The 223,389-nt window shown below is 39.0% G+C and overlaps 3 protein-coding genes, 1 non-coding gene and 1 pseudogene across 20 annotated transcripts; 2 read left to right on the top strand and 3 right to left on the bottom strand.

The window, feature by feature from the left end:
- Positions 1–3,449: 3,449 nt before the first annotated feature.
- SMIM19 (small integral membrane protein 19) lies at positions 3,450–22,494 on the bottom strand. 2 transcript variants are annotated; one of them, XM_043983253.1, is made up of 4 exons: positions 22,371–22,494; positions 12,852–12,989; positions 10,387–10,511; positions 3,450–6,283 (listed from the first exon to the last, which is right to left on the bottom strand). In XM_043983253.1, exons 2-4 carry the CDS (start codon positions 12,983–12,985, stop codon positions 6,219–6,221), a joined length of 324 nt encoding a protein of 107 aa, XP_043839188.1. In that variant the 5' UTR covers positions 12,986–12,989; positions 22,371–22,494; the 3' UTR covers positions 3,450–6,218. The 2 variants fall into 2 exon arrangements, with proteins under 2 accessions (XP_043839188.1, XP_043839190.1); XM_043983255.1 differs by lacking the exon at positions 22,371–22,494 and adding an exon at positions 21,375–21,604.
- Positions 22,495–22,531: 37 nt separating this feature from the next.
- Positions 22,532–158,030, top strand: SLC20A2 (solute carrier family 20 member 2). 7 transcript variants are annotated; one of them, XM_043983247.1, is made up of 12 exons: positions 22,532–22,672; positions 78,615–78,788; positions 94,737–95,289; positions 100,149–100,289; positions 102,106–102,191; positions 104,643–104,739; positions 137,784–137,900; positions 139,695–139,898; positions 141,647–142,238; positions 143,160–143,345; positions 143,960–144,044; positions 156,454–158,030. In XM_043983247.1, exons 3-12 carry the CDS (start codon positions 95,001–95,003, stop codon positions 156,616–156,618), a joined length of 1,962 nt encoding a protein of 653 aa, XP_043839182.1. In that variant the 5' UTR covers positions 22,532–22,672; positions 78,615–78,788; positions 94,737–95,000; the 3' UTR covers positions 156,619–158,030. The 7 variants fall into 7 exon arrangements, with proteins under 7 accessions (XP_043839182.1, XP_043839183.1, XP_043839186.1 ...); XM_043983248.1 differs by lacking the exon at positions 22,532–22,672 and adding an exon at positions 23,271–23,426; XM_043983252.1 differs by lacking the exons at positions 22,532–22,672; positions 143,960–144,044 and adding exons at positions 64,428–64,671; positions 144,405–144,489.
- LOC122745007 lies at positions 76,616–76,719 on the top strand. Its single transcript, XR_006355320.1, has one exon. It is a non-coding gene; the product is annotated as a U6 spliceosomal RNA (small nuclear RNA).
- Positions 158,031–196,579: 38,549 nt separating the features above from the next.
- VDAC3 (voltage dependent anion channel 3) lies at positions 196,580–213,664 on the bottom strand. Of its 10 annotated transcripts, none has more exons than XM_043985636.1 (10): positions 213,547–213,664; positions 210,416–210,487; positions 208,943–208,992; positions 206,769–206,771; positions 204,852–205,004; positions 203,869–203,921; positions 201,382–201,609; positions 200,588–200,738; positions 197,434–197,491; positions 196,580–197,109 (listed from the first exon to the last, which is right to left on the bottom strand). In XM_043985636.1, the coding sequence occupies exons 2-10, from the start codon at positions 210,480–210,482 to the stop codon at positions 197,018–197,020; spliced, it is 855 nt and encodes a 284-aa protein (XP_043841571.1). In that variant the 5' UTR covers positions 210,483–210,487; positions 213,547–213,664; the 3' UTR covers positions 196,580–197,017. The 10 variants fall into 10 exon arrangements, with proteins under 10 accessions (XP_043841571.1, XP_043841573.1, XP_043841569.1 ...); XM_043985638.1 differs by having other exon boundaries at positions 210,416–210,484; positions 213,547–213,569; XM_043985634.1 differs by lacking the exon at positions 213,547–213,664 and adding an exon at positions 213,229–213,358.
- LOC122739254 lies at positions 213,181–219,948 on the bottom strand (annotated as a pseudogene).
- Between the last annotated feature and the right edge of the window lie 3,441 nt (positions 219,949–223,389).

The following is a 223,389-nucleotide window of genomic DNA, read 5'->3' as shown; positions in this document are numbered from 1 at the left end:
AGGCAGCAACCCCAATGTAAAATAGAACAATAAGAATACATCCAGAACAGAGCCCTTCAATGGAATGTCCTTCAGAGATAAGACAGATTTCTGTTCCATTGTGGATTGGACCACAGCTGATCTCTGAGGTCTCTTCCAATTTGGAGATTCGGTGGTTCTATATGCAATAATTTTTCATGGGGTTTTATTTGGGATTTATGACTCAAAATGCCATTTCATTTTGAAGTTAAAATGTAAAAGTGTTCATTTGTGGCAAAGAATTGGAAATCGAGGAAATGCCCATCAATTGGGGAATGACTGAACAAGTTGTGGTATATGAATGTGATGGAATACTACTGAGCTGTAAGAAATGATGAGCAGGCAGATTTTAGAAAAACCTGGAAAGACTTAAGTGGACTGATGCTGAGTGAAGTGAGCAGAACCAGGAGAACATTGTACACAGTTACAGCAACATTGTGTGATGATCAACTGTGATAGACTTAGCTCTTCTCAGAAATACAATGATCCAAGACAATTCCAAACGACTCATGGTGGAAAATGTTCTCCACATCAAAAACAAAACAAAACAAAACAAAAAAACCAGTTGATTTTTTGGAAACCAATTATATTGGAATAGTCTCTGTACTTTTATGTATTTTATGAAATTTAAAAATGTTATTCTATGAAGGTATCCACAGACTTCACAAGACTGCCATGTCTCATCCATGACACAAGAACCCCTGTCCTAGTACTTAAAAAAATATAAGCAGTTGAAGCTGGGGTCAGTGCTAGCTGTGAAAGAAGCAAAATGTCAGTGCCACGTTGGAACACAATCCAATCCCTCCTCGTCTTCTCCTTTACTTTCCTTTCTCCTCTCATTACTTTCCTTCAAAACCCTCAAAAAAATCAACTGTTTAAAGAATTCGTAAATACTGTCTACCTTGCCACCAAATGCTGAGATGGACCACCACCACCAATTCTGACCTAGTCATCAGTCTTTTTAGTTTTGTACATATTTAACCTAAAATGTGCACTGGACAAAAGGTGTTAGTTTTCATAAGTCGTCTTGCTGTTGTTCAGTTGTTTTAGTCCTGTCTGACTCTTTGTGGCCCCATTTGAGGTTTTTTTTGGCAAAGACACTGGAGTAGTTTGCCATTTCTTTCTCCAGCTCATTTTACAGATGAGGAAATGAGGTAAGTGATTTGCCCGGGTCACCCATTTAGTTAGTGTCTGAGGCGAGATCTGAATTCAAGACGATGAGTCTTCCTGGTTTGGCATTTCTGGGCCTGGCATTCTGTCTACTGTGTCACCAAGCTGCCCAGCAGTTTTCTTAATTACATATAAACAAATTTAATAAAGGGAACACTGTGGAGCATACATAACTACCCTTCCATAACTCTGACATAAAATTTAACTATTTTGAATGACCTTTCCTCAAGTTTTCTTTTGATGCCAGTTTCTGGTTTGGTGATTATCCTGGCTATATCAGGTTCTAGATGGAAGAACACACATAAGCTTTGGTAGATCTGCTCACCTGGAAAGACATTGAGTAAGGATTATATGTCTATCATCAGAGGATCCACTGAGCCAAGTGTGGAGAGATTCATCATTTTGACAACCAGCTGATGAATTTTGGAGGCCACGGTCTCCAAATTTTGTGAAATGACTATTAAATTGTGGAGAAATTGCTAGCGTTCTAGTGAAAATAATCATAAGTCTCTTGGAGGATTGAAGAAGATCCAGGTTGGCATTGGAAGAAGAAAAGCTGAAGGAACAAGGTGATTTGTTTGCTGTCCTGAGTTCAAACTTATGCTACATAAATTTGTTGGGCACACTGGGATAGCACTAAATGGATTCCGTCACCCCTGCTTGTAATATTTTGTTCAGGTCTGGCTTTAGATACAGAGAGTGGGATATGGTGAAAGTTTCTAGGAAGGTTTCCCTGATCCAAACTGCATCAAGTCCTCTTGGATACAGTGCCCCAAATCCAACCACCAGTGTTAGGGTATTGTATTTTAAAGGTACTTCCTTATGAAATACAAACATTCCTGGGAAGAACATTAAGCTATCATCAATCCTTAATACTTTGGTAAGAATTAGTTTGTTAGATTGCTTTTCTTCTCTGACTAATGGCTAGTGAGGAATTGTTTTAGTAGAAAGGAGTGATAATTTGGGTCATGGCACACTGTTTGGCAAGGGCAGGCCTGGGTGGGGTTATTATAGAGAGACATTGGGCATCTATCAGTGTGAAAATAACAGGTACTTGAGATGTGGGAAGAGAAAACTCCAAGGAATTTGCAAATTTTAGTTGCAGCTTTCTTTGTTTTTTGATTTGCAAAAATTACTGGGTGGGGATCAATCAATCAATATTTATTAAATGCCTAGTATGTTCCAGGTAACTACGTTAGGTGCTAGGGACACAAAGACAAAAGTTAAGCATTCCCTGCCTTCAAGGAGTTCACCTTCTATCGGGAATACAACAGATACATAAATATGTACAAAATATATAGAAAAGAAAGACAAGGCAATTGTGAGAAGGCATTAGCAGCTAGATCAGAGCCTGATGGAGGTATTCCACTCTTTGAGCTTTAAAGGAAACTAAAGATTCTATGAAAAGGTGAGAAAGGATTGGATTGTGTTCAGTATGGCACTGACATTGTGTTTCTTTCATAGCTAGGACTGATCCCAGCTTCATTAGGGTGCAAGGTAGAAGCTGGTGAAAATGTATTTTTTTTTGTGACCACTGTTTGGTGATCCAAACCAAATACAGGGTTGGGAGGGGCCAAATATACTCCTCCTCCCTGGTTTTTGGCTCCCACAACAAGTACTTAAGTAAATGGCTACCCATTACTATGTTTAAGTAATCAGCTTGAATTAAATTTAGTCTCAAAAAAGAAAAAAAATCAGTTAATTTCAACCAATATTTATTAAGTGCCTACTATATGCAAAGTATTGTGTTAGTCATAGAAATATAGTCTCTGCCTTTAAAGAGCTTATTTGTGCTCTCTAGGTCAGAAGAAAGGTTCAATGGAAGCTTAGAGAGCCCTCGGTGGTCAGGAAAGCCCTATTCAAATCTGACTGCAGGTGTTTATTATCTGTGCGACCTAAGGAGGTTTCGGTTTTAGCTGCAACTTAATCCTTGGTGGTTTCTGAGTTGCCAAAATTAAGGGGGTGGAAATCCATCAATGGGCATTTATTAAATGCCTACAATGTTTTAGGCATTAGAAACTCAAGTAAGTCTAATATAAGGTAACAGGCAAAATAGGGGAAATAGAACAGAACAAATGCTGGAAGAAAATTTGAGATTTATTTCATTGGTTTGAGGTATTAAAAGTCTTTTACAATTTGATTCTCATCTACCTCTCCAGCTTTATTATATTATTTATTATATTCCCTTTACAAGAATGGCCTAGGCAAATTAGTCCTATTGTTCCTCATTCCTAACACTTCATCTTCTGTCTCCTTGCCTCTTATTGGCTGACTCCCATGCCTGGAATGTACTTCCTTATGCCCACTCTTGTTAGAATCCTCGTTTCCTTCAAGAATCAGCTCAGGCACCACCTTATCGGATTCCCCAAAGCTTATAGTACCTACCACCACCCCCTCCCCTCCCCCCCCCCCCCACTGTTGTATTGGATAGAGTGTAAGCTCCTTGAAGACAGAGGCTTTTTTGCTGTGTATGCCCAGTACCTAGGATGGTGCCTAACATGTATTACGTGCTTAATAAATGCTAGTGGACAGATTTAATGCGTTTGTAGGAGGGTCAGAGAAGGCTTTATCAAAGATACTCAAAATGGATGTTGGAGGAAGATAAGTATTTTAAAGGCAGAAATGAAGAGGGAGTGCATTCCAATGATGACGGACAGCCTGCATTAAAGAGCAGAGGTGGGTGACAGCCAGATGAGATCTAGAATGGCTAGGAATTTACTTTGGCTGAAAAAAATTTCATTATGGGTGAGTGAAGGTATGAGGAAATGAGGTTTGGTCTTCTCTCAATCCGGTCTGCTTCTTACCGCCCCCCCCCCCCCCAACTCCCAACAAATAAAATCACATGATTCAGGGAAACTCTAGGCTGGTCGCAATTCGATCTGCTCCTGAGCTATGTCCATATAAGGGAGGAATTGAATAAATGTCCCTGTATCACCTACCCCATTGGCTAAAAAATACTGTGTTCCGATTAGCTAATTTTTGCACATAGATTGTAATCCTCAACTGAGTAGAAGTCATCAGCTGAAAGGGGCTGGTGAAGTCAAGGGCCTGAGGAGGATATTTGGAACCACCAGCCATTGTAAGTAGTATGATGAGTCAGAGATTGATAAAAGGATTGCAAAACAGGGTTGAAGGCCTAGTTAAGCCATGAATTGGATGGTCTGAATTTGTAATGGACCCAATAAGCAAATATTTATGACTTCTTCCAGCTGTGTTGAGTTGGCTTGGGAACAAGAACAGAAAAATTTAGATGTGGGGGTGAACCCCATCCATCATCTCAACTCTACAAACTTCTCCCTTAGTTGCCAAGGTTTGTCACCAAAATAATCTACTGGTTTTTGGTGACAACCCCCTTTCAGTGAAGGGAAATGAGGAAATTCAGTCACCTTAGGTGGTTTGCTCTTCGTCTCAGTGGCAAACTATGGACTAGACCTTTGGTGCTCTTTTCTTGGGGCTAGAGGGCACTTCTCATAAGAACAAAGCCTTGTAGAACACTGATCCCCTTGCACTCCACTCCCCACTTTTCCCTAACTATATGCTTTTGTTTATAAATTTTTAGCTAATCTTTAATTACTAGAATAGACTGGCACTGAAAGTAACTTATGTGGCTGGAATGAACTGCTTCATGTAGTGAGACAATTCAGAGCCAACAAAATGCCCTTTGAACAATGTAATTTAACTTTAAAAACAGGAAATTGCGTTTTCTTGATTTTATGTTTTTAATCTTCAAAACTGTATTATGAATCAATTCTTACATCTGTAGAGGTGTTGATAAATAATACTTGTTTTGTATGGGGTATGGTCTTGGGTCAGCTGCTTCCAAACCCAGCTCTCTTTCCACTACTTGTTTTGTCTTTGAAAATTAAGAATAGCTACGATTCAGATATTGAATCTTGGTTAACTAAATGGGCAGTTAAACGTCTACAATTTTACCACCTTTTAATCAATTATCCTCTATTTAAATAATTGCCTGATATTAAATAAAACATGAAAAAATATGCATAGTCCATAAATACCCTTTTGAATATTGTAATATAGTGAAGCATGTAATAGACGAGATTTTTCCAAGAAGCTAATAGTTGAAAAGTGTAAACAATACACAATGGCTGTAATGGGGCCAGTACCCAAACACAGAGGCCCAGGCAGGCACAGCTCACCCCAGTGACTCATCAGAGTACCCACCCACTCTTCCTCTGGCTGTCCCCTTTCCCTCCCAACTAGAGAGTTGAAGTAAAAAAAAAAAAATGGGAGGAGGGATAAACCACAGCAATACAATCAAGGGAAAAAGCAATCACAAAAAGGCTTTTTAAATTAGGAAAAGGTAAAACCATAAAAAAAAAAAAAGACAGTCATTTGCAAAGGCTGGTGGGTCAAACTTAACAAAGAAGTCCTAGAAATGAGAGTGCAGAATGCTCAACTAATAACTCTTCTCCATTTTTAAAGTTATTAAAAAAATGTCTGAAATGAGATTGAGGTCATAGTATTTAGACCTGGAAAGGCCCCTGGGGTTCACCTGATCCAATTCTCTCATTTATATTTTAGAAAACAGAGGCCTGGAGAGGTTGAGTCATTTACCCAGGGATACAGAGGCACTGAGTGGCAGCACCGGGGTATGGTCTTGGGTCAACTGCTTCCAAACCCAGCTCTCTTTCCACTCCTCCACATGTAGGGTCTCTTTCACATTAGCTGTGGTAAACTGCCAGGAATCTGACAATAACTTTTTCATCCTTGACTGACCATTTCTTCCCTAAGACGGGAAAGTAAACTACATGCTACAAGTATCCTCTTTTAAACAAAACTTGTATCTACTCAAATATATTCCTCATGTCAAATTGCCCCATATTTAAAGTTGCTGTACCATTTTCATTTACAAGATAACGAAATAATCTATACAGGCAAAATAATTAAAAAGTGACATGGTTTTATGCATAAATTCAAATAAATTTATGCTCTTCAGCTTTTGCGAGAAAGAGTTCTGAACTGACTGCTACCGAACTGTCAGCAAACTATAACTTGTGCTAAGCATTCATTCATTCCAGGGATAGTTGTACACTGTCAGTCTGGTTTTGTGGCTGCTGATAGTCATATTTCCTTGCTGTTAAAAAAATAAAAAAAGAAGCAGTTTAGTGACATTTATTATTAAAATAATAAAAGCAACTTGGTCATTCTGGTTAATATTATTAAAATACTATTCAACTAATGAATCTCTCTACAAGGAATTAGGAAAGGTTTTGAATTAAATTAGCATGCAATTCTATTTCCTAAGTGAAAGCTAACCTACTTTATATCTGTCTCATTTCCAGAGATCTATTTTCAAATACACAATGGATATTAATATCCAGTATAGTAATTACTCATTTATGGGGTATTTTAAGACCATAAAGGGACTTTAATACATTATTTAATTTGATCCTCAGAAAAGTACTATAGAATAGATAGGAAGTATACTACTTTATCCCCATTTTATAGACAAGAAAATTGAGACTTATAGAAATTAAATATCTAAGATTACATTTTTAGTAAGAAACAGAAAGCATATATGAGCAAAGTTCTCTTAATTAAATATTTAATAGCATAAATAAAAATTATTTCTCCTCCCAAATGTATTCATATTATATGTTTTCTTCTTCCTACAATACTTCTACTGAGGGTAAGTGAATACAAATAAAATAACCTTTTGTCTATGCTTTGAGGAATTTGCTAACACTTTAAATAAGAAGTGTGAAGAGATATTAACTTTAGATTTTGTCTATGGCATTAAAAAATGTCACTGAGGACATGTATGGCCAGAAATAGGCGGTCATAAGGGAAGACTAACAGATGGACAATTTCAGCGCACTGAGATTAGATGAAGATGAACAACATCAGCAGCTAGCTGAATGTAGTGGACATGGGGCTAGACTTTGAGTCAAGAAGTCAAGTCAATAAGTCTTTATTAAGTGTCTAGAATATGCCAGGCACCTCGCTAAGTGTTGGGGCTAGAAAGGCAAAAACAACCGCAGCCCTCTTGGGGCTCACAGTTCAACAAGGGAAACAACATGCAAACACCTTTGTTCCAACAAGGTCCAGACAGTGTAAATGGAAAGTAATCTCAGAGCGAAGGCACTAATATTAAGGAGGACTGGAAATGCCTTCTTGCAAAAGGTACGATTTTAGCTGAGACTTGATGGAAGGCAGGAGGTGTTCCTGGCTCTGCTTCTGACTTTTCAGACTTTCCCATCTCATTCTGGAAATCTCCCCCACTCTGCCAGTCCCTTCCTCCCACTGGTGAGTTTCTCCTGGGGTCTCTATTTTGGGCAAGGGCCTCAGCTGGCTAATCTTTCCCTCAAGGGTCTGGTTCTCACTTTCTAGACTCTGGGCACCATCCTCCTCATCTTCCCTTTGCTTTTCAGATCCCTTTTGCATATAGTCTTCCCTCTTAGAAGGTAGCTCCTGGAGTGTAGGGAATGTTCTTCTTTTTGGCTCTCTGTATTCTCAGAATTTAGCACAGCGTTTGGCACACAATAAACATTTATTCAATCTCCACATTGCCTGGGAGATGAGGAGAGTGAGAATTCCAGGCCTGGGGCACAACCAGTAAAAAGGCATGGAGTAGGGAGATGGAATGTCTTGGGTGATTGTGTTAAAGTTGTATCTTATTCTGTTCCACTGGATCACCTCTACTCCCTCGCCTAATCAGTATAGTACATATGTTTTGTGAGGAGCCAGTAAAAGGGGAAATAGCAGGAAGTGAGATTACAAAGGGGACCTGGATGTCATGTCCAAACCTTCCTTAAGATCAAAGGAGCATAATATGAGAACTGTATCATACGTTAGCCAAAATTCACATCCTAGTAATATGTGCCCAATCAGGAGAAACTGTCTGGGCACTGTGGTCGAGGTTCTGGTTCTATGATTTGTAAATTCCAGCTACATTCCAGACCTACAGAATATTAAAAAGGTGTTGATAACTTTGGGATAATGACTTTGAAGTTTTACTAATAACTTTGAGATGATTTGGATGTGTTAATGAACTGACTCCAAGGTGCCATAGATAGGAATTGGTGTGTTTCCTCAAAAAAACCCCAACCCTATAAAAATGAGACCTCAAGCTCCTTCCCCCTGGCCTCCCACGTCTCCTAAGAGTATTTGCTGCCAAGTGTTCCCAGCTCTAGTCCTCTATTACTTAAGTGACTCATCTCCTCTCCATTCCTCTTCTTTGCACTTCTGGCCTCCATTCACCATCCCATTACCCGCCCCCCCCCATTTCTGAGTTGTCTGCCTCTATATCCCCACTTTTCATTGCTTGTCTTTGTATTCCCTTTGCTGTTAGTCCTTACACCTATTGCAGTTATTAAAGTATTACTGCTGCCCTGTTTTCCCACTGCCAAATGTGGCCTTTCCTGACAAGGACCCAAAGAACCCTGCCCTAATCAATTCAGTGATGGACAACAAGAAGGGCAGGGCCACTGGGTTACAGAGTAAGTGGAGAAATAAGGTGTAAAAAGACTGGAAAGAGGGGCAGCTAGGTGGCGCAGTGGAGAGAGCACCAGCCCTGGAGTTAGGAGGACCTGAGTTCAAATCCAGCCTCAGACACTTGACACTAGCTGTGTGACCTTGGGCAAGTCACTTAACCCAATTGCCTAACTTAAAAAAAAAAAAGACTGGAAAGGTAGGAGGAGGTTGGATTATGAAGGGCTTTGAATACCAAACAGAAGATTTTATATTAGATCCTAGTGATTACAGGGAGCCACTGCAGTTTACTGAATAGCAGGGGCAGAAGGGGCAGTGATATAGTCAGGAAAGCTTTAGGAAAGTCACTTTGATAGCTGAGTTCAGCATATACTGGATCATATATCCAGTACTGGGTATAACAGAAAAGAGACTTGAGGTAGAGAGACCAACCAGAGGGCAACTGAATAGTCCATGCATGAGATGATGAGGGCCTGTACTAGGGTGATAGAAGTGTCAAAGAAGAAAAGGGGCCAACATGAGAGATGCTACAAAGGGAGAATCAACAGAATTTGGCAATAGACTGATACGGGGAATGAGAGAGAAGGGTCAAGGAGGATACCTAGATTGTGACTGGGGGACTGGGAAGATGGTAGTGCCTTTGACAGGAACAACGAAGTTAGAAAAGAGTAGGTTTTGAGGGGGGAGATAATTAGCTCAGTTTTTGGACATGTTGAGTTTAAGAATGACTTAAGATTCTTCCTCAAACACTTACCAGCTCTATGACCTTGGGCAAGTCAATTAACCACCCTGTTCCTCAGGTTCCTCATCTATAGAATGAGAGGGTTGGATTCAATGACCTCTACAATCCCTTCCAGCTCTAAATCTATGAACTTGAGGAAGGCAAATAGAGCAGAGTGCAGATCTTCTATGGAGGTATTACAAAAGACATAGGAACAAGAATAGTGAAGGATGAGAAGGCATGAAAAGTTTGCAATCTATTAGTGGAAGGAGGAAAACTAAGAACAATAATATTGATAATAATAGCTCACTATGTACAAGGCACTGCTAAGTACTTTACAAATATCTCCTTTGAGACTCACAACAGTTGGGGGCGGGGTAAGGTGCTATTATTATCCCCATTTTACTGAGGAAGAAAGTAAGACAGACAGAAGTGAAGTGATTAGCCCAGGGTCACATAGCTAGTAAGTATCTGAGGCCAAATTTGAATTCGGGTCTTCCTGATTCCAGGCCTGGAACTCTATTATACCATCTCATTGCTTCTAATACCAATTAGATTGTGGATCCATTAAAGTATCTATGTCTATACTGTCAACCTTATTAAAAAACAAAGTTATGGGGCAGCTAGGTGGCACGGTGGATAAAGCATTGGCCTTGGATTCAGGAAGACCTGAGTTCAAATCCAGCCTCAGACACTTGACACTTAACTAGCTGTGTGGCCCTGGGCAAGTCACCCCTCATTGCCCTGAAAAAAAACAACAACAAAAAAACCCCCAAAGTTATACAGATTTATCTTCAGTTAATTTGGAACATTCTTTACTCCAAATCAGAGGAAATGAATATGTCATATACCACTTAAACATCAGAAATTCTTATTTTCCTCTAACCAAGTTATTTGAGGTACATAGCTATTGTGTTCAATATGTAAAGATGTGAACTATTCAAGTGCTAATGCTAAATACAATCTAAACAGAAAAACACATGCAACTCTAGAGCTCTGAAAGTGAACCCACTTTATATACTTACAAATAGAATACATTTCTAGTTGTTGCCTTAAACGGATTTTGCTCATCGTGTCATAGAAGTTGGATTCTGTCAAAGTTTCTGACACGGGAGGCACACTGAATATTCTCATGATCTTCCTCTTATTCCTAAAACACACATTGAAAAGTAATTAGCAACAAGAAAGACAAAAAAGAATGTCTGTTTATATAATATTTTGTTATTATCTTGTACCTCATACTCAAAAGAAATTATTTATTTATTTATTTTAGTGAGGCAATTGGGGTTAAGTGACTTGCCCAGTGTCACACAGCTTGTAAGTGTTAAGTGTCTGAGGCCAGATTTGAACTCAGGTACTCCTGACTCCAGGGCCAGTGCTCTATCCACTGCGCCACCTAGCTGCCCCAATAATTTTATATTTAAACACGATTTCATTATAATCTCTTTGTTCTACCAAGTGATTGGGCCACGTCATTGGTGAAAAGGAAGAAGCACAGGGCGCTCCTCTGGCCCCTTCTCTGGTTCAGATATCTCCACAAAGGGTAGACTCTATGAATACACATAAGAATTTCGATTCTATAATTTAAGCAAAATCTGTTCCTATTCTCTCTTCCTTGTAACAACTCATATCTCTACAGAATTATCAGGCTTATGAGTGTCTTTCTCCCCAACTATGGGAGGTAGGTAGTGTAAGTATCATTATCTCCATTTTGCCAATGAGAAAACATGGGTTCAGTGAAGGAAATGGTTGGCCCAGGCTCACATTAATAAATGACAAAGATTTCATAATTTCTTGGAGGTGGCATTTGATTTGGGGTAAAAAGGATGGGTGGTGTTTCAGCAGTTGAAGGTGAGGAAGCATATAGCATTCTGTGTGTTGGAAACAAGGGGAATAATGTGAGCAAAAGTGGATCTGGAAAAAGGTAATTTGTGGGTGAAAGAGAGCAGTCCAGTTTAGCAGAACAATAGTAGGAAGAAGTCCCCAGTATCAAGATTTCTTGAATTCAAGTTAAGGGAAAAAAAAAAGAATTCAAGTCAAGAGAGATTAGGATAGAAAGAGAACTAGAAGAAATTAAACTAAGTGGTAGAATACAGGTCCTTATTGGTGAATGTCTCATGTGGCCATATATATGTATGTATGTGTATATGTGTATATACATATACATATGCATATACATACACACACATATCTAGGACATTGCCAACCATGCTTCACTTTACTCCCAGTCATCTTTTTACCAGCCGTGTTACCTTCTTAAGGGCTTAACCCCATCAACTCTAGAACTCCTGAGCCTAGGGTCTTCTTGATCTGATTGGCTCCACTTATCATTTCTCTAACTTGCCAACAAAATTACCCTCCCTGGCCACCACACCCCTATATAGAATATAAGTTTCTTAAGGGTAGGAAATATCATTGCTTTTATATTTTATTACTAGTGCTTAGTATATAGTAATGCTCAATAAATATTTCTTAATTTATTCATTAAAAATATTTAAACCATCAAGGACATTACATTCTAATGAAAAGAAAACAATCCATATCAGGGTGTACTGGCCAGGGAAGAGTATTTTAGTCTGGGAAGTCAGAGGATGGTGAGTGGAATGATAGGGCAATCAAGTCACATATCCTTTCCAGAAGCAATAGTAAGATTCATGTTGTTTGGGACAATTGCCTCAGTTTACCTAAATAATTCGAGACCATCAAGTCAAGCAGAGACAGATTTATTTCATTCTCATGAGAATGGGCGATCCCATGCAAGAGATGAGGAGCGAACTAATGAGCTCATGAGTTGGGTTTTTAAGGAAGTTTTGAAGGGGGGGTGGGGCCTCGTGTACAGGGTGAGCTCACAATCTAACATCCAATCCTGTCTCACCCAGGATTTGTGTTCAGCTCATGATCATGGTATGGATGCATGCTCAGCTATATCTGACAGTTGGGGGGAAGGGGAGGGGGAAAGGGTGAAAACACTCTACCCATGTAAGAGCGGGGAGAAGGTGGGGAGAAGGGGAGATATGGTAGACAGATTTATTTGAGCTGGGGCTTAGGAATGCAGGAGGGGAGAGGTAGTGTCAGGGTGAGTCTGCACTAACAGGAGATAGCTCTCCTGCAGGGTCATAAAACAAGGGGGGCAAGAGGGGTATTATAGTAACAGAATGGCTAACAATAACAAAGACTAGGGGCTTTGGAATGCAAGCAGGGAGGGAGGGATGGCTAACAGGAAACACTAAGTTCAGCAAAGCAAGATACATGATTACTACAATATTCTGTTATTAGCAATGGGACTAAACATGGACAGAATAATCTAATAATAAGTCTCAGAGTCTAAACTGACTCAAGTCCACCATATCCCACTCAATGTGATTATCAACGAATGGCATTACGGATTACTTTTTTACACCAAGAGTTGAAAAATGCCATAACCCATATAATTTTTGAGCTATTATGACAACCAATTTTCATATCTAATCTGATATTTTCATAAACTTACCTTCTGGCATACATGAAAAGGCCAAAGCTAACAAGAATCACTATCAGGTACACGTTGGTGGCCTCATTCCAGGCTTCATGAACGGTGTAATCAATAGAGCCATCATCTCCCATCACTCCATAACCTCCAGCCATGATACTATAATAGAAAAAAGAAATTATATTTTCTTATGGCTAAGTTGCCAGGCCTGGCCACTTAACTAAACCCTACAATTAACTTTTATTATTCTCAACTTTCAAAGACTCGTCCCAGGGGTGCTGGTTCAGGCTTCTCTGAGATGAATTGTTGCCAAAGGAAGATGACTGAGATGGTCACACTTTCCAAAACTTAATCTGAACAATAATGAAGACAAAGGCAGCAGAGTACTTTAAAAGAGCAGACCAATAGGGTTCTGCTTATGAGGCCAAGAAAGCAATGCTACAAAAACAATACCAGCCTTGACAATATTTGGTAGTCTTAACAATACTGATTTTAATGACAGTGAGAATTTTCTAAGTACTAAAGGGATTAGTGCTCTCTCCTCCACATGCTTCATTATGTTGACAGAAAATTTGTGGTAGTTTATCTAGCTTTGGGTTCTGGGCCAAAGTCATTTGGAAAAGGGGGATTAAAAAGTTTTGTTCTTTATCTGATCTGCTATTTATCTTCTCTAATAAAGTTCTGCTCGGATGATCATCAGGGCATGGAGGTCACCCTGGAGTCTCAAAGGCCATCAAGTTTTTCCAATTTGGAAAGACACATGGGCCCAGTGAAGAATCCTATGCTTGTTGCCAGGGGATCAGGTTGGCTTCTGAAGTGAAGAAATTTTTGACTTAAACAAGCTTGTGATATGCTTCAGTAGGAGTATTCATATTGCTGAAATCATTGTATCCTAGAAGGTATTTACTCCCCTGCTCAAAACCCTTCAGGGGCTCACTAGTATCTATTAGATGGAAGTTCCTTAGTCTGGCATTTAAATTCCTCTACAATCTGGCTCCAGGCAATCTTTCAAGCCTTATTTTTACAGCTAGAGCCAAACTAGACTAAGGGGAATTTCCAGATCTTATCCTATCCTTTCACACCTTTGTGCATTCACACAGGCCTTCTGCCATGCCTGGTAGGCACTTCCTTCTCATCTCCATCTATAAGTATCCTCCTCTTCTTTCTTTTTTTGGTGAGGCAATTAGGGTTAAGTGACTTGCCCAGGGTCACACAACTAGTAAGTGTCAAGTGTCTGAGGCCAGATTTGAACAAAGGTCCTCCTGAATCCAGGGCCAATACTCTATCCACTGCACCACCTAGCTGGCCCTATCCTCCTCTTTTTTCAAGGTTCAGCATGGGAGCCTAGTCCTTTCATGAAACTTTTCCTCAGTGACCTTTAGGTGGTCAAAAAAAGCAACATGGGCTAACAGGTCTGACACTGCCTTCATGACACCAGACAAGTTACTTAGTTACCTGACACCTCAATGGCTTCATCTGTAAAATGAAGGACTTGGACTACTAGATCAAAGCTTCTTAAACTGTGGGATCCCGTAACTGAATGTGGGGGTTGGGAAAACTTGGCAACAGTAAAAGGTTATGTATACCTATTTTATATACCTATATACTCGGGTTGTGTAAAAATTTCTTGGGCGAAAAAGGGTCCTAAGTGGAAAAAGCTTAAGAAGCCCTGGGCTAGATGAGCTCTGAGGCCCTTCCAATTTTGATGTTATCATCCCTATGATACTAAGATGACCTCTGGGATCCCTTCCAGCTATAACTCTATTATCCTGTGATTGTCCCTTTCTTAAAATCCTATTTTATTTTATTTTTTTTGGTGGGGCAATGAGGGTTAAGTGACTTGCCCAGGGTCACACAGCTAGTAAGTGTCAAGTGTCTGAGGCCAGATTTGAACTCAGGTCCTCCTGAATCCAGGGTCAGTGCTTCATCCACTGTACCACCTAACTACCCCCTCTTATAATTCTCAATTCTTTATCTAAACCCCTCTTTTCTCTCATAACATTTTACCTTTTATCATAACTGTTATCTCCACACCCAAATTATATTGTTAGAGACTAGTAGTAGGCTTCCACCAGTCAAGGACGACTGTGGATCAGCGCCTTGAAGAGCCACAAGCCACAGTGTGGCTGTGCAGTCTGATACGGGAGCTGCAGCTCCTGCCGCAACGAGGACATCAGAAAACTGTGCTCTCTGTTGCCCCTCGGTTCCTGCGTCCTGTTAGAGACTATTGCTTTTTATTTTTGTACCTCTAACACTTAGCACAGGGTATGCATACATGGCAGGCCTAAATAAATGTTGAATTCAAGTTTGTCATGCCCTTACTCAAGGGGCATGTGATGGTTTTACACTAAAACTGCAATTAACAACTCTTATCCAAATCAAATGAAAAATTAAGGCAATTTTTATTAAGTAGCTAATTAACTCCTGCCCTAAAGAAGAATGTTGTTGAACAGTTTAAAATAAAAATTTTTCCATAAAATGTTCTAGTATCTGGGGGCAGCTAGGTGGCGCAGTGGATAGAGCACCGGCCCTGGAGTCAGGAGTACCTGAGTTCAAATCCGGCCTTAGACACTTAACACTTACTAGCTGTGTGACCCTGGGCAAGTCACTTAACCCCAATTGCCTCACTTAAAAAAATAATAATAATAATTTAAAAAGTTCTAGTATCTAATGGAAGTCTATCTGGATACTATAAACACTAACAGAAAAAAAGGTAAAATTGAACAGGTAATGACTGCTACTACAGTTAATTTTTTGGTACTGGGAAGAATAGCTAGAATGTCCGAGAAGTCCTTTTGCAATTTTCTTTATATTGTCTATAGCAATGGAAATACTTTATGGACTATTATTCTACTATATGAATACTGTAAATCTTCTTCTAAGTTTTGAAAATGCTCCATCTAGTATAACTCATCAATATGGTTTTTGAGTTTAAAAGTATTTACTGAGTGCTATGTTGGTTTCCTTGCCTGTAGCTTGTATCTTGTGTGAATGAAATTTCTCAAAACCTATTCTTAGCCACAGAGCATTTAATAATAGTTGATGTTTATATAGCACTTTAGAGTTTACAAAGCTTTTCTCATACATTCTACTTTCATCTTCACAGCCTATAAGTACCATAATTATTATTATTTCTTTTTTTACAGATGAGAAAACTGAGGCTTAGATTAAATCACTTGCCTGTGGTCATATAACTACTATGTGCTTGGCTTCTCTAGACTCCAAAATTCTTCAAGCCTAGCACTTCTATCACTAAATCACACTGCCTCTCATTTTAAATCTTAGCTAATGTTTTGGGATGTACCGTACTAACTTAAAGACAGTGGGTACGATGAAAGGTTACTTGGCTAAAATTATAGCGTTAGGCATGTGAGCATTTACTTTGAAATCAATTTGCATTTTAATGTGTTGAAGATATGTCCTCTGGAAATTAACCAGAAGAAAATAGAGTACCAGGCCTGGAGTCAGGAAGACAGTTCAAATCTGACCTCAGGTCCTTAGTGGTGTGACCCTGGGCAAGTCACTTAACCTTTGTTTATCTCGATTTTCCTCATTAATAAAAAGGGCATAATTTTATTATTGCATCTATTTCCCAGGGTTACTCTGAGGATCAAATGAGGTAATAATTGTAAAATGCTTAGCATAATGCCTGGCACACAGTAAATGCTATATAAATGTAAATTTATTACTATTATCATTATTATTAAATAGAAATAGGTGGACTTTAGAGATGCAGCAGTCACCTGCTGTTATACACAGCTGTGTTGAACTACTTAATCCTCACAAGCCTGGCCATGGATTTTCTTCTGAATAGAAGGAAAAGAGGCTTGCTTCTTCTTCTTCTTCTTTTTAAAAATTGCCTTAAGGGGGCAGCTAGGTAGCTCAGTGGATAAAGCACGGGGCCTGGATTCAGGAGGACCTGAGTTCAAATCCAGCCTCAGACACTTGACACTTACTAGCTGTGTGACCCTGGGCAAGTCACTTAACCTTAACTGCCTTGCTAAAAAAAAAAATCTGCCTTAAGTGGGAATAAGCAGTCAAGTGTTTTAGTTGTTTAGGACTTCACTGATACATTGTTATGGCTCTGCTTAAATTCCCATCCATTTGATTCAATTTACTATATGCAAGGCACAGCTTATATTCTCATACTATTCATACTGATAGTAGATACAAGATAGTCTGAGAAGGAAGGAGAACTAAAACTAGGGGAATGAGGAAAGGCTTCACGTAGGAGGTGGCGCCTAAACTGAGCCTTGGAGGAAGGAGAGGATTCTGAGATGAGAGACATGATAAGTGAGTGCATTCCAGGCATGGGTGTCGACAGCCTGTACTAAAGCATGAAGGCAGGAAAAGACATGTCCAGTTCAAGGAACTGTATTCCAGCTGGGTTAGGATAGAAATATGAGAAACAAGCCTGGGAAAATGGGTTAGGTTGGACCCAGACTGAAGAACCTTGAGTGCTAAGCTGACGAGTTTCTACTTGAGAAGCCACTAAAAGGCTTTTGAACAAGGGAATTATATGATCAGACCTCTGCCTTAGGAAAATGATTCTGACAGCTGTGTTAAGGATTGACTGGAGAGGAGGAAGATCAGAGGCACGAAGACAAATTAGGAAGCTATTCAATAGTATAGGCAAGAGGTGATGGAAGCCGGCACTATGGTGGAGGTTTTGTGACTAAAAAGATGGAGACAGACAGAGATGTGGAGGCAGACTCAATAAGACTTGGTAACTAACTGATTAGATACTGGAGGTGAAAGAGTCAAGGAGGAATGCAGCTAGAAGAACAGAACTAGAACTCCTGAAGGGATGGGCTTGAGAAGGAAGACAATGAGTTATGTTTTTAACATGATGAGTTTGTTTGAGATGTACATGGGATATCCACACATAGATGTCTAGTAAGCACTTCCAGATGAGGAACTAGAATTCAGGAGAGATTTAGGGGCAGACCTTGAGACCTAGAAAAGAAAACTGAATTTAAAAGCACTTATGACAACCAAGATAAAGGATGTAGACAGAAGAGCCTTGGACAAAGCTTCAGAGGACACCCACGTTGGGGAAGGGAATTCCATGACAGTCTTGAAAAGAAATCTAAAGAGAGCACTATTATAGAAGCCAAGAGCGAAGAGGACATTTAAGAGAAGGTAGCAGACAAAAGCTGCAGAGGGATCAAGAAGGATGAGAACTGAGAAAAGGCTCTATTGCAGTAGCCTGCTGGGACTCTGCCTGCTTCAAGCTTCTCCCAACTCTACTCCATCCTCCATCCAGTTGTCAAATAGAACTTCCTAAAGCACATACTGACCATGTCATGCCCTGTACTCAATAAACTCCGGTGGCTATTACCTTGAAGATTTTGGCTTTACAAACCCTCCAAAATCTGACGACCCCTTCCCACCTCTCTAGTATTCTTACACCCTACTCCCCTCCACATACTTTTCTTTTTTTTGCAGGGCAATGAGGGTTAAATGATTTGCCCAGGGTCACACAGCTAGTAAGTGTCAAGTGGCTGAGGTCGGATTTGAACTCAGGTCCTCCTGAATCCAGGCCCAGTGCTCTATCCACTGAGCCACCTAGCTGCCCCTCTCCACATACTTTTCAACCCAGTAGCAGTGGCCTCTGCGGTTTGTCAAACAAGTCATTCCATCTCCCAATTTTCCGTGCCTTTTCACTGGCTGAGCCCAGGCCTGGAATTCTTTTACTTCTCATCTCCACTTTCTGGTTTCCTTCAAGTCCCAGCTAACAGCCCACCTTTTACATGCCTTTCCCAATCTTTCTTAATGCAATTGCCTTCCCTATATGATTTTCTCCACTTCATCCTGTCTCTATCTTGTTTGTACATTGGTGTTTTCATGCTGCCTCCCCAATTGGACTGTGAACTCCTTGAGGGCAAGGCCTTTTGCCTTCCTTTGTATTCTCAGCACTTAGTACAGTTCCTGGCACATAGTAGGTGCTAAAATGTTGAGTGATTGATTTATAAAACTCATCCTGTATTGGCAGAACATGTTCTGAATCAGCTCTCTAGTACAGTTATGATGAAAGATTTGCACTGATTTCAAGCCACAGAGACTCAAAGATTGTCTTCTAAGTTATAATGGGGTTTGCTGTCTGAGTTGGTAGAAGCAGTACTATCACTGCAGGCCTGACTTCAGGGAAGTCAAGACCTCACAACCTGATCCCTTTTCTTTATCTGTAAAATTAAGAGACTGGAATAGATGATTTCAAAGGTTTCTTCTAGTTCTAAATTCTATCACCCCGTAGTGCTTTATAAAGCACTTTTCTCACACCATCCCTGTGACACAGGTAGTATGAGTATTTTGAACTCTATTTGAGAAATGAGGAGACAGGGTCAGAAAAGTTATTCATTCTCAGTCAAAGAACTGGAAAGTGGCAGAGCCAGACTTAAGCTTTCTGATTCCCAGTCCAGCACTTTTTCTACTCCATTAACCTAGCCCTCAAACACATTCTTGTATAGTCCCCATTGTGAACAATGACATGCATTATTAATGAGATGACTAATTGCCAGGAGTATGGGTCTGTGACCATGGTTCAGAATAATACTAAGTGATCTACATGGGGATGGACCCTGACCTCAACCAGCTGAGCCAGCCACATACACAAGCAACTGTTGTGTGGTTATAGCATGCTACCATAGCCTTCAACTCTAGTTATGGAGCAAAATGTCCAAGGGCATTTGTTCCTATGGCACTCACCTAGCCAGTTAATGTTTCAGTGACATTCCTGATAGACTAGTCATGATTAGAATGTCATTTGGGATTTGATGTGCCAAATGACCTTTGTCACAAACTGTTTTTGTGAAGGACTGATTCAATAATGACTGCAGTTCTTTTTTTTTTTTTTTTTTTTGCAGGGCAATGGGGGTTAAGTGACTTGCCCAGGGTCATACAGCTAGTAAGTGTCACATGTCTGAGGCTGGATTTGAACTCAGGTCCTCCTGAATCCAGGGCCGGTGTTTTATCCACTGTGCCACCTAGCCGCTCCCTAGTTATTTCTTTAAAAAAAAAAAAAAGATTATGGACTCCTGTCTCTTTTTTTTTTGGGGGGGTAGGGCAATGAGAGTTAAGTGACTTGCCCAGGGTCACACAGCTAGTAAGTGTCAAGTGTCTGAAGCTAGATTTGAACTCAGGTCCTCTTAAATACAGGGCCAGTGCTTTATCCACTGTGCCACCAAGCTGCCCGACTGCAGTTATTTCAAAAAGGAGATGAGATGCAGAGATGCTAGGCAGATCTAACTAACTCCAGGTAAAAATGTCATCAGGTCAGGATAAAATGGCATAAAACAATGTAGTCAAAACAAAACCTTTGTCAGGAACTTCTGGTTTTGGACGAGTACATAAGTTGACTTGGGAATCAAATGATTCTGCCACCAAATCTTGATCCTGGTCCCCTGATTATGGGCTCTAGACACATACAAAATTTTCAGGCAGACGTTTCATATTTTGTGATATACAGAACTTCAAGCTTATGAGAAGAAAGGCACTAGAAATAACTAATGTGCAATTAATCTTGATTCTTATGTACTAAGGAAATTTTTCAATGACCTTGTTTCTTGTTCTCTCAGGACTCCAAACACAGGCTTAAAGGGACTGTACTGTCAACTCCAAATTTGTAAGACCTTTGAATTCTTGCAAAAAGTAAAGAAAATAGGCTGAGCTAAAAGGTATATTTTAACAGGAAAAAGTGAAGAAAATGTCTAAATTAAGATGTCTCTCAATGCAGGACCAGGTAGGAAATTCCCATCAGTATTATTACCTGGGCTCTTAAAAATAAATGACTGGGGGGCAGCTAGATGGCAGTGGATAAAAGCACCGGCCCTGGATTCAGGAGGAGCTGAGTTGAAATCTGGCCTCAGACACTTGACACTTACTAGCTGTGTGACTCTGGGCAAGTCACTTAACCCTCATTGCCCTGCCCAAATAAATAAATTAATAAATGACTGAAGGGGAAGCTAGGTGGTACAGTGCATAAAGCACTAATCCTGGATTCAGGAGGACCTGAGTTCAAATGCAGCCTCAGACACTTAACACTTACTGTGTGACGCTGGGCAAGTCACTTAACCCTCACTGCCTCAGGGCAAAAAATAAAACAAAACAAGACACTAGCTGTGTGACCCAGGGCAAGTCTCACGAAAACAAACAAACAAAAAAACCCAAACAAAAAAAATGACTGAAACCTATTTTGAGTTATTTTGACTTGCTACTTTTAAAAACTCCTCTACAATCAAATCACTCAGGAAATCTTTTATTTGGATAAAGTGAGGCTCTAACTCTCCGTTTGCTTTAGAAAGGTTAATGGCCAATCATTTTTTTCAACATTTTCCCTAAAATTTAAAGGGTATGATCATTGAGGGAGGACAGCCGGTTTTGAAGCCAGGAAACACTTGTGTGCTAGCCTCACCTCTGACACAAACTGGGCAAGATTTGCCCAAGTGGCTCTGGTTGTGTTACTTAACCTCTCAATGCTCTAGGTAACCATTTAAAAGTGTAAGTGGCGCAGAAGGTGACAAGAGAGAAAGGGAATTTCCTTACCGGGGAATACTCTGTAACACTGAAATCACTATCGCTATTTCTATCACCAGAGAAATCGGGAAAACACTGCTTCCTGTGATTCCTGGAGAATTTTAGGAGTAAGATAAAAAGAGAAAACTGCCCTCATCACCCAACAAATTCACCTTAAAAAGTAGGAAGTAAGATGAAGAGAAGGGCTAAGGGAAACGGTGAAGAGAAGAAAAATGAACACAAGGGAAGAGTCTGGGAGTGAGGAAAGGGACAAAGGAAGAGGATCAGAGAAAGGGAAAGGATCACAGAGATGATCTACGAGGTACCTTAGAGGTCATCCAACATCCTTATTTTACAAATGAGGAATTGGGAAACTCAAAGACTTGCCTAAGCAGGGGAAAGAGGTGGAGGCTGGGGCGGGGGAGAGGAAGGATGATTACTCAACTAGTAAATGTCCCTGGCTGAATTTGAACTCAGGGCTTCCTGACTCCAGGTCCTCTCTATCCACTGCACCACCTAGCTCTTTCCATAGCGCCAATTTATTTTAAGAGGTGAGGAACCTAGGTCTAAAGTCACAGATAAGGAGAATAGGAGGTCTGATTTTGAACTCAGGTTTCCCCCTCCCCCTCCTTCCCCCCCCCCCAACAGGCAGGTGAGAAGAGAGGAAAGAAAAGGAAGGAGATGGAGTGGGGGAAGGAGAGGAGGAAAAAGTGATATAGGAGCAGAAGCATCGGGACAAAGGGACTGGAAAAGAGAGCAGGAGAGTGAGTGGGTATTAGGGGAGGGAGGAGGGAAAAGGGGAGAGACGGAGAAAGGAAGGAATAGGGGAAAGGGGAGGGAGTGGGGATAGGGACCGAGCAATGATAAAGAGCCAGGGGGCATAAGGGGAGGCCGCGGGAAAAAAGGAGGCGGGGCGAGCCGGCGAAAGGGGCGGGGACTGCGGCTGGTGACGCGGTCTGCGCGCGAGGAGAAGGGCGGGGGGGGGGGTAAGGGGGGGCCCGAGGGAGGGAAACGAGTCCAACTCACGCTCGGGAGGCGGCCCCGGGGCCAGCGCCTCGTCCCACTCTCAGCCTCTTTCCCCCTAGCTCGGGACCCGGCGCACAGGAACTGCTTAGACCTGGCGGCCCCGGCCGACCCCAGCCGTCGTCATTTCCTGCCGGCCTTTCTGTTTCCGGAGAAGAGGAGAAGCCCGATATAGATTGATATCACTATATCTGCCTATAGCCTATACGTTAGATTTTTTTTCCTTGTTTTGTTTTTGTGTTTTCCTTTTCCTCCCAATTTTTGACCGGGACAGAAGCTGCGGCCCTGGTGCCGCCTCCGGGCGCGTGAGTGGACCCGGGTTCCCCTCCCCCGTCGAACGCGTCACTGCCCCGCCCCCTCTCGAGACCCCCTCCCCTTTTCTCCCCCTCCCGGACCTGAGCTGAGGGGGTCCTAGTTAACGGTCTCACAAAAAGTGCGCATGTCCGCCAGAGACCACGGCCCCCCCCCCCCGCCCCACCACCAGTCGCGGACTCTCGAAGAGGGGAGGGGAAGTAGGGACCCCTTTCTCGAGACCGGGCGGAGCCCTTCGGCCCGCCTTAGGGGGGGTGTCCTCCTCTGCGGGTAGGTGGAGCCGCGACCCCGCCCTCTGTCCAGCAGTTTCTTCCCCCATTCTTCGCAGCGCCCCACTTCCCCCCTCGAGGGTCCTGCCAAATCTCTCTCTCGTCTACCCCTCACGCGCTCTTTGGCCTGAGAGCCGGGGGAGGGGTGGCGGAGAGGGGAGCGATTTCAAGCCCCGCCCCCGCCCTGATGGAGGGCGCGAGGCAGTGGGTGGGGCTAGGCACCCCCTTCCCCGGGAGGCGAGGCGGGGGGCGGAGTCTGCCAGTGCCCTCCCCTCTGCCCTCCTCCCCCTCCCCGGGAGGTGGGGGGGGGGGGGCGGGAAGGGGGAGCAAGCGGCGCCCAGGGTGTAGGCGGAGGATCCAAGGCCAGGCGCGGTCTCGGTCCGGCTGCCCAGCTAAACCGGACCACGTGCGCAGTGGGCTCCCCGGCGCTAGGCAGGAAAGGTTGACAGCTGGTGCGGCCCCAGCCCTGCCCTCGAGGGTGAGCTCTGGAGCCCCTGGTGTGAGTGGAAAGGTTAGGGTTGGGAAAAGAGGTGGAAGGCTTGAGGGTGTTCCACGCGTGGGTGGGAGAAAGAGCGTGGTCCGTCGGACTGTCACGATTGAGCAGTAAAAATGCTAACTTTTTTCGGGGGGGAGGAGGCGGGATGGGGGACGATGAAAAAAAAAAGTCGTGGTTATCTGGTAATGTCGAGGGCACTACTGCTTTCCAAACAAATGGCTTTCGTTTTCTTGTCCCCTGTTTCCAATCCTGTTTCTTCTCTACTAATCTTTGGGATGGAGAATAGGGAATAATATGGGAGCAGGCTGTGGTGTAGCGATTGGCAGTGGAAGTAAATGTTGGAAAAGTTTTGTACTTTGATAAAATGTTTGTTTTTTGTTTTTTGATGGCTTATGGCTCTCAGTTTAAGGACAGGTGACAGATTTTCAGTTTTTTACCAGTAATGTTGGAGTATTAAGATTTAAATGATTGGGGCAACTTTGCCAATAACTATTCACCCAAGCTAATAGCTTGCGTTGAGCAAATATGGTAGTAAAGTGCTGCATTAATAGAATGCTAATTATGCTGAGTTTACTGTTGGAAGGAGTAATAGACAAATTCTGAATAGATTAGTTGCTAGAGGAGCTGATTTTTGAAACTATGCAGTAGCAAGTTTCCTCTACATATTTGGTAAGTTAAAAAACAATAAAAAAGAAATTATACATTGTATCTCTGTATAATAGCACATGAGGTACAGTTCTAATGATTTCATAATAAATTTGAGTTGGTTATAAATAACTATGATATGTATGGATAGAGTCAGAGCAAAGGTTGAGGAATCAGGAAGTCCTTAATGTTAATTCCCTACTTTAATCTTTCATGCATATGCTAAATACTTGGGAATGCTAATTTCCCCGGGTTCATTAGATAAATTAACATTTTATCTTTGGGGCCTGGTATTAGAATCTCATAAATAGGAACACACCACCACATCTCAACTCTCCTCACAATTCAGTGGCCTAATTGCATTAAGTTGGTCACCCCATGAGCAGTGTGTGATTGTATAATAGAAAAGGCTAGGCCAGATGGTATGGTAGCCTCTATCTAAATCTTGCATTATTTTTGGACTACAAAAATAATTTCTTAATTAAATGTAATTAGCTGGCATAAAGAATAATTATCTTAACATAAAGCCCAGGAAATGCAAAATGTGAAAGTATGCTGATAGTATTTACATCCTATCCTAGGTACCTATGAGTTGTAGATGTTCTAATTTTCCTTTAAGTATCTTACTGTACATTCAGCTTCATTACTATACATTAAGTCCTCGTTTGTTTTAATTTGGTTTAATATCCCTTTAAAAATCAACTAGGTAACTGAAGTTTAATGATTCATCTAGGGACAGCTGATTTAAATGACTTTTGATTTGATACTTACAGATTCTGAGAGTGGTATGGTTTGGAGTTTGTGTCTTATGAGGATAGAAGATGAATGATGACATAAGCTCCAGTAGAGGATGAGAGAGAGTAGAAAGTCCAATTTTCTTGATCCACTTTAATGCATTTATTCTAGGAGTCTATCCTGAGTCTTATCCTTTTACATTTTCTCATTTTATGAACTCGTCAGGTCCTATGGAGTCAATTATCATTTCTGGGCAGATGACTTCCACATCTACATATCCAGCCCTCATATCTCTGCTGAACTCCAGTCCCACAAACCCACTCACCTTCTGGATATTGCCACTTGGATGGCCCATAGACATCTTAAATAGAACTCATTATCTTTTCCCCAAACCCATGCCTCCTCCCAACTTCCCTATTTATGCTGACGGCACCACCATACTTCTAGTCATCTGCCTTCATAACCTCAGAGTCCTCGCCGGACTTATCATTTTCCTTCACCAGCCATAACCAGAACAGTTGCCAAGTTTAGACATTTCTACCTCATCAACATATTACTTCCTCTCATGAAATGTGTGTTGAGCCAAATTGCCCTAGTTGCTATTCCTGGTATAAAACATTCCATCTTCTTTTTCTGTTTCTTTGCAGTCTGTTCCCCATTCCTGGAACGCCTGTCCTTTCTCACCTCCACCTCTGAACCCCTATCTCCCTTTAAGGCTTAACTCAACTGCCATCTCCTTCAAGAGATTACCTGATTCTCTCAGTTGTATTTATTTAGAATGTATCCTATATTTCCTATGAACATGTTTTATCTCCCTCTGCCCCCCAATATAAGCTCTAAAGAACAGAGACTGTTATACTTTTGCATTTGTAACCACAGGCCCTATCATAGTACCTAGTACATAATAGCTAATTAGTATTTATATGCTGTACTTTGAAGAACTTTTGGTGGTTGTTGTTGTTTTCAGGGCAATGAGGATTAAGTGACTTGCCCAGGGTCACACAGCTTAGTAACTGTGTCCGAGGCTGGATTTGAACTCAGGTCTGCCTGAATCCAGGGCCAGTGCTTTATCCACCGTACCACCTAGCTGCCCTGCTTTGAGATTTTAAAAGCACTTTACATATATTATCTTATTTGATCCTCAGAACAATTCTGTGAAGTAGATGTTATTATAACCATTTTATAGATGTGCAAACTGAGACTGAGAAATTAAGTGACTTTCCTGGGAGTCACAGCTAGTAATTGGATGAGACAGGATTTGAACCCAGATCTTCCTGACTCCAATTCTAGCATTCTATCCACTAAGCCACATACATCCCTGTTGATTGAGAAAAGGGTTTGTATTTGATGAAAAGTGATCTTTCTTGCCTACCTTTCACTTGTAGATAGATGCCTGGAAAGGGAAAAGATTCAGACTATGTTTTGTGATTCACAAGAAGCTAGGCTTGCTAAAAGTCTTCCCTGGAAGGCCGGGAGGGATTGGGATGGGATGGAATGGAAGAGACAAGAGACAGTTGTTAAAATTGAAAAGAAATAAATGCACATTTATTATTTGAAAATTAATCCTATGCTTTGAGACCATTCCCTGATACCATCTGCATTTCAAAGCCTTTTCTTAACTCTGATAATTTCTTGAAACTGTTGACTATTGGTTGTAGATGAGAAAGTGGAGCCATTCCTACATGTGGGGCAAAATCCAAGCACCACATGCCCCTCCACCCCTCCATTTTACAGATGATAACCTAGTCATTTTAATTGTATAGGTTTTTAAATCTCTTAAGTCACACATATTGCACTTGTCCACAAATACAGAGATATGCCTGTAAAGAAGCTTTTAAGCCAGGAAATGTTCAACTTGTGATATATCACATGAAAATTCAGTCATGCTGAATGTTTGTCTCCTCAAGCCTGTAAGTTCTCTAACCTCTTTCTGTACCCTGTCACTGAGACCAAGTCACTTTGACCCTGATAATAAGTCTCATTCTCTCATTCAGTACATGCTTAGCTTAGAATCCATTTATCCATTTCGCTCATTCCTAATTACAAACTTTTGTTCTTGCTCTTTACCCCACCTGGAATGAATGCCCTTACCTCCCTCTCTACCTGTGTGGATTTCTATTTCTTAATCCTTCAGGGCCAAGTCCAGATTTCACCTCTTCTACAAAGTCTCCACTTCACATCATTCTCCCTTCTCTAATAGTACTCAGTGTCAGTTGTACTAATTTGGTCATTTAAGCAACAATACAGACTAGCATATAGTTAGTTTTTTTGCATATTTTTAAAAATCTTTTTCATCTTGAAGTGAAATTGTGATCTCCTAGAGGGCAGCAGGAGCATCATATGCAGTATTGCTTTTGTTTTCCCCCTTCGTTTCCTGGAATGGTATTAAACAGTGTTACAGGCTTAAGAATATTTACTGCATGAATGTCAGGTGCCAAAGGGGGATAACTAAGAATTACTAGATATTATTGGAGCCTGAGGAGACAAACTTGCACATGAAATTACAGAGCCAGTTTAAAGTATGACCATGGAGGGGACCAGAATGTGACTCTCTTGGCCTAGTGTAGAGAGCTGAAAGAATTAGAACCCATCTATTCTGTAGAATAGTGCAGTGACCTTGGGCTACCTTGATGCTACTGTACCAAGTACAAATCTGGATATTCCAAGTAGAGCAGACTTATGATGAAGGGACAGTAGAGAAGAATATACTTCGAGATGCCTGAAATCAAGAGAGGAAATGTTTTGAAATGCTCAGAGACAAAACAGTCTTCAGTGGAACCGGATGGGGATTACAACTCCCAGCAGACAGCATGGGGCAGAGATTTTTATTTTTGCTTTAAGCCATATGATTTTTCCTCAAGGGAGTACAGCTCCCGTTTTTCAGGTTGTGTGGGAAAGTAGGCTTCTATATATAGAATATGTTTTACAGATATTTTTCTAGGAATTTATCTGGTCAGTCCATAGACAATTGAACAGCTAAAACTCAGAGCCTTCAGATCCATTTTAGGGAGTTTCTCTGATAACCAAACCTTAGTTATGCTACTATAGGTAAAGTTCTTAAGGTGGCATAAATATTGACATCTGTAATCCATTGCTTGAGTGAAGTAATATAGAATGATAAGTTGGTATCATAATGTCTTTCCTTCCTTTTGAAAAGCCTTTAGTGGTAGTAATTTTCCAGAGTACTCTCATCCCCTCAGGGTTTCCTGTGTTCTGTTACCTGCTTTCTTTGCCTTTCCATGGAGTGGCAGTCCATTTTTCAGGTTGTGCTGAACAAGATAGACTCCTTGATGTTTGGGGCAAAGTATGCTTCTCTGGTGGGGAGGGGGGGAAAAGCAATATGTGAAAATATGTCTTAGTTTTTGTGTCAAACCAGTAATAAAGTAGTTTTGAAGTCTTTGGAGAAGATGAGGGCTTGCAAACAAAATACAGCAAAATCTGTGAAGGGTACCTGGTGCTCTCTGGAAATCCAGAATTACAAGTCCCTTTTGTTGGGAAGTGACTAGATGCTATTTTGGGCATCAGGCCATGCATAGAGCTGTTGAGTTTGAATGACACCACAGATATGGCAGTTTAATACACCATCACAACAGCTGTCCAGAAATTGGAGAAGGAAATGTTTATCCTGGAATGAAGCATCGGCAGCAAACCTGGTCCCTGGTTAGCAATCAGGGAAGGACACGTTACTTACAGGTATAGTATTTGGTATCATAGACCAGCTACATTTAGTTAAAAGCTATTGTTTGTTTTCTGGGCTAGGGCTTTATAGTAGTAATGATAGGTGCCACCTTCATAGTGTATTTGCACATGTTTTGTCATTCTCTTTAACAGAAACAATTAGGCTTATGGATCTAGAGAAGAAAGGGACGGCAGAAGCTATTCAGTCCAGTCCTCTCATTTTACAGATGAAGAAATTTAGGGCCTAGAGAAATTAGGTGACTTATCCTAATTAGAGACCTCAAAATATCTCTGTTAAAAACTGTATTCCACCTAAATATGTGCCTTGTGAACTTGGAAAAATGAAGGTTCTTTGAAATAATTTTATTTTTATGAGTGTGTTACTTAGTCATAATTCTGGACAATTCCCTAGGGTATAGACTATTAAGGAAGGAGAAAATGATAAAATGACCTATTTATTGTAAACTGATCTACAAAGGTTGTACCTTTCTCAGTTCATAGATCACAAAATTTTAGAGTTCAAAGGAACATATATGATTATTTATGTAATGGAATTTACTATTTTGCCTAAGGTCACACAGCCTATGGTAATAGGACATAGAATTATAGTTCAATAGGAAATCTTAGAGATCATTTAGTTCAACTCCTTCCTTTTACAGAAAACAAGTTCAATTAAATATACCAACACATAATTTGCTTTATTTATTGTTACTTTCAGCATGTTCACATATTGTCCACATAAATGCAGAAAACGAGTGTTTCCTCAGGGCTATCTGCCATATCAGGAAAAAGCACTAAAATAAAATTATTTTGCAGCAAAATACAACTACTATTTTTAAGTATTTTAGGTGAATTCTTTCATTATCAACTCTGTTTATAAATAAATTCTTCATGCTCTCTTTCCTGATTTTCTGCTTAGTTTAGAAACATAGTATAATTTAATGGACTAGAAAATAAAATTTTTTAACTCCCAATATTTCAATCTTAGCTGTAACGGTAGAGCTGTTTTAAGAATATGTACTTCCTACTATTTAGATATTCCCTAAAATTTGGTTGATTTTAAGAGAATATGTTTTTTTTTCTTTTTTTTTCCAGGCATTTTGGAGGGCAGCTAAATTCAGCATCAGTGTAATCTTTGAATATGAAGGATTGTATGTATAGTAGATTCAGTATGTTCTCAGTAGCCATGGATTACCAGCATTGCTGTTCTTCAAGAAGTCCCTTCCTTCCAAATCCAGTAGAACACCTAAGGACCCAGCACCATTTTTCAGAAGTAAATTAAGATGTGTCAAATATCCTTGAACAAGATCACAGAATGTGTGGTGAATGTGTTAAGATGTTCATGGAAGAAAGGAAAAAGGAGTAACAGTGAGAAAAGGGGAATCGTCTTGAGGAGTCTCCAGTGCCAGTAGAATTACTGAGATGCAATGAAAAACATTTCAGAAAATTCAGATGCCTATATAATGTGGGTGATACAACAGCTTACAAAGATGTTATGCTCGCCATCTACTTTGGTATCCAGTTCCAAATTTCCTTCTTAAAACGTCATCACATAGATTCTGTTTGTAACCAAGATGCTATTCACTGTGAATAGAGATACCAAAATAGAAATGTAGGTGAAAAAATGCCACCAATGATGTCAACCAGAAATATAAGTCTAATTAAGCAATAGGTACTAGATGATGGTTTGAGCCTTCTTATCTATATCAGTTTTAAATTGTAGCTTCTTTGTCTAGTCTTTTTTGCCAGGAGTCCCACTTCTTTCATGAATAAATCAAAGACAGTTCAATCTGTGATTCAGTTGAAGATTTAACTTACATAATCTTTCTAACTTTAAAAAGGACACCATTTAACTTTTCTTTTATTATGGTCATTGTACCTTGGGATATCTACCAAAATGTATTATAGAGGTGTAACATCTGTATAGTGTCTTATGTAGACTTTATTGGGAAAGAATTAGAGAGCTCCCATTCTTTAATAGTATACTTCTCTGCAATTTCCACTTTTCCATTTTTCTTTGGATTAGGAAAAATAAAAACTAAGAGATAGGCCTTTTTTCAAAATACTGAAACAGGATTGGTGATGGACAAGGAACCTGTGTCACAGGATAGTGAAAATATAAAGTTAAATTGTTATCCTTTTATTTTAACCTTTGTATTTCAATGAAAAAGTTAGTATCATTTGAATTTATTTCATTGTTTTGAAAGAATAATAAAGATGATATAAAAGACTTACTTAACCAATTAAGCTATTTCAGTTAAATTCAATAAGCATTTAATAAGTGCCTACTATGTACCAGGAATTGTACTAGAAATGGGAAAAGAAAGGAATGAGCAGAACCAATTCTTAGAGATTTGGTGGAAGAGAAACATTCTAAAAGTAAAATAATAACAATTCTGTCATGTGTTTTAGCATTGTCTCTGTTTTTAGACAGTTTTTTGATATGTGTTTAATATATAACTAGAGACTATTTTTTTAAAAAAGATGCTGTTTCCTTTGTTTGGATGTAATTGCTGTTATATACTTAATTCTTATCTATATTATGTTGTAACTGTACATGATCATCCTGAAAATTCTATTAACAACTAACAGTGGAAGTTTCATATGTTGCAAAGCTATGTACAGCTTATATATGTTTATACTTTTTCAGTGCTTTGTCTAAATTTAATGGAAAGACAGTGGTTATGAACTTCTACTGCTTTAGGTTGGTTAATGATTTGTAGTATCTAGTTTTCTTAGGTTCATATATTGTTAGGAATGATGACAATGTCTGTTAGTTAATTTTCTCTTATGTTTCTGAAAAGCTGTTTGTTTAAAGACAATTCAGAGTAAACTTTTAAAAGAAAAAAACCCCCAAATATTGTAAACTATGATAAATATGTGAGATTTTTAAAAATCTGACAAATTTTTGTTGACTTTTTCAAATACCAAGTTCATCTTTTATTGATCATCCTGATCATCACTGGGCTAAAGATGGGTCTGAGATAATCACTTCCCATACTCAGAAGCAGTATCCAAACAAGGGTTGATCCATACAAGGTCAAAACCTAAATTTTTATATTCTCCATTCCAAGTCTACATGTACAAAATGTGAAATGAGCAAACTGCTTTTTTCCTAAACAAACATATCAAACTTTTATACCCACATGAGTTATCATTGACTAGTCTCCCACCGTAAGACTAATCATTCATTTTTTTATTCATGCATCTAGAGCTAGTTGTTCCTTCTTTAGAGCTGGAAAGGATTGAAGCCATGCCCCTCTTTTTACAGGTGAAGAAACTGAGATCCAGAGAAGTTAATTGACTTCTCTAAGTTCACACAGGGAGTAGATAGCAGAACACAGATTGGCTCCCCCGTTTTAATTTCAAATCCAGTGCTCTTTCTACTATACCACACTGCTGTTTAAAATGTTTGAAATTCTTCTTTTCTATTAAACCTAACAATGGAATCACTTAGTCTGATCATTCAGCTTGTTCACTATATTTCACTATATTCACTAAAAGATTGTTGACTATTTTCAAAAACCAATTCTATTCTTAAATGAATATTTCCCAGCTTTGAGAATATGCAAGAGTGGGCAGCTAGATGGCATAGTGGATAGAGCACCGTCCCTGGAGTCAAGAGTACCTGAGTTCAAATCCGGCCTCAGACACTTAACACTAGCTGTGTGACCCTGGGCAAGTCACTTAACCCCAATTGCCTCACTTAAAAAAAAAAAAAAGAATTATAGAGAATATGCAAGAGTATACCAAAGGCTCAGAAAGTTGCTCCAACTTGAAATGTCTGCACGATGGCCTATTTGGATTTCCTCTACAACCAATGCTAGGTCAGCATGAGTGAACTATTCACCTATGTAAGGTAAAATGACTCCATGCATTCTTTGGGTAACACTCAATATGGCTCACTGTATAATTAAGTCCTCTTATTTATATGATTTTGTATAATACATTTGTAGTAGTTAGAGATAATTTAAAAACCTGTCACTGGAATAACTAGCTTCCATGCTGACCACTTTGTAGACAACTTAGATCATTTCTATTACATTTATTTTTTTAAAAATCAGACATTTCTTTGTAGTGTTGCCTCACACATTAGGTTGATTTATTTATTGAAATACACAATAATTTGGTAATGTAGTCCCATTGATTATACCTTAAGATTTGGAAACTCAAGCAAAAATTAAAATGTTTATTCTTTTAAAAACTATTTAATTCCATTCACATTTCTCCTCAACTTAAGTTTCTAATCAATAAAAGTGAAGGGAATAGACTAGATGACCTTAAAGAACCTTTCTACCTCTAAAATTCTTTGGTTTTGTAATCTGTTTCCTTTCATTAGTGCTGAATGTTCCTTTTTTTTTTTTTGTAAAGGTTGGCAAGCATATCAGTTTGTTCTGCTTATTGATGACATTTCTTTCTAAACCTTTACTCATCATTTCTTTAGAATACTATTTTCTACCAGATCCCATGATAAACTGGATTGAATAAACTAATGCTTTATATAAGGGAAATTGACCCTTCTGGCAGTAGATATTTTTCCCCTTTATTGTTAAGTTAGGAATCTTGGCCACCATATGATCAGTCTCTTATCTGTTATGTTTTATCTTAATATATGATACAGATTGTAAAATGATGGGTAGTTTTAAAACTTTTCAGTAGCAAATATGAAGACAGAACTGCTAAATGAAGTTGTCATTTAAGTAATTAGCATTCATATCTTTTGTTATTGTCAGGATAATCTTTATTTCACCTTAGAGAAATGCATAAGACACAGAGGACTCAGAAAACATCAAAAACAATCTATATAATTCTCTATCTCTGATAAATTCCATTTCACCCCACCGTATCCTAAGGCCCCCTAAATTCAGTGTCACTCTTTGATTTGAATTTCCTTTGGAAGTAAACTAAGTTTGGTCATTTTACTGGAGCTAGCTGTCCTTCCTACATTCTGGCCAGACTTTTAACAATCTTCCTCTACCCTGCTGAGACACATAGTGTGATCTAGTTTTGAATGCCTACTGGCATTAATATCTTTTAATGCCATTTGGAAAAATAATCTTTTATTTACTTAGAAAAATTGGGCTTGTTTAAATAACTTAATTTGTGACTAGGTGTTAAGAGGTTGCTTGATTACTACTTCTTTGACAATCTCCAAAATAAAATCATCATCAACTGTGTCTCATCACCAATTTTAAACAAGATAATTCTGTATTGCATAAAGGGAAATTTTTCTATGTTCCAAAGGCAGCCATGAACAGTGGGAATAATGCTAGACATTGGAACCAGGTACACCTGGGTTTGAACCCTCTGAACCCTGCCTTTGACATATACTGGCTCTGTGACTGGGCAAATCACTTTAACTCCCTGAGACTTCTCTGTAAAATGGGGATGATGATACTGAGAGAAATAATTGTTTTTCTTCTATATTAATAACCAATTATTGAACTAGGACTAAGGCTTTTCCTCCTCTTTCCTTATTTAGAAATAAGCCCCTGTAGGTTATTCAGGCAACCTTTGAAGTGCAGGCTCTTAATGAGATGGAAATTGTGGTAAAATTGACCCAATTGGAAAACTCAGATCTGATCAAAAGGTAAAGAAATTTTAGTTTAGGTGAATTGATGCATTCTGTCCCATTATGTTATACTAGGTCTGTGTAAAAGTGGAATCCCCCTTTTGTTTAGATTACCCTAGAAGGGTGACATGGGTATAGATAAGTCTCTTTGTCCAAGATTGGATGATCAGTCAGGTCCCCTAACCCCTCGTTAGAATAAGCCCACCTCTCATTTTAATATTCATCCTCATTAATTGTTAATTAGAGTTGATTGCCACCCTCAGGAACACCCACTCTTCCAAGAACCTCTAAGTGTTGAGTGGGTTCCATGAGGGGTCTTTGGCATTCGAGAGTGCCACTGACTCTTTTATTAATTATTATTGATAGCATGAAATTGCCCAGAAACTATGGTCTTGAACTTTTTATCCATCACAATACTTAGAGGACTCACCTAACAGAATTGTAATGCAATCAGATGAGTTAATATGTATAAAGTGCTTTTCAAACCTCAAAACCTTATGTAAATGTCAAATGTTATTTTTATTATTCCAATTTTTTGTTTAGGATGATTGATTAGGAAAATTGCTTTCGTGTTTAGTTCCTTGGAAAATTACCAGAGATTTGAAAATGTTAGTGGCAAGGTTTAACCTCCCTATTGAGTTGATTAACCAGTATGCCAGGGGAAAGCTGCAGACATTGAATAGTGTTTGTTTCACTAGACTAATTTCCCATAGCTCCACCCCTCACCTACCATACATTTTGAGTACCTAATACAATGTCTTCATTTTTACTTTTGCATTTCTTAATTGTTAGTTTTGATCTGTACATAAATTCAGTTGCCACTGGTTTATAAATACATATCCTTTTGAAATATGTATTTCTCTAACTCCTATGTCCTGAGGCTGTATATCTTAACATTCTTTCTGTAGATTGGTAAAGGATAGATGTTTTTCAAACATCCTTTTTCTTGGAACAGTGTAAACATTTATAAACAGCAGTTGTTGGTCTTAGCTTTGAAAAGTTTAGATTCCATTGTACCACAAATTAAAATTTATTGAAATTGAGTAGTCCTTTATACTAACCAATTTAAATAGAATTAAATAGCTTGTAATATACTTGGTGGGTGGAAGAAATGAATCTTTGAATTACCAAGGGATTTTAAATATCCTTTCAAATAAGATTGCTTTTAATATATCACATGAAGAACGCTTAAGTAACTGAGTTGTATTAAAATTCCCTAACAAAGTTTTCTAAAATCAGGTAAAGCTTTGAGTTAATTGTCAAGGTCCCAACTCTCTAGGAAATTTCAGCAATGTAATTTTCCAGCTGCCTCTATGTCCCTATCCAAGAAAAAATCATTTCTTGCCTCTGCTTGTCCCTCACCATTTTCTTTTTCACATTAAACTTTTAGACCACCCACCCATTCTAATCTCTTACAATCTGGTTTTCATCTTCACCAATCTACAAAAACTATTTCCAGTGACTCCTTAGTTGCTAAATTCACCAGATTTTTCTCAGCCCTTTAAGCTTATTAACCTTACATGCTTATTTATTGATTATTATTATGCACTTCTCTCCATGACACTTCCCTCACCAAATTCTACCTGTCTGACCATGCTTCCTTTTTTGCACTTCCTTATCCCTCCCTACAAGTGTGATTTCTAAGACTTTTGTCTTCAGCGCCCCCCCCCCCATCGGTATCTACATCTTACCTTTGGTGTTCTTATCTTCAATGTTCAACTATTAGCTGTATTTAAATTACCCTCAACTTTTGGTGTCTAGCTCCATCTCTCTGATTTCCAACTACCTGTGGTTAGAAATTATCTACCAGCTCCTCAAACTCAACATGCCCCAAATTAAACTCATCTTTCTTTCAACCTGCCCCTCTTCCCATTCTCCCAGTCACCCAGCTGGGGAATTTATTATTGACTTTTTCTTCTTCCTTAAAACTGCTTCCCACTCTTTCTCAACCTGTTGCCAAGTCCTGTTGATTCTTCTGCTCCAGTATTTCTTAACTTCTTTCTTTCTCACAACTCACATAGCTACTATTCTAATTAAACCTTTACCACATCTTCATTTCCTACACTAAACTAAGTTTCCCAAATGATCTCTCAGTCTCTGTTCTCCTCCAATCCATTCTTCACATAACTGCAGAATGTTCCTAATTCAAAGATCTGACCATGTCCCTACCCTTTTCTGTACCAATGAACTTAAGTAGTATCTGTTGTTTCTAGGTTAAAATACAAACAGCCTGGTATTTGAGGCATTTCACAATCTATCTTCAAGCAACCTTTCCAGCCTTTTTTTGTGTGTGTATGTCAATTCTTTTGTGAAATCTTCCCTGCTCTTGCTTTTCCCACATCTGAAAATAACCTTTCTCTCATTTCTTATCACACTTTGTCCAGCCTTCACATTCTACCCTGTATCATACTTCTTTGAGTACTTAGGTGTTTTAATTCCCCAATTAGACTGTAAGCTTCTTGAAAGGAAGGACAGTGTGTTAGTTTTCATTGTTACATCCTTAGCAACTAACACCTAACACATAACACCTGTACAGAGCAAGCATTTAATAGATGTTTGTTGTATTGAATTGAACTGAATTAATGAAAGAAAGTTCTGTTGTGACTTTGTGCTCTACCAAATTAATCTCATAATCATCATTAATTTCCCCCCTTCCTCTGATCAAGACAGGTGGAAAGAATGGGGCCTGGTGGTGCCAAAGAATTCTTTTAAGAAACTTATCTTGAGAGTTTTACCTTGACTATCTGTGCCAATTTACTAGGATTAGTCACCTACAGAGAAAGAATATTAGGGACATTTAAATGATCAATTTGAAAAATAGGTACACTTTTTTCCCTATAGAATCAGCTTTTTGGAGCTAGAAAGAACTTTAGGGATTATTTAGACCAGTCATTCTGTTTTACTGCTAAGGAAACTCACTTTTAGAATCATACAGCTTGTAAAAGTGGCCAAGTCAAGCCTAGAAACTGAACTCTCCATTGATCTTTGTATTAAATCACACTATTTCAACATCAAATCATTCTTTGAAGGTATTTTTCTTAAAAACACTAGAGCTTTGCTCTTATGTGACCCAGAAAATTGGATTTGGTTTTATGAAATCCTGTTTGGGATTTCATTGAAGGGGGTTTAGTTATTCTAAAATACCAATTTAATTATCATTAGTTATGAGGTCTATCTTACAATTTTAGCTTACAGACTCTAAGAAGTAAGTAAGTTAGTGAGGTTCTAGTTCAGGAGTTCATAACTTGGGAATCTTTTTAGGAGGGGGAACCTTAAAAATATTGCTATAATTATTTCAATATAATTGTTTTCCTTTACAATCCTATGTAGTTTATTTTATGTCTTTAAAAACCTTATTCTTACAAGGAATCCACAGGCTTCACGACACTCCTAAATGGGGTTAAGAACCCCCTTTATGTAATTAATTGTGTCCCTAATCCAAAGAAAATAATTATCTCATGGTTATAGCATTTGTCAAAATCCTTGTCTCAGTGGTCTTGTCTGGAAATAATTGTCCTATCTGTCATGAGATGCTTAAAGAGAAAGAAATAAAGGTTTAACAATGAATGTGTTAAAATTGGGGGTTTTTTGGTTTTGTTTTTTACATTCAGTTTTTATGCTGTACACTAATGAGAAAAAAAGTTTGGAGGGCATTACTTTTCAGATTTCTATCAGGTTGAAGCCATGGACATGGTGGTATGAATGTTCTATTCCAGATCCTTTATGGTTTTTTAAAAAAGAATTGTTTGGGAAATGGAATCTCTTCCTCACCCCTTGGATTAAGATGTGCAGTTTCTGGGGAAAATCAGCGTCATCACTGATAGTCAAGAAGATGACTAGAAAACATAATTCTGGTATCAGAGACTATAAAGAAAGATGAACATAGAAAAAAATGAATTCTCTTCAAGCAACACACTAAATGGATTTGATTACTCAACTAGCTATACCAGTTGTGTGACTTATCAAGCCTCTCAGGACTTAAAAGTGTCACCTACCTGTTTCTGGGAGTAATTTTTCTAGTGTTCAAGGGGCAAAGTTACATTCTTTGATAATAATTTTTTAAATAGGAAAATAAAAACCAGATCTCTGCATTGAGGATTTTGTCTAGTACAAGAATTTTCTTATCTGTTTATTTAACCTAAAAGTGATCAGGTGCAGCCTTCTGATGTGTTATGATATGAATTTGGAGCTGGGGTGAAGTAGAGGGACAAATATTTTTTCCTTTTTCCTTTTCAAAACTCGATGGTCTACCTGATATCACTTAAAATTAGCCCATAGTAAATAGGGATGTGTTTTGATAAACAAAATGGTTCTTTATGAATAAACACATTTCCTTATAATCTTCTGAGCCTCCATTAGTGGACATATCCTCATTTGTGTCCAAACTAAATGTTAGTTTTTTAATGGAATATTTTGCTTTTGGTGATAGCAATGCTGCTCCTTCCCTGCCATCAATGAAAAGTGGTGAAAATGGTTACCAGAAATACCTTCCCCAGAAAACAGGTTATGAAGAGAGAAAGTCACTATAGCCTGTGAGATAGATCTACTATGTGTATATTAAATAGAGGAAATTACAGAAACTCACATAAACTCTGAAAGAGGAAAGGAGCACTAATCATCTAGATGCTGGCCTCTACCTTTCCAGCCTAATTCAGTCAAACTGAAGTACTAGCTGTTAATAGAACATTCAAGCCAGCTCAACAAATACTTATTAAGTGTCTCATAAAGAGAAGGAACAGGTTGTGCCTTGAAGCAGCTTACTTTCTAGCCACTCTATCTCTTAGCCCTGTCTCTATACATGAATCCCCTATTCCTAGAATAGACTCCCTATCACCACCTCTCAAAATCCTAGTTTTCCTTTTAAGGCTGAGCTCAGGTGTCACTTGCCCCAGTCACTAGTGTTCTCATCCTCTTCCATTTACCTGATGTTGGATTCAGGTACAAGTTGTATTCCATCCGCCCCTACCCTTCACATAAGCGCTTAATAAATATTTGTTCAAAGTGTTATGAACTAAGATTAGGGAATAAGACACTTGTCTTAATATTTTATTCATACCCTTTGTACTTGCCTTATTTCATATTACTGCCTTTCATTCTTTCTCCAAGTCAAAACTGGCCTGCAAGCTATATACCTTGTATATTTCATCTTCCACCTACATGCGCTATCCTTGGAATGTCCTCCCCCCAACCTCTCCTTGGTAGATGCCTAGCTACACAAGGCCTTTCTTGGTTTTCCCCAGTTATTTTTTGTTCTTTTCCTCTTGAAATGATTAAGGATATTTTTTGTATTAACTTTCTTGTCTACATGTAACACTTCCCCTTTTCCCCTCCCCACCACCAGTAAAATGAAGGCTACTTGGGCAGGGACTATTCGTTTTTGGGCGATGAGGTCTTTGTATGCCCAGTACCAAGTACAGGACCTACTTGACCTTGCATATTGTAAGCCTTTAATAGATGCTTATTTAATTGAATTCTTTCCAACATTAACATCTGGGACTTTCTTCTAATCCAATTTTACTTATCAGAAAAGTGATTTTTTTTTAAAGCTAAAACTCTGGTTCTTTGATATTTAATTTCACTTTATTTGAGAAGACAAGCAATATGTTATTGATTCTACATGTGAAATCATGCAAAACGTGGGACTTCTTAAAAATATGTCTCTACCTTAGAGAAGTTCTAGGAAGGGAGATGGTGTGAAAAAAGAAATATAATAAAATAGAACATAGTAAATACATAAAGAAGATATAAATAGGTGTTAATAAGTGAGGTCCATATCCAGCCAACTCCCTCTGACCGGAAGGATAAAAAAAAGCTTCATGGTGAAGGTGACATTTCATCTGGGCTTCAAATGATGTACAGAATTTTAACAGGCAAAGGATGGGGAAGGAAGGATATTCTAGGTGTAGGAATTGACATGGGCAGGTCCGTGGAGAGAGAAAATAAATAGGATTTGGGGATGGAACCTTTAATAGTATAGCATGAAGCATGAAGTTGTATAAGTGACCTGAGATTAAATAACCATTACTAGTTTCTCTTTCCTGGAATTTTAGGTAGGAAATCCGAGTCTTTTTTTCATAGGTTCTAGAACCTACTGTGTTACTTGGTTTGGGGAAAATATTTCACTCCATTTGTGTCTATTTTTAAAGTGACTTTTCTGCTTTGTAGGGATACTTTATGAGATGGTATTACTAGGTTCTTTTCTACTTTCATATAAGGGTTTGAAGGAGGAACATTAAATGCTTCAGAACAATAGTACCTTAGTGCTGTCTTGAGTCTAGCAATATTAATTGACTAATGGATTTTTTTCTTTTTGTGTGAGTTGATTTTGTTATTGGTTTATTTAATTCTTTTGTTTCCTTTGACTATTCTGCTAACGATTATCTCCATCTTCAAGTTTTGGCTCAACTTCATTTACTCTTCTGATTTGTTGAATACTTTTGAAGAAGATTATAGACTTTGAGTTGGAAGGGACCTTAGAAGTCATTTAGTCCAAACCTTTCATTTTACAGTTGAGAAAACTAATGCCCAGAGAGGTTAGAGAACTTCCTGAGATAACACAGTGGACTAAAAGGCAGAACTAAAATTCAAACCCAACTTCTCTAACTTCAACTCCACCATGTTGCCATAAGTTCTTCCACTACAAATTATTATTAGTTGAATAAAATTTGAGCAAATCTTCCTCAACGGGTTCATAAATATTAATGTCATGTGTCATTTGGTGATTACAAAGTGCTCTGATTGAACTGTGATCTCATTGATGCACTCCTTCTGTTGGTGCAGTTTGTACCCCATCCACATCTTTTTAGCTCTAAAATCATTATTCTGTCTTCTTTTAAAAATTCCTTCATTGGAGGAGTTCACCCAGTATCCTGGGTGAGCTTCTAGAACTCTTGAAACCTCATGAGTACTAGTAGAATATACAAGCTGTACATTAATTTTACTTACTTTTGCTATGTGAATGGTTCACTTCATTTTCAGGTCAGACATCTCTTTGATTACATCTTTTAGACCTCTTCCTTTGAGCTGTACTTCACTGGAAAGCAGTAGCTTAGTCACCTACCATTTCATGTGCCTCCCCTTTGCTCATTTGGTAACCCATAGTTCCAGTTCTTTGGAGATGGTGGTATCCTCTTCACCCATACAGCACTAGTGGAAGAATAGAATTATTTAAAAGAGTGGGCCTTTATTTTAGGGAGAAGCTTGGGGTCTTTAAAACACTGAAATTTCCCAAAGGCAGCATCAGTCCTGTTTAGTTTCTGGGTCCTGTTTATTGGGTATCTACAGTATCTCTTCAATAGATATGTGTGTATGTATTATACTTGCCTATATATATGTATGTCTGTGTGTATGTATGCATCATAGTTTCATATTAAAAATCAGAATTGTGTATGTGTCCTATGTACATCCTAGATAGAGACTGGAATCTTCCAGAGCTTGGTGCAGTCAGTACAATGTTATCTATAAGCATGTGGACAGCTTTCCCAACTATAGCAAGGTTTCTTATTCTTTTTTTGTGTCATGGATTTCTTGGGCAGACTGGTGAAGCCTATGGATACCTTCTCAAAGTAATGTTTTTAAACTTATAATGTAAAATACATGGGATTATAAAGGAACCTATTATATTGAAGTACACTTATAGAAATATTTTTTAAAAAACAAATTCATGGACGACAATTTAAGATCCCCTGATCTATAAAGACTTTCTTTTCTACTTGGACTTTATGCTAGACATCTTTAATTATGATAGGAAACTAATTTGGCAAGCATATTTCCCTTTTAGACCTCACATGATGTTAATAACCAGAGGATCCGTTGAACAAAATTATTTTTATTCTATATTTTGAGGAATCTTATATGCATAGGAGATACCTTTTTAAAGGAAAGGTGTTTAAGGTTATATTTTGCTCTACCAAATCAGTACTTTTAAAAATTTGTCAGTAATCCATAAGGCCTAGTAAGATCTTGTTTTCTTTGTACTGTTCAGTCAGTTGTGTAATTGTAAAGATGTTATTATTTGTAAAAGCCTGTTTTTTCCCTTCATGTGGATACTTTCAGCAAGAAAGCTTCCATGTATGTGATTATTCTTGTAATTTTGTAGCTAGGAAAATAGGCATTTAGATGAGTAGTTACTGATTTTTCTCTTGATTGCTTTTCTTTCTTTCTTTTTTTTTGCAGGGCAATGATGACTTGCCCAGGGTCACACAGCTAGTAAGTGTCAAGTGTCTGAGGCTGGATTTGAACTCAGGTCCTCCTGAATCCAGGGCCAGTGCTCTATCCACTGTGCCACCTAGCTGCCCCCCTTGATTGCTTTTTTTTAGTCATGATAGTACCTGAGGTTATTTCAGAGGCTTTAGTATCCTTCCTTCTTTAATAGACATGGAGAATCCATCTCTCAACCCCCTATCCTCTGTTGGTCTAAGCCAACTAGACCTCCTCTTTGTTTTCCTGACTGCCATTCTTTATGTAGCTCAATGTTTAAAGGACAGTTTTTCTTTAATTGATGAGAAGAAACTTTGTCACAGAAATCTTTAAAGATATGACTTCCTCGAGACTGTCTGAATTGAATAATCTCTTTAAGCTTTCTATAAACTCATTTTCCATACACCACTCAGTTTTATGAGGTGATAGTACACAGAGTCTTCCTCCATCTTCTGTAAAATTTAACAAATGAATTTATATTTTAAACAAGGGTTACTCTTAATTTCCAAATCTTTTGTGCTTGGTGAAGAGATAAAATGTTTGCTGACTAAGGTGGTTATAGGCCTTTTAAGTCTACTCATTATAGTGATTAATTTATATTGGTAAAATTCCTTAGCAGGTGGTGATAGTTTATGTCAATATCTATTCTTTTATTTGTTTCCCATTTTTTATCCAGTAACTTGTTTAATAGGTTATGTCGAAGTGATTTCCGTTAGGTACCATACATTCACATTTTTATTCTTATATAGTATCGATTTTCATATTTGTTTTAAAAGTTGGTGTTCTGATTATTTAGACAGCTGATTCACAGACTACTACCATAGAAGTAACCAGTAATTTCCCGTCATTTAATGTTTCATTTTTCATGATTTTCTTTGGTGATTATCATATCTATCCTCTAACTCTTTTTTCTCCAACTCTTTTCTTGAACAAGGTATTATAGTTGAAAGGTATTGGGCTTCTTAATACTCTATAAACCTTTAGCTTTTCTCATCTCTTGCACCTGAATCATATTTTCCAATGTGTTTTTCACCTTTTTCCACCTTTGCATTGAATTTACCAGATATTAAGGCCTATATTGATTTTTGGAGAGTTTTATTGACTTCCATGTAATTTCTCAACTTTTTAATTCTCTACAACAGATTTTGGTGCATAGACTGCTTCATGGTGGTCTTACAGATAAAGTTTATCATGAGCACTGCAATACTAGATGACCAGGTGTCCCATGAAATATTTCTTGTTGCCTTTGGATACATGAGAAACTCACTGTTTGTTTCTCCAAGAAGAAACTTGTGAATCATCCTTTCATATAAGTACAACTTTCTTCTATATTTTGGTTTTATTTATGGCAAGACTGTCCAGATCAATGTGATTTGGTTTTCTAGTAGCATGTCCACTTGTTGGTCATTCTACATACAGCTCACATTTAAAGTACTAACATCTAATTTATTGTACACAAGTGACCTAACAGCTCATTTTATGACATCTTTTGCCAATTTTTAAAATATTCTGCCATCCTTATTATAAACTTGGAGGTGTACCACATGAGACTGAGGGCCATTTGATATTTTTCTTTCTTTTGTGCATTATTATGGATAAAATAATTCATCATTAAGTCTGAAAGAGTTTTCCCAAGTAAACCATTTTCAGCTTTTCTTTTCAAAACTCATTTCATTATGGAGTACTACATGTTCCATTGAAAATAGATGGTGACCAAATTAGCATGTTTGAATATATAAAGGCAATTTTGTCTTACCGCCAGCTAGTTATAACTGCTGTTATTTGCCCATTATTTTTAATGTTTGTCTATTTTTCTCTGTTTAATTTGGATTATGAGGCCAAAGTGCAGGACCCTATCTTTGTGTACTGAGTTATTACAGTGTATGTTAGACTCAGTAAATATTACATCATCACTCTAATGAAATCCTATTTTAAAAATATATTTTCTTGGTAATTCCCTCATGATGGGACATAATATGACTTCACTCAGATATTAGATTTATTGTGTAGAGAAGAAAAACTTTTAATGTCATATAACGATTTTTATTTCAGAAAAATAAATTACTTTTAGGTATAATTATTTGGCTTTGAAATAAAAAGGCTAGTAGGGGTTGAGAGTATTTTAAATGTTTATGGACTAGCATAAAAAAGGAAGGCCATCTACAGTCTTTATATGCAGTACATCTTGTAGTCTATTAGCTATAGCACTGTTGTCAAACTCAAATAGAAACAGTTCTTCCAGGCTGCATATTGACTTAGAAAACCACAAATTAACATTACCTACATTTTTGTTTATTTTGTTAAACATTTCCCAGTTACATTTTAATCTGGCCCTGGGAGTTTTTGAAAGCCAAAAGTTTGACACTTCTATAGTACATGCATAATATAGTACATTACATTCTCCAGGTAAGATTAGGTTAGGAACATATTTTCAACCCAAAGTTTATCTTTAAAGATTTGGGTTTTTGTTTTGTTTTTTGATAGGATCTGTGATTTCATTAGTATATGGGATTCCTTTTACAAATACAGATTGGTATTTGTTTTACAGTTTATAATTAGAAGAGTTCCCTGATGTAATGAGACATTAAATGATTTATCCAGTTCAGGACTATTAGTGTGTTCCAATTATTAACCTTCTTGGCCAGCCTCAATAACCACCATTTTGATGTGCTGATGGATTCAAATGAAGATAGTAATTGATTTTTTTTTTTTTTTTTTAGTGAGGCAATTGGGGTTAAGTGACTTGCCCAGGATCACACAGCTAGTAAGTGTTAAGTGACTGAGGCTGGATTTGAACTCAGGTACTCCTGACTCCAGGGCCGGTGCTCTATCCACTGCGCCACCTAGCTGCCCCTGATAGTAATTGATTTTTAAGTAAATTGTTAGGTTGAACACAAAAGTTAAAATAAGCACAATTTATTATTTTGCTCATCAGGAAGATAGCTTAGCTTTAGTTTTTCTATATTTACAGAATAACCTTTAGGTAAATTGTAGGAAAAGGAAGGGTGAGTGGTTGTATCAGTCTTGTGAGTGAATTAATTATTTTTCTAAATTGGAAAGTTTTTATTCTCTTTGTGCCTATCTTTAAAGTTGGACTTTCCAGTCTTATAGAGGCAGACTAATGAGACAATATTTAAGTAGGGTTTTGGTTAACAGGTTATTTCCTTGACAGGTGGCTAAGGGTTTAGGGGGAGAGAATTACATGTTTCAGGAAAATAGTACCTTAGTAAGTGGTACAAAATGGAACTTAGTGACCTGAAAAAAGTACCACACTTCCCAAACATGTTATGAGTTTACTATGTGCTGGATATGTTTACGATGTGCTCCTTGCTCAGGATACAAAGAAAGGCAAAAACAGTTCTATTCTTTAAGAACTCACATTCCAAACTCACATTCCAATGAGGAAAACAACCTGTATATAACCAGGTACATACTAGATAAATACAGAGTAAATGGAAGGTAATTCTTCAGGTGGAGGAAGGTGCTTACCAGGTTAGGGGACCATGAAAGGCCTCCTGCAAGAGATAGGATTTGAGCTGTCATTAAAAAAGCCAAGAGATGGAGGTAAGGGAGGCGAAAAGGAAGAGCGTTCCAGGCCTGGGGTCTATCAGTGCTCAGGAACAGCTCTTGAAGCTTGAAACTGCACAAAGACTCTTGGGGACCCTCTCTATAGTATAAGAGGAATGGCAGGTAGGTAAGTGGAACTAGATTGTAAAAGGCATTCAAGGGAGTCAAGTGGAAGAAGAGGAGAAGGCTAGAGAGGAGCCAGGATGTGAAGAGCTTTAAATACCAAACAAGATGTTATATTTATTTGATCCTGGAGGTAATAAATAGGGAGCCAGTTGTGTTTATTGAATTGGGGGAAGGGGAAAGGTGATATAGTCAGACCTATATTTAAGGAAATCACATTAGCAGAGGATGAATTGGAATAGGGAAAGACTTAAGTTGGGGAGACCAATCAGTGGCTGTGTAAGTATAGAGAAGGGGACATAAACAAGGGATGTTTTGAAGGTGGACAGAAGATCAGAAGTGGGACATAAGTTGGGGTTGGGCAATGAGGGTTAAGTGACTTGCCCAAGGTCACACAGCTAGTAAGTGTTAAGTGTCTGAGGTCGGATTTGAACTCAGGTCCTCCTGACTCCAGGGCTGGTGCTCTATCCACTGCGCCACCTAGCAGCCCACAAGTGGGACATAAGTAGAAATGAAGAATTGAGGATAACAGCAGAATTGAGAGCCTGAATGTATGAGAGGATGGTGGTGTCCTTGATAGTAATAGAGAAGTTAGGAAGAGGAGAGGGTTTTAGGGAGAAAGGCAGTGAGTTCTGCTTTTGACATGTTGAGTTTGAGATAGTGGAGAATTAGAGCTTTGGTGAGAGATATGGGCTGGATAGATGGATCTGGGAATATCTCGTAGTGAGCGTAATTGGATCTCTAAGAGATGACAAAATCACTAAGTGAGATAGAATAGAAGGAATGAAGAAGTTGTCTTAGGGTAGAACTTTGAGGGAGTCCCACAGTTAGGAGGTATGACAAGTTAGTGGGTAGTTGGCACTGATCGTTGGCAAATTTGGAGAGAGCTATTTCAGTTGAATGATGAGGTCAAAAGCCAGTGGTGGAGGATTTAGAAGAGAATGAGGGAAGAGTAAGTGGAGACAACTTTCTGGATGCTTAGCTGAGAAGAGGAGGGAAAATAAAGGATGAAAGCCAGCAAAGATGGTGGGATCAAGTGAGAGTTATATTGGGTTCTTTTTTTTTTTAAATAAGGGAGACATGGGCATGTTTGTAGCCAACAGGGAAGATTAGATCAAAGTGGGGATGATGGTTCGGACAAACTTCTGGAGAAAAAGGGAGGGATCGCATCAAGGGTTCATGTAAGACCAGGGGTTCTTATTCTGGGGGTCCCCGTGCACAGATTTCAGAGGGTTTGTAAATTTAGATGGGGAAAGGATTCATTTTTATTTTCATTGTTTGGTTTCCTTTGAAATAATAGACAGTTTTATCCTAAGTATTTAAAAAAACATTATTCTGAAAAGGGTACATAGGTTTCAGCAGCCTGCCAAAGGGGTCCACAACACAAGACCGGCCATGAACCCCTGATGTAAAGGGTTTAGCCAAGGTCAAGAAGAGAGCAACGTCTTCATCTGAAACAGATGTTGGAGGAGATAGTGAGGGGAGATGTTTAAGTTATGTGAGATGAGGAGGGAAGAAGAGGGGGCTCTCAGCAAAGGGCCTCGGTGTTTTTAGTGGAGTATGAGACCGAGTTCCCAGCTGCAAGTTTGCGGGGGACAAGGTACCTGAGAGGGTTGAGGAGAGATGACAGGGTTTAGAATGGAAGCTGAGGTAAGTGGGAAAGGAGTAAGTCTTTGTGTAGCACCTGCTGTGTGCCAGGCACTGTCACATGCTATACAAATATTCTCTCATTTGGTCCCCACAACAACCTTGTTAAGGTAGGCGCTGTTATTATCTCCTTTTACAGCTGAAGAAATTGAGGCAGACAGATGAAGCGACTTGCCTAGGATCACATAGTTAGTCAGTGTCTGTTAGATGTGAACTCGGGTTCTTCCTTAGTATGGTAGGGACCCAATTGAGATTTGATAACATAAATTTGTAGTGGACCAACTATTCAGCCACACATTAACAGGAGCAAAGGGTAGTGTGAGTAATCTAGGGGTAAGGTTTGGCAAGGGATGACAGAGTAGAGGACAGAGTTGAAGTGGCCTGACGTCACAACATGGTTGAGCTAGCTTGGAAGGAGAGTATAGCCAGCGCAGGGTTGGCGGATGGTCTTGGATGAAAGGTGTGGAGGTTCCAGTGAAGAGGACAATAGTCAGAGGTTGGCTTAGGGGCCAAAAGCTATAGGGAATGATGCTGAAAGAGGAATTTGCTCACTTAGGGCATCTAGTAGGTGATTTGCATTTCTTGGGCAAAAGACACTATAGGTATCAATATATAATAATAGAGTATGAAGAGGGCCCAGAAGGTGTACTTACCATATTTGCAGTTGTCACCAGCCCAGAACAGGGGTTTTCATAGATAGCAGCATCAGAATTTAAAATCACAGTGGGCCAGAATGTTGGGCCAGTGTAGCAAGATGATACTTATTAGGGATAAGTGTAACTCTGCAGTTAGTTCATTGATTTTTTCATTATATGTATGAGGATAGGAAACTTGGTTATGTTACTTTTTCATGTGAAAAAAGGACTGGGTGCTATTCATTGATCACAAACAGAACACAATAGAGCTGCTTCAAAAGCTTCTAACTTCTTACTCTGCATTAACAGAAATGTTGTGTTCAGATCTGAAGGAGTAAGTTCTACCGTACTTTGTACTGGTTTTGTGCTCACTAGCACCACGTTTTTAAGAGGGACACTGACAAATGGAAGGATGTTCAAAAGGGGATGGTAGATAATGGCAGCTCCAGAAACCACTTGTTTATTTAATTGTCTTTTAAGGAATAGTTTAAAGAATTGGATGTGTTTATTCCCTAAAGAAGGAAGACCAAAGAGAGACAGAGAAGCTGTTTTCAGAGGTTTGAAAGGCTGCCATATTAAGGAATAGATGTGTTCTGTGATGTGTGGAAATAGGACCAAATGGTGGAAGCTTTTAGGAAATAGATTTTTGGCCCAACATCAACAAGCCTCCATAGCATAAATGGACAGAGCTCTGAACTTAAAGTCAGAAGGACCTGGGTTTTTTAGTCCCACCTCCATCACGTAACTGCAGTGCATCTTTGGGACAGCTAGGTGGAGCAGTGGATAGAGAGCCAGACCTGGAGTAAGGAAGACAGAAGTTCAAATTCAGCCTCAGACACTTACTAGCTACGAGACCCTGGGTAAGTCATTTAACCCAATTTGTTCCTCAACTGAAACAACTCAGCCACAACCTTGGGAAAGGCTTTTAATCTTTCCAAGCCTCAGTTTGCTCATCTGTAAATGAGGATAAAATATATTATCCATCTTACAGAATTTTGAGGAAATTTTGTGAGTTGTAATAACATTATTAATTACTAGAGCTCTCCAACATTGTAATGGGCTGCCTTGTGAATTTCTGAGTTTTTCTACTGGAGTTACCCAAGTCAATCAGCCAGTAAACATTTATTAAGCATCAGCTACTGCTAAGCACCCTGCTAAGTACTGGCAAAAAAAGAAAGGCAAAAGACTTGGCTTTCAGGAGCTCACATTCCCAGTTATCCCTTCCACAGCTTGGGAGGGGTAGGGGCGCAGTACCCTCTCCATATGGAAAAGCCTGATAAGATTTTTTAGCCCTCCCTTTGTACCAGAGAAGAAGTCTGAATTATTATGGTACTAGAAGATAAAATATGTTGATATTATACAATAACTATACATATATTTTATGCATTTCTGAGTTTCTAAACTTTTTCTATGTTATTTGCTGGCCTTTGTGTGTCACCTGCAGCTTCCACAAAACTCCCCCCAAATTCCTATTTAATTTCTTAACATTTTGGGGGGAGGTAGTTGGGGTTAAGTGACTTGCCCAGGGTCACAGAGCTAGTGTGTCAAGTGTCTGAGGCTGGATTTGAACTCAGATCCTCCTGACTCCAGGGCCCATGCTCTATCTACTGTGCCACCTAGCTTCCCCTATTTTTAACAGTTTTCTCCCATTTAATTTCTTATGCCAACCCACAATATATCAAAGTTGCCCATGGGGAAAAGCTCAATGGGTAAGGCTCATTGTGGAAGGGATAATTATATACTGAAGGAGCAAGGATGCTTAAGGGAGAGAGAAGTAGAGAAAGTGTATTGGGGTAATAGGGAGAAGTCTAGAATTGTATCACACAGTATGTGGCTGCCCTCCTTAAGTGGCAATTCTGGAATCTCTGCTCCCCCCTTCATTCTAAGGGAGAGGGTCTTGATTGTCTGGGTTCATCCAGGGCTAAAGATGGAAAAGCCCCGGGGGAACCCAGGCTGGTGGGGAATGAAAGGAATAGAGGCTAGATAGCCTTTAAAGGATTCCCTTAGATGGAATTTCTTCCTAAATTGATTAGGATATTAGAGTGGATGCCCTACTTCTGGTTAAACATAGGTGATTTTGTTCCATGATGCTGCCTTTAACCACTAATCTAATGAGATTCAAATCGACTATTTATCACTGCATCTTGTGGGGGACTCATGAGAAATATTTAATAAGCATTTATATTGTACCCGTGGACTATGGACTATGAAGTGCAGCCCTGTTAGATAAGTGCTGTTATGATCCCCATTTTGCATTTGAAGAAACCAAGGCAAAACAGTGACTTGTCCAGGGTCATGCAGCTAGTGTCTGAGGCTATATTTGAACTCAAGACTTAGGCCCAGCATGCGATCCACTGGGCCACGGGTTGCCTCTGCAAAATGATAAAGTAAATGTGGTTGGTTGATTGCGGTAGCAAGGTCCAATAGGCATTCTAACCTTTTCTCTTTTACCTTTTCCAGGAAAGGAAAAGGGAATGAATAAGGTAAATGTTGTTTATTCTACGATACAGGAAAGCCTGGAAGCCAAAGTTTCAAATATCTATGAACTGATTGCTGAAGAGCAGTGTCTTTGTAATTACATTGCTTATAATTAAGACCATCTTTAACTTTACAGACTGTATGCAAGTATTGTGCTAGCTTCTAGGAATACAGAAACAAGATAAAAAATAACCTTTGCCCTCAGAGTTTATATCTAAGTGAGTGGATACAACTTAGAAACAGTTATGTATAAACAGGATGATTGAGAAAAGTGAGAGTGCTAACAATTAGGGGGGTCAGGAAAGGCTTCCTGGAGGAGGTGGGTGATGATGATGATGGTGGTGATGATGATGGTGGTGGTGGTGGTGATGATGGTGGTGGTGGTGGTGGTGGTGGTGGTGGTGATGCAGGAGCTCCCCTTGAAGGAAGCTAGGTGAGGACATTATTACACTTCAGATTTGATTCTGTCTTCTTTACTTAGCACATGATAATCCCAATGAAGATAGATGTTTAAAAGAATTAGAATCATTTTTATGCTGAAAGCAACTGTTTATTTTACTATATTGGCTTAGTCATTGATTTAAAGATGCCCTTATATCTCTAAGTATTATAAATCACTGTTTGATGTCATCCTTAGCCCAACCATTTTAGTTATTGTTTAATCCCCTTGGTTATTTTAGGCAGACTTCCCTCCCCCCTCCCCCATTTGTTCCTCATAATTATTTAAGACATTCCAACTCATAATCATTTTGGGTGTGGTTGGTTTTTTGTAACAATGACCAAGGGATTGCCTTAAATATTTTAAGTGTGGTTTTTCTGGTTATTGTTTTGGGGCTTTTGGGATTACAGATGTAAAGATTATTATGGATAAAAAGAACTAGAGGGGTTTGCCTATTATGTGTAAGGGAAATTAAAGGAAGATTCCCACTTGTTGCTTATATAGAGAATGTGCACCCTTGTGTATTAATAATGCAGGGTTTAGAGGAAGGGAACGCAGGTGTTTGCCTAATAAGGATCTCATAAAAAGCTTCTCTCTCTCCCTCCTTTCTCTTCTCTTTACCCCTCTCCCTCTTCCTTTATCCCTCTTTCCCTCCTTTCTCCCTCTCTCTCCCCTTCTCCTTTTCCCCTTTCTCTTCCCTTCCCCTTTCTCCCTCCTCCTTCCTTCTCCTCTTTCTCTCTCCTCCCTCACCCCTTTTCTCTCTCTCCCTCTCTCCCTCCTTATTCTCTCCTTTTTCCTCTCTCTCCCCTTTCCCTCTCCCTCTTCTTCCTTTCCTTCTTCCTTTCCCCACCTCCTTCCCTTTCTCTCTGATTCCCATTATATTCCTGGCTATCATGCAGTTTCATGGCTTCTATCCTTGGGTGAAATAGTCATCACTGTAGCTCCTCCACTCTGTCCCTCATGCTAAGTGCTGGATGTGTATTCTGCTTCTACCCAGAACTACCCAGTTTCCCAGCCTCTATCACAGCAGCTGACATCAAACACTAATTTCCTTTTATATAGAGGGAAATGAGCAACACAATAACAAGGTAGAGAGGAGGTACTGCAGTTCCTTGGAAATAACAACAGCCAATCTGGATGCTTCTGACGGCAGAAGCCACATGGGCTTTCCCTGCTTAGTCTCTTTTCCTCTAGTAGGGAGAAGGATAAAGTGATTTCTGAAGAATGGTTTGTTTAAAGGGGTAGAGTCCTTTCCCCCTCTGTGATAGGAAAGGACAGAATTCATCTCACCTAGTTATCTCAGTGTGTCCTGACTCTCAGCAAAATAAGGACCCCCTTCAACAACTGCAAATAATAGCTGACAGAATCTTTGTGGGGAGGAACCAAGGAATGCAAATAGTTAACAATACTTAGTCCAAATAGTATTAATAGATAGAGGAAGACCCCCTAGAATGAACTTGACTACCTCTTGCTGTGGTTTCTTTTCCCCTTCTTTCCCAAATTCCTGATGAAGAATCCAAGATATCTCCAATTCTGTGATGTCAGTAGTTAGTGGAATTTTGGAAAGTATCTCTTGGTGATATCAGGGTTATATTCTGATATAGGGTTACACTCCTCCTTGGGGCCAAAGATTTTGAAATCCCTTGTAAAAATCAGCCAAGATATACCTGGAATCTATAACTATATATAAAAATCACAAACAACATTTTAAAATTAATAAGGTTAGTTTTATTGGCATCCCAGGTAACCATCCCATAGTACTATTGAAAATAAAGGTATACTAGGTGGCACAGTGGATAAAGCACCAGCCCTGGATTCAGGAGGACCAGAGTTCAAATTTGACCTCAGACACTTGACACTTAGTAGCTTTGTGACCCTGGGCAAGTGACTTAACCCCGATTACCTCACCCCCAAATAAATAAATTGACATTAATAGTACATTCAACAGGCATACATCACTTGAATACTAGTTTACTCCTTGTTTGTCAGTTGATATTTGTAGGTATGTTGATAAAACACAGAACTCTTAAGAGGGGTCAGGGTGTTCTTTAGCACTATATAAGAAAATGTGAAATTTTAATTTAATAGGCATTTCTTACAGGCTGGCTATAGTTAATTATGGAATACTCCTCACTTATCTGACTGACTCTTAATTTAAGAATCTTGAATAATGACAAAGTTTTTCTTGCTTAAATCAGAAACTGGCTAGAATTTGTAAACAAACTTTCCTCTACTTCCATCTAACCCCCTCCCCCCAAACAATTAAAAAGAGAAAGAAAAAAAAGCTTTATAATGTTTGGGGTAGGATTTTAGGAATTACTTTTATCCCTCCTCTTCTCTCTGTAATCCCTAAGTCTGCATAGGACAGGATCTCAGTTGAGGTTTTTTTTCTTCTTAAGTTTTCACTTTATTAAGATCATATACTTTTTTTTTGGTAGATACACAGGGAATTGATCTGTCCTTAAAGGGAGATGGGAATATGAAATTAAAAAAATAAACAACCCATCATAAAATCATTGAAGCCTAAAATGGATGAGGAAAGAAATCTGGCAAAATAATGCAGAGGGTCAGTCAAAAGGTGAAGAGAAAAGTGATAGTTTTTACTTGTTCAAAAATGAAGTATCAAAATTAGAACTACCCTATTTTTTCTTCTATTTTTCAGTCTAAATTCTGCTACCTATATCACCATATTGTGTGTGTTTCTCTTTCCATGAACTCATTTGTCTTTAAAGGGACTTATCTCACTGGCATTCTCCAAATGTCATAATGGCCATAGTCACTAGTAGTTCTCAGAAAATAGGTTCCTTATTCTTTTTATTTTTAAATATTGATTCCACTATGAACACATTTTAGGTGTCTGAATGTTTATTCTAGGACAAGCTAGGACTGCCCCCTGAAGGAGATTGTTATGTATTACAGTCTCTTCCCCCAGAATCAGTTTTCAGTATTTTTTTTCTTTTTTTGGTGAGGAGGAAGATATGGGGAAAGATGATAAATCATTTTCAACTGCTTCCTTTAAAATTGGATGATGCACCAAGGCCATTTCAAGAGATGCCATTAAGGTATAGGATATGTTATAAATCTTCCAAGTCCATGAAAAAAATCAAAGCACTAAAACAAAAACAAAAAACCTAACCAGTTATTAAGCTATTAATATTAAATGTTCATTTCTACAGCATACCTATAGTATTGGGTGGAATCCTTATTATTAGAAGTAGATCCAGTCATGCTTGGTTGCCAATTCTGTTAATTAAAGGGGTGGTGGCATTGGAGAATAGAGCCTAAATTCACACTAGTAAACATCTATGACAGTAACGGTGATGTTTTGGCCTCCCAGTACCACCCTGTGGTTTAGTTCAACTTAACATTTATTAAGCACTATTATGTGTCAGGCATTGTACTAGGTGATGGGGAAAACCAAAAATGAAACCATTCCTGCCCACAAGATGTTAACTTTGAACTAGAGGAAAACAACCTTTAAACATATGAGTAAATACAGCATATGTAAAAAGTAAATACCAAGTAATTTGGAGCAAGGGGGTTGTTTATACAAACCTGAGAGGTAGGTACTACTGTTATCCTCATTTTGCAGATAAGGAAACCGAGGACGGCCGCCATTGGGTAACTTGCCAACTGTTGTTATGTCAGACAAACATGAACAACTGGGATGGGGGGAGGACCCTAATGAAAGAGTAAGGGAGACTTGGAGATGAGAAAGAAGAGGAGAAGGAGGATGCATGGCAATGGTACTAATGACACATGGGGAAAAGCCAGTCGGCCCGTTTTTTGTTTTTTTTTAAACTAGAGTATAAGACAGGCTGGAGCCAGATTGTGAAGGGTATCAAATGCCAAACAGGAACTGTATTTTAGCCTGGAGGCAATACCAGCTAGGTGACCGAGGCCTTAGGCTTGGAGTCAGAAACCTGGGTTCAAACCAGATACTTCTAATTGTGTGACCCTGAGCAAGTTACGTAACATCGGTCGGCCTCGATTTCCTTATTTGTAAAATGAAGATAATACCAGGACCTACCTCACAGGGTTGTTATGAGGATCAAATAAGATAATAATTGTAAAGCACTTAGGACAAGGCCTGGCACATAGTAAAGCAAGATATTGATGTTACTTATTATTATTATTATTACCACTGAAACAACATTTATTAATGTGCCAGATATTATACAAAAGCCTGACCCCAATGATTTACATTCTACCAAGGGATACAATATATTCACAAATAAGTAAATACAGTATATATGCACAGTTATGGACAAAGTCTTTATGACTGGGAGAATCAGGAAAGGCTTCTTGGAGGAGATGATACTTGAACAGATCCTTGAAGAGAACTTAGGTTTCTAAGAGGTAGAGATAAGGGGTGAGATCATTCCAAGCCTAGGGGCGGCTAGACTGTGTAAGAAGGCACGTAGAGATGGAATGTCACTGCCTGGCAATAGGAACAAGGTCAATTTGGCTGGAAAGTCAAGTGTGGAAGGGGGTACAACATGCAGTCAGCCTGGAAAGACTGGCTAGAGTTAGATTTAATGCCAGAGTTTGTATTTGATTCTCAAGGCAATTGGGAACCACCAAAGTTTTTTGAGCAAAAGGATGATTTGATCAGACCTGTGCTTTAGGAATATGAATTTATTAAGTATCTACGTTGACTGTGCTAGGTGCTTTGTGGGCTACAAAGATGAATAAAACATGACTCCTGCCTTTGAGGAACTTATAATAAAACTTTTAATAAAATGATGGTTATAAATATATTCTTTAATTCATATTTTCCTCTAATTCAGGTGAACCTTTGCCAAAATTAAGATAAATTAGTGAGGTTTTACTTATACCACCTTGTGAAATAAGGAGCTTTTAATTTCTTTATGAATGATGATTTTCCAGAGTTATAAAGTATAGTATACTTCAAGGAGGACACTCTTCTTATCTTAGATTAGGATGAATAACAATTGGAAAAAGTTTAGATCATGTTTATTAAGCTCTTTTAATTTTTGATTAATCAGTATAACATAGGGTGATGCTCACCTTCACTGTTCTTTAAAATTGATAGTCCTGCTTCTTTATTTACCTGGGGAGGTGGAGGGGTTCACTGGTTTCAAATTTACCCAGTCATCTGTAGTAGAAGGTTTGAAACGGATGTTACTCCTGTGAGAGAACATTGGTGGGAGGATAAATTTCAAAGGACAGAAAGGAAGAGTGTCTCAATTTCCTCCCTGATGTTGGGTAAATTTATCTTTTTGAAGGGTTCATAGGAACATTGCCATCCTTCCTGTACATGACTCTTTGTTGATTCCAGACAAGCATTAGGATGCTTTTTGTACTGCTACCCTGGTCTAGAAGAGAGAAGTTGATTGCAACCAGTCCAGACTATTCGCAGTTTACTAAAAAACATAATTTATCACCTTCACTCATGTCATTCCTCTACCTGCAGTTCATTCTACTCTGTCTTTACCTGTCAAAAGTCTACCCATCCTTTAAGGCTCAGCTCAGATATTGTTTGTCCTTCATTGTCGAAGAGGACCGTGACAGATGTAGTGACTTGCAAAGAACTGGATTTAAGTGAGGAAGAGCTATGCAAAGTTACCAGCCTCACTCTCTCCTCCAAAGCCATCTGGGTCCAGTGGCAAGATATAGATAGATAGATAGATAGATAGATAGATAGATAGATAGATAGATAGATAGATAGATAGATAGATAGATAGATAGATAGATAGATATAGACAATTGGAGATGGCCCTGGATGTTTGAGGCAATTGGGGTTAAGTGACTTGCCCAGGGTCACACAGCTAGTATCAGAGGCTGGATTTGAACTCACATCTTCCTGACTCCAGGGTCAGTGCTCTTAGCAGCTCTTAGAAGATACCTTCTCTAACCACACCAGTCAGAATTGAACCTTCTTCTCTCCTCTGTATTCAGTGTAGCATTTAATTTGTACCACTCCAACAACACTTTACATACCTTGTGTTTTAGTTATTTGTATGCTCCTTATCTTCCTTATTTATACCACTTTTTGTCATATACAGTGTTTTGCACACAACAGGTACTTGGTAAATATTTTTGTGTGAATAAGAATATCAGGTATATTAAAGAAAAGTCAGGTATATCTGTTAGGATAAAATGTACTCATTTGATTTGGAGAGCCTTTTAAGAAAACCAAGCATTGGCTTTATTGATATAGATATTGTAACAACAATAAAATATTATTTTAACTACTTTAACAATTCTGATAGAAACAGAATTGGCAACTAGGTGGTGCCATAGTGCACAGAGTGTTGGGCCTGAAGTCAGGAAGACCTGAGTTTAAATCCAGCCTCAGACACTGGCTGTGTGATCCTGGGCAAGTCATTTAACATCTCTTTGCCTCAGTTTCCTCATCTGTAAAATGAGGATAATAATAACACCTATCTTTTAGGTTGTTGTGAGGATCAACTGAGAGAATATATATATAAAGTGCTTATCATAGTGTCTGGCACACAGTAAGCCATATATAAATGTTAACAATGATTAGTAAACCATTTTTAGATATTTTGAAAGATCTGTGATTTCTTCAGTGCAGGTATTCCTTCCACTGATACTAATTATCTAACAACCATACTTCAATAAATGCTCTTTGGGAGTCAGTATGTCCAGAAAAGTCATCATCTGGTGGCCAGCCTTTCTAAGATGCTCCCCTCTTAGCTAGTTAGGTCTAGACATGAACAGTTGCATAGAAATATTGCCTGGATCACATGTGAAGGCATTACAAATTGCTAGGACCAAGCAGAGTTTGCTCTTTACTGGGATAGCCTTTGAGAATCCAGTCACTTTTTGCCATCATGAGATATTAGAATAGAATTATATGACAAGATATAATTTAATGATGTATAATGTTACATTATGTCAAATCTTTATCAAAATCCAAATAAGAATTCACTTAAATTCACCTTTGGGCAAAATAACACATTTAGTGACTTTTAAAAACTTAGTAAAAGATGGACTATGGGAATTGAGAAACAAACTATACTGGTTTTGAAGATTTTGTGCAACTTGTAGGTGTATATAAACCCTAGAATACGTCCTTGATATTAATTATATTAAGACAGATGAGATCTGCATGAATGTACTAGTTTATTTTAAATAATAAAATTGAGTTCTTTTATATATAAAGTAGTAAAATTTTCCAGCACCACCAAAATGTGCTTTTGTTTTCAAAGATTGGACATTCTTCTGATACTTATTGACTATATATGGCCAATAGCATGACTGTTAATGTTTTGAATTATGGACTAAGGAAGGAAATACCAATAGATATCTAGCCACTTTTAAAAATGAAATGCTGCTATTATATGATCCTCATTTAGTGCATACAGCTCTTGGTATGTAAGCTCTCTGAGTAGGAATTGTTTATTGTATTTGTATCCCCAGAAACTTCCCACCACAGTTCCTGGCCTGTAGTAGCTGCTTAATTGATATAATAGACATAATATGTCATAACTATAAAAAAGTAAAGATCTATTCTCTTTGAGAACTTAAAGGATTAGGTATTATGTTCATCTATAATGATGTCAGTGTGCTTGGATAGAAAAGCATGGTCTAGAGTTATGTCATTTATACTTCTTGAAGTTGTGGAATCTGCATTTGATACCCTTGAACCTTTTCATCTGGTTCATTGTTAGGGTGAAAACTGAAGGTGGAGGTTCCTTTCAACTCTGAGTCTATGATTCTGTGCAAGAGAGATTAAAACATTAAACATGTTTGTCATGTTGAGACCAGAACCCAAGGTTTATCTGGAACAGGTGAAAGCCAGTAACTAGGTCACCTGAGGTCTCTTCTAGCTTTATAATTCATTTAAAACCTTCAGCTAGACCAGGAGTAGGGTACTTTCTGGCCTGGAGGATCAGTCTCAATTTAAATTTCACCCATTCCTTAATAAGCACCAGTGGATAAAGCACCAGCCCTGGATTCAGGAGGACCTGAGTTCAAATCCAGCCTCAGACACTTGACACTTCCTAGCTGTGTGACCCTGGGCAAGTCACTTAACCCTCATTGCTCTGCAAAACAAAAACAAAACAAACAAACAAAAAATAAGCACCCAGGAAATGATGTTGATCTACCAATAACCTACAGAGAATGCTTTATTCCAGAATTTATTGGAGCAAATCTAATCCATTCATAGAAGAGTTTTCAAAGGATTGATAGGAACAGTTAAAGACCTGTGAACAGTCATTAACCCATAAAGTTCTACCTTATTCTTTTTTGAGAAGCAACATAGTATAGTGTAAATGAGTGCTGGGCTTGAAGTTAGCCCGGGGTCCATATCCCATCCTTACCATCTGTGCCACCATGCCAAGTCACTTAAACCCTCTGAGTCTATTTTCCTGATTTGTAAAATTGGGATTATAATATCTATAGTATAGTGCTTCCCAGACACCATCGCCACCATCTTCCTCAGATTCTAGAGACTCTATATAAGCATTTCAAACACCTTAAAACTCTGTCTAAATATCAAATATTAATTATTGGCTCCCATAATACACCTATATGTACCAAACTAGAAGACAAACAACTACATTTAATTTGTGGGAGAATAGGACCTAGAACAATGAAATATAAATGTTGGTTTGCTATTTAAGCTTAAAATGACTTCAAATAAAATAAATCAGATCTCTTAAAGAATAAAATTAGTTCAATAATTTTTTTGTTAACAAGGAGACTTTTAGCATCTAGCTCAGGGTTCTTAACTTTTGGGGGGCTTGTGGAGTCCTTTGGAAGTGTGAGCAAGCCTTTGGACTCCTCAGAATAAATGTTTCTTTTCTCCAAATTTATAACTGAATGAAATGCTAAATCTCATTTAGAATTTAGTGAAAATAAAGGTGTGTTTTAAAAAAATTCAAGTTTAGGGATCCAAGGTAGAGAACCATGTTCCCTTGAGCTAAGAGATTGACACCTCTATGGTTTCAAAGCAGATTTCTGAAACCCCCACTCATTCCTTCATGTCTACATAAGATCCTTAGAATTTTTTTGATAAAATAAACCTTCATTTCAAAAATAAACTTTGAAGTTTGAAAATAAAAACAGATAAATAGTTTCCCAGGGCAGAAAGGATTCTTATAAAGTTCTGGAAACCAAACCAGTATTTCAGTGGGCTGAAATAACAGATGATGATGTTCATATCCTCAGTGAATAATATGTGTGTGCCAAAATCAATTCAGTCAATAGACTTAGACTGATTTAACTACTCTTTTTCTTTCTCTGTTTTTTACTCTTTTGCTTTCTATGTCTCTCCTCCTTAAACTCTTTCCTTCCCTTTATTCCTTCTCTCTTTTAAAAAATGGTATTTTTTCCAATTATGTATAAAGATAATTTTTAATATTCACTTAAAATTTTTTTTGAATTCCAAATTTTCTCCCTCACCACCCCTCCTAAGACAGTAAGCAATTTGATGTACAGAGAAGGGCAAAAGTCATGATGTTTTAATAACTTTTTGAACATTATTTTTTCTTTATTTCTTACCATGTAAATCCATTTATATGTACCTGACCTCTGCATGACTTTTTTTTTTTTTAGTGAGACAATTGGGGTTAAGTAACTTGTCCAGGGTCACACAGCTAGTAAGTGTTAAGTGTCTGAAGCCGGATTTGAACCCAGGTACTCCTGACTCCAGGACCAGTGCTCTATCCATTGCGCCACCTAGCTGCCCCTCTCTGCATTACTTTTGGCCTACACCGTATGTACAAAATCATGTAAAACACATTTCCATATCAGTCATGTTGCGAAAGAAGAAAGAGGCCAAAAGAAAAGAATCACACACAAAAAAATAAAGTAAAAATAGTATGTTTCAATCTGCATTCAGATTTCTATAGTTCTTTTGCTGGATGTGGATAACATTTTGCACCATGTTTGGAATTGTCTTGGATCATTGTGTGGCTGAGAAGAGCTAAGTCAGTCATAGTTGATCATTGTGCAGTGTTACTGATACTGTGTACAGTGTTCTGGTTCTGTTCATGTCACTTTGCATCACTTCATGTAAGCCTTTCTAGGTTTTTCTGAAGTCTGCCTGCCTGTCATTTCTTATAGCACAATAGTATTCCATTACATTCATATACTACAACTTCTTCAGCCATTTTCCAATTGATAGGTATCCCTTCAATTTCCATTCTTATTTTTGTATGTATAGGTCCTTTTTCCTTTTTTGTAATGTCTTTGGCATGCAGACCTGGTAGTGGTATTGCTGGATCAAAGGATATGCAGAGTTTGAGTGCCCTTTGGGCATAGTTCAATTTGTTCTCCAGAATGGTTGAATTAGTTCACAACTTCACCAACAGTGCATTAGTGTCCCAATTTTCCCACATCTTTCCCAACTTTTATCATTTTTACTATTCTCTCATATTAGCCAATCTCATAGGTGTGGGGGGTACATCAGAGTTGTTTTAATGTGCATTTCTCTAATCAGTAGTGATTTAGAGCATTCTTTCATATGACTATAGATAGCTTTAATTTCTTCATCTGAAAACTACCTGTTCATATCCTTTGACCATTTATCATTTGGGGAGTGGCTTGTATTCTTATAAATTTGAATCAGTTCTCTATATATTTGCTTCTCTCCCTTTTCTACCTTCCTCTTCTTCTCTTTTTTAGTCTCTCTCAATCAAAATTTTGTCAAGATTAGATGAGTGCAATGTCCACCATTTGAACTGACTCTTTAAATGAATGTATGAGCAATGGCTTCCCAAACTTTTTCAGTCCCTAGGTAACTTGGGCAAAATGAAAAGACCATCCAGCCCACCTCCTTTCTCACACACACACACACACACACACACACACACACTCACATACATACACACCCAAACCACCTGAACATCAACAAGAAAAAAAAAGACTTTTACAGAATTAATGAGAGGAATAGAAATTGGTTTTGATAAGAAATAAATGAGATTAAATCTACATTTGCTTTAGTATCATAAGTAAATTATTCATGTTAAGGACAGAATGACAGCCAACTCAATTATCTTGCATATGGACACATGATATTCATGTGGCAAAATCCAAAATGGTAGCCGATCAAAAAAAAATACACAACCCTACTGGGGCTCTGGAATGTGTTATGGGTGTGGTTTATGTTTTTTAAAATGGAGTCAAGTTTTGAAGAACTAACTCAGGAATGAGTAGAAGTTGTCGCTTCCTTTTGTTTCCAACTCACATTAAATTTCGAGACACCCATGACAGAATAGCCCAGGGTGAAAATTTTTTCATACCTTTTCTGGGTTGGGGAAGTAATTGAGTTTGCATTTCAAAGTTCAGCTACAGAGCCAAAGGCCAAATTGGAGAATAAAAAGTTAGCAAGGTTAAATGTGGCAAAAATGACTTTATAACTTACTTTATATCAATTAGAATTTGAGGGTTAATTTAGAATGAGTAAAAAATTTTGATGATAACTAGAGCAGAGAACCTTTGAAAAGAAGGGTTTTAATCTTTTGACCTTTCCATTCCCAGTATGGAGTGTTTAGTGGAAGGAAAGGATTTGACATATGAGTTGCAAAATCTTGGATGGGCCAGAACATTTGTCATTTAGAAGTAAGAATTGAGGGGAAATACAATCCACACTGGCCCCTAACTCTAAAATTGATAGCCAGCGGTTCTCAACAACACTGGAGAGAAAGTTGTGACAACAACCAGCAGTCCCTACCAATGGAAATCAGCCGGAGTGCTCTCTTTGGTCCTGATGAGATAATGTGGGTAAAGTACTTGGCAAACACACATAAATATCAACAATTATTCTTATCGCATTGCCCCTACTGGGTGTTGGCAACAGCATCTTTTAAATTTACTCTCAACCATAGTTGACCCACCTGTGAACCAGCTGAAGGACCTGCCTATCTTTCCTGTACATTTTGAAAATCACTGTAAGAAACTGGGAAAGGAAGTGTTTTTAAACCTTTGGTTCAGCTGGGATTTGGGGATTTCCATATAATGGTAGCTCCTGATGTCTATCCACACATGTGATATTTTTTAATTAGACAAAGTAATACCTCTAAGAACCTTAGCTGTTATAACCAAATCCCCAATAGGAAGGAAATGTCAAAACTACTGTGGTTTATTATACAAACCCAACCACTGATTTCCAGTGAAACCTTGGGATAGTGACTTAGTCTCATCATGTCAGTTTACTCATCTGTAAAAACTAGGATATTCATACTTCACAGAGGTGTTTGGGGATTAAATTAATGCTTTTAGAGTACTTGGAAATGTTCTATAAAGTATAATGTGAGAGCAAAATTCATAAGAGCTTGGCCAAACAAACCTGCCAAAATGATGATGATAATAATAGTTAGCATTTATACAATGCTTTAAGGTTTGCAAAACACTTTATGTAGATAATATACTTATATATTATTAATTCATTTGATCTTCCTAACGACTCTGTGAAGTTGGTGCTGTTATTATCCCCATTTTGTAGATGAGGAAATTTAGGCACAGAGAGGGTGAGTGACTGACTATTGCACCGTCTCACCACTAGTAAATGTCCAAGGCAGAATTCAAACTCAAGTTTTCCTGATTCCATATTTTATTCTCTAGCCATTGTTCTGCCCCTAGGAGATACCAAGTAGTTATGTTCCATTAATATCAACTAGTTTTCACAGTGGGGTTCTTAATATAAGCTTGAGCTGGCTTGTTGGTCACTGCTCCCTTGATCTGAAGACAGCAGCCAGTTAATTCATTTCAGAATACTTCTTGCAAAGGAAGTTGCTTCTTGCAAACATTTTAGATGCTTTTTCTCACCTGTCATTTGATAGTAAATCCAGTCTCCTTTCGGTAACTCCTTAGGGGTGCAGAAAAACAAAATGAGAAATCAAGTAAGGTAGTTCAGTGCAAAATAAAGAAAATGGGGTTCCTTAGTGGTCCGTGCTTGTGGCCAGCATGGACACATCGGATGAGTATTTCTATTCTCCACATTGCAAAAGTCATCTAATTGTATGATTGAAGTCATCCATTATTTTCTCATCTTTTTCATTTTTGCTGGTGAGAAGCAAGCAGTGCTGCCACCTTGTTGCCAAAAGTTTGCCTGATTTGAATGTGTTTAAAAACCAAGTGAATGCCTGTGCTGAGGAGCCTGCCCTTTCTCTTTGTCAGTACTTGCAAAAACAACTTAAAAGACAAAGTTAGAGCTGCTGGCTGGGATTCCGTAATTAGCATAATCATGATGCTCTCCATTGTTCATCAGTGCACGCCCCTCAGCCAAATTTCCCATTAAGAGGACACCGATGTTGTCCTAGTGAATAAATCCCTGCACACATGATGCAAATCAGCGTGTTCCTGCCTGCTGTCCGGGACTGCAGTTAATTTTAGCCAGGGTTTGTTCTACAAGTTGTAAAACTGTTTACCCAAGTAGAAGCTCCAAGACTGAAATGTGAGTGCTCTGCCTAATGTGATAGGAGCTCTATTTTAGACTTCAGACTGTATTTATGATCCGCAGAGCAGCCTTCTGAAGAATTGTTGTGGCTCAGGTTTCTATTGAAACGACTTGTAAGTACGGGGTGAATTTTTAAGACTTGGCTTTGTTTTCTTTTCCCCTTTAAATTTGCTTGATATTTGTTCAAGTTTTAGTTACCTTTTGTCTCTTGGGGAACCTGGAAACTTTGTGGGTGGGCACTTTAGGAGGAAGCAACATGAACGGTTGAAAAATGGGGTTTTTAGCAGGTCTTTCCAGTAAGTGTAAATGTTCAGTGTTTCCAGTAGATGCCTAAACACCACCCCCCTCAATCCCCCCAACTCTAGCTTACAGTTAATCACCTATTTATTTATTGAGCCAGTTACAGTATATCATCAATGAAGTGGTTCATGCAATTACAAAAAAAAGTGTAGTTAAACGCTATTTTCTATGGCAACCTGAATCTTTTAACAGCAATACTAAAATGAATTACTGTTATAATCTGTTTTCTCTTAGCTCCAGGTTTTTGCTAAAATAATGTAGTGTCAGATGTAATGTTTTGTAGAGTTTATACAATTTTTTAAAAGAGGTATTTAAAACAGATTCTCAGGAACAGCCTAAAGAGGAGTTAGTACTTTTCATCAGAAAGAAGTAATATCAAAAACTTCTGGAAGGTGAAGAAAATTAGATCTCTAAAGTAAAGAAAGTCCTAGGAAATCTCAAATCTTAACTTCTGTTCATCTAGCCAGTGTTTGTTACCACATGTCAGCTTAAATTTGGCTTGAAGATTAAAATAAAGATTTTAATAAAAAAAAACCTCAGTGTTTTAAATGATTTGGGTCCTCTTTCATGTTCTGAAATGTATTTTAACTAAGAGGTGCCTGACCTCTTGCCAGTACTGTGCTTGCAGCTCAAAGCCATGTAGGGATTTTCTTTGCCTGTACCCCTTCAGTTGCACTACTGGCTTTAGGGATTTTTGATCTCAGTGCAGCAGTTCAAATGCTCCCCACATATCTATGTCAGAGAGGCCTCTGTAATGAAGCAAGGAGTGAGGTATGGTATGAACTAGGAAAGGGGATGCAATTTACCAGAGTTGAGAGGCTTCACTTAAAAGGTTGCTCTGCCATTATGCATTACTTATTAATATTATTAATATTAATTAATAATTATTATTATTAATAGAAGAGAAATAAAGTACTGTTGAGAAAAGAAACATTTCCAGTGGTAATTTGTGAAAGGATATTTTGACATAAATGGGAAAAAAAATAGAACTGATTTCTTTTACTATTTTCAGGGTGAAACGTTTAAACTAAGTTTTTAAGGGCTTGAAGATAAATAGGCAGTATAGATTAATTGTGATAGTGGGGTCTCATTTGGAAATCTTTTACTATTTAGTCTCAGTATTTTTGTGGCAATATATTTATCATAGAACATAATAAATCTGGGGAATCTACTAGTTGTTTCTACTTTTTGTTGTTTATAGAGTACTAGACACGGTTCCTTATTTTGTCATTAAAATGTTAATGGAGTGTTTAAAGAAAATCATCTTGTTTAGTAGAGCTGGAGGAGACTTTATAGGTCGTTATAGCCCTTCCCTCCTTTTTTTTTTTTTTGTTGTTGTTGTTTGTTTTTTACAAATGAGGAGATTGAGGCCCAGAAAGGAAAGTGACTTCTTCAAGGCCTAAAGATACAGTGGGAAAACTGCTGGGTTTGGAGCCTCAGGATCTGGGTTCAAATCCTCACTGTTACTTGCCCTCCTTGAGGCCATGGGCAAGTTACTTCTCTGTATACCTCAGCTTCTTATCTGTGAAATGTGGGTGTTGGTCTAGATAATGGCTTCCTAAACCTTTTCTGCTCACAGCCTCTTTTTGCCTGAGAAATTTTATTGTGACCTCAGGTATACGGGCATATAAAATAGGTATACATAACCTTTTACAGTTGCTAATTTTTTGTGACACCCCCCCCATTCAGTTACAGGAACTCATGGGGGGTCACGACCCCCAGTTTATAGGGTCTAGATGACCCTTTGAGTTTTAAATTAGTACTTTTAAATGATATCATAGCTGTGATTCAGAAGCAAGGCTTCTAAATCCAAATCAAGTGCTCTTCATACCACTCCATGTCAAAATGGTTTTAGGATATGATTACTATTATGTTGCCATATAGGATATAATTCACTATGATTGCCAAATTTGGGGGTTAGTTCCACACACAGATTTTTAAACATTTTTTTTCATTCCAGTGAAATTTCCAAAAAACTTTGCTACTCCCTACCGGAGGATTTCTATTTAGGAGGAGAATTTAACTTGTGAAATTAAATAATTTCAAAGAATGCTCTGCATTCGTGCTGTGAGATGCAGAGAACAGGTCAAAGCAAAAAGAGACTGCTTTCCATGAGGAAGTGGCACTCCCAGAGATCATGTAGCTGCTGGGGATGTTCACAGTTCCCACCCCACTTGATGTGACTATTGCAGTGATGTTGATTGCCCAGGCCTACCTAGTCGAGGTGATGTCTCCTGATGGGCCATGCTAGGCCATACATAAGAAGCTCTCCTCTTCTGGAGCTCTGTACTCCAGGAAACCTGTTTCAGACAAACTTATATAGCCTCTGTCACTATAGCAAGAGAGTCCAGGGGTCAGCACCTCCAAGCCATGCATTGCCCTGTCGCTGCATTGCACTTGCTGTCATAATAAATAACACTGGGAAAAGATTCCCTGGTCTAGTCTCCCACTGTGGTCGCCTGCCTTCTCTGATGAGACCGCCACTTTCTTAGGAGAGCACGACTGTTCCCCTAAAGTAGAAGCTTTTCATTTGCTGCTTCTCATAGGTTTGTTATTCCATAAATAAGTTCCTCTACAGCCCAACATTTGCTCTTAAAGCCAGATGGGAATTTCTAGCCAGAGAAGGAGGATCCCTTCACCCATGTCCCCTTCATGCCCCTCTGACCTTATTTGCCTCTGTGACTACTTGCTGACCATAATCGATAGCCATTGTTTTTTGATTCAGAGCAGAAAGTACTAGATCAGTGAGTGGCTCTGTCTCTATGCTATTTTCATTGAAAAGTAAATCCTGCAGTAAAAGGACATTGTTATATTAAATAGTACCTGTTTCATCTAAATTAAAAGAAACACTTAGCAGAGGGATGCCATCAGCACTGACTCTCCTCCACACAAGTTCATAGTAAAAGAATGGGGCTCTGTGAGAACAGTTTGTTTCCTCTGGAATAAGATTCAAAACATGGGACTGCTGTTAATATTTAGCATTTATTAAGCACCCACCGAGTACATACAATGCACAAAGAAAGCACAGTCTCAACATTCAAAAGTCTTATATACTAATGTTAGATAGGAGACCTGCCCCTCTTCTCCCCCCAGCCCACATACCAAAGTGAGGCTGGAAGAGAAAGACCAAGAAAACAAGGGAGAAAGGGAGAGAAAGGTGGGGGAGGGGGAGAGAAAGGGAAAGTTGGAGCAAAGAAGGGACTATTTAAAAATTCAGTTTATCTGAGCTTCTGCCAAATAAAATGAAGCTAAAAGGTACTTCTCCTGGGATTGCTGCTTATCTCCTTCTCTCCTTCACCCAAAAGTTTAGTGACAGATACTATTCCAGGTAGGAGGCCTTACTTAATCATGCTACCATTTCAGTTTTCTTGTTTCAGTTCTGTTGTACCCCAGGGAGGGAACTCCTGCTCTGGTGTTCTCTCTTCCCCCCCCCCCCCCTTTTCTTTCTTTCTTTCTTTCTTTCTTTCTTTCTTTCTTTCTTTCTTTCTTTCTTTCTTTCTTTCTTTCTCTCTCTCTCTCTCTCTCACACACACACACACACACACACACACTCACACAATTTGATCTTTTTTTTTTAGTGAGGCAATTGGGGTTAAGTGACTTGCCCAGGGTCACACAGCTAGTAAGTGTTAAGTGTCTGAGGCCAGATTTGAACTCAGGTACTCCTGACTCCAGGGCCGGTGCTCTATCCACTGTGCCACCTAGCTGCCCCACACAATTTGATCTTAATGGCCACTGTGTCCCTGCATAAATGTAAGGAACTTCTTCCTCCATTATCTCAAGATAGGTGGGAGCTGTATAAAAATAATTTTTAAAATTCTGATTTGGATTTCAGCTCCATTACTAGCTTGCCAGGTCTCTTTGGAGTGAATCACTTCACCTTGCAGTGGCTCAGTTTCTCCATCCATAAACCTCACAGAATGCTGTGTCATCTATTCAGCTAAATAGGTTAGCAAAATGCTTTGAGTTTCTCAGAAGAAATGTATTACAAAGGACTACCAAGCATTATTATATAACATAAAGGGGTAGGATTGATATGAGTCAGCAGAGTAGGTCAAACAAGTATAGATGCTGGCTATTAATAAATAGTAATAATACATGCATGGTCTATGACTCAGCCTTCCCATTATACTCAGTCTGGGACAGACCTAGCCAAAGTACTGTATGCAACTTGTAGCTCTTACGGCAGAGATTTGGAGAATTTGGCAAAGATTCACAGAGAACTCCCTGGTCCCCACAACCCCCACACCTCACACTGCTTCCCCATCCCTGTCCACTCACAAAGGACTTAAAGGTTGATCAGTGATACCTATATAAAGGGTTCAAGAAACTGAAATTATCCAACCTGGTAACAATTGAAGTATATGAAGTAATTCTTAGGCAATTTTTTAAAACTCCACTGGGCATCAGTTTCCTCATGTAAAATAAGAACTAGATGATCTCTAAATCACTTCCAGTTCAGACATTCTACTATTCTGTAGTTTTCAGCACACAAAAAGATAAATGACTGGTCTTTATTCCACTATGGACAGCACCAGAAGAACAGGGGGTCAAACTGCAGCACAGTGTGAGGGTTAGGTTGACTCTAAGTGCAATGGGTACCCAGGATAACTGTTTTTGTTGTTCTTGTTTGTCCTTCCTTCTTGAAGAGGACCATGACATTAGGAAGTGATTTCAGTGAATTGGATTTAAGTGAGGGAGGGCTGTGCACAGTCACCAGCTTCACTCTTTCCTCCAGAGCCATCTGGGTAGAGTGGCAAGATATACATCTGGATGACTAGAGATGGCCCAGATGTGGTGGGAGACTGGTTTTTTTAATCAAAGGTCTTTCCTGGGACTCAGTTTGCCTGAGGCTATTCCCATTTAGTGCTTAAGGCTAGGTAAGAAGAGAGCCAAAGAATGGCTTCTTTTACCTAGTCAGAATAGAGGAATGAATGAATGGAGAAGGGAGGGAAAGAAGGAAGGAAGGAAGAAAGAAAGAATGGAAGGGGAAGGCCCTCAGGGTTTCACACAAAAACCAGAGCAATTGCTATTTACCCTCATTAATAGGCCAAACAATGGCCAATGAGGCTTGGCCTGGGACCTGTTGTTGGCTGGGCCATGAGAGTCTGAATGATTTGGTGTTAAGGCACCTGGCCCTTTAAAAAACCTAGGTCCTAACTCCCCAGACAACTTGTGAAGTTTAAACAATCAAAACTTATATTCCTTTGGGCTTGTTGTTGTTTGTCCTTCTTTCTGGAGGACTATAACATGGTGGGGGGATGATGTCATGACTTGCAGTGAATGGGAATGGTCTTGACCCAGCATTGCAGTGGGATGCTGAGAGAGGTTACATTTTCTCCTTTGCTGGAAATCTTTTTCAAAACTGGAGTAGATAGACACTTCATTAAATCATTGACCAAAGAGCTGGAAGGTCCAGCAGTTCCCAGATCGTGTCCCATGGAGTTCTGGCGTTCTGCATGATGTGAATGCCAGTGCCCATGCATTAGATGATTCTACAGATGACTCCAATAACCATACACCCAGCCCTGGTCTCACTCCTGAACTCCATCTCCACAGAACCCATTATTTTTCCTCCCAAACCCATCCCACTTCCAGACTTCCCTATTTCTCTCACTGACACCACCATCCTTCCACTAGCCAGATTCACAATCTCTGTCAGGTCATGCTTAACTTGTCTCCTAATACACTTCCCGCTCCCATATCCAATCAACTGCCAACTCTAGTCGATTCTTTCTCTGTGGAATTACACTCTCCCCTGGACTATTACAATAGTCTATTTTTGTTCGTTTGTCATATGGCTTCTCTTTTCAATCTGCCCTCCACAGAGCTGCCAAAGTGCGATCCTTAAAGTGTCGATTTGACTGAGTCACTTCCCTGCTCAGTAAATGCCAGTGGTTCCCTTTTGCCTGTAGGAGCAAATACAAATGTGTCTGGGATTTGAAAACCTTCATAACCTGGCTCCAACCTACCTTTCCATCTTTGCTGTACATTGTTCTCCTGTAGTCCAGCCAAATGTGCCACGTTGCATCTTCTGTCTCTGTGCTTTTTCATGCAATGCACTCTTTCTTTCTCTCTCAAGGCAAACCACTGGTTTCCTTCAAACCTCAGACCAAGCACCATCTCCTGTCCTCCCAGCTACTTGTGTCTGTCTGCCCCCTTCCAAAATTACCTTGTATTTACTTTGTCTCTTGTATATTCTCATATGCTTTGCTATTTTTTCCCCTCTATAGCAGGAGCCCTTAGCCAGTTCATGTCATTCTGGTGAAGGCTATGGCCCCTCCTCAGAATAATGTTTTTAAATGCATAAAATGAAATACTTAGAATTACAAAGGATACATTCTACTGAAAAATGGTTATCAAAATGTTACAAAAAAATAAGTTCATAGAGGGCAGCTAGGTGGTACAGTAGATAAAGCACCCCTGGATTCAGGAGGACCTGAGTTCAAATCCGGCCTCAGACACTTGACGCTTACTAGCTGTGTGACCCTGGGTCAGTCACTTAACTCTCATTGCCCCCCTCCCCCCCACTCCAAAAAAGTTCATGGACACCAGATTCAAAACCTCTACCCTATTGAATGTTAGCTTCTTGAGAACAGGCCCAGAGAGCTACAATTAAAAGGTCATACAGCTAGTTGCAGTACTATCACTAGAATCCAGAGCTTTTGGCTCCCCCGATGCATTCATCTGGAATAGTTTCAGTGTGGTATTGTCTGAAGGCAAGGCATGACCTTTTTTTTTTTTTTTTTTGGTGAGGCAATTGAGGTTAAGTGACTTGCCCAGGGTCACACTGCTAGTAAGTGTTAAGTGTCTGAGGTTGGATCTGAACTCAGGTCCTCCTGAATCCAGGGCTGGTGCTCTATCCACTGCACCACCTAGCTGCCCTAAGGCATGACCTTTTAAAGCCTAAGAAAATATTATTTTGATCTGATGATGTCTTTTGTCACTTGTGCAAAAGCTAATCCTCATAACAATTAGGATTTCTTATTAGAATACTTATTTAAGAAAGCCTGCCTTAGATGAAATTCAAATGAGATTCTCATTTCTAATAGGCAGCATGGCTTAGTGGACAAGGTCCGGTCAGGAACTCAAATTCTGCCTCAGACATTTAACTAGTTGTGGGACTACAGACTAGTCAGTTAACCTCTCTGGGCCTCAGTTTCCTCAACTGTAAAATGAAAGGGTTGGACTCAGTGATTTCTCTGGTCACTTCCTGTGACCTTCCTGCAGTACCGTGTCTGTGACCCTTTGACATGATATATGTGAAAGCAAGATCCCTATACAAAAGTCAGGTAGTGGTGCTGGTGTCATTAAACTGAATTCTGACTTTTCCACTGCCTTCAAAATTACCTATCTCAAGAAGGGACATCATGTGATAAATCTAGTGTTGGGGTCAAGGAACACCTTGGGTCTTGACCATTAGTCGTTGCATTTGTATCTAGGATCCCTACTAGGTAGGCCTATTCTCTGAATCATCTTTCAGTAATGCATTTCAGTGTTGGGTGCCCACTGCCCTTCAAGAATAAATCTGCTCTACCCTGTCTTCCTCAAGTCAGTCATACCCTTTGATTGGGAAGGAGAAAGGTACCTGCCAAAATCCCCATGTCGAGCAACATCAGTTATGATATCTCTGTGATAGAAGGAGCCCCAGCAAGCTCACCAGCAGTACAGGGACCAAGGTGGGAAATTCCTGCTTACTTGAAGTAAATCCAAGCACAGTAACAGAGGGCCAGGGCCTGTGTATAACATTCTCTCGAGTAAGTAATTTGGTGGCTCTATTCTAGATGGCACAGTCGATAGAGTGCCAGGCCTAGAGTCAGGAAATCCTGTGTTGAAATCCAGCCTCAGACACTTACTAAGTGACCTTGGGCAGGTCACTTAATCCTGTTTGCCTCGGTTTCCTCATCTGTAAAGTAAGCTGGAGAAGTAATGGCAAACCACCCCAGTGTCTTTGCCAAGGGAATCCCAAATGGGGTCACCAAGAGTCAGACACAGCTGAACAACAACAAAATTTTTGCTTTACTCATTAGGTGGCAATTCCCCAAGATTTCTTTCCTCTTTATTTATCAACCCACTAAGCTTTCTGACCTCTTCAGATGCACATAATATAAATTTGTTATATTTAGTATGTCTTTGTTCACTTATTTAGGTGCTTTTAATGCATAATTTTTTGACAGTGTGGTCTTGCCTTGGGTTGTAAACAAAATACTGAGACTCTCTTTGAAGTGGTTATGACAGCATCTAGCACTGTAATACATGCTTTCAATGCTAATGAAGAAGAAAGGGTTCTTTGAGGGCACTTGTCAGCAATGCTATTTAAGAGGTGTATATCATTGCTCTGTCCTAAGATGAAGCTCTCTGCAAAGGGAACAATTGTTTGTTTTCATTTGTGTCTCACAAATCTCACTCCTAGTGAGAAAACTCTCCCCAAAGGCAGATTACCAACTTTTCTGCCATTTATAGGCTCAGAGAACTGTCTTAGTATTAGATTTATTATAGCATTTGGCACATTAGTACTTCTGTAAAATCCAGATTCAAATTTGTAATAATGGAAATAATTCCACTTCCCTGTAATTGGTTATATATTTACAGAATATTTTAATGATCCATAAAGTTAGAGAATACAGGTCCCATAGGCAGGAAAGGATAGTTTATCTTGGTTTATCAAACTCTACAAAAATTCTTACTGCTTAGAAATAGGTTCCTCCCCACTCCCTGCCTTGATCCACAAGCCTGGCATCCCTTTGTCAGATGTGGAAAATGCCAAACTTGTGGCCAAATAGGTTTTTAAATAGGAAGGAACCTTAGTATTAATTCTGTTTTCATATGAGCTCTCATATGCATTCCCACTTTGTCCCACTACAACCACCATTCTAGGACAGGCTGTCATTACAAATCCCCCTTGCATATTGGCTCCTCTCCATTTTCTTACTTGCTTCCTCAACTCCCATCCCTCCTATATAACAGTGCCAAATTAATCTTTCTTACCCAGAGATCTGATCGTGTCACTCCTCTGTTCCAGAATCTTTCGTGCCTTCCTATTGCCTCTAGTCCACCTGAGGATCTCCCATGGATTTCTATCACTTTGCCCTCCCAGTCCTTTTATCATCGTCCTTTACCTACTCTGTTTTAGATTACTGGTTTCTTTTGTACACATGAAGCACCCTTACATTTCCACATCTTTTCTTATACTACCCTATACCTGAAAACTCCTTTTCTCCCTCTTTGCCTGTCACATTTTTACTTAGCCTTTTAAGCCCAGTTTAAATCCCACTTCTTCCAGGAAGCCTGTCCTGCTTTCCACACACCTTCCCTGGCTGGTAACATTTCTCCTTCAAATAGCATTTTGTTTTTACACCATTTAAGCGTATTTTTCATGTTATTTATAGTTATCTTTATTGGTGTCTTATCACCTACCAGACTGTAAGCTCTGTAATGGGGAATATGTCCTATCTAATCTTTGTGTCAGCTTTAGTGCCTAGCACAGTTTTCTGTACACAGTAGGGACTTAATTGGACATATAGGTGTCACAGTGGTTAGAGTGCTGGGCCTGGAGTCAGGAAGACTCAATGTCCAGAGTTCAAGCTTGGCCTCAGACATTTAATAGCTGTGTGACCCTGGGCAGGTCACTTAACCCTGTTTGCTTCAGTTTCCTCATCTGTAAAATGAACTGGAGAAGAAAATGGCAAACCATTCCAGTATCTCTGCCAAGAAAACCCCACATGGGGTCATGGAGAGTCAGACAGGACTGAAATGACTGAATAACAGAGACTTAATATATGTTGGCAGTGTTCATAGTTCTCTAAACTCATGTTGGGAGCATTACTGAGATAAAAGTAGCACATGCAGAGACACTACTGTCATTAAATTATTATATCATATAATTATATCATATTATATATTATACTGTCAGTTCCTGTTCACAGCTGCATAAAAAACTTTGTTCAACTTTCAGACAATGTTGAGGCAGCCAGGTAGCATGATGAATAGAATGCTGGACTTGTGGTCAAGAAATCCCGAGTTAAATTTGACCTCAGATACTTACTAGTTGTTAGACCCTGGGCAAATCTTTATCTATAAAGTGGAGATAATAATAGCACCTTCCTCCCAGGGTTGTTGTGAAGATAAAATTGAGATATTTGTAAAGCGCTTTACACTCCTTAAAGTGCTATATAAACGCTCGCTATTAATATCGTTGTTATTGTGCAGTTTACTTTTCTTTATATCTCTATATATGTGTGTATATAGATTCTGTGTATATATGTTATATATGTGCATATATATATATATACACATACATTCACCTTCAGTGTATATTATACCAAATGACTTCTAAACTGTAGATGAATGTGTAAAGTGTTTCTCTAGAGATGTAGCCTCGACTTGTTTGGGTTGTTTTTTTTAATCATTTCCCTCATTGGCAAAACATAAAAAATGTAAAAATCAAGCACAAGCATATATTTCCCATGTATGTATATGTATACATACTTATTTATAAAGATACATGTTCCATTATACTAACAATTGTGAACATTATAAAACTTATATAACATACAAATTTATTGGATGCTAGGGCCAGTAGGGAGCCCCCAGAGTTTAAGCAGGGAGTGATTTACTCAAAGCTGGCTTTGAGGAAAATGATTTTGGTCTCTGAGTGGGAGCTGGGTTAGAGAGAGGAGAGGTCTGAGGCAGGGGAGCTTTGCAGTCATGCAGGTGAGAGACTATGGGGATCCGCACTACGGTTGAGTTTGTGTGACTAGAGAGAAGGGGCCCGGATTCAGAGGTATGGAGGGAGAACCTAGAAGATCTGGCAGATGATTGCATGGGGGGAGGCCAGGGAGAGTGACAACAAGGTTGTGAGAAACTGAGAGCCTGGTAGGATAATGGTGCCCATGCCAGTGCTGGTAAAATATGGAAGAGGCGAGGTTTGGGAGGAGGGGGAAGATCATGTTAGGTAATGCTATCTGTAACGCAGGTCAGAACCTATCCATGCCTTTTCATCAGGCACAGAGAAAGTCTTTAGTGTCAGATCAATCATTTGAACCCACCTCTCGACCTCAACAATAATCATAACAGACATTTCTGTTGTGCTTTAAAGTTTGTTGTCTCTTGTCTTAATCAGCATCAAATCTGATAGAATTAGCCTTAGCTTTAAATTCACCAGAAAGGCCTTGGAAGTACCATGGACATTTTTAGTCTATTACTGTGGGACATCGCAGCTTCCTTGTTGGAAGCAGTTGGGGCAGCATCTCCAGGGCACAAGTTGTTGTGGTTGTTGTTCATTTTTCAGTCATGTCCAATTTTTGGTGATCACATTTGGTGTTTTCTTGGTAGAGATACTAGAGTGGTTTGCTATTTCCTTTTCCATCTTATTTTACAGATTAGGAAACTGAGGCAAAAAGGATTAAGTGACTTGACCAGGGTCTCACTGCTAGTAAGTGTCTGAGGCCAGATTTGAACTCAAGTTTCCCTGACTCCAGGCCCAGCACTCTATCCACTAGGCCACCTAGCTGCCCCAAGAAAGAGGATAGTGTACCAATTGGGATGCTGGCAGTTAGAGATGAAGCTGAGCTTTAGGATGTCAGAGGCACCTTACAAGGGTCCATTTTGACTGTCTGATGAGGTCCTAAATTAGGCTGCATGTCAGACCTAATATTTTCTGACTGGTAAAAGGAAAATAGGCCAGGAAATGTGCCTATAATTGGCAAAGGAAGAGGGGGAATCCAGCATATTTTAAAAAAAACAAAACTAATTAAAGTGCTCGCTTCAAAAGCACATACACCAAAAGTGGAATGATACAGAAAATAGAATGGCCCCTATATAAGGATAACATGTAAATTCATAAAGCATTCCTCATTTTTTGTTAATGTGAAAATGCCAGTTTTATTTGGTGTTGAAGTTTAGAATTAAAAAAACAATTTTAACTGATCAAAACCCCGATTTTTACATTATGTCTAATGATTTTAAATCCCACAAAGGATCATGCTCCCAGATCCCAGAACTGATTCCAAGTACCTTCTGTGTTCTGATCTTACGAGATTCAGAGACGAAGAGAATATTTGCAGAGTATCAGTGATGAAGGATGAAAACACCAGGCCATCTAGCTAGTGTTTCTTAGGCACCAATCTCTGTGGTATCAAAGTATACAACACCAGTGTTTACTAGAAATGATATGAGTTGCAAGCGTGAGAGGAGTTTACTCATCCCATAAATTCTTTTGGCCTTTGCTGTCAAGATGACAGCAAGGTTATTTTGGGTGAATGTTGTTTGTGCTGATGGCACTTGACTTAAGAGAAACCTGTGCAAAAAGTCCTGTCTGTTAGTCTGCTTTGTTACCATGAAACGTGTGTCCAGTTGGATGAGTATTTAAAGGCTGTAGTCTGTTTAAGCCTGATCTTGGTTCAAGTACAGCCGTCCCCAGGTTCACTAGGGACACAATGAAGTTGACTTTTTATATTGCCTAAAAAACAAGCACCAATACCCTAAACATGATTATTAACTACAGGGGTACCTGTCAGGAGCAAGAGGAACATCCTGTATTGAATGGGCTGGCACATTTTGAACTACCTTGCTATCACTGAGTGACTTCCTTGCTTATATCCAAGCAAGGAATAACCTGGGGTTGGAAGCTGGGGTTCTCATGAAGAAGCACACCATGTGTTTAGTCATTTCTAGAAGGAAGCTGGTCTTTCCATTGTCCTCATCTTGCTACCCTTCCCTCTCCCAAGCTATTACCTTGTCTGTTTTTCCTCAACTTTTTGTCTTCTTTATCCTGTCAAATATAGGGTAGAGAGTTCCAGAGGGTTTTGCTTTCCTCTATTTTGTCTTGTCCTGAGCAACATCTGGATATGGTAGTTCTTACCCTATTTGGGCAAGAGCGTATCAGAGATACGCTCAACAGGTTCCCTGTTCCCTGGTGGGGAAAAATGCATCTCAAACCTTTGACCGCTGACCTGGCAGTGCCCCTCAGAAACTACAGTGGCTACCTTAGCCTATCCTCTCAGCCAAGCAATTTCAACTTAGTTTAATCAAAAATCTTCCAGGGTCCCAGCATGAACACAAACATATTGAATGCCACATCTAGAGGGAATAATTAGAGTGATTAAAACTGAGTGAATTAAAATTCTTTGCCAGTTGAAATTTTTTTTAATTCCCTTCCCTCTTAAATGGAAAAAGAAACCTGCCTATTCACTTTTCTCCTAAAGGTTTAAAAGCAGAAAGAAACATTTCAGATATTACAGAACTATGGTGAAAGAAAGGGGAGAGAAATGTCATGAGAAAAAGATGGCCCTGAGATTGAGAGTTTGGATTAAGTGAATCTTCTTTGTTTTATCATCTTTTACCTCAGATTAGAAGAGTTAGAGTGTGTTGTGTGAATGTTGTTAGTGCAGTATGCTAAGGGGTTATGAGATGATATTATCTTTTACAATAATTTTAAAAACAAGAACTCATGCTGTAAGCTATGATTTGAAATTGAAGTGGCAACTGGAGCAGCAGAGAGAGAATTGTTGTGATGTGCTGTCACCATCCGAACCAGTTTGCTGTCTCAGAGTGGCGCGTTCTTGTGTACCTAGGCAGGGGGTATTGCCCCTAGCTAGAATCTGATACACTTCTGGGCAGTAAAGAAGCAAAGACAGTGTCCGGAGAATGGAGATGTAGGAGATTGAACCTCTGTCACTGCCTCTCTTATTGTCATCCTTAATTCTTGCCATCCTTACTTCTATTGACTTCTCTTCTGTGTTCCTCTAACTACTAGGTCATGGCATCTCCAGGCTCTGAGAGACTTGCCTATGATGATTAAAGAGATACAAGAGTTTTACCTGAAGAGGAATGACTCAGGAGTGACTCCTTGTGCCAAAAGAAGCTCATAATTAAGCAGGTCCAAAGTTTGGAATTTTTTTTTACAACTTCTTAAGACAGATACTTGCAAGTAAGTCATTTAAACAATCTTGTATTCTGAAGGGGGTGGGTAAGCAGGCAATGGTTTTAACTAAATTGTTTTAGCTGTGATGATTTTTGTGTGGTAAAAACTTTGTCCTTTCCAATGATTAAAATCCTCTTTTTATCTTTAATTATAATCACTGTTCTGTAGTCAGTTGTGACAGTTATGAAAGACATAACCCACCATTCTCCTGTAACTGTTTTATAGTTTGATTTCAAGTTTGAAGGACTGTTGTGTAGAAGAAAGACTCAATTTGTTTTGCTTGGCACAGAGGGCAAAACTCCGGGTGGGAATTGCAGAGAGGCATATTTGGACTTGATATAGAGAGGAATATCTTTAACAGTTGGAGCTGTTTTGGGAAGTGGTGCCATCCCCCTAGTTGGAAAGTTAAGGAAAGTCTGGATGACCCTTTGTTCCATATAGTCTATAAGGGATTCTTGTACTGTTATGAGTTGAGTTAGAGATGGCCTGGAGGGCCCCTTCCAATGCTGATATTCTGTAATTTATTCTTCTACTTGTTTCCCAAACCTCGACCCACAAGGAGAACTAGGGCTGCTAACAGCCTACACCTAATAATTGGTTCCATTGTATGAGACAGCACCATTTCTTGCCGTGGCAGAATAATACCACAGTATTACACACACACACACACACACACACACACACATGCGTTACTTCTTGCCTGTTTTGGCTCTTACAACTTAAAAAAAAACAAAATAAAATCATTTATTTATAAAACACACCCCCCAAATCAAAGCAAATTAAGTAAACTATTTATTTCACCCTTAAAAAATTTCTAGGAAATGGATATGAAGAAGTTCTTGTTTGTTTGTTTTTTTAGATTCTTATTTCCAAATGATGAAATAATTTTTCCAAAATCATTTGTAATAGTCATTAAATTTTCCTGGAGCCCAGAAAAATTCAGAGTGGATTAAAAAACATAATAATATTTGATATATATTTTGGTTAGAATTTCATGGGACTTCATGATATAAAACTGTAAACAGAAATTTATATTATCTTATTCTAGTGAAAGGGGAATAGTGATAAGGATGGAGATGGAAAGGATGAAGGCATTGATAATGGGAGTGGAGGAAACTGTTATGTTGAAAATTTTACAATCAGGTGAAAATATTAGTGGATACATAGGTAAAAAATTAATTCTATTTTGTTAATTTGGCAGATCAGTGACAAAGGTTAAGTCTGGCTTCTTGACTTCTGGTCCAATTCTTAATAGACTTGAACATATACTCTCATATAGCAAGAAGAAAAAGGCTAGCCAAGTCAATTTAATAATTATTTCTTCTCTGTCTTGTTTGGATGGTTGCCTAAAAACAACTGCTTAAGAATTCGTGGAATGAGAACAAGAAAATACAGTATTTGGTAGCAAAGCATGAAAAATGGTTAAGATAAAGACCTTCATCCAGCAAGTTTTCCACATATATTAGTGATGTTATTATGTCAAATAGCAGGATTTTGTAAGTAGGGTTCAGATTTTGTTGGGGGCGGGATTTCATTATAGTTAACAAATAAAGAGACAGGTGAGGATAAAGATATCTATTTATGTACAGAACAGTTTCTTTTTAAAATAGTGGCTGAGACCAAAGTATTTCCCCAATATAGCTCTTGGACCTTAGCCAAACAGCCTAACATCCAGAGCCTGGGATTAGAACAAGTAATCTGAGGAGACAGTGTACCTATTCTCAGAGCTTTGTCACAGGGTTGGGCAATAGAAATGTGTTTGTATGTGTAAAGTGACTGGCTGGCTCAAGGAAAATCTTCACCCATTTAAGAAAAAAGAAAGAAACAGTTATTTGAGGAAATGTCAGTCTGGACAGTGAAAACAGAAGAACATGTTATCATATTAGAAAGTGAAGAATGTTTGCAGCAAAAATGCAAAACAGAAACACAGAAATGCAAAGAAACTTCCTGAGAGCTATTCAGAGCTCCTACCCACAGGCAATTATGCAAGATGGTCATCTCTGCATGGTTACATGGCTGTCCCTTAGGAGTTTACTCCTAGGTACATCAACACATAGGAGGAGAAAATACTCAGCTACTTCAGCTGAGATGTAAATTGTTTTTTTTTTTTTTTACTTGCAAAAAGCTTCTTAATAGAGATGATGAGCCTCCTTAGGACTCTTTCATAGAAATACTTGGAGATGGAAAGAGGAGCTTGAAAGGTCATCTGGTCCTGCTTTGTACAGACTGCTAATGAGTCTTTTATAATCCTCAGAAGACATGCTCATCTAGCCTTGGGCTCTAATATGGACCCTTCTGTTGATGGACTGGTCTGATAATCAGAAAGTTCTTTAGGTTGAGCTAAAACCTTTTAGTCTTTAGCTTTTCACTTGTCACCTCTCTAAGTTAAATCATTCTAACTCCTTTCATTTTACCTCATTTAATTATAGCACCATGGGATTTAGAACTGGAAGGAATCTTAGAGTTTATCTAGTTGAACTCCAAACAGTCTCAGTAGTGAAAGGACTCCTACCCAAGGTCAGGCAGGGAATAAATTCAAAATTCAGAACCTTGGGTCCTCCAAGTCCAGATCATTCCACCGGCCCAACCTGGCCCTATTCATTTTCTCTCTGAGCAATTTGCTGAGGACCATCATCCGGCAGGAACCCCTAATGTTGGTGAGTTTCTCACTCCCCACTGCAGCAGAGGGCAGGACGACAGGCTTGGGGAAACTGGTGTTTCTCCCCCCACACCCCTCACCCCCTCACTTTTTTTTTTGGTGAGGCAATTGGGGTTAAGTGACTTGCCCAGGGTCATATAGCTAGTAAGTCTCAAGTGCCTGAGGTCGGATTTGAACTGAGGTCCTCCTGAATCCAGGGCCGGTGCTCTATCCACTGTGCCACCTAGCTGCCCCCGAGGGAAACTGGGTTTTTTCCAACAGTTCCCTTTCCTCTCCTCCTCAGGCCCTTAGATACTACCAGGGTGCCAGAGATTTTTGGACTACCCTTTTTTCACACACACACACACACACCCAAATTGGAAATGACAAAAGCTACAATCAATGTTAACTTATTGGTTTCTACATGTTGTATTTTTTTTTTCATGTTTGCTAGCATCGTGTTAATTTTTTCTATAACTAGGTAATGCATTTAGGGAAAAATCATCTAAATAATACTCATAATATGATGATCTGCCTCACAGATTTATGAAGCAATTAGTAATGGTATTAAACCCTCTGGGACTGAGTTTCCTCCTCTTTAAAATGAGGGATCTAGATGGCTTCTAAACTTCCTTTCATCTTTAAAATTACTTTATTTTGTGATTTTGTCATACATTGTATTTTTTCATGAGATAGTATTTGTAAAATGCTTTGCAAACCTTAAAGAATTATATAAATGCTATTAGCTCTTTGAAAAATAAGAACAACTAAATGTCAAAAATTGTCATTATATGTAATTGGGGGAGAATTAAATATTATATTAAAACAACTAAAATGAACAAGAGGACAGAATCTTTATACCAACACTAAAAATTGTGCTATAGAAAAGGAAAGAAATTATATTGATTATTGTTAGGTACCATTCTTGTTGCCAGATTTTGGAATACTAGACCTAGAGAGTCTCTTTGAAACTTGAAAATGATAATCTGGGGGGCAGCTGGGTGGTGCAGTGGATAAAGCACCAGCCCTGGATTCAGGAGGACCTGAGTTCAAATGTGGCTGCAGACACTTGATACTTACTAGCTGTATGACCCTGGGTGTCACTTAACCCTTATTGCCCTGCCCCTTCTGCCCCCTAAAATGATGATCTGGGAAAAATAAGAAGGAAGATGGCTTTCCTTTACACAACAGGTAAAGTAAGTACCCCAAGAAGTGCAGTCTTAGCCGTTGACTGAGTCTACTTTCTGGGGTTAGAATTCTGAATTAGAATTATTGAATTTGAAGATGACCATTTTATTGTACTCTCAGCATTCATTGTCTTCAAGCTTTCTTTTGAATTCCCATGGGACTTTTGTTTTAATGCATGAAGAATTAAGCACTTCAAATGTTCGACATGAGAATCCATCATCTGGTTGTCTCTCCAGCTTGGTGGGGTCTTTGGAACATTGTGTCCCACCTCCAGAGCCTGTAAGAGTCCAGTTATCAGGCTTCTACAGTGACCCTTCAGAATAGGATCTTTGTGGAAGTCAACTTCTCTTATTCTTGCCAAAGTACAAAGCGCCTTCTCTGAAGTGATTTCAACCTGCTGACCTGGGGAGGAAATAGCCTTGTCTCTCTCGCCACTGGCCAGGCAGAGCAATGCCTGCTTTCCTCTCCTCTGGAACTCTGCAGAACACTCTTAATAACCAAAAGTGTTTTTCCTTACCTCTATACTCCTTGCATGAACCATCAGCAGTCTGAAGATGGTGCATCTGAGCCCTCCCTGCTCCTCAGTAGTTTTAAATGACTCACTCTTATCTCATTCCCTACACTGGCTGCTTCAGATGTGTTCTTCTTTTCAACTCCTTAATTGCACTGGGTGACTTAGCCTCCCAAGTCTCTGAAAAGCTTAATGCCATGCAGTGTGAGCTGTCTTGAGTTTCCTTCTCAAAACCTCTCCTCTTCATGGCCTACTCTCTACTCTTTAGCCTTAAGGCTCAGAAGAGAAGGCAGTCATCCTTCCTCTCTAGCTGCCTGCTCCAGTTCCCATTATATCCCTTCAAACTCATCATGGGCCAAACAAAACTCATTAACTTTTTACTAACCCAACTCCTTGTGACTTCAATGTTTTCATCTGTAGTACCACCATTTACAGTTTTTCCATTCAGTAGACATTTATTAAAGACCCTTGGGTGCTAGGGATATAAACAGAAGAACACATTTTATCTTAGCTTTCAAGAAGCCCGCCATCTTGGTGTTATCTTTGAGTCTTCTCTCTCCCTTCTCATAACCAATTATCAAATTCTGTTGACTCCACCTCTGTAGGCCCTCATTGATTCCCACTTGGACTGTCAAAATAACCTACTAAAATATCTTCCCACTTCTTCTTTCTTTCCCCTTCAATCAACAATTTATACAGATGATAGTTTAATCTTTATGCATAGACCTAATTCATATTCCTTCCCTGCTCAAAAATCTTCATAGGATCTCTATTGCCTACCAAGTAAAATTCAGACTTCTTTGCCTGGCATTCAAGTCTTTCATGATCTGGTGCTACCCTACCTTTCCAGACTTATCTCCATTAATCTATGTATTATGTTCTGTGTTTCAGTGAAACTGGACTATTCTGTGTCCCCTGAACATTCTCTGTGCTATCTTGCCATGCCCTCATACTTATGCTTGGAATGTGCTCCCACCTGCCCACCTTTGCCTAGTGAATTTCTTCGTATCTCTTGTACTGGAATAAAATTTACTATGACTCAGGTTAATCCACAAAAAGCAGTAATTGTAGTCAGACTGTCAGACAAGCCCAAAGCCAAATTCACAATATAGGAATGATAAACAAGGAAATTACGTTACTCTCAAAGAAGCCACAGACAACAAATCAATATCATTAGTAAATTTATATGAATGAATGAATGAAAAAGCATTTATGAAACACTAAGTGCTGGGAAAATAAATGTAAAAGTAGGACAGTCCCCTGCCCTCAAGGGAGTTCTCAAGTTCTCTACTCTATTAGGGTAGAGAATCCAGGAAGGTTTCAGCTTTAAGGTAGATGGGAAAGTACCATGTTTCTCAAAGTGTATAGTCTTAACACATGGTAATGCCTCTAATTTCATATTGTTTTCATTGATGATATCATATCAGTTTCTGATGTTGAATCATTTGATAGTGCCAAGCACTTTCTTTTCAGGGTCCTCAGTACATGTGGTTTTGGTACCTAAAGGAACAGGGTTGGCTCTCCAGGATGATGGCTGAGGGCACTGGGCTGCAAAGATTGCTATTTCCAAAGCTCTTGTGTTCAGGGTCTTAGGATATTTCCACTGGGGTCTGAGGTGAGACAGTAGCCAAAGTCACAGGGGTGGTAGTGGTTTGACTTAACTGGCATTTATTGCCCCCATCTTTCCTTTGGGGGGCTTGTTGCTTTGGTTGGAGTGGCTTTCCTGCCCTTTGGGTGGCAGTTGGTTGGCAGTTGGTGGGGAAGGCAGACCCATTCTCTTTAAGAATTGCTCTCCTAGAAGATGACTTTGAGAACTAGACTTAATGGAGGTTCAATGGTCTGGGGGTATGGCCATTCCTAGGACTGCTGGGCTTCTCTCACCTGTTCATTGAAATTGGTTAGCAGTCGTTGCTGCTGCTGGTGAGAAAGGTGGGCCCCCTCTCTACCGTGATTTCGTTCCTCACTGATGACTGCAGAAGATGGACAGGAAGCAGATCTGGTAGTTTGGGGGTGGGCGGCACTGCTATTCCCAAGTTTCTTAGGTTTAGGGGCCTAGACTGGCTCCATCAGGGTTTGAAGAGAGATGATAGTCAGGGTAGTGGTGGTGGTAATGGTGGTTTGACTTGCCTGGTGCCTGCTACCTTCTATTTCTCCTGGGTGCCTTGCTGCTTTAGTTAGCCTGGCTCACCTGCTCTGTGGTGGCAGTTGGTTTTCATTCGGTAGACATGGTTCCAATTGCCATAGCTTCTAAGTTCATGAAGAGAAAAATTAACTGAATTACAAGGACATAGTAACACAATAATCATAGAAGTCTTTAATGTCCTTCTCTCAGATTTAATCATAGTTAACAGATAAACAAAAGGATAAATCTAGAATTGAATAAATTGCTGAAGTCTTACCCATCCTTTAAAGTCTGCTAGAGGGGAAAGGCAGTGAGCTCTCAAACTCATGACACAATTGCTCCAAAAAACATCTAAATAATGTCAAAGGACAGTTCCTGGAGCAGCAAAACCCACAGAAGAATGTGCTGAAATTATCTTCCAACCAAGGATATCTTGGAAGGTCAGAAGGAGGGAGCTGCTGTGTTGAGACAGGAGTGGAGCCCAACCTCACAGTGACCCTGACATAGATCCAGTCCCGGGAAGACCTCTTCAGAGAAAGAGACCCCCCCCAGAGTCTCTGAATCAGCTGCAGCACCAGTGTCATCTGGAACTAAGCTCACCATCTGGTGAGAGGGCTGAGCCCTTGGCAGGGGGGAGACTACAGGGGTCTATGCTGGTGCTGAGGCAGAACTTGGGTTTTTCACCCCTGCTGGGAACCAGGGGGTAGGCTTGAGTAGCAGTGGCCCAGGTGGGGGAGGGGCACAAGCTTGTTGGAGCTAACAACCACAACACACAAAGCTGGTTGATTAGCAAGTTGGTCTGGGGTCATCTATGAACCAGAGACCAGAGAACAGGCCAAGTGAGCGAAGTACCTGCTCCTCCTTAAATCATACCAACTGGAACCTTTTGAAGCTTAAGATACTGCAGCCTGGAAACAGTGCCCCACTTTAAGGAGCTAAAAGTCAAGTAAAAGAAAGGCAAGATGAGAAGACAGAGAAAGGTGAGGACCATAGAAAGTTTTCTTTAGTGACAAGGAAAATCGTGGTGCACCCTCAGAGGAAGATGTCAACATTAGGGCCCCTATATCTAAAGCTTCCAAGAAAAATATGAATTGATTTCAGGCCATAGAGATTCTCAAAAAGGACTTTGAAGATAAAGTTAGAGAGGTAGAGGAAAAAATGGAAAGAGAAATGAGGGTGATGCAGGAAAGACATGAGAAAAAAGGCAACAGTTTGAAAAGCCAAATTGGCCAAATGCAATAGGAGGTACAAAAGCTCTCTGATTAAAATAATTGCCTAAGAATTAGGATTGAACAAATGGAAGCTAGTGACTTTATGAGAAGTCAAGACACAATAAAGCAAATCCAAATGAATAAAACATAGAGGGCAATGTGAAATATCTTCTTGGAAAACTGCTGACCTGGAAAATAGGTCCACGAGAGATAATTTGAAAATTATTGGTCTACCTGAAAACCATGATCAAGGAAAGAGCTTAGACATCATCTTCCAAGAGATTGTCAGGGAAAATTGCCCTGATATTCTAGAAGCAGAAGGTAAAATAGAAATGGAAAGAATCCACCAATCACCTCCTGAAAGAGATCCCAAAAGGAAAACTCATAGGAATATTATAGCCAAATTCCAGAGCTCTCAGGTCAAGGAGAAAATATTACAAGCTGCGAAAAAGAAAGAATTAAAGTACTGTGGAGCCCCAGTCAGGATAGCACAAGATCTAGCAGCTTCTACATTAAAGGACCAGAGGGCATGGAATATGATATTCCAGAGGGCAAAGTAATTGGGATTACAATCAAAAATCACCTACCCAGCAAAACTCATCATAATCTTTCAGAGGAAAAAATGGGACTTCAATGAAAAAGAGGAAGACCTGAACTTAATGGCAAATTTGACTTTCAAATACAAGAACCTAGAGAATCATAAAAAATTGAAGTTGGGGGACATACCTGGGGTCGTACAGTGGGTGACCATCTTGTGTCTGAGGCTGGGTTTTGGCTGGGATCCCCCTGGGTCCAGGGTGGATGCTTTGTCTACTGTGTCACCTAGCTGCCCCATGATGACATCTTTAGGGTTAAATTGAGGGGTTAGGGGAATGCACTGGGGGAGGGGGAAAGGCAGAGGTAGTATGGGGTGAAATCCCACATGAAAAGAAACATGAAAAGGCTTATGGAGTGGGAGAAGGGATGGGGGAGGAGCAGGGCAGTAAATGAATTTTACCAGAATAGGCTCAAAGACCTTAAACTCATCAGAGTTGCCTCAAAGAGGGATTAGTACACATACCTAATTAGGTGGAGTAATCTATTTAATCTAGCAGTAAATGAGCCTAACACTCATCAGAATTGGCTCAAAGACCTCAGTATGGTCAGAATTGGCTCAAGGAGTGAATAACATACACACTCAATTGGGTGGAGTAATATATCTAACCCTGCAGGAAAATAGGAGGGGAAGGGGATAAAGAGAGAGGGGAAAAAGAAGGGAGGGCAGATTGGGGGAGGGGACAGACAGAAGCAAATTCCTTTTGAAGAGGGATAGGGTGAAAGAAGGTAGATAATAGAGTAAATATCATGGGGAAGGGAAGAGGATGGAGGGAAACAGTTAACAATAGTAATCATGAAAAGGGGGGGGAATTATACAAAAAATATTTATAGCAACTCTGTGGTGACTAAGAATTGGGAATCAAGGGAATGTCCATCAACTGAGGAATGACTGAAGAAGGTGTGGTATATGATTGTAGTGGAATGGCTTTGTGCTACAGGAAATGACAAACAGGATGATCCCAGAAAAACCTAGAAAGACTCATATGAACTCATGTATAGTGAAGTGAGCAGAACTGGGAGGACATTGTACATAGTGACAGCAGTATTGTTGGATGAGCATTTGTGAATGACTTAACTACTCTCAGCAATACAATGATCCAAGACAATCCCAAGGGACTAATGAGGAAGCTTACTATCCACCCCCATAGAAAGAATTGATAAAAAGAGCACTTGTGGATTGTACATATAACCTGGTCAATGTCTTGTGAAACGGGGAGGAAAGGGAGGGAGGGAGAAAATTTTGGGACTCTAAATCTTATGAAAATGAATGTTGAAAACTACCCTTACATCTAACTGGAAAAAATAAAATAAATGTTTGTTGCAAAGAATATTTAAGAAAGAAAGAAAGAAAAAATCTGCTAGAGGGAGCTAGATGGTGCAGAGGATAGAGCCCTGGGGCTAAAGTCAGGAGAACCCGAGTTCAAAGGTGACTCCAGACATTTAATAGCTATCTGAACCTGAGCAAGTCACTCTGCCTCAGTTTCCTCATCTGTAAAATGGGGATAATAATAGCACCTACCTCCCAGGATGGTTGTGAGGTCCAAATGAGATACTGTTCATAAAGTGCTTAGCACAGTTCCTTGAACATAGGAGGCAATTAATAAATACCTTTTTCCTTTCACCCTTTTTTCCTTCCTTCTTTTCTTCCTTTCTTTTCCTTCCTTCATTCCAAGCCTAGTTCAAATGCCATCTTCACAAAGCCTTCCATAATTTTTTTTTCTCATTGGTGATATTATCTTTCTCACCACAACTCACTTAACACTTTGCTTTGCATTTCTCCAATTCACTGACCATTTAACATTTTGTATTATATTTATTTGTGTTTAGTCCCTATTCCCCTTCCAGATTCTTCTGTATAACTTGATGAAGAAAAGGATCATATCTTAAGTACATTTTGTCTCTCCTTTAGCACCTAGTATCAGCCCGTGCACACAGTAGGGACACAATAAGTGCTTATTGTTTCTTGTAGGATCCTCTGCTAGAATATTGCTTAAAAAGTTGAATTTTTTCATGTTGCAGTGTAGTTTGAGTGTGGGAATATTTTGTTTTTGCATAGTTGTATAACTTTTTTGTATTTTGTAATTATATAATTTCTTCTTAGGACTTTCCTGGGGGCCAAGCTGGCATTTTAGGACAGGAAAATATTTTAAAATGAATATTAATTCAGCTTGTTATAGGGAAAAGAGTATTGGACTTGTAGTCATGAAGTCAAATTCTGCCCCAGTACTTAATATGTATGACCATGAGCAAATTATTTAACCTATCTACACTTCATTTTCCTTTTCTGTAATAACTCTAGCTATGCCCTAAGATGCCATAAGGATCAAATGAAACAATGCATGTGAAGTTCTTTGCAAACCTTCAAGTATTATATAAATGTTAACTATTATTCCAGTGGAAAGATAGTATCTCAGCAGCATGGGCACTTCCTCCAATGATACAGGTCACTACTCCTCTATGCCTTAGTAGACATCTTCATGAGTTGCCAAAAAAAAAAAAAAAATCACCCCCTGGTGGCCAAGTTTCTGGTGATGAGGCTCTCTCTTTAGCTAGTTTCGTCCTTGAATGTCAGTCATTTAATCTGTTGGGGAGACCCTACTCACATTCTTTCCTTCCTGATAGAGTTTGCCAGTGCTGGCACTTCATTGGTATAGCTTTGAGAACCTTGGGTCACTTCCACGGCACAATGAGGCATTGGAGGAGGTCTTTAGAGAAAGGGGAAAATGCACATAGGCTTGCCATCCATAACATTGCCTGTTAGAGAAGAGCACAAAACAGCTGTCTGTCTCTCTCTTCTTCTCTTCTCTCTCTCCTCTCCCTTTTTTCTCTCTCCTCTCTTCCCTCTTCCCTCACTTCTCTCCTCTCTTCTCCTCTCCTCTCTTCTCCTCTCCTCTCTTCTCCTCTCCTCCCCTCCCCTCCTCTCCCCTCCTCTCCCCTCCCCTCCCCTCCCCTCCCCTCCCCTCCTCTCCCCTCCTCTCCCCTCCTCTCCTCTCCCCTCCTCTCCCCTCCTCTCCTCTCCCCTCCTCTCCTCTCCTCTCCCCTCCCCTCCTCTCCTCTCCCCTCCTCTCCTCTCCCCTCCTCTCCTCTCCCCTCCTCTCCTCTCCTCTCCTCTCCTCTCCTCTCCTCTCCCCTCCTCTCCCCTCCCCTCCCCTCCCCTCCCCTCCCCTCCCCTCCCCTCCCCTCCCCTCCCCTCCCCTCCCCTCCCCTCCCCTCCCCTCCCCTCCCCTCCCCTCCTCTCCTCTCCTCTCCTCTCCTCTCCTCTCCTCTCCTCTCCTCTCCTCTCCTCTCCACTCTTTCCTCTCTCTCCTCTCCTCTCTTCTCTTCTCTCTCCTCTCTTCTCTCTCCCTCTCCCTCTTCCTTCCCATCTCCCTCTCCCCCCTTCCCTCCCTCCCTCCCATAGGATGAACTCCTATTACTTAGATAGTTCCTGTTTCCTTTTTCAAAATAGATTTGGGTTGCTATATTTTGCTTTTATATCACCCAGATTTCCCCAATATTCCTCTCCCTTACTCCTCCCAGAGAGCCATACAAGAATATAAAAAGAAAAAATTTCAAAGAAGAAAAAATTTTTTGTAAAACTGATCAATAAATTGAAAAAATCTGACATATGGGATACTCCATGCCCATGTACTCCCACTTCTACAAAGAAGTGGGCCTGCCCCCTAATTTCTATATTAGTACTTAACCAAAAATAAACCTCACAGTTTATGTCACAGGCTAAACATGACCCGCTGCTTTGGGAGGAAGAAGGAGCATGTGATCTAGAAGAGAGGAAACAGCTGAAGACAATTAGAAGGTTTCAGGCTGTGAGACAGCTCCCTTAATCTTAGAAGCATCACTTTGGAAACATCAGATAGCTCTTCCCATGTGGAGGTAGATAGACCATTAGAAAGCACACCATACATAATGCATTGCGCCATACTTGGAAAGCTGCCTTTGGAACTTCTTTTCCAACTTATAGGGGACTGAATCTATGAAAATTCCTTTGCATTCCATCCTTTGGGTATCCTTTGTGGGTGTCTTTCATCTATACTATCCAAGTTTAAGCCTCACTTCTGATTCTGTTCTCCAGTATTAATAATAATAAACTGATATTTATACAATGCTTTCAGATCGGCAAAGGACTATTTACACATCATCTCCTTGGAGTCTTACCCTTTGAGCTAGGTACCCTAGGTATCATCATCCTGTAAGGGCTAAAATTCTAGCTAGTCTGTCTAAAATATCTAGTGAGTGGTCACCAATAAATTATAAGCTTTAGCAAGAGTTAGACTTTTAAGCATTTATTAAGGAGAATTGTAAAGAGAGAGAGAAAGACCTAGATTCCTCTATCTATTAAAGGGAGAGAGCATGCCTAGCTCCACTCTCCACCAGAGTCCACACGAAAGAGAGAGTGAGACAGAGCACCAGCCTCCCCCTTCTTCCTCCCACAAGCAAACGTCACTTCCTGACGCCAAAGAAAAGACATATGGTCCTGCCCTCAGAGGCCCTCTCCTCATGTTGGAGCTTTCCTACAGTAAGTCTCCAGCAGGTGGCGTCATTCCAAGCATTACAATCCCCATTTTGTAGATGAGGAAACTGAGTATCAGAGGTAACATTCTCCTGTTACCCTGTAACTTCCTTAACCATATTTCCCTCTTGGCTCTATTGCTTCTCCTTCTGGCCTGTTTTTCAGTTTTTCCACTCTGCCCTCTCCAAGATTGTGGCTTTCTCTGTAGTCCTGTCATTCCTAGCATCACTTGTGAACAAGACTGTGTTCATACCACATATGTATATGTGCTGTTTGCTTAAGGCAGATTTCAGGACTGTCTGTTATCAAGTACTTTAGTAAAATAATGAGGAAGAATGTGGTTAATTCAAACTCAGTATATTTAAAACAGTATCCTGAATCATAAAGTACATTAAACAATACTTTCTGTATTAGTTAGCTCCTATTGCCAAGAAGGAATCTTCCATGTTGTTTTTTAGATAAGATCAGGCAAGGAAAGCAAGGAAGAAGTCTTCTTGTCTGGGAGAAAGTTATTCCAGCTCACCCATCCAACGCCAGAGGGGGAAATAGACTGTATTATAAACTACAGGGAAGATAAAATGAAACGTTATTATCTTTTTACTTCTACCTAAAAATGAGAGTAATAGAAATTCAACTGTAGATCCTAGAAAAAAAAACCAGACGCTTTTTTCTTTTCTTTTCTTTTTTTTCTTTCTTTTTTTTTTCTTTGGGTGAGGCAATTGGGGTTAAGTGACTTGCCCAGAGTCACACAGCTAGCAAGTGTAAAGTGTCTGAGGCCGGATTTGAACTCAGGTCCTCCTGACTCCAGAGCTGGTACTCTATCCACTGCACCACTTACCTGCCCCCTCAGATGCTTTTTACATTCCATCCTAGTGGATGGGTTTGTACTGGGCCTGGGTAAACCAGTGTGAAAAACCCTCAGGTCTCTGGAAGAATTGCTGCAGAGCAGCAGCAGAGGTTGGCAGTCAAGTGAGATCATCTATATCAAGTGTTTTATCAGTGTATTTGAATGAATGAACTTTGTACAAATATCATTTGTTGTTGAATTATTGAATCTTTCTTGCAGCTGTGGGTGTGTGTGCATGTGCATGCATTTGTGAATGTCAGGGGTGGTAGGTAGCAGGTCATTTGCACTGGCATCACCAGTGGGCTCCTCTTCTGGAAGGGATTATTTAAAATTTCAGTTTATATGAGCTTTTTCTCAATTACATGTAAAAACTTTTTAACATTCATTTTTTATCATTTTGGAGTTCTAAATTCCCTCCCTCCTTCCTCCCTTCTTGAGAAGGCAGGTACTTTGCTATAGATTATACATGTACACATAAAACATTTTCATGTTAGCCACATTTCAAAAAACAACACAGACCAAAAAGAACAAGAAAAAGAAAGTTTCAAAAATATCCTTCGATCTACATTCAGACTCCATCAATTCTTTCTTTGGAGATAAATAGCATTTTTCATCATAAAACCTTCCGAATTTTCTTCTATCACTGTATTGCTGAGAATAACTAAGGCATTCACAGTTGATCATTGTACAATATTGTTATTACTATGTACAATATTCTTCTGGTTCTCCTTACTTCACTTTACATCAGTTCATGTAAGTCTTCTTAAGTTTTTCTGAAAGCATCCTGCTCATCATTTTTGTTTTTGTTTTTGTTTTTTTAGTGAGGCAATTGGGGTTAAGTGACTTGCCAAGGTCACACAGCTAGTAAGTATTAAGTGTCTGAGGCCGGATTTGAACTCAGGTACTCCTGACTCCAGGGCCAGTGCTCTATCTACTGCGCCACCTAGCTGCCCCTCATCATTTCTTATAGCAGAATAGTATTTCATCACAATCATATATCACAACTTATTCAGCCATTCCCTAATTGATGGACATTCCTTCAATTTCCAATTCTTTTCCACCACAAAAAGGGCTACTATAAATAGTTTTGTATACATAGGACCTTTTCCTTTTTCTTTGATCCCTTTGAGATACAGACCTATCAGTGGTATTGCTGGGTCAAAGAGTATGCACGGTTTTATAGCCCTTTGGGCATAGTTCCAAATTGTTCTCCAGAATGGTTGGATCAGTTCACAACTCCACTAACAATGCATTAGTGTCCTAATTTTTCTACATTCCCTCCAACATTTATTGTTTTTCTTTTCTGTCTGTCATATTAGCCAATCTGATGGGTATGAGGTGTCTCCTCAAAGTTGTTTTAATTTGCATTTCTCTAATCAATAGTGATTTAGAGCATTTCTTTATTTAACTATAAATACCTTTGATTTCTTCTTTGGAAAATTCCCTGTTTGTGTCCTTTGACCATTTATCAAAATACTCTTCTTCATAATGCACTACAACATACTGCCCAAACATTAAGTCTGGTCCTTCTTTATCCAGTAACAAACAAATAAATGAATAGATAGATGAGTAATAAATGAATTCCTGTTTGATTTACGATTGCATTGTCATTAATTTTAAGACATACTCTTCCTCATCTTCCCAATGCATAGTGAAAAATATACATGTAGATTTATCTACAAGAAATAATTAAAATGTAATGAAACTGATAGCATGAGTCACATCTCATATACATACATATGATAAGAGGTGGTGATTAGTGATGCTCTTGAACAGGTGGTGGCAGGCCTGCTATCTGTTTTTGTAAGGCCCATGATCGAGGAATGGTTTTTGCTTTTTAAAATAAAGTTCTATTGTATGTTAAAATGTAAAACCATTCTTAGCTTGTGAGCAAAGATCTATGTTTGGGCCTCCCTGCTGCAGATTGCTGCTCTAGGACAATGGTTGAGAAGTCTCATTCTAGAAAACAATACTTTTGTTGAAGTGCCAATTTATCTATCTTCTTGTCTTTTGGAGATGGTTATTAATTTTTTAGAACAATGATAAGTTATGTTTATTTTTAGAATTGTGAAATTAAAACCTCGACATATTAAAGCTTCCCATTCTAAAATATGGTAATAATACATGATCTAGACATCGATGATCCCATTAGAGCTAGTGTTTCTTTTTGCATTGACCTAATTATAATCTTACTTGAATTGCACTATGGTTCAAAGTGTCACATGCCAAGTTAGATCCCATTAGTAGGCTTAAAACATTTATTTCTGAAAGAACAGATTGTTACAGGTTGCTTAGGGTAATTGATTTCTTTGCTTCTCTTTCTGTTACAGGAGGGGATATCACAGCATTTCCAGTCTCAGAGAAAAATATGGAATGTGTTTTACTGCTGACTGAACACAACCAAACAAACTGTACAGACAATAGTTTGAGAACCAGCAGTTAGCAGTTTACTCAGACTCTAACACTATCCAGCACTTTCCAGAGCAAAATCTCTGTTTACAAGAACTCTACCTTACAAGGTTTTTACAAAACCTCAAGCTTGGTTTATTTCAGTATTTCTACAACAGAAAAACTCCTGCAGTCCACTTGCAAACATGGCTATGGATGATTACTTGTGGATGGTCATTTTGGGCTTTATCATAGCCTTTATTTTGGCATTTTCCGTTGGTGCAAATGATGTAGCCAATTCCTTTGGCACAGCTGTGGGCTCTGGCGTGGTATCTTTGAAGCAAGCTTGCATTTTGGCATCAATATTTGAAACCACGGGCTCAGTGTTGTTAGGAGCAAAAGTGGGAGAGACTATTCGAAAAGGTATCATTGACGTGAACCTATACAATGAGACAGTGGAAACGCTGATGGCTGGGGAAGTTAGCGCCATGGTTGGTAAGTGGATGTATTCTTATAACTGATGGAAAAAGTATCCACTGGCCTAGTTCCTTGTAGCTCTCTTTTGTTATGTATCTATAAAAATGATTTTGCTTTGGGTTTTCCAAAAAAGGGGGGACTTGGCTTTTTAAACTAAAAAACTGATTATTTTTCTTCCTAGGTTTGTACTTTCTAGTAGGGTTTTTGGGGTTTTTTGGTAGTACTTTTATTTCAAGCAGAAATTCATTTCATCAAGTTGTCAACAAGGTTAAGAACACCACTGAAAATAGCTTTTCAGTATTTTTCATAACCAAGAAAAAAGCCTACAGTAATAGAATGACCTTATGGATTATTAATCATTTGAATGCATTAGATCACTAAGAAGTAAAATTTATCTATAATCACCCATTTTGAAGGCTTACTTATGAAGTCCCCTTAACATATATTAACATATTTTAAATTTTTTCCAGTAATCAAGTAACTATTTTAAAAAGCATTAACAGTTTTGAACAATTTGATCTTTATGTCCCCCATTAATTCTGGAGCAGTAAGACAGTGTCTTACTTAATTGCATATGTTTTAACTAAATTCTCCCTTTCCACAATCAACTTAATCCCTGTTGACTTTTGTTTTGACTGTCAACTCTCTACCCAGGGGAGGTCCCTATCATTTGTTTCCTGGCTAGGAGGTGTTTTTGTCACCTATTCACCTATTCATGGTAATAAGCTTTTCTTGGTAGTCTTAGACTTGTCTCAAATAAAGAGAAATGTGTTCCGAGCTAAATGGAATATACTAATGACCTGAAATCCTAGTATTAGAGAGCATTTTTCCAACCCCTAAAATGTAACCACAGCCCTTAGGCAGAAATCTGGATTTTGTGATGCTGCTATGCTCTTAGACTCAGACTGTTAGAACCAGAAGAGACTTTAGAGATCATTTAGTCCAGGGCTTCTTAATCGTTTTTGTGTCACGGACCCCTTAAACAGGCCAGTCAAACCCTTCTCATAAAAATGGTTTTAAATGCATAAAATAAAATACATAGGATTCCCAAGGAAACCAATGATAGTGAAATAGTTGTCCACTTAACAGTTAAACCAATTAAGATTGAAGTAAAGAGTTATTTTCCTCCTGTCCAAGTTTACAAACCTCTTAAAAACCCTGATTCAGTTATTTGCCATACCCAAAAATAAAATTCCTAGACAAATGTGTTGAGTGCATCTGATGCTCTTCTTTCACCTTTACCCAAGTAGAGGTGGCAGCCAACATGTGATCCATGCAGGCAGGGTAAAGGGAGGAGGGAGGAGAGGCCCAGATAGAAACTCTACCCGCTCTTAGTTGACCCCTTTATTGGGGAGGGTACAGTAGCTCTTCTGGAGTGCTGGGGGAGTCACTAATGCACCAGGGTGGGGTAGGGTGCATGTCTGCCAGCCCCAGAATTGTTTCTTTTATCACTAACTTTGCTTAAATACAGGTAGCAGAAGGATCATTATGCCTGATTCAGGGTGGCTTATTTCAGCAAGGATATTTTGAAAGGACTTGCTTGAGGCAACTAATAAACTAACTTTAATCTCTGCTCTAGAAAAGCATAAGGCTTAGAATCATTTTAATTCTAACACTTGTCATGGAATTTGGGCTTCCTCTTCATTGAAATTGCTGATTACAATTTGTTGAACATTATCGAAATTTCTTTTAGGGAAATGAGAGATTTGTAGAATTCACTTTTGTCCTAATAACAGTGATAACATTCATACTTAATCAAACTAGCTATAATTAACATTTTCTGCCAGGTTGATTGGGCAAGATGGGAGAGCAGTGTTTCGGCATCAGTTAGGAGGGAGGGAAAAAAAAGCACAGCTTCCACTGAACGGAATCTCCCTTGCTCTTCCCTCTCCCCATTCCTTTTGGTTGACAGGAAAGCTGATGTTTTAGTAGAAAGGTTTTCCAGAAAGCAAGACTGTGGGCAGTACCAAAAGTAGTGTGGCTTAACTGTTTACATTCCTGTTAACTGGCCATATGCTAGGACTTGTTCAGAGTGTTACCTTCCCGTCGCTGGCTCCATGCCAGGAAAGTGAGAGGCTCTTGGATGCCCATCACCTCAGCCCCCACTTGAGCTGGCCACCTAACATGGAACTTCCCCTTTTTTCTTCCTTGATGGTACCTGTCGGCCTTGTTTGCTTTGGCTTCGTTCTTCTTGGTTTACATTTAGACAGACACCAAGGCCCTTTTCCCACTTTAGAGGGAAGGGTAAGATTTAATGAAATTTTTATCCACTAAAATAACTGGAATCCTTTGGACCTGGGAACTCTATAAACTTAAGGTGTTTTTGGTTTTGTGGTTATTCCTGCCCTGGCCAAAACCAAAGCTCATCTGTCCAGGTGCCTGGATTCTCCCAGTCCTCATCTTCTAAATTCAACCTCCATTTCTTCTTTTTTCCCTTCTCCCCTTGGTTCCCTCTTTTTCCCCCTTCTTGGCTCTTTTACTTTAGAAACTCACTCTGCAAGTTCTGTGTCTCCACGCATCCTCATGATGCTGTGCTGGAGTCAGGTTGATTCACTTGGGCAGGATGAGTTGTGAGTAACAGCTGAATTTCCCGAAGTGGGTTTGGGGTCTTGTTTTGTTTTCCTTTCACTCCAGCACAGCCCCCACCTGGCTTGCTCATTGCCTCTTCTCCTTTGCTTTGCCTTCTTTTGTTGCTGCCTCATCTGAGACTACCAGTGTTTGCAGAAGCCTCCTGGGGACTCCAGCCCCTGGGGGATGCTAAGCATTTTTTCATGGCAGCCCCTACAGCTGCATGAAGAAACCACTGCCTTGCACTTCCCCCAACACTTTCCTTCTCCCAGCAGCCCTTCCAATGACCACTCCCATGCCCTTCAGCTCTGAAAATACCTCTCCCTTCTTTGTAGTATCAACTCACTCTTGCCTTCCGTGTCCATACTGGACCTTGCCTCCACCTTTCTTTTCCTTTTTCCCCAGAAGCCTTTTTATTCCAGGATTTCAATCTTTCCCCTACCCTCCTTTTATTTTATATCCCGAATTCTAACTGTGATTTCATCCATTCATTTGTGTAAGACCCTTCCATCCTGTGTCAAAATACTCCTTTTCATTTCCCACAGTTCTCCTCCTCAGTCCTGTATGTAAATCCTCCTTGCCCAATCCACCCCCCAAATTCTTCCCATTATCCTTGATCAAATCCCATTGTTAATCCAGGGTCTTTTCATTTTTTTTCTCCCAAGTTTCCTCTCTCGCTCTTCCTCTCCTTTCAGATGCCCCATCATTCCCTTCCATCCTCCCTCCCTTCCTTCCTCCTCCAGTCAGTCCCTATATCCCCTGCCTTCCCCCATAAGCTTTCCTGCTCCAGGACATTATTATATGGTCAGCCAGAGAAAGCAGTAGCAACTTTCATGAAGGAAAACTGCAAGGTCTGAATTCAGTTGGGTGAGTTTTTAATGTTCTGTTACCTCATTAGAATATTTTTTTAAATTTTAAATAGAAATTAAAAGATTCTTTTAAAACAAGCTATGATTTTGTATCATGGAGTGCTCTCTTGAATCTTAAGTTTTCCCTAGTGAGCCACTGCCAGATTTGGAAGTCTCAGGGCCCACAGTGTGCAAGCCTGGGTGCTGCCATGGAGCTTGTGTGGCGGCTAGCAGACACACTGGGGGCCACTGGCATCTCCCTCCTTCACACGTTTTGGTGCATGCACATGCCATTCCCTAGCTTTCATTGACTCAAAGGTCAGCATCACAACACTCACTGACTGAAGCAGCTGTCTCTGTTGCTTCACAGATAGGTAGTTAGAATTGCTGGGACTTTACAGACATTTGTTTTCCTGTGACTCATAAGATTTGTTTGAATAAAATGCCAGGAGTCTGCCTAAAAGTACTGCTGCTGCTGCCAAGCAACTAAACTTTTCTCCAGAATTAACATTTGGGATTAATAACCTACTCTGCTTATCAGCCAAAACCTTTGTTCCTTTACAGCTTAGTATGAGTATTTCAACAACTGTTTCTGAAAGTGATCTCTCCCAGCTGGGGCTTTTAATACTCACTGCAAAATTTGATCTGCTTATGGAAATGTATTCTGAAGAGAACTAGAGCTTAGAAAAACATCAAGCCTAGAAAAGACAATGACAAAAAGGTGAAATGACAGTCTGCTAAACTCAGGGATTATTTTAATTCCTGGGCAATAAAAGGAATAAGGGAGAACCACCATGACAGGCTATGCACAAAAGTGAATACCCACAAGACAGTGCTAAAATGTCAGTAGTACCCCAACAACCCAATTTTGGGGGCTAAAGGCCAAAAAGTAATGTTGGTATGTTTTGTTATGGTCTGAACTGGCATATCAACGTAGGATCACTGAATTTGAAAGTGGAAAAGGATTGTAGACATCATATAGTTCTACCACCACCTTATTTTAGAGATGGGGAAACTGAGACCCCAAGAGCTCAGGTGATTTGTCCAAGGTGACACAGCCAATTAATCTATGAGCCAGGTCTGCCTTGAGCCCATTAATACATGAACAAGGAATGATTAAAGAATCACAAAATCTTATAGCACAGAAATTATCTTTATTGCTTTTTTAAAGAGTCTTTAATCCCTTGATTGGTTTTGACCAAACTTCATAATAGAATGTATTCGTCAAAACCACCAACAACTAAATTTGGAGAAGTTAGGAGTTGATGACAAGAGTATTTTCTTTAATGTATAGAATCATCAAAAGCTAACTCTTCTGACTAAACACATTAGAATTTTTTTTAATCTAGATGTAACACTGTGAAAAAGCCTTCCATAGAAAGACTAATCTGAGGCATTATTGTTAAGGCCTTCACTAGATGTTCTTGATCTGATTTTTTCTTTTCATTTTTCAACTTATAGGTTCTGCAGTTTGGCAGCTGATAGCATCATTCTTGAGACTTCCAATCTCTGGAACCCATTGCATTGTGGGTTCTACCATAGGATTCTCTCTTGTTGCAATTGGTACAAAAGGTGTACAGTGGATGGAGCTTGTCAAGATTGGTAATTGTCATTTCCTTTCATATATAGGGATAAGTTGAGAACATCTTTGTTGATGAAAAAAAGTTTTACACAAGGATGTGTCCCCCTTTTCTAAACTCTAAACATTTTTGTCATATTTAGATTATTTAGGAGTCAAGTATGTATGACATTATTTCCTTAAATTGCTTTTTTGTGTTTGAAACATAACTATAATGGAGATTGTGAATTGTTATGTGTTTAAAGTTTTTTTAATAGTCATTCCTTTTATTTTTATTTATTTTTTTTTAGTGAGGCAATTGGGGTTAAGTGACTTGCCCAGGGTCACACAGCTAGTAAGTGTTAAGTGTCTGAGGCCGGATTTGAACTCAGGTACTCCTGACTCCAGGGCCAGTGCTCTATCCACTGTGCCATCTAGCTGCCCCCATTCCTTTTAAATATCCATTAATCATTCAGCCTTGAAAAATCAATTTGTTGTTCCCAGGAGGAACAGAAATACAGTATGACCAAAATGACCAAGATCAGCGATTAAGCCCTTAGAGAGGAAAAATGCAATAAATTAATAGGAAACAGAGTTTGTGGTAATGGGAAAGCCTCATGTTGAGCTAAATGATATTGAGATCATAAAATTCCTAAGATCACCTATTCAATTTGCTATCTGTGCGGCCTGAATTCCACCCAAGGTAAACACACTGGCTCTCCCCATGTTGGCACCCTCATAGCCACCATACATTTTATCTAATGCCATGGCCTTGTGGAGGAACAAGGCAGTGGGGATGTACATGGAAATGCCAGGAAGTCCCAGCATTCCACTAGATGTTTTTAACTATCTGCAATCAGGTAAATAAATCCAACCCTATAAGTACTCTGCCTCTTTCCCCCATCCCGTGTAAAGCACACACCAACCCCAGATCATTCCCAGAGATTTCTGTAGAGACACAGCAGGGTTCTGATCTCTTGCCTTTCTTCCCCCTCTCTCTTAGTCTCCCCATTTGTTCATCATTGTTGATCAAGACCAGAGTAACCCGAGAAGGTCTTGAACAAGCTGGATACCTGGCCTTATAAGCAATGATCTAAACCTCCAGAGGTGTCCCTGACATTTACTTGAAATTAAGAGTCTTCCCTGAGAGTAGTGAAAATATTAGCATAGTCTCATGAATGTCAAAAGGCTAAATAACCATTTGGGAGCAGTCAGTCCATAGTGACCAGTTTGGGGGGTGTTCAACCTAGGAATTGGTATAGCTATTATATTGTACTCTGTCTCCATAAGTGAAATAGGGGGAGGAAAAAGGGAGTCCAGTGAATGTTCTAAAATTATCTTCCTGAGACAGGAAGATCAGAGGAGGAAATGATATGACTATACCCATGATGTCTGTCTTCTTGTGTAACTTTGTGTATGTTTGTATAAGTGTTAGCTGTATATGTGTGAGAAAATTGATGCTGAAGCTTTATGTACAAGATATAGCTTAAGCTTGGTGTGTGGCCCCTGATATTGGCATGACCTTTGTAAATTTTTAGGATCAAAGTTTTTGTGGGCCTGATAATTTTTTGACTATTTGTAAAAACTAAAATAATGTATGTTAGAAAAATTATTTTGTTTTCAAAAAAGAAATTAGGAAGAACAAAAGAAATATTTTATCATCAATTAGGAAAAACATTGTAAATGTCTGTCTTTTGCTAACTAAAACACATCCTTTTAAAATGTTTTGATGGAATTATAAAATAATTCAAGGAATCTGTGTAATGTGTCAGTTATCATTATATTATACAAACTCATCCATAATTTTGTAGAATATTAACATTTATTAGATGTTGTGTTTGTTTTTTTTTAATTATTCAGTTGCTTCTTGGTTTATATCTCCACTGTTGTCTGGTTTCATGTCTGGCGTGCTGTTTGTGCTGATCAGAATTTTCATCCTAAAAAAGGTAAGCAAGGTTGATATCCTCATTATATAGTCTGACTCCTTTGATAGTCTTTTTTTTTGGGTGGGGGGCAATGAGGGTTAAGTGACTTGCTCAAGGTCACATAGCTAGTAAGTGTCAAGTGTCTGAGGCCTGATTTGAACTCAGGTCCTCCTGAATCCAGGGCCTGTGCTTTATCCACTGCACCACCTAGATGCCCCAATAGTCTTTCAATGCAAGGAACATTGGGAGGGAATGAAAATAGAATGATTTTCACATTCTCTGACACAGCCTTCTGGGAGGGAGAACCCCAATTTGTTTTAAAGAGCAAGAAAGGAAATTTCAAGGAAGTAAATTGTTCAAGGACAGGACTCTCTCCCTGCCCCTTTCCTCTCACTTTCCCCCCTACACACACACATCTCCCTAAAGTCAGCAGGAGCACATTCTTTGTCTTGTAAATTAGATAGTGATCATTATCTTTGATGTATTACAAAGACCCCCAAGTGGAAAAAAAATTCTTTCCTGAAATTAAAATTTGTAATGGATGAGACTTTGCCAGGATTTAGAAATTGTATAGCTTTGCACTAGAACACTCCTAGAGTTTCCTTTAAACTCAGGTTATTTTCACATTTCTTATGATTCAGCAGCTTTGATGAACTAATGATTTGAAGTCAGTGATCTTTTTGTTTTGTTTTGTGGGGCAATGAGGGTTAAGTGACTTGTCCAGGGTCACACAGCTAGTAAGTGTCAAGTGTTTGAGGCTAAATTTGAACTCAGGTCCTCCTGAATCCAAGGCCGGTGCTTTATCCACTACACCACCTAGCTGCCCCCTGAACTAATGATTTGAGGGAAAAAACAATGACAGGGTGAGGGGAGAGAACAATATGATGTGGCAGAAAGAGTGCCTAGGTTCAAATTCTGGCTCCATGTGACCAGGGCAAATCATTTAACCTCTCATGGCCCCCATTTTCTCATGTGTAAAAAGAGGTGGTGGGACCAAATGGCTTTCAAGAGCCTTTCTAACTCAGTCTCTGATCTTGAGATGAAGGGAGTATCTATTGAAAAAAAACATCAAAACTAAAAGTGAAAATCTTGAAATTTAAATAAAGACACATTCAGACTAATAATATAGACTATGTTGTGTCCATTAATTTTACTGTCAAAGGATATTCATGATGCCTTTAAAACTAGTCTGGAGCATGTTCTGCAGGTTATCCTTGGTCAGGACCACGAGCTATGTTCTTTCTGGAAAATGGCATTGTTTTCCTTAGCTGCTCATCTAGGAATCCATTATAGTTTCTATTTTATGGTTGCAACTACCAGCCACTTAAAGTTAGCTTGTTAAATTTTTTAGAAGAATTGGAGGTAAGAAGATAAACAAGGAACTGAGGCTTGGTTTCTTACTCTAAGAGCTTTATTAGGAAGCAGTGTGTTTTTTCTTGAATAAATTGCACTTCAATAATTAGTGTTGAAACTGTCATTGTTTTTATAGCACAAATGGCTGGGTGAGCTTTCATACAGAATGTAATTAATCAATAAGAATGTTTTATAAGAAATTCAAGTCTTCATTCAATCTAAGCCAAAAAATCATTTATCAATCAATCACCTCTGTGTTCAAGTTATTGTGCCAGGTGCTGAGACTACAAATACAAAATGGAAAAAAGAGTCCCTGCCTCCAGGGAGCTTATTGTCTTCTGGGGTTAAATTCTTCTTCAGTTGTGTCCTACTCTTTGTGACCCCATTTGGGGTTTTCTTGGGAAAGAGACCAGAGTGGTTTGTCATTTCCTTCTTCAAATTATTGACAGATGAGGAAACTGAGGCCAACAGGATGAAGTGACTTGACCAGGGTCTCACGCAGGTAGCTATTAAGTGTTTGAGGCCAGATTTGAACTCAGATCTTCCTGCCTCCAGGCCTGGCACTCTATCCACTGTACCACCTAGCGGATCCATTTAACTCCTAAAAGGAGTTGAATGGAACTTTTATCTTAGAAGAATCATCAGCATCATCAACAGAAACAAAATTCTCCCTGTACATGTTTTAGAGAAGTTTTCTTTGCCTTTTTAGGGGATCATAGTTTTAAATTTATTTTTCAGAAGTAATCATTAAACACAACAAAATGCAATTAGCCAAAATAATGTGCTCTGTAAATGAACTCTCCTCTCTGGCCTAGATGGACCTGTGCCTATCAGTTCTTTCCCGCTTGTAATTCTGATGCAGGAGCCACTGCTTTGACCCCTCTGCTGGCACAAAATACATGGGCCTTTGAGGGGCCATTTGTTTAGAGAAAACTGCTATAGGTTGGTACCGTGCTGTCAATGTGCTGTGCCACCCCCAGAGCAGAAAAGTGGCCAGCCCTTCCTGTCACAACTGAAATTGGGGAGAGTGTCTTACAGCCTTTTCTTTTGTTTCAGTTTGAGTATGTTGTTTATAGAAGCTGATGAATTTTGACATTCCAACGTTTCATTATTACACAGGAGGACCCAGTCCCCAATGGTCTCCGTGCACTTCCACTATTCTATGCTGCTACCATAGCAATTAATGTATTTTCCATCATGTACACTGGGGCACCAGGTAAGAATTATTTGAACACTCAAGTCCAGTGGGAAAGGATTGTAGTATTTTTAAAAACAACTCTGTTTTTTTATTGTATATCAGTGATGACTTCAGAGAGCAGTGGGATATAATAAATACAAAGACCTGGGGACTTCAGGGTTCCTTCCATTTCCAGATCTGTGATCTTAGAACTTGGAATCAGAAAATGTATGTCTGAATCCTAGCTCTGTGCCCCTGGGCACGACACCTCGTATCTCTGGGGGTTGGCTTCTTTACATATAAAATAAGGGGTGGGGTGAACTAAGTGGGCTTTAGGTTCCCTTCAAGCTCTTAACTTCTACGATTTGGACAGTAAAAACAATACATGTTGTTACCTTGAAATTAAGTAGTAATGCATTTGTCTGATTTTGTACCCATAAGACTTTATGATACTACAATTACAAATGCAAAAAAATATTGTTCGAGCTATCCATCAGGACTGTAAATAACTAACTCAACCCTTCTGTAACAGTTCTCCTTTGGATGTATATAATGTTCACAAGAGCTTGAAGGATTGTTTTGTCATTTTTTTTCCTTTTCCTTTTTGTAAGTAAAAGATTCATGAATGTCGTATTTCTTAAGGACACACATATTAATGTTGGTTAATGATTCACATATTAAGTAAATAATACTCTTTTACATTCAGTTTTGGTAGAATTCTCCCAGTATCCTATATATGATATGCATCTTCAACTCAACCAGAGTTCACAAAAGTTTTAGGAAACTCTAACTCTATCAAACTATGTCATTGAGGTAGTATTATAAATTGTGTTAATAGATGCACTTTCCTTCATTCCTTCAAGGATATGTAATTTCATTGTTGTGGGGACTCACTTCCTTGTGGTGCACAAAAACTGTCACAAAATGCCATTTAAGTATTGTATAGATGTAGATCACAGAAACACTATGACTTAGCCAAAAGAAAAAAAAAATGATCACTTGGCGGTCACCCTCTGGGGCCTGACACTTTTTCTTCTGTGTTCTCTACAAAGGAGAATGCTCTTTGGACAGGAAAGACAGAATTAGACATTTTTAATGGGAAGATGAAATGCAAGAAAAATGAAGAGATAGAAAGCATCAATCCTGATCTCTCATTCTTTCAAGTCCCGGTTAGAATCCCTCCTTCTGCAGGAAGCCTTTCCTGATCACTCTTAATTCTAGTGTCTTCCCTCTGTGGATTACAGTCAGATAATCCTTTATACAGTTTGTTTGTATGTTGTTGTTTGCAGATTGTCTACCCCATTAGACTGTGAGTTCCTTGAGAGCAGGGACAAGCACTTAGCACAGGGCCTAGTACGCATTAGGAGCTGAGTAAATGTCTACTGACTGACTCCTACTCACCACATCTTGCAGCACAATGATATCTTGTCATACTTATTCAATACAATGTATAAGCATATAGTTTCTGAGTGGTCAACAAGCCTTTAGCATCTGAATCGGCAGTCACAGAATCTACTAATAGAGCCAAGGTCAAAATCATTGTCAGGTGAGAAGAAAACATAAGAATGGGGACATTGATTATGATTATACTAACTCCAGCCCAACCTCTTTGTTTAAGCTTTGGACTCCAAAAAATGGGAAATGGTTATAAAAATAATATCACTATTTCTTAGAAACAGCAAGGAAAAATAGTTGTCAAAACGAGGAGACCAAAAGAGCCCAGAAACTGCCTCACCCAGCAAAAACCTGATCTTGCCACATGGAGACCTTTATAGAGAGCAAGCATAATTGCACATGATTACAGAGGAGAATGGAAGACTATAAACATATATTTCCTTGGAAAAACAGTAATAAAGGTTTAAAAGAAAACAAGCCTTAAGAAAGCTAGCAAAACCAGATCCTCCTGAGACCATTTGCAGGTAGATCTGTAAAGATAATAAGTAGGGATGAAATGAAAAAGGTCAGTTCCCATTTCTGTACCAATTTTTTTCAGCAGCAGCAATAGTATAACTGGTACGTGTGTATTCTGTCACCTCTGTACCTGATAGACTTATGAGAAAGTAATAGTAGCATTTAAGAAGGTACAATTGGAAAGAATATCGGGACCTAAACCAAATAAATATATACCAAAAACACGTGTGCTGGAAACAACATAATTTTAGGCTACTCAGGGATTTTTTTTCAAGATAGTTCCAAAAGAATGGAAAAGATCATATACTTTGATTTGAACTATTTATAACTCCATCTCCAGACCAAATTCATATAGTTGCTTTCCTTTCAACTTTTAATACTTAAGTTTGTAGTATCTTTTTACAGTTTTCAAAGTCCTCTTTTTTACCTACCCCTTTTTCTATGCCCTTCAGTCAACCATCTCCCATCTCTATGTATTAGTTCCTTTCCTGTTGGTTCACATCTCCCCCACCCTTTTTTTTTTTTTAGTGAGGCAATTGGGGTTAAGTGACTTGCCCAGGATCACACAGCTAGTAAGTGTTAAGTGTCTGAGGCCGGATTTGAACTCAGGTCCTCCTGACTCCAGGGCTGGTGCTCTATCCACTGCACCACCTAGCCGCCCCCTCCCCCACCCTTTTTTAAAAAATAAAATTTTATTCCCCCCAGTTACATATTAAAACAATTTTTAACATTTGTGGTCTTTTTTTTTCTTTCAAATTTTGAGTTCCATATTCTATCCCTCCCCTCCCCTGGTTCTGCTTACTTTACTTTGCATAAGTTCATATAAGCCTTTCCAGGTTATCCTGAAATCATCCTGCTTATTATTTCTTACATAGCACAGTAAGACTCTATCACAATTATATACCACCACTTGTTCAGCTATTCCCAAGGCACCCCCTTGGTTTCCAATTCTTAGCCACCACAAAAAAGAGCTGCTATAAATATTTTTTGTACAGCTAGGTATTCTTCCCTCCCCCCCCCCCATCTCTTTGGGATTCATACTTAGCAGTGGTATTGCTGGGTCCAAGGGTTACATAGTTTTATAGTCCTCTGGGCATAGTTCCAAATTGCTCTCCAGAGTGGTTGGATCAGTTCACAACTCTCCCAACAGTGCCTTAGTATCCCTGCTTTTATACATCCCTTCCACATGTATCATTTTCCTTTTCTGTCATTTTAGCTAGTCTAATAGGTGTGAGATGGTACCTCAGAGTGATTTAGAGCATTTTTTCACATGACTACAGATAATTTTGATTTCTTTGTTCAAAAACTACCTATTCATATCCTTTAACCATTTAGCAATGTGGGAATGACATATTCTTATAAAGTTGACTCAGTTCTCTATATATTTGAGAAATAAAGCCTTTATTAAAAATACTTGTAAATATTTTCCCCTAATTTTCCTTCTAATCTCAGTTGCATTGGTTTTGTTTGTGCAAAAACTTTTAAATTTTATATAATCAATATTATCTATTTTATATTTCATAATGCTCCCTATCTCTTGTTTTATCCAAAACTCTTCCATTCTCCATAGAATTGACAGGTAAACTATTCCTTGCTCTCCTAATTTGCTTGTAGTATCATCCTTTATATGTAAATCATGTATCCATTTTGACCTTATCTTTGTATACTGTGTGAGATGTTGGTCTAAATCTAGTTTTTGTCACACTGTTTTCCAGTTTTCCCAGCAGTTTTTGTCAAATAATGAGTTTTTGTCCCAAAAGTGTGGCTTTTTGGGTTTGTCATATACTAGATTACTTTTGGTCATTGATTCACTAATCCATGTTCTGTTTCTTAGCCAGCACCAGATTGTTTTGATAATTACCACTTTATAATACAGTTTGAGATCTGGTATAGCTAGACCACCTTCCTTCACTTCTTTATTGATTCCCTTGGTATTCTTGACCTTTTTGTTCTTCCAGATGAATTTTATTATTTTTTTCTGGCTCTATAAAATACTTTTTGATAGTTTAGATCTGACTTATTTGTGTGAAAACTGTTTTGTAATGTGTTCATATTGTTCCCGGGTTTGTCTTCGCAGATAGATTCCCAAGTATTTTATATTGTCAATGTTTGTTTTAAATGGAATTTCTCTTTCCGTCTTTTGTTGCTGGACTTTGTTGGTACAACTTCTCAATCATTAAGAAAAAGACATTCTCTTAAACCTGCCATCCCCTCAAGCTATCATTCTAAACTTCTTGTTCCTTTTTTTTTTTAACTGCCAAACTTCTAGAAAAAGCTATCTACATTCAATATGGTCCCTTTCTTACCTTTCATTCACCTGCATTTTGCCTCCTGATCTCACCATTCTAGTGAAATTACTCTCCCCAGGATAAAAGACTTCAGCAAGGTTACACATAATTGCAAAGAGAAGTTGGCTAATTATATACCACTAATGAGAGGCAGCTTATGATGAGTACACTAGGACCCTCAATATTAAAAAATAAGAAAGACAAATGAACAGCCTTATAGAACAATGAATAGAGCCTCTATGGAAGAGTGATGATCAAGCATGTAGGAGCTGCACAAGATGAAACAAGTATGAAGGGACCACAGTTTGGTTCTATAGAAAGATTTCCCATTCTGAGGAAATCATAGATCTTTCCAATAATCAAAGTATCCTGAAAACAAGATTAGAGATGATAAATTAATTGTGTATTTTATGCTAGTAATGCACCATGGCCACTGATTTTATCTAGTCTTGTTATCATTTTCACTCTGGATCCTGGGTGGCCTTATTGACTGTTTTCGTAAAGATTTTATAGAGATGAAAAAGTAAGTATATAGCTTGTCTTCTTAATTGCCTTTTGAGTATTTATGATGTAGAATTTTTTTCTCCTTTAAAGATCCTTGAAAATCAGTCATTTAATGCCTTCGAGACATGTATGACCTCCAACAAAGACTTTTCTCTATCTACTTGGACAGATCTAGCAACTCTTTCTAAATTAAAGTGTCATTTCCCCTTCCTCATGTAACACTTGATGTAGTGAGGTATTAGAATCCAAATGTTATAATTCCACTGTCATGTAATGATGAAAATACATCACTATAGAATCACTGGTAGAATTATTGTTGTTTTTTCATATTTATTTATGGTCTTCTTTCCACTTTCATCTATAAATGCTCTTGACATGATCCAGGCTTCTGGTCTTATGCCAAGCCTTCTGCAGACTTTTTTTTTCCTTTAATGCTTTTTTTTTTTTTTGCTGTTTTGAAGGATGATTTTACTAGAAATCTTCTGACATCTTCCCTTGTAATGTTTTTCAAATGAGTTTGTATTCTAAAATGGTATTTATACTTGGCTGTCATGTTTCTGCTGGACAAAGAGATTAGCTAAGGCAGTTTCTGGGCTTTTGACTCTACTCATTAGAGAAGCTGTTAAGTAGGTTAAACTTTTCTTTAATTATTTTTTGTTATTCTGAACTCTATAAACACCAAGAAACATGAACATTTCCATATACAAAGAACAGAAAAAGAGGATTATGTATGAAACCATGAATCTATTACATACAGCTTGCTTTTTTAAAAAAAAGTATAATATAAATTCATTAGGTTAGTTTCAAATCTATCCTGCTTGTCTGTGTCTCCATCTGAAGTTCCCTTCTCTTCTGTGCATTTTTAAGAATGCTCATGACCCTCTTTTCTTTCTTCTTTTTTGGAGGGCATCACTATGACTAGTTCCCCTCTTCTCCTACAGTTTTTTAAAAGCCCTTCCTTATAACAAATAAATGAAATCAAACAAAATAAATCCTCACATGGTCATGTTCAAAATGTATGTCTTGTTCTGCTCCTCTGTTCACTTATCTTTCGGAGGTAGGTAGAATGCTTCATGTTAGATATTATTTACCATTTTGAGGAAAGGTTCCATTTAGTGTTTTTAATGGAAATAGAGATTATATTTTTAAAAGCTTTTTTTGACATTTGATGATATATTACTTATATTGTTTTAGCATTAATATATTTGTTTTGTTTATGATCTTCCTAATATTGAACCAGGAATAATCTGGTCATGCTGTATAGTCTTTTTAATATGTTGCAGTAGGTGCTTTGTTAATACAATATTATACTGGCATAACCCAACCATGAATAATTAATGTCTCTCTATTTGTCTTTCTTTGGTTATGTAAAGAGTATTTTATAATTGTATTAATGTAGTCCCTACGTGTGTTTTGGTAGGTAGACTTTCAAATATTTTGAAATTTATAGCTATTTTGAATGAAATTTCTCTTTTTAGTTCTTCTGTTAGGTTTGTTGAGCAAACTTCACTAAGAAATCTATTTAAGTCATCCATTTTCCAGAAACAGTTTGTTGAAATAGGTTGGGTTCAAATTATTATAATTGCACACAATAGTGTCTTTTCATCATTATCCTTTTTACCCTTTTTGTTTAATATTTCATTTTTCTCCAATTACATGTATAAATAATTTTCAACATCCATTTTTAAAACTTTGAGTTCCAAATTCTCTCCCTCCCTCCCTCTCCCCATTGAGAAGATAAGCAATTCGATATAGGTCATACATGTGTAGTCATGCAAAATGTTTCCATATTAGTCATTTTGTGAAAGAAAACATAGTCCAAAAACCCTCAAGAAAAATAAAATATGCTACAGTAAATATTCAGACACCATCAGTTCCTTCTCTGAGAATGGATAACATTTTTCATCATAAGTCCTTCAGAGTTGTCTTGGATCACTGCCTTGCTGAGAATAATTTAGTAATTCACAGCTGATCATCCCACAACATTGCTGTTATTTTGTACACAGTACATTTCACTTTGCATCACTTCATGCAAGTCTTTCCAGGTTTTTCTGAGAGCACCCTGCTTTCTTATAATACAATAGTATTCCATCACAATCACATACCACAGTTTGTTCAGTCATTCCCCACTTAGTGGGCATCACTTCAGTTTCTAATTCTTTGCTACCAAAAAAGAGCTGCTATAAATATTTTTGTACATATAGGTATTTTTCTTTTTTCTTTTTATCTCTTTTTGGATACAGACCTAGTAGTGGTATTGCTAGGTCAAAGAGTGTACATGGTTGTATAGTCCTTTGAGCATAGTTCCAAATTGCTCTACAGAATGATTCAATCAGTCCACAACTCCACCAACAGTGCATTAATGTTTCATTTTCCCCACAATCCCTCCAACATTTGTCATTTTCTTTTTTCTGTCCTATTAGCCAGTCTAATAGGTATGAGGTAGTACCTCAGAATTGTTCAGTTTGAATTTCTTCAGTCAGTAGTGAATTAGAATATTTTCATATGGCTATAGATAGCTTTGATTACTTTATCTGAAAACTGTTCATATCTTTTGATCATTTATCAATTGAGGAATATTTCCTATTTCTATAAATTTGACTCACTTCTCTATACACTTGAGAAATGAGATCTTTATCAGAGAAACTTGCTTCAAATTTTTTTAGTTACTATTACTAACGATTTCCCTCCATCCTGTTTCACACACACATACACACACACACACCCTCTTGTTTATTGTATTCTTTTCACCCTGTCCTTCCTCAGAAGTGTTTTCCTTCTGACTACCCCTCCCCCAACCTGCCCTCCTTCTATCATACACTCCCACCTCCTTCTCTATCACCTTCCCTTTCTACTTTCATGTAAGGTAAGATTGATTTCTATACCCCAGTTGAGTGTATGTTATTCCCTCTTTGAGTCAATTCTGATGAGAGTAAGGTTCATTCACTCCCTCTGGCTTCCCCATCTTCCCCTCTACTGAATAGGCTTTTTCTTGTTTCTTTTATAAGAGATAATTTATCCCATTTCACTTCTCCTTATCTTCTTCTCTCCCTTAATTTTATTTTTTAGATATTATCCCATCATATTCAACTCACATTTTTACCCTCTGTCTATATATACTCCTTCTAACTGCCCTAATAATGAGAAAGTGTTTATGAGTTACAATTATCAACTTCCCATGTAGGAATGTAACAGTTTAGCCTTACATCCCTTATGATTTCCCTTTCCTATTTACCTTTTTATGGTTCTTTTGAGTCTTGTATTTGAAAATTAAATTTTCTATTCAGCTCTGGTCTTTTCAACAAGAATGCTTGAAAGTCCTCTATTTCACTGACTATCCATTTTCCCCCCTGAAAGATTTTACTCTGTTTTGCTGGGTGGGCGATTCTTGGTTGTAATCCCAGTTCCTTTGCCCTCTGGAATATTATATTTCAAGCCCATTGATCCTTTAATGTAGAAGCTGCTAAATCCTCTGTTATCCTGATTGTGGTTCCATGATACTTGAATTGTTTCTTTCTGGCTGCTTGCAGCATTTTCTTCTTGACCGGAGAGCTCTGGAATTTGACTATAATATACCTGGGAGTTTTCATTTCAGGATATCTTTCAGGACTTGATTGGTGGATTCTCTCAATTTCTATTTTATCGTCTGGTTCTAGAATATAAGAGCATTTTTTCCTTTATAATTTCTTGAAAGATGATGTCTACTCTTTTTTTGATCATGACTTTCAGGTAGTCCAATATTTTTTAAATTAGCTCTCCTGGATCTATGTTCCAGGTCAGTTGTTTTTCCAGTGAGATAGTTTACATTGTCTTCTACTTTTTATTCTTTTGGTTTTGTTTTATTGTTTTTTGATTTCTCATAAAGTCATTAGCTTCCATTTGCTCCATTCTGATTTTTCAGGAATTATTTTCTTCAGTAAGCTTTTGTACCTTTTCTTCTATTTGACCAATTCTACATTTTTGTTTTTGTTTTTGTTTTTTGCAGGGCAATTAGGGTTAAGTTATTTGCCCAGGGTCACACAGCTAGTAAGTGTCAAGTATCTGAGGCTGGATTTGAACTCATGTCCTCCTGAATCTAGGGCCAGTGCTTTATCCACTGCGCCATCTAGCTGCCCCCAATTCTACTTTTTAAGGAGTTTTTCTTCACTGAATTTTTGTGCCTCTTTTGCTATCTGGCCAGTTATTTTCAAGCCATTCTTCTTGTTGGCTTTTATACCTCTTTTACTATTTGATCTTTTAAGGTGTTCTTTTCTTCAGTATTTTTTGTGCCTCCTTTACCAAGCTGTTATTCTTTTTTTTAAATCATGTTGCTAGATTTTTGCTATTTCTGGCACCCTTGGAAAACTCTTATTGAAGAAAGTATTCATAATGTGCTAACATGAGGATCCTCCTCAGTAATCTATAAAGTTTTGGATTTTATCTTTCTCAACCCCAGATCAAATTTTGGCACTTTTCGCCATTCTTCACTGAGCCTCACCTTCATAATGATATCACCACATATCACGATACATGTTGACTAGATCTGGAAGATCTAATGTTCTTTGTAAAATTTCTCTAGTGCTTTTTCATCTGTAACAGATATTGGTATGCAAGCTATGACTGTACTCATGTTGATCCCTTTGCCTGTGCTCTCACAAACATTGAGTAAGATGTCCAAATGTCCCATTAAATGATGTTTATTTTTGCCCTTTTCTGTACAGAGTTGGATGTGCCAACTCACTTAATCTGTTTTTTGAAGGCGACCTTGTGAACTATAACTTCTTTATGCCTTCTGGCATCATTTAGGTAGTGATGTCAATATCAGTGTGCTTCAAGTCATACCATAGTACATCCACTTATTTTGGTGTTAGACAAAGATCTCTCATTTTGAGTGAAAATAGATAAATTTATATGTGTAAAAAGTCCAAAAACTTTGTTATTGTTAATATCCTGTACCCCCTTTCCAGCATGGAAGTAAAAAAAATGTGTTATCCAGGATTGAAAGCCATTTTGTAGTTTGTATCTTTTTCATGGAATATTATTGACAAGGAATTCACTACATAGTGGCCTAATGAGCCTCTTCAACTTTATCTGTAGTGTGGACAACCAGTACTCAAAATCATGTTTGAAGTCTTTACAGTGTTTGAGGATCCAAAATCTCCTTCACACCACCATAATGAATCTGAGTAGGACTTTTATAGAAGCTTGTGCACAGAAGAAATCAATACTGGAGGCAATACAATTTTGAGAGTATTGAAAGAATAATTCTCAAGATACCTGAAAAAGATCATAGAATATTACTATTGAACAAAAACGATCAAAAGGATATTAATAACTACCAAACTATTTGCCTTCTTTCTCATTTCTATAAAATGTTTATGAGTGTTACCTAAAAACTGAGAATACTCTTGATGAAAATATCAAAGAAATGGGCAGGCAGTCACAGATAATTCCCTGTAGCAGTCCAAATCTCTAGTCACACATTTGACTATCATGTATAATTCTGTTATTTTATTGTTTGTTGATTCCCCCCCAAAAAGATTTAATAGAGCAAATAAATGTAATAGCCTGGTGTTTGATAAACCCAAAGACACCTGCTCCTAAAGTAGAGACCCATTATTTGACAAACATTTCTAGGAAAATTGGATAGCAATATGGAAGAAATTAGGCTTAGACCTCTTCTTAATAGTCATCCTTCTTGACCTCTCTGCAGCTTCTACCACTGTCTGTCACCTTCTTTTCCTTGATTATCTCTTCTTTAGGTTTTTATGATACCATTTTCTCCTGGTTCTCTCCTAGCTGTCTGACCACTCTTACTCTCCCTCTTTTGCTGGATCTTCATCCATGTCATGCCCACTAACCATTGAGGTCCCCCAAGACTCCATCCTAGTCCCTCTTCTCTTCTCCCTCTATATTGTTTCACTTGGTGATCTTGTCAGCTGCCATGGTTTTGATTAAACTTAGCATGTCCAAAATGGAATTCATTCTTTTCCCCAAAATTCCCTTCTTCCTAACTTTCCTATTACTGTCAAAGGTAACACCATCCTCCCAGGTACCCAGGCTCTCAGCCTAAGTTCCTCAATTCCTCACTCTCTTCAACTCCCCATATTGAGTCTCTTGTTGAGTCTTGTCATATCTACCTTTGTGGTGTCACTTATACATGTCCCCTTCTCCCCTTTGGCATTGCAACCATAATAGTGTAGGCCCTTACCACTGGACTATTACAATAGCCTCCCCACTCCAGTCCACCCTCTGTCAAATTGATCCCCTTAAAATGCAGGTCTGGCTATTTCACCACTTTCTCTCTGGTCTCCCTATCAGTAAACCTCAGTGGCTCCCTGTTACCTGCAGGATCACATACAAAATGCTCTGTTTGACTTTCAAAGCTCTTTATAACCTAACCCCTTCCTACCTTTCCAGTCTTTTTCCACCTTACTCCCCCAAATGTACTCTTTGTTCCAATGATGCTGGCCTCCTTCCTGTTCCTCACATAAAACAATCCATATCTTGACTCCAAGCATTTTCACTGGCTATCTCCATGTCTGGAGTTCTCTCTCCCTTCCTCTCAGCATCCTGGCTTCCTTAGCTTCTTTTAAGTCTCAACTTCTTCAAGAAGCCTTTCCCAGTCCTCCTTAATCTTAATGCCTTTCCTTTGAGACCACCCCCCAATTTATCCTGTATCTTATTTTTCATAATTGTTTGTATGTTGTCTTTCTCATTAGATTGTGAGACTCTTTGAAACTAGGGACTTTTTCCCCTTTCTTTGTATCCTCAGCACTTAGTATAGTGCCTAGAACAGCATTAAATAAATGCATGACTGACACAATCTCAACATAAAAGGTTTCATCATAAAGATGTTAGAGGAACAAAGACAAAATCATCCTTCAGATCTATGGATGGGGAGGAATTCATAGCCAATCAAGGAATAGAGAGGATCACAGAATATAAAATAGCAATTTTGGTCACATAAAATTTAAAAAGATTTTATATAAACATAACAGATAGAACTAATATTAGATGGGAAATAGAAAAGAAATCTTTGCAGCAAGTCTCTTTAATGAAGTTGTCATTTCTGAGACATACAAGGAAATTTAAATTTGTAAGAATAAGAGCCATGCCCCAGTTTATTAGTGGTCAAAGGATATATGAACAGGCAATTCTCAAGGGAAGAAATGCATATTATCTATAGGAACATGAAAAAATGCTCCAAATCACCAATAATTAGAGAAGTGCAAATTAAAGCAGCTCTACCTTACCCCCACCAGATTGACACAGTTGTCAAACAAGGAGAATGACAAGTCTTGTAGGGGCAGTAGGAAAACAAGATCATTGATATACTGCTACAGGACAATGAATTGGTCTGGCTAATCTGGAAAGCAATTTAAAACCCTGCCCCAAAAGTTACTAAACTATGCATACCCTTTGACTCAGTGATTCAATTCCTGGGCATATACTATACCTCAAAGAGATCAAAGAAAGAGGAAAAGGTCTTCTTTGTAAAAAAAACATTTATAGCAGCTCTTTTTGTCGTAACAAAGAACAAAGGAGGTGCCCATCATCTAGGGGATGAAATGATTAAAAAATTATAGTATGTAAATTTAATTGAATATTGTTGTTCTGTGTTATAAAAACTGATGAAAGAGACAGTTTCAGAGAACATGGAAAGACTTGTATGAATTGATGCAGTGAAGGGAGCAGTACCAGGAGAATAGTTTATACTAAAACAAGAGTGTAAAAGTGAACAACTTTTAAAAAGTTACAGAATTTTCACTAATGCAGTGATTGACCATGATTTCTGAGGACCAGTGATGAAGAATGTTACCTACTTCCTGACACAGAGGTGATAGACTAAATATGCAGAATGAAATGTTTTTCAATATGATCAATGCAAGGAATTGTCTTGCTATTGTGAATACTTTCCAGATGAATTTTGTTATTATTTTTTCTAGCTCTATAAAATAATTTTATAAAATAATAATAATATAAAATAATTTTATGGCACTGAATAAGTAAATTAATTTAGGCAGTATTGTCATTTTTACTATATTAGCTCTGCCTATCCATGAGCAATTGATATCTTTCCAATTATTTAGATCTGATTTGATTTGTGAGAAGAGTGTTTGGTAGTTGTGTTCATAGAGTTCCTGGGTTTGTCTTGGCAAATAGACTCCCAAGTATTTTATATTATCTACTGTTACTTTAAATGGAATTTCTCTTTCTATCTCTTGTTGCTGGGCTTTGTTGGTCATGTATAGAAATGCTGATGATTTATGTGGATTTATTTTATATCCTGCTACTTTGCTAAAGTTGTTAATTGTTTCAAGTAATTTTTGAGTTGATTCTCTAGGATTCTTTAAGTATACCATCATATCGTCTGCAAAGAGTGATAGTTTTGTTTCCTCCTTGTCTATTCTAATTCCTTTAATTCCTTTCTCTTCTCTGATTGCTAAAGCTAACATTTCTAGGACAATATTAAATAATAGGGGTGATAATGGACATCCCTGTTTCACCCCTGATCTTATTGGGAAGGCCTCTAATTTATCTCCATTGCATATAATACTTGCTGATGGCTTTAGGTAGATACTGTTTATTATTTTAAGGAAAGCTCCCCCTATTCCTAAACTCTCCAGTGTTTTTTATTAGGAATGGGTGTTGTATTTTGTCAAAAGCTTTCTCTGCATCTATTGAGATAATCATATGATTTTGGTTGGTTTTCTTATTGATGTGGTTGATTATGTTAATAGTTTTCCTAATGTTGAACCAGCCCTGCATTCCTGGTATAAATCCCACCTGGTCATAGTGTATTATCCTGGTGATCACTTGCTGTAATCTCCTTGCTAATGTCTTATTTAAGATTTTAGCATCAATATTCTTTAGGGAAATTGGTCTATAATTTTCTTTCTCTGTTTTTGCTTTGCCTGGTTTTGGTATCACCACCATATTTGTGTCATAAAACGAATTTGGTAGAACTCCTTCTTCACCTATTTTTCCAAATAATTTGTAATATTGGAATTGATTGTTCTTTAAATGTTTGGTAAAATTCACCCGTAAACCCATCTGGCCCTGGGGATCTTTTCTTAGGGAGTTCATTAATGGCTTGTTCGATTTCTTTTTCTAATATGGGTTTATTTAAGGATTTTATTTCCTCTTCAGTTAACCTGAGCAGTTTGTGTTTTTGTAAATATTCATCCATTTCATTTAGATTGTCAAATTGATTGGCATACAGTTGGACAAAATAATTCCTAATTATTGATTTAATTTCCACTTCGTTGGTGGTAACATCCCCTTTTTCATTTTTGATACTGGTAATTTGGTTTTCTTCTTTCTTTTTTTTTAATCAAATTAACCAATATTTTACCTATTTTATTGTTTTTTTTTTTTCATAAAACCCGCTCTTAGTTTTATTGATTAATTCTATAGTTTTTTTGCTTTCAATCTTATTAATTTCTCCTTTGATTTTCAGGATCTCTAATTTAGTATCTAATTGGGGATTTCTAATTTGTTCTTTTTCTAGCTTTTTAAGTTGCATGCCCAATTCATTAATCTCCTCTTTCTCTTTTTATTCACATAAGCATTTAGAGCTATAAATTTTCCCCTAAGCGCTGCTTTGGCTGCATCCCATAGATTTTGGTATGTTGTCTCATTATTGTCATTCTCTTGGATATAGTTATTGATTGTTTCTATGATTTCTTGTTTGGCCCATTCATTCTTTAGAATGAAATTATTTAGTTTCCAATTGATTTTCATTCTACTTTTCCCTGGCTCTTTCTTACATGTAATTTTTATTGCATCATGATCTGAAAAAGATGCATTTACTATTTCTGCCTTTCTACATTTGACTATGATGTTTTTGTGCCCTAATACATGGTCAATTTTTGAAAATGTGCCATGTACTGCTGAGAAAAAGGTATATTCCTTTCTATCCCCATTCAATTTTCTCCAGACATCTATCATGTCTAACTTTTCTAGTAATCTATTCACCTCTTTCACTTCTTTCTTATTTATTTTTCGGCTAGATTTATCTAATTCTGAGAGGGGGAGATTCACTAGTATAGTATAGTATAGTATAGTATAGTATAGTATAGTATAGTATAGTATAGTATAGTATAGTATAGTATAGTATAGTATTAATGTCTAATTCCTCTTGTAACTCATTTAACTTCTCCTCTAAGAACTTGGATGCTATACCACTTGGCGCATACATATTTAATATTGATATTACTTCATCATCTATAGTACCTTTAAGCAAGATGTAATTTCCTTCCTTATCTCTTTTAATGAGATCTATTTTTGCCTGCACTTTGTCTGAGATAAGGATTGCTACCCCTGCTTTTTTTACTTTTATCTTTACTCTGTGTGTATCTCTCTGCTTCAAATGTGTGTCTTGTAAACAGCATATTGTAGGATTCTGGTTTTTAATCCACTCTGCAATTTGCTTCCGTTTTATAGCAGAGTTCATCCCATTCACATTCACAGTTATTATTACTGACTGTCTATTCCCCTCCATTCTATTTACCCCCTTTGTACTTTTCCCCCCCTTCTTTCACCCTATTCCTCCTCACCCCTGCCTCCCCCAATCTACCCTCCCTTTTTATTACCCCCCTCTCTTTTCTTTACCCTTTTCTCCCTTGCTTTTGTCCTCCCTTCTATCAGTCCCTCCCCTTTCCCTTCCCCTTTTGTTTCCCTAAAGAATGAGTTAAGTTTCTTTATCCCAATGAACATATATGTTATTCCCTCTTTGAATCAAATCTAATGAGAATAGGGTTGAAACAATGTTCACCCCTCCTTTCTTTCCCTCTATTGTAATAGGTGTTTTTTTTCCACCTCTTCATATGATATAATTCATCCCATTCCACCTCCCCTTTCCTTTCCTCTTCTCCCCATAGACTCCCTTTTTAACCCCTTAATTCTTTTTTGTATCATCACGTCAAAGACAATTTATATTTAAACCCTCTGTGTAAAGTCCTTCTCTCTGCCCAAATACATTTACAGTTCTTAAGAGTTATGAGTATTATCTTCCTGTGTAGGGATATAAACAGTTTAACCTAATAGGGTAACCTTTTTTTCCCCCCCTCTGTTTACCTTTTTAAACTTCTCTTGAGTCTTGTATGTTGAGATCGAATTTTCTATTCAGTTCCGGTCTTTTAACCAGGAAAGATTGAAAGTCCCCAATGTCATTAAATGTCCATCTTTTCCCCTGAAAGAAAATGCACATTTTTGCTGGGTAATAGATTCTTGGCTGCAATCCAAGCTCCTTTGCCTTCTGGAATATCATATTCCAAGCCTTGCGGTCCTTTAATGTTGAAGCTGCCAGGTCTTGAGCAATCCTGACTGTGGCTCCATGATATTTAAATTGCTTCTTTCTGGCTGCTTGGCGTATTTTCTCCTTCACCTGATAATTCTGGAATTTGGCTACAATATTCCTTGGAGTTTTCCTTTTGGGGTCTCTTTCAGGAGGTGATCGGTGGATTCTTTCAATGATGATTTTATCCTCTGATTCTATGATAGCAGGGCAGTTCTCCTTAATAATTTCCTGGAATATGGTATCTAGATTCTTTTTCTGGTCATGGCTTTCAGGCAGTCTAATGATTCTCAAATTGTCTCTCCTCGATCTGTTTTCCAGATCAGTTGTCTTTCCAATGAGGTATTTCACATTTTCTTCTATTTTTTCATTCTTTTGATTCTGCTTGACTTATTCCCGGTGTCTCATGGATTCCTTATCTTCCAACTGTCCCATTTTAATTTTTAAGGCATTGTTTTCTTCAGTGAGATTATGCACCTTTTTTTCCATTTGGCCAAGTGAATTTTTTAAGGCAGTGTTTTCTTCAATGAGATTATGCACCTTTTTTTCCATTTGGCCAGATGAATTTTTTAAGGTATTGTTTTCTTCAGTGAGATTATGCACCTTTTTTTCCATTTGGCCAAGTGAATTTTTTAAGGCATTGTTTTCTTCAGTGAAATTATGTGCTTCCTTTTCCAAGCTGCTGATTCTTTTTTCATAGTTTTCTTGTTTTGCTTTCATTTCTCTCCCCATTTTTTCTTCTACCTCTCTCAGTTGATTTTTTAAATCCTTTTTGAGCTCTTCCCGGAAGGCTTTTTGTTCTTGAGACCAATTCACCTTCCCTCATGAGGTTTCAGATGTAGGCAATTTGAGGCTATTGTCCTCATCTGAGTTTGTGTTGGCTTCTTCTCTATTGATACAGAAGCTCTCAATGGAGAGGGCTCTTTTTTGCTTCTTACTCATTATTGCAGCTTATTTATTTATTTTTTAAGTTGAGGTCTGCTCTGGGGGCACCAGGGTCCCTGTTTTGGGCTTCTTGTGCAGAGGTATAGGTGCTGTGTGACCAGCTTTTTACTCTGAGGCCTTTATGGTGTGTGGAGATTCCCCCCCCTGCACTTCCTGTCTGAGTGCTCTCGGCCAGCCAGCGTCTGTTCCCGCCTGACCCATTCGTGGCCCTCCCAGCCGGTGCAGGTAGGTTTTTCTACTGTCCTTCTTGGCCACCAGATTTTTGAACCAGGTTCCAGGGGCCTCAGTTGTTCGGCTGTGGCCCGCAGCTCCTGCTGACTTGCCCCGATCCCCTCGGCGCTGGGTTGCTGCCCTGCGCTAGGCCTCCCTTTTGCCTGAGTCAGACCAACCTTCCTGAAGTCTTCTAAATTATCTCTGGTTGGAGGACTGTGTCTCTCTGTCCCTTTGCAGGTTCTGTAGTTTCAGAATCCGTCCAGAGGCTTGATTTAATGTTCTTTTTGAGGGAACAGAAGGAGAGCTCAGGCAGCTTGCTGCTTCCTCTCCGCCATCTTGGTTCCGCCCCGTGAATACTTTCTACAAGGACTTTTTTTTCTTTTTCCATTGGGGGTTATTAGGGGAAAAAAATAAATGTTTAATCATTTGAAAAGATAAAATTTAATTTAAAAATTTTCAAGAGGAAAAAAACTATTGCTATAAATATTTGGAAGTGATCAATTTATTTGATGTTTGCCAAGTTTTGGAAATGGCAAACTACTCCATTATCTCTGCCAAGAAAATCCCAAATGGGATCATGGAGAGTCAGACACAATTGAAAAATTACTTAACAGCAACACAAAAAAACTACTTCTCCTCTAATTTTTTTTTTGATGTGACTTATGTTTATTTCACATGCACACCTAGGTCTCACAGTAGCTAGAGCACTAGGCCTGGAGTCAGGAAGTCCTGAATTTAGATCCAATCTCAGACATTTGCTAGGTATGTGACCTTGGATAAGTCACTTAACCTCTGTTTGCCTCAGTTTCCTCAACTATAAAATGGTTATAAAATAGTAGCACCTTCTTTGCACAGGGTTGTTGTATCAAATAAGATAATATTTGTAAAAGCACTTAGCATACTACATGGCATATATTATTTAGAACTTACAGTGATATACAGTGATATATGGTATAAGATGTTAATCTAAATCTAATTCCATCGAACTGTTTTCCAGTTCTCACCATAGTTCTTATTGAACAGAGCCTGTTCCATTAGCTTTTGTTCTTGGATTTATCACACACTAGAATAATATGTTCAATTGCTTCCAGGTCTTACATACTTAGGATCAACTTTTCTTATTTTCAGTCAATACTAAATAGCTTTGATGATTTTTGCTTCACAATACAGTTACTTTTATAAAGTAACTCTTTGCTTGGTATACAACTAAATCTACATTTAATTTAGGTGCCATGATTCTTATTAAAATGACATAGCCCGGGGGCAGCTAGGTGGTGCAGTAAATAAAGCACAGGCCCTGGATTCAGGAGGACCTGAGTTCAAATCAGGCCTCAGATACTTGATACTAGCTGTGTGACCCTGGGCAAGTCACTTAACCCTCATTGCCCCACCAAAAAAATTTTTTAAAAATGACATACCCCAACCACGAACAATGACTATCACTCCAATTTTTTGTCTTCCATTATTGTAAAGAGTATTTTGTAATTATGTTTATGTAAGTCCTGAATGTGGCTTGGTAGCTTAAATCCCCTGTTTTATGTATTTCATAGTTATTTTGAATGGAATTTATTTTCCCAGCTTTTTCTGCTGGATTTTATTAGTAATATAAATAGTCGAAGATTTTTGTATAATTTACATCTTAATACTTAAAGCTATTAAATTATTTCAATTAATTTTTTACAAGATGAATTACTGATAAATGGGTAGAAAGGAAGAAGAGAAACTATCTTATTATTGCCTAAACTCAGTTAATATATTTCTTTCCCATGGCAGTTTGCCTATTAGGAATGTAATCTTCTCCCAACTTCCTTTCCCCTTTCACTGGAATTCCATCATATACTTTGTAACAGTGTCAAGAATGAGGGGGGAAATGGATTAAACTTTTGTATTAAAAAATAATTAATAATAACTTCTGCCCTACAATTTTAAGAAATTTTGATAAATAGGATTTTCCTGAAGGTAAATTAAATAAGAATGTGTTATATACTAAATGAGTGTTTTGTTCTGATACCCTGTAGTATTCCATTTTTAAATATGAGAAGTTAAACTGTTTACAAAATAGTTATTTTGTTTTTGATATGGTTTTTTGCTAATAAAATATTTGTCCCTTTCCTTCCAATTCTAAGTTAAATATTCAGAAAATTTGGCTTCTATCCTCTGAGCTCAAAGAAGATGTATATTTCCCAAAAATAACATTGGTAAATAATAAGACACATTAGCTTGATAGGCATGAAGTTTAGTATTCATGGAAAAGCCTTTTAAATTCATTGTAGTCTGTTTTTTATCCTTGTCTAAACAAAGAATACTGAAGTTAGTTGCATACTTCTTTGAGTGTCCCTGTCGGGCTGCCAAATTAAGTCTCTGGTAAAGTATATGATTTTCAAGACTTGTTATCTCTTTCATAATATGCTCCATGGTTCTAACTCATTAAGGCTTTCATGTCATATACTTCTTGGGGGGTTTTTTGGGGGGGTTTTTTGTGTGTGTGGCAAGTGGGGTTAAGTGACTTGCCCAGGGTCACACAGCTAGTAAGTGTCAAGTGTCTGAGGTCAGATTTGAACTCAGGTCTTCCTGACTCCAGGGCTGGTGCTCTATCCACTGCGCTACCTAGCTGCCCCCCGTGTCGTATACTTCTTAAGAAATCTGACTGGTAACCACTGTATCCTCAAAAAGTTTTTCAGTAAACTCATCCAGGACTGAAGCCTGTGAGAGCCCTATGTAAGTGCCACCATATTCTTCTCATCATGCTGTTGGTCAAAGCACCAGAACATGGAAGGGGGTGGCTAGGGTTTCTGCTTGTTCCTTCTCCAACCTCCCCCTGCATCCCAACACTTAGCTCCCTCCCTATACCAGTCCTAGTTCAGGCTTATCTCTGCATGGGGAGCTGCATACATTTTGCTTCTTCCACACCCACATCCTTGAAAGTTGGGCTGATACTGGCATTGTCCAGTGACCATAGACTCTCAGAGTCACTGAGAAGCAATAACTTCATAAAGACTTTCCTCCCTCTGTGCCCTATTCCTGGGTCTCTCTTGACGAGGATACTGATCTATCTGTCCTCTCATCTATGTGGCCTTTCTCCATTGATTCACAGGCTTATTCCCCTTTACTCCTTTTAATATCCTTTTAAAGAATGGGCCATGACTTACTGTTGTCCAGATGAAATTCCCATTTGCATCTCTCTTGTTTCCAGCCCCTCTCTGATCCTACCTCACTGAATGGGGCTACAGCTTTCTTGTACTCTGCCTTGTTGGCTCCACCTACTTTCCCTCAGCCCCTTAAAAATGTTAACACACATACATATACACAAACACACATGCTCAAATACAAAAAGAGGATTGATTGTATGTGAAACTCTGAACTTAGGTTATGTACCAGTTTTTAAAATATTATGTATTGATGCAGGACAAATCACTCCACCTTGTTTGCCTCAATTTCCTCATCCATAAAATGAGCTGGAAAAGAAAATGGCAAACCACTCCAGTATCTTTTTTTTTTTTTTAAGTGAGGCAATTGGGGTTAAGTGACTTGCCCAGGGTCACACAGCTAGTAAGTGTTAAGTGTCTGAGGTCAGATTTGAACTCAGGTCCTCCTGACTCCAGGGCCGGTGCTCTATCCACTGCACCATCTAGCTGCCCCACTCCAGTATCTTTTTTTTTGTTTTTTTTTATAAATGTACTTTATTAATAACTGTACCCAAAATGATGCAATTCCATGTTCAGCGAGCTCTCAGGGCAGATCATCTTATGTCCATCTTTCGAGGAACACCTGTCCTGATGCCTCGAGCACTTCCCAGCGGGTGCCCATTTGCCTGTGGTTAAAGAAGGACACCCCGACTGCCTCTAAGGCAGCCAGTTATCTAGTGACATGTGCAGGACATCTAGGGCCTAGCTATAACCCTGAAATCTTGATGAACTTGCTTTAGGATTTTAGCAATGTAGCTGCAGTAGGACCCTTCTTCCCAGGGACTGTCCTTATATATGCATGTTTTTTCTTGGTCCTGATGAAGGCTCAGTTACCCTCGGAATTTTCATTTCTTGTTCTGTTAATAATAATAAAAAAAGGGGGCAGCTAGGTGGAGCAGTGGATAGAGCACTGGCCCTGGAGTCAGGAGTACCTGAATTCAAATCTGGCCTCAGACACTTAACACTTACTAGCTGTGTGACCCTGGGCAAGCCGCTTAACCCCAATTGCCCCGCAATAATAATAATAATAATAATAATTTTTTTAAAACTTCTACTTAAAAGAAAACAAATTAGGAACAGAATTGTCCAGTTGGTTCCCATGTCCCCTTCTGAACCTTTCTTTCTTTCTTTTTTTTTTTTTTAGTGAGGCAATTGGGGTTAAGTGACTTGCCCAGGGTCACATAGCTAGTAAGTGTTAAGTGTCTGAGGCCGGATTTGAACTCAGGTACTCCTGACTCCAAGGCCAGTGCTCTATCTACTGTGCCACCTAGCTGCCCCCTGAACCTTTCTTAAAATGTATTTTTTATGTTCTATTGATGTTCCTTTTTTAAAAAATTAATAAAGTAATTTTTTTCCATTACATATAAAGATAGTTCTTATCTTTTGTTTATACAAGCTTTACAATTTCAGATTTTTCTCCTTCCCTCCCTCCCCTCCCTCCCCCCTCCCCATGACAGCAGGTAATCTGATATAGGTTTTTTTGTTTTGTTTTGTTTTGTTTTTTGGTTTTTTTTGCAGGCAATGGGGGTTAAGTGACTTGCCCAGGGTCACACAGCTAGTAAGTGTCAAGTGTCTGAGGCCGCATTTGAACTCAGGTACTCCTGAATTCAGGGCCAGTGCTTTAACCACTGCGCCATCTAGCTGCCCCTATAGGTTTTATATATATATATGTGTGTGTGTGTGTGTGTGTGTGTGTGTGTGTGTGTGTGTGTGTGTATACATATATATACACATAATAACATTAATCCTATTTCTGCATTAGTCATGTTACAAGAGAAAAAATCAGAGCACTGATGAAAAGCCTCAAAATAGAAAAAAAACAACAGCACCCAAAACAAAAGAAATAGTATGGTTCATTCAGCATCTATACTCTGCAGTTTTGTTTTTTTTCTTGGATTTGGAGATCCTCTTCCATCATGAGTTCCCTGGAACTCTTCTGTACCATTGCATTGGTGAGAAGAATATAGTCCATCACGGTAGATCAACACTCAATGTTGATGATACTATGTACAATGTTCTTCTAGTTCTGCTCATATTGATGTTCCTTTTAAAAAATCTGTCCATTCCCTCAACTCATTTCACTCTTCATTATTACAAATAAGTCCAGTCAAATGAACAAAAAGCTGAACCCTGTGAGAGCCCTACATAAATACCACAACATTCTCCTAAAGCAGTGGCCTCACCAACCTATACTGAGAAAATTAGAATAATCCTTTGTACCCAAGCTAACTTTATTATCAGAATCTCTGTCTCCAGAGGTGATCTAGATATCACTGTATTATGACAGCGCTGCATAGAATTGTGAGAATGCTGCTGAATTCTCAGACTTCATTTTAGTATGTCCTGTGATATCTCCAATTATAACAGAAGAATTCTTTAAACAAAACCAATTTTAAATCATTTTTATGGTTTAAATAAACAAGTGATCTTTTTAAAAAATAAATTCTAATATAAGATTTGAAAATAGAGATTTACAAGACCAGTCAAATGCTTTTCTCCATTCACTTTACAAAAGGATTCTTCACAGGGTTCTTTAAAATGAATTCCTCTTATTCATTTTACACATTCATTTTAGACTGATTTCTATATACTTCCATTTCCTCATCTGTAAAAAAACTAGGAATGATTACCAAACATGACATTACTTCATAAAGAAGTAACTTTTCCCCAGGGCCTAAACAATGTATTGGCTCGCCAATAAAATAACACAGAGCTTACGCTAAGGGCCTCAAAAGCAGGGTCAGAGCTTGTGGCAGGAGGATCCTTGGTCACCCAACAGTCAAGGTTCATTTCTCCTTCAACTATTAGCCACCCTAGACTTATAAGGTAGCCAGGTTGCTGCCTCAAGTAGTGAAAGGGAAAAGGTGAGTAAATTAGAAGGCAAAGCTAGAAAGAGATGATGAAAAGAGATGCAATAAGAGAAATGATGTGATATAATCACGGGCTTAAATTTTGTAGATTTTGTATAAGTGCTATTTATTTTTTATTTAAGTAACACATAGAATCCTAAAGGCCGTAAAAATAGATGTCAAAGGTCAGGCAGCCAAGCTACCACCTACCCCACTCCAGCATACCTCCTCCCAACCAAAATGGCACCAGACCAAATAACAATCACAAAATTCAATGAGAAACTATACCAAGTGACTTTATCTACTCCAAAACTACACAGAAAGTCATCCAGAAACCCAAAGACAATAGGAAAATGAGGTCTACCAGAAAAGCCAGCACAGTGAAGATAAACAAGAAGATAGCCTCCCAGCCTGACCAGACATAGGTCAGAGATATGTCACCCATAAGGCTCTGCATTCAGAGGCAGCAAGGATAGAGAGCTCCCAGGAGAGAATCCCAGGATGTTCAGAAACCTGCAACAAATAGACTGGCAGTGACTATGTCAGATGTGACAGGACTCAAACTGGGTCTTCCAGGCCCAGAATCTCTGAGGTCTCTAGCACGCTCTGTTAAGAAATAGAAGGTTCTAAGATTCAGCACTCTGAACCTCAGAGATCCAAGAGAGTCCCAAACCTCATGCTTTTAGCATAGAAATATCCTGGGAGGTGGAAGTTAGCACAGGAACCCAAATGACCTAGGTGGAGATCAAGCATGACCAATTTATCCTATCCAAAAGCATAGGAGGGGTCTGAGGCTGGCCCTGAACTAAAACCCCAGTTTAGGAATTAAAGCTGGAGAAATGAGTGAACAGAAGAAGATACTGACCACTATTAAAAACTATTATAGATCCAGAGATACCAAAAAAACCAACCTAGAAAAAACCACTGAAAGCAGAGTCTCAAAGGAATATACAGATTTTCCATAAGTATGCTGTAAATACCTAGAAAAGTGAAACAAGAAATAAGATGAAATAAAAGTTCAGGAGGGCAGAATTAGGAGAAAGATCTGTAACTTCAGACTCCTAAAAAATAGAATAGACTGAACAGATATCAATCACTCCATGAAACAATAAGAAATGTTAGGACAAAATCAAAAGATTGAGAAAATAGAAGAAAACATAAGGTAATTGTTATCAAAAACAAGTAACCTGGAAAACAAGTAAAGGAAAGATAATTAAAGAATCATCAGGATCCCTGAAATTAAAGGAGATTAAAAATAGAATCTACTTATTGATCACCTCTGGAAAGAAAACCAAAATATAAAGTCCTAGGAATGTCATAGTCAAAATTCAGAGTTTCCACATCAAATTTAAAATGTGCAGACATCCAGAAAGAAGCATTTCACGTATTAATGAACCACAGTCAGGATCATACAAAACCAGGCAACTTCTACTAAAAATGAAAGGAAATCTCATCATACAGTATTACAGAAGACAAAAGAGGCTTCTGACCAAGAATAATTTGCATTGCAATGCAGAGTATAATTCTTCTAGGGAGAAAATGGATATTTAATGGAATAGAGGACTTTTAATCATTTCTTCTGAAAAGACCGGAGGTGACTGGAAACTGTGAAATGCAGACAGAGTCAGGAGAAACTCAGAAAGTTATTTGAGTAATTTGAAGGGACTACATAGTGATGTAGTGCTAACATTCTAATGGGAGAAGAGACAATTTCTGAGGGGTGGGGGTATGGGCATTATCTAATGATTTGGACTTGATCTCCCATTCTAGTGTGTTCCCCTACTATTAACTACCAGTGATTATCAGACCACTTCCATTTAACCAACTTTTAAAGTATATTTACTGCCAAGATATAGCAAGAACAGAAGCACAAAAGTCATATCCTCTCCCTAACACCTCCCAAACCCTCTCTTCTACCTCTTCAGTCCCTGGGGACAGGGAGCTCGAACTTAATTCTGTTTCTGCATCACATTGGCCTCATCAAGCTGACTTCTAGATACAGACTGGCTGCTGAATGACTTCTTGTCTTAGCTACTGTTGGGTGGGTCTCCAAGTTCATTTATCAGGTCAGCCTCAAATCCCAGAATGGATTCTCCTCTTGTTACCTCCTGATGATTCATTCTCCTGATGCTTCAGAGTTCAAAGATCATAGCCATCTCCTTTATCCTTCACCTGGAAACAGGAAGAATGGACCCAACATAGACAGAAGCAACAGAGGAGCAATTTGTTCTTGACTTCTTGCCAGCTCTGGGTGAGAGAGGTTCCACAGCCTCTACCCCACCTGCCATCTCTCCTCAGATTCTCCTCCTCTGGAGCCCCTGAGTGTAGCAAAAAGAGTCCATATCAAGAGAGACTGACCTTATTTGCCCGGGGCCTTTTTGAATGGGCCCCATTTCTGGTTCCATGCCCAGTCATAGAGGCTCCTCTTCACTAAATGTTTAGCAGCCTGGAGCCAGTAACAGAATTTCTGCACACTCTCCAAATCTCTTCAAGGCATTTCCAGTACACATCATCATGCCTTTCTCAGAAGCAGGCTCCTCAGTCCTTTCCATGTCAGGGATTGCAATCATTAGCCACACACACCCCCACTCCACTTCCCTGTCGTTATTAAATAAAAAATAAACAAATAATATGTAAAGGAATGACTTTATGTAATATAAAGCCCTTGACAGTGTAAAGAACGTAAAAAATTGGGTTCAGTTCCTTTCTTCTACTTGAAAATTCCCCTCAACTTTGAATGATTTGAAATACAAATTGTAAAGATGCTTGAGGTTAGAACTAAACCACTATTGATCATATCTTTGCTATTCAGAAAATTAAAGCTGAACATAAAAGGCGATTCAGTGGCTGAATCTGAACTGAAATCCTCAGAACTGCAATCTCAAGTTCTCAGTTTGTTCCTGACAGTCACTTTTTTGGGGGCTAGTTTATCTCAAGCAATCAAGGTTATACCCTATTTTATTTAGCCATACATTGTGCTAATGCTCTAATAGCTTTTATAGGACTTGTGGCATTTATCGTTTACCTTTCTATAGGTCTACCAGAGTGCTGTGATATAATCACTTAGAAACAACTAGAGATCTTCATGAGAAACACATTCCCATGTATTTTATTAAAGATTTTATTGCATATAAAATGACATTAGCCATTCCCATCTTTTATCATCTAGTAAAGTCTGAGAAACAAGTTTTGTTCTGGATTTATATCATGTTTTTTGTTCACATTTTTCTTCCTAATAATTTTGCATTCACAAAACTTTATTTCAATGGATTTGATGTAATTTAAAGTTCCAAACAAGCAAAGTAGAGGCTTTTTTTTTAATGATAGCATTTATTTAGGGGATTTTGGATATGATTGCTAATTTAGGGTGTAATTGCTCATTACTAAATTACCTGATCTTTATAGAATACTTTTTTCTATTTATTACTATCCTATCTACTTATTCCAGGTACCCACTTGATTACTTGCCCCTGCTTTTCCTTGGGTTTATTTACTATCTCTTTATATTTACCCTCCGGGCCCTTGCCCTGATTGTTTAGTCAGTTACCTGGTTCTTCTTCCTGATTTCTGTAAACAAGATGGAGAAAGGACACCTCCTCCAGTTTGAAAGATCTACACTCTTAGTTTCCTTTTTGGAATCCACTTGTTTGGGCTAAGAACAAAATTTTAACATGAGGGTAGTGGAGCAGTGTGCTTGCTGAGTTTTGCTCATCAAGATTGTTCCATCAGATTCCTATTGCTTTACCCGATCAATTTCCCTTACCCACTTTGGTTTACTTAGTTATTTGTACTAACATTTAGGTCCCCTCTTTACCCCAAGATACTCCAAACTTGACTTTAAACCAGGCTTGCTAACTTCCAGTGTTAGTGATCATAAGTGGTAAAGCCCTCCCACCTCTTTTTAAAATAAGTTTTATTGATGTCTTTTGTTTTTTACATCAACATAGTGTGTCATTTGAAATTATATGGGGGTGCCTATCTATGTCCCAAGTTTTAGGGAACCTAGCTGGGGTTTCTAATTTATTGCTACTTATAAATTAGAAGCTATAGCGCCAGTTTGGGGCATTAAGCATTTATTAAAGCATATTAAATATTAGTAAGCAGAGAACATGTAGCTCTGAAAGTTCAGAAGCCCTACATGCCTAGGATAGAAGAGAGAGAGCGAGAGAGAGCAAGGTGCACATGGCTGCCTCCTCCAAGTCCCAGGCCAAGAGTTTGTGTGAGCTTCCTGCAGGTTCAGAGAAGAGGAGGCCCTTCCACACTGCTCAAAGCTAATTGGCTAGCATCATTCAAATCTATTGGTGGTCCATGAGCAGTATGTGCTGAGGACAGACCCTCTGGGGGGAAAGGCTTTCAGGTAGTTGTGGTTTTTTAACCTCTATTATCTGTATTCACAGTCCAAGGTCTAACTTGACTGACTCTGTGCCCATTTTAAAAGTTCAGGCAAGGCTCTCTGGGTTAGGCCCTCAAGTGGGGGGAGCCTCTGGGTCCCCCAGAACCCCATTATTTTCTCACAATAGTTTTTGCTAGGACTTTTCTTTTTCTCCTCTGCCTCCCAGAAAGCCTTCTTATATAACAAATAATATTTTTTAAACAAAAAACAGGGGGAGAGGTGGTTAATGTAACTGATAAAATACATTTAAAAAGTATGGAAATATGTGCTACATGCAACATTTGTGGATCTCCCACCCCTGCAAAGAAGTTGGGTTGGTGTGCCTTCTCCTGTTTTGAATCAGGCTTGTTATTTATCATTTTGCAACGTTCACTTTTGATTTGTTTTTTGGGAGGTGGTTTGTTTTTTCCATTTACAATGTTTTCGTCATTGTTTATATTGTTTCTTAGCTCTACTTACCCCATTCTGTATCAGTTCATGTATATCTCTCCATATTTTTCTGTATTCATTACATTCATCACTTCTTTCTTATTTTTAATTTATGGGAAAAAACCCAAGCATTTACATAACATAGTACATAGTACATTTACATAACATAACAAAGGTGATCGAACATGATACGGCAAATCTGTAATCAGCAGTAGTATCCCCTCAGAATTTACATTAATATATGCTTGTACTGAAAGACTTCTGTACATGTACTCATGTTTGTTGGTCCTGTCTCATTATTAGACTATTAGCTCCTTGGGGTTTGTAAAGCCTTTTGCAAACTTTTAAGTGCTTTACAAATATTGATTATTGTTGTCGTTAATCTTCTACTGTATTTTGCACAGAGGAGATGATTAATAAATGTTGCTGATTGAAAGGTGAAAAAGGGTAGTTTGTATGTACAAATTTGACTCACGCTATGACACAGTCTACTTAATCGTGCTATCTACTAACTGAATCAAGTTATTTCAAGTGAGATAAACACTATTAAAGAAGAGTGGAGCTCATTCTGTGAATGAGCTTTTAAAATGCTATATAGCTGAATGCTTGAAACATGCATACTTACTCATAATCTAGAACCATGAACGCTGATCATGCACACATTGCGAGGAAATTGTGCAGTTCACAAACTAAATCCATTTCCAACCTCTCCACTGCTTAACATGATTCTGCCTCAATAGTCATTATTGGATTTAGCTAAAAAGAGTTTCTCCATATTCTGAATCCATAAACAGCTAATGTTCCAAAGGCGAGGAAATTATGAAATCCATTGTCCTTAAAAAACCTCTTTCTTTCTGTTTTTTTTGTTGTTTTTTTTTTTTAAGTGAGATTTGTGTATGTGGTCAGAATGTCTGCCATGTACATTTTACCAGTACTACTGAATGCTGAGAAGCCAGAGGAGGCCACAGTAGTTTGGACATTTACAGTGTTCCAGACCTCATCTTTATTGACTTTGGGGGAAGATTGACTGACTCATCTTATAACTACATTTGTCTAATCATAAATTCAGAAATTTACCAGATTCATTTATACCCTTTTTTCTCTGCCTCCAAATATGCTCAGTCCTAAAAAATTCACAACCCTTCCCTTGACCTTGCTTTGTTCAGTTAAGCTAGCATCTCCTTTCCTTTTCTCTGCCAAACTTCTTGAAAGGACAATCTGCATTCATTCACTTTTTTCTTACAATTCCTCAACCCCTAGCAGTCTGGCTCCTGTCCTCAAACTCTACTGAAACTTTTTTTCCCTAAGGTTGCCTGCCAATGATCTCTGAACAAATGGTCAACTCCAGTAGCCTTTTCTTTATCTTTTTTTAAATTGTATTTTATTTTTTCCCCAGTTACACATAAAGACAATTTTTAAAATTCATTATCTTACAAATTCTGTTTCAAGTTTTCTCTCTTCCTCCCTCACTTTCTCCCTCCCTAAGACAGTAAACAATTTGATATATGTTATACATGTTCAATCATGCAAAACACATTACCATATTAGTTACATTGTGAAAGAAGACACAGACCCAAAGGAAAAAAAAATGAAAAAAATACAGAAAGTGAAAAATAGTATGCTTTAATCTGTATTCAGACTCCATCAATTCTTTCTCTGGAGGTGGATAACATTTTTCGTCATGAGTCCTTTGGAATTGTCTTGGATCATTATATTGCTGAGAATAGCTAAGTCATTCACAGTTCTTTATTATACAGTATTTCTGTTACTGTGTATAATGTTCTCCTGGTTCTTCTCACTTCATATTGCATCAATTCATATGTCTTCCTACATTTTTCTGAAAGCATTCTGCTAATTAGTTCTTATAGCATAGTAATATTCCATTACAATCATATACCATAACTTGTTCAGCCATTCCCTAATTCATGGGCATCCCCTCAATTTCCAATTATTTGCTACCCCTAAAAGAGTTTCTATAAATATTTTTGTACAAATAGATCCTTTCTCCTTTTTTTAATCTCTTTGGTATACCTAGCAGTGGTATTGCTGGATCAAAGGGTATACACAGTTTGATTACCCTTTGGGCGTAGTTCTAGATTCTTCTCCAGAACCATTCACAATTCTGCCATCAGTGTCCCAATTTTCCCATGAGCCCTTCAACATTTGCTGTTTTTCTTTTCTGTTATATTAGCCAATCTGATAGATGTGAGGTGGTACCTCAAAGTTGTTTTAATTTTCCTTTCTCTAATCATGAGTGATTTAGAGTACTTTTTCATATGATTTCTTCATCTGAAAATTGCCTGTTCATATCCTTTAGTAATTTATCAAATGGGGAATGACTTGTGTCCTTAGAAATTTGAATCAGTTCTCTATATATTAGAGAAATGAGACGTTTTGGGGAGGGGGGAAGGAAGAGAGGGTAGGAAAAATTTGGAACTCAAAAAATATTTTTACATGCAACTGGAAAATTTTTTTTAATTTAATTTAATTTTAAAAAGAAATGAAAAAAAAGAAATGAGAGGGGCAGCTAGGTGGCACAGTGGATAAAGCACTGGCTCTGGATTCAGGAGGACCTGAGTTCAAATCCGACCTCAGACACTTAACACTTACTAGCTGTGTGACGCTGGGCAAGTCACTTAACCCCAATTGCCCAGCAAAAAAAAAAAAGAAAAAAGAAAGAAAGAAATGAGGCCTTTAGCAGAGACTCTTGCTGTAAAAAAAACTTTCCCAGCTTTCTGCTTTCCTTGTGATATTAGCTGCATTGGTTTTGTTTGTACAACCCCTTTTTAATTTAATATAATCAAAACTGTCCATTTTACATCCTGTAATGCTCTTTATCTTTTGTTTGGTCATAAATTTTTCCCTTCTCCATAGATCTGACAAGTAAACTATTCCTTGCTCTCCTAATTTGTTTATGGTATTACCCTTTATGTTTAAATCATGTGCTTATTTTGATCTTATCTTGCTATGTGGTATAAGATGTTGGACTGTACCTAGTTTCTGCCATACTGTTTTCCAATTTTCCCAGAAGTTTTTGTCCAATAATAAGTTCTTGTCTCAAAATCTGAGGTCTTTGAGTTTATCAACCACTAGATTCCCATGGTCATTTACTACAGTGTATTATGTACCTAATCTATTCCACTGATCTACCACTCTATTTCTTAGCCAGTACCAGATAGTTTTGATGATTACTACTTCATAATACAGTTTGAGACCTGGTACTGCTAGGCCACCTTCCTTCACATTTGTTTTATTAATTCCTTTTCTGTTGCTTTTTTTTTTTTTTTTTTTTGCGGGGCATTGGGGGTTAAGTGACTTGCCTAGGGTCACACAGCTAGTAAGTGTCAAGTGTCTGAGGCCAGATTTGAACTCAGGTCCTCCTGGATCCAGGGCCGGTGCTTTATCCACTGCACCACCTAGCTGCCCCCTCCTTTGCTGTTCTTGACCTTTTGTTCTTCCAGATGAATTTTGTCATGATTTTTTCTAGCTCTATCAAATAGAGTTTAATAGCAGTTTAATTGGTATGGAACTGAATAAGTAAATTAATTTAGGCATAACTGTCATTTTTATTATATTGTCTCAGCCTACCCATGAGCAATTAATATTTTTCCAGTTGTTTAGAGCTGACTTTATTTGTGTTAAAAGTATTTTATAATTGTGTTCTTGTAGTTCTTGGGTTTGTCTTAGCAGGTAGACTCCCAAGTATTTTATATTGTATACGGTTATTTTAAATGGAATTGCTCTATCTCTTGCTGCTCTGCTTTGTTGGTAGTTCCATGGCCTTTTCTACTTATCCTCTAAGTTTAACTCTTGAAGCCACCCTGCGATGGGCTCTCCTCTTTACCTCTCACACCTGCTCCTTTGTTGACTCTCCTGCTTTCAGTCTACTAGAATGCATAGATGTTCCTCAGATTCCCCCTTCTCTTCTTTCTCTATATTCTCCCCCTGGGTTGTGGTACATACGTCTGCATTTGCAACTGTAATTCCATATAGGTGAAAACCAGATTTGTCCCTCCACCTCTGACCTTCTGAGTTTGTTCCATATTTTCAGTTACGTGGTGGACATTTCCATCTATTTGCCAGGTTTGACCATTCTTCCTGGTTCCCAAAGCCAACTGTTACCTTTCCCAGAAAAAAACAACAACTTGTTTCTCCACCCAACTCTTCTGTTAGGGGGATTTATTTAAATAATATCAATAAGTAAAATAATATTTATTATTTATTACTATGTGCCAGGTGCTGGGCTTTACAAATACCATATTTCATTTAAGCCTCACAACCACCCTGGGAGATAGGTGCTGTTATTATTCCCATTTTATAGATGAGGAAACTGAGGCACATAGTAGTTAAGTGACTTGCCCAGGGTCATATAGGTAAGAAGCATCTCAGTCTGCATTTTCATTTACTTAATGCTTTAGCCAAACTGTACAGTTCACTATTTCCCAAACATGGCCTCTGCCTCCTGGTCTGCATGCCCATACTGAGGCTTTCTCCTCTTCCTAGCTTATTCCTCTCCATTATCTCCCCCTCTTGAGCTCCTACCTGCTCTTTAAAGCCCTGTTGAAGTGCCTTTGAAGCCTTTCCTGATGCCCCGACTGGAAGTGCTTATTCTCCCTTCCTGGGCCTCTTGTTCTACATCATACCATTTTTCTTCTTTTATTATATTTTATATATTATATAATATATATTATATATTACTTTATTATAATTATTTTTTGTACATATCTTTTCTACTTTACTACCTTATAACCTCCTTGAAGGCAAGCGTGTTATTTAGATCTGACTCTGTTTCAGGACTTGAGAGTTGGAAGGGACTTTAGAAATCATCAAATCAAACCTCATTTTACAAAACAGTGAACTGAGTCTCAGAAAATTACAGTACTTTGCCTGAGGTCTCATAGGTCATCTCTTAACTTCTAGTCTTGTGCCCTTCATATTATACCATATTCTCCCTCAGTGCCTAACAGAGTGTTTTGCATATAGAAGTTTAATAAATATTTGAGTTGAATCAAATGTATAAATATGTTGTTTATGCTCAATTGAGAAAAATATATTCAATGTTGTATTTTTTTTTTAATTTCACAGTATTAGGTTTGGTTCTTCCAATCTGGGCAATAGCTCTCATTTCATTTGGCGTTGCTATTGTATTTGCTATTTTTGTGTGGTTGGTCGTTTGTCCATGGATGAAGAGGAAAATAGCAGGTAAGGTCCTATGTATTTTGATTGCCAAAATGCTCCTAGTTCCTTAATTTCTAATTATACTTAATTTTCATTTATATAAAGGAGATGATATAAGACATGGGTAATAATGATCAGCAGGTTATCATAAAATTGTTTTCATTTGGCATCATAATACTTTTTGTTAAGTAGTAAGAAAGATACATGCATAAACATATCACATACCCCATCTTTGCCCTGGCTCTTTCTGACTCAGTCTTCCATCTTATTCTCCCCTTCCCAAATCTGATTGTACTTATTGGCTTCGCTACACACACTGTTGTGCTTTTATTATATTCTTTAATTGTTTTACGTGTATATGTAAGTTTTGTCCCCTCAACTAGATTATAAGTATATTGAGAACAGGCATTTTAAACCTTTTATTACTTTTTAAATTATGAAAATTTTTATAAAAATTTAAAAAGAATTTCCCTGTTTGTCTTAAGGAAAAGGATTGACATGTTATCATTGAACTGAAAACAACACACACACACACACACACACGTACACATTAGACTAACAATTTATTGAGCTCCGACTGGATACTTATGGAAACAGACATGCATCAATATGTAGCAGTAAAGAATAATGATTTCAGTGATAATTATCAGATCAGTTCAGTATAACTAGAGAGACAATTTGAATAACAGTTTTTAAAATCCCTTTTTTTCTCCTCAGTTACAGAGTTTTTAGACCTAAGTGATAGATAGATATAGATCTATCAATAGATTTGTATCTATAGATTAGATAGAGATATATAATTGTATTCAATTCTGTACTTTACTTTCCCTGTCTAGATACAACTAACATTTTCTTGGCTTCCAAAGGAGGTACTAAACATATTCTGGTTTAAAACATTTTAAACATATTGTGGCATGTACACACTTCTGAGCTTTTTTAAACATTGCATTTAAATGTTTTGCATGATTGCACATGTATAACCTATGTAAAATTACTGTCTCAGGGAAAGAGGGGCTAAGAAAGGAGGGAGAAAATTGCTAACTCGTAATTTTTTTAAAATGAATGTCAAAAATTGTCTTTAGGGGCAGCTAGGTGGCGCAGTGGATAGAGCACTGGCCCTGGAGTCAGGAGTACCTGAGTTCAAATCCGGCCTCAGACACTTAACACTAGCTGTGTGACCTTGGGCAAGTCACTTAACCCCAATTGCCTCACTAAAAACAAACCAAACCAAAACAAACAAACAAACCAAAAAAAAAATTGTCTTTATAGGTGGTGGCTAGGTGGCGCAGTGGATAAAGCACCAGCCCTGGATTCAGGAGGACCTGAGTTCAAATCCGGCCTCAGACACTTGACACTTACTAGCTGTGTGACCCTGGGCAAGTCACTTAACCCTCATTGCCCCGCCAAAAAACAAAAACAAAAATTGTCTTTACATGTCATTGGGGAAAAATAAAACAAAATTACATTTAAATACTAGTCAGAATAATTCTCTTGGCATAGTGGATGTCCAGCACATTGAACTTGGAGTTTAAAAGAGCTGAATTTTACTCAACTTTTACTCAGTGTGACATGGAATTTTTCTCAGTATGACACTTTACTGTGTGATCCTGGGCAAGTCACTTCATTTCTCTCAGTCTTAGCTTCCTCATCTGTAAAGTGGGGATAACAACTGCATCTGCCTTACAGAGTTGTTGTGAGGCTCAAATGAAATAGGGTATATAAAGAACTTTTCAAACTTTAAAGTCACGTCTATGGATGTTAATTATTTTTATCTATAAAGATCTTTTTTGCTAATGGTTTTAACTGTATTTTCTTTAGGCAAATTAAAGAAAGAGGGTGCCTTGTCAAGAGTATCTAATGAAAGTCTCCATAAAATCCAAGAAACAGAGTCCCCAGTATTTAAGGAACTCCCTGGTGCCAAGGCAAATGACGATAGCACTGTTCCTCTCACTGGTTCAGCCCCTGAAGCCCCCGGAGTGTCAGAAGGCACAGTAAATGGAAGCCACCCCCGAGTGCCGTATGGTAAGGAGAAAAGCCTGTGTTTCATTACGACAGAAACGAGACGTTTCTGACAGTCCTGGTTCATGGATGCCCTTGATGGCCTTCCTAAAATTCAGCATCCTGCCACAATCTAGGGGCCAGCATGCTGAGGGGCAGGACTGTGGTGAGGGGGGTGTGGGCTGGAGGCCGAGGGTTCCCCAACACAGAAAGGACCCGTGTCATGTCAGTTGTGTTCTCAAAAACCGCCATGATGCCGGTGTCTACCCACACACAATCCCCACTTTAGCCACAGGCGCTTTCTTCACTTGCAGGAGTGACTCATTGAGGAGCTGTTTTTGAGGATTAAATATGCGTAGGAAAGGGTGGATAGGCCCAGAAGGGACAGCCCTCCCTGTGAACTCTTCTGTTTTCTCCATAGGCACAAATTAGATCCAGGTAGCCTTTCCCTGGGATAATAAAGCAGGGGGAGAATCAAGGAGAGTCATCTCCCTTTCTACAAATGCCTCTGAGTGCTTCTGTATGAGAGGCAGCTTCATTCTGTATCAGTCAGATCAAACTACAGCCATCAGAATATTGACACAGAAACCACCGATTGTGGGGGCTGTGTCCAGCAGTCCCCATTTTTCCAGGATGAAGGGAAATTCCCTGCCAAGTTGTCTCTGTTGTCATTCTGCATACAGCTAAAGCATTGTGAACCTTCTGCTGGCTTCCCTCCAGCACTCAGAGGTGTGGGGTAGACAAGCAACAGAGCACCTCAGGAAGGGCCAGAACCACCCACTTCCCAACTATCTCTGGAGATAATGGGCAAGGACACAGCCTTGCTGAAGGATGTCCCTAGAGCAGCTTTTCCAGAGTTACTATCTTTGGACCAAGGGAGGCAAGAACTAATTTGACCCAAAGAATGCAAAATGTCTGTATCACATAGACCTGACAAAAAGTATCTCCTTTTGCTGTGGTGAGACTTCTCAGTAACACATAATTGTTGGGCCACAGATTAAAATAAAAGAATGAAGGATCCATGGCCAAATGTAAAGTACACCTAACAAGGGCTAGTGAATCGTGCATTTGCCTGGACAAGATTAGTCAAAAGGCTAGTCTTAAACTGAGAAGAAAGGGGAAGGGAGAAGATTGCCAGCTAAATACCTGAGAGAATTTAGGAAACAGGGGAGCAATAGAGGGACCCAGAAATTCACTGGAGACAAGACCTGGCAATAAAATGCATGTCCTCAGATGTGTGTGCATGAATGCTGAAAATGTGAGTAATGAATGAGGAGAAATTGAGGTCCAAATGAAAGCAGGCAAATTTAGCCTCCCACCCATCCCTGAGACATATTGGGATGAGGCCAAGGACTAGAATCTATCTATAATGGTATGCCTGATATAAGCAAAGCAGCATGGGTAAAATGGGGTGGCAGTGCGAACAGAGCAGCATACTAAAAAGGTACGTTCAAGGAGGAAAGTGCAGGCATCAGAATGGGGAAGCATCTTGACCTATTACCAATGGACACAGAAGCAGAACCAGTATTTCCACTGGATCTTGTAAACCAGTGGCATCTGTACCCATGGATATAAAGTTCCACCAAACCTGCCAGCTTATTCCTGTCCCCTTTAGTCTGTGGACTCACCACATTGGTTCCTAAAGGATCTTTTTTTTTTTAAAGGGAATTTGGCATACTTTTAAAAGCATTATTATTTCTTGCTTTTGTAATTTAAAAGTTTCTGGGGTTTATATTTGGCGCAAAGTGAGAATTCTTCTTTACTCTTTCCAGGAAGGGCACTTTCCATGACCCATGGTTCTGTGAAGTCCCCTGTGTCCAATGGCACTTTTGGCTTTGACAGTCAGATGAGAAGCGACGGACATGTCTATCACACTGTACACAAAGACTCGGGGCTCTATAAAGACTTGCTGCACAAAATCCATCTTGACAGAGGGCCTGATGAAAAGCCCTTGCAAGAAAGTAATTACAAGTTACTTCGTCGAAACAATAGCTACACCTGCTACACGGCAGCCATCTGCGGGATGCCTGTGCACTCAGCCTTTAAGGCTGCCGACTCATCCTCAGCGCCAGAAGACAGCGAGAAGCTTGTGAGCGACGCCGTGACCTATTCCAAGAAGAGGCTCCGCTACGACAGTTACTCCAGCTACTGCAACGCGGTGGCCGAGGCCGAGATAGAGGCCGAAGAAGGCGGCGTGGAGATGAGGCTGGCCTCGGAGCTGGCCGACCCTGGCCAGCCCCTGGAGGATCCTGGGGAAGAGGAGAAGGAGGAGAAGGACACGGCCGAAGTGCACCTTCTCTTCCATTTCCTGCAGGTCCTCACCGCCTGCTTTGGCTCCTTTGCTCACGGAGGCAACGACGTGAGGTGAGGGCCAGAGTGGGCACGCTGACCCATTCCCAGGCTGGAGCAGAGCTTGTCTGCCTGCCGACACAGGGTTCCGTGCTCTTCCTACCAAGCTTCTGCATGTAAGACAGTCAGAACTAAGAACAACAGGGATATCTGGGCTCAGATCCTCTAGTTCACTTCAGCTCAGTAGAGGTGAAGGCCTCTTGAGCCAAGGCTCTGAACTTGACCCAGAGGATAGAAATGAAACAGTCCTCCCCGCCATGAGCTCCCTGAAGGAATGCCATGCTCACACAGAAGAGCAAGAGGTGGTGGGGCTGGGGAGAGGGTCAGGGAGGAGGCACCTGAAATGACCTTTGAAGGAAGCCAGGGAGTCTAAGGGATCCAGGTAAGGGCAGGGGATTGCAGAGAACAAAGAAAGGCTTGGAGGTTCCAGGGGAGGGACTCATATGAGAGAGTAGTGGGAAAGAAGGCTAGTAAGGGATACTGCAACCAGAGGAGAGAGGAGACTGGGTATGAGGGCTAAGGTGTGGGGCTTCTTCGGGTGGGTAGTGGGAAGCGACTGATGGTTTTCAAGCAGAGGAGAGGCATGGCAAAGAACATTCATTTCCCTTACAGTAGTGTGCAGCTTTAGTGGGAGGACCAAGGGACTGGGCACTTGAGAGTCTAGTTAAGAATCCGTGGTAACAGGCGATAAGTGCTAAATTTGGGGGGTGGCAGTGGGAATAGAAAGGGAGAACTGTGAGAGACATTATAACAGAAGAATGGGCAGGGCTTTGTGGCATTTATCCTTTCTTAGTTTCCTTAAAACAAAATGATCTCTTTTATAACTAGTTTGTCTTTTAAAAAGTTGTTTGACCGACCCATAGGACCAGGAAATGTGCTTGGAGAAGTGGGTCTTATGTAACTTGTCTGTATGATGCTTGTGTTTTCCCTTGCTAGTAATGCAATTGGCCCTCTGGTAGCCCTGTGGCTTATTTACCAGCAAGGTGGAGTACTACAGGAAGCAGCAACTCCAGTCTGGCTACTGTTTTATGGAGGAGTTGGAATTTGTGCAGGTCTCTGGGTTTGGGGAAGAAGAGTTATCCAGACAATGGGGAAAGACCTCACTCCAATCACCCCATCTAGGTGAGTGCAAAGTTATCAGTGTGAGGGACTCAGCACATAGTATGGTGACTGTTTAGAAACCGATGAATACCTGAATGAATGAATGAATGAATGGACACACGAATGATTGGATTTTGACCATATGATTGGTTTTCATTTTCCTTTTATTTCTAATTGTAAATTTTTTTTCTCTTGATAATTTTAATAAAGGTCCTGATAGATATCTGGTTTACAGAAACCCCTGTGAGCTGAGAAATCTACTGTTATCCTAATAAGTACAGATCTATAAAGTGGGAAGATAGCAATTCCTGAGCACCAAGACCCATGCAAAAATTGAAAATGTCTCCCCTATTTGTGTTTATCACCCTCCCATGGCTTCTAACAGTTTGCTTCAATGAATGCATGGTTTTAAGAGTAGAAAGACTGGATCGGAAGCTCTGCACACGCTAATGCAGATTTATGAGTGTGCATTGTTTCCATTCAGCAGTCTCTTGTTCTGTGAATGCGATTCTGGGACATTCAGCAGTAAACAATTGAACCAAAGAATATTCTCTTAAGACTCTGGCACCCTGCCCGGTGTCAGTTAGGACTGATACAAAGAATGACTGTGCAGTGTTTTCTTATGCCCCCTGCAGTGGATTCACTATTGAATTGGCTTCGGCGTTCACAGTTGTGATAGCTTCCAATGTTGGACTTCCTGTCAGTACTACACACTGCAAGGTATGCCAATGCCGAGCGACTGCAGTCCAGGTGGTGGGTCCACTGGACTTCGGTCCTTGGGCTGCCAGGGTCAGTTTCGAGTGGCAAAGGGAATGCGGGGAAGGCTGATGTGTCATAGGCAGCTTTGTTGACAATGGCTCCTTCCAGTCAGGAGTCACCCGTGTTTCCTAGAACACTCGGTGGTGGGTGGTTCGGCCTTAGCCAGGCTGCGCCACTCGAGCTTGGCCCCCGCTCTCACTTCCTGTCCGGCAGCTTCTCTGGTGCATGCACGCACGCGCGGCGAGGGCTCCCCCTCCTCAAACCTGTGCTGCAGACTCTCCATTTGTCCTTTTTCTTCTTTTCCTTTCATTGTTTCCACAGTGGATTTTGCATTGAAGTCATGTGTGCGCTAACCGTGCTATCCGCCTCAAATGGGGGCATTCCAATCAGCTCCACTCACTGCAAGGTATTGGGAGTTGATAGTGGAAATCAAGCTAAAATTGACCATCCAAATGAAAGTGAAATAAGCAGTTGCTTCAGTTTGCTTTCCTTAGGTAGCCCTCAAAGGGACTGCTGCGTCTTAAGGTCACTTCCAGGTTACAAGTTAGTCACGAAGTTGACTGCCAGCAACATGGCATAGTGGAAAGACCATTGGTCTTGGAGTCAGCAGTCCTGGGTTCAAAACCTGGTGCCACCACCAACTCTATGACTCTGGGCAAAACACACTCCCTGAACCTCAGTTTCCTCTTCAATAGAAAATGGGGGTGATGATCATTTCTCTCCATGATCTCTACTTGCCTAGAAGTGATTAAACATCTTACTCACAAGAAGGCAAAGAATAATTCCTGTTATAGGAGATAAATTGAGAAGTTACAGAGAAAATTCCAGACACATTGGAATCCATCCAGAAATGCCCACCATCACTATTAAAACTCCACAAATTGGGACAGCTAGGTGGCGCATTGGATAGAGCACTGGCCCTGGAGTCAGGAAGACCTGAGTTCAAATCCAGCCTCAGACACTTGACACATACTAGCTGTGTGACCCTGGACAAGTCACTTAACCCGAATTGCCTCACCCGCCCCCCCCCAAAAAAAAAACTCCACAAATTAAAAGCACTTCCCAATTTTCCTAGATAACTTCTGAATACACCTACAGATGTTATGGGTCCATCTAAAGAGTATGGGCTAGAAGAGATTTTCTTTTTTTCCCCTTTTTTCCATATAAATATTTTATTATTTCCAGTTACATTTAGAGATCATTTTCAACATTTGCTTTTATAAGATTTCTAATTTAAAATTTTTTCCATCCCTCCCCTCCCTCTCCCCAAGACAGTAAATAATCTGATATAGGTTATATATGTACAATTACATTAAACATATTTCTGCATTAGTCATGTAATGAGAGAAGAATCAGAGCAAAAAGGAAAAACCTGGAAGACATTTTCTAATAAAATTACATGGCATTGCTGAAGGAAGGTTCCAGATTGGTCATAATTCATATTTAATACTAACCTAGGACCTGCACAGTATGTATAATTAAGCAGCAGTGAGGAGAGGATTTTTTTTACCATAAAGTATAAAGATTCCTCTCTAGCTAAAAGGGGGGAAGGGGGAAAGTAATTTTTAAAAATACCTTTTAGAGGGAATCATCCTGTCCCTATCATTAGGAGGGAACGTTTTTCAGTCCTCAACACTGTAGGGTCATAGGACTTAGCACCTTTGAGACCTTCTGGTGTTACATACAAATCGTTTTCCGGATTGGAAAGTGAGGCCCAGGGTTGTGACCTGGCCATGTGTACATGGATCATTAAGGAAAGGGCAGCCTTACCAAAACACTCATGGGTCACCAATAACAGCTGGGCTTTTCAAATTGGTATCTGAATATACATCCAGTGCACATTCTAAGTACAGGTTACCAACTCCATTCCTTTCCTACAAAAATATTTTTTTAACTTGGGTTGGAGAGGAGGGAAATATTGTTTGCTTGTGAACAAGCGTGGTTACTACATAAGGAGCCATCCTAATGAAATCAAACTGTTTCAAAGCAACTACTTGAAGAAATACTGCAGATTATTTCTTTAGTTTCTCTAGTTTGCTAACTGCTTTCCTAACTTTTCATTCATCAAAATGTTTATTAACAAACTAACTTGTTATATTGTTTGTAATATAATAATTAAATGCTACAACAGGTTTTAACAATAAGTAATGCCAGTCTTGCTGATACCACCAGTATCCAGAATGTAAACTACTTGGAAACTAAAAAGTACAACTTGCATATGAATAACAGATTCCAGTATTTTTTCTTAAAACATTATTTTCCACATGTCAATCAGTGAACGAATGGTAATGAAATGTAAAGAATGGTAGTGAAAAACGAGTTAGTAGCAATGTATGATAGAATAATATATTAAGGTTTAATATAGATAAAGAATTTGGGGGCAGCTAGATGGCGGGGGCAGCTAGATGGTGCAGTGGATAGAGCACCAGCCCTGGAGTCAGGAGTACCTGAGTTCAAATCTGGCCTTAGACACTTAACACTTACTAGCTGTGTGACCCTGGGCAAGTCACTTAACCCCAATTGCCTCACTAAAAATAAAAAAAAAAAAAAAAAAGAATTTGTCCTGAGATTTGCAACCTTAGCTAGACTGGGGACAATCAGTAACAAGTGTATAAGCTATTTTATCTTCAAGGATCTTTCAAACATCATCAGTCTGTTAGATGTCAATTCCTCATACCTAGATAAACATCTCAGCATTTCCTCAACTGTAAGTATATCAGAAACAAAGGATGTTTTAGAAACTAATAGTTGTCTTGGAACCTTCTGGAGCCTGTGACTTTTTTAAAAAATATATTTTTGATAACTGCATTTTAGTATAATTGGTTTCCTTTGCAACTATATGTGTTTTATTTTATGCATTTAAAAATTTTGTTTTGAGAAGGGGTCCATAGACTTCATCAGACTGACACAAGAAAAGTGAAGAACTCCCAAACTAGAAGAATGTTAATATTAGTACACAAATCATGGGAGAGGGGTGACCAGAAAACCTAATGAAGTGTTCTGGCTTCAATAAAGAAGCAATTGTCTTTACTTCTGAAACTTTACATTATAATTAATTCACTCCGTAGACCACTCCTCTAAACTCCTGTTCTGTTGGAGGTGAGCCTGACCACTTATGCCAAGGTGTCAAAAACTCTGCCAAGTCTACCAAGCTAGAAAAGCTTTCAGGGTGGCCCCAGTGACGGATTATGTGCCTGCCAACCAGGGACCAGTTTAGGGAGAAAGGTCAGCAGAAGATTGGCCAATAGGTCATGAATTTCTTTGGCCAGAGAAATTTTGAAAAACAGTAAGTCATGGAGTACTCAGTCTGATAGAATCATAGATTTTTTTTTAAGTATTCAAATATCATTAGACCCATACCTATGCCCCAGAGAGCTGTTCCTAGAGACCAAATATTTATTTTGCACATTGGCCTTCCACTATTCCTGAAACGCCTACCTTTAATAGTGGGCTTTATAGTCTGGGTTAAGATATTCTACCACTTAGGAGAGATAATCTGATTGATGAATGTAAGCCCTGAGGAAAAAGGATCAGGAAAGGAAAATTTTCATTGAAATTTTATCAGTCAAACATTTACTAAGTACCTACTAAGTGCTCCTCCCTGAGAATTCAAAAAACAGAAAAGAAATAGGAATTCTAATGGAGAGATGACATTCCTAGAGTGATAAAACATGTGTATGTTCAGGTGGTCAAAGTAATCTTTCCCCATCAGGACCAGAATACCTACATGCCTAGCTCCATGGGAGGTGCCCACATCAGGCAAATTGGAGCCCAGGTTGGGGGTGGGGGGTAGATCCCCTATTATCCCCCCACATGGATCTATACAAAACACATACAAAGATGACTTTGGGGTGTAAAATTAACTTAAGAGAGAGTGGCATCCTGCAAAAGTTCACCCATAGGGAATGTCTGGGGAGGGGAGACAGAGGCCAGAGTATAAGACAGCCCCAAGGAGAACAGTGAGATGAAGCATCCTTCAAACAGAAACTAGTGTTTCACAATTCTACCAACCCTGCCTATAATAGCAAAATTTAGAGAGGCATTGTTTGCTTCATGATTTATTGTTTAATTATTACCAGTAATGTGAGTATTCCCAAATTTCTCAAGAATTTCTTAATCCAGCTCAAAGAAGGCCTAAGAGAAAAATTCATCACATGGTTCAGAAGGCTACTGCTAAAGAACAAGCACTCGTGGTGCTGGGCGTGACCCAAGAGCTTTCTTTTTGGGCACTTCCAAGGATGGGGTTGGAAAGAAAGGAGGAGAAGGAGTCAGCTTCTGCTTGGCACCATTTGTGGGCAAGGAAATATGGAAAGCAAATCTACCAACCCTCTTCCAAGAGAAAAAAAAAGGTCAAAAGACATTCCTGGCTGATGAGTGGTAACATCCTTACCTTTGAATAAGAAAGAACTCTGCCTGATACAATATGCCCACAAGTCAGAGCTTCAGGCTTAGAGTCACACTCTCCAGCCCCTCACTAAGTCAGATTGTCATCCACCACATATTTCTTCTGCATGCCTAGATCCCTGAGTGGAAAATGTGGGCTGAAATATGTGAGAGAGTGGGATGGAGAGAAGAATCGGGCCCTATGTAAGGAGAGTCGTGAATCCCAAAGCAGTCAGCTGTTTCTAATGGCACACTACTATAAAATCATAAATTGTAAGGAAACCTTGTTGGGAGTTTTCCTAGTTTGGCCTATATGTTTGTGCATGGATGGCTTATACACATCATTTGAGAAGATGGCAGAAATGATGTAGGGAAGGGAGCATGACAATTGGACATCATGGTGCCTGGGTTCAGATCCTGGCCTAGACACTGGGTACCTGTGTGACTTGTGTTGTCTCACCCTCTCTGAAGCTTCAGCACTGGCATTGGTAAAACAGAAATGAACACACGGGGTGGGCATCTACTGGCACTGGGCAGACCTTAAAACAGGGTAGAAAGGTGGGTTGTATTATCCATATCCCTAGCTAGCTGTCACTAATTCCCTGTCACTTAGGTCGTTGTGCTTAGCTTTACTATTAACTGATACCTTTACATACATTATCTCATTTGAGCAGCACTTCAGAATGTGGTGGACACAAGTGGGACAAGGAGGTGAAACCCAAGGCATCGGTTGTTACTGTTGCTCTTTGCAAAAGATTTGCGGAGAAAAGATTGCATGAAGAGCAAACATGAGCCTTTAGAATTATCAGTGGATTTCATTTAGGCACCCTCTTCTCCCTTCCCACAAATAATCAAGAGCTAGAGAGTCAAAAAAGAACAGAAACCCAGGATGCTAATTCTTCTGAACATCACAGTAGCGTTTATCTACTTGACAGATGATGAAAGTACACAGAAGGAAAATGCTCTTAGGGAAAAAATGACACGGTAAAAAAAATATAATCTAAACTGACTTTTATGTAGCAGTTTAAGGTTTGCAGGCACTTCCACTACATACTATCTCAGTTGTACCTCATGACAGTCCTTGCTTCAAGTCCAGGCCACCAGCTGGGATGCTAAACATGCTCTCTTCTTCAATGTAGCTGTGTCTGTGAGAGCTTCTGGTGGCCACTGGTGGATGCTTCTACCACACAGTCAGCTTAGAGAGATAGATCATCCAGTGCAGACCTCTGGTTTTTACTGGTCAGGAAACCCAGACACAGAGAGAGGGGTGAGGTGACTTGCCCGTTGTTACACTTCTAATTAGTGGCAGAGGCAATCAGATGATCAATAAACATTGATTAATCTTCTTTTGTGTCCCAGGTATTGTACTAAACTCCTTGGTTACAAAAAGTGGCAAAAGATATTTCCTGTCCTCAAGAAATTTACAATCTAACAGGCAGGACTTGAACTCTTGTCTTCTCACAAGTATGTTTACATTTTTAAAGTTATGCATTTTATTACCAAGGAACTAAGCCCATCAGACACATTAGTTTAATAATACCTCTGATCATAATGAAGTAATATCAATATTGAATATGTATGTAACAAGTGGTATAGCATCCAAGTTCTTAGAGGAGAAGTTAAATGAGTTACAAGAGGAATTAGACAGTAATACTATACTAGTGGGGGATCTGAATCTCCCCCTCTCAAAATTAGATAAATCTAGCCGAAAAATAAATAAGAAAGAAGTGAAAGAGGTGAATAGATTACTAGAAAAGTTAGACATGATAGATGTCTGGAGAAAATTGAATGGGGATAGAAAGGAATATACCTTTTTCTCAGCAGTACATGGCACATTTTCAAAAATTGACCATGTATTAGGGCACAAAAACATCATAGTCAAATGTAGAAAGGCAGAAATAGTAAATGCATCTTTTTCAGATCATGATGCAATAAAAATTACATGTAAGAAAGAGCCAGGGAAAAGTAGAATGAAAATCAATTGGAAACTAAATAATTTCATTCTAAAGAATGAATGGGCCAAACAAGAAATCATAGAAACAATCAATAACTATATCCAAGAGAATGACAATAATGAGACAACATACCAAAATCTATGGGATGCAGCCAAAGCAGCGCTTAGGGGAAAATTTATAGCTCTAAATGCTTATGTGAATAAAAAAGAGAAAGAGGAGATTAATGAATTGGGCATGCAACTTAAAAAGCTAGAAAAAGAACAAATTAGAAATCCCCAATTAGATACTAAATTAGAGATCCTGAAAATCAAAGGAGAAATTAATAAGATTGAAAGCAAAAAAACTATAGAATTAATCAATAAAACTAAGAGCAGGTTTTATGAAAAAAAAAACAATAAAATAAGTAAAATATTGGTTAATTTGATTAAAAAAAAAGAAAGAAGAAAACCAAATTATCAGTATCAAAAATGAAAAAGGGGATGTTACCACCAATGAAGTGGAAATTAAATCAATAATTAGGAATTATTTTGCCCAACTGTACGCCAATAAATTTGACAATCTAAATGAAATGGATGAATATTTACAAAAACACAAACTGCTCAGGTTAACTGAAGAGGAAATAAAATCCTTAAATAAACCCATATTAGAAAAAGAAATTGAACAAGCCATTAATGAACTCCCTAAGAAAAGATCCCCAGGGCCAGATGGGTTTATGGGTGAATTTTACCAAACATTTAAAGAACAATTAATTCCAATATTATACAAATTATTTGGAAAAATAGGTGAAGAAGGAGTTCTACCAAATTCGTTTTATGACACAAATATGGTGGTGATACCAAAACCAGGCAAAGCAAAAACAGAGAAAGAAAATTATAGACCAATTTCCCTAAAGAATATTGATGCTAAAATCTTAAATAAGACATTAGCAAGGAGATTACAGCAAGTGATCACCAGGATAATACACTATGACCAGGTGGGATTTATACCAGGAATGCAGGGCTGGTTCAACATTAGGAAAACTATTAACATAATCAACCACATCAATAAGAAAACCAACCAAAATCATATGATTATCTCAATAGATGCAGAGAAAGCTTTTGACAAAGTACAACACCCATTCCTAATAAAAAACACTGGAGAGTTTAGGAATAGGGGGAGCTTTCCTTAAAATAATAAACAGTACCTACCTAAAGCCATCAGCAAGTATTATATGCAATGGAGATAAATTAGAGGCCTTCCCAATAAGATCAGGGGTGAAACAGGGATGTCCATTATCACCCCTATTATTTAATATTGTCCTAGAAATGTTAGCTTTAGCAATCAGAGAAGAGAAAGGAATTAAAGGAATTAGAATAGACAAGGAGGAAACAAAACTATCACTCTTTGCAGACGATATGATGGTATACTTAAAGAATCCTAGAGAATCAACTCAAAAATTACTTGAAACAATTAACAACTTTAGCAATGTAGCAGGTTATAAAATAAATCCACATAAATCATCAGCATTTCTATACATGACCAACAAAGCCCAGCAGCAAGAGATAGAAAGAGAAATTCCATTTAAAGTAACGGTAGATAATATAAAATACTTGGGAGTCTATTTGCCAAGACAAACCCAGGAACTCTATGAACACAACTACCAAACACTCTTCTCACAAATCAAATCAGATCTAAATAATTGGAAAGATATCAATTGCTCATGGATAGGCAGAGCTAATATAGTAAAAATGACAATACTGCCTAAATTAATTTACTTATTCAGTGCCATACCAGACTACCTAAAAATTATTTTATAGAGCTAGAAAAAATAATAACAAAATTCATCTGGAAAAACAAAAAATCAAGAATATCCAGGGAAATAATGAAAAAATAATAATAATAATAATAATACCTCTGATCGGGGCAGCTAGGTGGCACAGTGGATAGAGCACTGGCCCTGGATTCAGGAGGACCTGAGTTCAAATCCGGTCTCAGACACTTTACACACTTACTAGCTGTGTGACCCTGGGCAAGTCACTTTACCCCAATTGCCTCACCGAAAAAATAAATAATACCTCTGACCAAAGCAAAAAAATCTTTAGTTAAACAGGCAGTTAGCCTTGAAAATAGAAATGTTCAGGGGCAGCTAGGTGGCACAGTGGATAAAGCACCGGGCCTAGATTCAGAAGGACCTGAGTTCAAATGTGACCTCAGACACTTGACACTTACTGACTGTGTGACCCTGGGCAAGTCACTTAACCCTCATTGCCCTGCAAAAAAAAGAAAGAAAGAAATGTTCACAAAAGCAAAGTTCACTGATTTACTAATAATCCTTTGCTGCAGTGAACTTTAGACAGCTGACTTATGATATGGTCACAACTATTAGATATAGGCAATATTTGTGAGCTTTGGGGTACAAATTTAGACCCAATTCAATAGTCTTTTTGCTTCCAAATGGTGCAGATTTTGGAATTATCTATTGTTGGTATTTCTCATCTGACAGTTGTATAAAGGAAAGTCTTTTGTAAACCCTAAAGTGCTATGTGAGTTCTTATCACACACACTCTTGTTGTCTCCATGAGTGTGGATCATTTAGACTAGAGGGTAAAGAACAACACAAGCAACCCCTCATTTGGGGTAGTTTTGACTCCAGACAGGAGGTCTGGATGACTGAAACAAAGGGTGTTTGGTAGCAGTTTGGTTGGGTTTTCCATTTTAAATGACCTGCACTGTGACTTAGTAGAGAAATCCTCTCTGACTTGCCTGAGACACATAGAGGTCAAATCTCTTCCCCAGAGTTCCATAAATTTTCTTCATAAAAAATAACAATAATAATAATAAATGTACTAGTATTTCTAGAGCCCTTTATGTTCATGAACCTGTTTCGTCTCAATAATAACCCTGGGAGGCAGGTGCTGTGGTTATACTCATTTTAAAACTGACAGGCGTCTGAGGCAGGACTAAGACTCTGGTCATCCTGATGCCATGTGCAGCACTCTCTCCACCCCCTTCTCCCTTTTCTTTGGCCCTGACCTCTGTTTCCTAGACTGGAAGTTCTGTCTTCCAGGGCAGACCCAGACCTCCCCTGCGTGGGGGTGCACAGCCAGGCCTTCCACCCCTGAGGCTTCCCTTCCCTTCTCTCTCTGCCCCTCAGTGCTGCCTCTTCAAGATTCACCAGGTAGTTCCGGATCATCCCACTTCACATGTAGACGGGAGCTAGCAGAATTAAGTGTTACGGGAAAAGAATTGTTTGTTAGGCATAGCCCCTAGAAGCCAAAACACGACAGACTACAGTGAACTGTAAAAGCCACACTTAGAATTTCCTCAGTTCATTAATTAGCTGAAGTTCTTTTCCCCTCCTGTCCTGGTGGGGTTTGCTGAGAAAGCACATTCAAATTAACCCAGAAACTGGGCAAGCCAAGCAGACAAATAGAAAATAGTTGATCCTACTAAAAAGTTTGATTAAGGGAAGATTGACTGCTGAGAGTCTTCCTCCCAAATAGAGACCTTGTTCTCTTGGCTTATTTCTTTCTAACTTCCCTATTGGGGATAAAGTGTGATTTCTCATTTACTGGAGAGAACAGTCACTATGGAGCACATGCAGGAAACCCTCCTGATTGGAGGGTCCTGCCCCAGGGCTCCTCCCTCTCCCATTCCTGCCTTTCCCTTCTCTGACATCCCCCTCCCCTCCCAGGACCGAGGTCACCCGAGGACGTACCTCCTCTCTGAAGGAGAGGTTCAAAGAAAAGGCTTCAAGATCCTTAACACTTAACTGAGGCATTCTTTACTGTTTGCATCTGAAAAACTGAAAGCATTATGCTGTCAGGGACCTCTTGAACCTATCCTCCACAAACAGGAAATATATCCTATAGAGAAAAAAATTACCACAGTCTCTTCTGTAGTCCAAAAATGGGCAGTGGAGAGATAGAATGCCAGACCTGGAGTCAGGAAGACCCATCTTCATGAGTTCAAATCCAGCCTCAGACTCTTACTGTGTGACCCTGAGCAAATCACTTCACCCTGTTTGCCTCAGTTTCCTCATCTGTAAAATAAGCTGGAGAAGAAAAAGGCAAACCACTCCAGAATCTCTGCCAAGAAAACCCCAGATGGGGTCACAGAGAGTCAGACAGGGCTAAAAAATGACTGACAGTCCAAGAATGGATTGTTGTCTTTCATCAGCATCTCAGTCATCAAAGTCACCATGCATATGGCCATTCATAAGCTCCTGATTTTAAAAGAAACGAAATGAAAAATGCATAATGGAGTACAATGGGAAGGCTGCTGGAGCCGGAGTCAAAGGACTTGGGTTTGAATCCCATCTCTGCTCCACAACATCTATATGACCATGGGCAGGTCACTTAACATCTCTGCACCTCAGTTTCCTCATCTGCCAAATGGGGTGGCTGGTCTAGACGACATCCACTGACCTTCCATCTCTAAGTCTAACCCAATACTGCCCATGGGGGAGCATTTGATGGAGATAACCCTTGAGATTCTGCAGTGTCAGTGTCACCATTATGAACATTGGTTATTTGATGATAGGGGATAAAAGCATTCATTTTTTGTTTTTGAGGGGCAATGGGGTTAAGTGACTTGCCCAGGGTCACACAGCTAGTAAGTGTTAAGTGTCTGAGGCTGGATTTGAACTCAGGTACTCCTGAATCCAGGGCCGGTGCTTTAACCACTGCGCCATCTAGCTGCCCCAAAAGCATTCATTTTAAAATCCTAAACATACTATCTTATTATTTCATCCTCACAACACTCCTATGAGATAGGCAAACCCTAATGCCCATGTTTTACAGATGAGGAAACTGAAGTGAAAGAGATAATAAAGTAAGTTATCAAAAACCCTTAGCCTCTGTCTTCCAAGGCCAGTGGCCTTTGGGTGACACTACGCTGTGGCCAAAGATATGCAGAAGCAGGGGTTAATCATAATTCCAGGAGACAGAACACAGACGCGGCTCTCTTTCATTAGGCCACGTTTGCATCCAGATAAAACCCTAAGTGTTGCCCTTCATTTAGGTACATCTCGTCCTGAGAGGCTGGCAGCTTCACAGTGGCCCTTCCTGTTCTGAGTCTCCTCATGTGGATGTTGCCACTCATTTTGATTTGAGCAGTGAGCAGAAGCCAGGCTCCCCAGGCATCCCAAGGGTGCCGGGTGCCATACAGTTAGCCTGTCATTCGGGACTGTCCTTGAAAGCCGAGAGCCACTTTAAGTCATGGTTTCATTGTGTCCTTCAGTGGCATTCTTTTTTTTTTTTTTTTAGGTGAGGCAATTGGGGTTAAGTGACTTGCCCAGGGTCACACAGCTAGTAAGTGTGTAAAGTGTCTGAGGCTGGATTTGAACTCAAGTCCTCCTGAATCCAGGGCCAGTGCTCTATCCACTGCACCACCTAGCTGCCCCGACATTCCTTTTTACTCATTCCATTTTTCTACTTTCTGAGTGTGACCAGAGACCCTGAAGCAAAGTCTGCCTTTTAAAATTCAACCCCTAAATAGCTAGAAAACCAGGAGCAGGTGTTCAGAAGATAGTCAAGGCATTTGGGGCTTTATCATGCCCATATATCTCTAGTAGGAGACACAGAGATTGGCAGTCGTGCCTCACCTAACGGTAGTGTCTGTGTTAATGAGTCTCTGTTTTATTTCAGAATTGTTACCAACTATATTGAAGGGAGGGCTAGAGAAAGAGTATGTTTGCCTCTGATTGCAGATGTTACCATGGGCACTACCCCGTGGAGGGGGATGGGACACCTGATCAGACCTGTTAGAACTTAAAACAAAGATGTTTTCTTTGGTTTTCACGTTGGGTTTAATTATTTAAACTCCTCTGGGTCTGAACTGTGGCAAGAAGGTGGACAGGACTGTTGACTGATGCCCAGCTCAGAGACACGCGGGCTAGAGGGAGCTGAAGGAATCATTTCACTAGATTTTCTGTGACTCGTCTAGCCCTCAGATCAGCCGTGGTATCAGCAAGCTGGCATTAGTTGATTGTAAAACCCGTTTGTTGCTTTGCCAGGACACGTTTTCACTTGTAAATGCTCAAATCCCTCCAGGTCGGCTCAGTGGTAGCAGTGGGCTGGATCCGTTCACGAAAGGCCGTTGACTGGCATCTCTTCCGGAACATCTTTGTGGCCTGGTTTGTGACTGTCCCAGTGGCTGGTTTATTCAGCGCCGCGGTGATGGCCGTCTTAATGTACGGCATTCTGCCCTACGTGTGATGGCGCTCCAGAGAATAAATACGTACATCAGGAAAAGGATAGTCCAGTGTGTGGATGGGTGTGGCGTGGTGTGATTGGCTCTTCATGGCACACATGTGGCACACACGTCTACAGCACGCACATACATGCTCGCTCCAAGCCACCAGCTTTGCTGTATCCCAGACTACACCATCCACCCGAGCGGCAGGAAACCAGCTTCCATCATCTAACTTAACTACTGTCTATAACAATTGGTGACATAACATGTGATGCCGTTACTTATATATTAAATATATACTGTATACATAGAGTAGGAAGCACTACTGCAAATATATTCAAAGTTGGGGTGGAGAGAATTACCTAGAATTATCCAGTAAATCTGTATATAATTATTTCAGTGGTGGTTTTTTAAAGCCTTTTAAAGGCACTTGTAGATTGGGAAATGCTTTTTTTTTTTCCTGTTTGTAAGATAAATGAGGTACAAGCTATATAACACAAATTTGAAAACACTGTATGTAGGTCTGTAATGGTCTCTGTGTTATGGAAATAATACTGGAACAAAAGTTCACAAGTGCTTTCATGAAATAATTTGTCCATATACTGTATTGATTATTGTGTAATATATTGTAATTGCTTTTGTAAATACTTAAAACTGTAACTTTTTAATGGTGCATTTCCCTTATACATTTTGGATCAGAAAGTTTTAGAAAGTACCAAAGAAGCAGGGGAGTATTTTGCCAGTATTACATTTTCACACTATATTTATCTCCTCCTTCCTTGTTTCCACTATTAAACTGAGATGTGGCAAGACCAATCATGTTTGAACCTGTCCCAGAGTAGTTTGTTATGACTGATGCACCCATTCCCACATAGCATCAATGATCTTACTACCTTCCCTCCCCTCCCTGCCCAAATACCACATATCAGGAAGCTCTCGAATGTCCCAGAATTCTGTGGTTTCTGAGAGACAACATATAGATTTAAGGAAATGTGAGAAAATGGTGCAATATCAGGTCTGCACTGCTCTCCACTTCTCTTCCTTATAGCCTCATCAAAGAAACTCCAGTCACAGCCTTTGAAATAAGTGTTATATATTCTGTGATGGGACAGACATGACAGAACTATTTAGTTATAATTCAAGACATTCTGCTTTTGATATTTAGCCGAAATGGTCACTGATCAGAAAGTTCATCGGCTTATAGTGCACGTACTGGAGGATAAAACTGACGTGCCAGGACCCTAGCCTGCTCCTGCAGCTGTTGGTTTTTTTAAGTGTGAGGGAGGGAGAAAGCTTGACTAATGTTTAGGAACCTGAGACTATTGAAATGCTGCTAAATTTTTTGATATTGACAGACATTTTATTGGTACTTCATTGTGATTTTTTCATTAATCAGCCATATTAAATTTATAATAAAAATGACCCCTGAAATGTACTATTTGGAATTCTTTTTTTAAAAAGACAACCTTAAAAGACTATTATTGGGGTGGCTAGGTGGCGCAGTGGATAGAGCACTGGCCCTGGAGTCAGGAGTACCTGAGTTCAAATCCGGCCTCAGACACTTAACACTTACTAGCTGTGTGACCCTGGGCAAGTCACTTAACCCCAATTGCCTCACTAAAAAAAAAAAAAAAAAGACTATTATCTTTGTGTTGTGCTACTTTTTTGTTTGAGAATGCAGGGCTTGGGGTCAGGATGGGGTATGGATGAGTTTTAATGGGAGTTTTTTATATCTGTGTAATGCTGACACCAGGCGTTATTTTTTTTTTTTGGCGGGGCAATGAGGGTTAAGTGACTTGCCCAAGGTCACACAGCTAGTAAGTGTCTGGGATCAGATTTGAACTCAGGTCTTCCGGACTCTAGCCCTAGTGCACTATCCACTGTACCACCTAGCTGCCCTAATTTATCATATGTCTGTGTGTATATTATATACATACATGAAAATATATGTGTATATAATATATATTATATATGTGCATGTTTTACACATATATAAATAAATGTATATTTGTGTATTCTATATAACATGATATTTGTGTGGCAGCTAGGTGGCGCAGTGGATAAAGCAGGAGGATCTGAGTTCAAATCTAGCCTCAGATACTTGACACTTACTAGCTGTGTGACCCTGGACAAGTCACTTAACCCTCATTGCCCTGCAAAAAAACAAAACAAAACAATACAGGAGTTTATATTTGGTGCAATAGAGTTCTGGGTCTGGAGTCAGGAAGACTCATTTTCCTGAGTTCAGATCTAGTTTTAGACACTTACTAGCTATATAACCCTGGGCAAGTCACTTCACCCTGTATGCCCCCCTGTATTGGTTTTTAAAGCTCCTTACAACCAGGTGTTGACCAGTCCTTTAGCCACATATATTTGTTCCTGCTTGCTACATTCTATGATCCAGCTAAACTGGCCACCTCTCTGTTCTTCACAAACAGTACTCCATCTTACATCTCCACTCCTTTGCCTGGAATGCACTTCACTTCGGCCTCACAGAATTCCTCACTGTCTCCAAGATACATCTCAAGCATCACCTTCCACACAGTTCTTCCTGATAGCTCTGGCTTGGATTTCTTGGGTATTTATTCTGTGCATGTTACTGCATATATGTGTATATACTTGTGAATATGTATATTACAAATACACATTGATGTATCGATGTAATGTACACATGTGTATGTTATAGACATGCATGTGGATATACAGTTTGTGTGTGTATATATATATATATATATATATATATATATATATATATATATATATATATATATATATATATATATATATATATATATATAAATGAAATCTCCCCGGCCAGAACATAATATGTTCCTTGAAGGGAGGGATTGTTTTACTGTTTTTTTCTTTGTATTCCTAGCACCAAGTAGACGGTAGGTGCTTAAAAGAGTTTATTGATTGATTTGCATCTTTGGAGGGGACAGCCAAATCAATGAGATCACAGGTCTCTTTGTATATTTTGTGTAAATGTAAATACTTGGGTTCAAAACCTCAACTGCCTAAGTACAGGATGTGGAAAGAATTGTTAGACAAGGGCTAGCTCCGTAGGACTCAACACCTGGCAGTTGTAAAAACTAATGGAATATTGGGGCAGCCAGATGACACTTCAGTAGATAGAGCACCAGCCCTGGAGTCAGGAGCACCTGAGTTCACATCCATCCTTAGACGCTAGCTGTGTGACCCTGGGCAAGTCACTCAACCCTACCTACCTTAAAAAAAAAAAAAAAGAATGGAATTTTATTTGTACTGCATTACCGCAAGCATGGTATGCAGACCAAGGGAGGGAGGTTATAGCCATATTCTATTCTGACTGGATCATAGCTGGTGGTTATGTTCAGTATACCACTTGATATTTGAGGAACCACTGAACCTTGGAGTCGGAGGTTTTCTCCTGTAGCAGGTGACCCCCTCCCCAAATTCCTCCCACACTACCCAGTAAGTGGTCATCCAGCTTCTGCTCATGGCCACAAGGCCGTCTGTTCCACTTTCCATCCAAGTGTAAGTTCTTAGGAAGTTTTTTTCCCCCCTGACATCAAGCCCATCTGTGCCCCTCTGCAACTTCCTGCTCATTATTCCTGGTTCTTCCCTTTAGAAGCAAGTAAAATAAGGTGAATCCCTCTCAATATGAAAACCTTTCCAATACTTGAATAGTTATTCTTTTCTTCCCAAAGTCTTCCCTTCTCCAAGCTGAACATCCCTAGTTCCTTCGGACGGTCCTCACAGGGCATGAGCTCAAAGCCTTTCACCATCCTAGTTTGTTTCCCTGTTCACATTCTCCAGTTTACCATCAGTTCTACAGCATTGTCTTTCCTAAATTATGATACCAAGAACTGAAACCAATATTCCACCCAGTCTGGCCAGGAATTCCTTGTTCACCTCCTTATTCCTGGAAGAAGGCATCCCAAGATCACACTAGCTTTTTTTCATTTACACATCACCTTGTTGACCTCTTTCGAGGCTTGCAGTCCACTAAGACCTCTAGACTTTTTTTCCAGGCAAACCTTTCTTCTAGGACACAGACAAGCTTGAGTATGCCCATTGAGGAAGGCCAGAATGGTGAAAGAACAGGAAAGCATGGCCTCTGTAGATGGATGGAAGACCTAAAGATGTTTAGCTTGAGGAAGAGAAAATCTAGAAGGAGCTATTTCTGTCATAAAGTAATCAATTATATGAAAGTCTGTCATGTAGAAAAGGAATTTGATTTGTTTTGCTTGGCCTGAGAAAGTAGAGCTGTAAGAGTAAGTGGTTGAATGGATTAAATGAGATAATATATGTAAACACTTTGCAAGCCTTAAAGGGGCTATGTAAATGTCAGCTATTATTATTTCTATTGAGAGGCAGATTTCAGAATGACATAAGGACTGGAACTGCTGCCTTGAGAGGGAGTGAGCTCCTCATCACCTCAGGTCTTCAGGTACAGGCTGGGTGCTTGATGCTTGTTCAGGTGTTGGTCAGACTTCACATCACCTTCCTACTCTCAGATTTTGTATTTCTGTGTAACCCAAGGCTTAAAGTTATTGGCATAAAATTCTGGTAGAGATTGATTCATGAACACAGTGCATCACACCTGCATGAAGAGTAGTAGGGTTGGTGAGAGCAAGAGAGAAAAGAAAGATTCTTTTCAGGTCCCTTAAGGGAGAGAAAGACTCTGGGAAGAAGCCCACATATAGAGGAACTAGTATTTCAACCATCTCTATTCCTAGCTTAGAGACTTGTGGGAATTTCCCCTTGGGAATCTCTCATTTTCTTTCTTTCTTTCTTTCTTTCTCTCTCTCTCTCTCTCTCTCTCTCTTTCTCCCCCTCCCCTCCTCTCCTCTCCATCCCTCCCTCTCACTCCTTCTCTCCTTCTCCCTCCCTCCTTCCTCCCCCACCCCCATCCCCACTAAGCCAAGGAACTCATCCTGTTTGTGGTGTCTGCTATATTCTCATCTGTATACCTTCTCTGATTTCTGTTTGCTATTAGCTTATATAAATGGGTTTATTTCCTATTTACTACATATGTTTTGTGAATCCAGGATGTGGTGGGAAGGAAGTCAGGCTTTAAATATAAAGCTTGGGATGCTCCTTTCCCATTAAGGAGCTCGGTTTGAACCTGAATATTATTTCCCCTAGACTATCAGTATTTAGCTGGGGGTCAGAGGCCTAGAATTCTAACCTAATATCCTTTCTTTGGGAGAACAGAATACCCATCCTCTGGTGCCTGTCTCCTGCCTCTCCTCCCACAGGAATCAAAGTCTCCCTTGGAGAAGGGTGAGAAGAGAAGACTGGAGATATCTATTCAAGCCTCCCTGCAAGCTGTATCTAGACAGACCCATGTAGACATGCATAACCACCATGGGTAACACACAGATCACCTCTTACATCTAGAACAAAGCTTTATAAGAAGGTCAAAGAGCAAGCAGAACAGCTTTGAAAGGTGCCTATTAAATGTATTGTGCACTTTAAAAAAAAAAAAGCACAAGCTGGACATAATAGAAATTCATAGTTTCATATACAATTCTTTTTGTTCTGCTTTGTATATGGAAATGCTCATTTTATTTGATGTTGGTTAAATTCAGAATTAAAAAAAAACATTTTAAAGGTCATCCAGGCCGTGGCATATTTTATAGAATCTGACAGATTGACAGAGAAATTAATCTGGAAGGAGAAGAAAAAATGCCATATATGTTTTGTTTTCTACGTAAAAATGGGCAAAGGCCAAATGTCTCACATGAGAGGAATATCTATATCTAAGCAAAGAAAGTTAGCAAATGCAATTCACTAGAACCCTTAACCTTTTCTGAGCCATGGAATCCCGTGGACCCCTTACATTCATAATTTAAGGGAATGCAGCATTTCAGTTAGAAGACAGTGAAAATAAAGATGCATTTTTCCCCCAAGTAAGTTCCCAGACCCTGTGAAATCTATCCATGGACCCCGGGTTAAGAACTCCTGTTCTAGGGCTATGAAAAAGACAAGAATAGCTCACGTTTAGATGATGCCTTAAAGTTTACAAAATGTTTCCCTCACATACACATCTTGCAAGTAGATAATGTGGTTATTAGCAATGGTATCTTTCAGATTAGGAAACAGAGAAAAGGCTGAAATATCAGAAAAGTTAAGGAACTTACCCATGGTCATACAGCTAGAATCAGAGATAGGATTTGAATCTGGCTCAGAGGAGGGCACATTTTGAGCTAAACCCTACCTTTGAATTCCTATCATCTCACCCCCTTGGGCAGCTAGAGGGTGCAGTGGATAGAGCACCAGGCATGGAGTCAAGAAGACCTGAGTTCAAATCTGCCCTCAGGCACTTACTAGCTGTGTGACTGGGCAAATCATTTGACCCTGTTTGCCTCGGTTTCCTCATCTGTAAAATGAACTAAAGGGAAAAAAAATGGCAAACCACTTCAGTATCTTTGTCAAACAAAAACCCAAATTGGATCACCAAGAGTTGGACATGATCGAAGTGAGTGAACAACAACAAACCTAACTCCCTCTTTTTCCAGATGAGGGCATTGAGATGTGGAGAGGTTAATTGACTTTGCCCAAAGTCATACATGCAGTGAGGTGGCTCAGTGGATTGAACACTGCACCTGGACTCAGGAAGACCTGAGTTCAAATCAAGCCTCATACTATCAAGATAAAGTTAGGAGACCCCCATGTTTTCCAGAGCTAAGGCCAGCAAGCAAGCTGTGCCCTGAGCTTGGGATAACAACAATCCTTTGCACTTACCCTCTGGATGAAAGCCACAGCAAAATCCCAGAATTGTTTCAGATAACCATTGTATTGCTTTGACCAACACCAGATGGTCCCTGCACTCAGACAAGCACCTATGGTACCCATGTTCTGGCCATGAAGCCCTGTGATAAATCGAACTTGTCTCATTGTTGCCATTACCCCCTCCTTGTCAGAGCTACAGCTCAGTGCCTAGCCATGGGTATAAGTATTGAGATTTACCCAAACTAAAGCGGGTCCCCTACTTGGGGAGAAGGAGTATGCCTGGCACATGTAACAGCCATTTCCTTCCCTCTAAAAAATCAACTTCTGTCTTAGTCTCGGCACAGTTGTTCTCACCTGCTCTGTCTGTTCATCTCTGACCTCCACAGGCCAAGAGCTTCAGTCCAATTGACCATACTTCCTAGTTATGTGACCCTGGGTGAGTCACTTGACCATTGTCTGCCTCAGTTTCCTCAACTGTCAAGTGGGGATAATAATAGCACATTCCTTCCAGGATTGTTGTGAGGATAAAATGAAGTAATATTTGTAAAGTGCTTTGTATTTCTTAAAGTGCTATATAAATGTTTGTTTTTGTTGTTGTTGTTAAGTGGCAGATCTGGGATTCAAACCCAGGTCCCCCAAGTACAAACCAAGTGCTTTTCCCACTAACAGCATGCTTTGTTGTTAAATGGGAAAAAAATGCACACACACAGAAAAGCAGAGCACAAAATAACATATACCCATTGATGAAAATCATATAAAAATGTACATAGGTACACTAACAGAAGTTGGAAGAGAAGTGGAATAAAGAAAAATTATTAAGGTTTAATACTCATTAAGTTCATTTCCCCCCATAATATTGCATCATTTTGTTTTAAGTTACATAGTATGTGGGGGCAGCTAGGTGGTGCAGTGGATAGATCACAGCCCTGGAATCAGGAGGACCTGAATTCAAATCCAGCCTCAGGCACTAGACATTACTTGACCCTGAGCAAGTCACTTAACCCCAATTGCCTCACACAAAAAAATTAAAAAAAAAAAGTTACATAGAGTGCAGAAGAGTTTGGGAGAAAGTTATCATGATACTCCTTATCACTGGGCTGTTGGTGGAAACAGCCAAGGAGGAGGTAGTCCCAGGCTTCCTGAAGCTGGGATGGGGAAGGGCTCTTGCTGATTCCCTGAGTGTAAGAGAGGTGCTCCCTAGCTTGTGGCCTTGTTCATGCTCTGCATCCCTGTTCTGAGAGACGGGGGAATGCCGAGTAAGGGTTAGAGGGAGACATTGCCCATGCAGCCCGAAGAAGAGACCAGGCTGGAAAGCACCTACCATACAGGTGATAATCATAGAGTGGGGGCAGCTAGGTGGCACAGTGGAAAAAGCACTGGCCCTGGATTCAGGAGAACCTGAGTTCAAATGTGGCTTCAGACACACTTACTAGCTGTGTGACCCTGGGCAAGTCACTTAACACTCATTGCCCTGAAAAAAAAAAGAGACAGACAGACAGACAGATAGACAGAATCATAGAGCATCAGGGTTGGAAGGATACATGTAGACCGACCCCTTTATTTTACACAGGAAGAAACCACAGCTCCAAGGAAGGGTAATAACTGGACCAAGGTCATGGCTCAGTCTCCTGATCCCCACTCCATTGCTCTTTCTACTCTATCTCAATGGACATTTCATTCCCTACTATATAATCAAACACGATCTTCGATGTTCCCAGGAGCACATTCATACAGTACTCCCTCCCTCCCTCAGTGAGGATTCTTAGCTCCTGGCACATAGGAAGCACTGACCAATGTCCTCCATAGGCAGTCCAATGAAAGTTGAAGTCACTTTCTCCTAGATTGGGGGTTCTGAACTTTCTTCTATCATTGTAGTCTAGTAGAGCCTATAGATGCCTTCTCAGAATGTTTTAAAATAACTGAAGGAAATGCTGGGTTTCTGTTAGAGATTAATGTAAATGAAGTTGTAATTTTTTTCTATCCAAGGTCATAAACCCCCTGAAATCTATGCACAGACCCCAGGTTAAGAACCTCTGGTCTAGATCTTTGATGGGGGAAGTATTTTTGAGTGCATGAAGTGATTTCTCACCAGGATCCACTCTATCCAAGGTAAGGAGAGTTTGAGAGCAAGGCTTGGGCAAGCATCCAAACATCTCCAAAGTGACATCTTCAAGGACACTTGTCACAGACAGAATGTTTTGACTGCACACTGTAGAATATGTTGGGAAGTTTGAAACCAGAATGAAAGTCTCATTTTGGTCAATCAGTGTCATTTCTAGTACATGCATACAATTCCACCAGAAATGGTGCTACAGGCTTCACACAATACTGACTCATGTCTGGATGAAAACCATACCTGCTAATTGTTGTGTTTTGGTACCTCAGGAAGAGACAAAACTTCTCACTCAGTACATCTCTTGGTTGAAAGAGAAGCTGAGAAATATCTACTGACTAACTACAGCTTCAATCAAGCAATAAATGGTCAGTCAATAAATATTTATTAAGGGACTGTCTTTTGCCTCTCTTTGTATCCCCAGTGCTTAGCACAATGCCTGGCACTTAGTAGGCAATTAATAAATGTTTGTTGCGTACTACTGTGTGCCAGGTGCCGGGTATACAAATATGAAAAAAACTCCTCTCCCCTCCCCCAAGGAGCTTACAATCTAATGGGGGAAGACAAAAAGCAGGGAGGGGAGCCAGGGAAGGGACTCAATGTAGGAGCATGATGGGAAGGTCAGAGACATCCCAAAGTAGTGGAGCCAGGTGGGAAATGAGATGTTCTGCCCTGGGTTCCCCCCTTAAATGGAGGTTTTGAAGTTCATGGCCCCACGCTTTATCCTCCCTCCCACCATCAAAGAACAGAAGGTGGTGATGAGGCAGAGGAGCCCAGAAGATCGAGGACAGAAACAAAAGAAACTATGATGCCACAGTATGGGGTGAAGACCTTCCACAAAGAGACAGAGTTTTATTGAGAAAACTTGGCCTTCAAGGCACTCAGAAGTTAGCTGACCAGTGGAAAGCTCACCCATTCAAAGGTATTGAGGGACTGGGCAACTTGCCTGTTACTATTCACTCTAAACACCATAGGAGAGTTAGTCACATTTTTTAAAGAACAGGTTAAGAGAACTGATGGATGATCACCTAGTGACCAGTTGAATTAAAGAGACTGTCCACCAGTTGTACAAAGACTTTGTGACCCCCCCCCCCCAGACATGGGCACTGAAAGTGATTCATCCATGGAAACCATGTGGATTGTTACAGGGCTAGAGAACAGAACCCAGAGGCAACTCTTTATCTGCCCCAAAGGGCTACAGACACTCATAGAGTATAAGACATATGATAGTTAACCTAACCTAGCATGGCTTCTGGCCCAGGTGTAGACACACAAGTCTATAATGATCCTGATGGTCAGCCCGTACCAACTACTAGGTCTGGTATAGGAGCAAAGAGATCAGTCAGTGACAAGAGAACCAGTTATGATATTAAGTATGTGTGTATTGTGATGTGTAAAATTAAATGTGGTTGCCTATTACTGTCCCAAGTATAGGGAAAATTAGCTGGGGTTTATCATATATTTGTTACTTAGAAATCAGAGGCTATTGTACCAATTTGGGGGCATTAAGCATTTATTAAAGTATATTAAATATTAGTAAAGAGGATGCACATGACTGAGAAATAGGAAAGCCTAGCTAAGATCTAAGGGAGAGAGAAGAGAAAAAGAGGCACTTTCACCTATGAGTCTCAGGCCAAAAAGAGAAGTTCCTGTACCTGTGAGAGTGGAAGCTACCTGCAGGTCCGGAAGAGAGGCGGTCCCTACACACTGCTCCAAGCTAATTGGCCAGCATCACCCAAATCCATTGGTTCGCTGGATTTGAGGGTGGTTCATGAGTAAAACGTGCTGAGGTCAGAGTTCAGATCCTCTGTCAGAAACAAGGCTTTCAAGGTAGGTGTGGTTTTGAATGAAGTAACTTCCTGACTCTGGACTGACCTTAAGAAAGTTCAGCCAGGCTGTCTGAGCAGGAGGGCCCCTGGAAGTCCCCAAACCCCCATTATTAATAATTTCCTCACAGTATGTGTGTATGTATATATAAACACATGTGTAAAGCTCAATATATAAAACACATGTAAAGTCTAATGCGTAACACATATATGTACAATGTTATATATACATGTGTGTATAAAGTGTGGTATATAAAACGTGTAAAGTATAATGTATACACACATATATATACATGTGTGTATAAAGTGTGGTATATAAAACATGTGTAAAGTATAATGTATGCATATATATATGTGTGCATAAAGTGTGGTATATAAAACATGTGTAAAGTATAATGTATACATATATACATGTGTGTATAACGTGTGGTATATAAAACACGTGTAAAGTATAATGTATACATATATGTATGTGCATAAAGTGTGGTATATAAAACATGTGTAAAGTATAATGTATACACACATATACATGTGTGTATAAAACATGTGTAAAGTATAATGTATACATATATACATGTGTGTATAAAGTGTGGTATATAAAACACGTAAAGTATAATGTATACATACATATATATGTGTGTATATATATACATGTGTGCATAAAGTGTGGTATATAAAACATGTGTAAAGTATAATGTATACACCTGTAAGGTATATATAAAAAGCATGTGTGGGGGGTATATAATATATAACATACTGTACAGTATAATATATAAAAACATATATGTATAAAGTGTAACTATATAAGTAAGCCTGAATATGTCTCCCAATGATACTAGACATTGCTCATGTGAGATGTACCTTGCATGGAATTACATGTTTACTCCTATACGTGTGAATTTCTGCATATTTGAGTGTGCTTATATTTTACTTAGTTGTTAGAGTCATTTGACTATATTTTGTGTTATGTTCATGCTATAGCAATGTCTGCACATTGTTTTGCATAGATATTGCTGCATATAATTCAGATGTATTTTTATATAGGTTTATTGATAGTGCTATTGTTGCAGCTAGCAGTTTTGTTTTATTATTATCCACACTATGCACTATGGATATGTATGGATGTGTATCTTTATGTACATGTGTTATGTCCAATATGTAGTTAGGCATGTTTTCACTGAAGTATCCTTCCAACTGAAGCTCTATATAATGCCAAGTATAGTGTCTGTTGCATGTACTGTTTTTTTGTTTGTTTTGGTTTTGGGTTTTTTTTTTTCAGGGGGGGCGGGATGAGGCAATGGGAGTTAAGTGACTTGCCCAGGGTCACACAGCTAGTAAGTGTTAAGTGTCTGAGGCCGGATTTGAACTCAGGTCCTCCTGACTCCAGGGCCGGTGCCTTATCCACTGTGCCACCTAGCTACCCCTAGCATGTCCTGTTAATGTACATTTCTTTTATTCTAGTTTCAACAATCCTGAAGGATGGTTGGCCTTAGATGCAGGGGGGGAAAGTCACCCTTATTGTTTAAAAGTGTTTGTGTTCGTGTTCACACTGTACAGTTAGAGGTTTTGGATTTGCCCCAGCTGATCTTTGCAAGGGACTACACAGAGTTTTGGCTCAGGGGAGGAATGTAACCAGAGCCCCCAAAGCATGGGACTCTCTCTTCATTGGTAGGGATCAATGCCATGTGACCACACAAGGGGCAGAGATGTTGAGAACAGAAAGAAGAAAGCTCTAGGCTCTTCACTCTTCTTTGGGCTCTTCAGTGTCACCTGGCTCTTTGGTTTCTCCCTGTACTTCTGGCTTCCAACTTTGAGAGAGAAAATAGATGATGCCAACCTCCCTTTAGGTTGCTAAAGAATTGGAAAGACTCTGGGAAGAAATCAACAGGAGAGGAGCAGGCAGTCTCCATCATGCCCTTATTCTCAGTTTACTACATTAGAGATGCAGAGGAAATTTCACCCTTTGGGTGAAATCTGGGATTCTCTTGGTTGAGCTTCTCAATGGTAAGGCTCCTTCACTCTGTATTGTCTGGTATATTTTCTCATAGTTATACTTTCTCTGATTTCTATTTTGCTATCAATTTGGATAAATGGATTTCTTTGCTATTTGCTGTGTGTGTGTTCACAGTGAAACTGGCATTTTGGAAAGGAAGTCAAGCCTTGGCTATAAAGCTTAAGTCCACTTTTTCCCATTAAGAAAGAACGACCAGGGGCAGCCAGGTGGCACAGTGGATAAAGCACTGGCCCTGGATTCAGGAGGACCTGAGTTCAAATCTAGCCTCAGACACTTGACACTTACTAGCTGTGTGACCCTGGGCAAATCACTTAACCCTCATTGTCCCATGGGGAAAAAAAAGAGCAATCAGAAGTTTAGCTTGAACCTGAAAACTACATCTCCTAGACTAATAATACTTAAGAGCACAGATGGATATAATTCCAACCCAGTACCTCATTCTGAGGAGAGCAGAATGCTGGACTCCAGCCCTAACCTCTTATTTTGCCTCCTGACAGGAAACCAGGAGTTCCCCCTTGGAGGAGGATTGGGAGAGGAAACACCAGAGATATGTCTGTTCTGGCTTCCCTGTGAGCCATACATACATATATACATGATACCCTCATGTATCCCCTGTGTGGGGGACAGCTTCACTACAAATTGTCAATTTATGAGGTGTAACTATTCACACTGAAAATTTAACAACCAGACTTCAAGCCTTGGTAACTGCACACGCCTGTTTCCCCTCATTTAATGTTAGGGTTGCTGGGGACACAAAGGAATATTTAGATGGCCAGTTGTCAAACCAGCTTTCCTTAGAGTGGACAAAAAAGGCCCTTCCTGTTCACCAATTTTGATTCCTCCCACTCCTCCCCCTTTCCCAAAGATAATTTCCCATCATTTGTTGCTAGGCTGAGGAGGAGCTCACCAACGTGTTTGGAATTCAAGGGCAAGGGTCTTTAGGTACGGGGTTGGAGAAACAGCACTGGATGGTGTCTAAAGGGATAATGTTATACAAGTGGGTGCCTCTGCCAGTCTCAAATAAACACCTAAATGTCGTGATTTTCTGGGCACTGAGAAGGATGCCCCTATCCCAAATTACCTTTCCCACCCCCATGTGCCACAACACTTTAAATCCAATCATTAGAGAACTAGAATCCATTGCTTTGAATTCTTCATTGTTTTTCTCTTTAAAAATAATTTCCTACATTATCATCCAGTCCCACATTTGTCCATTTTCTTCACAAGAATAGGAGATACTCTTCCAAAAACCTTCTAAGATCTAGGTTAACGATATTGATAGCATTGCCTGCATCTACCACTTTAGTTAGTGCCTGGAATAAACAAATAAATGCAGCTAGTTGGGCAAGATCTTGAAGACATGCCAACTGTCATCGCGGCTTTCTTTTTTGGTTGTTTTCCATCTGTCTCTTTAATGATGCGTTCTAGAGTCAAGCCTATAGTCGGTAGAGTTTGTTCTCTTCCCTTTTTTGAAAATTGGACCACTTGCCATTCTCTAATTTGCAGGACTTCTCATTTTCCACTGTCTTTTAAATATTACTCATTGTAACTGCCTCTAGGAAACTGAGGTGTAATTAGAGCAGGCCTGCTGGGACTTTGACAGAGAGCACTATATTTAGAGGGTGCTGATAATACTCGTGCGTGCGTGTGTGTGTGTGTGTGTGTGTGTGTGTGTGAGAGAGAGAGAGAGAGAGAAAGAGAGAGACAGACAGACAGACACACACAGAGACAGAGACAAAGAGAGATACAGAGAAAGAGAGAGACTGAGACAGAAACAGAGAGAGAATGAGAATGAGAGAGACCTCATTGCTCACTCTACCCTTGAAGTACTCCCTCCAGACATGGCCTCACCCTGGTATCCTAAGGGACATCTTCCCCCAATTAGGTAGTTTCCCTCATAAAAATTCCTGGTTAGGTCCTTGCTCTGAGTCAGCCAAAGTGCCCATTTAGCAGGTAGTGTTCCCCAGCAGCCCATGGTGTTCTGCCCTGGCAGTCAGCCCTCCCGGGATGGTCTCTCCCTGCACTTCAATCCCTATTTTGGGAGGGCCCCAGTGACTTCAGGTTGAGCTCTTGCCTCCTCCAGTCCCCACCCCCATGGACTCTTGTGTACTTGAACTTTAGTCTCTGCCTTCATTTCTCCCCATGTGTCACAGTGCCATCATATGTGCCCTGTGCCCGGGGCCACCGTGCGCCTCCCAGGCATCCTTTTTAAAAAGAGGAACTCAGAAGCATGACTCAGACATCCCATGTGAGACATACTCTGAGCTTTAACCTTTGCTCGAAGTTCTGCCCGACTCCCATGTGGGTGGCACAGGAGGTGGGGAGGAGTCGCTATTGAGGAGAATTCAGGGCCCATGAGGACCAGGGGCTCCTCAGCCACAGCTTCCCAGTTATCCTGAGATTCACAACCGTCCCACATTTCAGCCAATTTAAAAGTCTTAAAGTGAACTGACGACCTCTCCTTCCCCAAGCTTTATGTGCCGCACAACTGGATCCATTCCCTTTTTCACCACTCCCACCTTTTCCCTACGATCCCTTGTTCTCTAGCCCTGTCCTGCAATTACTGCTCCTCCCCACCCAGGTCATTCTCTACCCCTTTCTTGGACCAATGCCCGCCATGACTACAGCCTGACTCTCTTAAATAAGCCCAGGGAATTGGAAACACCTGACACCTCCCACCCCCTGCAGCTCTACAGCCCAGCTGCCTCTCTGTTCTTCCCTGTCAGCCCAACTTTTAAAGTGCCCTGACTCTATAAGACCATGGCCTCAGTGGGTTTGCTGCTGCTTCAAACATCACCCTCCTTCTGTTTTGTCCCTTTGACAAAGAAACTGAAGTCGGCCTGATCTCCCCACAGGTGGTCCTCTCGACAGTCCAGACTTCCTGCACTTGCCCCAAATCTCAGCTGTATATTTCCATACTTTAATGACCCATGATCATAAATTTATTCCTAGAAGGGTCCATAAAAATCATCTGGCTCAGTCCCCTATTTTATGCCGCTTCTAAGCAAGCCATTACCTGCTGGCCCATCTCCAATATATGAAGCAGGGAATGTAAGATCCTGAGTGAACATTAACCTCTTTGTTATACCTACTGTGTGACTGAGGAGCACAGGTTCCTAACTGGGAATCCACAGACTTGATGGTGTTGAGAGACAGAGAGAGAGACAGGGACAGGGACAGAGAGACACAGAGACAGGGACAGAGAGAGATATAGGAGACAGAGATGGGGACAGAGAGACAGAGAGAGACAGGGACAGAGAGAAAAAGAGAAAAATGGAGACAGACGGACAGAGAGACAGAGACAGAGATGAGAGAGAACTATATTTCACTATCATTGATTTTCTTTGTAATCCTACATGTTTCATTTTATGCATTTAAAAACATTGTTCTGAGAAGGGGTCCACAGGTTTTACCACCAAAAGGGATCCATGACAGATAAAAAGGTGAAGAAACCCTGCTTTACAGGCTGGAGGCTGGCCTAGGAGAACCAAGAGTTAAATCGGAAACTCAGGCCATGAACAAACTTTGGCACCTTTGTCCTTTATGTGAGCTCATGACCTCCTAGGCAGGGGAGAATTCCTCAGAAGCCCAGCCAAGGCTTCAAGAGGCAGGGCACATTCTCTCTAGGAGAACAGTCCCAAAGTCAATCATGGGATGAGTCAGATCCTCTCCTCACTTCTCTTTTCTCCCTCCTTTGTCCCTTCAACCAGTTACAAAATCCCAAAGCATAGAGAGCAAGGAGAGATAAAAGATCACACCTGGATCCCCCACCAGTGGCCACCCCAGGGCTCAACTCACTCCTGGCCTGTTCCATCTCCTCACCAGAAACGCTGCCCACCTAGAAATGCCTCTGCCTGTGGCCTGCTCTCCAGATGCATGAGCCCTAGGCTGGGATCACTATGATAGGCATAGCCATAGCACGCTTCACTCCCAACTCTGCTCCATTTCCTTACCAGTGCCCTCTCTTCCCCCTCTTCTCCAGCTCCTTTCTATGCTTTGTCGTCTCTATTAGAATGTAAGTTCCTTGGGAGTAGGGACCATCTTGTTTTAATTTTTTTTTTTTTTTTTGCATCCCTAGCACTTAGCACAGTGCCTGGCGTGTAGTAAGCACTTGATAATAGAACAAAGAAAAGAAGCATTCTTAACATGTGTCAGAGATGGGATATTTCCTGTGCAAAAGGAAGAGGAGACTGGGAAGGGGTCTTGGGGCTGTCACTCAGCCCCTCTGTCTCCAGTCAGCTGTAAGGAATTTGCTTTGTTTTGTTTTTCTTTTTTTTTCCTCCTCAGTAAAGAGTGGGTGAGTGGGAGAGAGAGAGAGAAAAAATAAATGTTTGTTCATTGGAAAATTTGATTTAAAAATAAAAAGAAAGGGCAGCTAGGTGGCGCAGTGGATAGAGCACCGGCCCTAGAGTCAGGAATACCTGAGTTCAAATCCGGCCTCAGACACTTAACGCTTACTAGCTGTGTGACCCTGGGCAAGTCACTTAACCCCAATTGCCTCACTAAAAAAAAATAAAAAAATAAAAAGAACATCCTTTAATAAATCTCATTTAGATATATAAGTCTTGGACATTAAGTTTTTGGTTTTTTTTCCTTTTGTCCTCCCTAGGATGGACCCACTCATCTGGAGAGATTTTTGCCACCAAATGTAGGAAATGAAATGGGTAGGAAAAATCGATCACCTCTTCACTTTAAAAGGCTTACGACTCACACAAATAGCCCCCATTCAAAAAGCTGCAATGAGTGGCCCTTAATTCAACCCCTTCCCCTCATTTTACAGATAAGGATACTGAGGCCCAGAGAAGTTAAGCAGCTTGCCCAAGGTCACATAGCTTTTAGATACCAGAGCTAGGGCTGATCTCAGGTCCCTTGACTTCAAATCATTCTTTCCTTGACACAATGTTGATTTTCTTGGTATAAGTATTCCCTCCACCCACTGTAGTTCAGAATCCCTCCATGATTAAGGAGGTGGTCTTTGGGGGGCAGCTAGGTGGCGCAGTGGATAGAGCACCGGCCCTGGATTCAGGAAGACCTGAGTTCAAATCCGGCCTCAGACACTTTACACATTTACTAGCTGTGTGACCCTGGGCAAGTCAATTGCCTCACAAAAAAAAAAAAAAAGGAGGTGGTCTTTAAGAGTTAATATGGCTAAAAAATGATCATCCTACAGCCAAGCTGGTGATCGACCATTCAACATTTAGCTGGTCCTTGGGAATGTATGCACCATCTATCATAGGCATGTACTATTGATTATTGAGAGGCCTGGCGCTGAAGATCAAAGAGCTTAGACCTGGAAGGGACCTTAGAGATCATCTAATCCAGGGCTTCTTAAACTTTTTCCACTTGAGACCCCTTTTTGCCTGAGAAATTTGTATGTGACCCCGAGTATATAGGTATATAAAATAGGCATACAAATAAACTATTTACAGCCAAATTTTTGTGACCTCACACATTCAGTTATATGACACCATATGGGGTCTTGACCCCCAGTTTAAACTTCAATCTAGTCAAACTCCTTCATTTTTATTTTATTTTATTGCGGGGCAATGAAGATTAAGTGACTTGCCCAGGGTCACACAGCTAGTGTCAAGTGTCTGAGGCCGGATTTGAACTCAGGTGCCACCTAGCTGCCCTCCAACTCCTTCATTTTACATGTGACCCGTGTTCCCTTCCTACCATGGGTTTAGCTCTGGGCTTAAATAACCCAGATTCATCCTGGAAAGGGTTGGGGCTGATGACCGGGTTGGGGGGAGGGGGGCACGTGGGGCAGAATAGGTCAGACTCTTCTAATTTCTTTCCCTGGCTAACTGTTCCCACCCCAGAGGATCTCCAAGGAAATGTTTTTGGTATGGCTCATTTCTTTTGGAACCCTTCTAAAAAAGGTTTCTAATGTATAATATGGATATCAGATATAGGACGAATGCTTAGCTCCTCCACCACACACAAGTGCTTAAAGCACAAAAGTCTCTTAAGCATTTTTGTTTGTTTGTTTTTGGGGGGGGTTTTGTGAGGCAATTGGGGTTAAGTGACTTGCCCAGGGTCACACAGCCAGTAAGTGTTAAGTGTCTGAGGTCACATTTGAACTCAGGTACTCCTGACTCCAGGGCCAGTGCTCTATCCACTGCACCATCTAGCTGCCCCTCTTAAGCATTTTTTGACAAACGGTTGTTGTTTAGTTAGATCCACTCTTCGTGACCCCATCTGAGAGTTTCTCCAAAGATACTGGAGTGGTTTGCCATTTCCATCTCTGGCTCATTTTATACATGAGGAAACTGAGGCAAACAGGGTTAAGTGACTTGCCTAAGGTCACACAGCTACTAAGCATCTGAGGCCATATTTGAACTCAGGTCTTCCTGATTCCAGGTCCAGTGCTCTATTCACTGTATCACCTAGCTGCCCCTTTACTGACAAAAATAGAAACATAAAACAAATGACCAATTATACTCATGCTCTCCCAGGAGGTAAAAATCAACCAACCAACAAACAACCTTGTGGGACACCTTCAACAGCTGGGACTACTATTTCCTGTTCATCTTGCACCTCCACTGTCTATGGAACCCACAAGGTGCTGATATTCTGGTAAGTTAGGCATGGCTTTCCGACCTTCAGATCTCAGGATGATCTTGTGGTAGACTTCTCTAAAGGATATGCTGTTGCAATTCATTCCCCCACTGGACAGCCTGCACCTCACTCAGAAACTCAACTTTTTAAACTCATGAAAATAACACCAAGACTAGAAATGCCAATTTCTCAGGAAAATTGACAGCTGGGGTATGAGGCAGGATTTGAACTCAGGCCTTCCAAGTCCAGTGTTCTATTTACTTCAACATCTAGATTCCCTACCTGTGGTTATCCCCATGGCTCTGTCCTGGGACCTTTTCTCTTTATCCTCTCACTAGATGATCTCATCAGTCTTCATGTGTTCATGATTAGTTTTAACCATGTGACTCCTGGATCTATATATCCAACCTTAGTCTTTCTCCTTAGTTCCCATCCCACATTGCCAACTACATGCTAGACATTTTGAATTGGTTGTCCAATAGACAACTCAAACTGGACACATCCATTGCCTTTCCCCCCAAAAAACCTTTCTTCTTCTTCCAACCTTCCCTATTTATGATGCCATAATCCTTCCAATGACCCAGGTTCACAAGCTCAGTGTCAGATCTGATTTTACTCTCACCCTGACCTACTCTGAGAAATCTTTTAGTTTCTATAACATCTTGCAGATACACCCTCTTCTCTCATACCTTCACAGCCACCAGGCCAGTTCAAACGCTCACCTTTCCTGGACAGATAGGTCTCCTGGCCTCAAATTTCTCCCTACACCAATCCGTCCTGCATATGGACAACTTGACATGACCAATAAAGTGATTTTCCTAAAGCATAGACCTGGTTGTGTCACCGCTGACCTCAATAAACTATAATGGCTCCTTATTACTTCAAAGATCCAATAAAACAGTCCTCAGTCTGGCATTTAAAGCTTCATATCACCCAGCCCTCCCTGTCTACTTTCCGACCTTCTTACACACTATTCTCGTCCACACACTTTATTGTCCATCTTTGATAGCCTACTTCCTGCTTGTGACACAGCAGATTCCATCTTCACAGAAGATGCCTTTTACTGACTTGTTAGATAGGCTTTCCATTCTACCTCTCCTTTCTCACCTCTACTTCTTGAAATCTCCGTTTTTGGAAGGGACACTCTCAAAGTACTTTTTAGATATTGTCTAGTTTGATCTCTGCAACAACCCTGTGAGGGAGATACTCTTATGATCCCCATTTTACAATTAAGGAAGCTGAGGCAGACAGTGGTCAAGTGACTTGCTAAAGATCACACAGATAGTAAGGGTATGAAACTAAATTTGAACTCAGGTCTTCCTGACTCCAGGCTCAGTGAGAGCACTGCTTGTATTTTTTGTTACCCCAGTGCCTAGTGCCTAGCACAGTATTATTATTGTTGGTTTTTGTCCTTTATTCTCAAAGAGGACCTTGAAATTGGGGTAATGTCAAGATTTGCACTGGATTGGATTTAAGTGAGGGAGGGCTGTGCAAGGTCATTGACCTCACTTTCTCTTCCAGAGCCACTTGGGTCCAGTTTGGCCCAAATGTTTTTTCTCTTTTTTTTTGCGGAGCAGTTGGGGTTAAGTGATTTGCCCAGGATCACACAGCTAGTAAGTGTTAAGTGTCTGAGGCCGGATTTGAACTCAGGTCTTCCTGAATCCAGGGCCAGTGCTCTATCCACTGCACCACCTAGCTTCCCCTGGCCCAAATGTTTTAAGGCAATTGGGATAAAGTGATTTGCCCAGGGTTACACAGCTAGTAAGTGTCTAAGGTAAGATTTGAACTCAGGTCCTCCCAAACTCAGTGCCAGTGCTCTCTCCACTTTGCCACCTAGCTTCTAGCCTGTCTTTGTGTCACATAATAGATACTTAATGAAGTCTGATTTATTGCTGCATCCCAAAATAGATGGGGCTGTTTTTCCTCAATTCATTTTATAGCCCACAAAGTTGGTGACTCTTTCCAGGTGTCATCAGTCACCTTTGAAACAATCCTTCCCCACCCCTAGAAAGTAGCAATTAGTAACTTGCCCAAGGTCACACAAGTAATAAGCAGCAAGGTTTCAGCTTCCTATGTGCAAAGCACTGTGCCAAGCAGATACAGATACAATTGACAAGCAGAAATAAAAAGGTAGCAGAGAAAATCATGACAGGAGTGGAACCTGTGGAAATGGAATGAAGACATGGCTAGCTTGGGCATTATCTTCTTTTTTTTTTTTTTTTTTTTGCTGGGCAATTGAGGTTAAGTGACTTGCCCAGGGTCACACAGCTAGTAAGTGTCAAGTGTCTGAGGTCGGATTTGAACTCAGGTACTCCTGAATCCAGGGCCGGTGTTTTATCCATTGCACCACCTAGCTGCCCCAGGCATTATCTTCAAAATGGAGGCTCTGAGAAGAACCAGCCAATCAGAGGAAGAGTCCATAGGGAAGGGGCATGTTGGAGCCCCTGGAAATTTTCAAGAGTCCCTAAATTTTCAGTGTGATCAAGTAGACCTTAGAAACTTGCAAATGCTACAAATCTGGGCTTGGTTTATTGTTTTCTTAATTGTCTAGACTTAGGAAAATAAGGGAAAAGGTGTTAATGCAAATTCATCTAAAAAGTATAGCATGGGGGCAGCTAGGTGGCACAGTGGATAAAGCACTGGCCTTGGATTCAGGAGGACCTGAGTTCAAACACTTAACTAGCTGTGTGACCCTGGGCAAGTCACTTAACTCTCATTGCCCTGAAAAAACAAAAACAAAAAAACCATTAAAAGTATAGCATGTGGATCTTTCATACATTTCTTTTCTTTTCCTTGCTGTTTGTCTATCATCTCAGTTAATGCAAATAGTCAATTTATTTGGAGACTTAGAGCAAGGTACAAATATTCAAGATTTTTCCAGAAGTAACTCAGGGCAAAAAATAAAACCACATTTTCTAATGGCAAAAAGAAAAAGAAAAAGTATAGCATGCATTTCTCCCCCCACCCCCACCTTCCCCTGGAAAGCTGATTGTTAAACATTTATTGGGACTCTATAGAACGTACTTCCAGTGTAAGAAGTCCAGGGGTAAGTAGAGTGTAAAGAGGCTTCTGGGGCATGGTAGGAAAAGTCTAGATTGGGATCTGGAGAAGAATGAAGACTTACGGCCCATCTGATTCCAAAACCAGAGCTCTTTCCATTAAGCCACACTGCCTGCCATGGCTTCAGGTTCAAAGGGCCTGTGGGCCTGGATGCAGGTCCCACCAGTGGCTAGGGTCCTCCTCCCCCAGCCCCAGCTTCTTGGAACTGGTCAGGGCAGGCCTAATCGTTACACAAACAAGACACTCCATCCCTCTGCTCCTGGCATTTTCTCGGCTGTCCTCCATAGCTGGAAACTCTCCCTTTTCTACTCCAACTATTGACCTCCCTGGCTTCTTTTAAGTCCTAACTAAAACCCCATCTTTTACCTTCCCCAACCCCTCTTAATTCTAGTGCCTTCCCTCTGTTCATTATTTCCTATTTATCATGTATGCAGCTGGCTTGGTAAATATCTGTTTGCATGTTGTCTTCCCCATTGGATCATAAGCTCCTTGAGGGCAGGGACTGTCTTGTGCCTCTTTTCCTATCCCCTGCTCTGAGCACAGTGTCTGATGTGTTGTAAGAGCAATTGAAATGCTTATTAACTGAATGATTGATTGATTGATTGATTGATTGGATTCAACTTTCAGAATTTTGTTCTGCTCAGGGCAGCTCATAAGTCAGACATAAGGATGACTCTGGGTTAAACAGGAACCCTCCTCTTGTCACAGACTGTGGATTTTAAAAACTCCCCAGTCATTTCAGAATGTTCCCTGGCTGTAAAATGTAAAGCTGAAGTCTGTTCATGAAATCACCAAAGGAAGAAGATCCATTTGGTCCATTGGCGCCTACTCTCCTTCCACCGGCCAGGCTTGGGGTGCCCTCTTAAGGCTTCTCCCTGTTCTCACCTCCCCGCCCTGGGCTACGCTCCCAATGCCAGAGAAAGAGGTGCCTTCTCCCTAGAGGCTGAGACTTGGAAACTGTACACAGCCTTTTTCTTTAAACATTGCAGGGGGTTAGAATGACAAAGGGAACATTTATGCCTGCCAAGGCCAGCACAGGTAATCCTGGTTAAATGCCTCAGGAACCAAGCCTTCATTGAGTTTTCTGTCTCTTTCCAGACTGGGCCCCTTTCCTCCAGACCTTGGCATGGAGTCAGAAATGCCCAAAGCTGGTAGTTCTTTCTTATTTCTCCATCTGGGAGAAACTAGGAGCTTCTCCCACCCACCACCCACCTTTGTTCACACTGTTCCCTGATGGCTGAGATACCCTTTCTTCTGTCCTCTCTACTTCCACCTGTTTAAAGCCTCCTGATCTTCAGAACCCACATCACATGCCACCTCCTCCACAGAACCTGCTGGGATCCCCTCAGTCAGAACTCAAGTTCTCACTCAGCACTCTTTTTGATCTTCCTTTTAATAATAATACTAATAGGGGGCAGCTAGGTGGCGCAGTGGATAAGCACCGGCCCTGGATTCAGGAGGACTTGAGTTCAAATCCGGCCTCAGACATTTGACACTAACTAGCTGTGTGACCCTCAGCAAGTCACTTAACCCTCACTGCCCAGCAAACAAAACAAAACAAAAAAAATAATACTAATAGGGCAGCTAGGTGGCTCAGTGGATAAGCACCGGCCCTGGATTCAGGAGGACCTGAGTTCAAATCCAGCCTCAGACATTTGACACTAACTAGCTGTGTGACCCTCAGCAAGTCACTTAATCCTCAATTGCCCCACCTCCACCCCCACAAAATAATAATAATAATAGCTTGCATTTAAAAGGAGCCTTAGGGTTTGCAAAGTGCTCTGCACACAATTTTTTTTATCTTAACAACCCCCTGAGGTGGGGAGGGGGGGTCTTCTATTAACCACATTTTACAAATGAGGTAAACTGAGATTGAGGGAGGCTAAATGGTTTCCCCACAGTCACACAGCTGTTATCTGAAGCTGGCTCTACCCATTCTGCCCCCTCCCTGCCTTCTTGTACACCTACAAGGAGGCTCTCCTAAACACTTTCAAACACTATCTAAATCCTAGCTATTGTTCTAATTACAATTGTGCCCTCCCTGTTTTCCTATTTTGTATTATGGTTATTTGTGTTTCCCCTACAAGGTTCTAGGGGACAGCTAGGTGGCTCAGTGGATAAAGTGCTGGGCCTGGAGTCAGGAAGGTTCATCTTCCTGAGTTCAAATTTGACCTGAGACATTTACTAGCTGTATGAACTTGGACAAGTCACTTCACCCTGTTTGCATCAGTTTCTTCATCTGTAAAATAAGCTAGAGAAGGAAATGGCAAACCATTCAGTATCTTGCCAAGAAAACCCCGGAATGGGGTCATGAAGAGTTGGACACACCTGAACAACTGGATTCTAAGCTCTTTGAGGGAGGGACTGGATCTTCTTTTTCTTTTTATTATTTTATCAAATGAGATAATATTGGTAAAGCTCTTAGTACTGGTGGTGTGTGGTAAATGCTTATTCCCTTCCATTCCCTCTCTGTCTCCCAAGTACCTACACGTTTGTTCTCTTGTGACTGCATGGGAAATCAGTGCTGGCTGATTTGGAAAGCCTGTTCCAGATCCCTGGTCTTCTCAGCTCCCACTTTCAGCCCCACAAGAAATCCCAGGCCCCAAGTGGGGAAAATTGGTGTTGATTAGCCCTCTCCCAAGGCTAGTCCATTCACGCTCAGAGGGACTTTCAGACTGGCAGGCTCCCATCTTCTGCCTCTCCCATCCGGGCTTAGGCACCCAACTCTGTCTTAGGTCATGTCTTCACACCCTTTATAAAAATAATGACTCATTTCTAGCTCTTTGGGGCTTACAAGGCACTTTCTTCCCATCAACCCCATGAGGTATGTAGTGAAAGTATTATATTCTCCCTTTTTTCTTTTTTTACACATGGGGAACTTGAGGCAGAGAGAGAGAAAGAGGGAGAGAGGGGGGAAGAGGCAGGGAGAGAAGGGGAAGAGAGGGAGAGGGAGAGGGGAAGAGAGGGAGAGAGGAGGGAAGGGGGAGGGAGAGAGGGAGAGGGAAGAGAAACACGTGCCAGTGCACAGGCATAGAGGAGCAAGCACATGAGCCAGAGAGCTTGCTGTTTGGTTTCATTGAGTCCTCAGAACAGGCCCTAGGCTCCTGGTTAAACCATTATGACAGACTTCTCTCTCTTGCTAATAATGGTTGGAGGGGCTGTAGAGACTTTCAGTTATTAATCTTCCTCTTTAGAATACAAACTTCTTGGAAGTAGGAAATGCTTGTATTTATACCCTCATTACTAAATCACCCAGGGAGGAAGGCCCCTGTGGGCAAACCGGATCCCCTCCCCCTCCCCTTCCATGAGCCAGCCCCAGGGCCTTGCTCCCTGGTGCCCCCCTAGGCGTTTCTCCCATCTCTCACTTCCCTGACCAGGCTAAGCTCCTGCTACCAGAGAAGGAGGTTCTACATGTTCGTATCCTCTCACAGCTTAGTACAAAGACTGGCATGCAACAGGCACTTCATAAATAACCACCACTGATTCATTGCCAATTGGGTGAAGATTGGTTAAAGGAATGAGGAATGGCTATAGCAGAGTTCGGATGCCAGGAAGGAAGGGAGAGAAGTGATGGATTTCTTCAAATATTTGAAGGTTTTGTTGGGCCTCGGATGGCAGGCTGAGGAGCAGTGGATAGGAGTTGGGGAGAGGGGAAGTAAATGTGGGGCGAATGTCAGGAAGAACTTCCTAACAATTAGAGCTGCTGGACCGTGTCATTAGCTGCTTTTCTGGGGAGAGTGACTTCTCTGTCTCTGGAGAGCTTCTCAAAATCACTACTTGTTAGAGGTGTTATAGAGGAGATTGAATTAGGGGGTCTTCCACCTCTGATTTTCTTATTCAGGAATGAAACAGATATAGGTGGCTAGGTGCCAAAGAAAACTGAGAGCAGGACCTGGAATCCTGAAGACCTGAGTTCAAATCTAACCTAATACTAGTTGTATTACCCTGAGCAAGTCACCTAACCGTTTGCCTCAGTTTCCTCATCTATAAAATGAGCTGCAGAAGGAAATGGCAAACCACCCCAGTATCTTTGCCAAGAAAACCTCAAATGGGGTCAAGCAGAGTCAGGCACAATTGAAAATGACTGAAACAATGCTAATTGTCTGAATAGCAGATAAAAAAATATATGTAAAGTTTTTTCCGAGTTAGCTAATGGGTTATGTACATAACAATACTTTTCCAGGACAAAGGAAAGAAATCTAACCCCTTAATTTTCTGTGGCCCAACACATTTAGCTCTGGGTTTATACAGACAAGGTTCAATCTTGGGAGCAGCCTCAACTCTTTGCCTCATTTTTTTTTTTTTTGCCTCCATCCAGAGTCTTCTTGGGAAAATCTCAGACCCCACCTTGGTAGAGGTTGAATTGACCCATGGAGCCATCTCAGGAATCTTTCATGCACAGATCCCTTGGAAGTTTCCAGGGACCCCGGGAGAGGGGAAGGGACACACACACACACACACACACACACAACACTTTTAGGGATGACAGACAAACTTCATCACTCCTGCGCATATGATGCCTCACAGGGCAAGGCCTTGGCAATCTGGTGCCATGGAGATAACTCCAAGTAGTCCTTGAGCCCTCTCCTGGCCACCCCCTACCTAGGAATAGATAACAGGAAAAAGAACTCTTGAAGAGAGAATTGGAAAGAAAAGAAATAATTTAGAAAAGAAAGTGGTAACTTACCAAAGTAAGAGGCTCCCTATAAACTAGAAAATAGAAGAAAATGTGAGACATCTGATATATGCATATGCTTGTATGTGTATATAAGCATATACACATACATACACATGTATATGTATATACACACATATATCTGACCTGGAAAACAAGAGCAGAGATAATTTTAAAACTCCCAGAAAACCCTATATTTTTTTAAGCCTAGATACTAAATTTTAAGAAACCAACTGTCCAATTCTCACTTTTACCTCAGAGACCAATACAGTTCTCCAGCCTCATAGATCACCATGTGATTTAAGAAAAAGAAAGGAACTTGGTTTGCAAGAGCAGCATCTCCCTTGCCACTGGACCTAAATTACCTGAAGTACCAGAGAGAAAAGGCCAAGTTGTTGTTCTAGTATATCATAGTCCCGTGCTGCTCTCCCAATTCTGCAGCTCTTCATGATCCTCCAGAAGGCTGACTTTCAGAAATTTTTAACACTCCTCCCAAGAACTGGGGTTCACAATTTCTCACCACTTGGGCACATGGAAATTCTCTCCCCTGCTGATACAAGTGATCCCAATATCTTTCCATGGCTGGGGCCAATACGTGGGAGTCAGGCAGTCAACCAGCATTTATTAAGTACTTCCTATGAGTTAGGCACTGTGCTAACTACTGGGGATACAAAGAAGGGCAAAAAGAAAAAACAAAAACAGTGTCTGTTCTCAAGGGGTTCACAGTCTAATGGGAGAGATGACAATGTACAAACAAGATAATACAGGATTAACTGGGGAAGACACTAAGGTTAAGGAGGTCTGAGCAAGTAAGTCATTTTGACTATGGTAAATACCCAAATTAAGTACAAAGGACCTATAAAGGAAGACACTATTTGCACCCAGAGAAAAAATTGTAAAATAGAAGTATGTATAGAATGGTTTTCCATACATACGTACATACATATGGAAAACCATTCTATATCTACTTATATATACACATATTTGTGTCTAATGATAACCATCTCTTTTTTTTTTTTTTTGCTGGGCAATTGGGGTTGAGTGACTTGAATAAAGGGGCAGCTAGATGGTACAGTGGATAGAGCACCGACCCTGGAGTCAGGAGTACCTGAGTTCAAATCCGGCCTCAGACACTTAACACTTACTAGCTGTGTGACCCTGGCTGGGCAAGTCACTTAACCCCAATTGCCTCACTAAAAAAAAAAAAAAAAAAGATAACCATCTCTAAGGCAAGAGGGGAGGGGAAAAAGGGAAAAAAGGAAATTCACATAATATTATTATATATTTACAAGGAATAGCAAGTTGTACATAATAGATTTGCAGTTTCATGTGCAATCATCTTTTTTATTATAGAAATGCTTGTTTTATTCCATAAATTAAAAATAAAATACAATTTTTAAAAAGGTTAACAGAACTGGGGAAGGCTTCCTGTAGAAGGCTGGACTTTGTTTGAGACTTGAAGGAAGTCAAGACAGCCAGAAGGCAGAAATGAGAGGGGAGAGGACTCCAGGCATGGGGGACAGTCAGTGAAAATGCTTAGTCTGGTGATGAAGTAAGTATCTTCTATGAGGGGCAATAAAAAAGGCAGTGTAACTGATAGGATGGGGAATGTGGAGGAGAGGAAGGTGTAAGGGGCCAGATATTAAGAGCTTTAAAAGCCAAACACAATTTTTATTTGATGTTGGAATTAATAGGGAAGATCCAGCAAAGGAGATGAAGAAGGAATGGTCTGACTGGTAGAATGGAGAGAGTAATGTCATGGAGACCTAGAGAGAGAAGGGAGGAGCAGAGGGTCATGGACATTATCAAGGGACTTCTTAAATATTTTAGCCAGAAGAGATATAATAGGAACTTAACTAGAGATGATGGAGTCCTTGGGCAGCTGAAAGGAGATGGGGGAGGGGAGGATCAAAGAAGAGGGAGTAAGGCCACTACTGTGGAGGTAGGTGGATGTATAAATGCTCTAGGCTAAGACCTCCTGACTTGAATACTGCCATCTCTTGGACTAAGGAGATGACCTGACTGTCCTAGAAATGCTATGCCTATATATAGTCATTACCACTTTCTTCCCACCTTGTTGACATGATCAAAATCTACCCTCAGGTCATTGGACTTGGTTTTCTTTTTCTTTTTTCCCTTTCTTTCTTTTTTTTTGTGGGGCAATGGGGGTTAAGTGACTTGCCCAGGGTCACACAGCTGGTAAGTGTCAAATGTCTGAGACCAGATTTGAACTCAGGTCCTCCTGAATCCAGGGCTGGTGCTTTATCCATTGCACCACCTAGCTGCCCCCTGGACTTGGTTTTCTCTGGACCTCTCCAAAATAAAGAGACAGCCACAAATATTTTAGTGACCATCTAAAGTAGGGGTTGTTAACCTGGGCTCCAAAGATCCCTCACTGAGTGTGTGAACTTAGATGGGGGGGGGGGAAATTAAATATTTCAATTGAACTGGTTAAATTTGCAATTCTACATATTTTATATTATGTATTTTAAAATAGCATTCCACAAATGAGCCTCTGGGCTTTTTAATAGACTATCAAAGATGTCTATAACTTTAAGAATCACTGTTCTCTTAGCCTGGTTGCATGGGGGCAGCTATAGACATTAGCCTGAGCTAATCAAAGCATCCCACAACACTGATGCTCAATCACTCACCCTTAATGGGTGTGGCCACACTTTCCAAAGAGAAAGGCTGTTCAAGTCCCAACAAAGACATCTTCCACTTGCTCCTCTGATCAAATTCCTATCTACAGAGTAAGTAAAATGAGGGCCAAAGACTAAGTGACTTCCTCATGATCAGGGAGCCAGTTTCAGGGTCTGGGTCTCCTGATTCCTAGTCTAGTTTTATTTCTTCTCATCACTGGCCCATTTCTGAGTAGTATTTTGTGTCCCCGCAACCAAAAAGGTTATCCCAAGCCCCGAGCTTCGGATGGTTGGGAAAATTGCCACTAAATAATTAAAAACAACAACAAACACCAATTTCTGGGAAAGAAGGTCTGAGAAGAAAGGCTAAGCGTACTGATTACTCAAAAAGGTGGGGAGCAGAGGGATGATTTAATAAGGCTTCAAGTACACAAAGGACTCTCCTGCAAGGGATGAGGATCGGCTGTTCACCGTCTTCACCAAGGACAGAACAAAAGGAAACTCACTCAAACTGAATCAAAAGGGATTTAGGCCAGATATGAGGAGGAATTTCCTGAGAGCTAGCTCTGTTAAACATTAGAATAGGTTACCAAGGGAGGCTGAGGAATCTCCTCCTCTCTCCGGAAGGCTTTAAACATTAGAGGTTCCCATCTGTGTAGGATGGATAAGGGGTGGTCCTGCCAGAAAGTGGGTGTGTGTGTGGTGGGGGAGGTGGGAACGATGGACTTAACCCTACACTGTGAAACCCAGGCTTTCTTGAATGGAACAAAACAACAGTGACATCTAGTGAATACCCAGGCTAATAGCGCAAATCGGCATTTTCATTTTCCTACACTTCAACTTGGGTATTATATATGGGGACCACGCTCATTTTAGACATCTAGGATGATTGAAGGGACTGGAACTAGATTGCTCAGAAGCCTCATTAAGTGGTAGCATTTATAAGTTTTTAGAGGCCCTATGATATATATATATATATGATATAGAGGCCCTTATTTTATAGATGAGGAAACTAAAACCTAGTCCAAAGTTACACAAGTAGTAAGCATCAGCAGAAAGCATTCAAACCTGGGTTCTCTGATTCCAAAGCTAGTGTTTTTTCTGCTATTTCATAGCAGTCGATGTGGCTGGAGGACAGCAAGAAAATTGATAAATCAGCCACAAAAAAGAAATAATCGCTACTCTCTCTCTTTTTTTTTTTTAGTGAGGCAATTGGGGTTAAGTGACTTGCCCAGGGTCACACAGCTACTAAGTGTTAAGTGTCTGAGGCTGGATTTGAACTCAGGTCCTCCTGACTCCAGGGCCTCTGCTCTAGCCACTGCACCACCTAGCTTCCCCTCGCTACTCTCCAGTAGCCTACATTCTAGTAGAGGAAACAAATACATATGTAAGTGTGTAGAGAATAAACACAAATGGAATGGAATGGAGAGGAATTGACCAATGATGACCCAATCTGTATGGTAAATGTGGCGCACTATCTACCTGCTGACAATCCATGTGGATGCTTGGTAAGCTCTTACTGCATCTTGATGAAAAGGCTTCTAATTGGCTGTTGAGCCAGGCATTGTTAAGCACTTTACAAATATCTTATTTTTATAACAACTCTGTGAGGTAGATTCTGCTATTATTTCCATTTTACAGGTGAGAAAACTGAGGCAGGCAGAGGTTGAACTGTCCAGTGCCATACACCTAAGTATCTGAGTCTGAGGACAGTTTTGAACTAAGATCTTCCTGATTCTAGGGCTATCACCCTATCCATGTCTTTCTGTTCGAAGTGTATTTCTTTTTTTTTTGTTGTTTTTTGTTTTTTGCAGGGCAATGGGGGTTAAGTGACTTGCCCAGGGTCACACAGCTAGTAAGTGTCAAGTCTCTGAGACCAATCTTATTAAAAAGGCTTAACCCCCTTACCAAAAAAAAAAAAAAAGAGGTTCAAGTGTTGCCTACCCCACCCCGTTTCCCCTCCATTTTAAAGGCTCTTTCTTGCATTCCTCTTTTTTGGGGGGGGCAGGCCAATGAGGGTTAAGTGACTTGCCCGGGGTCACACAGCTAGTGAGTGTTAAGTGTCTGAGGCCGGATTTGAACTCAGGTCTTCCTGAATCCAGGGCTGGTACTCTATCTACTGCGCCACCTAGCTGCCCCTTGATGTGTTATTTTAAAGTTGTTTGAAGGGGAAAGTTGAGAGTTTGGCTGAGTTACTGCCTCTGCTCTGTCATCTTGGCTCTCCCTTTGTTGGTGATATACAGAAATGCTAATGACTTGGATGGCTTTATTTGTTTCTTCTTTGTGTATGCTTATTCTTTCAATGTCTTTTTCTTGTCTTATTGCTATAGCTAGCATTTCTAACACTATATTGGATTTCTAGCACTATACTGAATGGTGATAATGGATATCCTTGTGTAATTGGAATGACGCCACCTACTGGAAACTTACTATAGGAAAGCTCCACCATGAGGAGAATGCCTCAGAGGGAAAGGCCATGCGACTTTTCCTTGGCGTCAGGAAGTAATGTTTGTGCATTGGTACTGTCTATCAAGGCTACCAGCCAATCAACTTGAGGAGCCTCCCATTTTCTGGGATGGAACAGGAAGGAGGAAGGAGGGCCTGCGAAGAGAGGTCTCTCTCTTTGTGGTTCCTGACTTTATGGTGATGGTGGTGGTGGTAGAGGACTTCATAGGAAAATTAAGGAAAGATAGGATTGCCAGGCTGTTGGAATTCTGTTCTCAATCTTTCTCTTTCTTTCAATAAACCCTTAAAAACCTAAACTCGTTTTATCAGTGATTTTAGTCAGTTTTCCCCAAAACTGGGGGAACAGATTAGAACCCATATTTAGAATCTTAAATTACACACTTGCTTTACCCCAATCTTATTAAAAAGGCTTAACCCCCTTACAATTAATGGTTTTATGTTAGATAGTACTTATCATAGCTTTTGGTTTCAGTAGTAGTAGATACTACTTTAAAAAAATCATTTTCAGGAAAGTTCCTTTTACTCCTACGTTATTTTTAATTGGAATGGGTGTTTTTCTGCATCTATTGATAAAACCATATGATTTTTGTTGTTTTTGTCATTAATATGGCCAATTATGTTTGTAGTTTTCTTAAAAATGGATCAACCCTGCATTCCTGGTATAAGTCTAGCCTGGTCATAGTGTATAATCTTGGTGATGTTACTGTAGTGTTCTTGCTAATATTTTATATAAAATTTGGATATTGGCCTATAGTTTTCTATTTTGACTCCTCTTGGTTTAAGTATCAAGGCTATGTTTGTGTCATGAACGGATGACAGGACTCCTTTTCCTATTTTTTTTAATTTAAAAAAAATTCTACTTTATTTTCAGTTCTAAATTCTCTCCTTCCCCACTACTCCATGTCTCTCCCTTCACTGAGAATACAATAAAAACAAAACCCATTTAAAAATATTTATGTAGGGGCAGCTAGGTAGCATAGTAGATAGAGCACCGACCCTGGAGTCAGGAGGACCTGAGTTCAAATCTAGCCTCAGCCACTTAACACTTACTAGCTGTGTGACCCTGGGCAAGTCACTTAACTCCAGTTGCCCCAACCAAAAAAAAAAAAAAAGGAATAAAAATAGATATGTATATATTCAAGCAAAACACATTCCTGAATTACCTGTCTAAAAGAGAAAGGGAAAAAAAAACAGTAGAAAGGAAAGATACTTTAATCTGCATTCTGAGTCCATCACTTCTCTATCTGATGGTGAATAGTGTTTCATCATTAGTCCTTTGGAATTGTGGTTGGTCATTGTGTTTATCTGAGTTCCCAAGTCTTTCAGTGTTATTTGTCTTTCCAGTATTGTTAGTATTGTATAAATTCTCCTGGTTCTGCTCACTTTCCTTTGCATCATTTCATACAAGTTTACTCAAGTTTTTCTGAAAATATGCCCCCACAAAAAAAAAAAGAAAAAAATATTCCCCGTATCATTTTTATAGCATAATGGTATCTCACCTTCACATAGCATCTTATTCAGCTATTCCCCAATCGATGGTTAGCCACTCAGTTTCCAATTCTTTGCCACCACATAAAGAGCTGGGATATTTTTGTATGTGTATATAGATATAAAAATATCTATTTTATTTGTTTTCTCAAAATATTATGGGTCTGGGCACAGCTAGGTGGTGCAGTGGATAAAGCACTGGCCCTGGATTCTGGAGAACTTGAGTTCAAATCCGGCCTCAGACACTTGACACTTACTAGCTGTGTGACCCTGGGCAAGTCACTTACCCCTCGTTGCCCCCCCCCCCAATATCAGTCCTTCTCCTCTTTAATCTCTATGGGATATAGACCTAGTAGTAGAATTGCTGGGTCAAAGGGTATACATAGTTTAATAGCTTTTTGGGCAGTTCCAAACTGCTTATCAGAATGGTTTATTTTCTTATTTTTTCAAACCTTTTTTATGTATTATCATAATTAATTGCTCTTTAAATGTTTGGTAGAATTTATGGGAATAAAGTCATCTGGTCCTGTTTTTCCCCACTTTGGGAGTTCATTTATTTGTTAAATTTATTTTTCCAAGGTGAAATTTATCTGTGCCTCTCTTGATAATATCTATTTTTACTGCTACCTTATCTAAAATCATTATTGCTATGTCTTCCTTTTTGAGAGATTCTACTGAAGTACAATTTACTTTCAATTTAACCGTGCATGACTATGTTATGTTTTAAGTGTTTTTTATCTGCAGCAATTTGTTGAATTCTATCTCTAGTTTAGTGGGCAGCTAGATGGTGCAGTGGATAGAGTGCCTGGCCCAGCTGGCCTGTTTGCTTCAGTTTTCTCATCTGTAAAATGAGCTGGAGAAGGAAATGGCATACCACTCCAGTATCTTGCCAAGAAAACCCCAAATGAGGTCACGAAGAGTTGGACATAACTGAAACAACTCAACATCTCTATTTTACTCTACAATTTACCATTTTCTAGTTGAGTCCATTAATATCAAGAATTATTTTTTCTTATATCAAATCCTATTATAGACCTTCTTTAAAATTTTCCCCCAAACTGTACCTACAGTTTGTTTTGTTTAAAATAATTATCCCAAGCCTCCTCACATATTCACTTCATATCCAGCCCAAATCTAGATCATTATATCTTGTCTTTAAAAAAATTTTTCCTTTAGTACCTCCAGTTTATTTTATTTAAAGAAATCTGATCCCAAACTTCTCCTTTAAACAGACTCAACCCACCTTCTTTGCCTAGCCTAAATACTGATCCCTTGATTCTACATGAAACAAAATTAAGCCACCAGACAGATATGGGTTAAATAAAGTCAAAATAGATTTCTCTGTGCTGAGGTCATACCTGTGTAGAGGCCAAATTTTAATTGAGGAGTGTTAATTAGGTGGCTTGCCAAAATATTGGGGTAAGAAAGGATCACATTTTTGTACTTCCCTCGCTCAACAACAGGTAAGAGTAGGGTTCATGAGCTTCCTCTCTTCTCTTCATTCTTCTACCTTTGTTTGAATAACTTTCACTTGTAGTGTCCTGATTACAGGGAACACTCACTTTATTCTCCTTTTTCCTTCTAGGATATTTAATTCTGATTACCCAAATACATAGCTCTTCTTTGTTTCCTCAATTACCTAGCAGATGATCAGATGAAGATAGGAGCAGGAGAGGAATCTAAATGCAGGAAGCTGGGGACAGAAGACACAGAAGACAACAGAAATTGTTTACAGAAGACAATACAGAAGTTGATAGGGACTGAGCTGACAGGCAGGCAGTTTCTGCCTGACTTTTTGGAAGCGAAGGCTCTTTTGCTGAGAGTTGATTGGCTAGAGAAAGGCTGAGTCAGCAAACAGAACTGACTGAAGGTAAATAGGCTCTGTAGTTGCTGAAAGCTGATTGGAAGAAAGCAGATCTTATGCTATTTTAAGAGTTATTTAGAGTTATTGCCATCTGAAGCTATCTATTGCCTGAGGGAGGGCAAACCTCTCAAGGGTGCTTCTATTGATCCTTACTGCCCTCTATAGCTTAAGCGAGGGGCAAGAAAAATGTGAAAGTCAGACGCTATGCTAATATATTTAGTTTAAAAACTGTTACTTTTCTATTCATCCTGGCAAGGATGGCTGTGTGCTAAAAGAGCTTGATATTGCTCCAATGGACTGAATGGCAAAAAAACAGCTTTTGCCCTCTGAGGAACAGAAGGAGAGCACATAAGAGAAGTGTTTCAGTTTTTGGTTTTTTCCCCTGCAGATGACGTTCTCTAAAGAGACTACTCTAAAAAGACATACTATTTTCAAAAGAAAACAAAGATATTAAGGTCTGCCATCCAGTCATGAATTGCCCCAGGCACATGGTTTCTCTACTCATGTGCCTTCCTATTAGGTGCCTACTCTGTCCACACTATGTACTGGTGTGCCCCAGATTTATATCAATTTCCCATGGAAATAAATACTTGTCATACTTTTTAACAGACACACCATTTCACATTTATCTCATAAGCCTTTTGTCATAACTTTTAAGCTTTAGGGGCACAATGGGTAGAGTGCCAGGTCTGGAATCAGGACCTGAGTTCAAACCTGTCCTCACTGTGTAGGCCTGAGCAAGTCACTTAACCTGTTTAACTGTTTCCTCTTCTGTTAAATGGGAATAATAGCACCTACTTCCCAGAGTGGTTGTGAGAATCAAATAATATTTATAAAGCACTTAATACACTGCCTGGCTCACAGTAAGTGCTATATGTTAGCTATTATTTTATTTTGGATTTTTAAAAAGAATTTTATAAAGTAATGATATGAAAAATGAGAAACTATTCTCAATTCTCACTCTGCTCTCAAGTTTAAGAAGCTCCTTATTTTATAGCTATGTTAGCTACACAGATTCTTTACCTTTTAGTTTCTTTTGTCCAATTTTTTAGTTCCAAAGAACCTGCTTGGCTCTGATGTTCTCCTTGACCATGAGCTACCAACAGCAGAGTTGGCTGTGTAACAAGTCCTATTTTTTTTTGGGGGGGGGGGGGAGAACAGGGCAGTAAAGGTTAAGTGACTTACCCAGGGTCACACAGCTAGTACGTGTCAAGGGTCTGAGGCCAGATTTGAATTTGGGTCCTCTTGAATCCAAGGCCAGTGCTTTATCCACCATGCTACCTAGCTGCCCCCTCTTCTTTGCTGAAAAAGTACCCCAGCATGATTCAAACTGGCATTTCATTTTAAGGGAATTGTTTTGGAGTCACAATTTCAGAGGACTAACAGTAAAGCATACTTCAGATCTCTCAGTAGAGAGGAAGTGGATTATGAATGTGGAATAAGGCAATATTTTCAGATATGGCCCATGTATGCTGGCAGACATTTCTGGGTCAGTTAAATTTAAAGTCCTATGGATGCTATCAAAATGATATAAATTCTAATTTCAGGAATTGCCTGAAACGTCAAGACTGTTTCATCATGTTTTGGCAGGATGATAGTGACACATAATCTCAGTTATATGGCAAATTTAGACATGGTCAAGTTACACAGTGCAAGCAGGCATAGATGGTCTACAATCTGCATAGTTGAAAAGAACACTGACATTGATGACATCACTGTTCTATTTGAGCACCTGAGTTCTCTCTTTAATTAGATTATTTTTCAACTATTTTGGGCATCCTTGCATTTATTCAATGATCATTGCTGCCTGTTTATTGGTAATATTAGTAATATTTGTATTACCATCACACAGTATTTTACACATAGTAAGCACTTAAAAGCTCATTCATTCACCGGATTGCTTCTCAGCAATCCTTTTATCCATATCATTTTTCAGTGTAGTGCAAGATTATCTGTTTACTCTTTACTTTGGACTCAATTCTGGCTTATCTGGAGGGTTTTCCTTCTCATTTTTTTTTTCTATTTGTGTTGTTACTTTACATTATTAGGTGCATTTCTTGCACTTTTAAGTGATGCTGAACTGAGTTTAGAACAGACCACTCACATTCAGCCATTGTTGGGCCCACAGAGGTGAAGATTCACCAAAGGTGGCACACCTAGTTAGTGGCAAGGGCAGGGTTATAAACCCAAGTTGCCTGTTCAGAAATCAAGTACTCTCCTTTGAACATTCCCCACCCCCCTTCCAAGAATACAGATGCAACAACATGAAAGAAGCTAGTCATCATCACATGTTTCTAGAGGACAGTTTTCAGCATGTGCATGAAGCTCACAGAGTATATTTATTCACCAGAACTCAAACCGATTATTAGAAATGGTATTTGTAGCTCCAGAGTCCAACAGACAGAACTTCTAATACAATACCAGCAAGGAACTGTATTTATATTAGAGGGATTTGGGGAAAAGTGTGAAAGAAGAAAAAACAAGATGGCAGGTCTTTCTCTTCCTCCTGACTACATGTGAGAATGACAATGTGAATTTAGAGGGATGAGGCTAATGGCTACTCTGGCTCCCTTGGAGTGTGAAGGATAAAAGATGACTTTAGATAATCCTACTTTGGGGATCCAATTACCCATCCCCCAACTATTCAAAAAAGAAATCTAGTGAGATGTTTAACATACCTACTGAATGTTAAATTTACATTATAAATTCCTATTTCAGTATTCTTCTCTATGCATAAAGAATGGTTGCTAAGCAGTAAAATATTTTCATTTATACAAATTAAGTACAAGTATACAACTACAAAATTTCATTATTTCCATAGACTAAGGTGTAGAACAGCATTAAGCTCAACTAACTTAGCAATTAAAACTAGATTATCAAGCCCTTTGCCATCTTCTGACCTCCATGGGATGCCAAGAATGGCAATGCAAAATTGAAGAGAACTGCCCTGCTAATATTACTCCAATTATATATGGCATGAATAGTCCTATTTGGATGGATTAATTTAGAGCCAGGCTTCTTAAACTTGCAACCTCTTTTAGCCCAAGAAATTTTTACACAATTCCAGGCATATAGGTAGATAAAATAGGTAACAAATCAAACATTTGCTGCCAAATTTTTCACGACCCCCACATTCAGTTATGCATCAAGACCCAGAGTTTAAGAAGGTGGGGTCTAGAACAGAACCAATGAAATTTTTATGTGCAGAAGACACTATAAAATTTGTTTATTCATTATATGGTAAATAGGAAGGTTCTTGTAGTCAAACTTTGAAAACTGCTCATATGTATACCCACATTATTTGTTCCTAAATTAAATATAGCTTTTTTTCCATCCAACTCTTTCCTTTAATGAGTTTTGTGCAAAAATTTACTAGGAGGATTAGGTTGGGATTTTGGGGGGGGGAGGGTGGTGGTCAAATAATTGTTTGGAATTTCCCCTTCTCTAGAGGAAACTGTATTGAAATTTTGTTATGTATGTGTGCTGTGGTGTGGAAGGTAGTGTTGTTGAGTGCCTATTAGTGGTTACCTGCCTTTTGGTAAATCAAATCATGTAAAATTTATCATACCAACAACATTCAGAAATAAAGCCTCTGTCCCTGAAGATCAGTACTGCCACTTTGTTTTACCTCTTAAAAGTTCTTGCTTATAAAATAGGAAATCAAATTTGAAACTTTTTCATTAAGCTAAGTTATTATTCAGAAGGCAGGAAAAGAGTATACATACTTTTATCATCTGCCTCTTCTATAATTCTCCAGCTATAAGTTCTTTTTTTTTTTTTTTTTAGTGAGGCAATTGGGGTTGTTACTTCCCCAGGGTCACACAGCTAGTAAGTATTAAGTGTCTGAGGCCGGATTTGAACTCAGGTACTCCTGACTCCAGGGCTGGTGCTCTATCCACTGCGCCACCTAGCTGCCCCCTGCTATAAGTTCTATTAACAGGACTATCCTCTGTTAAAAATTAATTCTACTTGTATAAATTAAATCATTACCAGAAAACACAATTACTTGCTCAAAAAAACTTAAAGTCTGTAATAGCTTTCATCTGTACTTTCAATTTAACACTTCTGCCCTCAATCTGTCAATCTTGAATTGAAGTTACAATTTTTTAGAAAAGATGCCAGTACCTCTTTTCTGTGATCTTTTTGATAGTTCTACTCACATCTCATGCATGTCTCTTAAGTCCCCCCCCCCCCACTGTGAATCTGTATCGTTTTGCTTCTATCTCCTCATCCTCTCTATTAAGTTCTTGGCAGCCTTCAACACTTCCTACATAACTCTAACTGTGGAAATCACAATCAAAATGTTTTTCTGAGCAGATCTAAGAAAAGTGGAGCTGAGAGCAGTCTTCTGATTACCTCTCAGGCTGAATATTTTAAGCAATAAAGAAGGTGAGGCAAGTAGCTGGTTGGAAGAAATAAGAAACAACAGTTTAACAATTTTTGGCTAAGTATCTTGAATATATTAAATCTTTATACAAACCCCACCCAAACTACCATTCATACCAAAATATTTGTATCATTCAAGTAAACCATCACTAGCAACACATAGAAGCAATTATGTTCCAAATGTGATGAATTTATTTTACTCTGATGCAAAACCAAAGCTTTCACTATAGCACAGAGACCAATTTGATAAAAGGTCATGAAAAAGTGGTGTAGGACATGCAGGACGTGATGTACAAACTGGAGGATCAGGTTATTTCCTTTATAACATGACACTACACTGTCGTTGAAGAACAAATTTAAAATAACACTGAGAAACTGAACTGAAATGTGGCACAAACGTTACAACTTCCATGCATGCCTTCAAGTATCTCTCTCTTATAATAGACTCAAAAATCTCACTTCAGCGTGGTGGCGCTACAACAATTCTTTGGAAGAATAAAAAGTTCACATTGTTGAAATTTCACAGAAGAATATTAAGGCCAAAACAGAGTGGGTTCATTTCTCTTCATTTCCAGGGATAGATCTGATACTTTACTTAAAAACTATATTAAGCTTCCAATTCAAATCCCAACCCAACCTTATGACCTCCTGCATTGAAGTTTTTCCCATCAATTAAAGCTGAAAGCGTTAATTTTACACCTGCAAAGAAAAAACACAATCACATATTACTTAAAAAAAAATCTAAATTTTAGACAAGTGCATTTCAAATCTAACCTATGATCTACTTAATTCAGTAGTCTGATTAATGGTACAATTAGAAAAAAAGTATGGATTTTTTAGGTTTATGCTTAGAGACACTATCTTTTGTGTGTGAACAAAACTAAAACCAGAATTTTTATAACAATATTTTTGCTTTCTGTTTTAATGACTACTGCAAATTAATATATTCTAGCCTTAAAATGAAAAGTTATTTATCACGCCCTCCCTGCCAATCTTCCTTCCATTAACACCCAGTTTACTTACCTGCTCTGAGTGTCTGAGTATAACCAAGTCCAATAAGGCTGGCATTATTCACTTTACCCTAAAATTAAGAGACAAAAAAGTTTTTTCACATGGAGGTAATCATCACTGGTACTTCTATCTATATTCTCCAGATGTCAGAAGCACTTTAGGAAACAACTTATAACTATTGATATTCAAAGCTTAAGAGATAAAAAGGCAAGGGGCAGCTAGGTGTCGCAGTGGATAAAGCACCAGCCCTGGATTCAGGAGTACCTGAGCTCAAATCTGGCCTCAGATACTTGACACTTACTAGCTGTGTGACCCTGGGCAAGTCACTTAACCCCAATTGCCTCACCAAAAAAAAAAAAAAAAAGATAAAAAGGTTAATTTCTATGATTTCATTTAAATGATACCTATGGTATTACTATAATATTAGTTCCTAGAGTTACCCAGAAACCGGTTCAAAGATCTCAAATTTTTATGATTAAAGGTATTTTCTTGATACTTATGTTTTGACATTACCTTAATTTTGTAGTAGTTATTCACTAAATATGTTGACTTATTACCTACTTATAGTTCCCAATTTATCTTTTGTACAGATTCAAATTTTTTGAACCTGATAAACAATCTCAATTCATACTTAAAAGTAAATGAGAAAATATTACATTATACCAAGTACCTCACTCACTAAAAATGTTAACATTCTAAGTAAGTAGTATAATAAGGTGCTATTTAGAACACTGTTAACATTCATTCAAAAAATACTTAGCATATACCTAATATACAAAGTACTATGCCTGATTTGGTAAATTTATCTAGCATGTACTATGAGCAAAAGGTAATACAATATTGTAAAACTGATGCTAGACTATGAGTCAAGAGAACTAGATTGAAGATCAGGCCCTGTCATTTACTAGCTACATCACCTTGGACAAAATAATTAGCTCCTTTTCTGTAAAGTAACAATAATTCTATCTATCCCACCTACTTTACCAAGACTATTATGAAGACATGTATGTAAAAATGTTTCTATTATTACTAAGCCCCAGAAAAACATAAGCTATTATAATTATTATTGAGAGGTTACCAAGTAACCTAGAACAGTAGTTCTCAAAATGAGAGACCTTTGGGAATCAGTACTTCCTTGAGGTCAAAACAGTTTAGTTTGTTGAAAAAATTTGTTGTTGCTCAGTCATGTCCGACTCTTTGTGACCCCTTTTGGGATGTTCTTGGCCAAGATACTGGAGTGGTTTGCCATTTCCTATTCCAGCTCATTTTACAGATGAGGAACTGAAGCAAAAAAGATTAAGTGACTTGCCCAGGACTGCACAGAAAGCAAGTATCTGAGGCCAGATTTGAACTGAGGAAGGTGAGTCTTCCTGACTTCAGGCCCAACACTCTATCCACTGTACCATCTACCTATCTTATCATAATAATACTAAGATAATATTTGCCTAGTAACTTATTTCTCCCTTTTCCAGGGAGAAATGTGTGATACTGGATTTCTTCATATACTTCTACTAAAATAACATCAACAAATATGAGAGTCCAGCCTATCTTCTATTAAGCCAGACTTTAAAGAGATTTACAAAAATATTTAGAACAATGCCACTTCTCACTGCTCTTAAGTTTGGAAAAGTTACAAATCATGTAATGGGTCTATTTTTAAAAAGAATAAGTATTTTGAAAATTATCACTTTTAATTTCTAATGCTGTAAATATACATAGACATAGCCCACACAAACATAAACAGTTTGGGGTCCTCAATAATTTTTTAAAGTGTAAAGGGTCCTGGGACCCAAAACTTTGAGAACTCCTAACCTAGAAACATGAAGTTTCCAAAATATTAAATTTTATGCAGGGTGTAACTGTAAAACCTGGTTATCCAATCACTCAAATAATAAGCACAAATCAGACTAATTCACATCAAAAGAAATTCTGAACCAGACCTGGGATTTCATTGGCACAGGAAACTCCCTTTTATCAACGCATACTAGTACCACTCTGCAATTTAAAGTCATAGAGAGTTGCCTATGGCACTTAGAGGTTAAGTAATTTGTCCAGGGTAGCACACGTTGTGTGGATCAGAGGCCAAGACTTGAACCAATTTTTCTTGATTCTGTATGGATTTCTACCCATTATGCCATGCTGCTTTCTTACTGAAACAGGAGACTCAATTCTTATAAAATCTGAATTATAGATTTTTTTAATAGAAAGGCAGTTTTATTATTTTCAGACATATATGCATATATAGTGTCCTGAACTAATTACTGACATGAAGCACTGCCAACTGGAGGTGCTACCAGTCTTTCTTTAGTGAATGAAAGATGGGAATAGATGGTAAATCCTTAAAAATATTTTTTTCTAAGATGCCATATAAGGTAAATAGCAGTTCAGAGATTATCAAGTTAGTATGTGAATTAAAATCATTTAATGTTTCACTGTATACGATATACATTGTACATTGTAAAATTTATGATTCACAACTTGGTATTTAAAACAAATTACTTAAATCTGCCTGTGCCTGTTTCCGCATATTTAAAATGGGGAAGATAGCATGTGCCCTATCATAAGACAACAATGTATAAAATAAGATAATAGGCAGCTAAGTAGTGTAGTGAATGAAGTGTTGGTCCTTGAAGTGAGAAAGAACCTGATTCAAATCTGACCTAAGGCACTTACTAGCTATGTGACCTTTAGTAAATCACTTAATCTCTGCCTCTCTTTCATCATCTTTAAAATAGGGATAGCATCAACGCATATTTCTCAGAGTTGTTATGAGGACAAAATTAGATTAAGGTAGCAAAGTGCTTTACAAATATATAAATATATAAAACATATAAGTATGTGTATATATATATGTACTGTATATAATATATAATAATATAAATGCTAACTGCCATAATTACATATGAAATGCTTTATAACCTTGAAATGTAAGCAATTTTTATGCCTATTATTATTACTGAAAACTATTTTGCTACAAAATAGTAGCAACAAAGTAAACAGTGATGTAGTCTCACTCACCACCACCACCTGAGAATTAGAGAATTTTACAATTCAAAAGAGCCTGAGGAATCAGAATTCAAACTCTTATTTTACAAAGAAGTAAACACTAAGGTCCAGAGAGGGAAAGAAATCAAGAGCAGAATGCCATTCAGGCATTCATTCTTACAGATAAAGAAGTTTTTTGATCCAGCTTGTACTTAGCAGCAATGCCAAAACGAGTGTTGTTACTGCCAGCTGTCCAAGCAAGATTTATTGATGTTTCAATCTTCTCATTAACCTTTTGGTAGATTGACCCTCCAAATTCAGTGCCATCATTCCTGTTTTTACAATCCAGAGAAAAGATATATAAAAATCCAGTCTTGCTTAGGTTTTCTTACATGATTGAGAAAAAAATGCTCACACTATAAATTAGGACCCCATTTTGCAACTTCTTATATAAATCAATGACTCCTAAAGTGAACAACCAAATTCAATAAATAAACTTATACCTAACTCAAATGTTAATAAATGAGCTAAAATCATCTAATTGCTCAAGTGAGCAGGTTAATTTAGGCTGACTAAGCTTCGCAGAAAAATTCCATGTGACATTTCCTAGACAATTCAACTGTGTCCAAAGAAAACTGATTCTACCTATCTTTTGCATTTTCCTAGAATCCATGGACTCTAAAAAACCAAGGTTCACAGCAGACAAACTGTCAATGCATAACAAAATCAAAAGGTAAAAGTACAGCTTTAAAAGAAACAGCATTCTCCACAGTCTGGCTCCAATTTAAGCTTCTCCTTATATTCCATTTCCTATACAATGCCCAGAAACTGGTCACTGTTTCCTAAACATGGCCTGGCCTTTACCATATCTGTGCTTTTGCTCATTCTGCTCACTTCTCCCTATCCAATATACCAAGTGACATTAACTTTTAAGTGTCCTGTTCTGTCATATAATAGTGAACTGTCAATACTCACACATGTGTGTGCAACTGGAAATCAACAGCTTTATAACCCAGGGCAAAATTATTCTGAGATAGTTTGGATTTGGCTGTGTCAAAACTCATCTGATAGCCAGCAAGCCATCCTTCATAAGCCAATACAGCCCAGCCATAGATGGTCGGTCCAGAAAAATCAATGTCAACATTTCCACCAAGAGCGAAACAATCCCGTTTATAGGAGGCCTTTAATTTCCCACTCTTCTTCCTGTAAGGAGAAACATTTATTTTTATTCTTCCCAGCTACAATATTTGTTTAGTTGGTAATCCTAATTATAGATCTTTACAGCATCAAACTCCAAACTGAAAGTTTCCTTTACTGATGTGCGTTGTATACATCTTAATATCTTAATATTTATTAGTAGTAAGAACTTGACATTTTTTAACAGCTATTATTGTAGATCCAAATGATGGGCCGCATTATCACCAATTTCACAAATAGAACTGAAGCACAGAAGTTGAGGGACTGAGAAGCTATTCTGGTGAATTCATTTATAAATCATGGTATTTTAGGATACATGACAGGTGCCCAACTTCTTTAAATGTTTCCAAATGCCACAAATGTAACACCTTCTAAGCATTTTGAAGTTACTAACCTATAATGAAGTTATTTCATTCACACAAATATTCATGTCTCTACTCTAATAAGGGCTCTATGAGATTCATCTAACTCCAGGTCATTCCCTTTGAGCATAAAAGGAAGAATACAAAAGAACTTTATCTGTTATTACAGCTGCTATATTTACGTTAGCACCTTTCTCCATGGAATACTGTCTTTGCATATTTACCATCTAGTTGATTTTCTTTTAACTTGAAAAAAAAAACACCTCTAAACTTAAACATCAAAAAAGAAAAGACCACTTCCACATACAACTTAGAAGAGAAAGCCGATTTTATATGCCTGTATTTCTCCAGATTTGCTTATCTTTTATGCATTTTTAAGTGCTACAATAACTTTCATCCCTTTCTCTTTTTTGTAATGCTATCACTAGCCCCCACCCCCATTACCCCCTCTGCTCTCCAAACTGAAATTAAAAAAAAAGACAACTAGAACTCTTACAACAAATACGCATAGCCATACAAAACCAATTTCTATGTTAGAAAATATATTCCTGAAGACAATCCCAAAGGACTATTGATAAAACATACTATCCACCGCCAAAGAACTGATATTGATGGATCACAGACTGAAGCATGCTATTTTCCAATTTCTTTCATTTTTTAAAATTCAAGTTTTCTGATACAAAATGATTAATATGTTCTACATAATCATACATGTATAACCAATATCTGATTGCTTACCACCTCAGGGAGGGGGAAGGAGGAATAGAAATTGGAACCCCAAACTATAAATAAAAATGTTTATTACTTTAAAAAAAATAAAGAAAAACATATGCCTATACCTCAAGTCTATCACCTTTCTGTCAGGAAGTTATCCAATTCATTCTCAAAGCACCCCAGTTAGATATATAGGGAACAATAGTACTCACAAACTACTGATGAGAAAACTGAGACACAGTGAATCTTGCTCAAGAAAGCAAATTAGTGGCATAAATTGGAATCAAATCCTGGTTTCCCAACAGTCTACCTCCTTAATAAAAAACTTTTCAGTTAAAGAACCAAATGGTAATGAATAAATGAAATCACTTAAGTGTCTATGATGTGTAATGCAGTAAGGATATAAACAGAAAAGCAAGACAGACCCTGCTCTTAAGTTTCCATTCTAATAGCAAAAGAAGACACATATAAGGAGATTTCAACTGAAGGTCAACAGGGAAAAAACCCAGGGGTCCTTATTTTGGGGTTATAACAAATGGTAATACATCTTCTTAAACGTTATTTTCATTGATAAAAACATCGAATTCTGATGTTGAACCTTTTGACAGTGCCTGCCAAAGACTTTTGAGGAAAGAACTTTCTTTTCCAAGTCTTCAGTTAATTCACAGATTTGGGGGGGCCCATACTTGTGATTTTATTGGTAAAAAGAACTCTCAGTGAGGAAACATCCTACTAGTACAGATCAGCAACTGTTTTGCAATTAATAATCTTGGAGTATTGCCTGAGAGCACTGAAGTTCAAGTAACTTACTTAGGGTCACATGGCTAGTAGATGTCAGAGGAAGCACTAGAACTTATGTCTTGCTAACCTCAAGGTCAGCACTATCTACTACACTATTCTGTCTAACTTTCAAGAATACAGTTTGGGAAAATAGCTATGTAATGTTAGGTTACCATGTATCATAAACATTTCCTACCAACTACCCCCCACTTTGGCATTTTAATAAATTTGTGATCCACTTTTCAATTTTCATATTCAACGTTCTCAAGTCCTATTATTAGTTTTCATCTTCAACATATCCTCCATAGTATCTCCTCCACCTAGAATATCTCTTTCAGGTTATTTGCCTATTCTCCTATGCCCCCTTGACCACAAAGGATACTCTGTAAAATCATAAATATATAATTACCCTGTGTTTGGTACAAATATGGTGTCAAGAGTCACCTTCAAACCTTCAGCCAACTGAAAAAGATAGAAACATTTAATATTACCAAAACTCTGTACTCAAGAAGTCAATTTTAAGGACCTTCTAACTTTATGTCTAAGGAGAAGGGAATTCACAATACAAAATCTATTGCAACATTATATAACCAAAGCAGCATTTCCCCCCTCAACAAAGTTCTTCACCCATGCCAATAAAAAAAGGTCAAATCCCAATACAACAAATACACTTAGGATAAAAATCTATCTATAACAATTTTTTTTTAAAGTCGGGGGCCCAAGAATTTCAAGAATTTTTAAAGGACTACAGTTCTAGTGCTAAAAATTAATTTGAACATCTTACCCTAACGTTTAAATGTTACAGTAACATTTAAGTCAACATAAGGAAATATTAACAAATTTCAAAAATGCCTTTTTTTAAAGATAGTGAAAAAGTCCCTTACATATATTTGACACTGAATTAAACATCTGATTGACTAAATGACTGAAAGGGTTATATAATCTAATAGAATTTTTCTGAAAGGCTCATTCAGATCTAGAACAGAATGGGTACTAATACTTCACAAAGAAGAAGTAATGAGATAGTTTAACACTGCACAGCAGAGTTCTCAAACCTACCACCTGCATAGCTCCCAAGTTCTGAAACATTAAAATGTAATAAAAATACAGTACAACAAAGAGAATGTTAATTTATGGTTTTCTAAGTGAATATGCTGTCCCATTTCTATTTGAGTTTAATGCCACTAATCTTACAGGGTGTTTCCTTAACATCACTGCACAAGCCTCACTTCCCTCACTTCATGGTAGGATCAATTTGTATGGAAAGTGAAAAAGAAAAGATACTAGACAAGTTATAACATGCAGGAAAGAACACATTTTCTGGTTTGTTCAACACTCAATTTGCAAGATATACTTAAACTTCAAAAATAAACTTCTAATCTCTCCTCTTACTTTATCCTCCATGCTGATTTCTGTCCCCAAGGTATTGTCTGTGTTCCATTTTTGAACGAAGGTAAGCCCATAGTCACAGATCTTGTACTTCGTTTCCAAATTACCCGAAGCTTTACCTGTGTCAGTGTATGAATGACCAGATGTGGAAAATTCCTGGTGAAAATGAGAAATTAGGTAACAATTTCAGAATTAACATAGCAAATTAAATTAATTTTAGAAAGTATTACCACTATATTGTTCAGAAACTATAAAAGTTCACTATTTTAATAGCCCAGTACCTTGAATGATTATTCTATTTCTGTAGCAACTTTAATCTATAAATTTCCTTTCCTTTTTTTTTTTTTGCAAATGTTGAATAATCATTTTTATTTTTTTGTTTGTTTGTTGCGAGGCAATGAGGGTTAAGTGACTTGCCCAGGGTCACACAGCTATTAAGTGTCAAGTGTCTGAGGCTGGATTTGAACTCAGGTCCTCCTGAATCCAAGGGCAATGCTTTACCCACTGCAACACTTAGCTGCCCCTTTTTAATCATTTTTAGATACCCATCAATCATTATGGTTCTCTAACATTCATTTTTTTTGGCCGCCTATATACTAGTACTACATAAAACTACTTAAGTGCAGGAATTGTGTTCAGCACGCTTATATTAGCTTTATGCTTAGTTGTTACTTAATATTTGTTGAATGAAAAGTTACCCCATAAAAAGAAATCAATGTATTTTGAACACTTAAGTTTTTGACATTTGGGTCTTAGAAGAAATTATATTTTTAAAATGTCCAATTCTTTGTTATATTAACTACCTCACTACTTCATAGTGAAATTTGTAGTAATTCACGTCAATATTAAATGAAAACGATTACCTAGTTCTATACTATACTTCTCAAACTACCACTAATGAATGAGTCAGAATTCTAATTTTTTTTCCAGAAATGACAATTTGCAATATTTCTAGTATTTTCAATTAAGTGCAATGAAAAGCATCTGCCCTATTTATCCTAAAATATCAATTAAAGAGTCAAAATTTATCACCATTAATATGTAAACTATCAGGAACAAACTGCTGATAGGCCTTCTCAGGGAAAACAACTCTAAAGTACTGCCAATTAATTCTCCATGGTTCCACTTCAGTGCTTATAGGTTTGCTTCCTCCCATTAGCAAACATCCTGCTATCTAATGCTAGTTAAACAGGCTATGCCTTGAATGCCAGAGAAACATGACTAGACAGTTATGATATACTTATCAACACAGAGCAGAACTCTTTCAGAGGAAAAGTTCATGAAGCACAGTTAGGTCAAACCCTAGTTAAAAATTATCACACTTTAATCTTTTAATGGGACAATTCTATTTTTCCACTGGACACTAGCATAAAGTATTTCATTTTTGTAACTATAAATATGAAATCTTGATAACAAGTGTCAATATAAATTTTAAAATTATTACATTGTCAAGGAAATTTCAGCTATCAAGATAATTTGCTCCTATCTTCCAAAATTCCTTTTTACTTCTGATTATTTCTCATTTAGAAAAATCATAGCTCTAAGAGAGCTGTGGTTCACATAGTACTTGAGTTTTAAACAGGTTGAAATACAGAGATAAAATTGTTTAAGTTTCTGTATAAGTGCCTAATATGTTTTATATCAGTAAAATATTAGTAGCATGCTTTAAAAATATGCTAGACTTTTTTGGTTCTATATTGCATGCTAGTTAGCATCACAATCACAAAAATATTACTGTAACACAGATGGGTTATTTGTATGATGAAAATATCAAAATATCATTTTCTAGCTCTAGAAAAATGAAAGGGATGGCCATCTTGTGGAATTTTGATAGCTATGATGAAAAAAGGCATATTATCAGACAAAAAACATACATAAGGAATAAAAAGTCAAGCACATAAGCACACTCTTTATTCTTACCAGCTGGATGAATAATCCCAAACCACAGCCGCATGAAAAGATAAAATTTTAAAGTTTTGTGATTTTTCTGAACATGAAAGCTACCTCTACAGGTCCCCACCTTTTAAAAACATTATAATTTAATACAAAATCTTATACACCTTAAAAAAAAAGAAAAATCCAAATGGAAAAACAGTAATATTTTCCATATAAATGGCTTACTCTAACGAATCACATATATAAAATGTTCATGAATACATGCTATCCCCATGAAGCAGGTATTTATCCTTATTTAACAGATGGAAATATTAAGACAGAATGTCAGTGCCAATACAAGATCAAAGAGTCACTACTACCAAAGCCATTAATGGAAGAAGCCAAGTCTTTCAACTCTAATCCTCTTTTCTAACCACATCATAATGTCCAATAATGATGGCTGCACTGATTTACAGAGGTCCTGAAGGCCATGCAAGAGAGGCTGACAGTGAAGATAAAGGAAAAAGGTAGGCTGGAAATTTTTTATACTGCCTGGAATTCTCTTGAATGAAATTAACGGCTAAGGTGCCCTTAAAAGTAAACCAACAAAACCTTTCTATGCTCATAATTTCTAATAAAAAGCTTTTATGAGCATCCATTAGGCCCTTGGATAGTCTGGCCTTGTATTTTATTTCTAAGTTTTTGTCAACTAATCACAAAAGGTTAAATGAATCAATTTGTAAAAGTGAAGGACACTAAAACTTTAATGAAGTATGTAAGTAAATTCTAAGTTTTCAGTTAAATTAAAAGTGAATACATTCATATGATTTTGACCCTGCGATAGGATACCTACCATCTGTCTTGTTGACAGATTGAAAAGGCTCTTTTTAAAGATATGATATATATATATATTTTAAAAATTTCTCTCCTTATCCCTATGCTTAATTGTTTAAATAGTATTGTTAGGTTTAGAAGAGATATAGTTAACTTGGGGGAAAAATGTGTTCCAAGTTTCTCTGATAAAGTTTTAATTTCTAATACACACACACATATAAAATTAATTCAAGTTTTAAGGAATAAGAACCATTCTCTAATTGACAAATGGTTAAAGGATATGAAGAGGCAGTTCTTAAAGGATGACATCCAAGTTATCAACTGTTACATATATGAAAATGTGTTCAAAATCACTAATGATTGTAAAATACAAACTAAAGCAACTCTGAAATTTCACCTCATATTCATCATATTGACAAAGATGCACAAGGACACATGTTAAAGAGACTATGGGAAAATAGGCATATTAATGCACTCTTGATGGAGCTATGAATTGGCATAGTCATTCTGTAAAACAATTTGGAACTATGCCCAAAAAGTCAGTAAATTGTGCATATCCTCTGACTTAGTGATACTTATACTAGGCCCAAATCCAATGACAGCAAAGAAAAAGAATCCATTTAAAGTTCTTTTTTGTAGTGGCAAAGAACTAAGAACTGGAAATGAAGGGAATGCCCATAAATTGGGAAAAGAATGAACAAATTATGAATGTAATGGAATGCTATAGTATTCTATGGAAGGGGATGTGGTTTAAAGAATCTTGATAAAACTTGTAGGAATTGATAAGCGTGAAGTAAGCAGAATTAGGAGAATAATTTATAAAACCACAACTTTGTAAAGACAAACAAAACAACTCTGAAAGACTTAGGATCCTTGGATCAATGCAATAACCAACTGTAATTCCAGAAGATATGTAATGAGATTCAAGATGCAGAATGAGGTATGTATTTTTGTAGCAAACATGGGAATTTGTTTTGCTTAATTATGCTTATTTGTACAAAGTTTTCTTTTAAATGAAAGGTGAAGTATGGGAGAGAAAACAAATGCTTATTAGATGAAAAATTAAATAAGTAGGGATGATCATGGAAATCAAGACTGACTAGGCGAAAAGACCAAAGTGCACAAAACACACTTCAACTACCCTTAGCTCAATCTCTGAAGATGAACCAAAGTGCTAAAACAAAGAGACAGTATCCAAAACAAGTGGTACTCACCATTAGAAACAGGACATGCCTTATTTTTAAAATCACACAACTGTTTTAAGGAATTGCAATAAAAGTTTTTTTTAAAAAAAGGGTCAATATGGAAAAGAAACATCTATAAAAATGTGGAAAATGATAAAAAAACATTAAAAGTTCCTTTAGGGAAACTGCTCAAGTACTCACCACTCCACTGCAGGACTTGGTTCTAAGATCTATCTTAACCATACCAAACCCTGAAATTAAAAAAAAACAACAAACCATATTATTAAAAAATGAAAGTTATAATATTTTTTTAAATTAGAAGGCATTTTTAAAAAGCTATATGTGCTACAATCTAATATGGTTAGCTCCATAATAATCTTAATTATAACCCGGTAACTCAAAAGCAACTTTACAAGACTAGGAAGAGAATTAGCCTAGCTATTCATAAAGATGAGAAAATACTTCTGCCACATTATGAGAGAGAACTGAGCATGATGGAAAAACATTTGGCTGACATATACACCTAAACGCAAGCTAAAAATGATGGCTAAGTTTCATAAAAGTTACTGCATAGTCATAATATGTTCATTGGAGGAAAATAACACCAGCACAATTCAATTGAAAAAGATTTTTCAGTCACCGAGATTCCTACATAAATTGTTATCCAGTCATGTTTGACTCTTTGTGATCTCATTTGGGGTTTTCTTGGCATAGATACTGGAGTGGTTTGCCATTTCCTTCTCCAACTCATTTAACAGATGAGGAAACTGAGGCCAACAGGGTTAAGTGACTTGCCTGGGGTCATAAAGCTAGTGTCTGAGGCCAGATTTGAACTCAGGAAGATTAGTCTTCCTGATTCTGGGCCTGGCATTTCTATTCATTGCACCAGATAAATAAATGGTTTTGTGAGTGTCACTTACTCAGGAAAGGCACTGAAAAGCTTGAGGGCAACTAGGAAAGTGATGGACCTTGAACCCATTCTGTATATGGATTGGGTAAAGGAACAGGGATATCTAGCCTGAAGAAGAAAAGACTGAGTAGGGTTAGAATAATGGCTGTTTAAGTATATGAAGAGCTGTCATGTGGAAGAGGTATTAGATTTATTTGATTGGCCCTTGGGAGGAAAAACTACATGCAAGCATAAACTGTAAAGAGGCAATTTAATCTCAATGTCAGGAAAACTGACTAACAATTAGAACTCTTCAAAAATACAACTGGCTACTTGGGGATATAGTGGATTCCCTCTCAATGGAGGTCTTCAAGCAAAGGATGGATGACCATTTGTTAGGGATATCGTAATTTGGATTCTTTTGGGGGTATGGGTTGGACCCAATGACTACTAAGGTCCATTCCAATTCTCAAATTCTGTAATTATGGGTAAATATGATATTTGATTATTTAGTTGTCAGTCTCTTGCACTGTTTAACAAGAATATGGGGGTGGGAGAGTGGGGGATGTACAGCTAGGTGGTGCAGTGGATAAAGCACCGGCCCTGGATTCAGGAGGACCTGAGTTCAAATCTGGCCTCGGACACTTGACACTTACTAGCTATGTGACCCTGGGCAGAGTTTTAACATAAATCTATTATTTATCTCTCTAAATAATATAAAACCAGTTAAACATTAACATCATTTTACAAGCAAAGGAACTAAAATTCAATCACAGCATACATACCATATCCTTTGTTGAAGACATCTTTGGCAGCCTTTCCTAAGTCACAGTAAGTTGGTGTGTCACACATTTCTTCTGAGAAAAACAGAAACAAAAAAATAGAATAATTTAACATAAGTAGAATAGTTCCTTCATTACCTTGTCCAATAAAAGGGGTAGTGCTATCTCATTAAGGCAAGAAAAGCAAAAGTCAAATTGATGACTATCCTTTATATAAAAAAAAAGTTTTTAGTCTAAGAATCTTGAAGTTTGTCTACTGTTTAGGCATACTCCAGATTTCAATGTTTAACCTGACTGAATTAGAACTGAGCAACAAGAAAGATGTTTGCATACAGACCTGCAATAACACAATACTACAGTGAAAAACTTGGTAACATTCCCGAATTTAAATTAAATTTTGTTATCCATTAATTGACACAATTATAAAAAAATCCTAGATTATCATTCTATTGTTTATAAGGGAGTGTCTGTCATCTGTTTTCCAGATGAAGAAAAATAAGAGCATTCTCATAACATTCAGAGGTGCTCTTGATAGAACATAAAAGAACTCTCTTCTTTTAAATACAACCAGAAATAGAACAATAATTCCTAATATTTTTTTAACAATATGCAAAAAAACCCCTCTATAGATAAAAACCTCTCTTAGGACTGATATAAAAGTTGAGGTAAAAACCATTTTAGATGCAGAGCAAAACAAGCAGAAAAAAGTGAATATGCCTAACAACTACATTAAGGTAAATGAAAAAAATTTCCAAAAGGAAGGTGAATCTCAAATAATGAAAAAACCAATGACTGGCCTTGGAAAAGAGATACCGAACATACCTCCATAGCAGAGGTGGACTACTAAGACAGAATATTGTATAAAATATCAGACAGGGTTTCTTATTGAATGCTGTTGCAGAAGTGTTTTTCACTGTCACAAGTCAACCTTGAGGTATAAGAGGTTGGAAATGACTGGGATGTAAAGACAAAAGATAACAATAAAATAAATAAAAAACACAGTAGGGAAATGGTTTTTATAAAACCTTCAAAAGGGGACAAAGTCATCACAACCTTGCAAATTCAGTTCTTAAAAAAGGAATTATCCTATAATTGAATATATCCACTAAAAATGGAGTTCTGGAACCAGGCTTAGGACTTCTTACTACAAAGTAATCTGTGTGGCCAAAAACCTTTCTGATCCAAGATAAAAATGGTGCAAAGTTAGAGACTAAATACTTCAAAAGTACAAAGTGCCCTGAGCTTTCACCTTTACTGTGAAATATGCATCACTTGCCATTAAGATCTTTTGTCAAGTTCTCACAGAAGACATTGCATTTGTGAGACAGACGTTCCTCCACCCTCTTTATAGATAAGAAATCTACTCCTACAGTAGGTTCTGAATTTCCTGACACTCAGATTTAAGAGACTAAATCAATCAAGTGGAGAACTATGTCAAACTGTACACTTAGCCAAACTTGTAATTATCATTAGGAGACATAGTGGTGTTCCAGAAGGCAGTCTAGGTACCTGGACAATTTTTGTACTCAAGGTAAAATAAATTAAGATCCTATTCAATCTCAAACCTAGCCTTTTGCTAGTTATTTAATATTGAAAAAATGATACATTGTTTAAAAAAATGGTCAACCAGTTCAAAAATAGGCAATGAACTATCTCTATCAACACCACTAAATAGCATATACTTCATTGTCCTGAAATATAGAATTTCATATTATACTTCTAGGGCAATTTTATCTTTTAAATAAGACCATACTAGGGTCTTTATAATTTTTTTTTTTAGGAGACAGTCTAACTTACTCCTACAAAGCATTTTAATTTTTCATTTGCTTCAAAACTTCTCCCAAATACTATGGGCAAATTTTACGATTTAGTCTCTAAGTTTTTTTTGATCTTTACTCTGCTTGGTCCAATGTAATTTTCCCCAAATGTTAAGTTATTAATGGCATTTACAATATTTTAACTTAGCCGGAAAAAAAAAGGCCACTTATAAAAGCAGCTCATGTGTATACAGATGTAAAGCGCTTTCCGTACATTAGCTTATTTACGTCAACTCTGAGATACTTAGTCCAAGTGTTCATCAGCCTTATTTTACAGAAGAGGACGCAGGCTCTGAAGGACTCTTGGACTGATTAGTCCAAGGTCCGACAGCAATTAAAATGGAAGAGAAGGGATTTCCCACCTCTCGGGTTACTCTTTTGGAGTTTGTACAGAAAGCATCCTCCTTTGAACTTTAAACAGCTTATCTATGAGGGAGCTTTAGCATTCCAGGGGTAAAACTTCCTTCGAATATTGTCATCATTTCTCTTTATTAAAGGAGCTCGGGAACTAAGACGCGAGGACCCAAGGGCGCCGGCGCGGCCACGGCTCCTCCCACGGGCCCTCAGCGGGGGTCCAGGCGCCAAGTTCCCGGAGCAGGTGACAGACCCCCCCCCCTACCCCCCACCCCCCAAGCACGCTCCCGGGCACGTTCGGAGGCTCGCGATAGGCACTCCAGACATTCAGACCGAGGACGAGAAGAGGCGGATCCCACCCCCACCCCCCGCAGCCGCCCGCCCGCCAGCTTGCTCGCCCGCCCAGTCCTGCCCTGCCCCCTCCGCCTTGACACAAAACCCCTACCTTCGCTCGCTCCCTCCCTCGCACCACTCCCCCATTCCGGCGCTTCCCCGCCCCCAAGGCGCCGCTCTCACAGTTACAAAGCGGTCCCTTCTCCTCCCCCGTCAATTCCTGCCTCCTCGTCGTATTCCACCCCAATCCCCAGGCCCGTACCCCTAGTCTCGGGCCGGCCTGCGTGGCACACGAGCCCGCGGCCTCCTCACCTCTAACCGAGGAGCCACTCTCTTCACCAGGGCAAAGCTGAAGGTCTTCTCCACACCGACCCCGCGTGCGCCTGCGCTGAAATCGCTCCCAGAGCGGGCGCCTGCGCACCGCGGGAAGCTACTTCTCCCGCCCCGCCCGCTCTCCCAACCCCACCCCTGATCGCTCGGTTCTGTGGCGCCTGCGCTGTAGTTTTCTGGCGCCTGCCCGAGGGGAGTGCCGGCGCGGCGAGGCGTGGTGTAGTGTGGGGAAAGGGAGAGCTGAGGTGTCTAGGAGGGCGCAAAGCGAACCCCACAAGTTCCAGACTCTATATCGCTTACCGTGTACACGGAAAGGGCCCTCGACACACAGAGTAGCCGAAGGGCCAGGAAAGCGAGGGAATGGACGCTAGGAAAGTACGACCATCCCTGAATGTGCCTAATCTCGCGAGAACCGTCGTGGGCGGGACCCCGATGTCTGTTACCGAGGCGTAAGAAGGCGGAGCGTGGCTGGGGTGTGTGTAGCCGGCTGGCCTGGTAGTTAGACTTCCTTGAAAGGTTCGGATACCGGGTGACCCTGGGAAAGTCACTGAAGGGCTCTCATCCTCCAGCTCCTCCTCTGCAAAATGGAAATGATTATAATAACCAGCCAACCTCAGGGTTGTTGTGAGGTTCAAATTCGATAATAGAAAAACCTTTCCAAACACTTTGAAGCGCTCTGTGAATGTCGGTTTTTATTTTGTATTATTTAGGAATAGCTGGAGCATTCTACTTCCGTCCTGAGTGCATGCTTTGGACTCCTTAATTTTATGCATCACCCAGAAATGGTTAAAAATTAAATGAGGAATAATAGTATCTGACATTAATACAGGGCCTAACATAGGCTAGGTACCGTGCTAAGCACTTTATAAATATTTCATTTGATCCTCACAACCTTGGGGGTCAAATGGAAAAGGATGGTTTATTTATTGATTAGACGTGCCTTTGGAACTTCTTACAAGGCCTGAAGTTAAAAGAAACATGTCTTAAGAAACCTGTGCTACTACAGCATACGTTTATGCATTTAGATTTGGAAGGTAGCCAAAAGGTCATTTAGTCTCTTCCATCTACTTCACCATTTTACAGATCGGGAAACAAACTGGGAAGTTCAATGTTTTAACCTAGGCTAGTCCCTTGGCTCCAAATTACATTTTCTTTATCCTACATCATATTGACTTGAAGAAAAGATCTTGTGCCCTGGACGGGCCTAAGCCTATTCTTTCTCTTTAGGGTGGGGGTAGTATGAACAGAGATTTGGAAATTGTTCTTTTCAACATCACTTTCTTCAAAGGCCTTGTTCTTTCTTCCCTATGAGAGCAAGCTCAACTCACCCACGTGGGCCTATTCTCCTTTCCTTACATATTGGAAGAATTCTCCCCTAAGATTTATCTCAAAGATCTCAAATTTATCTCAGATAGTAACCTGCTAAAATTACAGCTTCAAAATAATTTATCTTCACCCCCTTTTATGCTTTTCGCCTCTTTCTTAAATATTTTAAGACCTAATCTGAGTGTAGGTGACTGAGTTCTCAGGACCTACCAAATTTGGAAGGCCATAGACTGCATATGCATTGTCCAAAGATCTTCCTAGCTTTCTCTGAGGAAGCTTAGTCACAGATCTCATGGAGAAAACCTATCAAGGTACGAAGAAGTGTTCAGGTACTTCTTTTCAATAGTATTGTTTTCCAATTACATTTGAAGACAATTTTAACATTCATTTTTTTAAAATAAAACTTTGAGTTCTAAACTTTTTCTTTTCCTCCTTACAAGGTAAGCAATTTGATATAGGTTATATGTGTGCAATTATGTAGAACTTATTTCTGTATTAGTCATATTGTGAAAGAAGAAACAGAACAAAAGGAAAAGCTGCCAAAAAATAAATAAAACAAAAATAGTATGCTTTGATCTGCATTAAGACCCCATCAGTTCTTTCTCTGTATGTAGATAATGTTTTCTATTGTGTGTCTTTTGGAATTGTCTTGGATCATTGTATTGCTGAGAAGAACTAAGTCAATCACAGTTGAACATCATACAATATTGTTGTTACTGTGTGTACAGTGTTCTCCTGGTTCTGTTTACTTTGCATCAGTTCAAGTAAGTCTTTCCAGGTTTTTCTGATCAGGTATTTCTTTTCTTTTCTTTTTCTTTTTTTTTTTTTGGTGAGGCAATTGGGGTTAAGTGACTTGCCCAGGGTCACACAGCTAGTAAGTGTCAGTGTTTTGAGGCCAGATTTGAACTCAGGTACTCCTGACTCCAGGGCAGGTGCTCTATCCACTGTGTCACCTAGCTGCCCCAGATCAGGTATTTCTTGATAAGTGCCTTAAAAACCACATTGCTATAATGGTTTGAACTAGCCAAGCTGGTGGAATAGGAAGACAGAGTGCAGCCTAACTCTCCTAATGGCTATATGAACAAAGATCTCAAGTACAAGATTGAATAGTGAACAAAAATCTAGGAAGAGATCAGAGACGGTCATCTTTCCAAAACAGGTTCAACCCACAGGCAAGTGACCAGGACAAGAACTCTGAACAGAGGTGGCCTTGAATCACAGAGCCAGACCCCAGTAACAAAACAGGGAGGTTAAGAACTCAGACTCAGGCCCTGAATCTAGGTCTACTTCTCTAACCCAGGTTGGACTTACTCTCCTACAAAGAACAGGGCCTCAGCACTTTCCAGGCAATCCCTTGAGGTAGTAATATAAGACTTGGAAGATAGCCCCATGCCACAGGGGTCCCGGGTCTATCACTAGACAATCTAAGACTCATTTCCCTAGCACAGGCACATAATGCTTTTGTTCTACCCAAGAGAGGGAATCTCAAAACCATATTCCTGGAGCAGAAAAGGGCCACAACTCTGACTCTGTAACCCAGGAGAGGGGATCTTAGGGGCAGATTTGAGGCAAAGTCAAGGCTGAAGTATGGACCAAAGCATGGTTGCTCTGAACCCTGCAGCAGAACAACAGATAAAAAAGGCCAGAACTATTCAAAACCATGATAGTCTCACCAGAAGTGAGCAGAGCCAAGCCCTAATACAAAATCCTAATCTGGAAAGTAAAGCTGGGAAAATGAGCAAACAAAAAAAGATTAAGCACCATTATGATGCCAGGGATACCCAAGTTACAGTAACAGAAGAGGAAGATAATTCTACAAGTAAAGTCTCAAAAAAAGAAAAAAAAACATGGTTTGATCACAAAATCAATTAGAGTCTCTCTAGAATACATGAAGCAAGACGTTTCTTGTGGTTTTAAACTATTATAAATTAAGTGAGAACGCTGAAGGAAAAAATTGGAAAAGAAATGAGAGGCAAGGAGGAGAGAATTGGAAAGAGAATTTAGCAGCTAAGCATAAGAGGTATAAGACCTTACCCACATATCAGACACCTTGAAAATTAGAATGAACTAAATAGAGTTAAATTAATGACTGTAGGAGAGGAAGAGAACTATTAAGATAAAGTCAAAAGATTGAAAAAATAGGGGCAGCTAGGGGGTGCAATGGATAAAGCACCAGCCCTGAATTCAGGAGGGCCTGAGTTCAACTGTGGCCTCAGACACTTGACACTTGCTAGCTGTGTGACCAAGTCACTTAACCCTCATTGCCCTGAAAAAAAAAAAAGATTGAAAAAATAGAAGAAAATGTAAGATGTCTCACATCAAAAAGCAATTGATCTGGAAAATGGAACAAAGATAATTTTTAAAAGGAGTCTGGGGGGAGGGGCAGCTAGGTGATGCAGTAGATAAAGCATCAGCCCTGGATTCAGGAGGACCCGAGTTCAAATCCAGCCTTAGACACTTGACACTTACTAGCTGTGTGAGCCTGGGCAAGTCACTTGCCCCGCAAAAAAAAAAAAAGGTCTGGATAGCATATTTCAAGATAATAAACAAAGCTGCCCAGATCTGTTAGAACAAGAGGGCAAGGTGAAAATAGAAAAGAATTCATCAGTCACCTCTTTAAAGAAACTCCAAAGTGAAAACTCTCAGGAGCATCATAGTCAAAGTCCAGAGCTTCCAGGTCAAGGAAAAAAAAATCCCATAAGTAGCCAGCAAGAAAATTCTCAAGTACTGAAGAACCATAGTCATGATCACATAAGATTTATCAGCTACCAGTATAAAAGAGTAGAGAGCATGGAATGTAATATTCCAAAAGGCAAAAGACATTGCAAAAATAACATGCCCAGAAAGATCAGTTGTAGACCTACAGGAGGAAAAAATAGACCTTCAATGAAACAGAGGACTTCCAAGGATTCCTGATGAAAAGACCAAAGCTGAATGGAAATTTTGAAATATAAACACAGAAGGCACAAGAAACATAAAAAGTTAAATACAGGGTGGGGCAAAAGTCATGAAGGGATTTCAATATTTAATAATGCCTTTATTTTTTGTTTTTTATTTATAATACCATAGCATCATATACAGTATATATATGAAATGAATTTACCAGTGAAAAAATCAAATCTCGTAAATGGCAAAAAATAAAGAAAAAATAATTTTCAAAAAGTTGTTATGGAGCAGTTAGGTGGTGCAGTGGATGGAGCATTGGCCCTAAATTCAGGAGGACCTGAGTTCAAATCTGGTCTCCAACACTTGACACTTACTAGCTGTGTGACCCTGGACAAGTCACTTAATCCTCATCGCCCCACCAAAAAAAATAAAATAAAATAAAATAGTTATGCATTGTGACTTTTGGCCTACCCTGAGCAATGGGAAAAAACTTTGTAAGAATGAACTGTTTAAGGTTGTCTTCTACCAAAAGAATATAATGTCACAAGTGGTCATTTTGTTGTTTAAATATATCTGACTCTTTGTGGCCCCATGACCTATAACCCTCAGGCATTTATAACCATCCTTTACTTCTTGATGTCTGCCCAAGCTCATGTTCATTGCTTCCATGACACTTCCTATCCATTTCATCCTATGCTGTTCCCCATTTCCATTTGCCTTCAATTTTTCCCAACCCCTCAGTCTTTTCCAATGAGTCCTGTCTTTTTATTATGCGGCCAATGTTGTTTTTTTTTTTTTTTGGTTGTTGTTGTTTTTTTTGTTTGTTTTTAGTGAGGCAATTGGGGTTAAGTGACTTGCCCAGGGTCACACAGCTAGTAAGTGTTAAGTGTCTGAGGCCGGATTTGAACTCAGGTACTCCTGACTCCAGGGCCGGTGCTCTATCCACTGCGCCACCTAGCTGCCCCTGCGGCCAATGTTTTTAAGCTTCAGCTTCAATATTTGACCTTCCAGTGAATTGTCTGAATTAATTCTTTAAGTATTGATTTGATCTCCTTGTTGTCCAAGGAACTACCAAAAGTTTTTTCCAGTACCACAATGTGAAAGCATTGATTCTGTGGCACTCAGCTTTCCTTATAATCTAACTCTCACAGCCCTACACTGCTAATGGAAAAACCATACCTTTGACTAATATGGACCTTTGTTGGCAAAATAATGTCTCTGTTTTTTAGTATGCCATCCATCCAGATTTGCCATAGCTTTCCTTCCCAGGACCAAACATCTTTTAATTTCATGACTGCACTTGCTGTTTGCAGTGATTTTTGAACCCAGGAATATAAAATCTGACCCTGCATCTATTTTTTCTCCCTCTATTTGCCAGGAAGTGATAGGACCAGTTGCCAATAACTTAGGGGTTGTTTGATGTTAAGTTTCAAGTCAGCTTTTACACTCTCTTCTTTCAACACTTCTTTCACACTCATCAGTAAGATTTATTCTTCTTCATGTTCTTCTCTCAATGTAGTATCATCTGCATATCTGAGATTATTGATATTTCTTCTGGCAACCTCAATTATGGCTTTTGATTTCTCCAGCCTGGCATTTTGCATCACGTACTCTGCATATAAGTTAAATAAGTAAGCTGACAATCTATAGCCTTGGCATACTTCTTTTCCAATTTTAAACCAATCAGTTGTTCAATGTTCAGTTCTAACTGTTGCTTATTGGTCTGCATATAGGTTCCTCAAGGAGACAAGTAAGATGATCTAGTATTCCCATCTCTTTGAAGACTTGCCACATTTCGTTGTTATCCATGCAGTCAAAAGCTTTAGTGTAGTCAATGAAACAAAAATAGAAGTTTTTCTAGAACTCCCTTGCTTACTCCATAATCCAGCAAATACTGGCAATTTGGTCTTTGGCTCTTCTGCCTCTTTGAAAACCAACCTGCTCTTCTGGTAATTCTCAGTTCACATATTACTGATATTGCTGAAGCGTAGCATGCAGAATCTTAAGCATAATCTTTCTGGCATGTGAAATGAGTACAGTTGTTCAGTAATTTGAAGATTCTTTGGCATTGCTCTTTCTTGAGACTGGGACATAAATTGATCTTTTCCAATCCAGTGGTTACTGTTGGGTTTTCCAAATTTGCTGGCATAATAAATGCAGTACTTTAACAGCATATTTTAGGATTTTAAGTAGCTCAGCTGGAATTCTATCACCTCCACTAGCCTTATTGTTAGCAGTGTTTCCTAAGGCCCACTCAACTTCATTCTGCAGGATGTCTGGCACTAGATCAATAACCACACAATTGTGGTTATGGGTGATGTTAAGGTGTTTCTTGTATAGTTCTTTTGTATAGTCTTGCCAACTCTTCTTAATCTCTTCTACTTCTGTTAAATCCCTACCATTTTTGGCTTTTATCATGCCTATTTTTTTGCATGAAACTTTTCCTTTGATATCTCTAATTTTCTTGAAGAGATCTCTTATTTTTCCCATTCTGTTGTTTTCTTCTACTTCTCTGCAGTGTTCATTTAAGAAAGCCTTATCTCTCCTTGCTACTCTCTGGAATTCTGCATTCAGTTAGATATAGCTTTTTTTTTTTCTTCTTTACCTTTTGCTTTCCTTTTTCCTCAGCTATTTGTAAAGCTCATCAGATAGCCATTTTGCTTTCTTTCTTGCCTTTTAATCTTTGGAATTTTTTTTGTTGCTGCCTCCTGTACAATATTGCAAACTTCTGTCTGTAATTGTTCAGGCATTCTCTCTAAGATCCAATCCCTTAAATCTATCCATCACTTCTACTTCATGGTTTTCCCTACTTTCTTCAATTAAAGTCTAACTTTGCCATAAGAAACTCAGGATGTGAGCCACAGTTGGCTCCAGGTCTTGTTTTAACTGTCTGTATAGAGTTTCTCCACTTTTTGCTACAAAGTATATAATCAATCTGATTTTGATATTGACTATCTGGTGATATCCATGTGTAGAGTTGCCTTTTAGATTGTTGAAAAAAGAGTCTGGACACCATCCATCTTGCATCCATGCCATCCTTTGGTTCAGCTTTTGACTCTCTTCTCAGCCCATTTCCTGGGCCTCTTGTCTACTCCAATGTTGAAACTAGCCAGAAACCTTGCTCTACAAGTCAATGACACTGTAACCATCAGACCCAATAAGTTCCTAACAAATAGACTTCTTCTTCATAAACAGATGGTTATAAATGTCCTTCATCTTAGAAAAGCCACTGTGCCTAAGACTGAAATTCGAGAAAAACTGGCCAAGATGTACAAGACAACTCCAGATACCATTTTTGTCTTTGGATTCAAAACCCATTTTGGTGGTAGCAAAACAGCAGGCTTTGGCATGGTATGATTCCCTTGACTATGCAAAGAAAAATGAAACACAGCACAGACTTGAAAGACATGGCCTGTTTGAGAAGAAAAAAGATATCAAGAAAGCATTGAAAGGAACACAAGAAGAGAATGAAAAAAGTCAGGGATGCTGCAAAGGCAGATGTCAGTGCTGACAAAAATAAAAGGCATATGGATGATGTTTATCTGTGAAAATAGTATGGATTTTTCATCAGAACAAAAATAAACTATGTAAAAACTTTTTAAAAAGCGTTTACTATGACCATCAAGTTATCTTAACAAGACTGTTGATCTCATGCTTTATTTTGTATTCCAAGGCCAAACTTGCCTATTATTCTAATTATCTTTTGATTTCCTCCTTAAGCATTCTAATCCTCTACGATGAATGTGACATCTTTTTTTTGGTGTTAGTTCTAGAAGATGTAGGGCTTCATGGAACTGATCAATTTTAACCTCTTTAACATCAGTGATTAGACCATAGACTTGTATTCCTGTGATATTAAATGGTTTGCTTTGGATTTGAGATTATACCCAGTACTGCTTTTCTCACCTTTTTATTGACTATGAGGGCTACTTCATTTCTTCTTCACAGAGCATGTGCCCAGAGGATTTGGGCAATCTCATCCATCAACAGTGTCCTTCAGAGACTGACTGAATGATCTGCAAGAGCTGGTCCCTGAATGAGGAAATAGAAAGGAAAAATTTCAATCCTAATTTAATAATTGGTTATTAATATAATAGAAAAATAATCACTTCCCTCACATCCATAAAATAAAACAAGATAGCAGATTTAATTAGAAAAAACCTATTATGTTGTTTGTAACATACTTGAAACAAAGATTCACATAGAGTTAAAATGTGTTTAGAACAATCGTGATTTTAGAAGAGGCAACAGCTAAAATATACTTAATTAAAAGAAAAACAGGATAGGACAATGCATTTTACTGAAAGCTGCCATAGACAATGAATTCATTTCATTGATTAAATATAGGCACTGAATGTCATAGCATCCAAGTACTTAAAGCTAAAAAAGTTACAGGAGAAAAAAAGACAGTAAAAACCATAGTGGAGGGGGCAGCTAGTGGGCGCAGTGGATAGAGCACTGGCCCTGGAGTCAGGAGGACCTGAGTTCAAATCCGGACTCAAAAACTATAGTGGAGGACTTCAATATACCCTTTTTATAATTAGATAAATCTAATCACAAAATAAATAATAAATAAGTTTAAAACCTGAATATGATTTTGAAAATAGATATGATGGATCTCTGGAGATTTTTGAATGGAAATACAAAGGAGTATAAGTACTATCAGCTATGCATGAGACCTTTACAAACAAATTAATTAACCCCATAGAGGAGCAGGGTAGTAAAGTAAAAAGAGAACCAATCTTGGAACCAGTTAGGCCTGAATTTAAGTCACACCTCTACCATAGCTGGCTGTGATGTTATGTGAGTCACTTAATCACTCTGTGCTCTAGGCAACCCTCCAAGACTATAAACTGCAGAGAAGGTTCTGGCCTGAATTGGTAGAGGGAGTTTCCTCATTCAGGAATTCCTACACTAATGAAATTACAATTCAGAAAAAGAAAAGAAAGGAAGGAAGAAATCAGGGAGGGAAGGGAGGAAGAGAACAAGGAAGGAAGGAAAGAAGGGAAAATAATCATGGGCATAAAAACCTTATAAACAAATGCAGAAAAGCAATAATATTAAAAACATCCTGTACTAACCACACTAGAATAAAATTACTTTGAATAAAGGCTGTTGGAGAAAGGATTAAGAATCAAATGGAGACTAAATAACAATCCTAAAGAATTGGTGAATCAGTCATGGATAAAACACTGGCCCTGGATTCAGGAGGACCTGAGTTCAAATCTGACTTCAGACACTTGACACTAGCTGTGTGACCCTGGGCAAGTCACTTAAACCCAATTGCCTCACTAAAAAAAAAAAAAAAGAAGAGGAAAACCAAATTACCAGTATCAAAAATGAAAAAGATTTCATAATAAAGATATTAGAAAAAAATCTTACCTAACTGTATACCAATATACCAATAATTATATACCATGACAAACAACACGGGTGATTATTTTTTAAAATATAAAATATTCAAATTAACATAAAATAGAGTATTAAAATTTTTTTTCAGAAAAATTTCGGCCATAAGTGAATTACCAAAGTAAAAAACTCTGGATTATATGGATTTGTAAACAAATTCTTTCAAATACTCAAAGAACAATTAATTCCAATATTACATAAGTTAATTTATGCCATAATGTCCTTGTTGTAAACAGTGAACAATTCTGAAAGACTTAAGAATGGATTCAACAAAATGAACAAGATTCCAGAGGAACAATGATGACAGATGCTACCCACTTTATAACAGAGGTGATAAACTAATTAATATGTGGAATGAGGCAAAATTTTTTGGATATTGCCAATATGGGAATTTGTTTTGCTTGAGTGTGCTTATATAGTGGTTTTGTTTTCCTTTTCACCCATCTGTGGGGAAAGAGAAGGTGAAAGGGAGAAAAATATGTTTGATAAATGAAAAAGATAAAATTTTATTTTTAAAAAATC

The sequence above is a fragment of the Dromiciops gliroides genome, chromosome 2, assembly GCF_019393635.1.
Source record: "Dromiciops gliroides isolate mDroGli1 chromosome 2, mDroGli1.pri, whole genome shotgun sequence".
NCBI lineage: Eukaryota > Metazoa > Chordata > Mammalia > Microbiotheria > Microbiotheriidae > Dromiciops > Dromiciops gliroides.
The sequence above is the reverse complement of the archived record's forward strand: the minus strand, read 5'-3'. Positions and strand labels throughout refer to the sequence as shown.

Bases quoted from the DNA above. Each gene is read 5' to 3' on its own strand.
- SMIM19 (XM_043983253.1), bottom strand. From the start codon at position 12,985: ATGGCTGGAGGTTATGGAGTGATGGGAGATGATGGCTCTATTGATTAC. The intron at 10,512-12,851 runs GTAAGTTTATGA...TGTGTGTTTTAG, and splicing joins CTTTTCATGTATGCCAGAAG to GAATAAGAGGAAGATCATGA. The intron at 6,284-10,386 runs GTAAGTATATAA...TTTTTTTAACAG, and splicing joins ACTAGAAATGTATTCTATTT to CAAGGAAATATGACTATCAG.
- SLC20A2 (XM_043983247.1), top strand. From the start codon at position 95,001: ATGGCTATGGATGATTACTTGTGGATGGTCATTTTGGGCTTTATCATA. The intron at 95,290-100,148 runs GTAAGTGGATGT...TTCAACTTATAG, and splicing joins GGAAGTTAGCGCCATGGTTG to GTTCTGCAGTTTGGCAGCTG. The intron at 100,290-102,105 runs GTAATTGTCATT...TTAATTATTCAG, and splicing joins GATGGAGCTTGTCAAGATTG to TTGCTTCTTGGTTTATATCT.
- VDAC3 (XM_043985636.1), bottom strand. From the start codon at position 210,482: ATGTGTGACACACCAACTTACTGTGACTTAGGAAAGGCTGCCAAAGAT. The intron at 208,993-210,415 runs GTATGTATGCTG...TTTTAATTTCAG, and splicing joins TGTCTTCAACAAAGGATATG to GGTTTGGTATGGTTAAGATA. The intron at 201,610-203,868 runs GTAATTATATAT...TTCTCCTTACAG, and splicing joins ATATTTGTACCAAACACAGG to GAAGAAGAGTGGGAAATTAA.